A 275,130-nucleotide genomic window follows, 5' to 3' on the forward strand; every position below is an offset into this window, starting at 1 on the left:
GGAGCGGCCTTGCCCGCAGACGGGGGCGGGAACAGGGCCCCCGCTCCACACTCGGGCTGGAGGTGCCACGGAGTCTGGGGGAGCCCCCTGCGCCGGCGGCTCTGCTCTGTGTCTGTGGATGGCAGGTCCGCCTGGGGCCTGGGGAGGCGGCTCGCAGGGCAGTTGTCAGTGAGGGCCTGGTTCTTGGGGGGTCAAAGGGCAGCATTTCAGCCTCTTCTGGGGCCAACTTCCTGTTTGGGAGAGAAAACAGAAAGACCCCTGGCAGGAAATGGCCCTCTTCCCACAGCGTTCCCACCCCCCCCTCCGCGGGCCCTGGCTTGTGGGGAAAGACCCCTGGCGGGTCACTCCCCTGGCTGGGCCTGGCCCGCTCCTTCCTTTCTCCTCAGAGCCCAGGAGCGAACCCGCAGCCTCTCTGCCATGAGAGCAAACCCCACTCAGTGTCATCCCTAGTTTAGGCAACAGCTGAACCGTTCAGGGCCCCGTAGCACCAGCGGGGCTCTGGCACTGTCTGCGGCCCAGCACTGTGTCCTCAGGGTACCCTCAGACGCCGCAGGAGAGAAAGCCGCTGAGTGAGCTCCCCGCGCAGGCACGGACCCCAGCTGCCCCTCGCACGCCTCTCCCGCCGGCTACAGCCGTGTGACAGAGCCTCTCTCTGCGGAAGGCAGGCCCGCTGCCGAGAATTCATCTAGAGCGTCTCCCGAAGGGCAGGTGTCTCAATGCCACCTCGACCTGCAGATGCGAAAACATGTGCTCCTGTGCTCTGAATAACAGTCTCCACCAGATTTCACATAAATCTGCTGGTTGCAGAGGCTACAGAAATTAAGTATCAAAAATAAAATTAAAATTACCTGCAATTTCATTACCCAGAGCAGGGCTGGGCGAAAGATAAAAGGCTTTATTATTTATTGTGTTTATACCTACCTCTGGTCGCCTGAGCTTCATCCCTTGTGGCAGAGCCATCTGGCAAATCCCTCCTCTCCAGGGCATGCCTTCAAGTAGTTCAATAATAACTAACCTTTACTGAGTTGCAAACGAACTCATCTTACTCTCACGATAGCTGTAGGAGACGCCTCAATTTATAGATGGAGAAACTGCGGCTCAGAGAGGTCAAGTCACTTCCCCGTGGCTGCACAGCTGGTAAGGGGCAGTGGCAGAGATTTGAATCCACCCGGTGCAGAATCGCAGCCTCCTCTCCTCCGGATTAGACACACACCATACCTTTTCCTTCCCCTCACAGGAGCCGGATTCCAGACCACCGAGCAGCTCACATGGTCATCCATTCGTTCTTCCCCACATTTGTTCATTCAGCAAGTCACCTGACATTCCTAGCTCAGGCTGGGTGCCAGACGCGGGCTGATGCTTTCCCTACACCACCTGCCCACATCTGCCACACTCTTAAGACTCTGCCCGAGAACCCAAACTCCATTTATTACAAAAGACTGGGTTGATCACACTGTACTGTAAACAGCTCCACCAGACCCCCCCAAGGTTCAGAGTGGCAGCCTGGGTCGAGGCCCCCACAGCCCGCTCTGACATCCCCCTCAACCCTGCATGAAGGTCCTGGGTGGACGGGGGCGCCGAGACCAGGCCTTGGAGTGGTCCTGTGTTTATGACACCAAATGGGTCCAAGGACCCCACGCACATATATAAAATGTACATGTAAGACGTATACATGAGGCCATGGCTTCCTTTCCATGGGGTGTTGCTGGGGTGGGACCATCGGCGCCCACCCTGGGAGAGGAGGAAGTCCGCCATGGCAGGGGGCACGGGCAGCTGCATCAGTTCGAGTGGCCGGTCAGCCGGGGCACCAGGGGCCTGTGGCCACAGGCCAGTCATGTCCAGCCCTGGGAGCTCTAGGCCACCTGGATCTGCAGGTCCTCGTCCTCGTCCAGGTCGCTGGCTCCGTCCCCAGCCTCTTCCGCGCCGAAGCGAGCACTTCGGATCTTCCCGAAGAGGGGGGCGCTCTGCTGCTGCCGGCGGAGCCTGTGGGGCCGGGTGACAGGAGGGTTGGGGGCAGTCTATCACGGCTGCTGCGAATAGCTCAGCCCTTCCCCAGCACGTCCGTGCTGCCAGGCACCAGCTGGGGCCTTTCCCCTCCAGGACCTCATGTCACAGCATCCTCCCAGAGGCTGCTGAGATGAGGGAGGTGCCACTGTCACCCTCGTTTGACAGATAAGGAAACTGAGGCACAGGGCGGTCAAGTAATTTGCCTAGTCCCCCAGACAGCAGGGAGTGAGGCTGGGCTCTGCAGTGGGCTGGGACCAGAGAGGTGAAGCAGCCACTTAAGGTCACCCTGCTAGGATTCGAACCCATGCCAGGCTCCAAAGACCCCAGGGAGAGAGTTTGCGGGTGGGCGGTCTGAGGTCCCCTATACCCCCCATGACAGCGAGAAAGTGCTCCGCCGTGGTTCTTCCCCACACTGAAATTCCTGAAGCCCCAATTTACGAGGGCTGGTGGAGGAAATGCCCATCCCCCAGCAGAGTGGCCGCCTTGGCTCCATCTTACTGGAAAGCATGAATTATTAACACGGCAGGGAGGGGCCCAGGCGGGGGCCTCCATTACTGGGCCGTGATTTAGTGAGCTGTCCCCGGAACATTAAAGCACAAAAAGTTGGAAAATAAAACCAGGCAGCGGTCCTGGGCAGCCCTGCCCTCCCCGCTGGAAGCTCTTAAGAGGCTGGGTACAGCCTGCCTGCCCATTTCGGAATGAGTGTGGCCAAAGGACGTGGCCAACACTGCGGTAAAGCCCGGGGCCCGGCTGCCTCCGAGGGCTGCGTGCTTGGGGTGGGGCAGAGCGGGCAGCGCGGTCAGACACAGAGTCCGAGCTGGACTCACGCCTGGGCCCCCGTGCAGCATGTTATGGGCATCACCCCGGGCAGATGGGGAAACGGACGCCAGGCCGGCCATGTCACACAGCTGTTAGGCCTGGCGCCACGGCCTGCACTCCCAGCCCTAGAAACGCAGCACACCGTACATGCTCCGTAAGCCAGGGTGCTGACGGCAAGGGGGCGGTCCGGCCCGACCACCCGCCGGCTGTGTGGCCGTGGAGACGCTCATCCTCTTAGGCCTTAGTTTCCTTCTCTGCCAGCTTCCTAGAAAAAAATAACTTCCACTTCCCTTCTCTCATAGGAGCGTGATTCTTGGTGGCACAACATGGGACCCAAGTATAAGTCCCTTCCCCCCCCACAGCCCCAGCTGCGCCCCGGGGCAGTAGCAAGGGCGGCAGCTCACAGTCCTCAGCACGTCAGACTGTGCCAGATACTTTGGTAAGGTCACCGATTTCTCACAAGCACGAGGTAAGTACTGTATCATGCCCATTTTACAGATGAGGAAATGGACACAGAGAGGTCAAGCGAGTGGCCCAAGACCACAGAGACCATTTCCACAGCCCCTAAGTGCACATTCCTACCCACCCAAGCAGTCTGGCTGCAGGGCCCGCGTCCCTCTATCTGTGACATCCGAGAACGCGAGTAAGGGCCTGGCGCGGGCCTGGCACAGGAAGTCAGCAGAGCTCCTGTGCTGGTGGGGGCCCTGGTTGGTGGGCGCGGTGGAGTAAGAAGGGCCTTGGACTCGGCTCTCTGTCACCTTACGGGCCTACGGAGAGTGCAGGGAGAAGGGGCAACTCAGAGTATTGGGATGGGGTGGTCAGGGGAGGGAGGAAGAGTGTGCTGGGTGGGTCCCCCAGAGACCCTGCGGTCCTCCCTCGTGAAGGCTGCAGCTGACGGGCTGGGCCTACCATCAGGGCTGGGGCTCCTCCGAGCCTCCCTGCCTTCCCATCACTCAGATCCCAGCCGGCCTGGGGGCACTGCAGCCCAGGGACCCTGGGGGCTGCTTGTTCTTCCTGTCCATGACTCCCCAGACCCTGTGGCCCTGCCCGCTGCCCCACCTTGGACCTACCCTCTTTGGCCCCTCCTCCTTCCCTCTCACCACCCACCCACCCACCTGCCAGCCAGTGGCAGGCAGGAGATGATTCCAGGGCTCCCAGCTGGTCTCACTTCCTGCACTCCCCTTCCCTGGTTTCCTGGCCCTGGCCCTTCCTGCCTGGAGGGGACAGGATTCTGGCCCCAGGGGTCCGGGATCTCTTCCTTCGCTGCCTTCCCCTCTAGCCGAGATGGGGGCTCCAGGATGGGGGCTCCAAGCTTGCCCGGGAGGAAGTCTCTCCCTGCCCTGCTTCCGTGACCGGCCGGGGTCCTCCCCGCAGGCGGCACGCCCACCGGCACGCCCACCGGCACGCCCACCGGCACGCCCACCTGGACTGCAGATGCTCCAGCTGCACTTGCAGGTTCTCGCTCTGCTCCGTCTGCTCGTCCAGCGACCGCTGCAGCTTCCGGGCCTGGTTGTGGGCCTCGTCCAGCTGCCGGGGGAGCAGGGCCAGGAGCGTGAAGGTCCCCTTGGGTCAGCCTGGCCGGCCATCTCCCCAGGCCCAGCCCCTCCTGCCATTTCTCTGCCTTTCCCAAGAGCGCTCCCTGTCCGTCCTTTGAGGCCCAGACCAAGGCCCACCTCCTCCAACGAAGCGTGCCTTTGCTCCTCACCGTCCCTGCTGCCCCTGCCTTCCAAATCTCCACACCTTCCGACACCCCAGGCTACTGAGCCAGCCATCAGCCTGCCTGCCGTCTCTCGCAATGGGTCTGTTCATCTGACCGTTCATCTGTGGAATGACATCTGTCCGTGGAGATACCTACCTACCCACTCACCACTGCTGATTCCACTCAGCCACCCATTCACCCCATCTATCCGCTTCCACTCTCCCAGACACGCTTATCATCCCATCTGCCCATCCTTCTGCCCTTCTCTCTGTCCATTCATCCTTCTACCTGCTGAGCCAGTCTAGTTACCTAGCTATCCTTCTACTGTCCACAGTCCTCTGTCTTCCTGGACATCTATACACTTACCTGTCATCCATCCACCCACCCACCCATCCACCCACCTATCCAGTCACCCACCCATCCATCCAGCCAGCCAGCCAGCCAGCCACTTATCAGACATCTCTGGTTACATCTCATCCATCCTCCCTCCCTGCCTCTCCCCCTCCCTTCCCCATCCACCGGTTCCTCTATTCTCTCATCCATCCGTGCCCGCACGCATGGAGTTACTTTCCTGTTGTTCCATTTGCACATCCGTGTGCTACCCGGCCCATCTACATGCCCACCCACTCACCCATCCTTTAGTCTAGTCAGCCACTCCTCCATCCTGCCCGCACACCTATCCACCCTCCCCCAGACGCCCATGAGTGACATGGGAGGGCCTGCAGCCCTGCTCCTGCCGCCGCCAAGGTCTGAGGCCGCCCGCGGGTCCCAGCGGGTGCTCACCTCGTCCTCGGCCTGGGCCAGCTCCTTCTTGAGCTCCTCCACCCGCAGCCGCAGCTTCTTCACCTCTGCCTCGTGCTGCTCGACCCGCCGGTTGGCGTGCGCCAGCTCGGCCACCTTCTCCTGGAACTGCTTCTTCAGCTTGCCGTGCACATGCTTCAGGTCGGCCAGCTCCTGCGGGAGGGCACTCGGGGTCAGAGCGCGCCTGTCGCGTCCTGCTCAGAGGCTGAGCGATAAAACGAACAGAAAGCGCTGCGCGGGCGTGGGGCCGGGCCCAAGGGGATGCCCGGGAGGAGTGGCTTCCGGGGCCACCTCTCTGTCCCTCGTTGGTACTTCAGGGGTCCCCTGCCCCCTGTGGGCTGGAGCTGGACACACAGTAGGCGCTCTGCCCTGGCCGTACCACCTGCTAACCCACCTTGTTCTTCTCGAAAAGCGCAGCCTGGCTGGCCCGCAGGTCACAGTCCAGGGCGCTGGCTGTCTGTCTCCGCCGCCGGGCCAGCGCCTCCTCCAGGTCCCCGACCTGTGCCCGCAGCTTCTTGTTCTCCCGTTCCAGGCCCAGCTTCTCAGTCTCCAGCCGCTCACGGCGACCCCACTCGGCCGCGTTCTCCGCCTGCAGCCGCTCCATCTGCAACAGAGCAGGGCAGGGTCAGGGCTCCTGGGGGAGAGGGGACAGAAGGGCCTGAGCTGTGTGCTCCCCCCCCACCTCCCCCTCGAGAGCCATTTTTGGCTCCAGGAAGCAGATCCAGCTGCAGCAGCTATAATTAACCTGGGCTGATTTCACGGTGTGCAGGACGAGAGGGCGCTTCTGGTCTCTGGGTGGGAGAGAGGCCCGTCGCCCCCTGCAGACCACAGCACCTCCCCGGTGTGGCTGTCCCCGCCTCAGCGTGCAGACCTGGTTCTTGCCCTCCTCGGAGCTGGTTGGCTACTGGAGGCCTGGCCCCTGCCCCCCACCCAGATCCAAGCCCTCCCAGGTCCCACAGGCGGCCTCACCTCACCCCTCAGCTCGGCCATCTTCCTGTCCATGCTGGACCGCGCGCCTAGCTCATCCTCCAGGTCTTCGGACATGCGACCCAGCTCGTCCTGGTGGGCCTCCTTCAGGATGCTGAGCTGCAGGACACAGCGCGGCCTGGTTCCGTGAGAACCACCCGGGTATATCCCGGAACCGGCAACGGGGTGGGCGCTGGGGCAGGAGGGCTCAGCAGAGCCTGACGTGGAGCCCAATCCAGAAGAGAGCCTGATCCGACTGCTGGTGCTGCTCCCGGCATTTCACATCTCCTACCTCATGACCATCTAGCCTCCCAGTGTCCACTTGTGGCTCCTGTTACCCCACCTCCCACGACAGTAGCCCAGAACGAGCTCTTTAAAAAGATAAATCCACTCATACCCTCAACCCTGAGTTCCTTAGGATAAGGCCCGACTCCTTTCCATGGTCTCACAAATATGGTTGGACCCTTGCCCATCTCTCCTCTTTCCCCTTAGTTCACTGTGCTCCAGGCTTGAATCCTCAAACACACCAAGTTCCTGTCCACCGCTGGGCCTTTGCACATATGGTTCTCTCTACCTGGTGCACTCTTTCCAAGTTATTTTACAGGACTTTTTGCATTCTCAGGCCTTGGCCTAAACGCCGCCTCCTCGGGGAGGCCTCTCTCCTCCTCCCTGACTACAAGGGTGCCTCCTTTACTCTCCATCCTCACTAGAATGTGAGCTCGGGAAGACAGAGAGCTTGTCTGTCTGTCCACCTTTGCATCCCCATATGGCCGTGGCACTGGGTAGCCCTGTGGACTGAATGCACCCAGTGGATCTGAACAGGGTCTGCGTGTGGCTGCGGGCTTGGCCACATCGGGGTCGCCTCGGCTGATGGCGGTATAGTGCAGATGCCCTGTCGTACGACAGGAAAACCAACAAACTCTCAGTGCAATGACATGGGTGAGCTCAAATCCATAACACTGAGGGAAAGAAGCCAGTTAAAAAAGAGAATCTTTATAACTCTCTGTTAAACTGAACATTCATGTTTTATTCCCTTTGCTGCAAAGGATTCCACTTCATAATTTGGAAAGATTAAAAAGGCAGATTCCTGGATCCATCCCCCAGAGATGCTGCTTCAGGAGAGGGGGGTTTTTAGGATATTTCCTGAGAGTTTCTACCAAGAGACAGTCTTGGTGGCTTCCAGGGCAGTTTCAAGCTCTGAGGTCCGGGTTGGCGGGGGTGGGGGGGGGGTGGGGGGGGGTGGGGCGCAGTCTTTGCACCTTCTGGAAAAGCAGCTGGTGCAGCAGACTTTCTCTGGGTGGCCGCGCCCCCTGGTGGCCACAGGGGCCCGCACAGGAGGCAGTCACGGCCACCCAGCAGGACCTCACCCTGCCCTGAGTCCCCAAACTGCAGCGGTGGAATCCCCTCTCCGCCAGGTGGAGCCTCAGTTTTGACATTTATCAAATGTGGACGTCAGGGTCCAGCTTCCTTGACGGCCCTGAAGCATCGGTGAGATGAAGCACACACTGGACCCGATGAATGCTACATCCAGGCTCCTCCCCTTCAGGGTGGTCTTCGACGCCCAGGGAGGTCTGGCTCCCTTGGAACCTTGTCTCTCACTTCCCTCCTCTGCTTCCTGCACACACTAGGCTTACTCTGGCCTCAGGACCTTTGCATGTGCTGCGCCTTCTGCCAGGAAGTCTGCCCCCCTATCCTCTCAAGGATGGCTTCTTTAGGTCTTGCCTCAAATGTCACCTTCCGAGAGGCCATTCATTTTTTTCTAACTTTTATTTATTTACTTACTACTTTATTATTTTATTTATTTTTTTAGAGATGCCACTGTTGACCCACCACCCCATCTCTCTTATTCTGCCTGACTGCTTCATAGCTTACAAATTTATCTGCCTGGTTACTGTCGGTACCCGTGCCCCACCCCAGAGCCCCCACAAGGTGAGCTCTTGAAGACAGGGACACTGGCCGCTCCCACGCTCAGAACAGCGGATGGCGTGTGGCCAGCGTCTGGCGAGGAATGCCTGAACTCCCTCCTTTCTCCCCGAAATTCAACAGCGCCACGCCGCTTCCTCTGGGGAGCCCGCCGTCTCCAAGACTCACCTGCTTGAGCATCTCCTGCTTGGTCTTGTTCAGCTCCTCATACTTGATCTTCCACTGGCTCAGCTCCCCCTCCAGCTTCTCAATGCTCCTGCTCAGGGCCAGTTTATCCCTGGAGAGAGGAGGAGGAGAGGAAGACATGGGGGTGAGCCCACCGAGGCCCTCTGCTGACCCGTGTGGCCTGCACCTGGAGCCGGTGTCCGAAGGCCTTGCCTCGGCATTCAAGGCCCTGGCACCCCATACTGTGGCAGGCACCCTGGTTTTGCATTCCTTTTGGAGCTGTACCCCACACCCCTGCACAACTGAGGGTGCCCAGCTCACGACGTGGGGAGGTGACCAGGACTCCAGGGCATCGGCCATGCCTGGCTGAGCGCCTCTGGCTTAACTGCCAAATCTGACCTCTGTTCCTGTTTTATGTACGGTCATCGCCTATAAGGCTTGGTTCGAACACATGGTTCTGGGGTCAGAAACGTTGGAAAACACTGTCCAGTGGGTCTCAGATGGAGGGGTCACCTCTTGTCATCATCACCGGGTGGGGGGTCTCCCACAATCCCCACTTCGCACTCTGCGCGCGAATGAGATGCTGTGGGAAACGAGCACGGGGCCTGGCCCTGGCACACAGTAGGTGCTCAATGAAGACCTGTACTTATCCTCACTCTTCAGCATCCTTGCCTCATGACCTCCCCTCCCCGGCCTCCCTCTGGGGGAGCCTGACATCTCACGCCTCTAACACGGGCTTCTCAGAGGAGACTGACACCCTCTAAGAGGCATTTCCGGTAGCCCTGCATGACCGGTCGCTCCGAGGGCAGGGACAAGGGGTGCCTACGTCCTGCACTGAAGGCCCAGGGCCATCCCGCCCCCCCAGGAATGATCCCGCGTCCCCTGCAACATGTGTGTGTTCTGTCGGACAGCCCCGGGTGTGCAAACCATCGGAGCCTACACCCTCCCTCTGATTTACACATAAACAGAAAGCACCTTTTGTACTCGCAGAGCGCTTCCCGGGAACAGACTCGCTGTACAAACTGAGGGAACCTTGCGCTTTGCTTGGTTCAGAGCCCTACCAGAGGCTGTTCCTCTCAGGAAATCTTGTCACCACCTCGACCGCGCTGGTCTATCTGAGTGGCGGACCCCACAGACCTGCATCTGCTGTTTTTGAGGCTGTCCTGGGAGGTGACTTACCTGAGCCAATCCACACAAAGCCTGACTCGGAGGCCGGGCCGCCTAAAGCATTTGCTGGGAGGGTTAACGTCACTACCCTTCTTTGTGAAGGCACCGCTTCTGACTACCTCTGCCCCTTGAACCCCACGGGTTTCAACCGCGTGGGTCCACTCACACGTGGGTCACTGTGATAAATACGGAGCAGTACTGTATTTTCCTCTCTTTTTCTTAATGTTTTCTTTCTTCTCTCTTCGTCATTATAAGAATACAGCACGTAATACATAGAACGCACAAACTACACGTTAATCCACTGTTTCTGTTATCGGTCAGGCTCTGGTCAACAATAGGCTGTTAGTTAAGTTTCGAAGGGATCGAATTTGGGGATTCAGATCTTCCACTGCACGAGGGGGGCGTGTCAGTGCCCCTGACCCCCACATTGTTCAAGGATTGACTGCACTTAGTTATTTCCCCTAGTGGGGCCGGGCCTGAGCACGTCCACGTCATAATACGTATACTGTATTATAAATTCCCCTCATTTCTTTCTTTTTTTTTTTTTAAAGATTTTATTTATTTATTTGACAGAGATAGAGACAGCCAGTGAGAGAGGGAACACAAGCAGGGGGGAGTGGGAGAGGAAGAAGCAGGCTCATAGCAGAGGAGCCTGATGTGGGGCTCGATCCCATAACGCCGGGATCACGCCCTGAGCCGAAGGCAGACGCTTAACCACTGTGCCACCCAGGCGCCCCAAATTCCCCTCATTTCTGCTTTATATTTCAGTTAGTGAAACACTTCGCTTTTTTGTCCGTCTTGCTTAAATGGAACTTTATGGTCTCACAGTTCTGGAGGCTGGAAGTCCGAGATCAAGGTATCAGCAGGGTTGGCCCTGTCTGAAGCCCACGAAGGGAACCAGTCCTCCCACTTCTGGGCGTTTGTGGCCCATCTCTGGTGTTCCTTGACTTATAGAAGCAGCCCCTGATCTCTGCCCTCATGATATCTATGCATTTAATTTCTGGACAGAGAGGGAGTGCTACAAATGTTCATTATAATCAGGCCTGTGCCCTGATCAAGGTTTCTGGCAACCTCCATGTTCTAAATCCGCTGGTCAGCCCTTAGTCGTCCTCCTCCTTGACCAAGCTGCTCACTCCCTCCTGTGTGAAACAGGTGCTCCTGGGTTCCCTGACCCTTTCCGGACTCCCTTTTCCTGTCTCCTCTGCCACCGGGCTCTTACTCTGATCTCTAAAGTCGGATGGCTCCAGGCCTCCGTCCTCTGACCTCCCTCACCCCGCTCACAGCTTTTGAAATCACCTCTTCACGGCTGACTCTTGAGTTTTTACCTCCAGCCCAGATCTGCCTCGTGAGCTCTGGACTCATTCATGTACCCAGCTGCCTCCCCGTCATCTCGAATTCAACTAGTCCAAACCCGAATTCCCACCTGCCATCCATCGACCTCCCTGACTCTCCTTCCCTGCTTTTCCCTTTGCCCATGACGTGCTCTCCCCTCTAGGACATAAGCTCCATGAGGCGGGGGGTGAGGAGGGTTTGGGTTCATTTATGGCTATATCCTCACTGCTGAGCACAGGTCTGACCCAGAGCAAATGCACGCTACGTGTTACCTGAATTAATAAAACAAAACTTGCATTGGGTGCTCCAGTTAGAACATGCGGCTCTAAAGTTCCAAGACTCAAGCCTAAACAGCGCCAGGCACCTTCGGCGAGTCTCCCGTTCCAGGACTCCGACTTTCGCTGTGCAATTCTGAGGGTGCCCCGGTGTGGCCCGGCCCGCCCCCCGGGGCCCCACTTCCCTGCCAGGACTCACTCTCGCTCCTTGAGCAGCACCTTCTGGGACTCGTCGAGCCGCAGCCGCAGGGCAGTCAACTTGGATGCTTCCTCCTCGACGGCGGCCGTGTCCTCCCAGGGCAGCCGGCTGCGCTCCTGGCGGCCCGAGCTGCCCCGTGGGCCTCCGGCCCCCACGCTGCGAGCCTCCCAGCAGCCCTCAGGCTCCTCTGGCCTGCTCTTCAGCAGGCTCTCCACTAGCTCCAGCTCCTGTGGGGATCAAGGTGGAGGATGGCCCAGTGGCTGCTGAGCCCTCAGCCTCCTGGCTGACCTCATGGCCTTTCCCAGGCCCTGTGTCTCAGATTGGCTTGGTGGGTAACCTTGGGTAAGTCACACAGCCTTCTGGGCCCCAATTTTCTCTTCTGGAGCCTGCCTCTCCATCCCTGGGAGGGAGAGACACCCCCTCTTCTAGGCCTCTCCCCTTCACCTCATGGAACTGCACACAGAGTCAGCCACCAAAGTTCTCTGTACCCTAGAAGATTTCCCCAGACACGTGGTGAGCTCCCCATCATTGGAAGTATGCAAGCATACGGTGGGACACTGATATGAATGGATGTAGAAGCAGGGACTTCTACAATGGATAAGAACTAGATTCCCCCAAAAGGAATTTCGGCTCTAAGATCCCATTCTTCAGGAGTAAACTCTAAGTGACACAGGAAGGCGGCCCCTGTGAGCAGAACCAGCTCCGAGACAGGAAGCAGCGAGGGACTATGAACTCAGCGCCAAGCCCCCGAGCTTCCATTCCTCTTGCCCCTCCAGCCTGCCCCTGCTGCACCAAAGGCCTGTCTCTGACCACAGACCTGAGACGTCTATGGCCTCTGTGCCAGCCTGGCTTCCCCTGCGACCTTTCTAGATGAGTGTAAGCCAGCTCCTTCCCTGTCTGGCCCTCAGTTTCCCTCTCTGGATGGGGACAGTGGCCCTGGGAACTACCTGGTCCAAAGTCCTATTTCACAAATGGGGAAACAGGGAGGGAAGGGACTGGTTCTGAGTCACAGAACACAGAAGTGGCTGGGCTGGAGGAAAAAAACTCGTACTGCAACCCCAAGGCTCCTGCCACTGTACCTGCTACCTCCTGGAGTGTGACTGACAGCCACAGCAAGGACAGGACAGGAGGAGCACCAGGAGGCTGGCTGACAGGGGCTATGTCTGCTGCAGAGAGGAGCAATGAAGGAAGGCCACCTCCAACACCAGGCATGCCCGGGGAAGCGGGGGCTTTGGCCACCAGGAGGCAGCAGGCCCACCCCAGCCTACAGGGGTGGCAGACGCTGGGCAAGGGAGGGGAAAGGGTGGCCAAGAATCTTAGCTGGAGGAGCTGGACCGTCTGGGGATGGAGCTGGGAGGAACCTGAGCTGGGACTCTGCTCCTAGAAGGCCTGCTGGTCAGGGGGAGCTGCCCTCCGCACCCACCATTCATGCTCCAGCCATGCTGTTACCATGGTCTCCGCAGTTCACCTGGGTTCAACTACCCAGTACTCCAGTCACCAGCTGGGAGACACTGGTACTTAATCTCCCTGTGCCTCAGCACGCTCATCTACAAAGCAAACGCCTCTTGGGATTGTGAGCATTACACAGACCCTGCGCATGCCAAGCTTCGTGCTCTCTGCAGGTGCCCCCAGAATGATGGGGCCTGTCATTCCCGGCCTCTGGGCTTCCGCATGCCTACACTGCCTGCCTGCACACTTCACAGCGAATTCGTCCACATCCTCCTAGTCTCAGCTGAAACAGGACTTCTTCCAGGAAACCTTCTGTGAGGCCCCCTCTCAAAGCCTGCTTCAGGGACCTTCTCTGTGCTCCTAGTGCCCTGACAACCCCCTACCTCTCAGCTTTGACCGATGGGATTATACGCGTTTACTCCCTACACCCCCCTCCCCCAATTCAAGTTGAACGAATGAACAGATTCAGCTCTGCGGCTAACAGATGCCTACCAGGCGCGAGCTTCGATCCCGCTCCTGCCCCAAAGGGACGATTTTAAGGTTCTGTTGACTGCTCAGGTGTGGGAGTGTTAGGGCCACCATATCGCAGGCCTCTCCACCCTAGGGATCTCAGGAAGAATGCTGTCCTGAGGACCCGAGGAGCAGAGGCCGATGCAGTTGAGTGAAGCCTCCCAGGGGACCTATCCCCCTTTCTCAGTCCGGCCGCACCCCCTTCTGGACCCCAGCGCCAAGGGCCCTGCCCAGGAGCCCGCCTCCTCGCCAGCCCCACAGCCCCACCCGCGCCGTGCGCACCTGGCTGCCCTGGGGCACTTCGGACCCGACGTCGCGCACCGGCTCCTGCTCCCTCTCGGGCTCCGGCTCAGGCCCGTCGGACGTCCTGTCGGCGGCCCCCCGGGCGCCCCGCAGCCGCGCCAGCTCGCGGCCCCGCGCCTCGCACTCGCCCTGCGCCTCCTGGCGTTCGCGCCGCGCGCCGGCCAGCTCCTTGGTGAGCGCGTCCAGGCGCTGGCGCAGCTGGCGCACCTCCTCGCGCGCGCGGTTGCGCTCGGCGCGCACCTTGCTCCACTTCTCGCGCCAGTTGGCCGTGCAGTCCGACCACCAGCGCATGGTCTTCTCCATCTGCGCGGCCCGCGCCCGCGCCTCCTCCAGCTCCCGCAGCCGCAGCTCCTCGCGGCTCTCCCAGTCCCCGTCGGCCAGCAGCGCGGGCGGCGGCGGCAGTGGCAGCGGCAGCGCGGGCGGCGGCCCCGGCGAAGGCGTACCGCTGGGCGGCGTGGGCGGCAGCGAGTCGGCCGGCCCCATGCGCTCCGGCGACGGGCTGCCCAAGATGGTCAGCAGGCTGCCCTTGGACAGCTGCGGGGACTCGGCCAGTCGGGGGCTGGGCCCGTGGCTCATGGTGCGGCCGTGCGGGCGGGCCCTGGGTTCCAACTCGGGGCAGGACTCAGGGGCGGCACCGGGGATGCCCGGAGGACGCGATCGCCCTGTGCATGACAGCCACCGCTCCCCACCGCTCTCCGGGCCTCTGGGTGGGGGATGCCTCCTCCTCCTCGGACCTGTGGGAGAACACAAGCGTTAGTAGGCCGTGGCCCCCATCTGTCCATACCCATAAGCTCAGGCATGGGAAGGGCAAAACGGGCAAAGGAAACGTAATGGGCAAAAACGGGAGGAGAGAAACCGTCTGCCCCAGGAAAGCCCCAGTGAGGCTGTAGTGGTGAGCGTGGGCCTGTAACTGCTTCCTCGCTGGCCTCCAGACACCCCCCTGCAGTCCCTTCACCCTGCACCCAAGGCAGCGGATCTGAAGCCTTGATCTGGCATCCCTGACCTTCAAGTCCCATGTCACCCAGTGAATGACTTGTACTACTCCCCATCTCCACCCCAAGTGCAACATGCTTGCACGCTGGCATTGCTGCCAGGACTCCCCTCCCTGCCTCTTCCCGCACTGGGCTAACTCTTCTCAGCCTTAACATTTATCTGAGTTATCACCTCCTCCTAGAAGTCCTCCAGGACCACATCAGGCCAGGTGGCCTGTCCTGCCTCTGTCTCCATCACTAGTGTAACCAACCTCGCCTACCATTCATCTGTGCCCCCGCCTGTGCCCCATCCTCACCCCAGGCTGTGAGTTTGCTGAGGACTGGGGCTGGCTCTTGGCCACTGTTTCCGTCCCAGCATATGATGCCAATGGCAGTGACACTTGTGGAGGTCCGACTAAGGCCAGGCGCCACAGTCTGATGTGAACTATCTCATTTATTCCTCTCAGTAGACTCAAGGGAAATGGCTCCCATTTACCCCAGAGGAAAAGGGAGGCTCGGAAAGGTTCAAGCCCAGATTTGACTCCAGGTACAGTATCTAGGAGCCCAACTGCAAACACCGGGAAGGGTGTGGTGAAAGCAACACAAGCTCTGGTGTGAGGATGGAAATAAGCCGGAGTCCAGATGGTGGGGGTGCAGCCTGGTGAGAGGTCCCACTGCCGGGCTCTGTTATTCTGGGCCACATCACTTTAAAAGAAGTGAGACCCATGTCCTTCTCCTCTCTGTCCCCAACCTGTCACCCTCTCCATGGTGGTCTTGCACTGACCCTCACCAGCAGCCCCTTGGGACGTCATGCTCTCCCCTCCCCATTCAGCTGGGCCTGTCCCACAGATCCTCCCCCCAGGCCCCTCTGCCCCAACGGCCAGCTCTTCCTCTGTAGTGCACCGCTGGTGGGGCTCTCACCAGCACCACAGCCAAGTGCCTCAACACTGGCTGCTCCCAACACTGCCCGGCCAACCAGCTCTGTCCCCTCCCCACCCTCCTCCCACCTCTAACCCCTCACTCTCAGCAGGTGGTCTAATGGCAGAGTTCACATCGAAAAGGGAAGCCATCAGATGGGCAGGGCCTCCAGGTCTTGCCCCAAGGCCCATGGCCCCCTCCTCTCTGCCCCTAAGAGGCTGGAAGGGCTCTCCCGCTCTCCAGCCCAGGCTGAGCTCCAGAACCCCCCACCCCCCCACCACACCTCCATCAGCGTGTTCCTCAGATAACTCAGACTCAGCCTGGTCAAACTGGAACTCACTTCCATTCCCTCCACAAGCAGCTCCTCCTTCTGGATGCCGCCACTGGGAGAAGAGCACTTCCTTACTCCTTCATGCTGTGGAGGACATTCTGGAATCTGCTTTCTCCCCGCACCCCCCTCCCTGCCACCTCCAAGTCCTGTCCATCTGTCTGCCACACATCACAAGGAGCTATCTGCCCTCCTCCTACACTGCCACTCACCAGTCAAGGCCACCGCCATCGCCTCCCACCTGGGCCACCGCAGCCACTACCTCCCTGCCCTGTCCCCCGGGAAGCTGTGCCTCCTTCAAATCCATTCTGAACAGCAGCAGCCAGAGGGAGTTTTTAAAAATGCCAACCTGATCATGCCAGCAGCCACACCCTTCGTTGTCAGCGATAGCAGTGACGGCTCTCTAGCGTCAAGTCCAAGCTCATGCTCTCTAGGAGTCCAACTCCAAAACTTCTTCAATCCCAAAAGGAGCTACAGCCCCCGATCCCACCACCTGTTCACTGTCCCCGAGGCCCACCCCCGCCCCTCTCTCCCTGCCCAGCTCCGGTTCCAAGGCCCTAACCTTGCCCTGGCCAATGCCTTCGGCGCCCCAGCCCCTCTCCTGTCCTCTCTCCGGGCAACGCCAACCCAGGGCGCCTCCACTGCCTATCCTGTCGTCCCCTGTCCAAGCAGGCACGGCAGGTTTTCCCACCATGTGGACAGGCATCGGGACCATTAGCGTCTCAGTGCTGTCCAGCGATCCTACTGTATCTCTCTAGTCTGTTTGCCTCCACCAGGTATCAGTCCTAGGCTCAGCTCAGTCAGCAACCTCATGGAAGTCATTGCCCCTTTTCTGGGCCTCAGTTTCTCCACCTGTAGAATGAGGGTGGGGTGGGGGTGAGGGAGACCAGTGCGCTTGATCAAGGGGCCTTCAGAGTCACGTGGACACTTGTTTAAAATGCAGTTCCTGGGTACCCCCCCCCCCCCGCGACTCACGGTCAGTAGGCATGGGGCTGGGAATTTGCATTTTAATAGTCCAAGCTGGGGACACTTGAGTATTTGGTGATGCCTTGTCACCATCCAGAGTTTCATACGTACAAACATGTATGTCTCAACACTAATGACACACTCAGAGACAAAGTCACACACCCAGACACGGCCCCAGAGAGGTAGGTTCCAGTTTCCCGTATAACACTGACTCCCTGGCAGGCTGCATGCCTTCTGACTCAGTCTCCCCACCTGTGCGATGAGGTGGCTGGCCCAGACGCCATCTGCATTCACAGACATCTTTGCACACCCGCGCACATCTGCAGACACACAGGCAATCCCACACACGTAAGCTCAGATACAAAGACACGGGCAGGCACACGTCCACCGGGACGGACCACACGCACACAGCGGTACGGATGCGCAGAGGTGCTCACCGGGAGGCGGACAGTCACAGACGCAGCCCAAGACACGCGCGGCCCGGCACACAGACGGATACACAGAGACATGCAGACACTCAGCCCTGAGACAAACACGGACACACACGCAAACGGACACTCCCACTCCTCCTCTCCCCATTTTCCTGGCCCAGCTCCATGAGGAGACGCTCTTGGAAAAGAAAAACAATGAGCGCCTGAGGGGGAGGGGAGGAGGCAGGAAATCCCAGTGCCAGCCCCGCACCAGCCACAGCTGCGCTGGTTCTGGGGAGTGGTGGGAAGGTCCTCCAGGCTCTGTCTGCTGGGCCCTCCCGGCCTCCCCTAAACAGAGAGGGTGGCAGGGAGGGGGCCACTGCCATATCCTCTCTGCCTCTGGGAGCCGCCGGGCCTGGCATGGGGCTCAGCGGGGTGGGGGCAGGCTCCTTCCAGGAATCTCCAGCCTGTTGTGCAGGGGCAGGGCAGGCGCCACCCAGGCCCCTAATGGCTTCCAGGCGCCCATGCTAAAGGCAGGGGTGGGCTCCAGACTCAGCTCCTGTTGCCCTTCTCAGCGGCCTGACCCAGTCCCTCCTGGGGGCTGGGGAAGGAGGGAGGGGAGCAAGGGGGAAAGAGGAGCTCTGGACAGCCCTCCTGCCTTTCCTCTGGTAAGCCCAATGTCCCCTGGAGGCTGTGTGTGCACACGTGGGGGAAGGTATGGAGGTCCCAAAGTTGGTTTTCTCTGGAAGCCCACTCCCCAGCACACCAGGAACCCTGCACCCCGTGTAGACTCAGGGCAGCCAGACCCTGCCTAGCAACGCGGCCCCTCACCCCCGCTCCCACCCCGCTCACATAACACAGTCTGGGGGACACACACTCACACATAGCCCTAGTAACGGACACATTCACTGAGAGTCCTGCAACACAGAAGCTCAGCTCACAGTTACAGAGACAGGCTCTGGCTTCCCTGCCCGTCCTCTCCCCACCAGGCTCAGTGCCTTCTTCTCATAGGGTGTGTGTTTTTTGTGTGTGCGGTGGCCTCCTGATTCCCCTAGGGTGTTACCACCCCCCTAAGCAGGTCGGGGAAGGATCAGCAACCATAGGCCCCAGAGAGCCTTCCCCACCCCATCCTCCCCTCTCCTGCCTCCCACCAGCCAGACGGGTCTATTCCTGCTTTAATCCTCAGGGTTTCTGCTCAGGCTGTTCCCCCAGCTTTAATCCTCAGGGTTTCTGCTCAGGCTGTTCCCCCAACTCGGAATGCCCACCCCCTCTCCACTCCGGACTCTGAAACCCCCACCACCTCCAGGAAATGCCTTGATCTGCTCCACGGGAGCACAGCCCTACAAACTGTCACGGCAGCCAGATCTGGCCAGATGCCCTCTCCTCTTGCTACACACGCTTCCCTGACCCAGGTGGGACACTTGTGTCACCCACAGCTTCTAGGACAGGCCTTGGATACAGACTTTGCTTAAAGCTAGCAGAAGGCTAAAGCATGACCTTGCCTACCCTTATTTGGGCAGTCCCCCACAATGGGACTCAGAGCTCTTGAACCCCAGTCCCACAGCCATCCTCGTTGTGCCAGGCAGCTGCTGGCCCACTCTAGGACAGAAACTATAATGTTCTGATCCCATACTTGCCGCAGGCTAGACCCTCATCCACTTTGTCCACAGAAAGTGACCACTGTTTCCCACTGCTTGTGGAACTGTTTAGAAGGTCTCTCCCTCCTTCTTTCTCCATCAGCAAACTCCTACACATCCTTCAAGACCCTCTTCTGGGAAGCCTTCTCTGACTTCACACAGAGTGAGCCAGTGTTCCCAAAGCACTGGCACCTCCCTGTTCTTCAGCAGTAGTCACGAGGAAATCTCGGTCTCTCTGGTTGTTAGCACAGGGCCCAGCATACAGCAGATGCTGCATAAATGCTTTCTAGGCTGATGGATAGAAGATGGACAGTTACGGGTCCCCCAGTGAAGAAGGAAGATTGAGGTATCCTAAGGATAAGCAGTTATTTTGTGGCCAGGCTCCGAAGCAGGCAGGTGTCTGAAACTGTCTGTGGCTAAGGTCAAAGTCAGAGGTCATCTCATGGCCAGGTCAGGGATCAGTCCTCTTACCTGAGGTAGCCTAAGTGCTATATGTTTTGTCCTTAGCATGTTTAGATGACTCTCAATATCTAGTGAGAGAAGTGAGCAATGCTGAAGGCTGGATGGGGGCCAGCTGAGGGGTTTGGGGGTTGCCCGGTGGCCCAACTCTTCCCTCAAACTCAGAACCCCCTCTGTCCTTCCAGAACCTTTCAGGTGGCGCTCTGGAGCTGCCTATGGCCACAGGCCTGGCTGTGGGCAGGGAGCAGAGCCCAGCAGGAAACCGCAGAGGACAGCCTGATTGGATAAATGCAGGGTCCAAGGCTGGTCAGCCCACAAACTGTGGGCACCTGTCCCTCGGACCTGCTGCCTGGGCTTCAGCCACTGGATCACCAGGAGAGGACTGAGAGGAAGGAAGGAGGGAAGCAGGGCCTCCAGGCTAGACCTGACTCCCCGCCGGGGTAGGCACCTCTGGCCTGTCCCAGGTATCCCCATCTCAGACTGAGGAGCCACAAAGATGTCCTAGATCACATTCAGAACTCCGTTCTTCATAATGGGCCAACGTAAGCCCAGTGGAGCAGCTGCTTCCCACATCCACACAGAGGACCAGCAGCAAAGTGGGGGTGACCTGAGGGGTAGGGCTGGAGTGCTGGGATTGGATGCCCCCCTTCCTAGTTTATATCCACCTTAAGGGCATGATGCCCCTGGGAACATTTACAAGATGGGGTCCTAGTGCTGGGATTGGATGCCCCCCTTCCTAGTTTATGTCCACCTTAAGGGCATGATGCCCCTGGGAACATTTACAAGACGGGGTCCTCGGGCATCAGGCCAAGTGGCCAGGCATGGCTGGTATGGGAGAGAGTGAGTGCCTTGAAGGCACTTCAACTATTCTCTCTGGTAGAAGGGGAATCCCACCCGTCCCTGCTCTGCCACTGATAGGCTGTGTGATTATCTGCAACTTTCTGCCCTGTCTGGGCCTGTTTCCTTGCCTGTACCATGGGGAGGGGCACTACCAAGATTCCTAAAAGCTCTGTCCAACAAGTGGGCAGACCCTGTGCCAACCTGAAGCAACCCGAACCAACCCAAGCCCCATACAGGTCTGTACAACCCACACTTAAGATACAGAAGCAGGAGCCCCGGGCGGAGAACGGACTTGCCAGCTATCATCCATTGGCACCATCAGAACGGTGAGGCAACTGAGGCCCACTCCATTCTCCTCGCACTGAGCCATCGCTCTAACTGACCCAGCTCCTTCCAGAAATTCGCTTTCTGCCCTCCCACGCCAGAAGTCGCGTCGGCCCTCATTTCCTCGCCCCCTCCCCAGACGCCCAGGTCCGGCAAAGACGCCCCGCTCCCTCTAGCGGCTAGCGGAGGGCAGAGGGGCTCTCGGGCCCGCGCGGCGCGGTCCCGCCCACCCCCGCCGCGCGGCCCTCATTGGCGGCCACCGCGGGCTGGGGCGGCGGCGCCGTGCTCCGATTGGCTCGTGCACCCGTCCATCCCGCACTCGCCATGGTGACCACGTTGGGTCCCCCGGGAGGGTTCCAAATTCCGCCCCCGCCCGCCGCCCCCCTCCCGTCCGGTCCGGGCCCGCAGCATTCCGAAGGCGGCCCTGCCCTCCCCCCCAACACCCGCAGCCCCTCCACACCCGAGGTCCCGGGCCCCGGGAGGTGGGGGGAGCCCGGGAAGGGGGCTAGAAGTTCTGCTCGGAGTTTGGGGGTTGCTGCGGACGCTGCGCCCCTCTCCTCCAGCACGCCCCCAACTTAACCCTTTCCCTCCCGCGGAAGGTTCGCCGTCTGGATGGAGTTCCCGGGACGCAGTGGCTTGCCGCCCCCTGCACTGCCGCCCCCGCTCACCTCGGCCGGGGACCCGCGGGCTCCGGACGTCCGACCCGCCGCGGCTGGGCGGAGCGGGCACGGGGCTTGCTGCGGCCGCCGCCTGGAGGGCCGAGGGAGGGCCGCCGAGTCTCCTCCTCCCTCACGGGGGGAGGGGAGGGAGAGGAGACGGCGGGGCGGGGGCGGTGGGCCCCGGCCAGCGGCGGCCCCAGTGTGACCCGGGCCCGCCGAGTTGCTGGGGTGGGAGCACCGGCCTGACTCGGGGGCGAGGGGCGCGGGCCGGGGCGGAGGGCTCTGCTGGAGAGCGAGCGGGACTCGGACAGAGGCCCCACCCCCGCTGGGGGCCGAGGGTGGGGGGACGGAAGGCAGGGTCTGGGGGCCCCGCGGGGTTCGGCTTTCCCACCTCCGGTTTCCCGAGCGCCAACGACGCACTAGGCGCCCTGCAGCAGAAGTGGGCACCGCCTGTCCTGGGCTCCGCACGTGGGGCGCGCTGACCGAGTGTTCACTTTTGTTACCTGCCTCCTTCTAGTGCCGGCTCTGCTGCCGGGCGGCCGCGGAGCAGCGAGGCTCTGCCCGTCACCGGGCCTCAGTTTCCCCTTTGTACCACAAAAGGGTTCACCAGAGTCGCCTCACGCGTGTAGAGAAGCGTAGTGGGGGCACTTGGCCCGCCCGGCGGAGCTTTTCTCCGAGGTGCCTAGGTGCTTCCTGCCGGCGACAGGGCCGGGCTGGGGGGCCCCAAGCAATTACCGCGCGGCGCTCTAGCGTGCGCCCTGCGGCGGTGGGGCTTCCTCTGCCCGCGGGCGGGAGAGGCGGTCGGGCGCCTCTCCTCGCCGGATCCTGTACCTGCAAGGCGACTGCGGTGAATCCTTTTTTTTTTTTTTTTTTTTTTTTAAACTAGTCTCCGCACCCACCGTGCGGCTTGAACTCAGGACCCTGCGATTGAGAGGCGCAGACTTCACCGCCAGAGACAGCCAGGCGCCCCTGCGGTGAATCCTTCTAAAAAGATAACCAAAACTTCACAGAGATTGTGAGGGGAACCACACGAGTCCCCAGCCTTGAGACTTTGCCTTGAAAAGGAAACTAAAAGTGCTGAAAAAAAAATAGCTTTAGCTCATGATTAACACTTATTTAGATTGTGATTGCAACCGGGCAGACGTCAGAAGAATCGTCTCTTGACAGAAAGAGGGTCATTTTGGCAAATCTATTAGAGTGTCACGCGCAAGGGTCACTCGGAATCCTTTGGTGGTCAAGCAGTTCTTTTTTTTTTTTTTTTATAGATTTTATTTATTTATTTGACAGAGAGAGAGACAGCCAGCGAGAGAGGAAACACAAGCAGGGGGAGTGGGAGAGGAAGAAGCAGGCTCATAGCGAGGAGCCTGACGTGGGGCTCGATCCCACAACGCTGGGGTCACGCCCTGAGCCGAAGGCAGACGCTTAACCGCTGTGCCACCCAGCTCAAGCAGTTCTGTCTGGAAGCACTCGGTCATTTCTCCCTAAGTGATGTTCTCTTCCTCTGTGGTCATCTGCGGCGCTTCGTTTGTACCGTGTCACATCAGCTTCGTGAAACCGCACACTTTTTGCAAGATTTGCAGTTCGCTTGTCAGTTCATTTGCTTCTGATTTGCATGGTTAAACCCTGATAGCATCTGATGGAGGCCGATTTGGGTGGGGGCATGTGGTGAAGGAGAGGGAACTACTCTGAGTATTGCAAGGGAGGTCTTTGCTTTCTGTGTATCTCGGGCCCGTGAGAGGCAGATATTGAGGACTCAGGACGGGGACTCCCCGTTCTAAAGCTGAGGAAAGGCTCAGGGGGGCTTTTGGCTCAGACTTACCTAAAGTCCCATGGCTGGTAAGGACAGCAATGGGCCAAGAGTCCCTGGTTCTTTCCCAGAGCTTCTGGAGGCAGCTGGAGGGTGGAGAAGGTTGGGGAGTCAGCGGTGAACCTAAGCTCCAGATTGAACGTCACAATTGGGCCCTTTCTCTTAAGACAGAAAGTAGTTCTAGGAATGTCCCTTGCAGCAGGAGGGGGAGATCCCACCAGTCATGGAACCAAGATGGTACAGACCAGAGGCTTGGCAGTTCATAGGAATTATCTCAGTTTTCAGCTACCCCACCAGCTTTCAGTGAGAAAAGCGAGAATCAGAAGTCAAGTGACAGTCCCGGGGTCACAAAGCCAGAAGGTCTGAGAGCCCAGATCTGACTCAATGTTACCATTGTCACCACTGTTCCTGAACCCACACGCCCAGACAGCCCACTGGTGTCAGCCTCCTGGCGGCCCTCGGAAGGGGTTCCTTCCCCAGCTCAGCCCAGTGGGGTTTTCGATGGAGGACTGTGTTGGTATTTCCCACATTCCAGCAGTTCTGTCTGGTACCCCTGCTGCACTTTTTGCCATCAACTCCTAGCATGTTTCCTGTGCATTGTTTCCATGTTTTAGGATGTACAGGTATTTTAGGGTAAGTAGAAAAGTGGCATTGGTTGCCATAGATAGAAGAAAATCATAAAAATAAATGCCATGTAAACAAACAAGGGCAGTTAGAGCTAGCTAGCAACTTGCTCTTTGTTAAATAGGGACATAATTGTACACCTTTCACAAGAGCCAAAAGGTGAATGGATAAATGGATAAATGAAATTGGTCTAGCTGTACATTCAAAGAAATATTATTCAGCCTTAAAAAGGAGGGAAAGGCTGATCCATGCGAAGTGAAATAAGCCAGTCACAGAAGGACAAATATTGGGTGATTCCACTTCTATAAGGTTCCTAGTGATCAAATTCTTAGAGACGGAGTGGAATGGTGGCTGCCAGGGGCTGTCGGGAGGGGTGGGGTGGGGAGGGAAGTTGCTACTTAATGGGGACAGAGTTTCCGTCTGGGAAGGTGGAAAAGTTCTGGAGGTGGATGGTGGCAATGGCTGCATAGCAATGTGAATGTAGGCCATTGAACTGTACACTTAAAAAATGGTTAAAATGGTAAATTTTATGTATATTTTTCTACAATAAAAAATCATTAAAAATCAGATCTCTAGTTGTCTGCATCCAATAAAAGGTTGAAGAATGAAAAAAATAAAGACACAGGGTAGTGGGAGAGAGCAGTTAGAGAAAATTTAGCTCTCAGTGGAGGCTTCTGGATGCAACCAGGACTGAAAAATACTGAAAAGTAAATGAGTTTTTCACGGTGCGACTCAGTTTCTGTCACAACTTATCGGGGGTTCCCGTTACCGTCCTCTCACCGGTCACAGGGTGAGTAGCCCCTCGGGGAGAGACACGTCACTGGGGATGGAGTGTGGCTATCCCAGAGTGGGGGGTGATAGGTGGCCTGCTGCCCTCCTCCCTGCCTGGGGTGCTGCAGAGGGACTGGCATGTTTCTAAAGCTGAAGCATCTGGAATGTTTCATAGGGGAGTTGGAGACAGAGCAGCCTTCTCTGGTGAAGCAGGACTGGAGCTGCCCCCCGAGCCCCCGAGGAATGGAGAAGGGCTGGGGTCCTGCCCAGCACATGTGTGTGTCCCAGCTGGTACAGAGCAGGGAGGTGGGTGGGAATGGCAAGCTCCTCCAGAGCTGGGTGGACGCAGAAGCTGGATGGGGCTGGTCCAGGAAGGCAATGAAGGCGATAGGGAACCACTGCTGGCTTTCGAGCCGGGGAGTGTCTTGGCAGTGATTTCCAGGGTCTGGAGAGCAGGGTGAGGCAAAACCAGCACTCCACCAGAGGCAAGGCATAGCGAGGCTGGCACAGATCCCGGGTGGAAAATAGAGGGGCTTCGGGATGCGCGGGGCCTCCTCCTGAGCCCTGAAAGCAGCCGCCTGGGTTCACAAACAGCATGAGGAGGAAGACTGCTGGTGTCGTAACTCTAGAGGTGGCTGGGAGACCTCAGAAGGAAGGGCTTGGAGGTCATGGTCTGGGTCATGGCGACAGAAAACCAAAGTGCAGAGAAAGGCAAGGGCTTGCCCGAGTCATCCAGCAGGAGTTTAGGCGAGGGGTCGGGTCACAGGTGCACAGGTGTCCCTGGATAGCCATGGCATTGCCTCAGCGGTGGTGGGCCTGTGCTCCCCCCAAATCTCCCTGTCCTCCGAGGCGCAGCTCTCTTCCCCCTTCCCACAGAGGCCTGAGCTACCACCTGGGGGTGCGCTTGGGTCAGCCCCAGAAGGGCCTTGGGGTGGGGGAGAGGGGAGAGAGACCCTGTTGGGACCTGCCTGCTCCCCCCCCCCACTTTGCTGCATCCCCATCTCACCCCGGGGGTAGCAAAGTACATTCCTGAGTTGGAGTTTTCCCAGGGAGTTTGGCTGAGAGAAAGAGAGAGCACCCTGCCCCCCACCAGCACACACAGACACCTCCCCTTCCCCTCGGGGTGCTGCAGAGGAAGTAGCCGGAGCAGGACAGGCTGACCGGCCGTCCAGCCACAGTCTGGCCACATCTTCTGAGCTCTCTGTTCCCAGCGGGGCCTTTCCACAGCTGCGAAACACGCTTCTGGTGACTTTGCAGCATTGCCTCTCATAAGCGCCGTGCTACACCCTGAGGTCGTACTGTCTTATCTCCATTTTAGAGGGGAAACTGAGGTTCAGAGAGTTTCAGTCACTTGCCCAAAGTCCCCAGCCCGTAAATGGCAGGCCTGGGATTTGAGGCCAGGCAGTCAGACCCGGCCCTTGCCCGAGGTCGTGGCTATCTCAGTCTCATTGATTGTCAGGTCAAACAGGGATCAGTCTCCCTTTTTCTGAAGGTGGGGAAACTGAGGCTAAGGAGGTCAGAGAGGAGGTGGGCCTTGAAACCTTGCCAGGTGCCCCGTGGGCCAGCCCTCCCCCCTCTCCCCACTGACACCAAGCACCTCTGCAAGGTGCAGCCACCCCCAGGAAGTGCTGCAGGCATGGGGGAAGGCGTGGTGAGAGCAAGGGGTGCCCTGAGACCAGCTACCAGCACAGAGGAAGCAAAAAGGCCGCTGACGGGAAAGAAGAAGTGAAGTGGGAGCGTGGTGTGGCGAGCAGGCGCGGGTGCTGGGTGAAGAGAGCAGGGGAGGGCTGAGGGCCGGGGCTGAGCCGTGCAGAGGCGGCCCCAGCACACACATCGAACTTCCCTTTCTTTCTGCAGACAGAACGGTGGCAGCGGACGGCAGCGGCTCTCCAGGTCAGCCCCGCGGGGCGGCTCTATTCCCGGCTCCCCCAGCGCTCTGTCTTCATCTGCCAGGTCCCCCGCAGGCACCGGGCGTGTTCCTGCCCTGGTGGGCCCAGAACTGGGGACATCGTGGGGGCAGCCAGCTGGGGACCCACCCTCATTCCCTTCCCTCTCTGGGGGCAACTCCAAAATCTCTGGGAATGTAAAAGTCTATCTATCTACCTACCTATCGATCGATCATCTATCTCTCAACTATCTATCTATCTACTTATCTATTATTTATCTATCTATTTATCTATTTTTTTTAAGATTGTATTTAGTGATTTGAGAGAGAGAGAACATGAGTGGGGTGGGGGGGAAGGGCAGAGGAAGAGGGAGAAGCAGACTCCCCACCGAGCAGGGAGCCTGCCATGGGACTCCATCCCAGCACCCCAGGATCATGACCTGAGCTGAAGGCAGTTGTTTAACTCACTGAGCCAGCCAGGCTCCTCTCTATTTCTTTAAAGAGCAATTTAAATTAAGGAGTGGTTAGACACTGGGTTCAAATCCTAACTCCCCATCACGGCCTAGGGCGAGTTATAAGACTTTTCTGGATTTCAGTTTCCTCATCGGTAAAATGGGGTTCATCTGATGACCTGTACCTTGGATGACATGGGGGAGGGCCTGCACGAAGTCTGTAGTGGGCAAATGCGAGCAGGTGGCATTCCTCTCACAGTGACCTGGACTGGAGCCTGGGGACAGGATGTCTCAGGGAAATGGCTCTGGTGCTGGCTTGGTCACAGACTCCGTGTTGGGCCTTGGCATGGCCTCCCTTTCCCTGCCTGTAAAATGGGGCAAAGAATGGTACTTGTCAGGGCTTTGCTGCAGAGACCACGGGTTCGCTCCTCTCCCAGGCCAGGGCGAGGCGAGCGGCGGGAGCTTCAGCCTGTGCTGGCCAGGGTGGCAGCTTGGGAGGGGCAGAGGGGCCGCGTACAGGGGTGTGACTGGCTCAACAGGCCTGGTGCTTTCGGAAATAGGGGGGCTGCCGGGGGGCAGGTGCATGGTCAGTCCCGGGGAAGAAGGCAGGGGGTCCCAAGTCTTATGCTCAGATACATCTCTGGCTGGGACTTTGGGTCAGAGCCCTAAGCTTGCAGCGAGGCTTGTGGAAATGTCTCTGAGTCTCTCTCCCTGGGAAGTAGGTCTTCTTGGCCTCATTTTATGGACGAGAAACACTGAAGCATGGAGAAGTGGACTTATTGCCTAATGCCACGGCCCAGGCACTGAATACTGGAGCTGGTTATCAAATACGCATCTTTCAAAGGCTCTGGTCGGCCCTCTGCATGTTTCCCCATTTCTCTGTCAGCCTAGGTAGAGTCTTACTCATCCGTAGAGCGACTCAGCCACCCAACCATCGTGAGGAGGCTGCAGTACACGGCGTGGGGAGAGCACTTGACTTGGAGTCTGGAGCTCTGGGTTTGAGTCCCAGCTTGACCTGCCGTAACCCCAGGCAAACTCTCGTGCGGTTTCCAGTTTCCCCACGATCCACTGGAACCAACTTGGTCATCAGGTAAGGGAGTTCTGTTTCCCAGGGAGCCCCAGGTAATGAGTTGCAGGGTGGATGGTGAGAGGGGTGCGCTTGTGGGGTGGCAACGCACCCGGTGGCCTCTCTGAAGGGCTCAGAGAGGGGTGCTAGAAGTCTCAAGCAGAAGTGAGGATTGTGGTTTGCCCCTGGGAAAGGGAGTGGAAACCACAGCTATTTGGGGGTACTTGGAGGTGGTGTCACTTCTCCTTCGGCCTTGATTTCTCCAGCTGGTCGTGGGGTTAGGCCCCTCTTCCCTCTGTAGACACAGAGCAGGGTAGTCAAGGGTCTGGGGCCCAGGCCTTATGGTCCAGACCCTGGATGTCAAATCCACATTATGGTCTGGACCTCAGTTTCCGCATTCGCACAGCGAGGGGGTGGACAAGATGACCCAAGATCTGGTCTGCACTATGGGGCCCTCAGTCTTCTCATCTGAAATGTTTCAAATTGTTTCATTCAGCATTTCCTTTCTCTCCTCAAATCTTTTCCCTCCTCTCTTCTCTGAGGTTCTGAGAATTGCCCAAGGTAACAGCCAAATAAATAACCAAGTGGCCCAAATGGGATAAGAAGCCAACACTCTAGGACCCCAACCGAAGTCTTTATTCGCTCTCTTTTTAAAAGATTTATTTATTTGAGAGAAAGAGAGAGAGGGGGAGGGAGGGAGGGAGGTGTGGGGGAGGGGCAGAGAGAGAACCTGAAGCAGACTCTGCACTGGGCACGTAGCCTGACCAGGGCTCAATCCCACAACCCTGAGATCATGAACTGAGCGGAAACCAAGAGTCAGATGCTTAACTGACTGAGCCACTCAGGAGCCCTTCTATTCTCTTTTCAAGTGAACACATATGTTAATAAATAATGTTAAGATAAATGGGTGGGACCACCCGGAAAAAAACATCGCATCCCCATCTCATACTCCCGGATCGATGCAAATGGACGAGGGGTTCCAGTGTGAACAATGAAACCTCAAAAGTCCTAGGAGAAACTTAGGAGAATTCCTTTGTAATTGGAGCGGGGAAGGCCCTTCTAGCTATGACTGAAAATCCAGAAGCCAAAAGAGAAAAATACTGGTAATTCTGATTACACAAAAATGATACACATAGAGAAAGACTTCTACATGGCAAAAGGACCATATGTGATGTTCAAAGGCAGATGATAAACTAGGAAACATAGTTGCAACTCACATAATAGACAACGAGCTGATTTCCCTATTATGTAAAGGGTTTCAAGACTAAGCAAGAGTCGAACTCAAAATAAAAATGGGCCGACGGTGAACCGGCACATGTGGGAAATGTTGTCAGAACAGCTGCGCTGTGGGAAGGAACTGAAGACCGGAACCCGCACAGCCAGCTGTCTGAAGCACCTGCCATTTAGTCAGTGCCTATCCGTCCAGCGGTAGACTATGCAGCTGGAAAAGGAAAAGTGGAAACTCTAGGTACTGCTACAGAAAGTTCCCCAAGATGTGTTTTCAAGCCAAAATAGCGAACTGCGCAACAGTAGGAGCGTGCTACCTTTTTTTTTTTTAAATAAAAGTTGAGGAGAACCATATATGCTTCTATTCTGGGGGGACTTGGGAAGATTCACGAAACACGAATAGCAGAAGTTACCTGGGGTGACTGACTGGGAAGGGAGTGGTTGGGTGGCACAGGAGACAGGGATACTTTGCATTTTATGCCTTTGTGGACCTATTCATTGTTTGGATTTGAAAGATGCAAATTTCTGAACTATCCGAAGAGCAGGGGCGCCTGGGGGGCTCAGCGGGTCAAGCATCTGAGTCTTGATCCCCAGCCCAGGTCTCCGTCTCAGGGTCGCAAGTTCAAGCCTTGTGGTGGGCTCCAGGCTGGGTGTGGAGCCACCTTAAAAACCAAAAAGCAGCAACAACTATCCGAAGAGTGACTAAAACTCGAGAAATGCGTAACTATACTGTGTGGGGTAACGTTAGGAAATCTGGGCACCCAAAACAGTAGGCCCCGAACCTCACCGCCCAGAACTGACCGCCGCGTCTTTCAGAGCTTATGTACATAAGAAATGTGACTTTTACAAGGACTGGATTCCATTCCTTTGCAACACGTTTTTTGTTTCTCATAAACAACACGCCACCGCTCTGTTTTCCATAACGCTAGTCATTTGCAGCATAAAAATTCTAAGCATGGAAGACTTGTTTTCCTATTGTGAGGGTAATACCTGTTTGTTGTAGAAAATTCGAACTCTACGGGAAACCAAAAGAAGAAAGGAATCGTCCTCCCCATAACATTATTCACATTTTGGTGACTATGCGTCGGGATGCCCTCCTAGGCCCGAACATGCCTATCCGCGGACGTTTCCACGCACGTGATTACACAATGTGTGTTCTGTTCAGCTTGCTCTTCCCAGGCGGTGACACACTGAGCCCCTCTTCTGTGTCACTATCTACATCCTGATTTCGATAGTGAAATGGCAATCCGCGGTACTGAACTGAACTTCTACTTTTGAATCCATGATCAATTCACAGGAGGTTGCAAAAAAAAAAAAATAGTACAGAAAGATTTTGTATACACTTCACCCAATTCATCTGCATAGTCCCCTCCTTCTCCTTTTGTTTGTAGTTTATTTGTTCCATCCTGGAACCTTCTTTTCTCCTGCTGCCTCCTGGACAGGATACACCCTGGGTCCAACCAACAACCGGGGGAGTTGTTTCCCGCATTTTCTGGGGAGCAGCTTCACCTCTTCTCTGGTGGGGTTTCCTGTACCCTATGTTGTCTTTCATGATTTACTCCCTCATTCTCTTGGAGCGCATCTCCCAGCAGCTTTCTGAGAGAGGGTGTATGCTTTAGAACGCCTAGTGGTCCTTGGTTGACCATTCATCATTAAGAGCACAGCACTAAAGCTTAACTGCTTGACAGGGCTGATGACTGGGAAAGCTGCGTCCTAAGTTTGGTCCCGGCCAGTTCCCTGAGGAACACCAAAACATCCGTAGCTATAGGAGACTTTTCTTGGAATGGCCAGTTCTTCAGAGAAGACTTTTCCCCTGCTTCTAGAAGCTGAGTGGGGGAGGAGGCGGGGAAGGGATATGGCTTAATTTTTCTATACCTGAATGACATCCCATCCTTCCCTTCAGATTATCTGCCATGCACTGTCTCCAGGCAATGAACTTTATATTGGGGTGGGGTTGAGGGTGGTAGGGTTGTGACAGTGGTCCTGGACACCCCAGGTGACTGAGGAGATCTGGGGCCCCAGCTGGTCATTTTAAAGACTCACAACGGGGGCACCTGGGTGGCCCTGGGTGGTGAAACATCGCGCGGACTCTTGATTTTGGCTCAGGTCATGATCTCAGGGTCGTGAGATCGAGTCCTGTGTGGGACTCTTTTTGAGTGTGGAGACTGCTTGGGATTCTCTCCCTCTGCCTCTCTGCCCCCTGCTCCCAGCTCGCACATGCTCGCGCGCTCTCTCTCTCTTAAAAAAAAAAAAAAAAAAAAGGACTCACAAGCATCTATCCCCCATTTTTTGGCTTCACCCCTCATCCCTGCTTTCAGAGGTTCTCGATGCCTCTAGCTCTCAAGTGTTCCCAGGGTTGTGAGTCTTCTCCCTCTCCCCTTCCCTCCCCCTCCCCTCACTCCTCACTTCTCCCCACTGCAAGCCCTCAGGCTCAGCTGTTTATTGTCTGCTAGACGTGTGACGCCCTGCTTTGGAATCTCCAGACTTTTGCTAACCTTTCTCGCCTGCTGTTGTCTTCTTTCCCCTTGCTCTGTCCTTGTGGCTCTGTGCTCATTTTACTCAGTCACTCTCATTTTAGTGGGGTTTGGGGGGGGGGTTGACATAAATTTGCTGCATTTAAGCAGAAGTTTCTTAGTTTATTTTAAAACCACAGAAGAGGCGCCTGGGTGGCTCAGTTGGTTAAGCATCTGCCTTTGGCTCAGGTCATGATCCCGGGGTGCTGGGATCAAGCCCCACGTTGGGCTCCCCGCTCAGTGGGGAGACTGCTTCTCCCTCTGCCGCGTCCCCTGCTTGTGCTCTCTCTCTCTCTCAGATACATAAATAAAATCTTTAAAAAAATTTAAAACCACGGAAAATGAAGACTAGGAAGGACAGACCCTTGCCCAAAGTCACATGGTGGACCAATGACAGAGCTGGACAGGGTTCCATGCTGCTTGCTCCCAAGCAGCTTCCCCTCTGGGTGAAGTCAGGGCCCCGATGAAGCCCCCAGAGAGGCCATTTTTGGGGACGGGGGTGACTCAGGAAGAGCTGCTAATGGCAGGCATTTCTCAACAAATGGTCAGGGGTTCTGGAGTCATAGAGACCTGGCTCAGGGGGCTTCAAGCAGAGCAAGACCACTTGTGCTCTGAACCTCAGTTTCCCCATCTGTGAAATACAGGAGTAATGAGGCTCAGTTAAGATACTAGATGTCTTACCCCTGGGACATGCCAGACACCTGGAGGTCTCTCTCTTACCACGATGACAATGGCATGCATCTTTTCTAGGGAAGCCGGTTCTCGGAAGACAGGACATGGATTGCTGGGGGGCCTTTCTCCTCTGCCTGTGCTTCATGACTTCTCAGAGTGAGACAATGGGTAAGAGGGTACTGCTGAGCTGGGGGGCAGCCCTAGCCGGGCCTCTGGCTGTGACATGAAAGGGGGATGCCCTGAGCCAGGGGAGCTTGAAAGGGGGCACTGCACCCCCCCCCCCCCCGGGGCAGCAGCAAGCCTGAGGCTGGGGTGGAAGGCCCAGGGACAGAAGCCAAAATGGAGGTCTGACTTGCTCCCCGCAGAGACATCCCAAGACCCCCTGCTCTGGATGGAGAAGCTGGAGAGAATGGCCAGGAGCCGCAACTCGACTTCTGCTCAGTGAGTCAGGAGGCCCTCCTGCCTGCCCAGAGCCAGCTGTGCCTCCCACCCCCAGCTCGCGCCTTGAATCAGTGCTCCGGGGTTGTCCAGTATGGACCATTAATCCATTTATTGAACATGCATTTATCGAGTACCTACTGTGTGCCTGGCATAGGCTCTGGAGGTACAGGGTAAACATGTCCGCCCTCCTCAAGTCTGCTCTCTGGCTGAGGGCCTTTAACTATGGATGCCATGAAACCTGTGCAGAATCCTGGGTCTCTGCATTTTTCCGGGAAGGAGCTCCAAGACTCGGATCGGGCTCTCCAGGGTCTGTGATCTAATGGCCTCGCAGCTGCGGGTGAGGGGATAGTGCTGATGAGTGGCCAGGGAAGCACAGGGACTATGGGGCATTTCACTCAGCCGGCAGGGAAAAGCCAGAAAAGGGTTCCGGAAGGAGGAGTCAACAGAGCCGGACCAGAAAGAGAGGTAATCAGGAGACGTGGATGAGTGGGGTGGAGGTAAGAGCGCGCCGGGGACGCTGTGTGTGCGAAGGTCCGGGGATGGGAGAGGCCGACGCAGTTGGGGGAGGCCCCGCCCTTCTAGGCCGCCTGGGGCCCCTCCCACCCCCAAGCCCACCGTGGACCCTGGTCAGCTCTCTCGCCCTCAGCCTCATCCGGGGCCTGGAACGTAGCCTGTTGAACGCCAGCTTCGGGGGCAGCAACCTGACCTTGCAGACGCCCACCATCCAGTCACTGGTCTTCAAGCTGGGCTGCAGCTTCCCCGGCCTCTCACTGAGCAGCGCCTCCGTGGAGCGGGACCCCCAGGTCAGCGGTGGCCGGGGATGCGGGGCAGCCAGTGCCTCTACCCCAGAAATCCTCCAAGGGCTTAAGGTCTGGACTCCCCTCCCCCCACGCACACTCATCTGGTCTGCCCTCATACCTGCGAGTTGCCCCCTCTGTAAAATGGGGCTGATGTTCCTCATGTGAATGCTGGAAAAGGGGGTGCCCTGTGGCCCCTCAAGGGCAGCGTCCTCTTCCTGCTTTTGCAGGTCTGTGGGAGGAGGCAGCAGTGGGAGAGGCCAGGGAATCCAGGGTCCTTGGAAGACCCTGGTGTGATTCCTGCTGAATGCTGGGCGCTGAAGGCCCAGAAGCTCCCTCCCCAGGGGCCCCAGCTGGGTGGGGTCATTCAAGGCAGGGAGAAGCCTGGAGGGAGGGCCTGGGATCTCGGCAAGTTTGGGAGGAGAGCTCTGGACGTGGAGGCTCGGAGGGCTGAACGCCTGGGGTAAGGCTGGGAAGGCTTCACCAGGAGTGGGGAGCAGTGAAAGCGTGGGGCCGGCTCTGGAGGCCATGGACACCAGGCTCAGCCTATCCGTGCCCCCTCCGCAGGCCTGGGTCTCACACGCCATGCAGTTCCCGGCTCAGCTGACCCAGGACGCCTGCAGGAACAGCCCCAGGGAGCTGCGTCTCATCTGTACCTACTTTCTCACCGACTACTTCTTCCAGGTCAGGGCCTTGGTGGGCCTAGCAGGGTGGGCGCCGGCCCCTTCCTGGGGGCACTGTGGGCATCCATGCCATCAACGGGCCTCGCGGCAGGGACCGGCACCGGCTGGGACGAGCCCATCGTGCACCCGGCCATTGCCCCTTCTGGGCCTCGGTATGAGGAGAACGGTGGGGAGGCCAACGTATAAGTAACTTCTGTGTGTGACTGTCCCTAGGTGGGAGATAGACAAAAGGGCCTTTTCACCTTGGCTTTGAAACGGAGTTAGGACAGTGGTTAGTTCAGATGGAGGCTGGGACGCTCGCAGCACATGCGGGGGTGGGGGGTGGGAGGGGTGGGGTGGTGAGAGGACAGCTTTCTGGGTGGGGGGACAGCGTATGTGAAGGCTGAGAGGCTCGCCCACGCTGGACACGTGACAGGCACACAGCTTGCTCTTCTCCGGGGGAAGGGGCTGGTGAAGGGGGGCTCTCAGCCCTCAGCCGGGGTCTCCCTGCGTCCCCTGCAATCAGCCCTTCTTCTGCTGTCCTTCCAGAATACCAACTCATCTCTACTCAATAACTACGTCCTGGGTGCCCAGCTGGGTTCCGGACACGTGAGCAACCTCAAGGAGTCGGTCAACATCAGCTTCCGGCACAACCAAAGCCTGGTACCTTTGGGGGGTGCCCCAATTTCCACCTCACCCCTGCCTCCTTGTGGCTCTCCTGTTGAATTTTGGCTTGACTAAACCCAACTCTGTGGAAGCATTTTGAAAACAAACGATTTCAAATCTATCACAGTTTGAAAATTCCTGTCAAAGAAATCAGAGAGAAGCTTTTACTTACTGCAGTAGGCACGATTTTTTTTTTCTTTTTAAGTAGGTGCCACACCCAGCATGGAGCCCAATGTGGGGCTTGAGCTCAGGACCCTGAGATCAAAGACCTGAGTTGAGATCAAGAATAACCAACAGAGGCACCCAGGGGCCTCCTAGGCAGGACCCTTTGAGTTGCGAGTGATACAAAGCCAAGTCAAGCCAGCTTAAGCACGAAAGGGAATTGACTGGGTCGTGTAAATGAAAGGTCCAGAGCTGCCTAGCTTCAGGCCTGGCTGGATCCAGGGGCTGATATAATGCCATCCTGGCTCAGCCTCTTTCCATCTCTCGGCAATGGTTTCCTGCCTTGGCTCTCTACTCTGGCAAGATGGCAGCTAAAGGGCTGGACCTCCATCCCCTCTTCCCAGCAGGCTCTTCCTCATCAGTGCAAACCAGGCTCCCAGAACAGAGTCCTAAAGATCCCGCCGGGTCACGTGTCCATCTCTGAACCAGGTCGATAGAATGTGTGGATTGGCCAGGCCCGGGTCACATGGCTCAGGGACTGGGCTGGATTCATCTGACCTGCCATAGAGGGAGGCGTGGGTCCTCCAGAGAAGTGCAGAAGCTGATCTTGGAGGAAGGGAGAAGGGCTGCTGGGTGGGCATAAGCTCTGATGCCTCCGCTCTCTGGCCCTGGCATTCCTGAAAAGCACAGAGCCTCTACGTTCTACCCTGACTTCCCATCGGCCTCTTTAGGACTGTGCTGAACTCTCAATTTCTCCATCATCCTTTCCTTTCTTTGTTCTGAAGCCTTGGCCCTGCAAAGGTTCTTTCCTCAGTGGTTTCCCATGGCACTGCCTGTGTCTTTCCCCCCACCTCTCCATCCACATGGCTTGACATCAGGGCTGTCTGTGGGTGAGTCTCTCCCCCACACCGGGCATGGGTCTGCACCATTGTTGTTCCCCATGGGGAGGAGGGGAAAGGGGACAGGTGATTATAGAGCACCTCCTATCCAGCCAGAGCTGGGCCCTCAAGATTCCTCATTGCCTGTGATTTAATACCATCCTTGAGACTGGGGTACAGATGACCCCATTTTGCAGATGAATAAACTGAGGCTCAGAGAAGCTCGACAACTTGCCCAGGTCACTCTGAGAGTCCAGAGTAGAGGTGAGGCTGGAATCTGGGTCTGTCTGATGCCAAAGCCCAGCCAGTGCCCGGTAAAATGTTGACTAGGGTGCAATTAAATCAACTTCAGCCCCTACAGTTTCCAGACTCTGACCCACGGCCCTCCCCCACACCCCTTGGATGCACCCAACTCCAGCCTCTCCCCTTAGGAAGGCTACACGGTGACCTGTGTCTTCTGGAAGGAAGGAGCCAGCAAACATTACTGGGGGGTCTGGAGCCCCGAGGGCTGTCGCACAGAGAAGCCCTCACATTCCGAGGTGCTCTGCCGTTGCAACCATCTCAGCTATTTTGCTGTTCTCATGGTAAGTGTGCATCCAGTCCGGGTGAGGGGCTCAAAGCTGTAAAGGGCCCTGTGTCTAAGCAAAAGGGGCAAGGCAAAGGCTGGTGTAGGGGACAGAAAACCCAACTCAAATGGGCTTAAGGAGGAAAAAAGAGAAACTTATGAACTCATGTTGCTGAAGAAGCTGTGTTAGGCTTCAGGCATGGCTTGATCTAGACGCTCTGTATCACCAAGCAGGGCTTTATCTCTCTCTCCCAACTGTGCTTCCTCTGTGCTGGCCTAGCCTTCGGACGGGATTTCCCCACAGGATCATAATATGGCTGCTAGCAGATTTAGACCAGTAGAATGAGAGCTTGTCTTACCCGATTCTGCCAGCTAGCCTCGGGATTGAATCCCACCGCCTTAGAGTGTGTCACATTCCCATCGCTCAACCAAGTCACTGGGCAGGAGGAGGGAGGGGTCTGGTAAGTCAGGCCTTGTGCACCTGTCCACAGGCAGTGGGACCACCCATGTGCATAGACAGGGAGGTGAGGTTCTCATAGAGAAAGAGGAGATGGGAGTTGAGGGGGTCAAAAGCCACCGCGTCTGCCAGGGCTTTGTTTTCAAGCCAGGACTGCGGTGAGGTTTGTGGTGAGACAGGGCAGTTTGGAGCTGAGGTCTTAGCAGGTCACTGTCACTGTGGGGAGGGCATTTCCACGCTTCTGTCCCCCATTCCCTGTTCCTTCCTTCAGCAACTGTCCCCAGCCCAGGTCCCCCCAGAGCTGCTGAAGCCTCTCACATACATCACCCTGGTGGGCTGCAGCGTCTCCATCGTGGCCTCGCTTCTCACTGTCCTGCTGCACTTCCAAGCCAGGTACTCCCCTGCCCCCATGCCGGGCCTGCCCACCCGCCGCTGCTCAGCACCCCTCCTTCTCATCGAATTGATCCCCCGGGGTGGGGTGGGCTTCTCCAGGGAACGGAGGCTGGGAGGCAGGAGACCGGCCTTGCCGCGTGGCTGCCGTTTGGTCCTTGCCTCCCTCAACCTCCGTCGTGTGTCCACGAGCCCAGGGGTTGGCACTGCCTGGGTGACGTCCCCAGGCCACGGAAGGGCGTGCTTCCACCCGCAGGAAGCAGGGTGACTCCTTAACACGCATCCACGTGAACCTGCACGCCTCCGTGCTGCTCCTGAACGTCGCCTTCCTGCTGAGTCCGGTGCTGGCCGTGGCCCCCGCGTCCGAGTCGGCGTGCGCGGCGCTGGCTGCCGTCCTGCACTTCGCCCTGCTCAGCTGCTTCACCTGGATGGCCATCGAAGGCTTCAACCTCTACCTGCTCCTAGGGCACGTCTACAACATCTACGTCCGCCGATACCTGCTCAAGCTCTGTGCTGTGGGCTGGGGTGAGCAGAGCCCCCTCCCCCTCGGTCCCTGAGGCCTCCCGCCAGACAGGGTGTCTGCCCCCTGCCGCCCTTCTCTGCTCCCCTTCCTCATCATAGCGACCGCACCACGAGCACGGCTCATCATCCCTGTCAACGCTCGCCCCTTCTTTCTACTCTGCTGTTCTTGTCATCGATTCGACCTCCAACATCTCTGTCCCCTCCGCCTCCAAGCCCCCATTGCTGTCACCTCCAACACCCCCATCTCCTCCACCTCCAACCCCCCATCTCCTCCACCTCCAACCCCCCCATCACCTCCAACACTTCCATCCCCTCTACCTCCAACCCCCCCATCGCCATCACCCACCTCCAACCCCCCATCCCGTCCACCTCCAAGCCCCCATCACCGTCACCTCCAACACCTCTGTCCCTCCACCTCCAAGCCCCCATCACCATCACCTCCAACATCTCTGTCCCCTCCACCTCCAACACCCCCATAACCATCACCTCCAACACCTCTGTCCCTCCACCTCCAAGCCCCCCATCGCCATCACCTCCAACCCCCCCATCTCCTCCACCTCCAACCCCCCATCCCCTCCACCTCCAACCCCCCCATCACCATCACCTTCAACACCTCCGTCTCCTCCACCCCCAGCTCCTCCATCGCCGTCACTTCCAACACTTCCACCATCACTACCACCTCCAGCACCACTATCGCCTCCGCCATAACCATCACCTCTGCCACCATCCCCACCATGTCTACCTCCAAGGCCACCATCAGTGCCACCACTACCACTTCGATCTCTGACCCCACCATCACCTTCACCACCTCCATCATCACCACCATCCTCATCCTCATCTTCACCGCTATCTCTGGCACCATCATTGGCACCTCTGTCCTTATCCTAGCCCCTCTTTATTGTCTCGGTCTCCTCACGCGTTCCCCCAGCCCTCTGTCGCATTAGCTCCATCTCCCCACCACCACTGCCACTACCATCCCACCCTAGAGCCCTCACTAACACCGTCTTGGAGAGCAGCCTCCTCTAAGACCTCCAGGCTACGTGCTCTGACGCTGGAGCGTGTGGCGGAGCGGGGCTGGGGCTCCGAACTGTCCCTTCCCCTCCCCGCTTGCTCAGTGGAATTCCATTTTAGCAGCCCCAGGGACCCATGACCAGCCCTTCTCGGGGTCACCTGACAGGTGCTGAGCCTCTGTCTCCCCTCTCAGGGGTCCCGGCCCTCCTGGTGCTGTCTGTTCTTGTTGCCAAGAACTCAGTGTATGGACCCTACGTAATTCCACTCGCCGACAGCCAGGAAAATGGCACGGGCTTCCAGAACACATCCATGTGAGTGCCCTCAGGGCTGTGGCTGGCTCCCTGGCCCGGGCCGAAGGGCCCAGGGGCTCTGAACGGGGTGTCCCGTAGGCAGGGCACTGGCTGTGGGGCAAGGAGGGGGCCATGGCTCTGAGAGGGGGTGGTTTCCAGGGGTCTTTGTCACACCCTTTCTGCTGGATCCCCAAGGCCTTCTGTGGAGGCAGGCTCTTGTTCTAGGCTGGCTACCTCTAGGGAGCCCCAGCAAGAACTCTGGTCCCTGCTCACGGGCCTCCAAGGCTAGGAAGCCAGGCGGGTTGGGGTTCGCTCCTCTCACTGCGAGGGTCGGGCTGCTTTCTCAGAGGAGGTGTGACTTAGGACACGATAACCATGCAGTTTTTATATAGTACGTGCTGGGGGCTGGAGGGCTGGGCGGGGGCAGGAGGCACAGCGTTGCTGGGCTGTCACAGTGTACCCCACTCCAAGAACCCACTTCTCCGAGTCCCCTTCCCTTCTCCCTCTCCCTCTCCCCCTGGGTTCCGTGACAGTTATTAAAAAAATAAAGCTAGTTATTAAAAATCCCTTACTATGTCCATTCGTGCTCCCGAACACAGACAGCAGTAACGGAACCCTTGAAGGGCGCTCCAGCCGTAGCAGAGTGGTTGCGCAGTTGCCAGGGAGCCTCCCCCGCCGGACGGTTCCGTGCCAGTGAGAAGGAATGATCCATGAACACTCTCCGCCCCTTGCATAAATCCACAAAATAATGTTCAAGGTGCCTTATGGCTGCCACGGCAGGAGCCCATGGCGGGGGCCTGGGCAGGGCGCTGGGACAGGGGCACAGGCTCGGGCTCGGAACGCAGGGCTTCAAGTGCCACCTTTGCCTCTGACTAGCGTGTGCTCCTAAACCCCAGCCTCAGTTTCCCCCCTGCAGGGCGGGGATGACTGTGCACCTGCCTCGTAGGGTCCTCATGAGCAGAGAATGGGCTCATCCACAGAAAGCAAATGACACGGTGTCTGGCGGGGTAAAAGGCACCGCCTGTCTCGCAGGTGTCTTGGGGACACAAAGGGCATGAAGACCTCAGGGAGGGTCTAGGAGCAGGGCTGGGCTACTGCCAGGCCTCAGCTCTTTCCTCGGCCCTTGGTGGCATCTTCCTACTGCTCACTCTCCTCCTCAGTGTGCACGTGGGGGGTGCTCCTCCTCCGAGCCCCCCGAGGTGCCACAGCTGCTCACTGCTCAGAGCACGGCATGTGGGCCCTGTCTAGGTGGGGAGGGGTCCTGGGAGGAGAGGAAGAGTTTTCAGGTGGGTAAAGGCATGAGAGAGCCCCGTGTGGCTGGAAAGGAGAACATGGGGGCTTCAGGCCCGGGGGGCCAAGCAAGGCGGCAGGTGGGCCCTAATGCGGTAGCCTGGCTGGAAAGCCGGGCTCAGAACTTCACCACGCATGTTGTCAGATAAGAAACAACCGGTCTGGGCTGGGAGACGGGACCAGGTTCAGGAGCCCATCCAGAGGCCCAGAGACTGGGGTCACCCTACCCACCCCTCTCTCCCCGGCCCGGGGAGCCACGCTGACCCTGGCACTTCACCCCTCCCCTGCAGGTGCTGGGTGCGGAACCCCTGGGTGCACAGCATCTTGGTCATGGGCTACAGTGGCCTCACGTGTCTTTTCAACCTGGTGGTGCTGGTCTGGGCGCTGCGGGTCCTGCACCGGCTGCGGGCCCGGGACAAGGTGCCGAGCACGCGGGCCTGCCGGGACAGCGTCACCGTGCTGGGCCTCACCGTGCTGCTGGGCACCACCTGGATCTTGGCTTTCTTCTCCTTTGACGTCTTTCTGCTGCCCCAGCTCTTCCTCTTCACCACCTTCAGCTCGCTGTACGGTAGGGCCCGTGGGAGCTATGCAGGAAGCCCCGGGGGGTAGGGGTTTGTGGCCGGTAAGATGCTGACTAGTCAAGACTTCAGGTCAAGTGGGCGAGCCAGGGGCTGAAGTCGAGCACCCTCCTCCCCACCAAGCTGGTTTGGGGTTCCTTCCGTCCATAGGAAGGGGCATGTCCTCCTAATTTGCACAAAGGCACCCTCTGGCCTACCGACCACTGGTCGTCCAGCTTTATGCTCTGCCCCTCCTGGCCTGCAGCAGTGAGGGGCTCTGAGAATTACTCCTGGGCTTCAGGGAAGCCCAGCTCAGCCCCACTGCGGAAGTCCCTGGGCTCTGGGTGAGGCCCGACGTGGCTCCTTCCGGTCTCCCACTGACCCGTTTTCTGCCTGCAGGTTTCTTCCTCTTCCTGTGGTTCTGCTCCCACAGGTGCCGCTCCGAGGCAGAGGTGGAGGCAGAAATGGAGGCGTTCAGCTCCACCCAGACTACGCAGTAGTCTGGGCCTCCTCGTCCAGCAGCCCCGGCTTCTCCGGCTGCCTTCGGCCTGGGACTCCCGCCTCCCCCAGAGAAGGCTGCTGGCCAGCTGCTGGACACCAGAGGCCACTGCGGCCTCCAGGGAGGCTTTTCGACCTCCGCGGCTTCCCCAGGCCCAGAGGGCAGGGCGTTGCTTCGCTTCCCCTGGCTTCCCCGGGACAGGAGGGCGGAGTCTCTTTCCCCTGCACCTGAGCCAGCTGGACCTGTGACCAGGCCATTTGATAACTGGGGAGGTTTGAATTGCCGCTGGTAGGCGTGGGGGTATGGAGCCTAAACCCAAGCTCAGGCTACAGTTGTAGAGAATCACCATTGCCCTTGACCTCCCTGTCAGACCAGGAGGGAGAGGGCTTCTGAAGCCGGCTGCGTTCCCAGGCTGCACACCAGGGGGCGCTGGTGGCCTGTGCTCGGAAGCCAGTGGCTCCCAACTCCCGTCTGGAAAAATTGTCACCTGTCTCTGGACATCACACCAGATGGAGGGGCCCTGCTTCCAGGACTTCTCCCTCCGAGTGACCGAAGAAAGGATTCTCGCACTGTTCACACAGCCATTTCTCTTTTCCCGACGCAGCTGCTGGTTCTGGCTCTTGGGGTCTTGCTCACCTCTGGCACTAGAGCGGGTGGGCTGGGGGAGGCTCTCAGGGCCCTGCTCCAAGACACCAGACAGGTAATAAGGACTTCAGATGGCATGGTGAGGGTGCTGGAGCTGGATCCCTTTTCTCCCGGCGGGGATCCTCTGCTCTCTGTTCATTTTTTGATGCAAACAGCCCTTGGCCAGCTGGTGAGAGCTGTAGGCTCTGGAGCCAGTCTGCCTGGGTTCAAATGGCCCTGCCACTTGCTAGCTGTGGCTGTGCACAGGCCACTCAAGTTCTCTGTGCCTCAGTTTCCCCATCTGTAACGTAGGGACAGGAGTGGTGCCTATTTTGAAGATGAAAAAAAAAGAATCCATATAAGAGGCTTAGGAGATAGTAAGTGTTCAATAAATACTGTTATCATTAGTATTTTTGCTATCATTATGAACAGAGTCGGCTGAAAGGGCAAGCCATCTAAGCTCCAGGCCTGGGTCAGCTCAACCCAACAGGCCCAGCTCCTTGCTAGGCACAGCCTGCTGTCCCTCCGCTCTGTCACCTCCTCTCCCACTTTCCCTAGAGTGGTCTCTGCTCTGACTCCAGACAGAGTGTCCCCCCCACCTTTATCAGGGTGATAGGAGTCCCCATCCCAGCCCCACTGTGCCCCCTAGTTGAGCCCCGTCCTGAGTGGTACCAGACTCCTTGGGCCTTGGGGTGGGCTCCCACATGAGGAGGGTACAGAGGGATCATGGGAAGTCCCAGCCCCTGTCTTGAGCAGCTCCAGGACGTGGTGACTCAGCTGGGCCGGTCTGTGTCTTGTCCCACCCCATTGGTTCAGGCCCAGCCTCTTAGACCCTACCAAGCCTGGGGCCACCCAAAGGAGGATGTGGCCACAGTAACAAGGGATGATTCTGGTGATTGCGGGAAACAGGCCCAGGCTTGTGGCCCTGAGCACCATGGGGGTCCGGGCTCTGGGCAGGGATCACTTCCTAGAAATGCCCCACCTGCTGGCACTGAGCACTGGACCCAGCTCTTGGGGGGCTTCCAGACCAGGGGGAAGATGGATTGGGTAGGAGGACAAATGGACGCCAGAGGGGCCGTGTACTAGAGGTTTCTGGGTTGTTTGCTGCTGCGATATCAGAAAGGCCGTGTGTGCACGTGATGGGATGGGGTTTGAAAGCAGGGTTGCCAGTTAAAATACAGAATCCTAAATCTGGGAGACATATACTAAAAAATTATTCATTGTTTATCTGAAATTCAAATTTAGCTGGGCATCCTATACTTGCCTTTTTTCCCCTTTCTTTTTTTTTTTTAAGATTTAATTTATTTATTAGAGAGAGAGCGAGCACATACATGAGTGGGGGCGGAGGGGCAGAGGGAGAAGGGGGAGAAGCAGGATCCCTGCTGAGCAGGGAGCTCGATAGGAGGAGGGGCTCAATCCCAGGACCCCAGGATCATGACCTGAGCTCAAGGCAGATGCTTAACCTACTGAGCCACCGAGGTGCCCCTTTTCTAACCCTTTCTTTTGCTGTCTGGCAGCCCTATTATTTTTTTTTTAAAGATTTTATTTATTTTAGAGAGAGAGACAGAGCATGAGCTGGGGCGGAGGTGGGACAGAGGGAAAGGGAGAGGGATAAGCAGACTTCTCGCTGAGTGCAGAGCCTGTTGCGGCTCGATGTGGGGCTCAATCTGGGAACCCTGAGATCACAACCCCAGCCGAAGCCAGACGCTCAACCAACTGAGCCAGCCAGGCACCCGTGACATCCCTGTAATGAAGGAGCATCGGCTTGGTCGTTCAGGGTGTGTACTCCTTACACTTCAAATGAACCCCATATGTGCTGACTGGGGAGTCCCTCTGTCCGTGGAACAAGCCCTCACATTCAGGCCGACTCGGAGCCAGGCTCCTCCCCAGTGCTCCCCTTTCCAGCCAAGGTCGCCAAGAGGGTGCTCGAGGGGTCTGCCTTATGCTGCGCCCCTCCCCTGGGATCAACCCTGGCCCAGCCTCCATTCCTGCAGAGCCTCCTCACCGGCCTCCCCGCGTCCCCATCCCCAGCCCCCCCGCGTCCCCATCCCCAGCCCCCCCACTTCACTCAGAAGCCAGAGGGAATTTCCACGCTGCAGTCTGATCACACCCTTCCACGCTCTGTCCCTCCTCATTGCCACACTCCCCACAGGAGATCGAAAGGCCCTGGGGGTCCGGCCTGTGCCCTCTGCTCCAGCCCATCGGCCGCTGCTCCTTCCTCATCCTCCTCACAGCTGCCACACTGAACTCCTTTCCTCCAGCAGGTTCTTTCTCTCCTCCAGGCCTTGGCACAAGCTGTTCTCTTTGCCTGGAACACTGTCCCTCAGGCCTTTCGTTTGTGGCAAGATGACAACACAACTTAAGATCTCTGCTTTGTACGCTCCCCTGACCTCCTCGTGTCTGGACTAGGGAGCTGCCCCTGACCTCCAGCATCGGGGGTGGGGTCTTCTCTCCGCCTGCTCCCCATGTCTCTAGTTCTTTCTCTGTCTCCCGCTTTGTCTCAGCTGCCAGACTGAGAGCATGTGGGGGGCGGGTACTGCCTCTTTCATTTACTGATGCGTCATGTAATTGTGGGGGCACTTCTCCTTCCAGACTCTGCACAGGTAAACGAGCAAGCTACCACACGGGGGGGGGGTGGTTATCCAAGAAGCCATTTAACAAATCAATATATCATTAGTGGTGACTCATGCTATGAAGAGAGATTAAGGAGGGAGAGGGAATACAGGGGTCCCCGGGGGCTCGGGTTCCAGCAGAGGGAGTTGGAGGGTGAACCCAGAGGTGCTGGAGTTGGCGGGAGAGAGTCAGCGAGCTGGCCCGAAGGGCTGCTTGCCCGGGGAGTCCCAAGGCCAGCGTCCTCTGGAGCTTTGGCCTCACGGTGATAGTGACCTTTGGGATCTAGGGATGGGGAAGATGGGAGCTTGTGTCAGTTGTAAGGAAAAACTCTCAAGGGGGGGTGGTGAGGCAGTCCTGGGTTCGGGAGCCCTCTGCTCTTAGCAGGAGCAGAAGCAAACTCAATGCGGAGCAAAGCTTCCCCCAGGTAGACCAGGAGGACCCCCGCAGAGTAAGAGCGGCTGATCAGCTCACATACAAAACTTACCAAGTCACAGGAAGGCAAGTGCCTGCAGAGAAAAGGAACACCACAGGTGGACCCCTGGGGACAGAACACAGCAGCCACGTGGGACATGTTTTAATAAAGACAGGATGATGTCACAAAGGTGAGCATATAAAACAAGCAGGGATGGGGAGAGAGATCTGGGGGAAGAACATATGGAACTTCTAGAAGCAAAGGACATAATTTCAAAATCTAAAATTTAGCGAATGGTCAACAGCTGGGTAGGGAATTTGTGGGCCGGAAGTTGCATATAATGAACACAGCAAAGGGAGAGTGGGAGGTGGGTTATAGGAGTGAGAGATTAAAAGACAGAGAGCACAGCATGGGAAGATCCTGTATATTGGGGTCCCACCAGTAGAACATAAAGGAAATGGAGACAAGGCAACATTTGGAGGCATGATGACTGCAAACTTTCTAGAAGCGGTGAAAAATAGATCCACAGAACCAGAAAACTGGAAGTATTTGAAGCGAGTCGTGTGTGATTTAACCCGAGTCGGCTTCTCGACAACCACAACAGAAGCTAAAAGGCTAGACTGATCTCTGAAAAGTAACACAAGCGAATGAATGTCAACTCAGAATTAGGCTCAGCAAAAGTACTTTGCAAGAACCAAAACAGAAAGAAAAGAAAAAAAACCTTTGTTTTTACATTAACGGGTAACCAGAAGCTAAGAGTGCCTCCAAAGAAACTTCCCAAGGATTTGCTTCAGGAAGGAAAATAATTCCAGAAAGCCAGCCTGAGATGCAAGAAGGGGTGGAGAACCTACAGAATGGTAAATGTCGGTAATGCCAGTTCAAAAACCAACTGCGTAAAAGAATAATGACTTACTTCTGATGTTAAAGAAAAACAGGTCTGAAATGTTGGACAACAATAGCATATGCTTGTGTGTGAGCGGGGAGACCAAGGCTAAAGTGTTCGAAATATTCCTCCCATGCACTTGGGAGGAATGTGGGGGGGGGTAAATATATTGTTTAACATTAGACATTGTTAATTAAATGTGCATGGTAAAAGTTAAAGGATAACAACTAAAAAAAGAAATAAAATGGGAACGTATACATTTCATTTCAATAGAGAGGAAAAGGATAGGAAAACAAAAAGCTTTTTAAAAGGTTAAGGAAGGAGAAAAAAGAAATAGAGCAGGACTAGGGGTGCCTGGCTGGCTCGGTTGGTAGAGTGTGAGACTCTCGACCTCAGGGTCATGAGTTCAAGCCCCACGTTGGGCATGGAGCTGACTTAAAAAACAAACAGCGGTTCCCTGATTGCTCAGTCGGTTAAGCATCTGACTCTCGGGTTTCGGCTCAGGTCATGATCTCAGGTCAGGGGTTGTGGGATCGAGCCCTGCTCTGGACTCCAAGCTCAGCAGGGAGTCTGGTTGAAGATGTTCTCCCTCCGCCCCTCCCCGCACGTGTTCTCTCTCTCTCTCAAATAAACAAATAAATCTTCAAACAAACAAACAGTGGGACTAACAGAAAAGGATAAAGAGCTCAAGAGGGAAATGGGCAAAAACCGTGAACCAGCATTTCATGAATGATAAAACAGCTGTGGTCAGAAAACATGGCAAGATGCTTACACTCTCTGGGGACGAGGGACCTGGAAATGAAGACCACAATGAGACGTTACTTTCTCCCCCATATGATTGGTAAGAAGTCCGATGTCTGATGCTATTAAATGTTGGTGAAGATGGGGGTCAACAAGAGCTCTCAAAACTGCTGGTAGGAGTGCAAATTGGTTCAAGCAGCATGGAGAGACAGTGTCATTTCTCTGTGTAGACGGACCTTGGCACACCTGTGTCCTAGTAATCCCGCCCCCAGGATTCCAAGAGGAAGCCTTCTCGCAGGTGCACTGGAGACCTGTGTAGCCCGAGGATGTTCATGACGGACGGTACCGCTTGCAGTCGCAGAAATGCTGGAATAATGTGGGTGAACCCAAGACACGTGGTGCTGAGTAAAAAAATCAAGTCCCAGGGACCACGTACAGTCTGTCTGATGCTCTTTTTTATAAAGTGCAAAACCAACAAAAGTAAAGAAAATCTAGGCATGTATACCATGCTAAGAGCAAGTGAATGAAACCCAGAAAATTCAGGAAGCCTCTGGGGTGCAGAAGGTGAGGAGGGAGAAGAGGAGAGGGGGTTCTGGAATTTGGATTTTATTTGAAGGCAGCAGGGGAGGGGGGTTGTTTCTAAGGAGAAGGGTGATGTATTCCACTGTGTGTGTGTGTGTGTGTGTGTGTGTGTGTGTGTGTAAACCATGAAAGTTAAGTGTAGAGGTAGGGAATTGTCACAACCTTGAATGTTCAGGCTTTCCCTTTTTTGAGCCCCATTTTCTCTCTCATAATGATGAGAGGAAACCCTTATTATGGACCAGATGCTCGGTGCATATAGTAGCTCATTTCATTTCCCTAACAACCCTGTGAGCTAAGGGGTTAGCCTCATACTTGTTACATCCATGTGGAAACTGAAGCACAGAAAGGTTAAGTGACCTGCCCAAGGTCACACAGCTTCTCAGTGCTGGAACTACGATCCAGACCAGCCTGTGACGAACGATGAGGGGATGGGAGTGACCCTGCTGGGCGGCAAGTCTTGTCGTGGCGGAGGCTGTCTGTGTGCATTCATGCTGTGGTCCCACCCTGGATACTCAACAAGTCAGCTACAAATATTGCCCCAGTAGGGTCTGTCAGAGAAGCAGAGAGCAAGGACGGGGGGATGAATCCCAGACCACCGGGTTCTAATCCTGGCTCACCGCAGACCTTGGCAAGCCTCTTGGCCTTTCTGAGACTTCGCTTTCTCACCTGTAAAATGGGGATGGTCCTAGCTGTTACTTCCAAGGCTGGTGTGAGGGATCAGGGAGAGACAGGTGGGAATGGCCCGGTCTACCACCGGCATGGTTAGCAATGCTTAGGTGTGGGCTGTCATTCGTCACGTGTCCACGGATGTCCTCGGCAGCTCTCTCCAGGCGATCTCTAACAGGACTTGGCCCTGGTAGGCCCTCCCGAGTGTGAGAGGACCCCTGGTCTGTCACCAAGCGCACCGTAGGGTCTGCGGGCTGCGTCTAAGAAAGAACATTTTGATGGGAGCTTCAGCCTAGGAGCCAGGAGGTGAGGGTCCAGGGTGAGAGTGAAGGTGGGCTCCCCAGCTGGCTGGCCCCTACCAGTGTGGCCAAGATAGGCTCTGGGGTGGTCATTTATTTTTAAAGATTTTATTTATTTCTTTGACAAAGAGAGAGAGTGAGAGCACAGCGGGGAAGAGGGAGAAGCAGGCTTCCCACGGAGCAGGGGACCTGACATGGGGCTTGGTCCCAGGACCCTGAGAACATGACCTGAGCAGAAAGCAGATGCCATGGGGTGGTCATTCTTATGGTGACCACCAGGGGTCAGCGTTGGCCCTGTCTGCCTTTCTGCCTGGTCCCCGCACCCTTGGGTGGCTTGCAGAGGGCAGCGGGGGAACCTGCCTTCCTGCCAGCTGCAAGGTAGGGGCCTTGTCAAAAAGAATACATTTGAAGCCCTGACTTACTTGGCTTCCTACCTCTGTTAAAGAAAAAAATTGGTAAGTCTGTCCATCCGTGGGTCTGTCTACCGTTCTTTCACCCACGATCCTTTGTCCGTTTGTCCATTCATCCATCTGTTCATTCATCTGTCTATTCATTCATCCATTTTCCCTTTATCTTCCATTTGTTCATCTATCCATTTATCTGCACCTTCCTCCAGCCACCCACCTACCCTTCATCCGTTCATCTGTCTGTCCACCTGTCCATCCTAGTGTCTGCTCTTCTGTCTGTCATGCTTTTATTCATCCATTTGCCCATCCATCCATCCATCCATCCATCCATCCAACATCTGTCCATCTGCCCTCTGTCTATCCCACGTGCACCGAGACGCTCTGTTGAGCCAGGCCTTGCTCAGTCCTGGGGTATCCCATGAAGAGAGGAGGTGCAGTTCCTGCTCCCGCCCCAAGCTCACTGTCTGGTGGGTCAGAAGATAGTGCTAAAATAGCATATGCTGTGACAGACTTGGGGGGGGCAAAAATGTCGCATTTCAGTATGAAGTTCTACATCACGTTAGACTCTAAAGCTCCATGCCCTGCATGGGCAGTCACTCCTTCGTCATTCGCGGAGGCCCTTGAGTCAACGAAAATCTCGGAGGCTTATGTTGCTCCCGAAGGAAAATGGGGGAAGACCTCTGGTTCACGTTCAGCCCCTCATGGTCGCTCTCTCCCTGCCCCTCCCCCGGCGACCTGGCCCAGGGGAAGCTTTGCTGACCTGAGGCTGCGAAGCTGCGTCTCAGAGGCACCCCAGACCTTCCGTGCAGCCGTCCCCAGCAGTGGGAGCCTCTGGGCTCAGGCGAGTCCTGGCTTTGTTCCCTCACACCAGGGGCCTGGGTTGCAGGAACACCAGCCTCTCCAGAGCCCAGAGCCTGGATCCTGTGGGCTTGGCTGCTTCCTGAGGCCGGGGGTTGCAGGGGGCAGGGTGAAGGGTTTAACCCAGCCAGGCAGGGAGGCTTCTTGTGAAAGGGGATTTCTAGCTGGGGCCTCAGTGCTGAATAGGGCGAGACAGGGGGAGGGGAGAAGTGTTTTTGGACAAAGGCCTGGGGTTGAGGGGTGAAAAGGAGAGAGAGAGAGAGCGAGCGAGCGAGGCAAGTGGGTCTGGTGGGCAGGGTGGTGGTGGGAGGGACAGGAGGGAAACCAGAGGGAGGAGAAGGGGCTCGGTCGGGAGATACTGAAGGTCTTTGACAAGGAGAGTCCCTGATCCAAGTGGTATTTCAAAAGGGTCATTTCAAAAGGGTGGAGACAGGTGGGAAAGATCAGGGAGGAGTGGCTGTCTCTGGGGTGGACCCAAGGTGATGCTGGGCCTCCCCAGCCCCAGTCGTGCTGATGCAGGAACGGAGGGAGGGGCGAGGCTCTGAGAGGGGTTGCAAGGTGGACCCCCGGGGCAGGAGGCCTGACTGGACGTTGTTTGGCATTGGGGGTCATCAAAGCTGCTACGTTGGCCTTCCTGTGTGCTACCTTCTCCAGCATCGTGGAAAAGACTGGAATGGCGGGATGATAGCTGATGGGGAGCTACTCCGTCCAGTCTCCTGACCTTCATGGAGACAACTCTGGGGCTCCCCAGAGGTCAGGGAGCCTCCACTGCCTTCAGCAGCAACCTGATGATGCCCTTATATTGGGGTGTCTGCCCACCCTGTCTCACTCATCCCAACCCTCACTCCTGCCTCTGGCTTCATCTTCTAGATACTTTGTTGCACCCAAAGCCTCGTCTCCGGCACCCAAACCCTCGTCTCCGGTTTGCTTCTCCTCTTTTTCTTATTGATTCGTAGGCGATATTTATATATTGTTGTTAGTTCTGTTACTACGGATAGAGTCTCCCACTCTGTGATGTGTCTTTTCACTTTTGTTCCCTGTAGTCTTTGGATGAACTGAAATTCTTTAGTTTAATATAATGGATTAAACTTTTACTCTATAGTTAGTGCTTTTTGTGTTTAAGAACTGCTTCCCAGTTTCAAAGTCAGGAAGACCTCTTTCTATATTATTGTCCAGGAATTTTATAGCTTGTCACTGCCAGGTCTGTAATTCACCTGCAATGGGTTTTCATGACTGGGATGTGTTAAGGCCAAATTTTGTGTTTCCCCCTGTGTGGATACCCAACCATCTTAGCACCATTTACTGAAAAGTCAGCTCTTTCCATGATGCTCTGAAATGCCACATCTATCACACACCAGGCAGCCACGTATGCGTGGGACTGTGGGTGAATGCTCTAGGCTGTTTCTTCATGCCCCATTACGTTTTAGAATTTTATCTGAATTTTGCACATTTCTCGTTGGATTTATTTTTAGATACTTGATAATATTTTGACGTATTATAAATGGTAGTTGTATTTGTTACCTATTGGCGTGTAACATATCACCCCAAAACAGAGTGGCTACAACAAGAAACATTTATTCGCTCCAGTTTCTGTGGGTCCAGCACCTTGTTGGATGGCTCTGGCTTAAGGTCTCTTATGAGATTGCTGTTAAGTTGACAGGGCTGTGGTCCCATCTGAAGCCTTGACTTGTGGAGGGGACCCACAGGGCTGTCTCAGGACATGGCAGCTGGCTTCCCCAGGGCTGGTCATCTGAAAGCACCCAAAATGGAATCTAAAGTCTTTTAATAACCTGATATCAGAAGTGACATCTCATGATTTCTGCCATATTCTATTCATTAGAAGTGAGCTACGAAATACAGCCCACAGAAGCGGAGGGGATGACAGAAAGGCTTGACTACTAGGAAGTGCAGATCATTTAGGGCCATCTGACAGTGAGTAGGTCTTATTATAGTGATCTTTAAAAATTTTGATTTTCAGGGCACCTGGCTGGCTTAGTTGATGGAGCGTGCGACGCTTGATCTCAGGGTCATAAGTTCAAACCCTACTCTGGGTGCAAAGATTACTTAAAAATAAAATTAAATTAAAAATTTTCTTTTCTTTTTTTTTTTAAGAGTTTGTGTATGTATTTTTAGAGAGAGAGCGAGCAGAAGAAGGGGCAGAGGGAGAGAGAAAATCTTAAGCAGGCTCCACACTCAGCCTGGAGCCCTAAGCAGGGCTTGATCTCATGACCCCGAGATCATGACCTGAGCCAAAATCAAGAGTCGGACGCTTAACCAACTGAGCCACCCAGGCGGTCCCAAAATTTTGATTTTTTTTTTTTAGATTTTGTTTATTTATTTATTTATTTATTTATTTATTTATTTATTCGACAGAGATAGAGACAGCCAGCGAGAGAGGGAACACAAGCAGGGGGAGTGGGAGAGGAAGAAGCAGGCTCATAGCGGAGAAGCCTGATGTGGGGCTCGATCCCATAACGCCGGGATCACGCCCTGAGCCGAAGGCAGACGCTTAACTGTTGTGCCACCCAGGTGCCCCCCAAAATTTTGATTTTCTAATTGTGGCTGCTATATGGTATTTCATAATGATGTTTTCATATTATTTTTTGTATCCAGCAAACTTACTAAACATTCTTATTAATTCTAATAGCTTATCTGTAGATTTTTTTTATCATTTTATAAATGAAGTCTATTCTTTTCTTTCTAATCCTTGTATGTTTTATTTCTTTTCCTTTTCTTCCTGCACAGGTTAGGCTTTAAAGAACAATATCAGAGAGCTGTAGTGACAGTGGGCTTCCTTATCTAGCTACTAATGTCCAAGGGAAAGTATTTTTACAGTTTCACCTTCAAGTCTAACATGTGCTGTTAAATCTTTATCAGATTTAGTGAGTTTCATTTCTATTTCTGGTTTGCTAAGGTGTTTTTTTCCCTTATTGTATCATTAATGAATATTGAATTTTGTCAAGCATTTCTTTTGCATATATTGCAATGATCATTAGAATTTTTGCCTTCGATCTATTAATGTCATGAATTATGTTATTTTTTTCCTAATGTTAAATCTACCTTGTATTGGTTAAATCTAACTTGATCATAATATTACCCTTTTATATGTTACTGGATTTAGGGCTTTTTGCTTTTTGTTTTGAAAGAGAGAGTGCTTGCATGCAAGCGGGGTAGGGGAGGAGGGGCAGAGGGCGAGGCAGAGAGAGAGAGAATCTTTTTTTTTTTTAATGATTTTTTATTATATTATGTTAGTCACCATACAGTACATCCCCGGTTTCCGATGTAAGGCTCGATGCTTCATTAGTTGTGTATAACACCCAGTGCACTATGCAATACGTGCCCTCCTTACTACCCATCACCAGCCTATCCCATTCCCTCACCCCCCTCCCCTCTGAAGTCCTCAGTTTGTTTCTCAGAGTCCGTAGTCTCTCATGGTTCATTCCCCCTTCTGATTACCCCCCCTTTCTTTATCCCTTTCTTCCCCTACCGATCATCCTAGTTCTTATGTTCCATAGATGAGAGAAATCATATGAGAGTTGTCTTTCTCTGCTTGACTTATTTCACTTAGCATTATCTCCTCCAGTGCCATCCATGTTGTAGCAAATGTTGAGAACTCGTTCTTTCTGATAGCTGAGTAATATTCCATCGTATATATGGACCACAACTTCTTAATCCAGTCATCTGTTGAAGGGCATCTTGGCTCCTTCCACGATTTAGCTATTGTGGACATTGCTGCTATGAACATTGGGGTGCATATGGCCCTTCTCTTCACTACGTCTGTATCTTTGGGGTAAACACCCAGTAGTGCAATGGCTGGATCATAGGGTAGCTCAATTTTTAACTTTTTAAGGGACCTCCACACTGTTTTCCAGAGTGGCTGTACCAACTTGCATTTCCACCAACAATGTAGGAGGGATCCCCTTTCTCCACATCCAGAGAGAGAGAGGATCTTAAGCAGGCTCCATGCTCAGCCCGGAGTCTGACAAAAGGTTCGATCTCACTACCCTGAGATCGTGACCTGAGCGGAAATCAAGAGTCTGACGCTTAACTGACTGAGCCACCCAGGCGCTCCTGGATTTAATATTTTGTTTAGGATTTTTGCATCCACATTCTTGAGAGAGAGTAGCCTATAATTTTCTTTCTCAGACTGCCTGGTGGGGTTTTGGTGTTAAGATTATGCTAGCCTCATAAAATGAGTTTGAGTCTTCATAAGAGTTTGGGCCAACTTGGAATTATTTTTTCTTTCTAGAATGTTTCATAGAATTCGCCAGTGAAGCTTTCCGGTGATGAGTTTACCCTGTGGGAGCATTTTCACCATAGATACAAGTTATACAATGTATAGGATTGTTCGAGATTCCTTTATCTATTTAAGTCTGTTTAGGTAAGCAACGTTTTTCCAGGACTTTTATATATTGATGTCCAGCTTAATTACACCAGGGTCAGGGGTACATTATCTGAATGATTTAAGGTCTTGGAGATCCACTGAGATTTGCTTTATGGCCTAGGATATGAGCCGTGATAACCCACGTTCTCGACACGCTTGAAGTAGACGTCTTGTAGTTGCCGTGTGCAGAGTTCTGCTCATGTTCATTAAATCTGCTGTACTGAGTTACTCAAATCTTCAGAATCTTCATCTCCTTTCGCTATCAAATTGGAAAACGTGTCTGCTCCCCATGCGACAGGCGCTGTGAAATCCTACTTCCTCCGCCCTTCCTCAGGGAGGTGGGAAGCGGAAGCCTGATGCCCCAGCTCCCGGCACATCTATCAGTGACCTCTCCCATGTCCGCTGTCCCCCAAACAGCCCTGAGGACCTCCTGCCTCCTTTTCCCTGGAGAGTTCATGCAATGGGGGCAGTACGGAGGGCTGGTTAGGAGCGCGGACTCTGAAGCCAGGCTGGCCTGTGGAAATCCCACCCCCCAGGAGTTATGCGACCTCAGGCAAGTCACTGAACCTTTCCATGCCTTTGTTTGCCGATCTGCAGGATGGGAATGCCCATAATGGTAACTGCTCATGGAGCTGATAGGAGAAGAGACAAGTGAGTAATTGCAACGCCCTTAAGAATGGCCTGGTACACAGGAAGCACTATAAAACCTGCTTTAAGACATAGGATGATAAAAACGGTCTCATGCAGGTCAGCTGAAATCATGGGCACAGTATCACTGCTGCTCTTGCTGTTCGAGTGCAACTCTGTCATCGACCAGATCAGAAACGGGGGCCCAGAGAGGGCAGAGATTCAGCCACTCGCGGCCACTGGCTCCCTGACCCGGAAAGCAGCAGCACTCCGGGCCTCTAGCCCAGCTCTGCCACCAGTGTCGGGTTGTGTGACTGTGGCCCGGTCTGAGCTCTCTCTGGGCCTCGGTTTCCCTGTTGGTGAACCCAGAGGAAGGGCCAGGCATCCATCCCCCGGCCCCCAGCTCCATGTGACCAGTGAGGGACATTATGCCGAAGCCCCCGTGCCAGGAGGGAAGTTAGGACCAAGCCCTGGCGCTGGGAGGTTTGGGGGTGCCCGTTGCTGAAGTCCCTCGAGGATCTGCAAGGCCTGGGGATGTGGGAATGAGGGTTGAAGCTGTCTTCTTGCAATCCAAGGCTTGAGAACTCGCAGCCTCAAACCAGCGGCTATCACACCTACACCCTTTGAGAAGGTGTTACCCAAGGACTGGCTCGTAAGCATCTTCCCACAGGGGGAGGGAAGAGCAGCGGTGACAGCTCGGGGGAGAATGTGCTGCAGGCCTCTGGCTGGGGGGCCTCAGGCAGGCAGGCCTTCCTCCCTGGGCCTCTGACACGTGCTCCGCCTAGACTTGCCTGAGCCGAGGCAGGTCACCTGGGTTCTGGCCTTGCACTCCACTCCTCCCGTCGGTCCCTGCGCTTCTCTGGGCCTCAGTCCCCCGTGAAAGAAATGGGATGGGGGAGAGTGTGGGTAAAGGCTCCACCCGACCTGCCCATCAGGCACGTGCGACTGTCCCTCCCAGCGCGTGGCCCTTATCTCCACCTGCCCCCACCGCAGGGGAAAAGCAGTGTGAGCACAGGGACCGCTGCCCAGCCACCCTACTGTCTGACCTCTCCGAATGCAAGTGCTCCTCTCCTGTGTGTGGAGAGCAAACCCCCCCGCCCACCGTGGCAGTGCTGGTAGGATTACCAGGGCCTGGCATTGCCTCCATGCTCCGTAATGCAGAAAGTAATGCCCAGCCCCCCGCTGCCCTCCCTGCCCCGGCGGGCCTCAGGGGCTGGAGTCAGCTCTCAGGCCTTTGCAGGCCCCAGGCCTTCACCCCGGAGGGAGCCAGAACTCGGAAGCAGCCTTGGCTGAGGTTCCAGAGCAGATGCTGGAGTTCCCCTCCTGGAGCCCCCCCCCCCATATCCTGCTGGGCCTCCAGGCCAACCCCCAAATTAGTTATCATTTCGTTAGGGCCACCAGTCTGCAGGCAGCTAATTGCTCCCATTAGCAAAACAGGAAGACCTTAATGAGCAATTAATTAATAAAACTGATGACTTCCAGAGCCACTTCTCTCAACAGGGACTGATTTTATTAACCACTTAGTCACTCGCACAAAGGCTGATATCTGCGCATTTGCACCCTCCGAGATCCTGGGCAGGAAATAGAAGGTAGCGGGCTCTCATTTACAGACAGTCAGTGCTGTGCCAAGTGGCTGCGGACCAGCTCATCCCGCCCCTCCAGTGAAGTACTATTATTATGCTCGTTTTGCCCTTGACGAATCTGAGGCTCAGCCAGGCTCTTCTCTTCCCCAAGGTCACAGAACTAAGTACAAATGGATCCCGGTGGGTCTGCCTCCAAAGGTATTTTCCCCTTGAGTGGCCCCTCAAATACCAATTCCCTTTCATGGATGGAAGGCTCCAGAACCTGTGAGCGAAGGGGTTGTTGCCTGACTCCCTCACGGCCTGGCAGGAAAGACCTGAGTTTGGACTCAGGTCTGTTCTCTCTCTGGAAGCAACTCTATTACTTTAGAGATGAAGGAAGCCCTCAGGCCCTCAGACACACTGAGGCGGGCTTGTCCCCTCCAGCCACACTCCTGCCCCTCAAGCCACCAGCCCCAGTCTTCAAGTTCCAGATCTTTCCTCTGCTGCTCACTACATCTTTCTCGTCTATGGTTCTCCCCACGAGGCAATGTTAATGTAGTTTTAGAAGGCTTAGGGAGATTAATGTTTAATTTTAGTTTCATGCATAGCCTTTATTTTATTTTTTTAAAGATTTTATTTTTAAATCTCTACGCCCAACATGGAGCTCGAACTTACAACCCCGACACCAAGAATTGCCTGCTTTACTGACTGAGATAGTCAGGCGTCCTAGCTTCATGCACAGCCTTCAATTATGGCACGTGACTCTGGTCATTTAACACAGGGATATTGTGCCTTCTTTTAAAACGTACCATTTTGAATTATATTTAAAAAACTATAGATCTAAAAGAAAGTATTAGATAAATATTTGGCAGATTTGACATCTAGATTTGGAAAAAAAAAACAAACAGTGAGAGCGAACGTGCCTGCCTGAAGTTAGGGAGACCGGATCTGGGTTACCCGTTCTCTTCTTAACCAGACAGGTCCAGGGAGGGGTTTGTCAGCCCCAAGAGAGAAGTCCTTTCCCAGAGGGGAAGCTGGCCTTCCTCCTGAGCCAACAGGCTCATGCTGCAGCGGGTTATTTATTTCTCTGCAAATGTTATCAATGTGCTACAGGCACACCGTTTACAATCATGGTTGCCTGCGGTGGGGCTGGAGGGAAGGGTGACTGCCGAGGGGGCACAGAGGAACTTTCTGGAAAGATGAATATGCTTTATATCTTGATTGGGGTGTTTGTTACATGAGTGTACACATTTGTCATCAACCTGTCACCTAAAATGTGAAACATGCATTGTAATAAAGCTGTTTTGAAAGCAAAATCAAAACCAAAGCCACGAATATTCATTTATGTCAGGAACCACCCATATTTGTTGCCACGTCTGAGTTCTGAGATCTGTACTTTGCTGCACTGTTGTGTATGCTGGTTCCCACTCAGCTATCATTTTAGCGGCTCCCAAAGCCGACATTTATCAAGTTCCGCCATGTGCCCGTCACAGCGAGGGTGCTTACAAAGTCAGAGAGTTACATTTGGCAAAGGGATATCACAAGTCAGCCAGGAAACGATGGGTTAATTAATAAATGGTGTTGGGACAACTGGCCTTCCATTTAGAAGGAAACAAAATTAGATCCCTACCTCATACCACACACACACACATGAACAGTCCAGATGGATTAAAGATGGTGGATTAAATGTTAAACAAAACCTATAAGAGTATTTAAGGAAAATAGAGGATTTTTTTTATAAATCCAGAAAGGATTTTTTTTATAAATCCAGAAAAAGCCAAGATATGAAAGTCAGAGATCATAAAAGAATGTTACATTTGACTATATAATAATGGGAAACTTTCTATGACCAAAGACACCAAGAATTTAGCTAAAAGGCATGCAGTAGACCACCAGAAAATGTTGCCTCCAATGTAATAAAGAATTAAGGATTTTAATAGGAGAAGAGGTCCTATAAATCAGTAAGAAAGTGACAAAAAGCCCGATTAAAAATGGGTAAAGGACGTGAACATTTGTTTCACACAAGAAGAGATATGAATGGATAATGAAGTTTGAAAAGGTGTTTGGTTTCCTTCACAATTACAGATAGGGATGTTAAGACAATAATGTCACCCTTCTCTAGATAAGCAAAAGTTAAAAAAAACCTATTAATTTGGGTAAGGGAAAATGGGCACTTTCCTCCAGTATTAGTGGGAACCTAAATTGGTACTACTTTTTTTTTAAGATTTTTTAAAAATTTTTTTATTTATTTGAGAGAGAGAGAGAGTGAAGGAGTGAGAGCGAGAGGTGGGGGAGGGGAGGGAGGGGAGAAGCAGAACCCCGGCTGAGCAGGGAGCCTGACACAGGGCTCAGTCCCAGGACCCTGGGATCGTGACCTGAGCTGAAGGCAGATGCTTAACCGACTGAGCCACCCAGGCGCCCCTTAAGGTACTACTTTAAAGTATGGCTACTACAGTTTATCAGTATCTATAAAAGTTTGAACTACATAGACTCAATGCAATTCATCCAGCAGTGTCTCTTTTAGAAATCTATCCATCAGCAATAGGTGCCTGTGTACCCCAAAACGGGCGTTAATTCCTGCAAAGTGTATTGTACTAAAAACTGGAAACGGCCTCAATTTCCTTCAAAAGGGGGTTATGGAAAAGGAAATTTTCTATTCTGTGCAACAGAATTCTTGCAGCAATTTGAAAGAATGCACTAGAACTCTATGTCCTGATCTGGAACGATATCCATTATATCTTGGCAAGAGAAAAGAAAGCGAGTTGCAAACACGGTATACAGCGTACTAATCACGTTTTTGTGAAACAATGGCATATATGAGTTGCAGGTGTATAAAGTGATAATGGCTCAAAAAATGGAGTGCTTGCTGTACATGCCAGCAGCACGGGGTTAGTATCACTGCTGTTCTGTAGAAGAGGCACAGAGTGGTTAAGCCACTCATCCAAAGTGGCACAGCTAGTCGGTCGCAGAGCGGGGATTGGAACCCCAGCAGCCCGACTCTGCAACTGGAGCATTTGATTTTAATTTGGCCTTAAAAGCCCCAAATAGTTCCGTTAGCACTGGTGACCTCCCGAAACAACAGTGGACAGGCTGAGTCACTTTTAATAAATACTTATAATACATAAACATTATACATAAACGTAATACATAAACATGAAAAAACATGAACTGGTAAAAAAAAAAAAAAGCACCTTATCTAAAGGCCCAGCTTCCTGCCGACGCCCTCCTCCGAGGCAACCACGCGAACAGTTTTAGTTCATGTGGTCGTTGCTTCCAGAGCAATAAATACCGTGCTTATACAGCTATTTCTTGACTTATTAACTGTGGATATTATCTATTGACTTCTGCAAGCACTGGAAAAAAAGTAAAATGAGCTTATCTTTTTTTTCTTTCTCTTCCTGTTATGAGGCCGTGGCTACTGTTGCTCTGGGGTGGACCCCGGGGTGGGCGCCTCGGCCCACTGGTGCTAAGTCGGGGCCCTGTTGAGGCTCAGAGTGGAAAAAGGACTTACTTGTCCTAGGTCACTTCACGTTGGTGATGGAGAACTATTGGACCCCTGGTCTGTGCATCTCCAGGGCCTGGCTGTTTCTGTGACGCCCTGTGGGCCCCCCCGTGGGTGACCGTGGTGCACTCCTGGCCTTCTCACAAGGGGCAGAGTGGCCCTGGCTGAGAGCCCACAGGAAGCCCCCTGAGGTGTCCCGCTCAGAGGCGGGAGCAGGTGTGTTTACGGAACAGCAGGTGCAGCCTGCTGGGGTTTGGCGAGCGGAGGGTTTCATTCTCTACCACTGAGAGGCCTAGACTTTGACCCTTTGGGGACTCTGCCTTCCAGATCACTGCCCCCATGTACCCGATACCACAGGCAGAACCACTGACTGAGGCTGGTGGAGGGTTGGCTCCTGATACCCAAGACCCTTAGAAGGAAAGCAGCACCCTCTCGTTCCTTGATGCTGAAGTCGCCTGGTTGGAGAGGCTTGAAAAAAAATGACCAGTACTGGGCACCACCCCAAGCCAATTAAATCAGAAAACTTGGCAGGAGACCTTGGGTCTAGAATGGAGGGGAGTCCAGAGAGGGCAGTGATTTGCCAGAGGTCACACAGCAACCATGGGATGAATACACAAGAGTCCAGCTCTAAAGACCTCTTTAGCCTGGAGAGAAGCAGGCTGAGTGGGGGCAGTGAGGAAATTCAGGGCTGAGGCAGCTTCGAAGCTGTGGGGACAGAAGGGGAGGGGGCCGCCAGGCTAAAAGAGGCAGGGTCTGTGTGCTGTGGGGATTGCCTTCCCAGCAGGGCCCGGCAGGACAAAGACGGGAGGGGGAGGCAGGCACAGACATGAAGGGAGCCACGTGGACCGCGCTCCGTGCTCTGGCTGAGCCAGGCCACAGGTCCCTCAGTCCTCAGCAGAGATGTGGGGCGGGGGAGGGGGGGTGAGAAGGGTCCCTTCCAGGGATGCAGGCACAGGTGGGCTTCTACAGGGCAGGGGTGAAGAGTCAGGGGCAGGGCTGTGGGGGGAGGCCATGGAGGAGGCAGTGGGGTGTCGGGCCTGGCACCCCCAGACCCTGCCTTCTGATTGCCAGCAGATGGGGGTATCACGTGAGCAAACACAGCCGTCGGGGAACCAGGAGCCAAGGGACCAGGCAGATGGCAAGTGGGGAGTGGGGCCGGGCTGGCACAAGGGGCCTCTCCCACAGTGGGGAGGGGCTGGCTGGGCCTCAAGCCCTCCAGGCTTACCCTCCTCCCAGCTGTTCCTCATGCCTCACTGGGGGTTCCTCGAGGCCCTCAGGGAGCCCTACAGATTCTGGGGTCAGGCCTGGGCTGCTGGGGAGAGGCGCCAAGGGTGCGAGAGGAGCTTGGGACACACAATTCCTGACCCCTGCCCGGTGCCAGTCTGCCCCTCAAGCCCCACACTCTCCCTGGTCCCTGGGGGCTTGGCCTGAGCTATAGAACCTCCTGGAGCTGCCCTGCCCTCAGAGCCTGCTGGGCCTGGGCTCAGCGCTTGGCACCCACCTTCGTTCCCGCGAGGCAGGAGCTCCTGATGTGTCCACTTGAGAGACGGGGACACTGAGGCACAGGAGGCTTACGCATGGGGAGCTGCTTGTCTGCGATCTGGCCCACCCTGCTCTCCGCGCCCCCTCAGTGGGGAGGGGGCTCCGTGCTGGGTGCCAGAGAGCGTGTGCCCTGGTCTCGAGCCCCAGCCCTGCCGCTGCCGAGCCCGCGCTGTGCTAGGTGTCAGGGCCCACGGAGACGGCAAGGCAGGTCTGCCTGGGGAGAGTCCTGGCTTTGCTCCTGTCTGGGGGTGTGAGCGGGGGCGCCTGCCTCAGTGTCCTCATCTGGTAAAGTGGGTGACAGTAGTGTCCCCGTGGGGGGCTGTTGTAAACACGGAGGAGTGGTTGCAGTAATGCGTTTAGAGCAGCGCTGGCCCCCGCACGCTAGCCTTTGTCGTAAGGTCTCCACGTCGGGCAGACGGAGGCACTTGGTCCCGTGGCCACACTTAGCAGCAAGGGAAACCAGGGGATGATATTCTGAGGAGCTAAGGGTCCCGCTAAAACCTGAGGCTCTATTCCTCTAGAAGGGGCACGTGGCTGTTGGCCAATGCCCCAAATGTCTGCCTTGGAATCTAGAGGTTGTCCGCTGGAGGCCCATGGGTGGTGTCTGTCAGGTTTTTGACTGATTCTCAAATGGCTTTAAACCCGTGTGAATTCATTCTTAACTTTTAACCGCTTAGATTTTCACATAAAAGTCAGATTTCTGGCTTCTCTTGAAACACCGGAGGATCAGGTTACACCGGGCCAAAGCCCTCCAAGCGAAGGTCGGTTGGCGTCGAGCGTCACCCCCAAGACGGCCCGTGCTCGCCCTGCCCCACTTCCTACCTGCGCGCGCTGCCGGCCTGGCCCCCGTGGGCACTGCGTGTGTGAGTCCTGCCACCGGCTGCCGCAGACAAGGAAGCTGAAGCCCGCAGAAAGGAGATACTTGCCCAGGGTCACCCAGCGAGCCTGGACAGAGTTGGGACCCCGCCCCGGCCTGCGAACTCAGTTTCGGGGTGCTTTTTGCCACGCCGGCCCCCTGAGGCTCAGCCAGCTGTCCCTGTGCTCGGCGGGGAGCGTGGCTCAGTGCTTACACCGGCTGGCGCTGGAGCCTGGCAGGCCTGCTTCAAATCTTGGTCCTGCTACTTTCCAGGGCAAGTAATCTTTGCACTCTGAGCCCTTTATTTTGTTTTGTCTTGACTCTGAGATGGGATAATAACAGTCCCATCCTAGAGTCATGGAGGGTCAGAGGGAGGTCGAGGTCATTGGCCTCTGACAGTGAGCACCTCCCTCACCTACCGTGCATAGGACCTACTTACCATGGATGCGGGAGCTCGGACAAGTGGAAAAGCACGTTTGGGAGGGCATGGCTGCCCCTTCTGTGTAATAGGACAGACTCCCCCACCCCACCCCCAGGGCCACGACAGCCCCAAGTGGGAAGAGATTCTGCGCTGGCTGTGGAAGAGGACCTGCGTCGTGCCCGTGCTGGGCTGCCCCTGCGAACACAGACACCCTCTCTGACTCAGGAGCTGCACCCGCGTGCCTCCTATTCCCTCCAGTGGAGCTGCCTTCTCAGGCTTCAGGTCTGACATGGGTGGATAACTTCAGAGAGGCACCAGGGGCTTCTGTCAGCTGTTCTCAACACACGCCTCCAGGAGGGGAACGCTCTGGGGCCAGCCACCACGTCCGGGGAGCAGCCCCCACCATGCCCTCCGCCACAGCCCAGCATTTGGTTTCGGGCTCTATTTATATACATCGATGTACATAGATACCTAGGGTTTTAGTTTTGTTTTGCTTTTATTGTGCAAACTACATTAGAGCCGTGATAATGGAAAAATCTCTAAAATTGAAAGAAACACCCACAATCCCAGCAGCGAGCTTTGCTCCCCGGCAGCATGGCTTACGTGCTGGCTACGTGCCAGACGCCGCCTCCTGTGGTTACCCTCACTGAAGCTGCGCGACCACCCCAGCAGGGAGGAACAGGCTACAGATGGGGAAACTGAGGCACAGAGCTGGTAGGTCATCTCCCCAAGGTCCCACGGCTAGTGTGTGATAGAGCGAAGATTTGAGCCTGCTCCAGGGTCCCACGCTTACCCGCTCACTCCTCAGAGTTGCTTCTCCTTTTCCCACATCCCTGCCACCTTTAGACTTGACCTAGAAACACAAGAGCGACAGCATCGTTCACTCCACACAGAGCATTTCTGAGTCACCCGGGGACCGGCCTGCCTCAGAGCAGACAGATTAGCCCCGAGACAGGTGACTCTCTGAAGTTATCCCGATAAACTCCTGAGACAGCAGACAAGTAAATCACCTTCACTTTCCGCTTATTTTCACCGAGTTTAGCATTAAAAGCACTCCTATTTTGGTCGTGGCCATGTGACCACGAGGTAAGAGTGGCCAACTGTCTCTGATTGTCCCGGGGGATGCAGAGCTTTTAGCGCGAAAGCAGGGGCGGTCTATTTGCTGCCCCAGGCAAACGGGGACCGTTGGACACCCTAGGGGGACAGAGCTGGCTGTGCTTTCTGAGCACATTTCTAGGTCCTGGGCCCTTGCACTGTGTCCTCTCTTGGCTGGCCAGGCCGGGCGCCCTGTGACCTTAGCTTGTCACTGAGTATTCTTTCCTCAGGAGCCCCTCCCCTGTGGGAGGAGACCAGGCTTCGGGGATGGAGATGACGGGAGCTAACCCAAACTTTCCTGACGTGTCCCTCCTCTGAGCCTGCAGGGAGGTCAGCCACGAAATTGGGACAGGGCTGAGGGCCGCGGCCAGGACCTCTGACGTGTGGGAGCCTCTGGTCCTGGTGTAGCAGGAGTACCACAGCGGGGTGAGCCGTGTCCCCAGTCCATGGTCAACGCTCGCATCCCGAAGCTGGTCACGTGCGAGTACGGACACCCCGGAGACCTGCAAATGCTCCCCATCGGGCCTACTGACTACTGTTTTGTTGGTGATCTAGCGAGATGCCAGGCTGTGGCGGAGAAAATGGTCACGAGGCACGCTCGTTGTGGTGTGCCGTGTCTGTGGTCACTGCGTCATAAATAGCACGAAAGACTGAAAGCCTTTACCCCCCTCAACAGTGCGTTCAAAAGCCGGGATCTGAGTCAGCAAGGACTCCAGGGCTTGAAGGCTATTGTCCAGTTCTGCAGAAAATCACTCACGCCCTTGATGCATAAGCGAGGCTCTCATGTGCCTTGGTCACTTCACTTTTGTCTGACTCGGCAGCATCAAGGAAAAGATCGGCGTTCGTGTCCGAACGATACTCAGAGACCCAGTTGTTACCACGTGAGCAGCTCAACACCGGAGAGGGTGGAAGGCCAGGACCCAAGGCTGCAGAGGGCTGATGGGTAGATGGACAGACAGACGGCCCGTGGACAGACGGATGCCTGCCTTCCAGCTCTGTGGGTGGACCAGTGTCCCAGGTGGGGTAGGGGCCACCCTACGCTCTGCCCCAGGGTACTTCTGCAGGGTTCCTGCTTGGTGCCCGGTACCTCTCTCTCTATCAGGAGCCTGTGCTGCAAGCAGCTGAATTCCTGACCACGCCTGGCCTGGGGTGCAGGAGAGGCAGCTTGACCCGGCCTTGACCTGATCAGCTACTCTCCTTGAAATGTATATTGATGCCTCCATCCCCCTGAGTAAATCCACCCAAGGCAGCCCCCTGGCCGGGGTTGGAGACTGCACCTCCATCCCTGTGTTCACAGTGCTGCTCTCTGGCCTCATCTCTCTTGTCCCCCTGCTCCAGCCACACTCACCAACTGCCTGTTTTCCCAACGCTCTGAGCTCACTCCCCTCTCCATGCCATTGCCTGTGCTGTTCCTTGTGCCCCAGGCCTACTCTGTGCCCCAGGCCCACTCTTTCCAAGGCTGGCACCTCTTTATCCATCAGGACCTTGTTACAAATGTCACCCCCTCCAAGAAGCCTTCCTTGATTACCTGGCTAAAGCAGGTTCCCTGTTGCATGCCATCTTTGCCCTTTGGTTTTTTGGTTTGCTTTCTTCATTGTCCTTACATTATATGTCATTATTTGTCTTCACATTTGTTGAATTACTTAATTAATTACTTCATTGACTTTTTTTTATCTCTCATTCCATCAAACTATAAGCTCTGTGAAGGCAGGAGTGTTGTCTATCTCCTGTCCACAAAAGCCCGTGTGAGGCTTGGCACTTAGTGAGCACTTAGAAAACACTGAAAGAATGACTCAGATACATTTACTGAGGCGCTGCACAACATAGAGCTAGATCACGGTCCAGCAGAGCTGTGGGTTCAAATCCTGACTCTGGTACTAATTGGCAATGTGCTCTAGGATGGGCCACTAAATCTCCTTGGGCCTCAGTCTCTCTTCTATAATAACAGTACCTCCTTCACAGGATTGTTACAGGGATTAAATGAGTCAACCCCTTCAGCTTTTAGGAAAGGGCCTGGCACACACACTGAGAGAGTCGTATGTTAGTGTTCTTGTAGGTAAAATGCAGGGCTTTTAAGGTTCAGAGGCTGCCTTCCTATAGGAAAGGATGGGATAACTCCAAGAGGACTTCCTGGAAGAGGGGACATTTGAAATGGGCCTTTGTTGGGGGGGGGCGTGGGCGAAATTTCTCTAGGCAGAGATGGGGGTAGGGAAGTCAGGAGAGAAGAGGGACACCTGGTCCCAGGAAGAGACCCATGGGCTGGCTTGCACTGGGGCTAGGGTGAGAGGCTCTCGATGCTTCTCGCAGAGACAGGCCCAGCACAAGCTGTGCTCTTCTCAGCCCACAGCCTCCCTGCCCACATGGCCTTGACATTTCAGGTGTACCCATTTCCTGTGTTTGGTTTGTATACAGCAAGGGCTGACTCTGAGGAAATATGGGGAGGCCTGGCGGAAAATGACCCAGGAGGAGATGACTCAGTTGCCCCAGTAGCAACCCCAAGTAGACCCGAGTCAATTTGACATGGGGCAGCTCTGGAGAGGCCCCACCGGGCTGCACCAGGACCGGTCTCACATGTCACGGAAGCTAAGGATGTGGCCTGATGCCATCGAGTCACATGGGCTTGCATGAATTGCTCTGACTCTCCGGGTTGCCCTCAGTCTCCTCAGCTGTAAAGTGGGGCAGATACTCCTCGGAGTTGCTGGGATGGTGAAATGAGTCTTGGTGGGCAGAGTGCATTTCGGAGTGGTTTCTGCCCTGGTTCCTCATGTCGTTCATTTGAAAACACTGTAGGATGGGTCCTTTTATTACCCCCATTTCACAGACGGGGAATGCTGAGGCTCAGAGAAGGGCCCTGGGCTGCCCTGCACCACACAGCCGGGGGTGGCAGACCCAGGACTGATCTCCAGACAGGGTGCAGGTGGACGAGCAGATGCAGGCTGAACCTGGGAGGGGAGAGCGACCACAAGACGCAGCGTGTGGTGAAGGAGCTCACCAGGGGAAGCAGGGGAACACGGCTGGCTATCTCTTCACTTCTTCTCTGAAGAGGGGGAGCCCATCCCAGCACAGCGAGGCGTGTTTTCCTCCAAATATCAGGTTAGTGAGCAAAAACATGAAGTAGTTCCGAATGGCTCTTGTGAATTAATCTGCGAGTGGAAAACGATTTTAAAGGCAATTAGTCTTCCCCAGGGATGTGGTGGGGGTTTTCTCTGTGACACCCCAGCTGAGCTCCTCCTTGGATCCCCCCGGAGATGGGGAGCTCACTTCTTGACTTTGTGGGCAGCACTCGCTCTGAGGGGGAGTGTGGAGGCTGAGCCTGTGGTCCTGCGAGAGACAGCAAGAGAGCGGCAGCGAGAGGTCAGAGCCAGGGGCCCTTCGCGCCTCTCCACACTTCCCTCCTATCCAGAAGGAGTCAGCATTTCCTGAGGCTCCCCACTGGGCAAAGGGAGGCTGCTCTTACTGGGGACAGATAAAGGGACCCAGTCCTGGATCAGACCTCCTGGGTATGACCTCAGATGTGTTACCCAACACTCCCCCCACCTCCCACATTTACCTGTAAAACCCGCATTAGAAAGTGTCCCCGATCTCATAGGGCGGAGTGAGGAGACCTGGATGGGGGGAGGGGGGCTCCTGGAGACCAAGCCCCCAGCCCTGCAAGCGCTCCACAGATACCTTTCCTGGCAGCGCACGTTGCTGACCCCATCCCTTTCCCTCTGGAAGGCAAGCAGGCCAAAGGCAGATGTCCCTGTTGAAGAGATGACCTCAGGCACAGAGAGGTTAAGCAGGGCCCAGAGCACCAGGGAATGAGGGTGGAGCCAAGGCTCCAGTCCCAGCCCCCCCCCCCCCTTGGTAGTGCTCAGTGATCGTATCACTGCCAGGGGCCCTGAGGGCAGAGGAGGGTAGGGGGAATGGAGCATGGGTGTCGGGAGCACAGGAGTCACGAACCGGGACTCCCCGGTGTCCTTATCAGGCTGGGTAGCATCTCGGGTCATGGGGGCAGCTCTCGGGGCCCTGGGGAAACCCTGGGGCTTTAAGAGTCAGGCTGTCTTCCTGCAGGCCTGTTTGCCTCTCTGGGGTCACCTGTGCTCAGCCCATGGGGGCGAGGGGGCCCACAGCTTCCTGCAGAGCGGAGCAGGCATGCATGCCCGTGGGTGGAGCAGAGGAGTATAGCACTTGGCAATTTGCTAGGGGAACGGGGGTTGGGGGTGATCTGGGGCCTAGTAACCCCAGTAGGTCTGAGCTGTGGCCAATAGATAGGGTCCTCCCTTGGGACTGGAGTTCTCCAACACGTCTCTAGACCCGGCTCCACCCCATTCCCTTGCTGTCCATCTGTCCATCCATCCTTCCTTTACCTCCCTCCTCTCGTGTCCACCTTGACTCTTTCCTTCAGCTCTGCCCACGTCCTCCTTGTTCCTTAGGCACACCAAGTGCCCACCCACCACTGGGCCTTGGCATGTGCTATCCCTGCCACCTGGAATGCCCTCACTCCAAACATTGTGCAGCCTGCCTCCCTTGCCACATACAGCCTGTGCTCAGAGAGAATCGAAACCAAGCCCTTTCTTCTGTCTCTTTCCCCTCCGCTTACTTCGCTTTGCTCCGTAGTTCTTACCACTGGATATAGTTCATATTTATTGGCTTATTAACTATTTATCTATCTCCCCCTCCAGCTGTAAGAGGGCAGAGCTTTGTGTGTTTCGTTCACTGCTGATCCCCGGTGCCTAGAACAGTGCCCAGTACGCAGTGGGCCCTCAATGCGCACGTGCTAAGTGCGTGGCCGAGTCCATCACCTGTCCGTTTTCCCACCCGCCCATCATCCGTTTTGTCTTCCCACATTTCCTGGGTCACCCGCCAGTCACCCAGAATTTCTCTGCACCAGGCCCTGTGGTGGGGCTTGGGTTCGGTGACCTGGGAGGGCACACAGACAAGAAAGGAAGAATTCTGACACTGGGGAACGGGTCCCAAGTAAGGGGGGTGCACAGTGGCACAGGATACAGACTTTGTTGAATGAATCCATGCCTGGACGGCTTCTTGGAAGAAGTGGTGCCTCAGGTCTCAATACTGGGGATACTGGGGGTGGGAGTTGGAATCAGAAGCCACCTGGGGGAGGGCGTTCCTGGCTGTGAGAACTTTGAAAAGACCCGCCCCCCGGAGAACTGCTGGTCTGAGGTGAGGCTAAAGGGTGAAGCAGGGGCTGGCCAGGCAAGGCTGGGGGCCAGTGGTCCAGGAGGACGCTGGCAGGGTTGTGCCCAGGGCCCCCATGGGAGCCTGTTGGGTGGGGCAGAGCCCATCTGGACCACTTGCCCCTGCACTCCGTGAGGTACCTGGAGCAGCTGCCCCCAACCACTCCTTACGTCGGAGCTCGCATCCCTGTGCCCACGTTTTGTCTGTCTCAGTTCCTGCGCTGTGTCTTGCAGGAGGCTGGACATTCTGAGGGTAGAGACTAGGTACCCCGTTCCCCATCCCCCTGCAGCAGGGCCTTACCACCAGCCTCCAGCCAGCTGTGAGCTGCTGACTTGTTTTTCTTATAGCCAGGTGAGCCTGGCACAGGCTTCAGGTGGGGCCTGAGATCGGGGAGGCAGCAGGAGGGAACTCACAGAGTTGATGATTGCTTACGCTGGGCCAGTACCCCCCAAACGTGACTCCTCCAGGCTCCTCCAGGGCCCACAGGCGGGCCAGCAGCCCATGCATTGGGTGGGAGGTGCTGAAAACCCACAGAGGGCTGAGGCCAGGGGTGTGGGGCACTCAGCACCCAGGGGGGTCAGGGCAGCCCCGCAGAGAAATCCGGGAATGAGAGAGGGAGGTGGCAGCCAGCCGGAAATTCAAGACAGGCAGGCGGAGCCTTACCTGGGACAGCCTGCCCAGACAAGCTCAGGCTGGGCGCCCGCAAGCCCTGGAAGGCGGTAGAAGGGGAGGAGGCAGAGTCCGGCCAGGGGTCTGCCGAGACCCGAGACCCGGAGGTAAGAAGCCGCTGTTTGCTGTTTATGGTGGAGGATGGGGCAGGAAAATTCAGCAAAGACTCCCAGCCTGGCCCACTTGACCTTGGCAGGCTCTGAGTTCTCGTTCCATTCCCTGAGGGCATGTGGGACGCCTGGCCCTTGGTCTGCTCAGGGTTCTGGGCAGGTTTGGAGGCCCTGGCTGTCCTGGGGTTCCCCCTTGCTGTTCTGAGTGTGGGCTGGGCACACTAACACGGTGGTCGTTTTTGGCACACTGAAGCTGGCGGGGGTGGGGGGGTACTAGGTAAGGTTGCGGACGAAGGTGAGGCTGCAAGCCCCGGGGCTTGGATGGGGAGGCAGGAGACACGCACCTGGGCCTCTGCCTGTTTCATGCCGCAGCACCCAGAGCCTGTTTCTTCCTAGGATCCCGAGGGAAACCGGTTCGGGAGCAGGTTGGCCAGGTTGTTTGACTTTTGACAAGGAAGAGAAAGGCAGCCTGCCTTGGTCAGCTGAGCAGAGGGGACAGGGCCCAGGCCTGGGGGCATGCCTGCCCTGTCTGGCCAGCACAGGTGTACTAGTCTTTCCCCAAGTCCCTCGGGTCTGTCTCGGTGATGAGACTCCTGCATGGCGGCTGAGGACACCCCGGCACGGGAGAGCCGTCGTGGAGGAAAAGCCCTGGGAGCTTCCTTCCCTGGGTGCTTTCCCTGTCTGCACCCCGAGCCCTGCCCCCCCAGCCCTCCTGGTCCTCTAGCCCATGTGCCAGACAGACAGACAGACGTGGGTGGCTGGAGGTGGGAGGAACCTGGCTCCCGGCCAGCTCTGCCCTTACCAACTTGGCTCCCTTGGGGTGTGTGGGCAGCAAAATGGGCCCCCCACGTTCCCTCTGTTAATTAGACAGCCCCTGCTAATGAGCGGCTGTCATTGCTGCTCCATTATGCCTCCTGAGCCATCTGCGCCCCCGCACTTATGGGGAGACCCCGGCGGCTGCCTGGCTGGTGGGGCAGAGGCACGTGAAGAAGGCAGTGTTTCTGGGAGCTGTTGGGGGTGTCTCCTGGGGCCGGAGGCCGGGCGCTCCGTGGGCTTTCCACCAAATAGGTCCAGTTCCGGCTCTTTCTTCTCCTGAAAGAGAAGTGGTGGCCGCTGGGGTCCCGGGCGAGGGAACAGGCGCCCTCTCCTCTCCTGCCGCCAGCACGATCACGCTGCTGGGCACGGATAGGTGGGTGTGGAGGACGAGGGGTGGGGCACATGTGGGAGGTCAAAGTCGAGATCCGGGGCTCTGGGGCCACTCTGGCAGTCAAGTGAGGTGGCACCTTGTCACCTGCGAGACAAAGCAAGTCCTGCCGCCTTTGTACACTGTTGTGCCACCTGACCGGTCGTCACCCCGCCCCTCCGGGCCTCATTTGCCTCCCTCGGCGTGGGAGCTCCAGTGCTTCATTGCCGGACCGGAGGCCTCTGGCCTAAGTCTTGGGGGCCCGAGCAGCTGCCACCCAAACCTCAGAGTCCGGGGCCCGGGGGCTTGCTGACAGAAGGGGCGCGAGCATGGAGACGTCAGGCGGGGGGCCTGTCCCAGCCTCACCTGAACAGGGCAGAAGGAGTAGTTAGAAGTCTCCTCTGTGCACTGCCCCCTCCCCCCACCCCACTGAAGGATTTTGCCTTTAAAAGAGAGCCCAGGGTGGTGACAGCACCTGGTTTCGCTCTGCCTGTGAGACAGGCCTGGTATCCCCATTCCAGACCTGGGGACACAGAGCACAGAAAGCTCAGAGCTGGACAATGTGGTGTCAGGTCCCCTGTGGCGCTATTTGAAGTACTCTGGGGCCATGCTGGGAGAGTCTAGGTGGGGCGAGGGGCAGTTTGGAGCCTTCGGGTCACTGGGTCTCCCCCAGGCTTGAGCAGGGCACCCAGGGGCCCCTTGGGCGCAGCGGTCCTCCCAGCCGTCACTCTGAGGAGGGGCTGCACTGCTAGCCCTGCGGCCAAGCGGGAAGGTGCCACCAGTCCACCTAGCTCCAGCGCCCTGAGCTGCCAAGGGGGGCCTGATGTTCACAGATGGCTAGGACCTCCTCTGAGGAACCCAGGCCTCCAGATGCCTGTCTCTGCACCTGTTTCCCGTGGCAGGCGTGGCCCAGCCTCACCGGCATGGAAGTGGGGGTGGGGAGAGAGCTTGTGGTCCATCTTTGGTGGGTCCATCCTTGCCTAGGGGCTCAGGGGCTTCTGACAGCTGAGAGGCAGGAGTGTGGCCAGAATGACCTTCCTGGCCTGTTCTGGTTGGATCCAACCCTCCGGCCAAGTGCACTTGGGGGCTGGGCTGAGGTCAGACATTCCTTCATGCCCGGAAAGAGGGGGTGGCAGCTCTATCTACCTTCTATCACAGGCAGCTGGGCACCCAGGTGCGCCTGCCTCCTGGGGAGGTCAGCAGGGGTGGTCCTCGGATGCCCAGCCAGCCTGAACTCCGTGAGGACCCGCATTCTGCAGTGGTCTCCTCCCAGTGGGACAGAAACACGGGGGATGTCTGTCTGCCTGCCCGCCTGTGCTGGGCCCAAGGCCACTCCTTGTTTATATGAGGTCAAGATGCCCCGGGAACCAGGAAGGAGGTACTGGGGGAGTTTCAAGGCCTTGAAATAAGATCCTGGCTCAAATCCTGTGTGACCTTGGGCTGGCTCCCTTCCCTCTCCGACCCTCAGTCTCCTCCCCCAGCAAATGGGACAAGGCCTCCTTGGCAGAATTGTGGGGGGAAATCGAAGTCACTTGCCTGGCACACAGTGTTCAGTAGGGGTGCATGGACTTTGGGTCTCAAACCTTCATGGGGAGGGGTGGAGAGAGGGCCAGTGCTGGGACAGGTGTAGCCACAGGAGCCCCCACCACAAGCTCCAGAGCTTTTGAAATCTGAGGCAGGTACATGTGGGCTGGGCACCCGCCTCAGCTCCGCCCCACAGGGAGCCAGCTGGGTCCAGTCTGTTCCTGGAGCTCCAAATAAGGTCTCCAACACACTGGTGTGGACCTGCGTGGTCTCCGCCCTCCTGTTTGCCTGGCCTTGCCGTCCATCCTTGGAGCTGGCACCAACCATTTGCACCCCAAGTCTGGGCTTGAATCTTCATTAGACTTGCCCCATGTTAATGGCCCACAGGGCCCCGTGCGCTCCCCGGCCTTGGATACGTCGGGCTCCCTGTTCCTTCTCCAGCCGGGGGCTGAGCAGTGGGTGGGGGAGGTGGGGCTGGGGCACAGGGCACACAGCTCCCTTTGTGAGGGTGGCTGAGTCACATGGGCGACGCCGTCCATGCTGGGCCCTGGGGCGGCTGTGATGAGAGGTGGTGTTATCATGGGGCCACAGCCGCCCCCACGCCTGTGGCCAGGAGGCTTTCCCATGGGAACGAACAGGGAGGTGTCCAGGAGCACCAGCCACAAAGCACATGGTCTGGAGCCCAGGACCCAGGTTCGAGTCCCGGCTCTGGTGCTGACGTGCTGTGAGGCTTTGCGAAGCTTCTCTTTTCAAGCCTCAGTTTTCATCTCTGTTAAATGGGAACAGTCATCACTGTTTTGTAGAGGAGATGCTGGACACAAAAGGACTTTGCAGTGACACCTGGGGGCCTCAGTTGGTTAAGCGTCTGCCTTTGGCTCAGGTCATGATCCCGGGGTCCTGGGATTGAGTCCCACATCGGGTTCTCTGCTCATCAGGGAGCCTGCTTCTCCCTCTGCCTGCTGCTCCCCCTGCCTGTGTTCTTTCTCTGACAAACAAATAAATAAAATCTTTTAAAAAAGAAAAAAGAAAGGACTTTGCAAACTGTGGAGTGCCAGGCCTTTGGCATCTGTATTAACTTTATGGTAACCGCAGTGACACTGGCTAATACTTGTCGTGCACCTACTGTGTGCCAGGCGTGGCACTCAGTGCTTTACAAGGCCACTCAGCTTGCGAAGGGACAAGTGTGGACTTGAAGTGCTCTTGTCCAATAAAAAACCACTCTAAGCAGCCAGTGGCTGCCCAAGACCCTTCCCGCAGCGGGGCACAGCTCTCCACTGTGTGCAAGGCTGGCTCGTGCTGCCCTGGGAGAGGGCATTGAGGATGGAGAAGGATAAATCCTCTCCCCCAGCTCTGTCACAGCGGGGCCCACGGAGGTCCGTCCTCTTACCCTGTCCTGGGGCCCATGCGCGGTCGCAGATCTGCTCCCACCTGTCCGGCAGTCCTGTTTCTGTTTTCTGTTCAGGCTGCTCTGAACGGTAGAGCTTTTGAAAGGATATCAGGCTGCTCATTCGAGCCTGGGCTGTGAGCCTTATGTGTGTGGCCTTGTTAATTATTACCTGTGGTGCTGGTGTTGTCTCCCCTTGATAGAGGAGAAGGTGGGTGCCGGAGAGATGTGCCTGAGTCACCCAGCTGGCAGAGCCCGGAGGAGAAGCCTGTTGGCCTGAGCCCAGAGCCTGGGCTCCCAGTCTCTCCTCCATCCCTTAAAATGAAGACCCTTTAGTACCTTCACCTTTCGGCAATCCCTACCCTGCCTCTGGCCTCTGTCACCAGCCAGCAATGCACGTGACTTTCTCTGGGCCCTGGGGGACCCTAGCCCTTCAGCCCTGAGCCCCAGCAATGTGCCCCCAGTGGCCTATTGGAAGGCTCCCACCCATTCCACGGTACCCAAGGGCAGCCTCTTCCCTGCCTCCCAGATCTGCACCCCCGCCCATGCCCCCCATGCTTCAGGGCAGTTTCTGACATCTCGTCATTCCCCTCGCCCTCACGTGTGGGCGAGGGGGGTCCTAGGCCTGCTTCGGGTTCTTGGACCAAAGGCTCCCCTCAACCTCTCCTTCTGCCTCTACGTTCTCCAGTGCCCACTGGACCTCCCCTCCACCCAGCCCACCCACGTTGCTGGCGTAAGCCCCTCGAGTCCAAACCAGGGTTTCTCTTGCTGAATTACTTTGTGTCTCTGAAATACCAGTGGGACCCTGCCCACCAGTCTGGGGCGATGAAATGAGAACAATCCAGATAAAACAGAGCGTCTTGCGCCGTGAACCCTACGGACGCGGCAGCTCTTATCAGTCCTGTTATTAGTACTAATAATAGGTGCTCTTGTGAGGAATAGTAATTTATTGGGTTTCTCATTTGTGACCCCAAGAGCACTCTCGGAGCTCTGCAATGCCAGTAACTGACTCCCAGGGTCACCCTGATGTGAACCAGACTCAGGGCTGGGTGGGTCTGCTGTCTACCCCTGTCCTGGAGCCTGGCACAGAGCCCAGCACACAGCAGGTCTCTGAGAAGCCCCATGGTGACAGGGTGGGCGGAGCTTGGCAAGCTGTCTCCTGCCCGGGCCAGGCCACCACATAGACCTTTCCCACGTGGCCCGAGGGACAGCTGGCTCTAGGCTTCTGCGTCCCTTGCTTAGATGTTCAGCTTGGGGTGCCCCTGCCATCTGCAGAGAGAGCGGCGTCTCCATCACTCCACCTGTGAGGTGCTGGTCACACCCTCTGTGGGGAGGTGTGTGTTGGGAGGGACTGTTTCCTGCTGGCCTGGAGTCCGGGGAACAGCTGAGGCTGCCCCGGCTATCAGCTGCCCTGGCCCTGAAGGACAGACCTTGGAGAAACTGAGGCTTGGAGGAGGTAACTTGCCCAGGGACACTGCATGTCAGGGACTCCACATCCTTTTTGGATAACTCACTTCCGCTCTGTTGTTTCCTGGCCCCCCAGCCCTGGCAATGAGGGAGTGTCCGCTGTGGCCCTGGGAGGGAGCAGTGGGCCAGACACGGGCCAAGTGCCCACAGTGCCCACCTGATGCAGGCATCAGCCATAGCCCGCCCCGGGGGCTGATGGCTCAGAGAGCGCAGCACTGCTTCCTGGCAGCGCTGGCCTGGGGGCCTCCCTGTCCCTCGCCATTCGCTTTATTGCCTTTCTCCCTGTGGCTTGATCTGTACAGGCAGGTGAGGGGTACATCTCACCCGCAGTGGATCCCTGGCTCCTAGATTGCCTAAAAAGTTTCCATTCGTGTGGTATCAGGGGACTTTTCCAGGTCCCTTTTCTAGAATGCAGATCCCTGCACGAAGAGAAGGGGTCTTCAGCGCCCTGTACCTGCTGTGGCTGGGCCCCAGGCCAGGGATGTGGGGAGGCTGGATGCATGAGTGGTCAGGAGCGCCGTGTGGAGCCAGACCGCCTCCATCCCAACTCTGCCACTTCCCAGCTGGGTGACCTTGGGCAAGTGAATTCCCTTCTCTGAGCTGCATTTCCCCGCCTTGTGCTCTCCCTTCTTCATCGTCACATTCACAGTGCTGGGCAGTGGCCTGAGCAACATGTTTTCCTCCCCACCACTGTCCTGTGGTGCTACGGTGATGGTAGGAGTGAAGATTCTGGAATGCAGTAAATGGTCAGTAAATGTAATCATTATTGTTATTCTTATTGCTGTCATCACTTACCCTCATTATATTGTGAAACTCTTACGGCACCTTTGACTTGGGAATCGAGTAGGGATGAGGGAAGACAGGGAGTTCCAGGTCTGCAGGGCAGGCCATGAGCCGTCTGGAGCTTCCTGACTCTCGGGGTGACTATGAACCTTAGCAGTGGGAGGGAGCCACTGACAGAGGCCAGTGGCCAGAAGGGAATGCGGGCATCAGCCCATTTCCAAATTTCTCTCTTTGAGCTTTGGAAACCAGGAATGGTTCCTCCCCGGGTCTCAGTTTCTCCTTTGGCCCAGCAGATGTGCCCCTGGAGTCTCAGAATCTGGAACTGGAGTTTTGGAATGTTGCAACTTGGGGAGCATTAAGATCGGTCCCTTTCTGTGACAACTGAGGCTCAAGGAGGGCTCAAGGTCAGGTGGTCAGGTGGTCAGTTGTGAGTGGCCTGGCTGGCCACATGCCAAGCCACTTGACACCCCTGCCCTCCCCCCCCCCCCCCCCGTGCTTTCCGCTCTGCCGGTCAGTGCCGGCTCCTGTCTGCTGCCAAGGAGGCTGGACTCTCCTTCAGGAAGGGGCAGTTGTCGCCTGGGCCTGGGGGTGGGGGGGCCAGCATCTGAACAGCCTGTCGCCGTGGCAACCCTGGCTTCTCTGTGGGAACTTTGGGGAGAAGTGCCCCCGGGGAAAGCGACAGATGGAGGGCGGAGAGGCAGAGTTATCCCCAGCGGGGCTGTGGTCCACGAAGCCTGGCACCTGTCTGCCTGGTTGGGTGGTGAGGCTGAGATGCCCCCTTGCCCAGCGCTGAGTCATGGGCATCCCCCAGGGTCACCGCCAGAGCTCTCTTGGCCCTGCCTCCTCCCGGCCTCCCTCTGAGAAATCCGTGACTCACGTAAGGTCCCGTCATCCCAGCCAAGCTAGGGAAGAGGGAGGAGCCCGACTGGGGCAGGAGGGGGCCGTCCCCCCCCCCCCCCCGCAAATACACGCTGCCTGCCGGCTCCTCCGCAGCTCCCTGCCCGCCTTGCTCCGCCGCAAGAGAGGAGCTGGGCGCCTCCCACGCGCACCAGCCCGCCCACTGGGGGCAGCCGGACCGTGGTGGGTGGGTTAAGCCTCCGAGGTGAATCGTGAAAGGCATTCCAGCTGCCTGGCCCCACACAGGACCTTCCACCGGCACCAGGTACCGGAGCAAGGGTGTGACAGCGGGAAGGATTGAGGGATGCAGTGTGTGTGGCAGAGGGTAGGGTGGTGGTGGAACGGGGGATTGGGAGGTCTCTTAGTGGCAGCCAGCCCGGATGAACATTGCTGTGCGGGGTCTCCAGGGTTGGTCGGGATGGACAGGGAGGTGTCTCAGAAGGGGATGGGGCCCCAGAAGATGGAATCTCTCAGAGCCACGAGTCATCTGTTAGCTAGGGAAACTGAGGCTCAGGGTGGTATAGCCCCAAGGTCCAACAAGCTGGGGTCTGCTCTCTGGTCTGTGAGATAACTTCCCACTCCTGCTGCCACTGCACAGATGGGAGAACTGAGGCTCCCAGATCATGTATCAAGTCTAGGGATAAAGGGCCAGGGTGCAGCCTGGAGGAGGAAGGGCTTGGTCCACCGATGCCCAGGGCTGGGTCCAGGGTACACAAGTGAGCCAGGGGCAGTCTGGCTCCTCACCACACCGGCCACCAGGGTCCCGGCCGTGGGGTCTGAGAGAGGGTCCTGGGAAGTCGGGGCAGGTACATGGGGAAGCAGAAGCTGCGGCTGGAGCCCCCTGCCTGTAACCACCAGACCCTACGCTCCCATCTGTGCGACACTGATAGGACTTTCTCCCCAGGCACTACCGCAGTGCCCGCCCTGTTCCAGCACGGGGGGTCTACTGGTTCCTGTTCTCCTCCCCAGCCAGCCTCCTTCCGGGGGGGGCGAGCTGGGGTCTCCCCTGGCCCCGCAGGAGGGACTGGGGCTCATTTTACTAAGGAGGTTTGGGGGGCACTTAGCGAGACAGGCACCTCTCACCCCTCCACCCCAACTACCATCCTGCCTGGTGGGGTGGGTCGGAAGAGGGCCAGGGAAGTTATTGATGCAAGCATTTATTGAGTGCCTACTGTGTGCCTGATATCCTGGGGGTGGGGCAATGAATGAGACAATGAAGGTGTCTGAGAACTCATGGGTGGCCCAGACTCAGAGCCAAGCCCCGCCCCTCACTGTGGGTACCCTGAGGGCAGAGGTGCTTTCTTGGGGCTGGAGACTGAGTGGGAAGAAGCCCCTCCTGTCAGTGAGTTGGTTCCCTGGAGCCCAGGCCAGGGTCCTTTGGGAACTTCCCTGCCAATGTCTAGAGGTTGGACTAGTTTGGGGGCTGGACCTAATCCCCCTTTGCTGCAGTGACCCCGGGGATCTGAGATACAGAACCTCCTCAGTCATAACCCCTTGCCTTGCCGCTCTCTCTGGGCCTCAGTTGTCCCCACTGCTAAATGGGTGTGTAAGGGTGATGGTAGCTGTCCTGCCTGGGGCTTGGCTCCAAGAGTGTCAGCTTGTGAGGGACACCAGTCCGGGCTGTATGCACTGTCCATGCTGGCTTCAGTGCCCTGGGCCACTGGACGGATGGTGGTCAGCCTGGCTGCGACACCCTGCCTTGTCAGGGACACAGATAAATGAGACAGTGAGGATCAGAGGCTGAGGAGTGACATAATGTTGCTTGTAGAGGGGAAGAGAACTTTCTGAACTGGGAGAACCCAGCTGGGCTTAGAGACAGGTGGGGAGGGATAAAAGGGTCGATGCGCATACATGAGGATGGGGTGGGGGTGTTTTGGGCAGAGGCCACTGCATGGGAAGGGTTTGGGAATGAGGAGAGCCGGGAGATGGGGCAGACAAGGCACTGGAGACCTGCCATGGGTCACTTTATGGGGCCTGGAGGGCCAGGCTGGCAGGTCTCACTCTGCTCTGCAGGGGGAGGGATGGCATTGCGGCCAGCAGCCAGGTCAGATGGGTGCCGGGAGGGGGCGGGGTGGCCTGGCTGTGACCCCAACAGGATGGGGAGGGGAAAGGCAGCGATTCGGGGTGGCCTGGCTGCCCGATGCCCAGGCTGTGGGGTTCATCGCTTGCTTGTGTTTTGAAGGCAGCTTCGTAGCTGTGGGGACAGAAGGGGGAGGGGGCCACCAGGCTAAAAGAGGCAGGGTCTGTGTGCTGTGGGGATCGCCTTCCCAGCAGGGCCCGGCAGGACAAAGACGGGAGGGGGAGGCGGGCACAGCCATGAAGGGGGCCACGTGGACCGCGCTCCGTGCTCTGGCTGAGCCAGGCCACAGGTCCCTCAGTCCTCAGCAGAGATGTGGGGGTGGGGGGGTGAGGGTGGGGAGGTGGGCGAAGGGTCCCTTCCAGGGATGCAGGCACAGGTGGGCTTCTACAGGGCAGGAGTGAAGAGTCAGGGGCAGGGCTGTGGGGGGAGGCCATGGAGGAGGCAGTGGGGTGTCGGGCCTGGCACCCCCAGACCCTGCCTTCTGATTGCCAGCAGATGGGGGTATCACGTGAGCAAACACAGCCGTCGGGGAACCAGGAGCCAAGGGACCAGGCAGATGGCAAGTGGGGAGTGGGGCCGGGCTGGCACAAGGGGCCTCTCCCACAGTGGGGAGGGGCTGGCTGGGCCTCAAGCCCTCCAGGCTTACCCTCCTCCCAGCTGTTCCTCATGCCTCACTGGGGGTTCCTCGAGGCCCTCAGGGAGCCCTACAGATTCTGGGGTCAGGCCTGGGCTGCTGGGGAGAGGCGCCAAGGGTGCGAGAGGAGCTTGGGACACACAATTCCTGACCCCTGCCCGGTGCCAGTCTGCCCCTCAAGCCCCACACTCTCCCTGGTCCCTGGGGGCTTGGCCTGAGCTATAGAACCTCCTGGAGCTGCCCTGCCCTCAGAGCCTGCTGGGCCTGGGCTCAGCGCTTGGCACCCACCTTCGTTCCCGCGAGGCAGGAGCTCCTGATGTGTCCACTTGAGAGACGGGGACACTGAGGCACAGGAGGCTTACGCATGGGGAGCTGCTTGTCTGCGATCTGGCCCACCCTGCTCTCCGCGCCCCCTCAGTGGGGAGGGGGCTCCGTGCTGGGTGCCAGAGAGCGTGTGCCCTGGTCTCGAGCCCCAGCCCTGCCGCTGCCGAGCCCGCGCTGTGCTAGGTGTCAGGGCCCACGGAGACGGCAAGGCAGGTCTGCCTGGGGAGAGTCCTGGCTTTGCTCCTGTCTGGGGGTGTGAGCGGGGGCGCCTGCCTCAGTGTCCTCATCTGGTAAAGTGGGTGACAGTAGTGTCCCCGTGGGGGGCTGTTGTAACACGGAGGAGTGGTTGCAGTAATGCGTTTAGAGCGCGCTGGCCCCCCGCAGGCTAGCCTTTGTCGTAAGGTCTCCACGCCCGAAGACGGAGGCACTGAGGCCCAGAGACAACTTGTAACAACCTGGGGTGGGGTGGGGAGTGCTTCATCCTGCCTCTCCGCTGGGGACAGCTGGGGCCATTTGGGCTCTGGCAGGACCTAGGCCTCCCCCCTCCCACCTGACTGGTGCTTTGGTAGGGAGGTCATGGGGTGGGCGTCAGGCTCCTGGCTCAGACAGTTTGTGGCACGCGTGGCAGTTCCAGGCAGGCAGAGATAAAGGCTGAGCCCCAGAGAAGCTGGAGGAGCTTCTAGGCATCAGTGGACAGGGCTCTCCATTACAGGGAGGCGGCCGGCGGGGGGAGGCCTCGCTGCGGAAGCCAGCCCGGCTCCGTCTCCTTGCAAGGCTGGCGGTTCTGCAGCTAACGGCTCCGGGCCGGCTCCCCGGGCTCAGGGCCACTGCAACGAACTCCAGACAAGCAACAGTGAGAGACTCGAGCCACCTCTCAGGCCTCTCTGCCCTGTCCTCAGGCTTCTGCCTTCCCCTCCAGAAGCCCCGGCCTTGTCTTTCAAGGGCCACAGGGACCCAAGGTTGTTACCTGCCTGGAGCTCAGTGTCCCCACGATAGACAGAGATGAGAGTCCCACCTCCGGGCAGCGTGGCTGCTGGGATCTGGAGCAGCCCAGGGCTGGGAGTGTGTACTTAGCTCATTGTGCAGCTTTGAGAGGTCTTCCCTAAACCTGGGCTGAAGATTTTGTCTTCACGGTCACATGGTGACTGAGGTAGAACTAGATTCAAATCCTGGAAAAGTGACCTTGAACCCGCCGCTCAATCTCTCAAAGCCTCATGACTTAGGCTGTAAAATGGGGTTGGAGATACCTATGTCTCTAATATCTCTATGAGACCCCGAGGGGGATTCGCTGGGGCAGCTGCCCGCTTAGGGCCCCATGGGCATAGAGCCCCACGCTGAGCTGTCCCTGGCCATTGCTCCTCCATCGCCCGCTGAGCTGTGCCCCTGGGAGAGGCAGCCCAAGGCGGTGGCTCTGCGGCTGTCTGGTTCTGTCCCGGCCGCATCAGCTGTGTGAACTGGGACAGCTGTATTAGCCTCTCTGGGCCTTGCTTCCCTCATCTTTGAAATGAACTAGTAATGGTCCCTTGAGAAGGTTAAGTGAGCCACTCTATTTCGAGTGCTGACCGTGGTGCTCGGCACGCCGTATGTGATATTGTCCTTGCCACTGATCTGGGCCACCACCAAGACCTCAGGAAGCAGCAGTGAGTCTATCAGGAGCATTAGCCTTGTGCTTCCATGACGTCATCGGGAAGGCACCAGGCCCGAGAGAGCCCGTGGGGCCCTTGGACACTCCCATGCAAAGGGGTCTTGATCTGCTGGCATGAGTTCTTCAAGCATGGGGCTCCCTCCTGCTCCTCTCTGGGACACAAGGCCTGACCCGCTTGGCCATTGTCCTGGGCCTGCAGGGGAGGCCTGAGTTCGAGTCGGGCTTGTTTACTTGGGCAGGACTCTGTGGTTACTTCTCTGCTGGGCTGAGTTCCCTTGGCTTCTTGGCCCCTTGCCTGAGCAGGGTGGCTGACCCCCTCTGGGTCCCTGGACAAGTGTGGCTCTCAGGGTGTGCTCTGTGGTTAGCACCTTGGGTCTCTGAGCCTGTGGCAGGGGGACAGCTGCCGAGACCCACCTGTCTTCATGGTGACAAATGTGAGGGGTGGACTCCAGAGGCTAGCTGGAGCAACTGAGTCATGTGTGGCCTGGCGCCCTCTGCTCCTCTGGCTGTGTCACCACCTGGCCATGTGCCAAACCCTTGGAGAGACTCATAAACACCCCTCCCCCAGTACATATAGCTTCACTGCCTATAAAGACCCTCATTCAGTCTCGGGTGCTGCTGGCCCTTGGAGGTTTGAACCCTTATCTACATTTCACAGACGAGGAAGCAGGTCTCAAGTGCCCTGGACAGTCAGCGGTAGTGGGGGCCTGGAACCTCGGCCTGGACCCTTGCCCATGACACCACAGATGGCTGCTCCCATTTGAGGTGGTGAGGTTCCCATCCCTGCAGGTGTGTAAGTGTGGCAGGGATGGTAGAGGGAACTGGAGCAGCAGGTGAGGTTCTTCACGGCTCCTTCCAGCCCCGAGCTCTTCTGGCCCTCATGGGGAGAGGCGTCCAAGTCCCACATTGTCCTCAGGCAGTAAGTCCCTAAGCAGCCAGCCTGCTGGTCGTCCTAAGGGCATCAGGCGATGTCTGCAGGCAGGTGGGGGCTCCATAGCCTTGCCTGTCACCATGCCCAGACCGCCACCATTAGCACCAGCCTGTGGCACCTTTGGGAGGCTCCCACTGGCCTCCCCATCATCCGGTGGGCTGGGTGGAAAGTGCACGGGGATCTGGGCGGGAGCGAGACTGGAGGGTGTGAAGGAGGGGTCAGCAGGGGGCACACCCACCCCCCAAGTCATCAGGGAGCTGATGTTGCCCCTTGCTCTCCCTATCCAATGGACCCGTGCCTGGGTAGGGGTGTTCCTGACCCCGTGGCCCTTCTGCCTACCACAAATGTGCATGTGACAAGGCCCCGCGAGAGCCGTGGGCAGTGGGCAGGGCCAGCAGGAATCCTCACGCGGTTCCCTCAAAGCTGTATTTATCCTATGTCTGTGGCCGCACCTGCTGCACCCTCTTGGGCTCTGCCACCCTATGCACACACCCCAGACCAGATGGACGGGGTCTGCTCTCCAGCTCCTGGGCTGGGAGCCAAGGATACCCAGGTCCTGCTGCCTGGCCTGGTGTAGGGGGAGCCGGGCGAGGGAGCAGTGCCCGTCACTAGCTGTCGTGGGGCGGACAGCCAGTGCTCCCGCACAGAGACGCTGCAGCAGGCGTCACCATGCCTGGAAGTCCTGCCTCAGCTCCTGCGCTCGGGGTTGCTCTCCCACAGAGCTGGAAGCCTCAGTAACTGCCGTCCAGGGAGGGTGGAAGTGTTTGCAGACCCTGTGGGTGTAGAGATGAAGGGGCGCAGGCTCTGTTCCTGGGCTGTGCTGTCTTCAGTGCAGCACAACCTCGTGGACCTGCCTACCCACCTCCCCAGAGTGGCTGACGCTTCCTCTCCATGTCCCGGAGAGTCCTGGGCAGGGGCTACAGCAAAGGCAAAGGAGTATACAGAAGTGGATTGGGGTCTAGTTAACAGCTGTGTAGCCCTGGGCAAGCAGCTTCTCCCCCCGCTGAACCTCAGTTTTCTCAGCTGTAAAATGGGCGTAATAGTACCCGCCCCCCCATATAGAGTGGGCAGGCACATGCATCATGGGATGTTAGGAGCACTTCATACGGTCTGTGCTCCCACGTGGTTCCCTTCCCTGCTCCAGCTGCCTTGTGAGTCTCAGCCTGCTGGCCCTTGGGATATGCCCACCCCCAGTTTCCTAGACCCCAGGATCTTCCCTGGCCACGGACATGTACAATTTCCCCTCCCCACCCCAACTTGGGGGAGCCCACAGGAGTCCAGATGGAAGCTTAGCATTTGCAGCAGTGGGAATGGGACCCACCTTCATGGCAAATTCCTCCCTGGGTCCCATCTTAGCCCTGGGCCATAGGAGTAGGCTGTCGAGGGACTTGGGGGTAGTAATTTTGCCTTCATGTCAAGAGAAAACCCAAGGTTCAGTGATCAAAAATTCAGATGGGATCTCAGACATCATCTAATCTAGCAACTTTCAAAGTCTGTCTGTGTTCCTAGTGATTTAGGAAAGTCTCGGGCTCCCAGGCTTCTCCACTGTAGGACTTTTCAGAGCCTTTACCATGCAGCTGTGTATTGGAGGAAATGCAAGCCTGGCATTTAGGGGCCTATCCCTACTCTCAAGCTTTGCACAGTCTTAGGAGTCCCTCTCTCGCCAAGCACTTGGCAGAGATGTTTATGCCCCTGAGCCAGTCAGAGGTTGGGGAGTCGGGATGGCTCAGTGCTGGAACCCCTGCCCCAAGTGGTGCTTTTGGATCAGAAGTCTAGCATCAGGAATTGGCTCCTATTGGGAAGAGGGTTGGAGCCGGCCTGACCTGGGTTAGAATCCCAGCTCTGTCTCGTTCATTCATGTATTTAACTAGCAGTCCTGTAGCATCTGCTGTGGACCAGGCACAGTGCTAGTAGGGGAGATTCAAGGGGTGAGCCAGACAGTACACGTTGAGAAATGGAAAACAAGTAGGCAAACTGAAGGGTCATCTCAGACAGCGTTAAGTGCTGTAAAGTTGAGAAGATAAGGTGGCGTGGAAGAGAGTGATGATGGGGAGGATAATTTTGGCTGGGTAATCATGGATGGCTTCTTGGGGGAGGAGATATGCTAAATAAGGACTGAGAAGAAATCACTCAGGGAATGGGTCAAGGAAAGGATGTGGTATGTTGAAGGGAAGGCACGTGCAAAGGCCCTGAGGTGTGTCTGAGGATAGAAAGAAGGCTGGTGTGCTGGAGTTGGTGAACGCGGGGTGAGTGGGGGGAGCACGGGGGTGGGGCGAGGCGGTGGTGGTGGTGTGTGGGGTCACTGGCTTGTTATTTGGGCAGTTGCGCTGCTCCCTGAGCCTCAGCTATCTGATTTCTAAAACGAGCCTCATCAGTTTGGTCCCACGCTCGGCTCTGGTCAGCAGTTGTGAGCATTGTCAATGTCTTTGGCAGAGACTTGGCTCTGGGCAGCAATGACCTATGAGCTATTGTAAGTATTTTTGTCGTCACGAGTGCTCAGCAACGTTGGGTGGGACCTGCGATGTTGTGCCTCGGTTTCTCTGTGTGTCACTTTAGTCAGTGAGCGCCGAGTGTAAGTGGACAGAGGTGCCCCATCTGTGCCCTCCCCTGGCTCCCCTCAACTACAGCCCCCCTGCCAACTCTTTTTAAGCATAGAAGCTTCTGATCCAACAGTGACCGCCTTCTCTGGCCCAGCAGGCCCTGGAATCCTTTCCGGGGGAAGGTTCCACCGAGAACAGCAACTCCTTTCTTTGCTTTCTTTTCCTCTTCCTCCGGGGGCCAAAAATAGTGCCTGAATGGGACAGAGCTCCAGGCCAGGAGCAAGACAATAGCTGCGTCCTGACTGAAGCTGCTGGCTGGCTCTGGTCCACGGCTGGAGAGGGGGGGAGGTGTGAGGGTGCATGGGCACTGTGTCCCCCTGGCCCCAAGCCCCTGCCGCCTTTCCCATGGCTTCTGCCAGAAACCATCACAGAGCCCCTCTGACCCCTTTGAGTGTGATTGCCAAGGGGGTTCCCCACTTGTTCTGGGAAAGTGTTTATAGCTGCTTGGCTGAGACCCTAGCCCCTTAGCCCCCTGAGCAGCGCCATGCTGTCTCCCAATCGGCTGCCAGCGGGGGCGTCTGCCCCTGGTTCTCTTCCCTGCCCTGTCTGGCACGTGGAGGCCGCCCCATGTCTTTGATGTCCTTTCGCCTTTGATTCAGTGGCTATGAAGGCCTTTTTAGAGGTCAACGGGATGTGTCCTCTTGGGAGGAGGTGAGCTCCCTGTCACTGGAGGTGATCAAATAAAGTTTGGAGGTGCACTGGATGGGGGGCAGGATTCGTCCAACATCAGATGGACGTCTGGTCTTGATGTCTTCATGTCTCAGAAGATATCTTGGTTTGAAGTTCACACCCCTCCCTACAGCGAGGTGGCCTTGAGCAAGCCACATCAGTTCCCCGAGCCTCTGTTTCCTTCTCTGTAAGATAGCTTCAACAGGGCTAACCTTGGAGAGTGTAGACCTCCAAATGTCTAGTGTAGTACCCGGCACATAGAAGGGGTTTCAGGAGCTTTGCCTGTGTTCTCTTCCCTTCCCGCACGGGTACTTACTCTGCAGCACAGAAGGGAGGATCTGACCCACTCTTGGTCCTCAGGGAACTCTCTGGAAGGAAGCCAGGAGGAACCCCCTCGCCCAGCCCTAGGAGATAACTCGGAAGGAAGATTCCTGGTGGGTTGTGGCAACGTAGGAAGGCTTCTGGGAGCAGACGGCCCCCTAAGAGGCTTCTAGGGAACTGTGTGCATGTTCTGCACTGTGACAGCCTGTGATGAGGGTTGGAGGGGTGTCCAGCCTGGGACAACGTCAAGGCCACAGGCTGGCAGCCTCCAGGGGCAAAAGCAGCTGCTGATAGGCATCTTCGGTCACAAGGGTAGCCCCCACCAGGTCCTAAAGGATTTGGTTTAAAGTCAATGTCGACAAACTTAGGCAGGTGTCCCCCGCTGCTCTCCGGTAACCCACCGTCCTCAACCCTGCCCTTCCTCCTGCCAGCTCCTTGCTGGGTCCGGCCAGCATCCGAGTCAGGAGACTTGAGTACCGGACAAGTTAGGGCGCTTGTGCTGTGCTGGGTCGGAGCCGGGCAGTGACGTAGTTCCCTTCCTGCAGCTGCCAATGGTTGCCAGGGAAACGGTTGCCAGGGGCTGCTGTCACCTGCGCCCCTTCTCCCAGACTGGTGGCTGGGGCTCACAGCCCTCTTCCCTGGCTGCCCGCTTTGTTTGAAGCTCCAGCGAGGGGGCAGGGGCTGGGGTGGCTCAGCTTCAAAGTCCTACTTCCCAGGAGCTGATCCACCGCCCCAGCAGCCTGTGAATGAGGAGGCCAGCCCTTCGCTCACTCGCTCAGGCTCTTTCTGTACTTACAGTCCACTCGATGCCACAAAGGAGGAGCCCAGGTACGATTTCCCCTCCTCCCTTCTTCCCTCCATCCGTCTCATTCTTGGTCCTGCGTTCCTCTCCCCTCACCCCCCTCCCTTTGTCCCTCTTCTCCCTCCCCTCCTTGGCCTCCCCTTCCCCTGCTCCTTCCCACCTCCCTCCCCTTCCCCCTTTCTTTCTTTTCTCCCTCCATCCCTCCTCGCTGTCTCCCCTTTCTCCACAGCACTGCTAGGGTAGCTGATGGATGGGGTGGGGGTGGAGCTGGGTGGCACCAGGGACCCTGGGAGAGCCACAGAGGCTATGCTAAGGGGGATTCAAACAGTCACTACAGGAGGAAGTGGTTGGAGGGTAAGCGCTCCACACACACCCTCCCCAGTCTCACTCCAGCTCTGGGCTGCACCCTCAATGAATAAAGATAAGCCTCTGAGCGGTGTTGGGAGGCTGCATCCCCACCGGGCTGGCAGGAGCCACGGCATGGGGGTCACCTGGGCCCTCAGGGGAAGGGTGTTTGGAACCCCAAGGGGACACATCTGGCAGCATCTTTCCTGTGAGTTTGAACAAGAAGGCTTTGTAACAGTCAGGTAAGGTCAAGGGGAAAGGGGCCGCAGAATCCAGAGCATCAGTCTGGAACCAGGCCCTGGGGGAGCATCTCGTGTCCCCCCCTCGCTGGCTGGGCAGTCCCCAGCAGTCCCCAGCTCCCCCTTCCCAGGACTCAGTTTCCTTATTTGTTAAATGAGCATAACGGAACATGTTTGGGGGAGGAAGAATATGTTCCTTTGTGTAAAGAGCTTAGAATCGAGGCTTGCATGTTCTAAGAGCTTAATCAATGTCAGCTGTGTTGCTGGAGGGGGTGAGCACACTGCCCTTGGGGGTGCAAGTAACCATGGGGGACACCGAGGTGCTGTGTGCTCGGTGAGCTGGGTGGGATCCTGGTCTGTGCCTCTACTGCCCTTCCCTGGCGGTGACTCAGCCTTGCCCAGCCTTCTTGCGGAAGGACACCTGGCTGTGTGTGTCCCGTGCGCCTCTCAGCCAGGGATCGGGGACCTGGAGGAGGAGGAAAGAAAGGGAGGGTTCGTGGCTGACCTTGGGAATACTAGGGTCCTATACTCCAAAGACGGGCCCTCTGCCAGGTCCAGAGTCGCTGATGTGCAGCTCCCAGAGCAGGGTGCTAACGGGGCTGACCTTGTCAGACTGGCCTTGCGCAGTGTGGGAAGACAGATGGGGAAGGGACACCAGCCAGCCAGCTGAGGTCTGCCTGCGGTTTGAGAGGGAAGAGAGCCTGGCCAGGAGGAGATAGCCCAGCACCTTCTTGGCTCCTCACTGCCACCCGGGATGTAAGCCCTGCCCTTTCCTGGAAGCATCCAGAGGCCCTGGCCTATAGAGAAGACAGATGGGGACAGGGATCATAGCCATCACTTACCACAGAAGGAAACTAAGGCTCAGAGAGGGGCCAGGCTGTCTGGAAGTGCCCAGGGCCACTTGGCTGCAGTTTGTTCTGGACCTTGCACACCTAACCCCCCCCCCACCCCGCTCTGGGCTTCCGCATTCTCTGGGCAGGTGCTGACTGGTGTGTGCCCTGGGGTCCTGGAGCCCAGACTCAGCAGCTCCCTGGGGAGAGGGCTGCGGGGAGACTTGCGGGGGGGCCACACTCTGCCAGGAGCATGGAGCTGGCACCAGGTTCCCTGAACTGAGCCCGAAAAACCCTGGCGCCTGAGCCCGACCCCAGCCTGGGCCAGATCTGGGACCCTTCCTGATCTCTTCTCTTTTTAGGTTCCAAGTCCCTATAATCCATTCTCAAATTCTAAGAGCCTTTGATTCTCGGCTTCTAAAAACTCTGTCACGCTCCTATTTCCTCTTTCTTTCTCCTTCTCTGTCCCTCGCGCCCTCTCTCCCTCCCTCTCAATTCCAACCTTCTAAGTGTCCCGCTGCTTGAGGAGAGGCAGAGGGCCCAGCTGGCTGTGGCTGACTTTAATGGAATGGCCAAGCTAGGGACAGGGCTGGCAGTGCCCTTTTCCCCAAGAACTTCTGCTGCCGGCCGAAGGGAGGTGGGATGGGGCCGCATATACCTCAGGCTCCCCGGGGACCTCTTGCCTGGAAGTGTCAAGGATGGTGATGAGTTGCCCTGGGGAACATCACAGTCTAAACGGCTCCTGAAGCCCATCTCATGCTAGCTAATGGCCTCTGAGGGGAAGGGAGGGGCTGGAGGCTAGGAGGGAGGGTGCTGACAGGTTTCTTATCTGTGTGGCCACAAGATTTTTGAGAGCTTATTTCTCATGTTGATAACAGGTGCCCATGCTAAAAGGGCAGTGGGCTGGGAAACTAAACCCAACGAAGCTCTGTGGATTTTCTTTCTGCAGGACTTATCAGATCTTTTGACATGCTAATACACAAGACCAAGCAGGGCCTGCAGAGCTTCTTAGAAAATGCTCTGGCAAGTTACCACTTGGTGAAGTTGAGGAGACAGTCCCAGAGAAGGGATAGGACTCTGGGGGCCACCATGACAAAAAGCATGGCTTTGTAGTTGGGTGGCCTTGGGTTTGAGTCCTGGCTTGGCTACTTGCTGTGTGATCTTGGGCCTCACCTAACCGCTCTGGACTTTAATTTCCTTTTCTTTAAACTGATGGGTCATAATAGCATTTGCTCCCCAGGCTCATGGTGAGGACTGAACGGTAGTTTGTGCAAAGTGCTTTGTACGATGCCAGCACAAATCGGGCACTTGCTAAATGGAGCTGCCATCCTCCCCCTCCTTGGATTCCAAGGCCCTTCCCACCACACCAGACAGACCCGGTCTCCTGCCCCCCACCCTCCCATCGTATGGGGTCTTGACAGGCACTGCAGGGCTGGAGTGCGGAGGTCGTGCGGGTAGGTTGTGGAGGCCGGAGTCCCAGGGCATCAGTGACGCCTTAAGGCTGGCAACCCAGGGAGGAGGACCAGTAAGTGGAAAGGCTTGGAGGCGGGAACACCCAAGCCTGGGCCCACATCTGCTTGCATGACAATACGTTGGCCTCCCTGGGGTCTCTTAAGTGAATGTTCTAGTGCCAGATAAAGCAGACTTCAGGGTGGGGGGCTCCGGATAACGCTCTTGGGTAGGACTCAGGGTCCTTTCACAGGAACAGACCCTTTCCTTCCATCCTAGCAGGGAACTCTCCTCTTCTCCCCTTCCTCGGGCTCCCTACAGGCCAGGGCCCAGCTGGGTACACAGAGGGAGTCTTTGCCCTCCGACTTGGCCAGACCAGAAGCTGTGGGAAGGTGGGGCCATGCGGGCAGGGACGGCCTTCCAGCAGGTCTGGTGCAAGAATGTGAGACTGACCCCAGGCAGTCAGTGGGCACGGCCTTGGCATCCGCGAGCTTCTGGGGGCAGGCTGTTAGCTTAATTTTTTTCTCCTTTATTGTAGAAGAATTCCTACACGCTGAAGTCACTGCTTCCCCCAGCCAGCCCAGAACACCCTGCCAGGGTGTTCACTCTCGCCGCGCTGGTCACCTAGCCTGAGCTCCGCCACCCCAGCTGGGGAATGGGAGCAGGGCGAGGAGAGGGAGTGGGCACTGCCGAGGGCCTGGGGGGCTGGTCTAGGAGAGGGCATGGCCCGGGGTCCCACCGGGGTCCCACCGGGGTCTCATGGGGTCTCATGGGGTCTCACCAGGGTCCCATGGGGTCTCACCGGGGTCTCATGGGGTCTCACCAGGGTCTCATGGGGTCTCATGGGGTCTCATGGGGTCTCACGGGGTCTCATGGGGTCTCACGGGGTCTCATGGGGTCTCATGGGGTCTCATGGGGTCCCACGGGGTCCCCTCTGTTGATTTGTTGGATAGCTGGTGTTTCTGAGTAAGATTTACTTTTCTCAAATAATTTGGAAAAGGCCGACAGAGGGTCTTCAGGGCCCCCCACGCCACCCCCCACGGAGGAAGCACCTGCAAGCACTGTGCTCCGTTCTGTTCTAACTGCCATCCCTGGCTGCCCTTTGAGATCTGAGCAGCCCTCTGTTCCTCCCCCGTAGAGCTAACCTGCCCCCGCTCCCAGCCGCCTTCTGCTTTCTCCTTGCTCCCCTGCGGACCCGCACACACGCGCGTGTGCACACACACCCACATTCACAAGCCTGCTTACATTCCCAAGGCTTTATGCTCACCCACCTCTCTCCTTATCTCTTTCCCAGGTCACATCCTTCTTTCCTAAGCCGTCTGCCCCCCGGGCTAAAGGGGTAGCCCGCTGCTCCATGTGGCCCCCCTACCGGAGAGCAGCTAAGGATCGCGGCTGGAGCAGGACAGCCAGGCTGGGTCCTCTCTCTTCTGTCTCACCCAGGCTCAGACCCGAAAACCCACTCCAGGGCCCCCCTTCCACCCCGGCCCTCCTTCCCCCTTCTGTCCTTCAGGAAGCCCCTTCCAGGTTCCTGGCACCCTGCCCAGCACCAGGTGGACCACCGAGGTGCTTGACATGTCCTTGCGAGCGGGTGGACAAGAGGCACCCCAGCCAGGCTGTGCCCTTCAGCAGCTGAGTGAGCTGGACCTGGGCCCCCCTCGTCTCTGACTTTCTCTGGAAAACACGGCTACTGTTATCCCAGGCTTGGAGTGACAATAAGACGCTTGTTAAAGCCAGACTCTGAGCTCCCCCCTCCCCCGCAGCCGGACCTGCGGCTGGGGAGTCTGCATTTCCGTGACCTCCCTGGGCTGGTTCTGACCCACGTGCAAGTTTGGGCACCTCTGATATGAACTTCTTATGGCAGTGGGGGGCACAGAGAGTGGAGGGTGGGCCGTAGCTCCCCCTCCCCCCACAAACATGTAGTTAATCTTGACGGGGAGGAGTGGTTAGGTAACACTTCGTGGGGAGGGTGTGTCTTAGCCGAGTCCCCACAGATGGGTTGGGTTGTCGTAAGGAGAGGGAAGGCATTCCAGACAAACGGTCTGGAGGTGGGGTTGATATGTCCACAGTGTGTGTAATGGGAAGGAGAAGAAAAGCGGTGGTGGGGGTGGGTCTGGGCGTCAGCCCTGCTGCATATGCTGGAGAACTGCCTGCCCGCGAAGGGTTAACCCCAAGCCGACCAGGTCCTGTCCACTCAACTTCCACCTCCATCCTCCGAGGAAATGGGTTTTCCAGGAGACTGGACTGGGCCAGCCGTGACTCGTGGCTCCAAACGGATGGCAAAGGAAGTGACTCAGGCCCCGGGGGGGAGAAAGTGAGCCACAGGTCCCCTGCCCAGTGCCCCCTCCCCCATCACGAGGATGAGTGGGAGCCAGGGTTGCTTGTCCTGGGCCCAGCCAGTCCTGGGGGTGGGTGCGGGAGTGTGGGCTTCGACAAGACCTGGCCACCCTCTGCTCTGCCTGTGTCCCTGGGGACCCTGTGGTGGTGGCCCCCATTGTGTCAGGCTGGGCTGGACCGTTCTGTTCCCTGTGTGTGTTTACGGAAGGCCTGAAGTCAAGGGCAGCTGCTCCTGAAGGGGAGGTGGGAGGGGATCCCTCCTGGGGCACTTGGCCCCCAGACCCTCTCTCCCAGGCTGGAGTTGTCTGCACAGCTGGTGGTCTTGGCTGCCCCCTCATTCTTAGCTCCTTTTCTTGAGGGGATCTCTCAAAGCGTGGGGGGGGGGGGGGTGGGGCGCATGCGTCTCTAGGACCTCTGCAATACCAGCTCTGCAAGGAGCTCTCAAGAGCCAGACGCAGCTCTGTGTCTTGGCTCTCCCGGGGTGATCTTGGATCAGGTAACCTTTCCCTAGCCTCAGTTTCCTGGGCTGTAAAGTGGCAAAACAGTAGGACCAACCTCACAGAGTGGCTCTGGGGATTTCATGTGACAGTGCTGATGACACTCCAGCTGTGGTCCTCACGGTGCTGCTGCTAGATACCCCTCTCAGCGAGGCCCTGGCTCTGGCCCAGGGCCCTGAGACGTCTGACAAAGGCCTTGCCTGCGTGCCGATGGTTGGTTTTAAGTCTTTGACAGCCGAGCCCTGTCCCCGCTCAGCTCAGAGACCAGGGACAAAGTTCTACCCACGTAGTCTGGTCTGGCGTTCAGCCTCCAGAGCACAGGACCCTTCCCTCCTTGGCGGAGTCAAATGGGGGGCTCCTGGGGTGGTGACCAAGGCATTCTGCAGCCCTGTTGGAGGTGCAGGGAGAGCATGGCCTGTGTCATGGATGCTGACTGCATCTGGGTCGGCTGCACGGGGCTGCAGGTGCGTGCACAGGGGGCAGAACAGCCCCCCCCCCTGCCCCCCGCCCCCAGGCAGGGGATGGAGGGAAGGAAGAGGGTGCGATGAGAGTGGGCAGGGTTCTCTGAAGTGTGAAATGGGGCTGGGAAGGTGCCAAGCGGACAAGCCAGGCAGTGCCCTCCCCCTTCCTGGTAAGGGCTGGAATCTTCTCTTTGTCCCCTGTCCCGCTCTCCTACCCCTCAGAGGGTTCTGAGCAGCTTCAGGTCAGGGCTGCAAGGACGGAGGTTTTCTGGGTGGGGTTCCAGTCTTCCCACTGCACTCCCGGAAGGGAAGTTTCATGCTCTAAGAATTTCCCGTCAAGGTGCTCTGGAGGCTGAGCTGGCCAGGGCCACAAGGCAGGGGGCCGGAGGGTAGGAGGGAGGGAGTAGAGCCCTGTGACAGGCCTGGGGGTTGACTTAGGGGCAGGCATAAGCCGGTCAGAAAGTACACAGAGATATGTAGCTGACGCCTATGGCGCCAACCTCATGCGTGGCCGGGATCTTAGTCCTTTACAAGTATCAATTCATGCACAGATGTGGAACGTGAGGCCCAGAGAGGGTGAGGAACTAGCCCAAGGACACGCAGCTAGTGAGCAGGAGAAGCTGGAGTTGAACACAGGCATTCCGGCTCCGGAGTCCACTCCACTGCCTAAGAGTGGGTTAAAGGAAGTCAGGCAGACCCTCCCACTCAGATTCCAAGAATGCCCATGGGGACAACGTGGTACACCTTGGAGTAGCCAGGGTAGAGTGAAGGTGAGCCTGGAAGGGTCAGAGTCATGCAGTTGGTCCCTTGTCTGTGTCTAAATCCCCTCCGTGTACCTCGTGCAAATTTGCTTGTGCCCCTCCAGTGCCTGGAAGGTCACTTCTTTGTCTCAGCCTTTTTGCTCTCAGGGCTCAATCCAGGGGGGCTGATGCAAAGTGAATGACTGCCCCGCCCAGGGCCCTTGTCTACCAACAGGGGTAGCTCACTTTGAAGGTCAGTGGGCCACAGAGGTACATGGATTTTTGGCCAGCTCTATCCTTGCTTGCTGTGTGATGTCAGGAAGCCATTGGCCCTCTCTGGGCCTTGAATCCAAATACTATAAAATGGAGAATGAAGTGATCTGTCAGTTACGAGTTCACAAGTATAGTGCAGTGGTTGCAGAGAGGGGGGCTGCCTGGAGGAGGTGACATTTGGATCAGGGATCAGAGGTAGCTAGCAGCAGGGACTGGCAGGAGGGAGAGGAAAGAAGGGGGTCCAGGAGAAACACATCTCTGTCTCCGGATGCCGGGTTTCCTCCCATTGGTCTGAGGCAGCAGGGCACAGTTACAAAAGGGGATAAAATGCTCAGAGAGGACACAGAGTGAAACCTTAAAAATCACAACCTGAGGGGCGCCTGGGTGGCGCAGTCATTAAGCGTCTGCCTTCAGCTCAGGGCGTGATCCCGGCGTTCCGGGATCGAGCCCCACATCAGGCTCCTCCACTAGGAGCCTGCTTCTTCCTCTCCCACTCCCCCTGCTTGTGTTCCCTCTCTCACTGGCTGTCTCTCTCTAATAAATAAATAAATAAATAAATCTTAAAAAAAAATAAAAATCACAACCTGGGTGACAGTGACCATTCCCTAAAACACTTTCATAGGCTTCTTCTAAGGGTTCCTGTGATGCCACAGAAGCAAGAGGATGAGCCCAGCTAACTAATAACTGGACTGATAATGGGGTTCCATTATGCATGGTGGGACACAGGAGACTGGCTCTAGCTTCAGGGGGTCAGATTAGTTCAAGGAAGGAGACGGTGAGCTCCTGCATGGGGCCCCTGTCCCTTTAATGCTACCCTCCAATATTCTGTCCAAAAGGCACCTCTTCCTGGAAGCCCCCTTGGCTTCCCCTAAACTGAGACTTCTGGTGCACAGCCAGGTCTCCAGGCTTCCCTTCGTCTGGCTTGTGGCAGATGACGGCATGTGTCGCCACAGCCACACGCAGTTCCCCATGAACTGAAAAAGCCTGTGTGTGTTCATGCCTCGCTCAGTCAAGGGGCCAGCTGGCTGTGGGGAGGCCACCTGGCTTCTCTCTCTCAGCGCCGGGCATGTAGTTCCTTGCCAGGCACCACAGTCCTGACCAGGCAGGGAAAGCCCTGGCCTCTGGAATAATCTTGGGCAGGTCGTTTAACCCCTTGGGCTTCCGATTCCCTGTCTGGGAAAGGGGCCAGTGGTAGGGCCCATTCACAGGGTTACAGTGATGGTGAATACAGGTACAGGGGTGTGCGGGAGAGCACAGGCTGGCAGACTGGTGTTCGGCTAATGGAGGCCATGGGGGGTCAGAAATGCCCACTCTATACCGGGGTGGGGCTGGGGGGACCTGGACCTCCCCCCACTTCCCCCATACTGTCAGTGTCTCTCTGTCGCATTGGAACACACCTCTGCCTTTTTCCAGGCGTCCGGAGCCCTGGGAACCGGCTTCCCCTAGTGGTCATGACGGGAAGCACCCTTCTCCGCCTTTCCTGCAGGGGTCGCTGCGGGTGCGCTGATCATTCATTTCACTAACCCGTCCAACTGCCCGGCCTTTGTCCAGCAACACCGCCCCCCCCCCCCCAACTAAGCCCTGTCCGCACAGACGGGCCAGGAGCTCCCTCACTAGCTGAGGAGGGAATGCACCATCCTGCATTGCCTGGGGGACAGAGGAGGTCCTGGCCAGTGGTGGGAAGCAAAGGAGGCCAGGACTGACTGGAGAGGGACTTGGGGAAGGGTTCCCGAAGGAGGGGTCCTCTGAGCTGGGTCTTGGGGATGATGATGGTGAAGTTCCTGGAGGAGAACCTGAAGAGCCCCCTTTTTCCTGCATCTCCTCCAGGACTGGAGGGGCAGGGTAGTGGGCGTGGTTCCAGGTGGTGCTGTGGAGCCTTCCCCACCAGATTCTAGCCAAGATAACCCCCGACGCTGCTGGTCTAGAGGGAAGTACTATTATTTGCCCCATTTTCTGTGACTTGCACAGGGTCATGCAGCAAGTGAGAGGAGGAGCCAGGACTTGAATTCAGCCAGGCTCTGGACAGCTGCTGTCCCTTGATGCTCAGCTCCTGGCAGCTCTGGGGAGACCCGCGGGCTGTTTCCACACTTGCTTCCCTACCTCACATCCCACACCCAAGCTACACCGGCCTCCCCCTCTGCAGGGCTGGCCCAACCACCTTGCAGATCTGACCCCAGCTGACACTCCTGGCCTCTTTCAGGTACTGACTTCTCAGGGTGACCTCAGGGAGGAAGATGGCCACCCAAGTGCTGCGGCAGACGGCGCTGTTCCTGCCAGGTCTGCTCTTCCTGGTTCAAGGTAGGCTATCTTGGGGATGCCCTGGGACTGTTGTGACTTACATTACAATCCCCCATGTCGAGGACAACTGCCAGCATATCCACTAACCCCTTTGTGCCGGCACGGGACTTTAGACACAGTTTAGCAAGTGGATGGTATCTTGCAGAAAAAGGCATCCCTTCTTTATGCAGATGCAGCCCCACAGTGCACAGCTTGAGGTGGGGAACATGGACTGGGTTTTGGCCCCACTCAGCTCTCCAGCCAGAGCATCCTTGTGCAGTGCACAGCCTGCACAACAGTCTATGGCAGGCATGGCCTCTTGAAGTACTTTATTGCTATTAAAAATTTTTTTTGCCTTTTAAATTACTATTAATTTTTAGTTCCTTTCATAATTTGAAGCTAGTAATTTGTGAGTAGGGCACATTCACATTTTTGTAGACCTTTGTGGTATAGGCCCTTGGAACGTGTGTGGATCCCAGGCACTGGGATCCAGTATTCTGGGCCAAAGGCCTAACCCCCTCTCCTGCCCCTGGCTGCTCCCTGCCCCAGAGTCCCATCTGTAGTCTTCACCTCCTCAGGTACCCATGGCGGGGGCCCCCGTGAAGACTTCCGTTTCTGTGGCCAGAGGAACCAGACACAGAAGAGCAGCCTCCATTATAAGCAAACGTCAGAGCTGCATATCTCCATCAAGAACTCGGAGGGAGCCCTCACAATCCATGCTCCCTTCCAGGAAGTCCCCCCGGCCTCCCAATTCTTCCCGGACCCCCGGGGCCTCTACCACTTCTGCCTGTACTGGAACCGCCACGCAGGGTTACTGCATCTTCGCTACGGCAAGAACGACTTCTTGCTGAGTAACCAAGCCTCTGGACTCCTGTGCTTCCGGCACCACAAGGAGAGCCTGGCTCAGGGTCCCCCACTGCTCGCCACCTCTGTCAGCTCCTGGTGGAGCCCCCAGAACACCAGTCTGCCCAGTGCTGCCGGCTTTACCTTCTCCTTCCACGGTAAAGCCACTTCTGGGCAGAAGGAACTTGGACAAAGGCCTGGAGCCTGGGCAGGGGACTTAGGCTTTGTTCCCAGGCAGTGGGGAGCCATTGAAGGTGTCTGAGGAAGGGAGGGGTGTGATCCCAGGTGTGCTTCAGGAAGGTTTGAGGGAAGGTAGGGGTGCAGGCAGAGGGGCAAAGTCCCATCCAGAGGCTGCAGGGAAGGTCCAGGTGAAGGAAGATGAGGCCTGCCCAGGGTGGGAGCGGAGAGCGTGGAAAGATGGGACCGGGTGTCAGGAGCCAGGGGTCACACAACCCCCCTCCCCCCAGCCCCTCCCGGCTGGGCCCTCCCAGCTCCAGTGTGTAGGCAGAAGGGCACCTGGGCAGGTGTGTCCCAGCTTGCCCTGCTGGGGCTAAAGCTGCTGGAAGGTTCCGTTGGCAGAGCCCCCATCTAGCCGGGTTCTGAGTGACCTTCGGGGTCCACCCCACATCTCAGCGGCTCAGTTTCAGCTTCTGTAAAACTGGGGAGAGCCCTTCACAGTCACCAGAGGGTTCAATGGGAGCAGGACGGGTGTGGCCGGTACCTAGCTCCTCGGTCAGCAGCCTCAGGCACCTCTGTCCCCTGCTCCAGATCCTCCCCAGAAGGCCTCCCACAACGCCTCGGTGGACATGTGCGAGCTGAAAAGGGACCTCGAGCAGCTCAACCAGCTTCTGAGGCACCCCGGAAAGAACTCGAGGAGGCCCTCGTCCACCCCTGCCAGCCAGTAAGTGTGGCCCCCCAGGCTCGGACGTGGGCAGGGGAGCAACCTGGAGCAGGAGGCAGGATAGAGGCCTCTCCTGGGGCTAATGTTCCTCTCATCTTTCCACCTCCTCCTAGAGAGGAATTGAAATCCCACCCTGCAAGTCAAGCCCCTGGCCTTTGTAAAAACAAATATCACCATCCCCAGACAGCCACCCAAACCCTCTTCCCTGCCAAGAAAGAAGAACTGACCAACCCATTTGAGAGCTTGGTAGACTGAGGCCCAGAGATGGGTAGGGCTGCTCCATGGCCACAGAGTAGGTCGGTCCAGGCAGAGCTGGGCCTGGAACCTGGTGCTCAGGATCGCCCCCCCTTTCCTGTTTGCTCTTATGTTCCAGCTTCCTCTCCCCCCCACCCCCCATCACCCACAGGCCATTCTCTCTCCCACACCAGCACAGTCCTAGGGCTGTTGTCTCTCCTGCCCCCTCCCTGCTGCCCCTGACCCTCCTTCCCCTGTCTCGGCCTGTCTTTTTCCTGTGTCTCTGCCGAGAGTCCCCGTCTTGCTCCAGCTCCTGGCCTGCCTGGATCAACTTCCCCGCCCCTTCTCCCCCTGCCAGGAGGCTGCAGAGCCTGGAGTCGAAGCTGACCTCCGTGAAGTTCCCAGGGGACACGCTGTCCTTCGAGGAGGATCTGGTCAACGCCACGGTGTGGAAGCTGCAGCCCACAGCCAGCCTCCAGGACCTGCACATCCACTCCAGACGCGAGGTCAGGGGTCAGGGGCTAGGCTGGCTGGGGCAGGAAACAGATGTGGAGGCGTGAACACTCCCCTCCCAGAGGCCTCTGGGAGCCAGATGTATGCTGACAAGGAAGGTCTCAGGCCCAAGGAATACCCTGTTAACGGCTACCCCATGGCAGAGGACCCTTCCTGGCACAGTGGTGGGGACAGGGGAGGGGACCGGCATCAGAGGCTCTTATGGTACCCCCATGTGAATGGAAGACCAACCCCAAGGCGCCTCTGCATGCACCTCTGTCTTGAGACTGCCCCTCCATGGGCCCAGCAGCCGGGAGCCACCCACACTGCCCTCACCCTACCCCCTGGGGAAGCCCAGATGGCACAGCAATCTCCCAGGCCTGTTTGCCCCCCAAGCCCTGGGCTCTACCCACAGGGCTCCCAGCCAGCGCTGGAGCCAATGAAAGGAGGTCTTCCTGGAGAAGGCGTGCAGTATCCAGGAAGGTGTTGGGGGCGGGGGTGTGTAGAGACCTGGGAGCCCACCTCTGGCTGAGCCCCACAGGGATTCTGGTCTGCAGGAGGAACAGAGCGAGATCCAGGAGTACTCGGTGCTGCTGCCCCGCACGCTCTTCCAGAAAACCAAAGGCCGGAGAGGGGAGGCCGAAAAGAGACTCCTTCTGGTGGACTTCAGCAGTCAAGCCTTATTCCAGGTAGGGGGCCCCGGGGAAAGCAGCTTCTGTCTGATGGGGAGCTGGAAAGCGGGCATAGAGCCAAGCCCCCTTGTCCAGAAGTCCGAGCCTTTCCTTGTAAGGTCAGAAAATGGACTGTGACGTGTGAATCTCCCCCGGAGAATGCTAAATTATGTTGTTTTCGCTACAGTGTAAATGACTACATGTGCAAGAATTGTTGCCAGAGGGAGACTCAACATCTCAGAGCAATGTGTGGGGGAGAGACACAAATCCAGAGAAACTAGGGGACGTCTGGGCCTTCTCAGCCTTGAGCCCTCACCCTCTTCCTCTCCTCCCCCATCCTATGTATCTAGGACAAGAATTCCAGCCAAGTCTTGGGCGAGAAGGTCTTGGGTATCGTCGTGCAGAACACCAAAGTGGCCAACCTCTCGGAGCCTGTGGTGCTCACCTTCCAGCACCAGCCTCAGCCGGTGAGACAGGCAAACCGGCCAAGGAACAAGGGTCCCTGCTTGTCTTTTCTGTCCTGCCTCCTGAGTCACTTGTCTTTAACAAAATGACCAGCTGGCTGAGGACCTCAGCTGGTCAGGTCCACATGGGGTGGTGGCCTGACACTGACTTCCTCTGCCTGGCCCAGAAAGGAGTGGGCCGTAATGGGGTCCACTCTCCTTTCTTGTCCCTACAGAAAAACGTGACTCTCCAGTGTGTATTCTGGGTTGAAGACCTGACACGTGAGTGTGGAGGGGTTTCTGAGCTGGGTGGGTATCTGGAGGAGAAAAGGGGTCCTGGAGAGTGGGGGAGGTGGGGTTAATCATGGAGGGCTTCCCGGAGAAAGTGGGTTTTGAAGAAGGAATGATGGCAGACTAGATACTTGCCAGGGGAAGTGAAGGTTCAGAAGAGTGACATGATTATGCATTTTGGGGGTCCAGTGGGGTCCTGAGGGACTGGGCTTGATCAGAGCCCCATGGAACCCTTCCTCAGTGAGCAGCCCGGGGAGCTGGAGTGATGCTGGGTGTGAGACCATCAGGAGAGAGACGCAGACGTCCTGCCTCTGTAACCACCTGACCTACTTTGCAGTGCTGATGGTGAGTGGTCCTCTGCCTGCCCCACAGCCGTGCCCTGGGTTGGGCTCTTGCTGCGTGCCAGCCACCTTTCACATATATGTCATTCGTTCCTCACGCCAACCCCTGAGGGGTCTCCTGCTGCTGTCCTATTTTATAGATAAGGAAACCGAGTCTCAGAGAGCTTAAGTGATTTACCTAAGGTCACCCAGTTAGTAAATAAAAGAACTGGTCCCTAAAACCTTTGCTCTTTATTCCCAAATTTGGGTGCATGATAAAAATGCAGATTCCTGGCCCTAACCTGGAATTGTGATTCCACAGGCTGGTGGGGGAGGCACGAGTACATTTCCAATGAGCCCTTGAGGGGGTACTGAGGCCCATTGTGGAAGGTCCCAGAAGCTTTGTGTCTGAGGTTCACTCTCCCAGAATCTTGGGACCCAGCTCCTGAGGGATTGGAGTGGTCTTCCAGCCCTCCCTGGTGTGGGGCGCTCACTCTCTCACAGGAGCTCACTCTGGTGTTAAACATTATAGAAAAAAATTAGTGCCAGCCCAGAAAAGGGATTCTCTAGTGGAGGGTTCTTTTTTTTTTTTTTTTTTAAGATTTTATTTATTTATTTGAGAGAGCAAGAGAGAGCACAAGCAGGGGGAGGGGTAGAGGGAGAGAGAGAAGCAGACTCTCCACTGAACAGGGAGCCCGATATGGGGCTTGATCCCAGGACCCCGGGATCATGACCTGAGCTGAAGGCAGACGCTTAACTGACTGAGCCACCCAGGTGTCCTTTAGTGGAGGGTTCTTGACCGTGGTGGGTGGGGGACCCGTTTGAGGATGCGGTGAAAACTGCAGACCCCCTCCCCTTCCGACGAATACACTCATGGGACCACCGTTTGCTCAGTTCGGGGTGGTGGTGGTTCATAGATGCCCGAGGCCCCCCTGGGGGAGCACAGATTGGCCCTTCACCTGGGGCGAACCCTCAGTGTCAAGGTGGGGACACTGAGGCCAGCCCCGGCCTGTCTCGTGGACCCAGGTCGCGTCCGTGGAGGTAGACGCGGTACACAAGCACTACCTGACCCTCGTCTCCTACGTGGGCTGTGTCATCTCCGCTCTGGCCTGCGTCCTCACCATCGCCGCCTACCTCTGCTCCAGGTAGGGCCTGGCGGGGGGCAGGGAAAGGCGGGTAGGGAGAACCTTCATTCCGGGCCCCTAAGCCGGGACTCCACGACTATGGATACCCACCCTAGAGATTGGCTTGAGTCGCCCCAAAATGCGTGTGTGGTGGCAGGAAGGAGCCCTGGGAGGTGCAGCCCGCTGACCCCTGAGGGCTGCGTCTCCTCAGATCTGTGGTGTTTGGCTGACATGACACTTACAAACTTTGTTATCTGCCAACACTGAACACGGGGAGAGGTGACATAAAAATCTGGATTTCCGCCTTTGAAGAATCAGCTGTGTCACCACTGGGGGCACATAATGCTATGGTGACAATTATAATGGTTAACACGTTCTTGGCGCTTCCCACTGTTCTAAGTGCTTTACGTGCGTGAAATCGGCTCAGTCCTCACAAGGGCCCTATGAAAGAGCGGCCAGAGAGGGCAAGGGCCTTGCCTGAGGTCACACAGCAAGGAAGTGGCAGAGGCAGGCGGACACCCAGGAGGCTGGCTCCAGGTCCACAAGGCCTCCCCTACGGAAGGCGAGCAGTGGCCCCTGTGGACAGGCATAGCCTCGTGAGTTCTTTCCCCGCCCTATTGTGCGGTGTCTGATTTAAGGCCTGGCTCCCACGGCATTCAAGTTTGACAAAGCCTACCCCATCCCCCCCATGGAAGCTTTGTCACTCCACTTGTGTCATTTGGGTGCCTCGAGGAAGAAGGCGCCCCAAGGAAAGGCTTTGGTGGCGTGAGGAGCGCCTTCACGCATTCTCACTCTGGCTGTGTGGACGGGTCTGGACGGCCACGGCTGAGCTTGGCTTAAGTTGACGTCCGTGGGCTCTCAAGGCCGGCCGTTGGCTTGCAGGGGCGATGCCCTAACTTCGCACGTGCAGGGAGGGGGGTGGAGCCGCGGGCCACGGGCGCTAGTGATTGGTCGTGCGAGCCGCAGCTGTGAGCACGGTGGGCGGGCTGGCGTGCTGATGAGGGACAGCTGGCAGCCTCAGGGGAGGCCCGGGGGTGGGGGCCGAGCCCAGCACCTACCCATTAATCCCCAAGTGCCCAAGGACGGGGACAGGGAACCTTAGCGACTGAGCATTTTGTCTGTGCCCAACGCTTTACCCCGTGAGGGGCCGTCCTCCCACCTCATAGACAGTGAACTGCGGGTGGGGGAAGGGAGCAGCCCGAGGGGGTAGCTGGGGGGGCGTGGCTATGGTGTCACGCCCTCCGGCACAGGTGGTGGATGGGGCCAGCCGAGCACAGGTGGGGGCGTGGGGGGCAGGGAGGAAATGCCGAGGTGCCCTGGATCGTGTAGAGTCCTGGGGTGGGAGGGGCGCTGGGATGTGAGCACAGACTTGCAAACCTGCAGACAGACAGACACCACCCCCCCCACCCCAGTCAGCCTCACAGACACACGGCTGTGCAGACAGACAAGCAGACACAGAACACAGGTGGCACAGATTCTCCAAAACAGCAACAAATCCAGTCTTTCCCCTCCGACTTTGGGAGCATCCGGTTGACTGTAGCGGCTGGATGTGTCTTGCTTGCTCTGTCTGTGGCTAAATCTGTTGTTAAACGTGCCCACGTCTCCAAGCCTGTGAGTGCTGGGCGCACAGTAGGCGCACAGGGACAAGTGGGGAACGACCTGGCTGCAGCCATAGGGATAGGATAGGTGTGTGTGTGGTGTGTACCCTGAGAAGGCTGCCTGGAGGTGGAGTCCTGCCCTCGACCTTCCCATGCTGACCGCCAAGTGACCCCACCCCCTCCCCTGCGCAGGAGGAAGCCTCGGGATTACACCATCAAAGTGCACATGAACCTGCTGCTGGCTGTCTTCCTGCTGGATGTGAGCTTCCTGCTGAGCGAGCCGGTGGCCCTGGCGGGCTCCGAGGCTGGCTGCCGTGCCAGCGCCATCTTCCTGCACTTCTCCCTGCTCGCCTGCCTCTCCTGGATGGGCCTCGAGGGCTACAACCTCTACCGACTGGTAGTCGAGGTCTTTGGCACCTATGTCCCTGGCTACCTGCTTAAGCTGAGCATCGTGGGCTGGGGTATGTGGGGAGAGGGCACTGGTGGGTCCCCCAGACCCGCCTCTTCCACTTGGCAAAAGGCGGGCACCTGGTTCCACTTCTCTGCTTACCTCTCCAACTGTCCCCTCACTGTTTCCTTTACCCACCCATCCTCAGGTGTTCTTGACCTTGGCTGGGTTAAGTCCCCTTTAGAAAGATGCAGTGGTGAGCACTGCCCCAAGAAACACACATTCTCCACATTGCTCACTCTTTTAAAAGCGGGGTTTGCAGACAGATGTGCAGGTTGTGCACTGCTCAAAAGCACCCAGCTGGGGGAGGAGTGGGCTGTCATCCAGTCCTCCACTCACCTAATTCACCCAGGCTGGCAGTGGCTCTGCCTGTGGATCCTCCTAAGCTTCAGGTAACAGATTCCTCGTAGCTCTGGCATTCGTTCTTGGCCAAGACCACCCAATTTACCCCTGGCCCAGACCTCTCAGTCAGACCTGGCGGCCCAGAGGGCACACCGTAAGTCCTTCTGGTTGTTGCACCAGCCTGCCAAGCTCCACATGTCCCTCACCCAACGTGCTGCTCTTCCCGCGTTTCTCATCTGTCCCTTTCTTGGTTCACTCCACTGATTTACATAAAATTCCTTCAGAGTTGGCTCTGTGTCAAGCCCCAGGTGTTTGGTGGGGGTGACCCCTTCTGGAGAGCTCTCAAGCTCCAGCCCAGGGACGAGGTCAAGGCCCAGTGCAGACTCTGGAAGTCCCCCCTTCAGCTGTCCCCTACCCTCCCAGTCTGTGCCTCCCATCTCCCCTCGTGACGTCCTGCCCCTCGTCAGGGAAGTGCAGGCCCTTTCTCCCACGGGCCCCCCGGGATGGTGAGGGGGAAGGTGAAAGGTCAGGGGAGATGGGGCTCTCTATGGGGAACCCAAACTGGAGCGAGGAGGGGGAGGGTCTGATCATAGAGGACCCTCCCCAGACGGAGCCGAGTGCACTCAGGAATAAGCCTGGAGAAGGTCTTGCCAGAGGGCAGGGGAGGGCCATGCCTCACAGGGTGGGAGACAGAACTCCATGCTTTGTGGCCCGCAGGCCTCCCCGTCTTCCTGGTGATGTTGGTGGCTCTAGTGGATGTGACCAACTACGGCCCCATCATCCTGGCTGTGCAGAAGACTCCAGACAGTGTCATCTACCCTTCCATGTGAGTGGCTGAGTGCAGTGGGGGCAGGAACATGGGCCTCGGGGTGCAGAGGCCAGAGAGCGGCCTGGGCCGAGGCCACGCTGACCGGGAGGCTCCTGGACACCAGGGCGGCTGGAGGGGTCGGCCTGGCTGTGGCTGGGTGGTCAGGGAGGGTGAGCACAGGCCTGGATTTGCCCAACTCTCGCCGGTGACCTGGCCCAGCGCCTGGGTTTCTTTGTGCGAGTGGGAATATGGGTCGGAGCAGATGAAGGCAGGAGAACTGAAGAGAACTTAACCACTACTGACTCCCCCCTTGAGTCAGTAGTGGTTAAGGCGGCTCTCTGGCGCTTAGTGTCACTGAGGCGCATATCCGTGGCCCAGGAAGTGCCACGCCCGCCCCGTCACGCACTCAGCCCTCACGTCTTTGCCCCCAGGTGCTGGATCCGGGACTCCCTGGTCAGCCACGTCACCAACCTGGGCCTCTTCAGCCTGGTGTTTCTGTTCAACACGGCCATGCTGGCCACCATGGGGGTGCAGATCCTGCGGCTGCGCCCGCACGCCCAGAAGTGGCCCCACGTGCTGACGCTGCTGGGGCTCAGCCTGGTCCTCGGTCTGCCCTGGGCCTTGATCTTCTTCTCCTTTGCTTCTGGCACCTTCCAGCTTGTCGTCCTCTACTTCTTCAGCATCATCACCTCCTTCCAAGGTAGGCGTGGGGAAGACCCCACCCCCCTGCCCGGGCAGGGTGCCCACACGTGGAGCATGGGGCAGGGAAGATATGGACCCAAACTGCAGGCTTTGCTTCTCTGCGCCCCGGTCTTCCCATCTGTAAAATGGGGGCACCCGGGCCATAGTTGACAAGTCTTTATTGAGTACCTACTATGTGCAGGCCCTGTGGTAAGCCTTGGGGCTACATTTGTGAACTGGTTGGGTGAGGGCCTTCCTTCCATGGAACTCCTCTCCAGTGGGAAAGACCAGGCGTGACAAGCAAGCATGCAGCCATCTGAGGGGATCTCGGAGAGGAGGGCTGGCATAGTGGCGATGTGATGAACAATCTGGGCTAGGCTGGGGAACACTTTGGGAAGGGTGGCCAGGGAGGCCTCTGTGGGAGACATTTGAAGACAACAGAAGGGTCCAGCCAGGGAGAGATCAAGGGCCTCGTGATGCCATGTGTGTTCCCGGGCCCATTGGCATCAGCATCATGGGGAGCTTGCTAGAAGTGTAGACTCTGGCCGCCTCAGACTTGCCGAATCAGATCTGCATTGTAACAGATGCCCAGGGGTGTGTGTGTGCGGCCCAGGCTGAGGAGGTCTGGTCTAAGGAAAGAGTATGCCAGGCAAAGGGAGGAACAAGAGCAAAGGTCCTGAGGCTAGCACTAGGCTGTGTGTTGGAAGAACAGTGAGGGGGAGTGAGGCTGAAGGGTAGTTGGAGGGGCAGAGAGGAGAGGGGCAGAGGGGCTGGATCATGAGGACCGGGGCTTGACGCCAACAGGGTCCCTCGATCTGCAGCCCTCTATGCACTCCCACCACCCAAGGACAGACAGACACACACAGACACACACACCCCTCTGCACTGGCCCAGAGGTGCCTAAACAGGTGTTCTGGAGCCTGAGCACCAGGGTTTAACTCCTGGCCCAGCCAAAGCCCCTTACCTCCCTGGGCCTCAGTTTCCTCGTTTGTGAAACAGAATAGTAATGAATAGGCCTGACCTCATGAGAACCTCGAGAGAATCTAATGAGATGGGGCCTAAGCAATGGCACAGTGCCTGGTGCATGGTGGGGTACCCCCAAACCACAGTGGTGCTGGTAGCCTGTGTAGGGAGGAGGGGAAGGGGCAGGGCCGCTCCCCCCCCCCCACTGAACCCTGTGCCCCCTCACTGCCCATAGGCTTCTTCATCTTCCTCTGGTACTGGTCCATGCGTCTGCAGGCCCGCGGCGGGCCCTCCCCTCTGAAGAACAGCTCGGACAGTGCCAGGCTCCCCATCAGCTCGGGCAGCACCTCATCCAGCCGCATCTAGGCCGCCAGCCACCCGCCAGGAGCTGCGTGAGGAAACAGAGGTGCGGCCTCTCCTCACCCCCGCCTGCCACCCCTGCAGCCAGGCCCGACACTTGAGGGTCAGCCAGAGACTCGAGAAGAAGGCCCAAGCACCTCGGGGTGGGGGGGCTGCTGCTCTCGGCAGCCAGACACCCAGGCTGGGCCTTCTGAATTGGCCTGCGGACTACTTGGTGCCCTGGTCCAGCTCACAAGGGGCTCAGGAGTGGGGCCGAACCCCTGTCGTCCAAACTGGAGGCTGCAGGCCGGTCTGAACTCACTGCCACTGAGCCCAGCCCTCATGGCTGCGGATGGGAACCCACGGGCCCCAAGGTCAGGGCCTGGACCTGTGAGGCCTGGCAGCACGCTGGGCCCTGTGCCACAGCCACTCTGTCTCTGGGGATTGCCATGAGGGCGCTCTGCTGGCCTGTCATTTTAGCCTGACAGGGATACTCAGGGCGCATGGGGTTGGGGCAGAGCTTTGAGCCAGATCCCTGGAGGAGGAGAGCCCCCTCCTGGGGCATAGCAGAAGCTCCTCTACCTCTGAGTCCAGGGGCCTCCGTCAGTCTCCCCAGCTCTCCCTCTCCAGCCCCCCACTCAGCCCTGGGCAGGGCCCCGATTCCAGTGATGTATTTTGGGATGTGGTTTCCAAGAGCTGCCTGGTGTCTGCTGTAAACCTTTATCTACTGCACGGGCCTTTGCCTGCCCTTGACTGAGGCTTAGTATAGACGTTCTGGGCTGGGCTCTGTCCGTCTGTCCATCTGGGCCTTTCTATAAGCTGCATCGCCCTTGCTCAGCACTGCCAAGCCCACCCCTCACGGGGACCCGCAGCCTCTCCCAAAGCCCTCTTGTGGCAAGAACTGTGGAGCACAGCAGTGCAAATTTGTTTCTGCCCCAGTACTGGGAAGACGGAGGCGTGCCTCCCCTGGTGACCATGGCCTAGAGCCCAACATGCTCTTAAGGGAATGGAACTACAAGGGGAGCCACCATTCCTTGCTGGGGATCCAGGAAGTCTTCCTGTAGGAGGCAACATTTGATCTGAATCTCAGCCTTAAAGATGGGGAGGACTTTCTTTTTAAGCACTATCTCATTCGTCTTTTGAATTTAAAGAAGTAGATGTTCGCTGTAGAGAATTTGGAAACTGTAGAAGAGCACACAGGAGAAAAAAAATAAAAATCAGCTGTTGTTATCACCTGTCAAACCAGTGTAAACATTTGGAGCACGTCTTCTGTGCTTCTATTAAGAGTCACCGATGCAAACACCAGGCCAGTCAGGAAACACAGATGAGAGGAGGCCGTGTTTGAAAAAAATCAGCTGCTGGAAACTATCTACCAGACAAGCAGGGGGATAAAGGACAGCCTGGCATCAGGGTTGGGGATGCAGCAGGGAATGCCGGGTCTGTGGTGGTTTGGAGATGACAAGCCACTGGGCTCCAGCCACCCGCTGCCCTGTGCAGGGATGCAGGGATGAGGGGCTGTGTAGCCGGACCACTGGTTTTTTTGTGATAAATCAGAAATCCAGATTGTGTGTGTGCAAAATCCCCTGATTTAAAAATATGGCTTATCTAGAAAATTCACTGGCCGAAGAAATCAAATGTGGGGACTGAATTCAGCCCTTGGCTGGTCATGTGATGTATGGACCGAGTTTGTGGGCCGGGGTGACGTAGGTGGCCTGCGAGAAGAGATGATCGGACTTGTCTCCTATCACTGCCTCCAGCCGCTCCAGGGGAGTGGCGGGCTGGGGCAAAGGGCCCCAGGGTCTGGAGTTGGGCAGATGCATACGAAGCCACCTTAGTGCCAGGAGTAGCCTGGTAGTGCCCTCTGACCGCACGGATGCGGGACCTCGGCATGTGGGCCCTCCCTGCGCCCTGCTTCTCTTCCAGTTCTCTCTGCCCCTCCTCCTCACCTGTTGGCTTCTGCTTCCACCTTTCTGCGAGTCCTGAGGGCAGAGGCCAGCCTGGCCCACAGTGTCCCGCTTGGGCAGCTCAGGGGGGTCAGAGCCAGCTCCCTCCTCACAGACCGCTCAGTCTCCACAGGGTCCCGTGGGGCCCCATCGCTGGGCTAGCCCTGGGGGCACCTCCCGCTATCCTCAGGGAGGGAAGGAAAGGCCCCAGCCCCCTTCCCCAGGCAGATAGCACTTCCTTCTAACAAATTCTCCCACTTCAAAGAACTCTTGAAGACTAGGTGCTGCTTTTGAGGCTGGCTCAGGTGGCAGGGAGGGCTCTCAGGCTGGAGCCCACCTTCTCCAGACAGGCACTGGACGGGCCACCTGGTGGTTCTTATCGAGCACGTCACCGGGCTGTAGGGTCTTGGAGAGCAGGACCGCCGTTCTCAGGACACAACCAGGTTTGTGTGTGGAGACGTCGCTCTGGGTGGACAACGGACTGAAGCAGCCGGAAGGCTGAACGTGAGCCGGGCCTGGCTGGAAGCCTGGAGCCTTCTCCCCGGAGACCGGAGCCCACCTGGAGCCGCTGGAGGCCTTGTCCCCGGAGACCGGAGCCCACCTGGAGCCACTGGAGCCTTCTCCCTGGAGACTGGAGCCCACCTGGAGCCGCTGGAGGCCTTGTCCCCGGAGACTGGAGCCCACCTGGAGCCGCTGGAGGCCCTGTCCCTGGAGACTGGAGCCCACCTGGAGCCACTGGAGGCCTTGTCCCCGGAGACTGGAGCCCACCTGGAGCCACTGGAGGCCTTGTCCCTGGAGACTGGAGCCCACCTGGAGCCACTGGAGGCCTTGTCCCTGGAGACTGGAGCCCACCTGGAGCCGCTGGAGGCCCTGTCCCTGGAGACTGGAGCCCACCTGGAGCCACTGGAGGCCTTGTCCCCGGAAACTGGAGCCCACCTGGAGCCACTGGAGGCCTTGTCCCCGGAGACTGGAGCCCACCTGGAGCCGCTGGAGGCCCTGTCCCTGGAGACTGAAGCCCACCTGGAGCCACTGGAGGCCTTGTCCCTGGAGACTGGAGCCCACCTGGAGCCGCTGGAGGCCCTGTCCCTGGAGACTGGAGCCCACCTGGAGCCACTGGAGGCCTTGTCCCCGGAGACTGGAGCCCACCTGGAGCCACTGGAGGCCTTGTCCCCGGAGACTGGAGCCCACCTGGAGCCACTGGAGGCCCTGTCCCTGGAGACTGGAGCCCACCTGGAGCCACTGGAGGCCTTGTCCCCGGAGACTGGAGCCCACCTGGAGCCGCTGGAGGCCTTGTCCCTGGAGACTGGAGCCCACCTGGAGCCACTGGAGGCCTTGTCCCCGGAGACTGGAGCCCACCTGGAGCCACTGGAGGCCTTGTCCCCGGAGACTGGAGCCCACCTGGAGCCACTGGAGGCCTTGTCCCTGGAGACTGGAGCCCACCTGGAGCCACTGGAGGCCTTGTCCCTGGAGACTGGAGCCCACCTGGAGCCACTGGAGGCCCTGTCCCTGGAGACTGGAGCCCACCTGGAGCCGCTGGAGCCTTCTCCCTGGAGACTGGAGCCCACCTGGAGCCGCTGGAGGCCTTGTCCCTGGAGACTGGAGCCCACCTGGAGCCGCTGGAGGCCTTGTCCCTGGAGACTGGAGCCCACCTGGAGCCACTGGGATGAGCCCGCAGTGGCGGGAGGTGGCAGAAAGCGAAGCTACGGTTTCATCTGCCCTGGGATTTGAGGGTCTCAGGTTTTGTACATGGCTCCAGGCCCGTCCCCAGCCCCGGTGGGGCCTAGGAGGAGTGGTGCTCACCCTGGCCCTGCCCAGCTATCTTTGTCACTTTCCCAGCCCCCCGGTCCTATCTTTCCAGGTGTGCTGGACGCTCTGGGTCCCTCCTTCACAAAAAGGACCCCGTGAGCCCCTTTGAGGGCCATGGTGCCAGGCTGCGTCTCCAGGGGTGGGCCCAGCAGGTCGCAGTTCACAAAGCCCTTGTCTACCATCTCACCTCACCTGGCTGCCGCTGGGAGGGAGGCGGGACAGGCCCCGTGGTTCCCATCTGACCCCAAACCTTCCCTGCAGAGGAAGGGCCCAGGGCACTGCACCAGATGCCCACCTGCCACCCACGGCCCATGAGTGACCCTACATCCTCTCCTCAACCCTCCGCAGGTCCAGAGAGCCCAGTGGGGAACCGAATCCTGTCTGAACACGGTGTGGGAGGAAGGGGAAGGGCCTGGATGGGTCCTCAGACCCCCACGGTAGGGCACGTCTAGCTCTGGCCCTGCGGGGGCGATGCTGGGAGGGTACACCTTCTTGGTGGGGTGCTCTCTACCTTTGATCTTGCAGCGAGCGTGGGTCCACGCCAAGGGCCCTGGCCTCCTCTACACGACTTCCTCAGAGCCATCAGAGCTGGGGCCCGAGTGGTCAGCCCCTTCGCTTCCCTCGTGCTGCCCCCCATGTGTGTTTGCTGCTCCCACTTCCTGTCTGGGCCGCCAATGACCAGCTGGGTGGTAGGACGGTAATTGCACAGTGCTGACAATCATAAAGAGATAACGACCGGGACCACACCCAGTGGTCTAGACAATTCACATGCATGATCTCATGAGTTCTTTGCATGTGTTATGAGAGACTCAGAGCAGCAGACAGCTCACCCAAGTTCACCCAGCCATGAAGTGGCCAGGACAGACGTCAGCCCAGGCCGGACCAACCCCCAAGCCCATGCTCCTGCACTCTGTAACCCACCTCTCCTGTTACTTGGTCTGGGCGGGGAAGGCTGGGGCCTACAGAGCTGGTCCTTCTCCCCTCCTAGGCCCCGGCAGGCCTGGGCTTGATCCCAGTCTTGTTCAGACCACAGGCATGAGGGAAGGAGCGTGAGCGCCATCCACATCCCCGTAGCCAGGCTTGTGCCTCTCAAGTTACGGGTCTCCTCAAACCCCAGTACGGCCCTACGTGACAGCCCTATTGCTGTACCTGCTTTACAGAGGAAGAAACTGAGGATCAGAGAGGCCCCCAGCTACTGAGAGGAGGGTCTGAGTTAGGTGTGCCTGACTCCAAAGCCTGTGCTCGTCCACATCCCCCAGGGGTCTGCTTCGGTGTGGAGGCCTCTGTGGCTGCTGGACCCCAACTTCCCAGCCCCCAGCAGCAGCCCCGTGTGGGCTCAGCAGCCCCCTCCGTAGGTGGTCACAGGGTGGGGTGAGACAGGAGTGCAGCCCAGTTCCCCATACTAGCCTTTCACAACCCAGCTGATGGTGGTGTGGTGCAGGAAGGCCGAGAAAGAGGCCACAGGAAGCGCAACACAGCCTTGTGGGAGGGCGGGGAAGGGAGGCAGGCCACACCACAGAGCCTGGGACCAGAGGGACGCTCAGACACAGGGCTCCGGCCAGCGTGGGCCAGACTGCCCAAGGATGATGACACTCAGGGCCCTGGGGGTCCTGCTTCTCTCGCTCCTCCTGCTCTGGGCCTCAGGTAAGCAGCTGGTTTCTCATCCCCTGGGAGCCCCGGGAGCCTGGGAGACCCAGGGCCGGGGACAGGGAAGTGGGTATGGGTGGGGTGTCTAGAGCATGTCCATCCAAGAGCCCACCCCGATGGCCTCGGCCCCTTCTCTCCCCTCGTCCTCTGAGTTAGTTGTCATCCTGATAAACTGGGGTCAGCGCTGGGTCTCGGGTGTCTTGTGCTCCCCACAGAGCTCCCCCCCTACTCTGGGCTGTGGCTCCCTGACAGGCCCGTCTCTGGGACACAGGTGGGCCCTGGACACACCCTTATCCAGCTGGCCTCTGAGCTTCTGGGGAAGGGGGTCGGGATGATCCGGAGGCTGAGGCCAGTTGGGGCTTGTACTGTCCTCCCTCATCCCCTTGTCTGGCTCCCTCCACCCTGACCCCGCCACCAGCTCCCCTCTCCTTGTCCCAGCAATGGCCCCCCAGTCCCCAGTTTCCCGAGCCAGGAACAAGACTCCCCCCCACTCCTCCCATAAGCTTTGCACACACACATGCGGTGGTCCTCCAGAGCAGTTTGAGACCCCAGGCCTTGCCCTTGGCTATCCTCTCTGCTGGGAAAGCCAAGCCCACCCCTGGCCCACCTGGCCAGCTCTCAGCTACCCTCCTTGGGGCCCTGTGATGTCGGCAGGGACTCCCTCAGGCAGAGGGAGTGCTCCCATCTCAGTGGCCTGAGTGCTCCTCCTGTTTGTTCTTGATCAGTGAGCATCCTGCAGGCCTGCCCAGCAGGGGGTCACATGGCTTTGGGCACATGGATCAACCTCTTCGGGCTTCAAAGAACCTTCTTCTCAAGGTGCCTGGGTGGCTTAGTCCGTTAAGCGTCTGTCTTCCGCTCAGGTCATGATCTCAGGGTCCTGGGATTGAGCCCCATGTCTGGCTCCCTGCTCGGTGGGGAGCCCTCTTCTCACCCCCCTTCTGCCCCTCCCCCTGCTCATGCTCGCTCTCTCTCGCTCTCTCTCTCATGCTCTCTCTCTCAAATAAATAAAATCTTACACACACACAAAGAATCTTCTCTTCAAATGTTGAGAGAGTCGGTGAAGTGCAAGGCTCAGTCCCCGGCTCACGGAAGGACAAACGGCGGTGTTGCCTTCCTGGCAGAGTGAGCTGTCCGGCAGCACTTGACCGAGTTGTTGACTCAAGAACCAGTGGTGGCTACTGACCGGTCTCAGCGGGCATCACGGGGACGCCGGGCCCTTTGCAAAAGCCATAACTACACCGGCGGGGACTTCAAGGCTCCCCCGAGGGACTGAGTTTACCCATGGCGCTGTGGGTGTTTGGGCAAAGTGCCAGCCATTCGAATAGCGTGAGGAGCCTTGAGAGGCTTAGACGTAGAGGTGAGTCTCCTTCTTTGGTGGACTTCATGGGCCTGCCCATGGATCCGTTCATTCCGAGAACACTGACGGGGCTTCTGTGTGTGCCGGGCTCTGCGCTGAGGAGGCCGTGGCCACGGCAGAGGGAAGCAGGCCCCTCCCTGGTGGTGAGCCGTGGGGAGGGGCAGGTACTGCTCCCTGACTTCTGGCCCCCCGCTCCCCACTTGAACCTGGATTGAGGTGGTCCCTGGAGGCCAGCTTCTGGGGCAGAGCGGGGTAGGGGAGGGTAGCACAGGTCTTGAGATGGGGACTGGCATCATCCCACCCAGACCCGGGCCAGGCGCTCTCTCTCTTGGCTAAATGCTTCCAGTGTCTTCAGAAAATAATCACAAGAAAGATAGTCATCTTTTCTGTACTTGCCAAAAGCTTCACATATATGACTGTGCTGAAATTTCATGGCAGGCCAGGAGGGAGACTCGGTTAACACCCCCTCCTCTCTCTTTTCCTTTCCCTCTTCTTCCCTCTTCTCTCTCCCTCTTCCTCCTTATTTAAAAAGCAAACGTGGATCCTATTACATGCATGGTCATCCAGTATTTGCTTCTTCCCATTAAACAGTGTCATGAATATCTTTTTTAAAAAGATTTGTTTATTTATTTGAGAGAGCGAGCATGCACACATGGGGGAGGGGCAGAGAGGAGACTCTGAAGCAGACTCCCCAGTGAGCAGAGAGCCCCACTCAGGGCTCGATCCCAGGACCCTGAGATCATGACCCGAGCTGAAACCAAGAGTCAGACGCTTAACCGACTGAACCACCCAGGCTCCCATTTACCTACCCCTTTTTAAAAGCTCATACATTTTGACCCAGAAATTCCTAGGATTGTAATGTTTTCTATGAATTCTTAACCCAAGCTGACAAAGGTGTAAGCAGCATTGTTCAAAATAGGGGGGAAAAGAGTGACAATCCTAAAAGTCCACCAACAGAGGACCAGTTGAGAAAGTGCAACCCCACCTGGTGAAATAGTGTGCACGTGTATCAGGGAGAGGGACCAGCAGGGGCTGGTGTGGAAAGCTCCTCAAGATAGCTTGCCAAGTGATCCCATTCACGTAAATTTTTAAATGATTTACATCAAAATACTTGCCTATGTATAGCAAATTTCCACAAGGTTGTGCAGTGAGCTGTCGCTGGTGGTGAACTCTGGAGTCTGAGCTGGGAGCTGTGGGGACTTCGACTTTTCATTTTGTGTCCTTGTGTACGGTTTAAAAAACTGTGCATGTATGAATTTTGTTGACAGGTAACTATGTAGATAAATACATACGTCCAATGTAAATACACGAAGATATAAATAGGCTTACGATGAAGTTCTCATCTCCTGGAGTAAATGATACTGGCTCTTTGAACATTTACGATGAACTAGATCCTTTATGTATATGAATGGTCTCTAATCTTCCCCCAAACTCACAAGGAAGGTATTATTAGTCCCATTTGGCTGATGAGAAGATGGAGCCTCAGAGAGTTTAAGTAACTTGCCTGAGGTCACACAGCTGGTAAGTGACTCCAAGCTTGCATTCCATCCCCCACACCAGGTGAAAGGGGGACTGAACTAGAAGTCACGAAAGCTGGTCTGTTGTCCTGGAGCTGCCTCCCGCTAGCTGGTGACCTTGCTCGAGTCACTGTGCTCTAGGGGCCCTCAGTGTTCTGTGTTCGCTCCCTACCCCAGGAGGTAGCCTGTGAGGGTCATAATGAGAATGTAGGAGAAAGAGGCAAACTGAGACAGAATACGCCCATGAGGTCACAGTTACAAGGGCTTTGGAATGTCTGATATGGAACACTGTGGAAAGCCCAGCAGACTCCCTGGAGGAGGTGGTAAAGGGTAATAAGACTAATATATGAGTCTTTGAATCTACAGAGCCATTTGTCAAACGCTTTGTACACACTTCCCCAAAGCATCCCACTGGCCCTGTGAGGTGGGGTGTCGTATCTCCTTTTGCCTTGGAAACTGAGGCCCCAGGGACAGTGAGTCCAGCTCAAGTACACATAGTTAGTGTGAGTGGATGGAACTGGCATTCTAGCCCACATCCCCAGACCCTGGAGCCTGAGTCTCTTAGCCCCAACCACCTACCCTTGCTGCCTCCCCACCCAGTCCATTCACACCTTCTGCATCCCTCCTTCAGGTATGGAAAATTCTAGGAGCCAAACTGAGAAACCGAGAAACGTCTGCCTGGGGTCCATCAATGAGGGCCAGTATGAATCTTTCCACCTGGGGAGCACTGCTGAGTGCTTCACAAAGTGCACTCAGTCTGGGAATGAACCCTGTAATCTGGAAAACTTGCAGAGGTAAGAGGGCCTTGTGAGCTACGGCAGGAACCTGGGGCTCTTTCGAGGGTGGCAGGGAGGCTGTTAAGAAGGGCCACAGCTCTCAGCCCCTATGGCTCCTGAAAACGCTGCTCCCATCTCACCTTTCCACCCTCTTCTTTGACACCCACATACCCTCCGATCCATTCACGGAGACCTTTCTGATCCGGGATATGCAGAGATGAAACAGCCCCCATCCCTACCACTGCGGAAGGTCGGACATGGGCCCAAATGATGATGATCCTAGAGTGCGATCATACAAAAGGGTGGACACGGTGCCAGGTTAGCTCAAAGGAAGGAAGCCTGCCAAGGCTTCACAGAGGAGGCAACCCCTGAAAAGGCTTTGAAGACTGCATAGGAGTTTTCTAGTTGGATCCAAGCAATGTTATGGGCTACAGATATCAGAACTTCAGAGAGTATTTGGGGGAGAACGACGGTGCTTTGAAATGTGAAAGGGTGAAGGGCGGGGGGTGGAGGCAACACTGGGGAGATGGGTTGGGTAGGGGATAGGCTAGAATAGGATAGCAGGGACCAAAGTGTGAGGGGTCAGGTAAGCAATACCAATGTGGGAGGGGGCAGAGCAAGGACATATTTTAAACAGAAGAAGAGCATGGTCAATTTTGCTTTTGAGAAAGAGTGCTCAGGTTTCAGGGAAGGGTACAAGGATGGTGATGCAGGAGACATGACCAGGTAGGATGCAACCACAGTGGTCTGGATAGGGGTGAAGCCTGAACTACCATCATCACCACCAATTGGCACTGTACATCTGGAAAGGAGGGATGGCTTAGAAATTCCATATGATGAAGAATCAATAAGACCAAGAGACCGATAAGTCCAAAAGGTTCAGAGATATGGGGATTAGGGAGAAGAAGGGGTTTAGAATACAACATCTCGAAGAATCAACTCCAAAAATATTTTCACGTCTCTCCCCTCCTCTCCCTTCAAATTAAAGTTGGCCATCATTCTAAGATACTCAGGACAAGCTCATATCTGGCACTCAATGCATGTTTGCTGAAACAAACAAACAAAAAAATGAATGAAAAGCCTGTGTTCTCAGGCTCAGGGTTAGGACAGCAATCTGATGGAACGGCATCATTTCAGTGGCCTGGAAACACTGCCATCCCACCTCCCCAAAGCTGTTCCAGTAGCTTCTTCGCTCTGGGAGGCTGTTCTGGGAGCTCCTCTCTGCACTGCCTTACGGTGGGGATAAGCACTTTGGAAAAAGCGGGGGTCTGGAGTCAGAAGATCTAGATTCTGTTCCCAAATCTAGCACTTAACCAAGTTACGTCCTTTATCTTCACAACCCCATGAGGTTGGTCTGGGCATCAGCCCATCTCAACATACGAATTTGCGGGGAGGGCACAAACATTTCATCTCTAACAGGAGCGATTAAGAATAAAGCTGCCATGAACATTTTTGTACATGTCTTTTCATGGACATATGCATTTGTTTCTCTCGGATAAATGCCTAGAGGTGGCATTGATGTTGCAGGTAGATGTATGATGAATCCTGGCGAACGCTGCCAAAGTTTTCCACGGAGGCTACGTTAGTTGCTCCTCTCACTGGCCACGTGCGAGAGTCCCAGTTCCCCCACATCCTTGCGATGCTTGGTATTATCAGTCGTTTTAATTTTCGCCATTCTGGAAAGGCTCAGTGGTATCTCATTTCTTTTTATTAGTTCTGATAGCTTTATGAAGGTACAATTTGTGTACTACCGTTCGAGTGACGTACGCTGCTAGAATACAGTTGAATAATTTATGGTATATGATAAAGTGAATGGAACCATTAAGACCATCATTTTAAGAACACTTTCATCAGCCCCAAAGGACCCTCATGCCTGTTTGCACACAATCCCTGTCCACATACCCAGCCACAGCCAACCACTCATCTGCTTTCTACTCCGTAGACTGGCCTTCTCTGGGTATTTTCTGTAAGGGAATCATACATCATACTGTCTTTTGAGTCTTGTTTCCCTCACTTACACGTTTTTGAGTTATATTCATACGTTAGCATGTATCAATAGTTTGTTCTTTTTTATTACTGAGTAATATTCCCTTGTGTGGATACACTACATTGTGTTTATTCATTCATCGATGGATGGACGTTGGATTGTTTCCAGTTTGGTGATTGTGAACAACGCTGCCATGAACATTTGAATTCGAATCTTTGTAGATGTATGTTTTTCTTACTTTTGGGTAAATACCCAGGAACAGAATTGCTGGGATATTTGATATTCTCACTTTATAAAAAACGCCCAACTCTTCCTGCAAGTGTATCATTTGCTTTTGCGTCAGCATGAAAAAGGGCCGTAGTTCTAGGACTATCTTGCAACGTTGTCGGTCTTTCTGGTTGTAGCCATCCGGTGAGTGTCAGTGGTAGCTCACTGTGGTTTTAATTTGTGTTTCACAAATGACCAGTGATGTTGAGTATCTTTTCATGTGCTGATTAGCCATTTGCACCTTTTCTTTGGCGAAATGACTACACAAATCTTTCCCTCTTCTTTTAAATTGGGTTTTGTCTTCTCACGACTGAGTTTTAAGAATTCTTTTTTTAAAAAGATTTTATTTATTTGTTTGAGAGAGAGAGCACAAGCAAGGGGAGGGGCAGAGGGAGAGGGAGAAGCGGACTTCCTGCTAAGGAGGAAGCCTGATGAGGGGCTCGATCCCAGGACCCTGAGATCATGACCTGAGCTGAAGGCAGGCGCATAACCGACTGAGCCACCCAGGCGCCCAGAGTTTTAAGAACTCTTCATGTGTTCTGGATTCAAGTCCTTTATCAGATGTTGATGTGCAAATATTTTCTCTCAGTGTATATCCTGTCTCTTTGTTTTCCCAATGATGTCTTTTGAAGATCAAAAGCCCTTGATTTTTAGGAAGTCAAATTGAAATGTGTCTTTGTGTTTGATACATATCAAAGAAATGTTCATCCAGCTACAGATTTTCTGTTTTCTTCTATAAGCGTATGTGGTTTTAGCTCTTATAATTAGGTTATACATTTGGAGTTAATTTTTTTATACACAGTGTGAGGTAGATGTCTAACTATATTATGATTATTATTATTATTAATTTTTGCAGTCTAATTATTTCAGCACCATTTATTGAAAAGAATTCTTTCTCCATTTAATTGCCTCTGGGAGGGCATCTCATTGATGGGCAAAATGGAAACTCCTGGAATATCTTCTTCTTACCAAGATAATAAACCAGAAACCAAAGTACATCCTTGGGGAGAACTGCAGCAATTAATAAAGGACTTGAGAGATATGGGGGTGGTGATGCCTATCGTAACTCCATAACTGCCTATCTTAACTCACCAGAAGTCAGGTGGATGCTGGGGAATGCCTGTGGACTATCCTACACTTAATCAGGTGTGCAGTCCACCCGCAGCTGCTGTTCCAGGGGAGTATGTTTCCTCAAACAAACCAACCCAACCCCAGGCAATTGATACGTTCCATGGCTAATGCATTATTCTCTATACCAATTTTCAAGGGCTACTGGAAATGGTTTACTTTTACCTGGCAGAGCCAACAGTATACTGCCACAGTTTTCTCTGGGCTCGGTCAATTCTCCTGATCTCTGTCATCATTTAGTTCCCTGAGACCTTACTAATCTTAACACTCTACAAAGCATCACTCTGGTCCACTATAGTGGCCACACCACGTGGACTAGATCTGATGAGCAGAAAGTGGCAAGTAGTTAAGATGCCTTAGGAAACCAAATGTGAACTAGAGGATGGGAAATAAACCCCACGAGAGTTCAGGGGCCCATCATCTCAGGGAATTTTCTGGGCATTCAGAGGTCTAGAGAAGATCAAGATATCCCCTCCTAGGTAGAAGGCAAGGTGTTGAACCTCACACCACTTACAATATAAAAAAAAGGGATAGTGTGGAAAAACACGTATCATGCAAACACGAACCAAAGATATCTGAGTAGCTGTGTTAATATCAGACAAAGAAGATGATGTTTAAACGGGTGTCAACTTTGTCCTTGAAAATTCAACTCTACATCTATGCTTTAGACTTTCGGAGTACATGTTACATTTCACAACTAAAATAATGTTTTAAAGTGCTCTGAGAACCGAATCAGGAAAGCTTCCCTCAAGAAAGTGAATTGCATTGTTTTGTGAGGCCAAAACCTTTTTACGTGCTTGTATCTATGCGTAAATGTGTATCTATATATAAAGAGAAATACAATTAAGTACATATACATATAATTATAATTCACTATTATATTTGGAAACAGTGCAAGTCACAATACTTTGTTTAGATTTTTAGAAGGTAAATAAAAGCTAGACTCTTTGTGTAGCTTAATCAATGGATTTCAACAATCTCATCCTGCTGTTTCTGGCTGGCTGGTGTTCTAATGGCCCACCCCACCCAAGCACATTTGCACGTATTTGCATGGTTTTCTCTTTATATGGTACAATATTTTTCTCTGTGGTTTCTTTGGGTTTCTTCCCTTGGTAACTGCAACTGTTCAAAAATGATATGAAAATAAATCTTCCCGGGGCACCTGGGTGGCACAGCGGTTAAGCGTCTGCCTTCGGCTCAGGGCGTGATCCCGGCATTATGGGATGGAGCCCCACATCAGGCTCCTCCGCTATGAGCCTGCTTCTTCCTCTCCCACTCCCCCTGCTTGTGTTCCGTCTCTCGCCGGCTGTCTCTATCTCTGTCGAATAAATAAATAAAATCTTAAAAAAAAAAAAAGAAAGAAAATACAGCTTCCCTGTTGTCTCCCTGGCAAGCCCTCCATAGCTACTCCTTTCCAACAGCCTCGGTCTGGCTGTGTCTGCTTCTCCTTCTCTCCCATTGCTACCTCAGCCCTCACCTGATGAGAATTGCTAAGGAAAGGTAGGCAGCACGTCTTAGGACCCCAGCTTAGGAAAAGGAGCTCTTGCCATGGAGAAGTTTCAATACCACAGAGATTGGGGTGTGGAGGGAGTGGGGGGCGGAGTGTTGCTTTTAGCTAATGGCACAGGGACCGTGATAAAATAAATGGTAATTAACTTTTGTGTTCCGTGTGCTTCTAACACCAGTTCCATTCCCATGAGTCATTTGCTGCAGAGTTCAGTCTTCAAAGACCGAATTCCCAGTATGCAGTTAGCACTCAGTAAGTGCGAGTTGGCATTCATGCCGCACAATTGTCGTCCCACAGCTGGAGATACTCAGAGGAATGTATAAAGATATATAAGAGCCAATCAGCACATGAAAAGATGCTGGACATCATGAGCCATGAGGGAAATGCAAAGTCACACCGCAGCGAGGTACCACTTCACACTTACTAGGTTGGCTACAATCGCAAACAAAACAAGACAAAATGAAGACCGGCAGGCATTGGCATGGATGTGGGGAAATGGGCACCCTGAAACGTGGGTGGTGACAATGTCAGCTGCTGCCGTGGAAGGCACTCCGACAATTCCTCAAGAAGTGAGGCGTCAAATGACCGTGTGACCCAGCAACGCCACTCCGAAGCACATGCCCCAAGGAATTCCAAGCCAGTCTTCAAGCAAAAGCTTGGACTTGAATCCAAGCAGCCCTGTTCATGGCAGCCAAAACGCAGAAACCACCCAAATGTCCATCAGTGGATCAATGTATTCACAAAATGTGGTCCAGCCACGCAATGCTTGTGCAACAGAGATGAATCTTGAGAACAGGCTAAATGCAAGAAGCCAGACACAAAGACCAGAGACCGTACAATTCCATTTATATGAAACTTCTAGAATAGGCAGATTCATAGCTCAGCGTTTGCCAGGGACTGGGGGAAGAGGGGAAGGGTGGCTGCCTCATGGGGACAGGGTTTCCTTCTGGGGTGATGAGAATGTTCTGGAACTAGATGGTGGTGGTGGTCGCCCAACATGGTGAATGTATTCAATGCCACTGCACTGTTCAGTTTAAAATGGCTAAGAGGGTAAACTTTATGTTGTATATATTTTGTTACAGAAAAAGACAAACACATACTCTTCAGAGGGACCACATTCTGGAATACCCCTGAACCAGCCTAGCTTGCTCCCACGCCAGCCTCTGCAGTGATCCCAGGGTCCTTCCTTTGATATTCTGGGTCACCCCTCCCACCCCAAGAGCCTGATAGTGGCTGCCCATGGCATCACTTTTCCCGTCATCCAGGCTGGGGACCAGGGGAGTGGGTAACTCAGACTGCAAGACCGTACCTGCCCGCTGATCCCTTTGCAGGTACTGGCTGGATTTCGAGTACCATCTGGTGAAGAGTCACTCGAACACAGTGAATATGTCTTTTTTGAAGGCTGCTGTCCAGAATGTCAGCACCAGCATCTCAGAAGACCTGTTCTTCTCTCTGACGTCCTCCCAGGTGAGGAGTTCCCTATCCCTGGTGGCTGGCTTGGGCTCCATTTCCCTCAGACGTATTTTTCAAAATTCTGAGGGACTCCTGGTCTGTGCTTGGTGCCCACCAAAGCTTATCGCTCACATGTCCCATTTGATAGCTCTCTGCCACTTTGCTAACAGGTGCGAGTGAGTTGCTTGGATGGCTGGATCCTGATGACAGATTACCCAGGGCATGAGGCTGGTACAATTCGGAAGACTGCTAAATCGAGAGTCAGGGGATCTGGGTTCCAGTCCCAGACCCCCCACCCCTCACTAACGGTCTTCCAGGAAACCCCTTCCCTTCTCTGGGCCCCAGAGCCCTCATCTGTAAGATGAGCTCTAGATTTATACTGGTCTGGATTCAAGTCCCAGCTCTGCCCTTTACCAGCTAATGTAATGTTGGGCTCATGACCGAAATTTTCTAAGCCTCTGTGGCCCCATCTGTAAAATGGTGACAGTATTGCCCACTTTCAAGGTTATAGGAGAAAATGCACAGGGAATTCTGGGTGCAGGGAGGGTGCAGACTCCCTTGAGGGGTGAAGCTGCAGGTGGAAGCTCGGGCAGCAGGCAAGTTGGCTATCATTGAGGTCCTTCTACTTCTGTCTGGAAAAGGGGACGTGTAAGATAGGGCCTTGATTAATGTGACCCAAGCTGTTGAGCCCTCTGCGTGGGGGCACCCCATGGCCCCAGAGATCACCCCATGTCCTTTGACAATGGTCCGGACTGGGAAGGAGAAAGTTGGGTCCCTCGCCTCCAACCCTCAGCTCCTCCTGTTCCAGCACCCATGGGATGCCTTTGAGGCAGGACCCGGTGGGACCCGCTGCAGCCCCAGTGGACCAGTGAGGTCAAGAATGAACAAATCACCAATGAAATTTGTTTTACTATTTTAACCATTCTTCCCTTTTACAAAATTTGCTGTTGGCCAGAGGTGGAAATCACATTCCGTGTGAAGTTTTGTATTTTCCGCCTCTTCTCTTGCGTTCTCTCTTCCTGGGGACTTTATTCTTCCCAGTTATTCCCAGGTCAGAACCCAGACACGATGACCCCAAAGCCCTGTGTAAGCACAGGGACTGGCAGGACGCTGGCCTAACGTGCACCACAGCCGACCCTCCCTCACACTTGCAGACTGAACTTCACAGCCCACTTTGCACTTGACCCTGACGGGTGGTCACACAGGCACCTGATTAGCCCCATTCTCTGTAGTGGGAAAACGGAGGGTCCGTGAGCGCTGTGGCTTGTTGGTGGGCTCACAGCCTGGACAGAGCCGAGCTAGCAGTGTGCCCCCAGGTGTCCTGCCTCTCAGAGTGATGCCCTCAGGTGCTGCCCCTCCGCCCAGTGCCTCAGTTTCCCCTCCCAAGTGGGGGAATGGCAGGAACCCTGCGTGGGGGGTTGGAGCCCTGGGGTAGAGAGGGGAGCTCTGGGGTCTGTGGTTCCAGGTTCCGGGGCAGGTGACGGAGGATGAGCACGCATACCCCGACAGAGTCCGACTGCCCAGGAGCCTCTTCGAATCCCTGCAGAGCAACAGGTCGGAGGTCTTGCTGGCCATCACCATCCTGGACGTCGGTCCAGGGAATCTTTTCAAGGTGAGGAGAGGCCTGGAGGAGGCTCAGGGCAGCTCAGCGGGTCAATGCTCAGCTCACCAGGGACCTGCGTCCCAGCTTGCCTTCTCTGGAGTCTTCGCTGTGGGTCCCAGTGGGGATGGAGGAGGTGTGAGCCTGCACAGTGTTCTAAAGCAGCCCGAGGTCAGCCCAGACTTCCGTCTCTGGAGTCCGTGCACCGCACACTCGCACTGGTCACACACACTCAGGTGTCTGCATCCCACACACCAGTGTCCTTGGACTTGTATGTGTATCCCAAGCGTTCATGTCCCCTTGTGTGTCCTTGTGCATGGACAAACATGCCTATTCTTTCACAGTCCTGGCGTACATGCAATCGTGCGTGTTCCTGGGTGACTGTGTCCATGCAAGCAAGTGTACCTGTGTTCTTGCAAACGTGTCCCAGGCACGCCTCCTCACACGTGTGTAGTCCAGTCACGTGTAGATGCGGTGCACCGTGAGGGCTGGTGCAGGCACTCGCTGCCTTCAAGTTGGGGCTGATCTTTCTTCCAGCCCTGCGCTCCGCCAGCTAAGAGGGCGGAGGGGCTCTGGGGCTAGCAATGGAGAGCTGCTGGGTGCATGGCTTTGAGACCAGTTGGCTGGGGTGTAGGGCCCATTGCGATCCAGCCCAGGCAGGAGACTGCAGGGGGCAGCAAGAAGAAGGTTGCTCATGACCCCTTGGTCCCCTGGTCCCCTAGCCACAGGCTTTACTCTCCAGGCAAGGGCCATGGATCCTGGGGATTCCCAGGAGCCCCCAACAGGGCTGGGTTGGGACAGCCCTTTCTGAAGCCCAGCCCCTCATCTCCCTCCACAGGGCCCCCAGCTCAGCCGGAAGGATGGCAGCCACGTGTTGAACAATCGCCTGGTGGGCTTGAGTTTGGGCAGTATACCTGTCAGCAGGCTGGCTGAGCCTCTGGAGATCACCTTCTCCCACCAGCACCTACCCCCCGTGAGCTCCCTGGCCCGGGCCTGGCAGCTGCTATGGGGCAAACAGGCGGGTGGTCCCCCACAAGCATATGGGCAGACAGGCATAGGACTCTGCACCTCCCAGCCTTTCACATCCACCTGCGGAAGCCATTAAGACCATACACACGAGTGGGCCCAGGGACACGTGCCACCTGCATACCAATGTCCCCTTGACCTCCAGACACCCTCTCGCTCATGCTTACAGAGGTGCACCGAGGACCTGGCAAACCCACGAGCGCACACACAGGATTACACACCCGCCCACATACATGCTCCCCCAAAGGTACACACTTTTGTGTGTGCCAGACAAGCTACCCTCCCCCCCACAGCCCCACACCGTGTCCACACCTCTCACATGCTGATCCATGCACACCAAATGTTGCATTTCACGTTCCTGCGTGATCCATGGGGTGAGCCTTGCTTTCTACCCAAGCACACTCGGGATGGGGGTGGGGCACACTGACCCCTCCCTTGCCCTCCCCCACTCTCCTCTCCTCCCTCCCAACCTGCCCCTGCCTCCACCCCGACTCCCACTCTCTGGTTTCAGAACATGGCCCTCAACTGTGTGTTCTGGGATGCGACTAAAGGTAGGCAGGGAGGGTGTGGGCTCCTTTGGGGGGGGCAGAACTCTACTGGCGGGGGCCCCTCCCCTCTCTTCCTTCCTCTCTGGTATCCTCCACTCCCCCATATTCCCATACACTCTCCTATGTTCCCCTCCCTTCCTCTCCACGGTCAACAGGAGACTGGTCTTCCACCGGCTGCTCCACAGAGCTCAGAGCCAAGAAGACTGTGTGTCGCTGTGACCATCTGACCTTCTTTGCTTTGCTGCTGGTAACGGCCCACCCACCCTGATCCTAGCAGTTCTGGAGCCGCTGGGGCTTCCTGGCAGGGGCCAGGACCTTTGGGATGTGTGGGACCTGGCTCCCAACTAATGGGGTCCCGGTTCGGGGGGGTCGCCCACAGAAGCCGATCTTGGACCAGGACACCGTGAAGTCCCTCATTCGCATTTCCCAGGCTGGCTGTGGAGCCTCTATGATTTTCCTGGCCTTTACCATTGTCCTCTATGCTGCCCTAAGGTGGGTGATTCCCCCCGCCCCCTCATCTCCCTCTTGTCCTCAAGGGTGGGAACAAGGCAGGCTAGAAAGCCCCTTGCTTGTGCAGCATTTTACTGATATCCTCCCCAAACCTTACTTTCCTCATCTATAAAATGAGGTTGAGGGTTGAAATGTGTCAGAGCTATTTCAGTTGGAAGCGGCAGAAACTCAAGTCAAACTCACTTAAACACAATGGGAAATATGTGGTTCATGGAACGGTGCCCACTTCAGGTATGGTTGGATCCAGGGGCTCAAAAGATGTCCCCAGGACTTGCTGTCCCTCTGCTTCTCCCAGCTTTGCTGTCTCCTTTGTCAGCCATGTCAAGCAGCGTCTTCATACTCGGGGGACTTGGGGAGCCCCAGGCTTGCCCTACAGCTTCTTAGCTGCCTAGGCAGTGAATTTTCTGAATGAAATCCCAACACTGAAGACTTTTTCTTTTAACATTTTATTTTTAAATAATTATAGACTAGCAGGAAATTACAAGAATACCGTATACCGTCGCCTGGTTCCTTTATCCAGCTTTTCCTGGTGATAACATTTTCTATAACTGCAGTATCATATCAAAACCAGGAAATTGACATTGGTACAGTGCTAGCAACTAGAATACAACTTCCATAATTTTTTACAGGCATTTGCGCGCGTGTGTGTGTGTGTGTGTGTGTGTGTGTGTGGTTCCAAGCAGTTTTATCCCATGTATACCAGAGCTGAGTTTTGCTCTGGTCTAACTTGGATCACGTGCCCATGACTGAACAGGCCACTGTGGTCAAGGAATGGATTCCACTGATTGGCCGGGCCAGGTCATGTGCCTGCAGGTGTGAGCAAACAAAAGGCCAACCTCCCCCAAACATCAGGGCTGCAAGCGGGAAAGGGTGTTCCTCGGGGAGACTCAGGTCTGTTTCCAGGAGGAGAAGTGGGTAGGCAGGATAGGCAGAGATCAGTGTGGCTATGCAGGCTCTCCGGGTGCCGGCCAGGGCTGAGGGACCCACAGGAACAGCCAGCTGGAAGGAGCCCGTGAGAGCAGCGCATGCCCCAAGCTGCCCTGGGCCCCAGCCTTCCAACCCGTGGCTGGCCTGAGCAGCCCTGGGATCTCCGCCTCTGTCTGGGGCCCTCCCACCGCCCTTCTCCACGTGCCTCTTTGCCTCTGTCACCATTCGGCCTTGGGCTGCAGCCGCCTCTAGCCTCACCCCCTCCATGTCAGAGTAAAGCGTGAGTGTGAGCAGTGCCGCCCCTGCCCCCGACCAAGCCTGGGCCTGGAGCACAGCCCCACACCTGGCAAGCTGAGCATGACCCAGCTGGCTGCACTGCTGGGGCTCGTGAGCGGGCTTGGCGTGCCAGGAGGACTCATCACCGACAGTCAAGGGTGGGCCCTGGCATCTCAGGTGGGGTCGACATGAGTCCTCATGCTCCCATCTAGGCACCCTGGGCTCCCATCCCTCCAGTGAGAGCCCTCGGGCCCTGATTTGCTAGGAATTCAGAGAGGGAGCTCCACAGAGAGGGAGTGAGTCCCCATCCCTCTCTGGGCCTCACTCTCCCTACGCCGTCCTTTCCTCTTGCCTCTGTGCCCTGTAGGTCAGTCCAGTCACCCAACCAATGCACGCAAGGCCCCCTGTTGCCTATTGTGCTAGCCCTCGGTCACAGCCAGAGGGTCAGGGCCAGAGGGAAGGGGGCTACCCTGTGCTGCAGGAAACTTCCAAATCAGCCTGGGCTAAGTGGCATTCAGACACAGCTTCCATGGAAGGAAATGCCCGGGGAAATTTTGAAGGAAGAGTAGAAAAAGGCATTGAGAGCAGAGGGAAGAGCAGAGACAAAGTCTGGGAGGGTTGGAGAAGCAGAATGCATTCAGGGAATTGCCAAGTGTGCGGTCTGGCTTGAGCATGGAGCGGAGGGCTGAGGCCGGCAGGGCGTGGACCCCCCCAGGGCCCTGTGGGCCAGGACAGAGCTCCTACACCCGAGCTGAGGGTGCTCACCCTCTGGCTGCTGGCAGGGGCGGACCAGAAGAGGTGGGCTGGGGAGGCCGGGGTGCAGGTCGTCCCCGAGAAGAGCTCGGCCCGGCCCCTTGCCGCCTCTCACTGGCCCTTCTCACGGCAGGTTCTACCGGCTGCGGTTCAAGTCCGAAGATGCCCCCAAGATCCACGTGGCCCTGAGCGTGAGCTTGTTTCTCCTGAACCTCACCTTCTTCGTCAATGTGGGGCAGGGCCCTGAGCCGCGGGATGCCGCCTGCCGGGCCCGGGGGGGCATCTTCCACTACTTCCTCCTCTGCACCTTCACCTGGATGGGCCTGGAAGCCTTCCACCTCTACCTGCTGGTCATCAAGGTCTTCAACACCTACTTTGGCCACTACTTCCTGAAGCTGAGCCTCGTGGGCTGGGGTAGGTGCTGCCCGGGCGGGCGGAGAGCATGGCTGGCCGTGCAGGGGCGGGAGGGACAACTGTCTCGGGCGGAGAGGTGTCTCCCTCTCTGACAGGCTCAGGGCTTGAGGGACGGGCAGCTGGAGGGGATTTTGGAGGAGAACGTGCCAAGGGAGCCCCAGCGATGCCATACCTCGTCCCGCTGTGTCCAGGCCTGCCTGCCCTAATCGTCTTTGGCACCGGGAGTGCGGGCAGCTACGGCCGCTACGCCATCCGCGACCAGAGGAACGTCACCACGCTGGAGCTGTGAGTGCCGGCTGGGCGAGCAGGGGCGCCATCAGGCCCCTGGCTGCACAGATCTGGGCCGGTGGGATGTGGGGAGAGGAGGGAATCCTGGGAAGAGAGAGTAGGTCAAGGCAAAGGATCCTGCAGCTAGCTCATGGTCTGGAGGGGAAACTGAGGACTGGAAGGAGAAAGTGCAATGAGACAGGGCGTCTGAGAAGGGAGAGAGCGAGCTGAGGCAGGATGCCTTGCTCTAGCCTGGGCCCCAGCAGCCCATAGGGCACTTTTGGTCAAATTTAAAAAGATACCCCACCTCCCCACTCTGCCAACCTGCCATGCCAGGGGCTCAGCCTGGATTTCAGCCCCACCCGCCCCCTCAGCCAGCTGCCCTTGCGCAGGACACAACCTGCCCAACGTTGATGGCAGGCCCGGTTTTAGCTAGGCTCTGCCTCTGAATTGCTATGTGGGCTAGCCCGGCCCCTCCCAGGGCCTCAGTCTCCTCATCTGTACAATGGGGGGGGGAGGTGATGGACATACTCTTTCAGGCCTTTCACCCTGCAGTGCAGGAAGCATGAGCTGAGCTTCTCCCAGGGTGCCTGGCCCGGGTCCATGGCTCTGCACTGACAGAGGCTGGTGGGGTCTGGGTCCTGTCCCTAGGGTCCCAAGTGCAGGGGCCACAGGGACCGGGGAGGTAACATACGTGTGTGTGGTGGCCCCGGTGGGGACTGCAGTAGACAGGCAGTCACACACCCACCTAATGTCCCTTGGGCAGGCATCCACAGAGCTGCCAGGTGCATGCTTCATTAAGAAAAGCAGAGGGGCACCTGGGTGGCTCAGTGGTTAAGCATCTAACTTTGGCTCAGGTCATGACCCCAGGGTCCTCCCTGCTCAGCAGGAGGTCTGCTTCTCCCTCTGCCTCTCAGTTCTCCCACCCCCCAGCCCCCACCCCCCACCCCATCTCTCACCACTCATGCTTTCTCGCTCACTCTCTCTCAAATAAATAAATAAAAACGTAAAAAAAAAGAGAGAGAGAAAGCAGAAATCTGGAAGCTTATCCCAACCACTTTGTAAAGGGTGGTCATTAATTCAATTGTTTTACAACATAATGTGGGGTAAACAAAGCATATCTTTGCAGTTAAATTGACCCCTTTGCCCTTGCTGGTCTAAAGAAATGGTAGATTGGAGCCTCGTGACAGCCCCTTCCCAGGAGAATGGGGGGTTGGTGGGTGGCAGTGGGGGGAAGGGGTCTTTCTGGTCTTGGAAGGTCGGTTGGGGAGACTGCCTGGGGCTTGCCGGGCAGGGGCACGTCTCCAGCCCCGGCGGCCGTCTGCCTCCTCCAGGTGCTGGTTCCGGGAGAAGACGGCGGACTCTGCGCTCTACACCACCGTCCACGGGTACTTCCTTGTCACCTTCCTCTTCAGTGCCGTGGTCCTGGGCCTGGTGGCCTGGAAGATCTTCACTCTGCCGAGAGCCACAACAGGCAGGGAGCAGGGACCGAGCTGGAAGGGGTTCCTCACAGTGCTGGGCCTCTCGAGCCTGGTGGGTGTGACCTGGTGGCTGGCCATCCTCACGCCCCTGGGCCTGTCCACCATCTATGTCTTCTCACTGTTCAACTCCCTGCAAGGTGAGGCTCCTGGGCCAGGGAGGTGATGGGTTGCCTTGTGTCTGTGGGGGTGTTTCGGGGGTATGGGGAGGGGGTGGATGGCAAGAAACAGGATTCCACTCAGGCTGGCTCAAATCAAGTGTACTGACTTCAGAGATCCAGGGCTGTCCCAAGGACTGCAAGGTGGGAAGGCTGGCTGACCTCTTGGGAGCTGGTACCAGCCACCCAAACCAAAGCAGAGACTTTCTCTATTTTTTTCTCTGGAGCTGCGTGTAGTCTCTCACCTTCTTCTCTCTGTGGAAACTCCTTCTTTCTCTCTGCTGGCCCCTTCCTACCCAGGCTCCCAAATGGCTTCTTCCACCCCATGTGACCTTCCCTGGCTAGGGCGGGTGGTTCAGCCCGGTCCATGTTCTTAGGAGAATCAAGGATCGGATCAGGCCATCTTGGGCAAGGTGTCCATCTCTGGTCCAATCAGCTGTGACCAGGAGCGCAGGGCCACGTGACATGATGGCCACATGACGTGGACAGTCTGTAAGGAGTTGTGGTGGCAGAAGGACGTGATTAAGAGAGGAAATGATCGACATGTGTGCTCCCTGCCCCCGCAAGGTCCTTCCTCTGATATCCCAGCAGAGGGGCAGGTGCCCAGGGTGTGGGTGACGGCTCCCCCTTCCTCTTCACTCCTCACACCGTGTCATACACGCTGCTTTCCGAAACATCACAGCCTGACTAAGAGAAACCGCTGAGAAGGCAGTGATGAGGTGTGCTTTGACTTTGGGTCAAAGTCTCACAGCCAGTGGGTGGGGGCCCATACAAACAGGGCTGGCTCCCAGGGCCTCGTGAGGTTGGGTGGCATTGTGGTTTGCTAGCCCTGGGGATAAGCAGACCTGGACCAGAACCCTCGTTCCACTTACCACCTCAGCAAGTCGCTCAGCCCCTCTGATCATCTTTAACGCTGGGGCAATGCTGGTATTTTGCTCATCAGATTTCGTGATGAGTAACCGAGCTAATGCTTGTGGGGAACATAGATGGTCCCCCGGGGAAGAATCATGAGTCCACGTCTGGAACATCCCAGGGATGGGGAGATGTGCCTTGAAACTAGACTGTGTCATTATTCTTCCAGAGGCCACCCTTAATATTTAAGCCTGAACACTTCACTCTACTGAGTTATCTCAGCTGAGTTGAGCGCCTCGGTACGTCTCTCTTCCTCCCAAACGCAATGGTCCTTAGTACACTTGAACTGCCCTTGAACGCATCTCAGTAGTTTTATGGTTGTTTCAAGTTTTAGTTGTAAATTCCTTTTAAGCCCACACAGCGTTCTGACTTTTCCATCAATTTCTGTGCTTACTATAATTTTTATATCTCCCACCTTCCCGATTCTTCCTGCCAGTGTGCACCCCGTAATAACCCTTAGTGGAGCTCGGCAGAGGCAATGCTGGCTGGCGGGAAGGCCTGAAAATGCCTTTATGTTGCTCTTTCCCTTCTGTGATAGGTGTAGGTCTATGTGGTGTCAAGGCCTCCGTGTTTCATTTCCAAGATTACTATTTGGTCCTTTTTTAGGCGTTGGTTTCATTTTTGCCCGATGTTTCCATCGTTCTTAAACTTTCACAATGGAGCTCTCCGTCCTCTGCTCAGCCGGCCACCCGGCTGCCCAGCCCCCGGGGGTCCGCACCCAGGCTCACGGAGGTCCTCTCCCTCCTGACAGGCGTCTTCATCTTCTGCTGGTTTGCCACGCTCTACTTCCCCAGCCGGAGCGCCGTGACCTCCTCTTCCGGCACCGGCCGAGCCGACCAGGTCCACACCACGTCTCATGAATAGGAGGCCTCCGTGGGGTCCGGCTGGGAGCCGGCCCCACATTGTGGACTCAGCTCTGACTCCCCATGTGACTGCAGGGTGCTCCCTGTCTCCCTCTGGGCTTCAGGACAATGTGCCTGGGGAGGGAGGAGATGGGGACCAGGTGGGACCTGCCTGGCCTCAAAGGTTCCGTCCAGATACTTTGATGGGTCTTAAAGTCCACAAATCCAGGATAGCAGGTGTCTACAGTTCGGATACCCCTAAGACCCCTGCCAGCACAGAGCAGTGCTCCCGCCCCACCCCTACCTCACCGAAGACCCCTGCCAGCACCGCCCCCTCTCCCCACCCCACCTCCTGCCTTCATAGCAAAGCAGCTCATCTCTGCCATTGGCCACCTTCTGGTCTCAGTAACAGGAGAGTCTGCTGCTAGTGCTGCCCCTTGAAGGAGCCCGGCCTCTCTCCTTCCTCCCCCTTGCCACTGCCCTCCCCACCCACACCCTCTGGCTGCCTGTCCCCATCCCGTCAGGCACTGGGGCAGTTGTGGGCTAGAGCTTTGGGCCTATCTCCACGGATGAGGCCCCGCCGTTCAGGGGGCTGCCAACCCTCCAGCTGTCCGGGGACACCGAATTTCAGAGAGTGCCGCTTATTCAGTAGTGGGTGTGGCACCACAAGCAGGCCCTCTCCCTACTCTGACAGCCCCATGTGTGGCCCGACCTCTGATCTGCCGTCACCGTGGGCTGGAGGGCAAATGGTCCAAGGGGCAAGGCAGGGGGGCAGCGGCGGGGCTGAGCAGAGAGAAGGCAGGCTTTTTCCCCAGGATTCGAGCTCCATTCCGGCAGGCACGCGGGCCTCACTCACCAGTTCAGCCCAGCCCGAACCTGACTTGGTTCAGACCTGGAATAAATATCTGCTGGCTGAATAGACGGATGTGTGAGCTGGGCCGGACAGGGTTCTGAGCCAGGGGAGTGTCTCCGGCCAGACCCAGCTTGGGTATGTGTCACCTCCAGTGGCTGGGCCTCCATTTCGCAACTTCGAGCTGGTCTCCTCAGTAGGAAACAAAGAGGCAGAGATAAGAGACAGAGAATTAATAGACAAACCAACACAAAGAAAGAAAAAAAGAGTGGAGGGAACAGAAAGAGAGCAGCCCCTTGGCCGGCCCCACCTCACACCGTCATGCCCCAACTCTAGCCTTATGTTCCCAACCACGGGGGCCTCTCACCTTCTCTACTCACCCCCCCCCCGCCCTTCCCAATGGGGGGCCTCTCACCTTCTCTACTCACCCCCCCCCCCGCCCTTCCCAATGGGGGGCCTCTCACCTTCTCTACTCACCCCCGCCCTTCCCAATGGGGGGCCTCTCACCTTCTCTGCTCACCCCCGCCCTTCCCAATGTGCTTTGCCAAGGCCAAGCACCCGCTGGAGGTGAGAAGCCGCTATTACCTGACAGTCCCCCACAGCCCCTGGGGCGTCAGGCCACCTCCTGCTCCCCAGTGCCCGTGCCCATGGATGCCCTCTTCTCCCTCCTCCCACCCAGCAAATGGGTGAAAGACAGGAAGGCAGAGGCCCTTGGTTTATGCAAGTCGCTGTGTTCCTGGAAGAGAAATTCTAGTGTGCGGACAATTGTGACAGCGGAGCCACGTTATATCAGGTTTTGCAGACAAGCTTGCTGGGTTTGGGGACTTACTTTTACAGACATCTATTTCCCACGCTGGAGGGCTGGGCTCCCTCACCCCAAAGTCTCAGAGTTTCTGAGCACAAACCTGTGTGTTCCACGGCTGCTTCCGTGTGGGACGAGCCTGGGTTCAAATCCTGGCTCCGCTACTCAGGGGCTTTGTGATGCTGGGCATGTCACCTCCCCTCTCTGAGCCTCAGCGTCGCCCTCCATAAAATGGGGATCATCAAGTTCTTGCCCCGACCTGTGAGCATGAAGTGAGGTGACAAAAGCAAAGCCCCTGAGAGTGACGCAGCAGGAACCAGGGAGCCCCGCGGCTTGAAGAAAGAGCAGGCGGTACCTTTCTGTGAACCATAAGCCTTTGAGACCTGTGTGCAACATGGGAGAGGGATGAAGGGCTCAGCTCCCTTCCAGATTCCTTCCACAGCCCTGCCAAGTGCGCCGGCCCTGTGCAGGAGGAGGAAATGGAGACCCAGAGAGGTCCAGCAACCTGCCCAAGGCTACGGGCCAGCGGGGCTGACGCAGAGCTGGGCTTCTCTGGGCTGTCCATGCTGCCTCCCAGAGCATTCCCTGGGTTCCAGAATTATTGCCTCAGCCCCGATCCCTGAGTCTCCAGGGAAACACTGGGCTCCAGCTTTCCCAGTTGGATGCGGGGGCAACAAAACCATAGCCGCCGAATGGACTGGGTTTCCTGGTGCTGATGGAGAGGGAAGTTGGGGAGATGTGGTTAATGGTGGGCCAGACAGGGGCAGAGGGGCTGGGGTCCCTCATAACCTGGGGTCCCTGTGAAAGTGGCTCCAAGTGCCAAGCTGAGCACATGCCAAGGCCAGGCGGAGCTCTGGCAAAAATGCACCCCAAGGCCCAGTGCAGATGGAGGGGGCTCCACTGTCACCACAGACCACAGTAGCAAGCTAGGAGGTGGGCAGCACCAGGCTGACAGGCAGGAACTCTGAGGTCAGCCTGTCTGGACCACATTCTTCCTCTGCAACTTGCATTGGGCCAGTTCCTCACCTACTGAGCCCCATAGCAGTAACTGCCCCCACAGAATGGATGAAGGCTTCAGGGAGATCCTGGCTGAGAGGGTGCCCCGGGTCTGGACCCCCAGCCCAGCGTGACGGTGACTGAGCCACACCTTTGCTCCGGGCTGCTGTGGCCATCTGCAAGGAGGGCCTCCTGCCGTGCCTCCCTGCCTGGTTCTTTCTGCTCCACCCCACCTTCTTCATTCCTTGTATTTTTCATTACGTTTTAACAGATGTACAGGACATAAGAGGACTTACTGGCTCTGTGTTCCCAGATGGATAACTTAATATCAAAAGACAACAATTCTTCCCAAATTAACCAATGAATACAATGCAGTTCCAATAAAGATTTCCAATGATTTTTTTAAGACTTCCTCAAATGTACTCTAACATTCATATGGAGGCATATCGGCCTCAAATAGCTAAGTCAACCTTAATGAAAGAGGGAGTAGAAAGAAGACTGGACCTGCAGTTATAAAGATATTACAAGGCCATAGTGGTAAATGCAACATGGGGTCTGTGCAGGGATAGGCATGAAGACCAGTGGAACAGAACAAAGGGCTCGGCGGCAGATTTATACACATCTGGGGGCCTTAGGGCACAACAATAGCGGCATCACCAATAAGGGACAGAGGATGATGTTGGAAAAGGGGCCCATTATATGAAGAAAAATAAAACAGGGTCCTACTTAACTCCTCATCCAGAGATGGGCTTCAGGCAGAGTAAAGGTTCTCGAAGGAATGGCAAAACGATAAAGTTAATGTAGTAAAATATTTTTGTGACCTAAGGACAAGAAAGGACTTCTCAAACAAAAAATCATAAGCACAAAACATCAGAACAAAAGCTGGTAAGTTTAATTACTTCAAAATTAAAGTCTTCTGTTCCATGGAAGACACCAGAGGCAACGTTAGAAGGCATGGGACAGGAGGGGGGAAGGTATTTGCAACACCTGAAACCAGGGATTAACATCTGGAAGCCCTGAAAATCAAAACAAGGATACTTCCCTAATAGAGAAAAATGGGCTGGGGTTTCGAATGGCAATTTCAGAGAAGAAACTATCTAAACCTAACGAGCTAGCCCATGAAGACACATTTAAAATCATCGGTGATCACAGAGTCGCCCTTTAAGATGACAGGGGGACCTCACTGTACCCTCATTGTATGAAACTGGCCAAGGGCCAAGGATAGGAAGCTAGATAAATGTCAACTGCTGGGTGGGGGGCAAGGGTACAAGGCTCTCTCGGGCCTTGTGGAAGCTGGGGAGAGTGTAGGTTTCGTGGCCTGGAGAAAAATGGGGTGCTGTCCCTCATTTAGCAATCCTACTCCTGGTTCTTTACCCGCGAGGAACACTCCTACAGGTCTAGCAGGGACACGGCTGATGATGTGTGTGGCATTATCTGTAGTAGACAAGAAGAGGTTGGTGGCAAAGAGGGTTGGGGTGGGGTCTCTCATTGGGAGAATAGAGCGGATCCCTATTGTGGACACACAGCACCATGGATGGGTCTAAAAACACTTTTCTCAGTGAGAACAGAAGAGACAGAGGAGATATTAACCCCGTATCATGGACATGAGTTAACAGCAGCATGCAAAACAGTGCTCATTTTGGGGAAAAAAATGGATCAGAAGGGGTGCTTACGAAGATCAGAGAATGAGATTGGGTGTAGGGATAAAAGGGAGTAAATAAATACACAGAAGAAATGAGATCAGCCTGACACACCACCCGTTTACCTTTCCCTCCTCCTCGCTCACCCTCGGCCCAGGCAAAGTCCCCAGAAGTAATTGCAGGACATGCTGCCCCCATGACCTTTCCCTCAGTGTAATTTATCCTTCACACTGTATTTTTCATGACTGAGTAATATTCTGGCCGGAATTTAAAATCATTACTTATTGTTGAGAATTGAGGTGATTGCTCTGTCTCCCCCAAGTAGCAGCAACTGACCAACTTAGTCAGGACGGTGTTTCTCCAAACCACCCCCCCCGCCGTACCCCACAGGGCTGCTTTATGACGTTCATGGGCCCTTCCTCCAATAGCAAAAAAGTAAAAATATCTGTTTTGACTGCATTGGTACGAAGACGAATATAATCTGGGGTGGACTCGTAATTATGTACTTACCATTAGTCTATTCATTTATTTCTTCTGAATTTGAAAGATTAAAATTAATTTCCATGGGCCACTAACCTTCTGGATAAGTTTTCCTGTCTCGTGAATTATAGATGAAATCAGAGGCCCAGTCTGGACGAGAACCCAAGACTCGGTTAGGCAGCCTGGTACCGTCCACCATGATAAGCAGACATGCTAGGACCCACACTGGTTTCCATCTGTCTTGATGAAGGCCACGTGGACCATGCACGGGGCAGAGGTCCCCAGGCTGTCCTGGTAAGTGCTTAACAACAAGCTCACTGGGGGGGGGGGGGGGGGGGGGCGGAGCCCTGGTCTATAACATTTGCCTATTTTATTTTATTTTATTTTATTTCATTTTTAAGTAGGCTCTATGTCTACTGTGGAGCCCAATGTGGGGCTTGAACTCACAACCCTGAGATCAAGACCCGAGCTGAGAGCAAGAGCCAGACCCCCAACCAACTGAGCCACCCCGGCACCCCAACATTTACCAATTTTAAGTTAATGACATGACTACACTGAAGAGAAGCTGGGAAGAAATTCAGAGCAGCTCGCCGTTATATAACATTTCCATTATACAGGTAAAGTAGTCATAAGAACATACGTGCTAGTAAAACGTAGTCCAATAGTCAAAAAGGGACGAGTTTTAATTACCTTTGCTTTTAACATCATCTATTTATTTATGTTTTTATAATTTAGTGTATAATCATGGCAGTTTGTCAACTGGCTTGCAAACATTTCTGAAATTTTAACAATCAGCTCTTGCGAGTTGGCACAAACTGCCTCCAGCCTGTCACTTACTAAGGGACCTACCACAGAGGGTCTTCTGGGCCCAGACCTGGACTGTGACAGAAGACTACATTTCCCAGAAGCCTCCTTTCCCAGAACCACCCTCCACTTGGAAAGCTGTTACCATGGAGATGGGCTAACAGATGACACTGGCTGTCCTCAGAGGGGTGAGAAGGGAGCAGAGGAGCTGAGGTAGCTGGTGGCAGGGTAAGAAGTAGGGTGGAGGTGGGAAGGGGGCTTTTTCTGCTTGAGGGTTTCCAGCCCTGATCTTTCTGGGGATGGAGTGGGGGGGGGGCGTGGGGGGTTTGCTACCAAGGAGGGGAGCAGAAAAGGGCCTGTGGGGTGAGGAGGGCCTCTGGGCAGGGCTGCCCTCCCCAAACTGGCCTGTAGCGGACAGGGCAGCCTGGCGTGGGGAATACGTGTGGCAGGTTCTGGCCTGTCTCAGTGCCTGTCACAGCTCTAACCCCCTGCTGCCTACAGACACCTTGGCCTTCTCTCCACTTCCTTCTTTACTTACCTCTCCACCCCCACCCATTCCTTATGTCAGTAGGCCCTGAAGTGTGTGGTTTTCAGAGCCAGAAATATACGGGCTCAAACCCCAGATCTGCTACTAACTAGCTCTGTGACCTTAGGGCTGCACTTAACCTCTCTAGGTCTCCATTTGCTCCTCTGCAAAGTGGGTACCAAAGCAGTGAGTGCCTCTTAGAGTCTGTAATGGAAAAACTCAGTTCGATGTCCTGTCTCCTTTACTTCTCACACGGGACAATTCAGCCCTGACACTTCTGGTCACCAAATGTGTGGGGGGTTCTCCCTACACCGAGCCATGCTCTGCGCGCTCCATCCTGTGGACCCACGTGGGCTTGGCCTGACAGGCTGTGTCACCCCCGCACACCTGCCGCTCGTCCAGGGGCCTGGCGGCGGCTTGCCCTCGCCTTCTCGGTGCCTGGGCTCCAAGTCTGGTGATGTTACCTTTCTTTCCTTCCTTTTCTCTCTAATCCCCACCACATTCGCATCACTTGCCACAAAGAGAAGATACTGTTGAAAGTAAAATAAATAAAGCAGCATTGGTAAGTTTGGGCCACCTGCTCCGGCCCTGACCACAATTTTCAACCTGCAGCCTGCTCTGTCTTTGTCTTAGAGGGAGATCTGCAAAGGTTAGAAAGGTGTTACAGACGTGCTGGCACCAAGCAAGCCTTTCTCCTTGATGGAAGGGAAGTTTAAGAGGGGCTCGCTTCCCCCCTCTAAATCACCTCCCAGAGACACAGGTGGTCTTGGTGGCAGGAGTGGGCCATTCTGAGTGCATCTATCCCTCCCACAGGGACTATCTCTAGACAGCCAGAGACGTGCCAGGATGGAAGTCCTGAAGGAGAAAGTGGAGGAGGAGGAGGAGGCCGAGAGGGAAGAGGCAGCCGAGAGGGGCAAGAAGATGATGAGGCCTGTGGAGATGCGGAGGGAGGAACCGCCCATGACGCAGGAGATGCTCAGAGACCTGGAGAAGAAGCTGTCAGAGATTGAGATCGTCATCCCGGAGCAGCCCTCGTGCGTGTCGGGGTGGGGGCTCTGGGCCTGGCAGCCCTGGCGAGGGTCAGACCAGTGCCGGGCAAAAGAAGAGCCAGACGGGGTAGGGGCTCTAGAGTTGGGAGGCAGGACCAGATGTAGAGGGAAGCAGATACAAGTGAGGGCTCTGCTTTCCACCTGCCTGGTCCTAGTCCCCTCTCTGCCCCTCATGAGCTGTGTGACCCTGGGCAAGTCACTCAGCCTCTCTGGGCCTCCGTTTCCTTCTCTATTTAAAATTGCGCATGATAATGATATCCCTTCTGGGCAGTTGTGAGGATGACACGAGGAAGGGATAGAGCCAACTATGGTGGGCAGATGGCCGGCTCCCTGTGGGCCAGGCCTAGCTTCACATGGTCTAATGCCTCCCCTCTTGTGGGCACAGGATCATTACCAAGGACACTATCGACATCTCCAAGCTCCCCCTCTCCTACCAAAGCAACACGCTCAAGGAGGAACACTTGCTGGAGGTAGCAGACAACTTCGCCCGTCAGTACAGCCACCTGTGCCCGGACCGCGTGCCCCTCTTCCTGCACCCGCTGAATGAGTGCGGAGTGCCGGTAAGGCCGGGTTTTGGAGGGAAGGGCAGAGGCTGGAGAGCGGAGGGCGGAGGGAGGTGAGCCAAAGCTCCCGGGTCAGAGCTTATATCTGGGGACAGTATAAACTCGAATGCCAGCGGGCCCCAGCAGCCTCGATGTGAATCACCCCGGGGAGCTTGTGCTGGCCAGGAGACCCCACACCCAACTAAAGGGCCGCTGGACCACTGGTGCAGTCTCCAACCCCAGACACCAGCTCTGTCCCAGGAAGGGCAGAGAAATAAGATGAAATGGACCAGGACCTCCTGGCCTCCTTCCTTCCAGCCCTGTGACCCAGGCATGTCCTGAGTCTTTCCCGGCCTCATTTCTCCGTCAGTAGATGGAATGGCAGAGGATGAACACAAAGGTTGCAAAACAGCAGCCCATGGAATGACAGGGTCTCACTGACTGTTTTATTTGGTCCACGTGGTGATTTTTAACATTTGTATGAGTCGCCAGCATGTGGAACTCAGTGATTCCCATACAGATCCCTGCTCCCTGCTTCTCTTGAGCTGGTAATCCTGGGCATGCATTTCCCCTGCTGAGTCATGGGATAGCCTGTGCTGGCAGGCCCTCCTCACATCTACAGGAAGACCCCAGAGGTGCCGTTTGGGACCCCAATCACGGGCCCCGGGGGGACAGCAGCCCCTCGAGGGCCCTGGCAGCACTAGTTCCCCCACACTGGCTGGTGGTCGAGAGCCAGACAGACCAGCGCTGCTACTGCCTGTCAACCTGAGCACGTCAGCTCGCCTCCCAGAGCCTCAGTTTCCCCACCTGCCAGTGGTCTGGCAGCTCTCAGTGGGGCACAAGCGTATTCTACATCTGAGCTGGAAGGGCGTTGAGGGACCCCTTTCTCCAACTTCTGAGGCACTGAGGGGAGCCTCAGAGGAAGCCTAGAGAGCCTTCCCCACTCCCTCCCCACCCAGGGTTCCAGCTTCCGGGAGCGCAGGCCTCCCCCAGGTCAAATGCGCTCTCTGGGGCCTGTGGTCTCTCCCCTTGCAGAAGTTCGTCAGCACAACCATCCGGCCCACGCTGATGCCCTACCCCGAGCTCTACAACTGGGACAGCTGTGCCCAGTTTGTCTCAGACTTCCTCTCCATGGTGCCCCTGCCTGACCCCCTCCAGCCGGTAAGTGCCACCCCATGCTGCACTCTTAGGCCCTTGAGGCTTAGGATGGGAAGCCAGGGAGAAGGAGACTCAGTGAGGTCAGGCCACGGCCCATAGTCTATCTGGTCTGAGTCCCTCAGAGCTCACCCCCACCCCGGGGTGGGGTGGGGAAATGGGCCCAGAGAGGGATGGCCATTTGCCTGAGGTCACACAGCAAGCCTGGTCTCCTGGCTCCTACCTCTGCACCTCCTTCTGCCTTCAGAGTCTTCCTTTCAAGACTTCAGGAGATGGGGAAAAGAGAGAGGGTGAGGGCCCTGCTGCCCGTGACCCCCAGCCCCATCTTTGGACTTCTGTCCAGCTCAGTCTGTTTCCCAACTGAGAATGGAGGGAGCGAGGCAGAAAGGGCTAGGTACACAGTGGAGAACCGAGAAAGGGAAGAGAAGGAAAGATCAGAAGAAAAGGTGAGGAGAACTTGGGGATAAAAACCATTAAATGACCGATCAGAGAGCATTAGACCAGAAGCTTCCATCATCCAGAGGGTCTTTCCCATCAGGAAGTCCACAGCCACTTAAAATTACAGGCAAATGTGGATTGCACTTTCTACACACCGGTCCGGCCGTGGCTTCCATCCCATTCTCAGCAGGCTCCCCAACCTGACAGCAGGGAAGCCCGAGTGGAGGTGGGGGGATCCAGCCTGCTCACTGGCCCAGCTGCTGGCCGTATGGAGGACAGGTCGGGAGGGTGGGTGGAGGGCTGAGGGGCCGGCTGTGCTGACCAGTCCTCTGCGGCCAGCCCTCGCACCTGTACTCCTCGACCACGGTGCTCAAGCACCAGAAGGGGAACTGCTTCGACTTCAGCACGCTGCTCTGCTCCATGCTCATCGGCGCCGGCTACGATGCCTACTGCGTCAACGGCTACGGCTCGCAGGACCTGTGTCACATGGACCTGACGCGGGACGTGTGCCCGCTCACCATGAAGCACAAGGAGGTACGAGGGGTTCGTGCCGCCCTGGGCGTCACGCAAGATGCGCTCTCCCTAACGCAGTGCGCCTCCACGGCTCCCGGCCCCGCCCCGGCCCCTCCCGGCCCTACCCCGGCCATGCACCAGGCAGCTGCCCACCGCCCCGCAGTCCATTTCAGCCGCGGTCGGTCTGTCCCTGGCACCTAGAACACACAGCCCAGTTCTCCAAACCGCTGTCCCCTCTTCCCTTGTCAAAACTCACTTTCAGCTACTGTTCCCCACGGGGTCAACTCTGTGACTGCTGCGCGGTTTCTGTCTTACTCTCAGTCTCCCCCAGGTTTACCGGTCACGCGTGATTAAATTCACCCAGCCGCTTTCATGTAATGTAAAACCAGATAAAGCACAGAAGTTTTTGTTTGCTCTTTTTTCCCTCCACCCCCTCAATTCAAAAGGCCCCCCTTTTAAAATAGATTTTATTTATTTATTTATTTGAGAGAGAGAGTGGGGGGAGGGGCAGAGGGAGAGAGAGAATCCCAAACGGACTCCCCACTGAGCACAGAGCCTGATGTGAGGCTTGATCAGGACCCTGAGATCATGACCTGGGCCAAAAACAAGATTCGGAGGCTTAACCCCCCCAGGCGCCCCCTCAAAAGGCCCCTTTTTATTTATTTATTTATTTATTTATTTTTTGTCTTTATTTTTTTATAATAATTTTTTATTATATTATGTTAGTCACCATACAGTACATCCCTAGTTTTTGATGTAAAGTTCCATGATTCATTACTTGTGTATAAGGGCCCCTTTTTAAATTTAAATTTAAAATTATCGCCAACCCTCCAGCAGGTGGTGGTCCTGGTTTTCTCTCTGCTGACAGCCCCCAAATGGCCAGAGGCTGCTGTGGACACAGGAAACACTTTTTAAAAAAAAGATTTCATTTATTCATTTGAGAGAGAGAAAAAGAGCTCATAAGCAGGGGGAGAGGCAGAGGGAGAGGGAGAAGCAGACTCCCCACTGAGCTGGGGCTCGATCCCAGGACCCGGAGATCATGACCTGAGCCGAAGGCAGATGCTTAACCATCTGAGCCACCAGGCGCCCCAAGAAACACTCGTAAATGAATTTAATTTTAGGAATCAAAAAGCATCTTTTTGCATTTGAGAAACAGCTACAATACAGACAAAATGCTGTTCGTGGACTGGACTGACTCCAGGACTCTGATCAGAGCCAAGTCCCTGGGCGTGTCTGCTGCTTACAGCCGGTGACCCAGGGGCCTAGGGCGTCAGCAGGATGCGGATGCAACTGCGTCACACCGGGGCGGGCACCCGGGGGGGCCCTGGCGCAGGTGCTCTGGTGGAGGGAGGCACCAGGTGGGAGTCTTGCTCCCTCAGGTCTGCCTCCCCTGGGAAGACGGAACAAAAGCCTCTTACTTTTGGCTGCACAGTCCTGTGAGCTCACATAGGGACCTCTTGCCTCTGCCAAAATGCTAATAATTAAAATGATATAATCTCCACTAGATGCCGAGAGCTTTCGGGTTTATAAACCACTGTCATGTCCATTGACTTGGTTTCTCCTCCCAATAGCATTGCGTGGTGGTATTATCACGCCTATTTTACAGACGAGTAAGTAGAGATGAACAGAGGGTTGGGACCATGTGGCCAAAGCCGCCCGGCTGGTCAGTGGAGACCCAGGGGCCTCGGCCCCACCGGGCTGACTCTAAGCTTCGGCGATTCACCATTTCCCTTCCCGCTGTCACAGGCCCCCGTGACATCTGCAGCCTCTGAGGTGTTCTACCCCGGACACTTTTCTTGCCACCTAACACACATTCGTACGACATGCACGCACGCACGCACGGGGGCTTCCTTCTCCTTCCTAGCCCAGCAGACTCTAAGTCAGCATGTGAACCCTGCGGTGACAGAATCTGCGAAATCCACCCCCCCGACATTTCGCCCGCTTTCTATGTCAGATCCAGATCGTAGTCAGGAAGGGCCGTGGGGGCGAAAGGACGGCGAGAAAATCGCACCCCCTGATCTCTGCGGGGCCTGGCACCTCACATGGCCATTTTCCTGCCTTTGCTTCTCAGAACAAGCCTGGGGAGAAGGTTCTTACTGTTCCCGTCGTCCCACTCTACAGAAGGGCCTGAAGTTAGGGATGGGGGAGCTGAGGCACCTGCATTTGGGGCCAGAAAGCCTGTCGGGGACTGGGGAGGTGGTGGTTCCAGAGCGGCTGTGACCTCCCGGTCCGAGGGGCGGATGATGCAGGGCGGCTGATCCTTCTTCTCTCCTCGGGGGACAGGTGGTCCAGGAGGAAGAAAAGGTACCACCTAAGAAGTACACCATTAAACCACCCAGAGACCTGAACAGCAGGTTCGAGCAGGAGCAGGAGATGAAGAAGCAGGAGGAGCTCCAAGGGGAAGAGGAGAGGCGGCGGAAGGAGGAGGAACAACGCCTCCTGGTGGGTCCGCATCCCCAGCCTCTGTGCTCCGCCCTCCAGGAGAGGCTGCTAGCGACTGAGAGCTGACACAGGTCGGGGAGGGGATGTGTTCATGGGCCCCAGGTCCAAATCCCCTCCTCCGTGCCCTGCCATCCCCCACCTCTGCCCAGCGACGTGGGAATCGCTCACTGGTGGTCAGCCAGCTTCTGCGTTGGATTTCTAATATCAGAGAGCTCTGCTGCCTGAGGCCACCCATTCATTCTATGCTGCGCTCTGATACTCTCCTGGTTCCAGACTCTTTCCCTAAAGACCTACCTGCAAACACTCCCCATCCATCCTCCTTGCTCTTCATCCTCCCATCCATCCTCCCATCCATCCTCCCAGCTCTCCTTTCATCCATCCACACTCTCATCTCTCCCCTACTCCCACTCTTTTCCTCCCTCCCTCCCCTTCTTTTCCTTCCATGTAGTATTTGCTGAGGGTCTCCTCTCGTCCAGGCTCTGTGGATGCAGTAATGAACATGACACAGTCACCCTTCCTCCAGAGGGAAGCAGACAAGGAAGCCACACAGTGCCCCTACCTTCCTTTGGATGAAATCTCACCCAGAATCGCAATGCAGAAAGCCAGTAAATGCCAGACACCCTAGGGCTCCAAAGGGCCCAGTTTGTAAACTACAGATAAACTCAGACTCTCCTATTGGATCTGTAAGAAACAGGCTCAGAAGTGGGGTGATGTCCTCAAGGTTATGCAGCCAGCCAAAGCTGCACTCTGGACCAGAACTCAGCTCTCCCGCTGGTTCCCCAGCCCTGGGGAGATGTTTGGGCCCCTGACACCCCCTTTTCTACCCATCGGCCCATGCTCACCCACCTTTCCTGTGCAGGAGGTAGAGAAAGCAAAGACTGACCCCCTGCATGGCCTACGGGTGCACTCCTGGGTCTTGGTGCTGTCAGGGAAGCGTGAGGTGCCTGAGAGCTTTTACATTGACCCGTTCACGGCGCGCAGCTACAGCACCCAGGATGACCACTTCCTGGGCATCGAGAGCCTCTGGAACCATAAGAACTATTGGGTCAACATGCAGGACTGTTGGAACGGCTGCAAGGTACTGGGCCCGGGCCGGGGCAGGCGTGACAGGCAGTTCTGGGGTGGGGGTGGGGTGGGGGTGACCTGTGCGGCGAGCTGGCTGCCACAGTGTTCCAGACTTTCCCCAGAGCTGAGTGCCCATAGCCCACTCCTTTGTCCATACATAACCTTTCTAATATGGTTAGTGTCTCTCTTTTGATGTGTGTATCCTTATAAAATGTGGATTGTTAGTTTGTATGAATGATTTTTTAAAAAACAATGTATTGAAGTGCAACATATGTTCAGAAAAGGGCACTCATCCTAAGCGTACAGTTCAGCGAGTTCCCACAAATCTATATAAGCATATGCACATACGTACACGTGTGTGTTTGTTGGTACATATGTATAAAGCTCGGTGCCACTTAACATAAGTTAGAAACACAGGCACACATTTAGGGGAGGGTCATAACGACACAAGAGGGCTCTCTGGAGTGTGGGCAATGTGTTATTGCTTGGGCTGGGCGCAGGGAACCAGGCTGTGTCCAGTTTATGGAAATTCATTGAGCCCTACGCCTGAGCTCAGGTAGGCTGGACGAAAAACAGGTGGGAGCCCCACCCCACAGAAGAGAAATTCCCACCAGCTGCCTGTGCCACTCCTCGTGGGCCTGCCTCGTTCCCTTCTCCCCGGCACGGGTGAAAGCCGTGAAAGCCGTGAGGCGGCCCTTGCTCAGACCCACCGTTTCCCTGTCCCGTAAAAGCCTGCCAGCTTGCACCTGCTCCGAGCACGCCTTAGGACGCCCCGCCGACAGTGCAGGATAACCTCCACATCCAGGCCTGTCCCAGGCCGGAGAGTTGCCCAGTGTCACGGAGAGCAACAGCGGGATTTCTTCATGGGGAGTCTGGACGATGGGGAGGGCCTTGGTTTCCCTGCTGAAAGGAGGAGGATGGGCGTGGACTCTCAGAGGCTGCCGGGAGCCGACATGCCGCCCCTCTGAGACCCTGGCCCTGGTCCCTCCTCTACTATGGCTGCAGCTGCTCCCCACCATCCTGTGGAACAGGAGGGGGCATGCCGGCTGCGGGGTGCACTCAGCTGATCCTTCCCCCATCAGGACTTGGTCTTTGACCTGGGAGACCCCGTGCGGTGGGAGTACCTGCTCTTGGGGACTGATAAGGCTCCCCTGTCTGTGGCCGAGGAAGAGGACGACGCGATGAATGATGATGACAATGATGATGTGGAGAACCTGGTGGGTCTCAGAGGCATGGGCCTGGGCGGAGGGATGGGGCTTCCTACCCTGTCTTGCTTTAGGCCAACGTGGCCAATGTCCCCACCACAAGTATGTGTTTTTTGGAGGGGGGGGATGGGCCAGAGAGACCGAGTGTAGATTCCCCAAAGCAGAGGGGCCTGGACCATGCTCTCGTTTTATAAATGGGCAAACTAAGACCCAGGTGGGTCCACTGACCTGCCCAGGACCCCCCAGTGCGGTAGGGAAAGGCTGGGACTTGCAACTGGGTCTCCTGGCTCACATACAGTCCACCCTGATCGGTGGTTGCCCTGTTTCTGTAAAGAGCATGTCCCCAGCACTAGGGGTGATAAGACCTTGACCACAAGCCCTGGGCTCACTTCCAGGCCTTCCTGCATAGCCCCCATGATCGCCCTCACGTGCTTCCAGGCCTTTCTTGTCTGTCCTATCAGCCTTTCATTGGCCTGGGGCCTTCCCCCGCAGCATCAGCATCCTTCTCCCACCTCCTAGTCGGGGGCCCTTCTAGGCAGGTCTCCATGAGGACCTGTGCCTGGGGGTCAGGGGCCCAGAGACCTTAGCTCTTGGCTGTGACATCTTGGGCAAATTTCCCAACCATGGAGAGCTTCAGTTTCATCATCTGTGGGTAAAATGGGGGTGTGGGGGGTCAGTTATATCCGCAGTAACAGGACTAGGGGTATTAGGTGGCGGGAGTTGCCATAACAGAGCACCACACACTGAGGGACTTAACAGCAACTGATTTTCTCATAGTTCTGGAGCCTGGAGGTCCAAGATCAAGGTGTCAGCATGTTGGCTTCTTCTGAGGCCCCTCTCCTTGGCTTGTAGATGGCTGTCCTCTCTCTGCATCTTCACATGGTCTTTCTGTGTCAAGGACACCAGTCACACTGGATTATGGCCCACCCTAATGACCTCATTTTGGGTGGTAGCGTTATCGTTTATGATTATCATCATTATCATCATTATCATCATCCCGTTTTCAGATGGGAAGACTTACACGCAGGGGGGTTAAGTAACCTAACGGCCAGTGAGTGGCCGAGCTGGGGCTTGAGCCTGAGATCTGACAGCCTGGCTCCTAAGTCTGGGTTCTGAACAGTGACTCTGTTCTATATCCTTCGGACAGCTTGGGAATAAAATGAGACCATTGCTATGAGGAGCTTGATACAGGGTCCTCATCTCTGGAGACCAGAGAGCCTCCCTGGCAGTAAATCTTGGGGCACAGGCGCCCCCTGCTGGCCTCCAGCTGTGAGCAATGTTTGTGGAACAGTTTTCAATTGGGAAACCGTCTTCGAGTTTCTGGGGTTACCTAGCTGGAGGACCGTTTGTGTAAACCAGGCCTTATTCTACAGATGGGGAAACTAAGGCTCAAAAAGGAAAACAAAAACAAAAACAGCAGCTAGGCAGTATCTCAAGTGGTTTATATACGTTCTATCAGTTAATCCTCCCCTGGGGTCTGGTTAACAGTGAGGAAACAGGCTCAGAGCGGCCAGGACCCCTAGCTGGTGTGGGCTGGGTCCCAGAGGCTGGGGCTTGGGTCCACCTGACTCCAGAAGCCCCTCGCTTAAGGAAGGACCTGTGGCTGTGCCTGGTGCCCACGCTGGCTGACCGAAGTTTGGGCACGCAGGGCAGGGGATTGCTGTCCTAGTTGGGTGGGTGAAGGGAGGGCTCCTGAGCCACCTCCTCTTCCCCTCTACCAGGTCAGAACTGCTTGTGACCTCTGGCCCCCCTGGGGGAGCTGAAAGCCACTGTGGCTTGGCCCGGGTTGGGGGGGTGGGGGGCAAGACAGAGGCTCTGCCTCTAGCTTCTGCTTCAAGGCCCAGCCCTGACCAGAGCCTGCCCCCCACCCCCACACTTCTCCCAACAGGGCAAGGAGGATGAGGATAAGAGTTTCGACATGCCTTCCTCCTGGGTGGAGCAGATCGAGATCTCCCCGGAAGGTAGAGGAGCGTTTGTGTTCACCCACTTCCCCAGGGCCAGTTCAGGGGGAGCCAGCAGAAGCTGCCCCAGCCCCTCATTTCCACCCCTCCTGCCTTCTGTTGCACCCTGGTCGGAGCAGTGACTCTGTTCCACCTCCTTCCTGCCTCACGTACTCAGCTGTGTGGCCTAGGGCCCGACACCAGTCTGGCGTGCAGGAGGGGCCTTGGTTAACCTGTGCTGGGTGATGGAGTGTGCGTAACAAAGGACGGAGGACCAGGACACAGTCGTTTCCCTCCCTCAGCCACCCCGCCAGGAGGAGGCCAGGCAGCATAGTACCCAGACGGCACAGGGGAGTGGAGGTGTCAGGACCAGGGAGGAGCAGGCAGAGAAAGCAGCAGGGCAGGGACGCTGGAGTTCCACACCAACCTCTACTGGCTGTTGAGGGTGCTGTCTGGGAGTGCCCAGGCCCGCAGGGAGGGCAAAGGCTATTCCAACAGAATGGGAAGGGCTGGAGAGGGCATTATGGGAACCAGGGGAGGAGCACCCAGTCCAGCCCCCTGGCTCGGGGCTGGGAGTAGGTGGACAGGAAGGGCTTCCAGGAGGAGGAGGAGGAGTCCTCTGAGCTAAGTTTTGAGGGATCCAAAGTCAGCCCAGTAAGGGCAGGAGGGGATGGTGTTTCCGGCAGGCAGAGAGAGCTGCGCGGACAGAGGCCTGGCCGTGAGTGAGTGGCCCGGTTGGCCCGGCTCCTGTGGTCAGGCTCAAACCTGAGAACTGCTGCGGGGCGGGAGCTACCCGCTCACTACTTCCCTCTGCCGCCCTGGAGCGGGCTTGGGGCCTGGAGTTTAGCTCAGTGACCGGAGGAGTGGCTGGGTGGGGTTGGCCCTCCCACCACCACCCCCATCTGGGGAGGAGGGACCCCAGCCCACTCTGCATCTGCAGCGTTCGAGACCCGCTGCCCAAATGGGAAGAAGGTGATCCAGTACAAGAGGGCGAAGCTGGAGAAGTGGGCCCCGTATCTCAACAGCAACGGCCTCGTGTGCCGCCTCACCACCTACGAGGACTTGGAGTGTAAGGCGGGCAGCCCCAGCTGCGGGGGCAGGAGAGCTGGGTTCCCCAGCACTCTGTGTGACCTTGGGCACGTCACTGCCAGTCTCTTGGTGTGAGTGTGGGCCCCGCTGGCCTCTGTGTGCCGGGAAGGGGGGGGGGACGGAGACTGGGGGAGTCTGCCTGGCTGCAGCAAGCACCGATGGGGCCCCGCAGGTACCATGACTTTGGAGATAAAGGAGTGGTTCCAGAACCGGGAGGACACGCTACAGCTGAGACACATCAACAAGAGCACAGGCCTGAATATTGACTACTTCAAGCCGGGCCATCCCCAGGCTCTGCGTGGTGAGCAGACCCCACTGCCAGGCCGGCTGGACCCCAGGGTGTGGCAAGCAACAGAACCCGTCCCTGCCTCCCTAAGCAAATCAGATGTGTGGAAGGTGAGGGGAAGTGCAGAAGATCCAGGGAAATGTGACAAATGTCCCTCCAGGAAAGTAAAAAACCAGGGCCACCTGCCTATTCTGTGGTTAGGGCTGGGCACACAGTGGGGGCCACATTTCCAAGGGGTCAGAATGCTGAGCAACAAAACCAACAACTGTCCCCACAAGGGCAATGCAGACGGCAGGATTGTGGCCATGAGCCCAAGAGGCTGGGAAGTGAGGGAAGGACATGCCTTTAGAATCAACAGCCTTAACCAAGGATGCACGAAAGAAAAACATAGTGTCAATATATACCTAAAAAAATGATCCATCTCGGTGGTTGAAATAAAAGGAAGGAAGGAAGGAAGGAAGGAAGGAAGGAAGGAAGGAAAGAAGGAAGGAAGGAAGGAAATCAATAGGGGCTGTCTCACAAGCCTCATGTTGCAAAGATGACAAAAATGGTCCCACCAGGCATGAGCAAAGCAGTAGACAGTTGCTTCCTGTCACTGCTGGTAGGACAGCAAATTGGTGCAACTTTTCTGGAAAGCAGTTGGGCAAAATAATAATAGCTTTAAAATATGTATGCTTTGGGGCTCCTGGGTGGCTCAGGTCATGATCCCAGAGTCCCAGGATCAAGCCCCACATCAGGTTCCCTGCTCAGCGGAGAGTCTGCTTCTCCCTCTGCCCCTCACCCTGCTTGTGCTCTCCCTCTGTCTCTCTCTCTGTCTCTCAAATAAATAAATAAAGTCTTTAAAAAAATATGTACACTTTTTGACCAGCAGTGCTGCTGCTGAGAATTCGTCCTGAGCAAATACTGGGCACGAATTCCAAAAATGCATACTGCAGATGTTCACCACAGTGTTGTTTATAATACCAGAAATAACCTAAACACCAGGAGTGGGGCATTGGTTACATAACTCATGCTCACCCATGCGCATTCACGGACATGCCTTTTCCCTGGGGCCTGGGGTCGGGCTCTGCAGCCAGGGGCCAGTGCGCCTGGTCTCACCCCGCTGACATCCGGGACCCCGCCTCCCACCGCAGTGCACGCGTACAAGTCCATGCAACCCGAGATGGACCGCGTCATGGAGTTTTACGAAACAGCCCGTGTGGACGGCCTGATAAAGCGGGAGGAGACGCCCAAGACAATGACGGAGTACTACCGGGGACGGTCTGACTTCCTCTCCTACCGCCACGTGGATTTCGGGGACAGGGTCAAGAAGTTGGCTCTGAACAGCGCGGAGTCAAACCCCCGGCCGATGGTGGTGAGCTCTCATTGGGCCTGGGGACAGGGGGCCCGCTCTCTCCAGCAGGCTAAGGTCACCCTGGGATGGGGACAGCTTCAACTTTGGAGCCGCATCTTTCCCAAGGGCCCTGTCCTGTTTTACAATCCCCAGGCTGCCTGTTGCCAGGCCGTGCCCTCTGCCACTGGGCCAAGAATGTGTCGATTTCCTTACTATTCTAATAAGTGCGCGCTTAGAATGGTGTCTCTCAGATATTACCATGTGTTACTAGGTTTGGTTTGGGGAGCCTTTTCTAACTTACTTGAAATGTGTGTGTGTGCGTGTGTGTGTGTGTGTGTGTGTGTGTGTGTGTGTGTGTGTCTGTGTGGAGGTAGAATCCCTGTATCACTCACTTAACGTTAAATTGTGCACTTTTTCCTCCACGTCATTACAAATGACTTGACAACTGTGTTTAATGGCTCCTGTATACCAAAGGAGCTCCTCCTAGCAGTAAGAGATGTTTAGTGATAAAGCAGGGTGCCTGGAGAGGTGGTGAGCTCCCCGTCTCTGGAGGTGAGCAGACAGATTCTCGTGGAGAGAGCTGGAGAAGAAAGGCAGCACCATACCGGGCGAGGTGGCCTGGCACGGAGAACCCCTGGGGCCACGGGAGCCACTGTCTGGCTAGGAAGGGCTGCTCCACACCAACTCCCCCAAAGACCCCAGAGCCCCCCGTCCCCGAGTGTCCTTTACTTCCGCCCTCAGGGGCACGCACAGAAATCCCCTTTCCCACCCCCCCTCCTGTGATGTGCCGGCCTCTCAGAAAATCACAGAGCGGTTCTCCCGCAACCCCGAGAAGCCTGCGGATGAGGACGTGGCGGAGCGCGTGTTCCTGATCCCGGAGGAGCGCACCCAGCTGCGCTACCACTGCCGGGACGACCACATCACGGCCTCCAGGCGCGAGTTCCTGCGGCGCACGGAGGTGGACAGCAAGGGCAACAAGATCATCATGACACCCGACATGTGTATCAATTTTGAGGTGGGCCCGGAGGGCGTGGCTGGCGGGGGGCGGGGGAGTGGGCGTGGGGGAGGGTCCCCGCAGCTTGGGAACGCACTGGGAGGGTCACTCATGGTTCCCAGCCCGGAAGTTCATCTCCGCTCCTGGGAAAATCAAGAGCTCCCATCTGGGGACCCTCGTTTTTGCAGCTCCTCTGAAAATCTTCCCCTTTCCCACCAAGAAAGACCACCCAGCAGGCCAAGACTACTCGTTATTGTCCCTTTCCCCCAGTCCGGGACAGAGCCGACCCCAGATCCCGGGGACCCACACTGGAGTAGGAGAGGGTCCTACCACCTCTGCGGGGCTGGCTTTCCTCGTTTAAACCCTCACTCTCCTGGCGCATTCCTTAGTCCCTCTGGCCCCCAGTTTGTCTTCTTTTATTATCTGTGTTTTATAGATGAAGAAACTGAGGCCCAGAGAGGTTAAGCTAGTTGCATGTTGTCACACAGCTAGAAAATGGCAGGGGAAGATTTGAACCAAGCAGGCTGGCTCCAGAGTCTGCCACTGCTGCCTCTCCTTGTCACTGTGCTTGTTGCCGTCCCAGGTGGAGCCCGTGGAGCACACCAAGAAGCTTCTCTACCAGTACGAGGCCATGATGAAGCTGAAGAACGAGGAGAAGTTGTCCAGACATCAGGCCTGGGAGTCGGAGCTGGAGGTGGTCCCATGGGAGCATGGGCAGGTGGGAGGCGGCCAGGGTGGAGGGTGTCTTAACCATGCCCTCCCCCACTTCCCGATTCAGGTGCTGGAGATCCTGAAGCTTCGAGAGGAGGAGGAGGGGGCTCACACCCTGACCATCTCCATCTATGACACCAAGCGCAACGAGAAGAGCAAAGAGTATCGGGAGGCCATGGTGAGTCTTGCTCCCTGGCCCCGGCCCTGGCTTTTCCTGGACGCCCCCCTCCCCCAGGCCTCCAGGGTGGTGAGGATGATTAAGGGCTCTGCCAGGAAGCCCATTATAGGGGAAGACGTTACTGACGTCATCATGGTTAGCCTTGCTGCTGAGCTGGCCATTTCTATGATGAACACCGAAGAGCACACAGGATCCAGACCAGGTCTCCCCTACCTCCAGGGGTTATGGCCAAGCCGAGGCCTCTACTGCATGGGGACAGAAGGAAAGTCCTGTACCCACCTCCACCTAGGGCTCCCCTCAAGGTCAGGACCTGGGCCCGTACCCCAGCGAGCAGACTCTGGCCACAGCCTGAGTTCTGGCGCACCTGCGGCATAGGACACCCGGGCTACACCCTCAGGCTGCAAGGCCCAGCTGGGGTTTTCAAGGCCAGCTTCTAAATCCCCTACACCCACCAAGTGGAGATTTCTAAAAATAGCTTGGGGTTGGCGAGGCAGGACAGGGCATTAGATCAGTGGTTCTCAGACTCCCGGGGATGGCTGCTGACACCCATATCTCCAACCTCACCGGCCCCCATATGCCAACACAGGCCATGAGACCCGGGGTGAAAAAGGGAGGGCGTTACTAGCAGCTTTCGATGTAACATTACTATAATCACCGTTTATTACGATTTACTGCAAGCATCTGCCGAGCTGGAGTGACGGGCTGAGGCTCAGGCAGAGAGATGCGAGTTCACGTAAGACAGAGTCGAGGGCTGTGAGGGACAGCACAGAGCTCCCCTCTGATGCCTCAGTCCCAGGGGTGCCCGGCTCCAGGACTTTACGGCCTCGTGCTGGGTCCTCACACGCTGCTCAGAGCTGGTCGGGCAGTCTCTGCGGCCCGGCCCAGCTGACTCCCACCAACACGGCCCGCAGGAGCACGTGATGCACGAGGAGCACCTGCGGCAGGTGGAGGCCCAGCTGGACTACCTGGCCCCGTTCCTGGCCCCATTCCCGCCGGGCGAGAAGCTGACACACTGGCAAGCCGTGCAGGTCAGGGACGAGTGCCTCAGCGACTTCAAGCAGAGGCTCATCGACAAGGCCAACCTCATCCAGGCCCGTTTCGAGAAGGTGCAGCTGGGTTCCCCCACCCCCACCCCCCGGGGTCCGAGTCCAGAAAATGGACGCAGGGCTGTCTGCTCACCATCTCCAACACTTGGGAGGGCCCGGTGAGGGGATGAGTATCATCGATGCTTAGAGTTTCCCAAAGGCGGAGCTGTCCTTCCTCGTTCTTGCTTGTTGGGCGGAAAGGTGGATGGAGGGGTGGAGGGGATGCGGGGGTGGATGGAAGGGGGTGCGTTACAGTGACTCCTAGTCCTTGTCCGTCTTCTTTCCGCTATATACCGTGCAGTTTGCGTGCATGGTCCCGCCTAATCCCCACGGCAGGCTCTACGCTGTGCACAGGGGCGTGTAATGCTCTTCATGTGCAGACAAGCTCTGGAAACTTGTTCACAAGGCTGTCTCTGTCTTGAGCCCTGCTCCTCCTGGACACACTGTCCCTCTAAACGTCTCCCCACTGGCTCCCACGCGAGACATTTTGTGGCCCCTGCCTCTGCAGCTCTGGCTTCTGGGGGTGGTGGCGGCGGGGCCAGCCCTCCTGAGGCTGTCAGGGGACCAGGGGGATTTCAGCATTTCAGCGGGCAGCCTGGGTAAGCGCCAGCCCTCTTCACACACCCCCTCCCCCGCCCCCTGCTCTAACCTCCCTGTGCCGCCCGCAGGAGACCCAGGAGCTGCAGAAGCAGCAGCAGTGGTACCAGGAGAACCAGGTGACCTTGACGGCCGAGGACAAGGCCTGGTACCTGAGTTACTACTCTCAGGCCGTGTTCCGCATGCGCATCCTGGAGCAGCGGCTTAACCGGTGAGGGGGTGGGGAGCCGGAGAGAACCCTGGGAGGGGGGGCTGGGGCAGAGCTTCGTGAGCCCTCACCACCTCCTGTTCCTCTGTCTGATTTCAGCCACAGGGAGCTGGCCCCGCTCAAGTACCTGGCCCTGGAGGAAAAGCTCCACAAGGACCCACGCCTGGTGGAGTTCCTCGAAGTCTTCGTTTGACACCCGGCATGGGGCCTCGGCCAAAGCTGCCAGAGCAAGAAACCGCCCACGGGCTGGCCCCTGTGCTCCCTACAGCCAGCACAGGACCGTCCCCTGGGGCGCCCGACCTCACTGCCACACCACCTTCCTGCAGCCCCGTGTGCTCCTGCTTCTCAGGACTTTCCTGTAAATAAATACACTTTTCTTTCCTTTATTATGTTCAATTAGCCAACATATAGTACATCATTAGTTTCTGATGTAGCGTTCAACGATTCATCAGTTGCGTATAAACACACTTTTCATTTGCAGCCCATACCTCATGTTCCACAAGTTCTGGCAGAGCCTTTTTCTCCTTCCCTTCCTTACCTATAGCCGGAGACTCCCCCCTCCCCACCCACCTTGCCCTCTTTCAAGTGCTTCCTCTCCTCCCCTCAGTTGGAATGTTACGTCTTTGCCCACCTCTGCAGAGGGTCCCACAGCCACCTGCAAACAAGTGCTTAGATGTCAACGACGGGGCTAGGGTGGCCCAGCTGACAGAGTGACGGTGGCCGGGCCAAGGTGCATGCTCCGGAACCTGGGCTCCACATTAGACTGCAAAGAACAGCATCCCAGCTCTGTTTCTTACCAGCCACTATGTAGCCATCTGTGAAATGGGATGGCACTGCTGTTGTCTTAGATAAGACTGGTGAAGCAGAGAGGACCGGAAGTGGCACATAGAAAGCACTCAGTGTTAGCTTTAAAAAATGGCCAATCAACACATGAAAGTGTCAAATTCATTAGTCACCAGGGTTATGAAATGCCACCACACACCCACTAGTAGGCATAAAATAAGAGTTGGGAGGATGAGAAGCAACTGGAACTCTCAAATAGCTTCCCCAGTGGCAGAGGCAACCTGTACAACCACTTTGGAAAACTGGCCGTATCTAGTAAAACTAAACTTTGGCTCAACACTTCTGCTCCTAGGTTCTGCTCCATCCACCCATCCGTCCACCCTCCCCCATCCATCTGTTCATCCACCCGGTGAACAAGAACGATGAACAACTCAATCAAGATGCACATATACATCCACTAAAAGGCATGTACTAGAATGTTCGTGGCAGCGGTAGTATTAGTACTAAGCTGGAAACCCAGATGCCCATCAAGAGCAGAATGGAGACATAAGTTGTGGTCTTGAGACATTTTTGGTTGTCACAACTGGTATGAGAGTGGGACTAGCATCTAGTGTGCAGAGGCCAGGCGTGCTACTAACCCCCCCGCAAACATCTACGATGCACAGGACAGCTCCCTGCAGCAAAGAATGACCCAGCCCAAAATATCAGTAACAGGTTACGAATCTCTACTTAGGCTCAGGGCACACGAATGAACTATCACCACATGGAACACATCAGATTCCTCATACGCAATATTCAAAGATCCCAGGTACAAAAAAGTACATGCTGCATGATTCCATTTATATAGAAAAAAAAAACAGGCAAATTAATCCATGGCATCCAAACAGGTGTCGCTCTTGGGGTGTAAGCCCCACGGGGGCTTCTGGGATGCTAGGAATGTTCTTCTGGACCTGAGCGTGTTCAGTTTGTGAAAAACTCACATGCCTTTGGGGTGGGTGTATTACACTTCAGTACGAAGGGTTTTAAAATGCTGATCCCGAATCTAATCCAGCTTTAACTTCCATTGAACAAAAAATTCAGAAGAAAAGAAACAAGCCCGAACTAAACGACACTAGCAGGAAACAGACAAAATCATAATACTGGGCAATCTACAAGGTAAAAGGCCCAATCAATCTCTTCAAAAGATCAATGTCATTTTTTTTAAAAATGGGGGACTAAAACAGAATGAGCTTGGAAGAGCCAAGTGTGGTGAATCTTGTTTGTTTCCTACTTAGAAAGAAAAGCTTTATATAGCCCTTGGGGATGACTGGGGAAATCTGAACCGGATGTTAGAGAATTGTTTTCTTTGGTGTGGGGATACGATGGTTGTGTAGGACCAGGGCCTGATTTTTAAGAGGTACGTGCTCAGTATTTCATGTCATTTAGGGTAAAATGTCTTGATGTTGACAACTTTCAAATCGCTCAGAGAAAACACCTACATGAGCAAAGAAAATATGGAAAACCTTAGCAAGTGTTGGGTTATCCACCAGGTGGACTGTGCTATTATATATCGTAAAATTCTTTCAAGTTTTCTCTATGGAGCTTTTCATTATAAAAAGTTGAGGGGAAATACAGAGTGGACAGTTTTGATCGGATTTTATTCTACTCATCTAGTCTTCTTTTGATAGCGCCCATATTCGTCTCTCGACCCACGCCCCAAAAGCACAATGTGAGGGGTGGACCCTCTGCCTCTCTCTGGCAGTGGGTGCAATTTCAGTGGAGAAACCCACAGACTTTGCTTTAACAAGGGTTCAAGTCCGACACCATTCTTTCCGGTCGTGTGGCCTATTACAAGCGCTTTAAACTAGGCCTCAGTTTCCTTATCCGTAAATGGGAACAGGAATTCCCATCTCTGAAGGTTGTAGGAGGCGTTCCGAGAGATCAGGTCGCCCAGAGCTGCAGCGAGCGGCTACCGGATAAAAGGGGAGATTCGGGGCACCAGGCCCTGAGCACCTCCTGTGGGATCCAGTCCCTCCTAAGCGGCTCCCGGGCAGCCCGGCCACGCGGGGGGCCCATGATCCGGCTGGTTACGGCCCTTCCCTAAGCCCGCCCTACCCACGAGTCCAATAAAGCCGGCCTTCCTCGGATTTCTAGTTGGTCGTCCCTTTAAGGCAGCAGCCCACTCATCCATTCACCAACGCCGCAGCCGTGGGACAGCGCTTCGGGTCTCCGCTCCCGGCTCGGACCCGGGATCAGGCACCGTCTCCCTGTAGGTCTCCTGTCCGAGCCAAAGACGAGGGGCAACGTCCTGAAACCATTGCAGCACCGCTCCCTACTGAAGGGATGAAGTAGGAACTGGGGCAGAGGGGAAAGACCTCGTCTCCGCCTCGCCCCACTCCAAGATGGAAAGTCCGCAGCTTCACTCTGCTCCTGATGGTCCCTTCCCATTGGCTACTTGGGAATTGGTTTTCCAATAAGGCGGGTGCTTATTGGTTAAATTGGGCCGGTTGCTTAAAGGGATTGGCTCAGACGTCATTGGAGGGTCGTCTGGCAATGTTTTCAACTTGATCTAAAAGGGTGAAGAAGGAAAGGGAAACTTGAGGCGGAGGAGGGACCAAGGAAATGGCAGCCCTCATTGGTTCATTAGAAGCTGAGGGGCGGCTCTTGAATTCTCCTTCCTCGTGATTAGTCCAATTCAGGAAAAGGAGGCGGGAACTTAGGAAGAGCGGCAGAAGCGCCTGTTTCGATTGGTCAAACCTGGCGGGAGGTGGAGCGCTCGCGGCGGCTGATTGGTGCTGGACGTGAGGAGGGCGGGGCTCTGAGCCGGAGGTTTTGTTGTGAGGGTCGGTTGTCAAGCAGCGGCCAATCAGGGCAGGGGATGGAGGCAAGTGGGGGTCGCGCCTGGAGCAGATCCTCGGCCTCCGGAGCCTCAGCTGCAGGTGGAGTGGGCCAGGGGCCGATGAGGCGAGGGGGATTGTGGGCCTAGTACTGGGCCGAGCCAGGCGGGGCCAGGCGGGCTGTGGCGGAGAGGGCTCCGGGCGGGGGAAAGTTGGAGCCCGTGCCCCGCGAGCTGAGAGAAGTGGGAGGATCAGGCGAGGCCGAGGGGCCAGCCCCAGCCTCGGGACGGGCGAGACGGGCGGGACGGGCGTGGGGGCCGGAGGGGAAAACCGGGAAGCAGGAAGCGGAGCCGGGGGTCTGCGGGTGGCTGAGTGATGAATAGGGACACTGGAAGCAGAAGAGTGAATGAATGGGCGATACTGATAGCAGAAGGGGAAGGGGAATAAAGGGGGTCTGGCGAGGCAAGGGCCAAGGTAAGGAGCCCAGGAGACAGGATGTGCACGAATAGGGAACACAGGCGGCAAGGAGAAGGGGAATGAACGGAGGACTAGAGAGGCAGAACTGGGGAACCCAGGAGAGAGGGGGCGGAGAGGAGAGCGTTCATGGGAAAAAGGTTTGGAAAAGGGGGTAGAGGCTTCATGAGGTGGCCTTTTAGAGTTGGGGAGGCATACCGACTCATGCCCGGACTGGAGACCTAGTTCCCAGTACTGTCCTTGGGAATTGCGGGGACCAGGAGTAGTTCCCTTGCCACCAACGGAGGGATGGGACCTTCAGGGCCCTTTTTGACATTCTCCCCAGTGAAGACTCAAATGCCTGCCTCTGAAGTGCCTCTCCTGGGCCCCGAAGCTTTGCCTCTGACTCCACCCCCTTCCTATAGCGTCAGACGAAACAGTGACTCCCAGAAATCTACGTGAACTGCAGACATGTGGTCTTCCCCGCCCCACTGCGGCTGCTGCCGCACTTCAGGCAGCCAGCCTCCTGGAACAGAGCCTCCTCCCATCCCATCATCCTGGCCTCTGGGAGGACCTTTCTTTCCCTGTGTTCCAAGTCACCCTGCCTGAGGTGCCCCCTCCAGACTCTCAAACCCGATTTGCAGTGCAGCTCCCGGCTCTGGTGGCTCTGGTGGGCGTCTCTTTATCCAGTAGCCTTGGTGATCCGGGGTGCTGCGGCTGTAGTGCAGAGTCCCCCGAACCCTCACCAAGTGTTTTCTGACAAGCCATCCCCTCTGTTTGTGTTCCAGCCCAGTGTTGAACTGACATGGCTCGAGCCTGACCTTCCATAATCCGGGATCCTGACGGGCACACACAAGCCGTTGCTGTGGCTGCTGTGAATGATCTAAAACCAGGAGGCAGTCCGGGGCTGAGAGAGGAGGCATTCCCTCTGCCTGGATGTGTGGGAACTCCCTGCCAACTTGATTGGCGGATCTGGGGGGGATCCACCCCCACCCCAGGAGCAAAGTGCCGTCTATTTAGTGGGTGGAGCTTCAGGTGCCAGCCAACTGAAGGATGGCCACCCCTGTGGTCACCAAGACGGCCTGGAAATTACGTGAGTGGTTTTCTTTCTTTTCCTTTCTCACCCCATTTATCCTGTTAGCTGCTTGTTGCTGGATGGCCTGAACCCCTGACTTTGTCTTCTGTTCTTGTCTCTGAGGGAGACTCCCAGCCTTGGAGTAAGATAGACCAGGATGAAAAATCATGACTTTGGCACTTCTTAGTGGGGTGACACTGGGCAGGTGACTTAACCTCTCTGAGGCTCAATTTCCTGTCTGTAAACGAGCTAATCCCATCTGCATTGTAGAGCTGCTGAGAGACCCAGGCGGGGTGGTGAACACAGAGAAGCACTTAGTGCAGTTAGGCTGATGGGCGGTACTGGGGGAGAGATGCTGAGAGGTGTTCCTGGCATTTGCAGACCTCTCATGAGTCAGGCTTCCCCCGCGAGATGGGGGCATCTTGGGGAGAGGGGGTTGGTGGTGAGAGGGTAGGCCGAGAGATGTTGGCGGCGCTCTGGAATGTCCCTGAGCACAAGCACCACCCACCCTCACATTATTCTCCACTAGCAGCTCTAAACTTTCTGATCGTAGGACCTCTTTATACTTTGACAAATGGTTGAGGACCCCAACGAGGTTTTTGTTCATGGGGGTTATCAAAATTTACATGTTAGAAGTCAATACTCAGGTGTTTTAAAACACAGGAGTGTGAAGTCAAACATGCCATTAGTGATGGTGTCATCACATGTCTTGTATCTTCCTGAAAAACCCCGTCTATGCTTGTGAGCAAACAAGAGTGTAAAAGTCAAATACTGTCTTGGTGTTAGTATGAAAATGGTTTTGTTCTCTTGGACTCCCAGAAAGGATCCTGAGGATCCCAAGGCCCCCCAGATCATATTTTGGGAACTGCCTTACCCCCCCTATAATAACTGATTGGCGTAGATTCAGTGTGCCCAAACTGGTCACTTTCTGCTATGAGCTGTCCCTGAGCTGTTCTCAGAAGCTGGGCAAGGCTCCTCCACTTTTTAACTGTGAGAACCTGGGCAAAGCCCTTCGCTGGATGTCAGTGTCCTCATAAGTAAAATGAGAGGTTTGGGTAGTTTCAAATTGTTTCTTAGCCCTAGGGTTCTAAGAGAACCCTGTTATGGGCTCCCAAGGAGGGTACACTTTGGACAGAGTGGCTTTGTATTTATTGGGGTTATGTATTCCCTCAATAGCTCATCTTTCCTGAGCATAGAACCAGGCACTGGGGAGATAGTTGGTCGGGGTGGGGGGAGGTTGCAAAATAGATGAGGTCCCTCTGCAATGGGGATCAGAGGCTGGGGAGAGCAAGAGGCAGAGGCAGGTAACCACACCCTTCCATTTCTCCTTGTCTGATTCCAAGCTGGGACATGTACTTTGAATCAATTAACTAGATGCTGGCCGGTGGGGTAGGGGAGTGCTGTAGGCTGCCTAAATAGCACATGCAAAGGCCCTGGGGCAGGAAGCTCAGCATTTTGGAAGGGCTCAAAGGAGCCTATGGGGTGCCACACAGCAGTGGAGAGGATGTGCCACATGAGGCTGTTGGGGTCTTCAGGGGCATTTGTCCACAGGACCCTAGCCCTTCTGAGGCCTTGGCTTTATCTTAAAGGCAAAGTCAAGCCATCGAAGTCTTCAAACAAGAGGTTGATATGATCAGGCATGTTGGGCTCTGCGGACAAGTTCATGTGCATAGCAGTCTTCCTGACTATAAGCTGTCTGCAGAGCCCAAAGAAAAATGACCCCTGACTCCTTATGGCTAGAGAGTCCAGCAAGGATCAGAAGGTGCTAGGCCAGCTTGGGTCTTTGAAGCCTGGTTCTCTGCTCCTTCCACTGAGGATGCAAATCCTCAACACCTCTGACCGAATGCAGTGTCACCAGCTCTGGCTGGGACGTGGGGCCCAGGTTGTGCCCGCTGAGCTTGGGAAGCTGGCACAGGCCTGCAGCCGTCAGCTCGGCCTGCCAAGAGATGCTGTGAGGAATTGTGTTTGTTTGCACTTGAATTCGGTACCCAGGCCTGGGCCGCCGGTGGACGCCTCCTCTGCCTGGTGTCCGTGGCATACCTCCCTCTTCCTGCAGCCCCTGGCCCCTCCACGGGCTTTAGTCAGGCTGGAGGACCTAGGCAGGCTGCTTAGAGGGGAGTGATCTGAGCCCCGCTAGAAGGGCCCAACCTCCAAATCCTTCTCACCCCCACGTCTGGGTCTTCAGCTAGATGCCCTGTGTCAGGACCCATCTGATCAGGCTGTAGCATGAACACAGGAACCTTCTCGCTGTCCTTCCCCACTCTCTCCCCAGTGCTGGGCCTAGAGCAAGCACCCAGGAAACATTTATATTATGAATTAAGGGCTGTCCCCGGGGGCAGTGGTCCTGAGGCCCAGAGATGGGTAGCAGTGTGCCCAAGGAGGCCTGGTGAGGTAGGGCCCAGCTGGAACTTTCCCTGGGAAGGGTGAGAGCCAGGGTGGACACCCAGGCCATATAGGTAGGTCACAAGTGGGGGGCAGTGCATGCAGGGAGTGTTTTCAGAGAAGGGGAGAAGGCGCAAGGCTTGGGAGAGAAGGTGGTTTGCCCTCTTTCTGAGTTGGCCAGTCATTAGGGCCCAAAAGAAGCTCTTGAACAGACAAGAGTCTATGGCCAAAGCCCCAGAGCACCCCAGGCACCTATCCCTACAGTGTCAGGAGGACAGAAGGCTTCATGGTTGGGATGAGAACTAGGGAGGGGCTCAGCTCCCTTGGGTCTAGTGATGGGGTCCCCGAGGCCCCCACTGACGTTTGGGCCTGCAGGAGACTCTCGCCTCTGCTGGGGCTGGGCACTGCCCATCCCTGGCTTTGGCCAGGCCGGGCCCTGAAGTGGGGTGTCATCTGTGAGATCGAGCCTGGGGTCTGGCCCCCCCAGGCAGTTTTGACAGCCCCTGAGCCATGCTGTCTGACAAACAGCCTTTCTGGGCCCCGTTTCCCAATCGCCCTCCGGTCTGAAGCCCATGCCACAGAGACCCCCAGGCAGGGTGGAGGCCAGAGCTGGCGCGCAGGAGAGGCCCTCTGCTGACCGAGTGCAAGCCCTTTTCCTCAGCGCCACCCAAGCCAGCCTCCCAGTAGCCTCACGGTGTCAGCTATTAGGGGTCTTCCTTCTGCAGGGGTAGGGAGACCTATCTTTTCTCCTCCTTGCTCCCAGGAGGAGCTCACTGAGGGCCTGGCTCGGTGCCCTGGGCTGCCTCTTGGTTCCTTGCTCTCGTTTGTTCTCTTCGGAGCCCTGACGAGACCCTCCGTGGTCCGTGTCTGCCACGCCGCTGCTTCCCCAGTAGCCCGGGCCAGGGGCCCGCACGGCTGCCCACCATGGCCATGCCGCCCGCCCTGTCTGGTCAGCCCTCACTCGCACCCCTCATGCGGGCCTCTCGGTCCGTTGCCTCCTGCCTCCCACCCCAAGCAGTCCACCCTCCCGTGCCTGCCGGGGTCCCCACCGTCCGCCGTCCGTGCCTTGGCCTTACTAACAACCACCGAGCCTAGCTTACAGCGTGTTCTCAGTGGCTCCTCAGCAACTCAGTGAAGCAGGCAGTGTTCTTGTCCCATTTACCAGATGAGGAACCCAGCGCTCAGAGAGGGTGAGTGACCGGTCTGAGGCCACACAGCCTGCAGTAGCAGAGCTCAGACCAGACCCTGGTCCTTGATTCTGAAGCTGTGGGCTGAAGCCCTGGGTGAGCTCACTTGGAGACAGCTTGTCTAGAGTTGACCTGAATGGTTCTCAAAGTGTGTTCCCCAAAGTGGGTTTACGTGTATAGCAAGCAGCAGCAGAGAGATGCTTAGGTGGTTACATGGGTCAATATTTTTCATTTTAATAATAGTTTTTCGTTTTGTATTCTAGAAAAAGCATAATGAACATATCAGTCTTGTAACTTTATGGATTTTATTGCTTAATTATCTTTACGTAGACAGAGCTAAATACAGAAGGCAAGTCACTGTTTTAAATTGAGCAGAGGAAGCATGGTAATTTTACTAGTTGATGTGCAGAAAAAAGAGCAAACCTTGCGGCCTGAGGGTGGGACAGGAATACCCGAAGTTGGGAAATAGTCATTCCTGCCTCGGGGGCAAGGCCTGCCCTTGCAGCCAGGCTTCTGGGTCGTGCCGGGGTGTCTGGCCCCAGAGGGGAGCCGAAGCGGGTGGACCCTTCCACCTGGGCTTCGGGTGCCAGGCCCAGGGGCCTTGCTGGTCAGGGCCCGGCCCTCCTCCCCATGGCCGAGACTAGCCCTCTGACTGCCTTCTCCTCCTGTCCTTCCTTGTATAGAGGAGATTGTCGCCCACGCCAGCAATGTGTCCTCGCTGGTGCTGGGCAAGGCCTCCGGGCGGCTGCTGGCTACTGGTGGGGATGACTGCCGTGTCAACCTGTGGTCCATCAACAAACCCAACTGCATCATGGTGAGCCTCGCCGGCCGGTGGGGAACAGGACAGAGGCCCAGGGAGGGGACTGTGGGAGGGGCGGGGGCGGGGTGGGGGGCAGGTGGCTGTATGGGCTCTGCCAGGCCCAGGGCACCCAGCGGGAGGCTAGGCGGACACAGCACAGCATCTGTGCCCCCGGGATGGCTGGGACCGTGGCTGGCCCTCAGGAGTGGGGAAGTCCCCTAGTGGTGGACAGAGTTCCAGGGAACCTATATGAGAAAGCTAAAATAAGCCCATGGGCCCGAGATGGAGGCTTGCCCACGGGCCCATCCGCCCACCTGTCAGCTGCCCTTGGAGGTCGCTTTGAATCCTCCCCTGGCTGGTTCCACGGAACGGATTTGAGGGCACCTGGCTGAAGCTGGTTGGAGAGCTGGTTCTTTAATAGCACTTTCCCCCGGTCACACGACGAGTTCCTTGCCAAAACCTGTCTTCCAAAACAGCAAAATATAAAGAAGGAAAAAGTACAAAAATGAATTCTACCTATTTCCATCATCCGAAGACCACTCCAGTTGGTGTTTTGGTCTGTGTCCTTCTAGGTGCTGGTGCAGATCCGTGCACACGCGCGGGTACACGTACACGTGTGCAAACACGCTCCCACGTGCACCACATGAGCACAGACCATGTATTTTTGGAGCACTGTCTTATTCTCCTGTAGCCTGGGTTTTGAAGAGAACAATCTTTATTGTTCGCGAACATTTTCCGATGTCAACAAATACCCTTCTACTGCATGGGTTTTAATGGCTTCGTGGTGTTGCCTCGTAGGGATGCGCCGGAAGCGCTTAGCCATGCCCGTTCCCAGCATAAACGTCATTGCCAGCGATTTGGCTCTGCTCAGCCACGGAGGTGAACGTCCCTATTCCCGATCGTGGGGCAGATCTGTGATGGTTGCATTATCGGAGGGTGTGCCCTTTTTAAAAAGCTTTCAAAACATTGCCAAATTGCCCTCCAGAAATCAATGTGTATTCTCTGCAGCAGCCTAGGGACCTGCCCTCTCCCCCTTCATGACCTTGCCAGCACTGGGTATTACCATTCTTTTGATTCTTGGCCACGGAAAGGTAAAGATAAAAAGGGATGGGAAGTGATTTTTTTTTTTTTTCTTTTCAGTAGAAACTTAATCACCTCAGTATCTCTGTGAGACGCAGCCAAGGACTGTGATCCGAGCTGAGCCAGGGCCCGGGTGAAGAACAGACTTGAAATTGCTTTGTTTTGTTTCACTTTGTTTTCAGGGTTCCAATGTGTCCCGCCCCCAGAATGCCAAAGTAACACATACAGATGGAAAACAAGCCAGCAAACACTGGGCAAAACGGGCCTGAGGGGACCCCGTGCTCTCGTCCTGCTTCCTACTCTGGGGGCAGCCTGCAGGCCTCAGCCGGGGCGGGGGGAGGGAGGGCACCCCGCTGACGCACCGCGGACCCGGCCTCAGAGTGCTGCAGGCCCGGCGACGACGGCCTGCTCAGTCCCACGTTTAGACGTGCGCGGCCCCCTCGTGCGCGCTCGCTCCTGCCGGTCCCTATGTGTTCTGAGCACGCGCGGGCTCGTACAGCTCGGTGTCCAAGGGACACCAAGGGTAAGAAGTGAGAAGTCTGCTTTCCTCCCCTGACCCCTACATCCCTCCCTGGGGACAACCATGGCCCCTGATTACCCTGTGTCCTTCCAGAATTATTTTCTACGTTTGCGAGCAAATATGTATGTCTCTTCCCTTCTCCTTTTTTTTTTTGTTTTTTTTTTTTCCATAAACCGTATCTATATACACCGTTCTCCACCTTTTTTCACCTAAAAGTGCCATGGAGGTTAGTCTTTATCATATTTAGATGGTCGCCTCGTTCATTTTTACAGCTGGATAGTATTGTGTTGCGAGGGTGACCGCAGCTTAGCGGACCAGCTTCCCCTGGTGGGCATGTATTCCTAGGCTTCTGGTCTTCTGTGAAAGAGATTGGCTGTGGTGAATGACCTCGGGTCTGTTCGGTTGGCCGTGTGCTCGAGCGCGTGCGGGAGAGGCTCCGGGGGGTTCGCCGCTGGTGTACAGAGGATGTGCATTTCTAAATGTGGACAGATTTTTGCCCACTTGCCCCCCATGGAGTTTATACCCATTTATACTCCTGCCAGCGGTGGCTGGGAGTCACACAAGCTGCTTGTGACTGCCTGGCCTTTGGACAGTTCTGCTGGGGAGTGGTTCCCCCCCCGCCCCCCCCCGAACGTTGTCTTAACAAACAATGATGGAGTCACCGCTGAGCTTTGGGGTGACCAGTGCTGGGCGGGGAGTGACAGATGCCATGGACTTCAGATTCTGGCCTTCTCTCCAGAAAGCTGGAAATGCCAGCACCTCCCACCTCTCTCAGGGGCTGGGCCAGGACCTGGCTCAGCCCTGCTCCAGCTCTGGCCTGCACTGAGTTGGGTGACAGTTTTTTCAGTAAAGTCACTGTAGGCTCTCTCTGGGAACATGGCAGGGTCCTCCACCAGGGGCAGCCCCCGGGGACCCAGGCATTCCAGAGGGGTGAGATGTGTGCCATTGACGAGCCAGGCCTCAGTTCTGTCAGGGTCCTCCCCCACCGAGGGGCTTGGCCAGGCAGAGTGGAGACAGAAGCAGAACCTAGATGGACGGTGGTTTGGACTCAGGGCTGGAGGGTCAGCCGCTCCCCACTCCAAGAGGCCCAGGGCCGTTTTGGCAAATGCTGCCCGCATCAGGGGCACAGAGGGCCATGGGATGGGGTTAGAGCAAGACAGGGGCCTGGCCCATGTTTAGCTCTGGGAGCCGAGGCCAAGAGAAGCGGCTGCCCAGCCCGTCCGCAGGAAAGCCTAGGTGTGGCCCCACGGAGCATGGCCTCTCTGCTGAGCCACTTCTTGCTGATGCCCTTTCCAGGGAGCCAGAATGTGGGGGTTTCTCCGCACAAGGCACTGAAGCTGCTACCCTCTCTCCACAGAGCCTGACGGGTCACACGTCCCCAGTGGAGAGTGTCCGACTCAACACCCCGGAGGAGCTCATCGTGGCCGGCTCCCAGTCGGGCTCCATCCGCGTCTGGGACCTAGAAGCCGCCAAAAGTAGGCATCTGTGCTCACCTTCCCCAAATCGTGCCTGTGGCGGTGTTTTCTCAGGCTTTGCTATTGAGCTACTTCCTCCAGGAAGCCTGTCCTGACTGCATTGGGTCACTTCACCCCTTGAGCCTAGCAGCAGTGACATGCTCTTGTTGTCTGGGCGCTGACGCTCGCGAGGCACCAGGAGGGTCCAGATGGACCACTGTGGATGTGTGGGTGGGTGTCTGTGGATTCAGAGTCTGAAAGAACAAAACGTGCCACCAGGGGCCACGCAGGACAGGTAAACAAGTGAGGGGGCCTGTGGGGAGAACTGGGGGGGGGTGCCCTGACTTGGGGGCGGCCGCCTCTTAGCCTCGGCTGTTACCTGCAGGAATGAGGCCTAGGGTGGCCAGGTCCTCTGTCTCTGAGCTTTGTTTTCGTTTGGTTTTCAACTTTATAGAAGTTATACATAGTTTAAAAAGTTAAATGCGGGTCGTTCTACAGATAATCACAGTGGAAACGAGGAGCCTTCATCCCACCCCTTCCCATTCTCCAGACGCCTCAACCTTCTGTCCTTCGACCTGGTGTCTTGCTCCCTCCCCTTTCCAAAGCAGCATGGTACTATGGCAATGCCTGTCTCTTGCTGCCTTCCTCCCGTGCAAGACAAGAAGTTAGCTCTCCTGGGGCGCCCAGCTGGCTCTGTCAGTGGAGCGTGTGACTCTTGATCTCGGGGTTATGAGTTTGAGCCCCGTGTTGGGTGTGGAGATTACTTAAAAAAAATAAAATCTTAAACAACAAAGAAGTTAGTTCTCTTAGAGCTGCCAGCCCACGCTCGTCGCTCCCAGTGTTGCCCCTCTGCTCTCCTAAGTCCCCGTGTAAACGGCCAGCATTTAGAGCAGCAGGCCCGCGGGGCTGTTCCTCACAGCGGACTGTTTCTCCCGGGGTCCATAGCTGTTCTTCCTCCATCTGTGTGTGGTTTACGTCCATGTTACTAAGTCGTCCTCAGATTCCCTGCCGGAAGCCTAGGCTGCCTCCTTGAGCTACCCTCAAAGCCATCCCATAATCGGGGTGTCTCTTCTCAGAGAGTCTGTCCCCCGGGTCCCAGTGGCGGGGGAGCACCCGGGCCTGCAGCCCAGCCGGCATCTTGGGGCCGCCTTGTCTTCGGGGAGCTCTCTCGACTCTGCTGTGCCGGAGTCCGAATTACCATCTGTCTTGGTTTTCTGTCTCTTTGCTGGAGCACAGTCTTTCACAGCTTACTGAGAAAGGGTGCGTGACAGGCACGGTTTTAGAGACCATCTGTGGCTGAAAATGACTTTTTCTACCCTCCTCCTTTCTTTACTTTTCTTTAGAGTCTGTGGGAGTCTAGATTGGAAATTATGTTCCCTCCGAAGCTTGCAGGTGCAGCTGCGTTGCCTGTGAGGTTCCCGTTTGGTGGCTGTTGGGAGGTCCGTGCTCTCTCCTCCTGGGTCCCTCGCGTGGGACCTGCTGCTCCCGTCTCCCTGCAGGCTCGTAGGCTGTCCCAGTGTCCCGGGGTTTTGCAGTCATGACCCGCAGTCCTATGCTAGATCCTAACTGGGTTCTCTCAGTGTGTCAGCCCGTGCCTTTTGTTCCGGGCCACATGGGGAGTCTCGCCTTCCCAAAAAGGGGGGGCTCTCAGCTTTTGTGGGTGCGGCCACATGGTAGTGTGGGCCCAGTGTCGCCAGCCGTACAGAGTTTTCAAGAGAAGCTTGGAATCTGGACATTGAAGTGGAAATTTCCCTCCCCCCCCCCCCCCCCCGTTTCTAAGTGTTGACAGCTAGTTCAACATTGTTTCCAGAACACGATGCAGCGCAGCCTGGAGAGGTCAAGCAGAGCCTGCTTGCTCGCTGCTTTTGCCAGCGTCTAGCCTGGACGTGCCAGCGTGCCAGGCCGGAGGCCTTCCGCCACCCGAAGGACAGGAGAGGGAGCAGCGGCGTGGGCTTTGCTGAGGCTGCTTTTCCCGAAAGAGAGCCCCTTGCCTGGTTGAGACCCAGAGGGCTCTCCGGGCCTGTGTGCTCTCCTGCCACGGCAGGACGGTGGCCGGCAGCCACACATGCCCGCCGGCCGGGTTCTCTGCTCGAGGACGGTGCTCTGCTCGCGTAGATGGTCCTCGAGAGAGAGGTTGCCGCCGGGCCTCTCAGGGGAGCCCTGCCCGCCCGGTGATGGGTGCACATGCCAGACAGAGCCCGGGACGTGACCCGCCGGGGCCACGTGCTTAGCGTCTCAGCGTGCGTTCCCGCTGCCTGGCTGCACGCAGGAGCCGGGGCGTTGCTGGACTCCAGGGCCCGGCGGGGAGCAAGCCCTGGCTGGCTGGGCTCCGGCCGATGGAGCAGAAAGGCTCGGGCAGAAGGTGGTTTGCTTCCTGGGATGCCTCTGCCGGGATCTGAGTCTCGGTGGATGGCAGCAGCCATTCCCCACTCACTGAGGAGCCAGGGACGGGAGAGAGAAGCCGAGGGCGCCACTTTCTCAGCCATGACTGCTTCACACACAAGGGAAACGTGAGGAGCTCCCTGAGGCGGGCAAAGAACGAAAACCGAACACGTGTGGAATTCCCGGGCCCTGGCGTCTCAGGGTTGGCTGCTCTGCAAGGAGCTCTTCCCAAACACGTGGCCCCGGCCCCGCGCCCAGGGAACCGGAATCAGTAGTGGCGGAGGCCCCGAATCCGGCTTTCAGGAAGCTTCCCGGTGATTCTGATGCAGAGCCAGGTTGGCAGGGCCCCCTTATTTGACACATGGGCAAACTGGGCCCCAGAACTTGATAAAGACCCCATGGCTAGAGTGGTGGAACCCGGGACTGAAATCCTGGCGTCAAGACTCCCATCCCAGTGCTGTTCACTCTGCCTCTCGGGGGTTCAGTGATGGAACAGAAACGTGCCTGCAGCAGCCTTGGTGGGAAGAGCTGAGACCACAAGCTGACCTCCACCCCCACCCGCCACAGCTTGAGTGAAAATGAGGGGCAGCTTGGCACCCAGATGCAGAGGGGTTTCTAAAAGGGCTGTCCGCTCATCACGTGGGTTGCACTGAAAGGCAGCCCACAGCTGAGAGTTTGGGCGGAGGTCGAACAGCTATCAGCGGGGAGGGCTTGAAGGTTGGGCTTGGAGGTTCCTGCACGGGGCGGACGGATCCAGGACGCCCTCCAGCCTGCAACTCCTGGATCCTGTGGCTGAGTCCGGCAGTAGGACGCCTTCCGAGGGCCCTCCCGGGACAGAAGAGCAAGGGCAGAAGTCACGCTGGAAGAATGTGGTCCTGCCTGCTTTCCACAGCGCAGCCAGAGGGCAGGGGTGGGTCAGCCCAGCCATCCCACAGGAAGGTAGCCTGCGTTTCATGAATCTGGCCCACGCAGGGGTGGAACCAGCCACGTCCTCTCGGGGCAGGGCGGGATTTTGGAAGCCTTGCTGTGGGATGCCAGGCCAGTGGGCTGGGAGGCAGGCACAGACTAGAGCAGAGCCAGCACGCGTCTGGCCCCTCTGGGCCCCGGACTTGGGCGGCACAGCGGTGCGGGAGCCCCAGCGGCATCTGACCGCTGCAGGGTGTGGGGGAGGAGCGGCTGAGGTTTTGGCGTGGTTGAATTCGCTACTCGACAGACGTGGCGGGCACCTTGTCCCACTCTGTGAAGGATGGGAGGGTGGCTCAGGCCTGCCGCAGCGTGGCCCCAAGGAGGCTGTGTGGCTGTGGTAGGCCGTGGTCAGAGGGATGCACTTTGTCCTCGAGGCAGATAACCGCCAGAGCAGCTCACATTTCCTGCCCCTACTGTCGCAGGAGCCCTAGACAGATGAGCTCCCTTGACTCAGGTAAAGGGTCACATGGTAAAGCCTGTTTCTTGGGACTCCGATGCCTGCTCTAAATTCCGGCTGTGTGCCCTGCTGACCGGCCTGGGGCTCTTGCCTGCCTCCTGGTGCTGTTTGCAGGGGAGCTAGTGTGCTGAAGTCATTCAGGCTGTCCTCGGCACACCACACCCCCTCAGCAGCCATCCTGGGGACGAGGGAGGCGCCCGAATGGCCATGGCACTGAGTAGTGGTCATCATGGGTGCCAGAAGACCGAGAACCAGGACAGGTGCTCTGAGGCCGGAGGAGAGGAGAAGGTTCGCTTTGGGGGACGGAGGAAGCAGCTGTCATGCAGAAAGGAGTAACTAAGTGGTATTCATTGAGCACTGACCTGGTGCACGCCCATGCTAAGCACCTTCTGTCCCATTGTCTTAACTCTGATCGAGACCCATTGTGAGGCTCGGAGAGGGTAAGGGATTGCCCAGGGTCCCATAGCAAGCAAGGAGCAGAGCCTGGACCTGGACCTGGAGGGATGGAGACAGTCGTATAGTAGAGTTTATTTAAATCACTCAGTGCCTGGAGTTCAACTCTCTTGTCTCTAAAGCACTACATTCGGAGTCTGCTTGAACACCTCCTCCAGTGGAGAGCTCATTGCCTCGCAAGGCAACTGTTTCACCTGGGCTCAAGGATGACCAACCTAAGGATGGCTGGATCCCCACGCGCCTCGGCCCCCACACGTACGGGACGATCCGTTTCATTCAGACAGCCGAGTTATAGATCTTCCAAAAAGCGAGACACTTGAGGCCAGAGAGAAGAGGCGAATTCTCAGGGAATACTCTGAGATGGAAAGCCAAGGTTTGCTTGCAGGCCAGGCCGGCCACGGAGCTGCAAGCAAAACCATGAGGGAAGGGAGCTGAGGCTTCCCAGGGCAGCAGGAGGTGACTGGCCCCGGTCATGTCCTCTGTGTGTTCTCTCGTCTCATCCTCGCAGCTACCCTCAAGATCCCCTTGGACAGCGGGCTGGTGTGGGCACCACGGCCACTCTAGGCACGTTGCCGTCTTTGGCACCTTTGCCCACCATTTCCCTCTGCCTAATATCCTCCCTCATCCTCCACTCACTGACGTCTTGTTTAAATACCCCCTCCTCCAAAAAGCCTTCCCGGATTTCTCTTTTTCAACCAAGCAGCTTCTCCCCCAGCATGGACCTCTCCTACCTCCCAATTCTTTTTTTTTTTTTTAAAGATTTTATTTATTTATTTGACAGAGATAGAGACAGCCAGCGAGAGAGGGAACACAAGCAGGGGGAGTGGGAGAGGAAGAAGCAGGCTCACAGTGGAGGAGCCTGACGTGGGGCTCGATCCCATAATGCCGGGATCACGCCCTGAGCCGAAGGCAGACGCTTAACCGCTGTGCCACCCAGGCGCCCCTCTACCTCCCTCTTCTGTCTCAGCTATGGCGGGATGCCCAGCAGAATATAAGCTGTCTGGCTGTCCATGAACTGAGTGCAGTAGTTTTCCAGCTCTGCTGCCTCTGGGGCAGCGCCCTTGCAAGAGCACGCTGGGACAAGCCCCAGGGCACAAGCTACAGGGGCCTCAGGTCCTGACAGAAATGGCTGTCCTCTCTCGGGACAAAAACAGGAAGGTCAGATGTTGGGGTGGCAGGACTCCCTGTTTTTAAAATCGCGGCTGCTTTGGTTCTCTGTGCAGTCACCATGGAAGCACGCGCCCATGCCCACCGCAGCCCTTCCTCTGCCGGGTGCCTGGCTTGCCCCTCACGTCCCTGTCTCTGCTCTCTTCCTCGCAGTTCTGCGTACGCTTATGGGCCACAAAGCCAACATCTGCAGCCTGGACTTCCACCCATACGGCGAGTTCGTAGCCTCGGGCTCCCAGGACACGAACATCAAGGTGAGACGCTGTCTGTGCCCTCTGTCCCCCACGGGGCTGGCAGCGGGCCCTGGGCCAGGTGTCCGACCTGAGGAGTGGGGCTCTGGGCGCTGGGGAAGGGCCTTTTCCCTCTGTGGCCGTGTCCACAGCCCCCGAGAGACGTGGAAACGTTCGCCAGACGTTTCTGCCCAGAATGCCCAGCTTCCACGAGCAGTTTGCAGATTCCTGTCATTTTGGGGTGCCCAGAACGCTTCTCTGCTCGTGGCCACATACCACCCTCTGACCCGGGCTCCTGGACGGGGCATGGTGAGGCCTCTGCAGCCTCAGCCCCCTGGTCGTGACCCGTCCTCACTCTGCGCCCTGCTCTTCTCCCCGCAGCTCTGGGACATCAGGAGGAAAGGCTGCGTCTTCCGATACAGGGTAAGGAAGGCGCCCTTTGTCAGTCATTCCGTGAGCACCACGCAGGCGTGGAGGCTGGGGTAGTGCCCGGACCCTGGCGGGGGCTGGAAGGGATTGCCATGCCACGTGGGGGAGAGTGTGAGAAATGCGAGTCCAGCTGAGAAGCTGGAATCTCTAGCAGAACCAGAAGCACTGGGCGGGGCGGGGGGGCTCCACCTGGATCCCCGCTTTCCATGAATCCTCCCAGCGCCCTGTTTGCGGAACTGTGCTCCATGCTCTGGTTCCGTAGGCAGATAACTGGCGTCCGTAAGTAAAGGGGGTTCCTGTTCATCCGTGTTTGGAAGCACTGAGCTGAAATGTAATTCTGGAGGTTTTTAGATCCTTGATGTTAAGGAAAGACCCCTAACTCCAAAAAGAGGCATAAGATACGTCGCTTCCCAAACTATCTGACCGGAAATCCGGATTTCCCAGAGCATCTTGCAGCACTGGGAAGCATGCCTGCGTGGGAGGTGTCCCTCTGGGACATCTCTGGCACACGGCCGTCTGGCTCTGCCTCGCCTGCTGGTCAAGGACAGGGTGGACCAGGCTGGGTGAGCTCAGGGCTCTGTCCTCTCCTCAGGGACACAGCCAGGCCGTGCGGTGCCTCCGGTTCAGCCCCGACGGGAAGTGGCTGGCGTCGGCCGCCGATGACCACACAGTGAAGGTAGCTCCTGGCCTGACCTGGGCCCGGGGCTGGGGCCTGGGGTCTGCCGAGCGCACTCGGGCCGGGTCCACGCCTCCCACCTGATCGGGCTCGCGTATCCCAGGCCTGTCTGGAGCGGAAGGTGGCTTGGACATCAAGAGCGGGGGGAGCGGGAGTCGAGGGAGAGCGGGCAGCCGAGCTCCCGGGCCCGGTCCTGACCTCCAGCCCACCCTGCCCCAGCTCTGGGATCTGACTGCTGGCAAGATGATGTCCGAGTTCCCTGGCCACACGGGGCCTGTCAACGTGGTGGAGTTTCACCCCAATGAGTACCTCCTGGCTTCTGGCGGCTCAGACAGGTGAGGGGGAGGGGCATGGCCTGTCGCCGTCTCGAGTCTCTGTCCTCTGCGTGTGTCTAGCTTCCCAGTCTGTGTCTGTCCTGAGTGTTCTCTGCCCAATGACGCTATGCAGACTGACCTGACTTCCAGCCAAGCCAGGATGGGGCCCTGGTCCCATCTCTCCCCCAACCCTGGTTCCCCGGCCCCAGTGTCCTGGGCTGTCAGGGTGTGTCCAAATCCAAAGCCCATGCTCACCTCCCACCAGCCAAGTCCCTCCGCCTGCTGCGCGGGGTCAGCCCCTGGCCCAAGGCATTGCTCTTAGTGGCCACAACCCAGGGAGACAGGCGTTTGCTGAGAAGTAGGCTTCCCAGGCCACAGGCCGGTGTGGAGGCCAGCACAGGGACACTGGCTTCCCAGCACAGCCTGACTGCCTTTGCAGGACCATCCGGTTCTGGGATCTGGAGAAGTTCCAGGTGGTGAGCTGCATCGAAGGAGAGCCAGGGCCCGTCAGGTACGCAGGCAGCTGGGTGGCGGCTCTGGACCCTCCTCCCGGGCGGTTGGATGTGGGTATGGGGTATGGGCGGGCCTCTCCCATCGCCGCTCCCACTCCCTCTGTCCGGGGCTCCCCACGGCCTCCCTGGATTTCTCGGGACCCACGGCCCACTCTCTCCTGGCCCAGGAGTGTCCTCTTCAACCCCGATGGCTGCTGTCTGTATAGCGGCTGCCAGGACTCGCTGCGCGTCTACGGCTGGGAGCCCGAGCGCTGCTTTGATGTGGTCCTAGTCAGCTGGGGCAAGGTGGCCGACCTGGCCGTCTGCAACGATCAACTGGTGAGAGAGCCTCCACCTGCCCTTCCCCTGGCCGCCCACCGCCTCCCCCTCAGGCCCCACTCCCCCCCCCCAAGCCCTGGGGTCCTGCCCACCTATACCCCACCTCTGCCGCTTCCTGCAGATAGGCGTGGCCTTCTCCCAGAGCAACGTCTCCTCTTATGTGGTGGACCTGACGCGGGTCACCAGGACAGGCACGGTGGCCCAGGACCCCGTGCAGGACAGCCGGCCCCTGGCGCAGCAGCCAGCCCACCCCAGTGCCCCTCTTCGGCGCATCTATGAGCGGCCCAGCACAGCCTGCAGCAAGCCTCAGAGGTGGGGTGCTCAGGGCCCCAGAGGGTTCAGGAGGTGGGCGGGCACTGGGAAGGCTTTGGGGGGCCCACCCCCGGCTCACCCGGCTGGCCTCCCGTTGGCTTGGTCCCGCCCCACAGGGTGAAGCAGAATTCTGAGAGCGAGCGCCGCAGCCCCAGCAGCGAGGACGACCGGGATGAGCGGGAGTCTCGGGCCGAGATCCAGAACGCCGAGGAGTACAACGAGATCTTCCAGCCCAAGAACAGCATCAGTGAGGCCTGCCCCCTGCCCCCGACCCAGCCCGGCATCCCCACCTGTGCATGGAGGCAGACGGTGCTTTATGGGGATGGTGTCCAGGTCGTTGTGCTTCCGTGGCTGGATTCCCAGCTCATACCTGGGCCCTAGCGGAGGCGCGGGAGCCGCTCAGTGCCCCAGCCCACCCTGAGCGAAGGAAGGCCGCACCGGGGCAAGTAGATGGGAGAGGGCAGGCCTTGAGGGTTCCTGAAACCAGGAACAAGGTCGCGGGTCTGCAGCTACGTGTGCACCTGGGAACCCCCTTCCACCCGCACCACCCCCCGCCCCCAGTGCCCAGGCCAGGCCAGCGTGAGTCCCCATCCTCCTTTGCCTCTGCAGGTCGGACACCACCCCGAAGAAGTGAGCCCTTCCCGGCACCACCCGAGGACGGTGAGTTAGGGAGCAGAGCCTGGCCTCTCAGGGTCACCAGCTCCCCAGGGCTCCCCTGCCCTGGCACCATCTGCAGCCTCTCTCTCACTCGATCTCTTCCCTGTGCTCACCCAAAAGTACGTGCTGTGCTCCGGGCCCATACAAGGTGCTGGTGATGCAGCCTGAGCAAAGTGCTCCCCTCAGGAGCCCGCACCCTGGTGAGCAGGGATGTGGCAGCCAGCTGCGTCTGCAGAGGGGACAGCGCTGTGGAGGCGAGGGCGCGCCACAGGGAGAGAGGGCCTCGGAGGGCCTGCGGGAGACAGGGGAGCTGGGAATAGCTGCAGGGGGGAAGGGGTGGGAGGAGGAGGCCAAGCCCTAGCTGGGGGTTTGAGTTTTGCTGCTGGGAGAAAACATGATCTGCTTTATGATTGGAGAAGCCAGGGTGGGGCACCCTTGTCCTGTAGACTGTCCCTCCCCTCCACCTGGCTTTTTCTTCAAGGGCCATTTTATCATTCTCCTCCTGGTGGGGTTTCCTGTGCTTCCCACTCACCATCCTCTCACTGCCAGCCTTCCCCTTCTCCCTCTCCCCCCCACCCCCCGCCAGCACACACTCCATTCCCAGCGAGGTGATGGGGTGGCCACTCCTGGGAGCTCCCCGGGTTCCATCCACACGCAGTGCTTGACACCTGCTTGGTGCCAGACTTGTGGTTGAGTGGGTGGAAAGGGAAGGGGCAGGTCCAGCCCACACCCTCAGGCCTCCCCAGGAGTCCCCCTCACCCCCCATACACACTTGTGATGTCTCCTTCCTCAGTTGCCCTACCGGCTCCTGCTCCGTCCCCCCCAATTACAAGTGCCACCCAGAGGCCCACCACAAGCCCTCCTTCTGCCCGCCAGTCCCTTCTGGCCTGATCTGATGCAGAGGTCTTTCCCTTTTGCTTCCAGACATGGTCTCAGCCAAGGAGGCAGCCAAGCCCAGCCCAGCCATGGACTTGCAGTTCCCGATGCCAAATGTAAGTCTAGGTGGAGAGGGCACGGTGTGCGGCTGGGAGTGGGGCCACCATCCTGAACCCAGGTTGGGGCCCTCCATGCCAGGGTGGTTAGAGAGGGTGGCCTTGGGCTGGCTCCCCACTGAGCTCCAGACTCCACTAGCTCGAGGTCCCACCCCGGCCCCTGGCTGTCACTTCCACTCCTGCGCCCAAGGCCGAGCCTGCCATCATCCCTGCCACCCGGAACGAGCCCATTGGGCTGAAGGCTTCCGACTTCCTGCCCGTGAGTGGGGACCCAGCCTGAGGGTAGGGTGGAGGCCCAGAGGCCAAGGGCGGAACTTGACCACCAGCACCTGGGCACTCGTTCCGCACAGGCTGTGAAGATCCCGCAGCAGGTGGAGCTGGTCGACGAGGACGCCATGTCACAGATCCGCAAAGGCCATGACACCATGTGCGTGGTACTCACCAGCCGTCACAAGAACCTGGACACCGTGCGGGCCGTGTGGACCACGGGCGACATCAAGGCAAGCCCTTGCCCCCCAGGCTTTGGGCTGACCCCAGAAGAAAGCTGCACTAGGGCGGGCCATGGGGCTGGGTGGCCCCTGTCACCACACGGTAGCTGCCTCATGTCCGTTTCTGTAGTCATCATCCTCACGAGCTGCCATTAATTGGGCGCCTCTTTACGGGCCTGGCCTCACATTATTTTAGTTGCAGTCTTGTTAACAGACCCCAACAAAGCCCATCATCACGTTGCACCGGGCAGGGGCTACTCTGTCCCCGTCCCCTCTGACAGGCGCTCTGTTTGCACAGACGTCGGTGGACTCGGCTGTGGCCATCAATGACCTGTCGGTGGTAGTGGACCTCCTGAACATTGTCAACCAGAAAGCGTGAGTAGTCGTCGTGGGCGGAGCTGGCCCGGTGGGTGGAGCTGGCCCGGTGGGCGGAGCCAGCTACTTAAGGGTACCTGCCACTGGTCCTCTCCCCAGCTCCCTATGGAAGCTGGACTTGTGCACCACGGTCTTGCCACAGATTGAGAAGCTTCTGCAGAGCAAGTATGAGAGGTACGTGTGGGGAAGCCATACCGGCCTCAGGGCAGGGACGGGGAGGGGCAGGAGGCTCCTCAGGGAGAATGAGGACCCCCCAGGGCCAGCGCCCCTGGGAGTATGTGGCACCACGGTTCCTGCCAAGTTGGAGGGGCCATGGTGAAAACGAGCCCGTGCTGCCCCCGGCCCTCTGCCTACCCCGTCTTTGTGTATCTTGCTGTTTATCCTTCTATCTGGGGCTCTGTCTGTCCGCCTCTGAAGCTATGTGCAGACTGGCTGCACCTCGCTGAAGCTGATCCTGCAGCGTTTTCTGCCCCTGATCACGGACATCCTGGCGGCGCCCCCCTCTGTGGGTGTGGACATCAGCCGGGAGGAGAGGTGAGGGGCCAGTGTTGGAGTTTGGGGGTACACAGGCCTGAGGGCCCAGCCTGCTTGTTGATGGCCCCAGCCCAGAGAGGAGGTTGTGCCTGGGACAGTAGCTCGGGACCTGGGATGTGGGTGGCTGAAGCCAGGGCTCTTCGGGGCCCGGGTGGGCTGCATCCGGGGCCTCGGCCTGTCTCCCAGAGGAGGGCGGGAGTGGTGTGGCAGGAAAGGCCCTAGCACGTCGTGCGGACCTCTCTGCCCACAGGCTACACAAGTGCCGGCTCTGCTACAAGCAGCTTAAGAGCATCAGTGGCCTCGTCAAGAGCAAGTCGGGTTTGAGTGGCCGCCACGGCAGTGCCTTCCGAGAACTGCACCTGCTCATGGCCAGTTTGGACTGAGGAGCTCTCGGGCCTGGCCTCAGCCTCCACTCCTGTTCCCTGTGCGCTCCTGGGCCCGTGAGCCTCTGCCCGGCCCCTTCTGCAGCCCTGTGGCCATCCTGGAGGTGGCCGCTCTGGCCCACTGGCCACCTGCACAGCCCTGCTCTCAGACATCTTCTCCCTGGCAGTGGCTGCCCAGCTTGGCCAACTCCCGCTTCTTGGGGCAGCAAAGAGCACCCTAGGGCTGCTGCTGTAATTTATAAGGCGAATTTTATTAAATTTGTAACTATTCCCTGGTTTGTTTGCCTGGAGGGGCATTCTCTGGCCATGCGGCTCTCTCAGGCCCAGGACTGCCTGCCTGGGCCCCTCAGAGCCAGATGGCTCCCCTTCCAGGCCGGAGGCAGGGTGGCCAGCAGGGGGCAGCAGAGTGCCAGGCCTGCAGGAAGGGGCAAGTGGGAGAAGGTGGCAGCAACTCCCCCTTTCGTGGCTAAGGGAGACAGGTGAGGGGTGGGCCTCACCAGCCCATCCCTTCTGCCTCAGCCACACTCCCAGCTGTTCTATGGATGCCTCCAGGGCCAGCGACAGCTGTACACTTCCTGCTGACAGGACCTCAGCCTCGCAGGCTCGGCCACCAGAGCCCACCACCCTCTCCGACGCCCTCCAGCAGGCCTCCGAGGACAGGGCTGGAAGGGCAGTGGCCCTCGTCAGTGAGGGCTCTGACCAGCTTTCCTTCCCCGCAGGATCGCCCAGGGCTGATCCTTTCTGTTCCTGTGGCAGCAGCTGCTAGGTTTGCCGCAGTTGGCGAGAGGGCCCCTCTGAGCCCCTGTGCACATTCCCCGCCAAGACCAGGTGCAGGCCAGCACAACCCCCATGGGGGGGGGCTCACTGAGCTTGTGGTTGGGGGTCTTGTAGCACTGGGAGGGTGGGGCTCACCTACAGCCAGTTCACCTAGGGGGCAAGGCCAGGGCCTCGGGCAGACAGGGAAGCCAGGCCAGCCCAGCCCTGCTGGCTGTGGTTCTCAAGCCAGTTTCCCATCTATAGGATAGTGTGTTGCTGGGTGGGTCAGTCTGATGGGGGGGGGGGGGAGGCTGGGGGTGATCAGCCAGCAGCGGGGGAGCCCAAGGCAAGGGCTCGTCCCGGTGGTCTGACCAGGGGTCCCTGAGACCAACTCTTACAGACCACACTTGTGTAAAAAAGTTTTTATTTTAATAAGTAAAAATGGCTAAGCTTCCAAAAGTTCTTAAATAGGATTTCAGAGGGGGAAATGTCAAGAGGCCAGGGAGTAAGGAGAGAGCCTGGGGCCAGGCAGGTGAGCAGCAGAATCCCCACCCCCTGGCCTCCCGCCAGCCATAAATACAGCCCAGCCCTCGGCAGGGAGGGCCGCGCTCCTATGTACACCTAGGAACACTATATACACACCCGGCACAGGGCCCGCCTCGGGGGGAGTGAGGCCAGGGCTGCCCCAGGATGCCTGCCAGCTGCCCAGATCCCATGGTTCCTGTGCCTTCTGGGGGCTCCTCAGCCCACCCCTTACACACAGGGCCTGGCAGGCTGGGGAAGAGGCTAACCAGGCCAGGCAAGCGGCCTACCCTCCCCCCTACTCCTGCCCTCCCCACAAGGGCTCACCGTTGGCCCGGGCCTGCCAGGCAGAGTGGGCCATCCCTGCCCTTCCAGCCCATGCCTTTTGCACCCATAGCCACGGCCAGGAGACACCATTTCCTTCTGAACATGTTTTCTCATCTCTGAGCAGATACAAGGCAGAAGGGCTGCCTCCACTCCAGCCTCCGCCTCCCGGGCTCCCGGTGCTACAGCAGGAGCAGGCCAGCGAGGCCTCAGGCCCCAGTCCCTGAGTCCCCGGGCTGGCAGGGTGGACACGTCCGTCACACAGGCACCGGCCTGGACTTCCCTGCAGGAGGGGAAGAGAGGTTTCGTCAGCCTCGGGGTATGCGGATGGGAGGGAGCCAGGCAGAAGCACACAGACAGCAGGCGGCAGCAGGACAGGCCCAGCCTTGAGCAGCCCTCTCCCCGGCACAGCCCTGCAACCCAAGGTGGCCAGGCGGGTGGGTGGGCAGGCCCAGGCCGCTGGCCCCACACTCACCTGGAGACTCTGCAGCCCCAGCCGTCAGGCTGCAATCAAAGTGACAGGTGTCTCACTGGTGGGCTTGCCTGGGGCTGGGACCCCCCAGGACCCTGCGGCCCCTACCTCCTTGGATCCAGCCCTCCCAGGCCCCTCTGTGAGTGGGGCCACGTAGGGGGCTGGGGCTCTGGCTTCCAGTCCCGTGCCTGCGCTCACTTCTCACCTGGGAAATGGGTGAGCCCTGCCCCCACCCTCCCCAGGAGCCAAGGCCCATGGCAGGGGTGCCTGGCCGGCTTTGGCAGATGTATGGCTTGAGCCCAGCCTCAGAGAATTGTGTCCTAGGCCTCAAACCACCAGCCCTGCTAGGAGCCCCAAGGGCTAGCTTCCTCCTTACACTACCCCCTCTCCAAGGGCCTTTGATTCCCCATCTGTAAAATGGGCCTAGCACTGCCTGCCCTGACTACTTCCCGGCACCCGAAAAGGTTGTAAAACAGGTTCTGCATGAGTTTTATGAACTTAGAAAAACAAAAAGTCCATTCAGGCAAGGGCAATCCAGTGGCTATTCACCCACACACCCCCCAATGGCCCACTCCCCAAAGGCTCACCCAAGGGCTGGAGCTTCCTCCGGATAGAGCCTGGGCGGCTGGTGGTCCCAGAGCCGGGGGCTGAGTGTGCTCGTGCTGAGGGCTGTGGGGTCTGGCAGGCTGGCTCCCACTGCGGGCAGATGTGAGAGGTGGGTGGGTGCCATGCTGCCCTGGCTCCCCATCTTCACCGTGCTTCCCCCCACCCCCCACCATTCCCCTCCCCCGCCTCCTGAAACTCTGCTCATCTGCACAATGGGCATGAGGACAGCCCCACCTCAGTTACTGCGAGAACCTGACATAACGTACGTAAAAAAGGGCAGGAGTTACTCCTGAGCACCGGAGTGCCAGCCTGCAACCCGCCCGCCCCCAGCCAGCTGAGATGGCCACAGGTAGTTCTGAGGCCAAGAAGTATCTAGACCAAAGAGGCTCCTGGCCGGGATGCTTGGGTGGCTCAGTTGGTTAAATGTCTGCCTTTGGCTCAGGTCACGATCCCAGGACCCTGGGACCGAGCCCCGTGTCAGGCTCTCCGCTCAGCAGGGAGTCTCCTTCTCCCTCTTGCACCCCTTTGGCATCTTCCCCTCGTCCGTCCCCCATCCCAGACCCTCCTTCCTGCCCATGACCTGGACATGCCAGCCCAAGGTGCCTCGATGGCAGTCACCATACCTCCAGATGCTCCTGGCTGGACCAGGACCCGAGCTCTGCCCTGCGGGACCCGGGGCCCAGCTCCACAGAGCGCACCCTCTCCGCAAACTTCAGCGAGTACAGAGTCTCACTGGTGTTCTTCTCCACGGGGGACACCTAGGGGACACGAGAGCTCATTCCCCCTCAGAACTGGAGGGGGCAGCGTGCGCACTGACTTTGGAGCTGCTGAGGACAAGGGTCCCTTCCCTGCACGGCCCGGGGTTCCTGGGCCACAGGGGCAGGGCGTCCGCGGTCGTGGTGCTGGCCAAGCCCCGCACGCTGACGGCCAGCCTGCCTGGCCCACTGGAGGCCCTCACCTGCACCACCATGAGCGTCTTGCTGTCCCCGCTGAGCGAGTCCTGCAGCAGGTAGGTGAGCTTGGAGTTGCGGAAGGGCACATGGCCCTGGCGGGAGCGCAGCGCAGCAATGACATCCCCCAGGGCCGACAGCGACTTGTTGATGTGCTGTGCCTCCCTCAGGCGACTGCCCTCGGCCCCCGACTTGCCCACGCGCTCCGAGCCAGCCAGGTCCACCAGGTTCAGCTTCCCTGCGGGGAGGGCGCCGGGCAGGTCAAGGCCGCCTGGGGGGCCGGGGGTCCTCCGAGCAGGCTGCCCGCGGCCCTTACTCACCCGTGGTGCGGAGGCCCGTGCTGCAGTCCACCCCGCGCACCGTCACGATGAGCAGGGCGTGCGAGCGGGAGCTGTGCTCGTTCAGGTTCGTGAACTCGGTCGTGCGGTTAGTGTGGCCAAACTCAAACACCTGGCGGGGAGCAGGGAGGGCAGAAGCGCAGGGTTTGTAGGGAGGGCTCTGGAATCACCCCATCCCTGAGGACTGCTGGGAGGGGGTGTCCCCAGGGCCTGAGGACCTGGCAAAGGCTGCGTCGGAAACCCACATGTCCTGTTCAGCTCCGTGTGGCTTGTGGGCGGGTCTCCCCAGCGCTTCCCCGCCCCCCAGGCCCCCCAGGCTTGCACCTTGTTGATGTCGTCCACACTCTGCACCTGGAACTCCGTCAGCCCCGGCACGTACAGCTGCCCGCTGCCGTCTGGGCACAGCCGGATCTCCAGCTTCTCCTGGGGCTCCTGCCCCAGCAGGTCCCTGCACGGACAGGCCAGATGGTCACTCCCTCCTCCCACTTCTGCCTCTGCTTGCACTGCTCCCCGCGCCGCCCCCACCTGGAATGTTCTCCCACCACATCACACCTTCAGGAAGCCTTCCTTAACTGCTAAGCCCCTCTCCCCTCCAGGTCCTCCCCTACACTCAGTCTGCTGAGGGCCAGAGACTGACTGTTCCCCAAAAGTCTCATGGTAGTGCTACTCCTGCCTCCACGGTGCACTGAGCTCATGTGGGCAGCGCCCCCCAAATCCCCGCTCTCATTTCTCACCACCTGGTGTAGCCTACAGGGAGAACGGGTAGACTTGGAGGGAAAAGGAGCACCTGGGTGTCCCACGTGGACTCAGAGCGAGCCCTCCTCCCCACCGCCCACCGGTTTGGGGCAGGACATGGGGCCCCGACTCCGAGCTTCATTCCGCATGGCTCCGCACGGCCACGAGGACCACAAAGCCAGCCCGGAGGCCCGTGCCGCGTGCAGGGCCCCCCACCTGAGGACCTCGTTGTAGATCTCGGCCGCGCTGACTGTAATGGTGTACTCCCAGTCAGGTGCCTTCTCCTGCACCTCGGAGAAGAGCAGCTGCAGGGCCCGCTGGTTGATGCCTGGGTTCTCAGGGGTTCCCTGGGGGCAGAAGCAAGGCCCTGGTGAGCCAGGCCTCTCCCGACCACAAGGGGTGGGCCATGCAGATGCTTGTGTGGGGTCTGTGGCCCCCTCCCCCCTGGCGACCACTCACAGGCCAGCCTTTCTGCCCAAAGCTTCGGCCTGCCTACTGGTCTGCCCCCAAACAGCCTCCCCTAGTTGCAAGTGACGTCACCTTCTTGGGCCTCAGTTTCCTCCACCTTTCCAGGGCACTGCCCTGCCAGGACTAGCCTGAGACTTAAAGCAAAGGGCTGGGTGAAGTGTTGGCGCAGGCCAGCACATGGGGGCTGCTGAGCACCAGGTGCATACCCACTCCTGGGGGCCCCCTGGGAACCGATCATCTCCCTGCCACTGCCCAGAGGGTGGCTCATGTCAGGGAGGCCAGGAGCAGGGCTCTGTCAGTGGTGGAAGGGAGGCACAGGCAGAGCCGCAAGTGCCCTGGGGCCAGATGGGCTGGCCAGCCCTTCTAGAAAGAAATTTGGAGTCCTCGCCTGAGCTGTCTCCTTCCCTTATGTAGCCCGCCCCCCCGCCCCGCCTTCTGGGGCTCGGGCCTCCCTGCCAGGCCTCACTACCCCTAGCATGCTCTGGCCTTGTGGCCTCAGCCCTGCTGATCCCTGTGCCTGGAATGCTCTTCCCCACACCACGGCTGGCTCCAGTGTCACCTCCTAGGGCAGGTGGCTTCATCCTCCCTTCAAAGGCCTGATCCCTCCCTCACTACTGATTCCCCCCTGGCACCTGACAGGACACAGCCAGATTTGCTGTGGGCACTGCTGTCTCCCCACTGGCGGGCTGGCTTGGGGTGGGGGGGGTGACACTTTGGTCACAGCTGTGCCCGGCCCCCAGAACGTGCCCGGTGTACATGGGCCTCGGCAGGTATTGGAGGAGAGATGCTCCTGGGGGTCACCCCAACTCTGAGCACCCAAACAGAGTTAGGAGTCCACCCCAACCCCCTCACCCCCCACCCCCTTGCTTGGCCTGCCCCCCACTAAGCGGTCTCATCAGTCCCAGAACTAGCGCAACAGCAGGGTCCACACAGGGAAGAGCGAGCCACCACGGCAGCCTCCCTGAAAGGTGCCTGTCCAGACGCTGGGACACCTGTCCTCACCCCTTCCAGAGAACCCCACGGCACCCCCTCAAGAGCTGGGGAAATGCTAACGCACGGAAGACACCCCCAGGGGCCACCTTCCATTTTTATGTAGAGTTGCGATTCTTCCTCCTCTTAATACTCCCCTCTCCCGCCCCTCTGCACCGTGGGGGCTCTGCCGCCAGCCGGGAGATGAGGCCCCACCCTGGCAGCAGAGACTGCCCTCATTCACCCTAACACCCCAGGGCCCAGAGCAGGGCAGCCAAACAGCAGGAGCGCCGTAAATACTTGGAGGCGAAATGAAAGCCCCTCCTGAGAGACCTCCAGGCGGTCTGGCCTAGACTCCGGCATCAGAGGGATCTCTGCCTGAGGTCTGAGTGTTGGCAGGGCCCCTGCCCACCCCATACCCACCGGGACCGTCTCAGGTCCTCCTGGGCAAGGTGCCCCCCTCTTCAGGCCTGGTGCCTTGGGGCTAACACAGCAGATGACCAGCTCTGCTCCTGTGCCACCTGAAACCTGAAAGCACGAGGGTGGCAAGGGGGTGGTTCTCACCAGCAGAACCCCTGCCCCCTGCAGCGGGTACCCACCTCCATCGTGTATGTCTTGCCGGCACCCGTCTGGCCATAGGCGAAGATGCAGACGTTGAAACCATCGATGCAGGAGGTGATCAGGGCTTGTACCTCCTGGAACACCTGGGGAGGGGACGCAGGATGGAGATGGCAAGCCCCCGGTGCGCCCCCCACCAGCTCTAAGTCCAGCCACCTCCCCTGAGCACGCTCTCCTTCAGCAGTAACATGGCGTGTACTGTTACTGGCAAGCGGCTTACTGTGGAAGAATTTACGACTAATAGGTCACAACAGACATCAGTGGGCAATCGGGTAGCCGAGACTGAAGGGAAGACAGGACAGTGCCTCCCGCCCACCAGCACCCGAGGAAGGGCTGCCCGGCCCTGGAGCTCAGGGGCCCCCACCTCTAGCTTCTACCACACTAAGGGACAGCTCAGCAAAACGAAGGAGGAGGCCAGCACGTGCCTGGCGCCTCCTGCAGCCTGTCTGCCTGCCAGCAGAGGACTGGGCAAAGGTGAGGCCAAGCGCAGGGACAGGAGGGTACAGGCAGGACAGGCCTGGCCAGTCAGCCCTGGCAGAGACAAGAACGCTGCCGAGACCACGTGGCTCTCACAGGCTGAGGGCTCTGCAGGGCAGCGGGAGAGTCCTAGGAAGACCTGTGGGACTGAGCCCCGTGCTGTGCTCCGCTAAAGAAGCAACGCCGCCAGGGTCAGGTGGGTGGGCGGGACTGAGTGTAGGAGGGACTGCGCGGGTGGGAGGGGCCCTGTGGGTACGCAGGGACACGTGCGTGGGAGGGGCCTAAGCGTGGGCGGGGCTGTAAGGGTGGGCAGGGCCGCGTAGGTGGCCTAGGCTGTCCTTGAATCTCCTCCCCGCAGAGGCTTCTCATCGTGTCTTAGCTTCCCACTCTCTTCTCTCCTCGGGTGGAAGGAGCGAGGCATGCCAGCACCCCAAGCTTCTCCATTTTGTCTCTCCCATTCTTATATTTCTTTCTGCCCATGCCCCCATCATCTCTCCCTGCGTGTCCCCTCCCCCCACCAACTGCTCTATCCCTTTCCCCCCAGGGCCACACTCACGTCCTGCTGCGAGGCCCTCGGGGAGAAGACCTTGTCCAGCTCAAAGGATACAGGCTTTCCTTTGTGCAGCAGATGGATGATGGAGTCATCGTCAGCATCGAAGGTCACAGCATTGGTCGCATCAGGTCCTTCCCCGTCCTCTTTGGTGACTGGCCGGACACGAGCAATCACCCGGATGTTCCCTGGGTTGTGTAGGGGAGGACAGAAGGGTACATACAGGCTTGGCCAAGATCAGACTGCCTCCCCACTGGCGTCCTTTGGTGTCCTGAGCAGCCTGGTGGCTCAGGAACCCCCAGCCTTCTGAGCAAGGCCACCCACAACGCTGTTATCAGTCACTCACACTGTCATGAATTCATGTATCAGTACACTTTCTTCCTGGGCAAACTGGCTAAGAGTGGGAGCTTCACGCTGGGGACAGGGAGGAAAGGTCAATTGTGGGGCTCGGGCACTGCACCCAGTCCGGTTGGGATACCAAATGGACACTCTGTATCTCTGGACTTCAGTTTCCTCTATACAGTGAGGGGCATGGGTCCCAGTAAGCCAAGGGACTTGTTCTGTCATTCTGAAAGGGCTTTCCGAATGCCTGGACAGGGCTTGGGAATGAGATGGGCAAAGAGAACCAGACAGCAGGTGGACAAACAGCACAGGGAACGGGGACGGGCAACCAGGCAGCTCTAAGGTGACTGGGGGCATAGACTGTGCCATCCCCTTGCTTCAAGCCCTTCCATGGGAGCTCAGTGCTCCTGAATGAAAAACTCACCCACAACAGCCAGCATGTCCCCACCTTCCCCTTCACCTGTACAAGCCAACTCACTATCCAGGCCTCAGCTGCGGCTTTGCCTCCTCCAGGAAGCCCAGCAACACCCCTGACTGTCAGACACCGAGCGGATCTTAGAGCCCCTCCCCGCCCGATAACAAAGGCAGTGTCTCCGTTCTCTGGGTGATTACTGATCACCGTGTGCCCCCTGCCCCAGCTGCAGTGAGCACTGTAGCCACAGCACCTGCGGACCCATGGCCACGTCTCAGCATCTGGAACAGCACTGGCCAGAGCAACCCTCCTTCACCCGTTGTGCGGTGGACAGGCAGTCTCAAGCCCCACCAGGCCCTTGGTCAGAACAAGCCGCCTGCCAGCCACCCACCGCCCAGGGCGTCCCTACCCCAGCTGGGGCTGCCACGGGCACGGGGGGAGGGCTTCAAAGGTGGACGGATCCAAGTCCAGGTCCAGGGTGGACCATTTAGTAGCCACGCAGGTTTGAGCCAGTTCCCCGACTTCTCTGGGCCCGGGGTCTCCATATCCATCGAGCGGGACCCACAGTAGCCCCTCAGGGACCGGGCACAGGCCCCAAGGCGTGGTGCTGGGCTGGGGCGAAGGGCAGCATCGGCTCCGAGCCAGGTCGGGACCCCCATGCCCGGGCGCCCCACTTCCCCCCGGCAGTTACCTTTCAGCCGCACGAGCTCATTGTGACACTTCTTCCGCAGCTGCAGCTCCCGGCGGTACTTGCGCAGCAGCTCCTGGTTGTTGCTGTTGGCCTCCTCGATGGCCTGGCCGATCTGGCGGGGGCCGCACAGTGCTGTCGGGGGCTGGCTCCACCACCCGGCTTACGGCGCGGCCTGCGCCCGCCTCCCACCCCGGGCTGAGGACGTGGCGTGGGCTGTCCCACGTCAACTCCTTCCAACAGCCCCCGCGGGGAGGTGCGGCTGCCGGGCCCCCTTGACAGAGGAATAAACCGAGCCTCAAAGAGACGAAGCTCCAGGCTGCCCTGCTGCTACAGCAACAGCCGGGCCTCCGCCCTCACGCCCAGGACTAGCACCTGACCATCATGAGTCAGCCAGGGCCAAATTCCAGCTCTACCCCTGAGCAGTTGGGGGACCTAAGGCAGCCAGCTCAGGCATCTGGTCTCATTGTTCTCATCTGTAAAATGGGAATAATGCCCTCTCGTCTGCGGATCTGTAGCACCGGGGAGGTAACGATCTCCAAGTCACACTTCATTAGGGGCAGAAGCAAAATGCAGACCACGCATGCAGATGTTCCCCTTTGCTGGGTAGAAGGGAAGAGTGTCTGTGCACCCAAAGACATCCGCGGGCTTCAGGAGCTCAGAAGGCTGGGGCAGGCGGGCGGCGGAGGGGGGGGCGCCGGCCAGGGTGCCGGAGAAGGGCCCTTCCTTTTCATCCGATGCCCTTCTGCACACCTTGAACTTTCTACTGTGTCCATGTGTTAGTGACGTAATTTTTGTCACTAAAAATTTGTCACTAAAAAACCATTTTACAGAAGAACTATTTTCTATTCCCGAAATATATCAGCCTCTCTACCCTGCAGGGCTGTGGTGCCGATTCAAGGAGCTGACAGCTATAAAAGGCTTAGCACGTAGGAGGCACTTAAGAGACACTAGCTGTTCTCATACTATACAAATACAGCTTAAGAAAATGAAAACTAACAGATGTAAGAATATATGTAGCACGTGTGAAATATAAGGATATATGTTGCATGCTTGGTTTAAAGAGTCATAATAAGGGCGCCTCGGTAGCTCAGTCGGTTAAGCGTCTAACTCTTGATTTCGACTCAGGTCCTGATCTCACGGTCATGAGATCGAGCCCCGTGTTGGACTCTGTGCTGGGCATGGAGCCTGCTTAAGATTCTCCCTCTGCCTCTCCTCCCCCCTACTCTAAAAAATTAAAATAAAAAATAAAGAGTCATAAGACAAATACCAAACACCTGCCCCTGACCAGTCTGTTTCTCAGCCTGTGTGAGTGGGGGAGGAGAGCTGTTGCCTGGGGGGTTTGCAGCATTTTGCAACGGAGCCCTGGGCTCCAGGGCCTCTGCGAGCCTCCCCCGTCCGCGCAGCACTCACCTCGGCCTTGACGCTCTTGAGGGCCTCCTGCAGGAGCAGGGGGAAGCCGCGCACCTGCCGCTTGAGCCCATTGTAGTCGTTGGTGAGGGTCCGCAGCGCCGGCTGCAGCGTCAACAGGTTGGTCCGGACACCTTGGGGGACACGAGAGGTGTCAGGCGGACAGGGGGAGGGGCTGAGGGGGGTGGGGGGCCCAGCCAGCCAGCTCACCTGCCAGGTTCTCGTGCACAGCCTTCATCTCCACCTGGGCTCTGGCAAAGGCCTCCTCGATGGCCCGGTTCTTGTCTTCCTCCAGGGACTGCATCTCCTCCAGCATCTGCCCGTGTGCCCGCTCCAGCTCTGACTCGTACATGGCAATCTGACGGCCCAGGCCAGAAACTCAACGTGGGGCTCGGGAGGGAGAGGGGTGGGTGCCAGAAAGAAGCCCCGCGCCCTACTCCACACACGCACGTGAGTGAACAGCGCCCCCGACAGGTCCGCACAAACACACACGCAGGAGAGGAGCGGATGGTCATCTCGCTCCCCGAAAGGCCAGTGAGCTCCATGCAGCTACTCCCTTCATTAGCTCCAACACCTGCCCCAGCACAAGCCACAGGCCCGAGGAGAGCAGGGGAGAGCATTTGTTAGAATAGTGACCAGGACCCCTTTCCAAGAACGTGTGTGCTGGGCCCTGTGTGAGGATACTCTTGGAATTATGTCCCTGAGCAACCCCCGGGGAGGTGGGTTCTGCGAGCGCATCATTTTACAGAAGAGGAAACAGAGACATAGACAAAACCAGGGAGAGAAGGGACTAGAACCCAGGTCTGTGGCCCCCCCCCCCCGAGTGCTGACCCGCTGCACTGTACTGAAGGCCCGCCTCTGGCTCTGCAGCCCGATGTGCCCCCGCTCTCTCCCAGCCCCGCCCCCAGCCTGTGCACCTGCGCCCGGAGCTGCGCGGTCAGCTGGTGCGAGCTCTGCAGCTGCTGCTCCATCTCCTTCAGCACCTGCCTCTGCATGGCCACCTGCTCCTGCAGGTGCTGGTTCCGGGCCTGGGACTCGCTGAGGGCCTGCTTGGTCTTGGACGACTCCACCTCCACGGTCCTGATGACGTACTGCGGGGGGAGGGAGAGACAGGCGTGTGGAGGTGCGAGGGTGCCTCGGCCTCACTCTGGGGGCCCTGAGACGCAGCTGGCCTTGGGAGGGGATCCTCAGGGACATCCCACCCAGAGCCGCTGGAAAAAACTAGAGGAGCTTCAAGGTGCTGGCTTTCCAGAGAATCCTCTCATTTCAGTAAGCCCACCAAGAGCCTGGCTGTGGCCCCAGCCCGGGCACAGAACAGACAAGAAGGGCCAAGATGAGGGCAGACTCTCAGATGCGCCACACCCGTGCCTGGCACGCGTGGGCGCCTCAAGCCTCGGGTGCCGGATGCCTACTGTGTGCCTGGCCCTGGACGGCAAGCGGGGGGGGGGGGAGACTGAGCGCAGACCTGGAATGATTCTTCCAAACACTTGCTGTTACTCATTCACCAAGACAAGCCCCTCGTCAGTGCGGCCCTGCCCTGGGCACCAGGGGCCAAGAGAGCAAGGGCCACCGCCAGAGGCTCACCTTGATGGGCGGCGACTGGGCCCGCAGGCTGGCGATGGTCTCATGGCTGTCTCGCAGGCGCCGGCTCAGCCGCTCCTCCTCCTGCGCCTTCTCGGCCAGGCAGTCCTTGAGCCGCAGCTCGACCTCCGCCAGCCGGTCGGTCTTCTGCTGCACCTCCAGGTTCAGCTCGGACAGCATGCCCTTGTTCTCGGCCACCTCCAGCTGCAGCTGCGACAGCTTGTCCCGGAGCTGGGCGCTCTCCTGCAGGCAGGCGGGCGGGAGCGGCGGCCGGGACAAGCGTGCGACAGAGGGAAGGACAGACAAGCAGGCAGGGGTCACTGCGAGGGACCGGGGTCACCGTTAGGGACCCGGCCCTCCGGGAGCAGCTGGGGCCGGGCCAGCCCGCTCACCTGGCTGTGCTCGCAGCCCAAGCAGGGGGCCGCCGGCTTGCCCCGCAGCTCTTGCAACTCGGCCTCGAAGCGCCGCATCTCCTGCCTCAGCCGCTCATTCTCCACCACCAGCAGGTCACGGTGCTTCTCCAAGTCCGTGCCCCCCTGCAGAGAGCCAGGGCACAGGGGGCGCATGTGGCCAGGGCAGACCCGGGAAGCAAAGAGTGAGGAGGCCAAGGGGGGACAAGGGCAGGGGAGAGAGCAGGAGAGAAAGAAAAAGGCGGGCGAGGGAAGGAGGCGAGCAGGAGCTCAAGAGGGACATAAGGAGAAGACAGGAGAGAAGGGGAGCCAGAGGGACGGCCTTCACCCGCCCCTCTCATTCTATTTTCCTGAGTGTGAAAGTAACAAGAGAGTCGTATTTATACACAGAGTTCACACTCCTACTTTACATCAGCAGACGAGAATTAACCTCTCTCCGTTTGGGGGTCACACAGCCTCTGAGGGCCTAGTGAGTGGTGACAGGTATTCAGGGAGCATCTCCCCGGCCGAATGGCAGTCTGCTGGGCGCAGATGCGGCCCCCACTTGGGCTGGACATGAGGGCTCTGGATAGGGTCCCGCACCCATGTGGAAGCGCCAGTCTGCACAAGGCCGGGCCAGCCCCCCGCAGGCCCCACCTTAGGACGGCATGTTGAGCCTCACCAGCTCAGATCGAAGGCGGCTCACTTCCTGGGCCTGGCTAATGAGCTTCTCCTTCAGGTTTTCCACCTGCCGGCACAAAGCCACGGTCACGGTGAGCCTGGTTCCTCACCTCCAGCCCCCGCCCTCCCTGTGCACAAGCATCAAGGCACACCTGGGACTCCGGGTGAGACACCTGCCCCGTCCCAACAGCCTTCAGCACCCTCGCCCACCACAAGACCCAGGTAGCCCAGGCTCTCGGGAAAGTCTGGGGAGCAAGCACACCAGAGGTGACCCCTGCACCACTCTGAGGCCACGCCAGACTCAGGAGGCTGACCCTCAGGACCTCTGCCTTGCACGCGCCCTTGCCATGGCCTGTGTCTACTTAGATATTTGTAATTTTATATTCTTTTTTTTTAAAAGGGCTCCGAAATTGTATAAACTCCAGACACGACAAAACCTACATCAGTCTTTGCCCAGTCCCTAGATTTTTCCATTCAAGGGGTGCCTGGCAAGTCAGCCTGTGCAGACAGGTCTACCAGCGACAGGGCACATCTCAGACCTGTGTGTCGTCCCCCCCCCCCAGCTCCCACTCTGCCTTGCTGGAGAGTTGGGCCAGCAGAGAAGGGGGTGCATACCCCATCAGGAAGCAAGGGTGGCCTGGCTCAGCCAGAGCCTGGGGAAGGGGAAGCCACCAAGATGCCAGCTCTGAGAGTGCACATCCCAGGACGGCGACACTCCCCTTGAGCTGTCCTCTAGGTGGCCACCCCTCCTGCAGGCCCCAGACCCCAATTCCACATTAGCCCCCCTCCAGGAACCTCCTGGGAAGTAACCCAAAAATACAGCCTATCACTTTGGCACCAGTGTTCCTCAGAGCATTTGGGGGTCTTCTCACAGAACATTCTGTGAATGACCGTACTTGACTGCACCTCACCTTGAGAAGGCCCAGTGAGAGTCAGACTCACTCTGTGGGGGGCTAGGAAGTGGCTTTTACCCAAGCAGGCCACAAAGCACTAGGTTCTTATTACTAAGTGACAGCTGAGCGAGTCTGCTGCCTGCAGGGGCCAGGCCAGCCAGGTAAGGCGGGTGAGGGGCAGCGCAGGTCCACCCGGAGGAAGCATCCACGGCGCCCTCCCTGCAGGCCACGGCCGGGAACACGCAGGCCCACGTCTCCAAACTTCTGACCTTTCAAGAGAGGCCAGATGTTGGGATGTCGGGGTGTGTCAGAGCTCCCCATTTTACATGGCTGATGTCATCCGCAGTCTGTGGCAGCATGCAGACATGCACATAGGAGCTCGGGCTCCCGGAGCTGGAGAGGGCAGCTGGTGGGGGAGCAAATGGACCGAAGACCAGGCCTGCGCCTCTTCTCTGCCCGCTGCAGCACCCCTTCCCTTGAGAGCCTGGCCTGAGCAGTGCTCCGTTCCTCTGGCCTTAGCGCCGAGCGAGGGACATCTCGCAGAAGGCAGCCTGTTACTCCTTGGCCGCGGAGCTGGGCGTAACCTCCCCACCCAGCATCAGGGGAATGGTCAGGTAAGTCACGGCGAGTGCTGGCACGGCTATGGTTACCGCCGTGTTTGTCAGAAGTTTTAAGTGACCTGGAGGAAGACTCCTCAACATACTAAGTCAAAAACCCAAAAACAAAACTGGGCCTGCAACATCAAAAAGTGGAGGTCTCTGGACTACAGGATTATGCCCGACAAATTCTTGGTGCTTTCAGGCAATTTTTAAGTCTCAAATAATATGTATTCCTCTCACACTCCCCCATCCTGAAATAGGTGGGTCTACCTCCCTTGGAAAGGTTGGGGTGTCCCCGCCCCCCTTCCTTCCCTCAGAAATCACCCCGGGAAGACCCACTTGCACTGAGCAGGTGCCCCAGACAGGCTGCTTCCTCAGCACCGAGCTGGGTGTGCTCTGACCTCGCTTGTCCCTAATGCCACCGGCGCTCCGAGCCGGATGCAGCGAAAGCGGGGTTTTCCAGTGCTTACTTGGGGGGTCGGGATGCCCGCCCGCCACCGGCCTGCAGCCCAGGCTCCTGCTCCCTTCTTGCATCACAATCAGAACTCTGGGTGCTCCTGGGCTCTGCCTGGAATCTCTGAGGGGTGCCCCAAAAGGAAGTGGCTGCAAAAGGGGGCAGGCTGGGGGTGTGGGTGGGGGGTTGAGGAAGAGCTGCAAAAGACTCTTTTCGTCAGAGATGTCAGTCATCTTCTGGCTCGCCTGGGACAGCGGGGTGGGACACAGGCCACCAACACTGCGGGGGGGCCCATCAGGCCCAAGCCACTCCGTGGAGCGTGGGGACGGTGCCCGGCAGGCCAGCTGCATTTGGGGTTGGGGAGTGAGAATGTGTGCTGCTCAGGAGCGGGACGGTCGCCCTCCACCCAGAGGACTCTGCTTCAGGAGCGGGGAGGGCAGAAAGTAGGGTGCTGGGGGTGAACCGGACCAGAGAGCAAGGCCTTCCAGGGGAGAGAGCTCCTGTAGGCATCCCTTCGCACACCCGCCCCAGCCTGGAGTCAGGATGGTGCTTGCACCTGGAGGCAGAGAGGGCAGGGACCTTCCCTATCACCCCTGAGACACCTGGCCCCAGCAGGTGACCCCAGCAGGTGACCAGCACCCCATAGATACTCAATAAGCACTTGAAGTAACAGCGGACAAGCAGCACGCACACTCCTGCGTGCAAAGAGCCAGGTCAAAGGAGAAGCAGGCTCCTGGCAGGCTGCCGATGTCAACCCCAGGGCCGAGGAAGGACCAGGCTGGGTTTGTGCCCCATCCCTGCCCAGGCTCAGGCTCCCTGGCAGCCGGAGAAACTGGGTCATGGGCCTGGCGCAGAGGGCCTCCGTGGGAGCGGGAGCCGGGGCCTGTCTGACACAAACCCGCATTTGCATCTCTCCGCAGAAGCAGGCTCCGAAGAGGGCAGGGCTGCCGTGCCAGGTCTGTGTTCTCAGCTGTCTGCTCCCATCAGTGCAGACAACCTGCTGATTACCTCCCCACCTCCCACCAAGCCTGGCTCACGATCACCAGCTCTCTTCGGAGGAAAAGAGGGCTCTCCCAACAGCAGGACCAAGGCGTTGCTGAGCTGAAAAGGCAAGAGGTCCTGGGATCCAGAACACCTCAAGGAAACAGAGGCCAGAGGGGCAGCCCTGGGAAGCACTCCATCCTGTCCCCACACACGCCCCCTCACAGGACACCTGACTCCTGGCCACACGACCGCTGACTGTGCCTATCTAGCCGCATCCACCCTGCCCTGCCCACGGCCAAGTTTTCACATTCGAGTCCTTCTGCCGCTGAGCAACAGTTGAGCACGTGGGCTCTCAGGCCAGACAGCCCAGCTTTCTAATACAGACATCACCCTCCCCCCTGGATGACCTTGGAGAAGTCTCAACACGGCCTTGCCTCTTGCTTTCCTCCTCGGGATAATGAGGCTACCCCTGGGAGAATGTCTGCAGGATTAAGTGAGATTAAATGAGATAATACATGTAAAGCACTTAATGAGTTCTATTGTTAGAATGAAGGCCCCTAAAGGCAGGGATATTTGTCTCTTGAGTGGGTGCCCCACTCCCGCGCCTAGGACGGCAGCTGGTACACAGCAGGTGCTCAGTAAATGCACGTAGAAAGAATGCTGACTGAACAACGGCCAGGTAGAGCAGGGTCTCTGAGGGAGGCTGCCAGGCAGGCCGTGGGGCAGGAGGGCTGCTGGAGGCCGGGGCCCCGCTGGGGCGCCAGAGGAAGGACGCTCACTTCTGGCAAAGGCAGGAGCTGCTCCAAAGCTCCAGGCCGCGGGTGCCACGTGGGAATGGCAGCCCAGAGATGCCTCGTCTTCCAATATTTTCTGACAAAATAGGAAGTCCAGATTTTTACATGAACTTAACTAAGGTTTAAAAATTGACAACTAGGGCACCTGGGTGGCTCAGTCGGTTAAGCGTCTGCCTTTGGCTCAGGTCATGATCCCGGGGTCCTGGGATCCAGCCCCACATGGGGCTCCCTGCTCCACAGGGAGTCTGCTTCTCCCTCTCCCTCTGCCTGCTGCTCCCCCTGCTTGTGCTCGCTCTCTCCCCCTCTGTCAAATAAATAAATAAAACCTTTTTTAAAAAATCTTTAAAAAAAAAAACCAGTTGTGCTTCTACACACTAACAATGAACAATCCCGAACGGAAATTTAGGAAAAATTTCCATTTACAATAGCATCAGAAAGAATAAAATAGGAATAAACTAAATCAAGGAGGCAAAAGATTTGTACATTGAAAACTATAAAATGTTGCTGGAATCGATTAAAGTAGACACTGGTAAATGAAGACATCCCGGGGTGTCTGGGTGGCTCAGTCCGTTCGGTGTCTGCCTTTGGCTCAGGTTGTGATCTCGGGGTCCTGGGATCGGGCCCCACATCAGGATCCCTGCTCAGTGGGGAGCCTGCTTCTCCCTCTCCCTCTGTCCCTCTCCCTTCTCGTTCTCTTTCTCTCAAATAAATAAACAAAAATCTTAAGAGAAAAGACATCTCATGTTCGTGGATTGTCATATTCTGAAGATGTCAGTATCACCCAAAGGGATCATCAGACTCAATGTAACCCCCATCAAAGTCCCAATGACATTTTTTTCAGAAATAGAAAAATCCATCCTAAAATTCATATGAGATTTCAAAGGACCCCAAATAGCCAAAATATACTTGCAAAAGAAGAGAAAGTTGGAGATCTTACACTTCCTGATTTCAAAAGTTACTACAAAGCTAAAGCAACGAAAATAATGAAGTACTGGCATGAAGACAGACATAGAGACCCATGGAATAGAATAGACAACCCAGAAATAAACCTTCACATATGTGGTCAAGTGCTTTTTGACAAGGGTACCAAGACCATTCAATGGGGAAAGGACAGTCTTTCCAACAAACGGTGTTGGGAAACCGTACGTTCACATGCAAAAGAATGGACCCTTGCCTTACACCACAGACAAAATTAACTCAAAACAGAGCAAAGACCTAAACGTAAAATCTAAAACTATAGAATTCTTAGAAGAAAACATAGAGGAAAACCTTCACGGCACTGGATTTGGCAGTGCTGTCTTGGATGGGACACCAACGACACAGGCAACAAAAGACAAAATAAATAAGCTGGACTTTATCACAATAAAACTTTTTGTGCATCAAAAGACACCAAAAACAGGGCAGAAAGGCGACCCATGAAATGGGAGAAACTATCTGCAAATCATATACTGATAAGGGGTTAATATTCAGAATATAGAGAGAACTACAACTCAACCACAAAAAAACAAAACAAAAACAAACAAAAAAGCAATCAGGATGGGCAAAGGACTTGAATGGACATTTCTCCAATGAAGACCGACACATGGCCAATAAGCACATGAAAAGATGCTCGAAGTCATTAGTCATTAGGGAGCTACAAACCAAAGCCACAATAAGAGACCACTTCACACCCATTATGATGGCTAGGATTTTAAAAAAAACCCTCAGAAAATAACAGATATTGCTGGGAATGTGGAGAAACTGGGACCTTTGTGCACTGCTGGTGGGAATGTAAAATGGCGTACCCAGTGTGGAGGACAAAACGGTAGATTACTCAAACAATTTTAACTAGAACTACCCTATGATCCAGCAATTGCACTTTGGCGTATTTACCAAAAAAGGAATTAAAATATCTCGAAGCAATATCTGCACACCCATGGTCGTAGCAGCATTATTCATAATAGCTAAAATGTGGAAGCAACCCAGTGTCCACTGACGAATGAATGGATAAGCGAAGTGTGTGTATCCATACAATGGAATATTATTTTGCCTTAAAAAAGAAGGAAATCCTGGGTGGCTCCGGTCATGATCCTGGGGTCCTGGAATCGAGCTCTGTGCTGGGCTCCCTGATCAGCAGGGAGTCAGCTTCTCCCCCTCCCTCTGCTCCCCCCACACCCCGCTCATGCTCTCTCTCTCTCTCTCTCAAATAAATAAATAAAATCTTTAAAAAAAAAAAAAAGAAGAAGGAGGAAATCCTGCCATTTGCAACAGCATGGATGAACTTGGAAAGCATTATGGTGAGTGAACTAAGCCGGTCACAGAAGACAGATACTGCGATCCCACTTACACAAAGCACCAGGAGTGGCTGAATTCACAGAGACAGAGAGCAGAACGGTGGGTGGCAGGGGCTGGGGGAGCGGGGTGGGGGAGTGGCTGGTTAGTATTTAATGGGAACAGTCTCAGGTTTGCGAGGTGAAGAGTTCTGGGGCTGACGGTGCTGATGGCTGCACAGCGGCGTGGATATACTTAATACCACTGCGCTGTACACTTCAAAACGGTTGAAATGGTAAATTTTACGTTATGTATAATCACAATGTTTCTAATGGTTAAAAAAAAAAAGAAACAAAGCAGGCAAACAAGACCCATTTGAAGGCTGGATCTAGTCTGCCAGCCTGTGGCCTCTGGGCATGACTTTTTAAGGCTCTATCTTGAGGTTCAGGGGCAATGAGGGGGGAGTGCAGTCCGCGCACGTGGAACACTGGCAGGAGCCTTGGGAGTGGGCAGCGCGCTGCTCCAGGGACATCCACAAAGGAGAGGGGAGCTCGAGGCCACCAGGATGTGGCCCGGGGCTGTTGTTGCCAATGTCGGGGAGGGTCATCCAGACCAGCCACAGCCACACCAACACCAGTGGCCTCCGTGGCCTATGTCAGCTGGATGCCTGAAGACTGAGGACTTTGGTCCGACTGCTCCCCGCAAGGAGCGCACTGGGCCCCCCGGTCAGTACAAATATCTCCATCTGACATTTATCAGTGGGTACGCCTCCAAAGACTCCCGCCGCCCCCACAAGCCCAGGTCCCAGCGGGGATAACAGCAGCCCCCTTTACTGAGTCAGCTTTGCCAGCAGGGCACAGGGGCTTCCTAAGATCATCACTTTGAGCCCCCCAATTCTGGGGGGTAGGTACATTATCCCCACTTTCCGGGAAGAAAAACTGAGATTCCAAGAGATTAAGCCTTAGTTGAGCAACTCGCTCAAGGGCACCTGACAGCGAAGTGGTGGCCGTCGGACTGAAGCTCAGGTCTGTGGGACCCCCTCAGGGCCCTCAAATGCAACTACCAGGGCTACCCTGCCCTTCAGGAAGCGCGGCACGGGAAGGCAGCCGCATTCAGAGGGCGAGTCTAGACGAGGCTGGGAACAAGGCACCGAGAGCATGAAGCAGCCTGTCCGTTTCTTTTCTTAAATGAGCAACATTCAGAAGAGCAGGAAGGTCGATCTGGGTCAAACCACAGTGAGCCCGACAGGCGACCAGAGCACGCAGAAGCGATAGCTCACGAGGCATGGCACTTTACAGTCTGCCACCCGTTTTTCTGTCCAGTCTCAGGACTGATCTGTCCAATAACACGGCACGGCCAGGACTAGAATCCACGTGATTCCAAATCCAAAGCTCTTCCCAGTACAGATGGTGGTGGTGGCAGCAACACCAACACTATTGGCTCATCTCATCAGGTGCTATGATGCCCATTTCACAGATGAGGAAACTGAGGTGAAGAGTGGTAATTAACCAGCCCAAGGTCACACAGCTAACTGAGTAGTGCCCAAAGTCAGGATTTGAACCCGGCTCCTGGCCCATGTGGTTGGACACCGCTCTACAGTGTTGGACCCTCCGAAGAGGAGCCCAAAGACCCGGAGCCCCAGGAGCATCCCCCGAGATTTTCAGGAAAGAACTGGCAGTGAGCAAGTTCAAGGGTAAAACACGAGCAAAGATGAGGAACCATCTGAAATTCTCCCAATCGTCCAGGGGAGCCGGGGATGGGAGAGGACAGGGGCTGGGATGGTCTGGAAAGCCGGGGCACAAAGACCCCAAAAAAGCTGAGAAGCCTCACCTTCAACTTCCCCTGTAAAAAGCAAGTAGATTTTGCTAAGTGGTGCACCTGGGTGGCTCAGTCCGCTACGCATCTGCCTTCGGCTCAGGTCACGATGTCAGGGTCTGGGGCTCGAGGTCCGCACTAGGCTCCCTGCTCAGTGGGGAGTCTGCTTCTCCCTCTGCCTCCCCAGTCTCACCTGCTCTCACTCTCTCTCTCAAATAAATACATTAAAATCTTTGCAAAAAATAAAAAAGTAAAAGAAAAAATTTTTTGAAAATTTGTTCAAAGTCATGAAAGGCCACATATTGTTATGACTTTGTTTCTATGAAATGTTCAGGAAAGGCAAACCCATACAGACAGAAAGCAGACCCCTGGTTGCCAGGGGTTGTGGGGGGAAGGGGCGGGGGAGTGACTAAACAGGCCTGTTGAGGGGGATGAAAACGTTCTGAAATTAGATGGCGGTGATGGCCACATCACCGTCCTAATATACTTAAGAACTTTAAATTGTATACCTCAAAGGGGTGAATTTTATGGTATGCGAATTATATTTCAGTAAAGCCCTTAAAAAAAGACTTTTAAAGACTTTTTCAAAAATGAAGTGCCAGGACAGCCTAACCTGGAGAAGGTCAGGGAAAGAAGAGCTGCTGCTAAGCTCTTGCCACGGACCAGGCACATGCTGCAGGGTGTGAGCCCTGGACCAGCCCCCAGCCCCACAGGGCTACCCAAACCTTTGTTCTGCCCCTATACTCATCTTGCTCCTCCTGCCACAGTCCCTTTGCACAGACTGTTCTCTCAGCTTAGAACCCACTTCCTCTGCTTTGCTCCAGCACTACTTTCTCAAGGAGGCTGTCCCTGACCTCCCTGAAAGGTCCTGATGTCCCGGACAAAGGCCTTGGTACAAGCCCTCATGCCCTGTGTGTGCCCACCTGCACAGCCCTCGTTACTCTTTTAACTTAACACGGGTGCATATACCAAATGTCTGTTCTCGCCTAGACCCTAGACCACAGCCTCCCTAGGCCAGGGCGTGCCTGCGCACCTGGACGTCCCCAGTGGTTAGCTTGGTGCCCAGTGCATACCAGGCCCTCTGCAAACATCTGAGAGAGTGAGGCAGAGGGGCGCTGCAGGAGGCAACAGAGACACAAAACTGGTGTGTTACCCCGCGGTGGAGAGGAGCCCCTGACAGTGAGGCAGACAGGCCTGGAGGCAGCAAATAATGGCGTCAGTGTCTCAGAGGGAGACAGGGGCACTAGGGACACCTCAAGGAGGCCCACCTAACTCAGCAAGGGGCAGGCAGTCAAAACAGGTAGTTCTTGAGAAAAGGACACACCTGTACGCTGGAAGAAAACGCATGAAAGTAATCTGCGGCTCCCTGGAAGCAAGAACAAGTCACGATATTCAGTGATGTTCCCCCAAGCAGAAGGCCGGCATGCTGGGGCGCCACAGAGAAGAGCTAGGCCCCGCCTGAAGACAGGGCTTTCAGCACAGAACCCTAGGCCCTGAGTTCAGGGCACGGATCCGAGGCAGAGATGATGTAGAGACAGGGTGGGGGGCCTTGGGGAAGTGGGGAAGGCCGGACAGACACAAAAGACAGACACTGACCATGGCTGGGGGGAGCTGAGCCCCCAGACAGGGGCCTCAGGGCCCACATGCAGGTGGGGGAGGAGGACCCATGGTCAGCCCCAGAGGGCATGCAGCTCCGAGTCGGCACCTGTCCTTCTGGACAAGCGAGGAAGGTGACAGCGCTTGCCAGCACACACCTGAGGCTCTCCCTGGCTTCCAGAAGTCTGAGAGCTCCTCCTCCCATGCGCACTCCCACCAGCCTCTCCTCTCCTACCAGCCTTCTCTGGGGTGACCTCTGCAGTGACTTTTGTCTACTCGGACTGCCTGGTAGTGCGACAGGGTAGACCCCGCAGCAGCCGTAGGGCTGGCAGCATGCCAGAACCTCCCCGCTCCACTCACATCTGCACACGCAGCCTGCACTTCGGGAGAGGTCGGTTCAGGCACCTGGGAAGCACGAGGAATGGGGCACGAGGAGGAGCAGAAGGGGAGACCCAGGCCTCTGACTCTTGCCACCTTGCCCTCTCGTGCGTCCCTGAGCCAAGGGAGGGGACCCTATCTGTTCCAAGTGCCAGTGGCCCGGTGGGTTCGTTCCAGGGGCCCCAAGCAGTGCCCTCTGACCTGCTCCACGATGGGCAGTGGCCTCTGCCCGTCCCCTCCTCCCCAGGTACCTGGTTCTGCAGCTGGGTGGATGTGGCTTGCTGGTCACTGTCTCGGAGAGCCAGCCTCTCCTGCAGGGCTGCCAGCTCCTCCTGCAGCCGGGCTTTCTCCTCCTGCAGCTGGGACATGGCCTCCACCATCCTATGCACCATGGGGGCCGCACCTGGTGACCCCGCCAGGCTCGAACACCTCCCGCTGCCAAAGAGCCGCCCACCTATGAGCAAAGTAGTGGCCAATCAGCGGAACAGCAGAGGAGCCACCCCGGATGAGGAGAGGGGGCCATCGGGGCAGGGCAGACCATCGGGGATGGGGTGGGAGTGCAAGCCGAGGGCAGCAGCAGCGTGTGTGAGCCAGGGGCTCCAGGCCTGCCCTAGAGGGAGCCACGTCCGCGGGCAGCTTCTGGGACACACAATCGCGTGGATTAGGACTGAGGAAAGCAACTTTCACCCTATACCCCTCAAAGCATGTGCCCTAGGTCTGATGGGCTGTCCCCTCTCCACAGCCAGGCCGCAAGGAATCACAGCTGAGAGAGACACGGCTTCTGGCAACATCTGATGAAGAGTCTGGGGTTCTCTCCCCCAGAAAACACTATTCTTGGGAGAATACGATTTCTTTAACCCCAAACCCCCTCTAGAGACAGAGGCTCCCCAGCCCGTCCCCTGACATCCACAGGGAGTGGTCACCGCGCACAGAGAAGGGGTGAGGGGTGGGTATGAGGGTGCAAAGGACAGCCAGACCAGGACACACGGACACAGACACAGCGTGTGAGCAGAACACAGCCAGGCCCGCTCCAGGGCCGACACCTGCGCTGAGCACAGGGACCGCACGGGCACGAGGAATGATAAATACCAGGGGGGGCGGTGCCTCAGCCTGAGTCCTCCTCCTCTCACGGCCTTCCACTGTCCTGTCACCAGGAGCAGGAGAGAGACAGACAGACGGACGGAAGGACAAAGACACAGAATCAAGGGCCATGACCTGCTCATAGGGCCTGGGATGCGTGTCACAGCTTGCTTGGAGGACACCAAGAATGGTCACCGTCTCCGCAGGAGGGGAGCTGGCAAGGAGCTGGGGGCGGGGGGCGGGGTTGGGGCAGAGGAGAGGGTGTAAGGGCAGGAGATTTGCCTCTCCCCTCGGGTAGCCCAAAGGGGGACCTGGCCAAAGCCCCAGGAGGCAGAAAGGTGCTTCCAAGAGTTTAGTGTGACAAGTGGCACCTGCTGACTCCAGGCCTCCTCAGAGCAGCAGGGCTTCCGGGCTCCCCCACACTACCCCCCAGGAGCCACGGCTGGGAGGCAGGACTCCCGGAGGCTCCCAGACTCTGTGCCTGAAGTCACACACCCCACTGGCAGCTTCGACCCACCAGGAGGCAGCAAGTGCGCTCACTGAGACTCAAGAGAGGCCAAAACAGAGCTTTCGGGCTGGGCGGGTGTATCAGCCCTTTCCCCAGGACGGTGGAGCCTATGAAGCCGAAGGTGCCACTCTCAAGAGAGCAGGTGAAGAACACACAGGCTGGCCTTTCCCTTTCTCGCAGGCCCTTGGAATAGCTGCGACTCGAGCCCCTGCAGGGAGCTGGGGCGGGCGCGTCACCGGCTGGCTAGTGGCCCCGGCCGTGAGGCCTGTGTGTGACGAAGCAGGTGTTGTATCACACACAGCTGGCCAAGCTTCTGCTCTGTTCCAGAGACAGTGAGGTCAGACGGATGCTTCCAGGCCTGCACACGGGGCTGCCATGAGCAGCATGTGACCAGCATGGCCCTCAGCCCTTTGCAGACTGCCATGGCGTGGTAGGGAACACACTAGACTCCAGTCCCGAGAGCTAGTTCTGCCGCCTACGAGATGGGAGGGCGGGGCCCCTGGGGTCCTCCTATGCAAAATGGGGACATTGGTCCTTGCCCACAGAGGCAACCTTGGAAAAGGAGCCTGGAATCCTTGAGGGATGCATAGAAGGGAGTGTCATTCAACAGGCCACAGGGCTGGGATGCGACATGGAGTCGTTTTTCTTGTCCAGGACACTGAGAAGGTTCTGAGACACCCCTGGAGCCCACACAGGGCTTCAACCTGACCTCAGCACAGGGGCGCAGCCAGGGGTGCTGAAACGAGGCCTGGAGAGCACTTGCTGGGGGAGAAAGGACCTTGAAGAAGTTAGGGAGTTCAGAGGAGCAGGGAAAGGTGAGATCAAAGGGCACTTGGGGACGAGGGACTGGACGGGCTTGGCGCTGAGAAGGCTGCGTGCCTCTCTTAGTGAGGCAGTTGTCAGTGCAAGTTTTCAAAAGACAGTGTGCCTCAGAGACCCCGCCTGCTCACTGCCCCTCACGGCCACTCAGGCACAGGGACACTGAGGTCCGGCCCTGGCCCCACTGACAAGACTCAGTCCCCACTCTTCACAGGAGCTGCTCTCTCTGTTCTCCACAAATTAGGAGAGCCAACCTGACTGGCTGGACGGTGCACCCCTTCCCAAGGCCCGTCTGCCCACACCTCGGCCAGACCCCGGCACCTGCCCCTGAATGCCAGACAGGCAACTGCAGCTCTGGGACAACCCCAGAGAAGGCACTGGCTCTTTCCACCACACAGAAGGTTCAGAAACACCAATTAACCCGTGGTGACGGGAGGAAGAAAGCAAGAGAAAGCTTTTTCTCCACATGTTCTTGGCTGTCCCCTTGGGCTCCTTGAGGATGCTTTTTCCCAAGTACTGCTGGGCTCAGGCTTCCCACTAGGGAACCCCACAAAGGGGGCCCATAGAATCTTCCAGAACCAGTCATCCTGGCCAGAGAAGAATGGAGCCACCAGCTCCTCTATCCCAGCCTTGCGGCAGCAGGGTAAAACCCTGTCCTAGAGCTTCTGGGTCCCCGGTGGATCCACAGAAAAGGGGCTGTGTTCAGGCTTCTCTCTGCGGGCTGTGGCGTCTCTGAGGCTGCCACCCCTGGCCTGCTTTTGACAGGCACTGGGAAAAGACAAAAAGCAGGGAAATTCAACCCCAGCCCACATGGGCCTCTCATCACTGGGTGGGGCCCTGGTGGCACTGGGACGGAGACATCCCTGGAGTGGGGGTGGGCGGCTGGGGTCTCTGAGTTCCAAGTCCAGGTGGCCACGATCTGGCTGGGCCACCTCCAGGTGCAGAGGACAGCATATGGGGACCGCTCAAATGCCACAGCAGCCTCCCTTCCAGTGCCAGCTTCAGCGAGGGCTGTTCCAGGTTGGTGGGCAGGCCTCCTTTACCTGTTTTCTCTACATTCATGGTGCCACCAGCTTCCTGGGCCTCCCGGTCCTGCCTGGGGGCCGGCGCCTGCCTCTTCACGAGCTTCTCTTCTTTCGTCCCCTGACTCTTGTTCTCGCACCCCTTGTCCAGCAGGGCTTGCTGCCAAGACACAACCAGAATCCTCACGTGAAGGGGACTGCAGTGGGGAGGGGACCCCCCCGAGCCTGAAGATGGTGTGCTCCTGGAGCTGGTGAGCACCCCGGGCCCACGGATCCATCGCTCGCTGTGTGAGTGGGTGAGGACAATGAGGCCTGGGGTCTGGAAGAAATGTGCCCAGAGGTCATGACAAGACAGTGGCGGCGCATTTTCTTGGCCCCCGTTGGCAGCCAGCCATCTGCACCAGAGAAGAAGGTTCTCGGGCACTTAGACGTCCTCACGTGAAGCTCACTGGGCTGTCCCTGCGGGCTCTGTGAGGTGTGAGTCACGAGGGCAGCGACCTGCTTGTTTCAGGCCCATGGGCCCACCGTTCACAGGGCTGTCCGGCCCCACCAGGCACAACTTCCCCCATGATGTCAGCTGCCCCACCTACAGACGGCACCAGCTCGGGACTGCCAGGAGCGGGGCACACGGATGCACATGAGCAGGGGAAGGCCAGGCCCCACCCCCCATCTCCTGGTCAAGGAGAAACCGAGGCACAGAAGGCTGAGGTAGAACAGGCCAGCGGACAGGCCCGGAGAGAGAGGGGGAGGGACAGAAAGAATCATCCAGAGAAAATCACCTGCAGCGCACACAGACATCCAAAGTAAGCTGCAGAAGCAGATGTAGAGGGCAATACCATCTGACGATAAGACAAATAAAACAGGCCTCAAAAAAACCCAAAATCTGGGAACTATATAGACAATGGTTCTCTCTGGGAGGTCAGGTGACACAGCAGCGAGGAGGAGAAACGTGCCTCATTTAAACTTTTGGGCAAGTAAAAAGAAAGTCAACCGTGACAATGTGGGGGAAAAGGGAAAGGAGTCTTGACATTTCATTTTGAACCTTTTCTTGGCATTTGTGTTTTCAGCCTTATAAGCATCTACAGTGTTCTATTTTTTAATGTCAATGGAAATTATCCGGGAAGGGGGATTACAGACATATTTTATTTTATTTTTTTAAGTTTTATTTAAGTAATCTTTACACCCAACATGGGGCTCGAACTCATGACCCCAAGATCAAGAGTCGCATGCTCTCCCGACTGAGCCAGCCAGGCGCCCCTACAGACATTTCTGTGTGTCCTTGTGCTTGCTGTATCTGAGACAAAAGACAAACGCTCTGTTTAGAAGAATGCTCCGAGAAAGGGGAACCCTCTTAACACTGTTGGTGGGAACGCAAGCTGGTGCAGCCACTCTGGAAAACAGAATGGAGGTTCCTCAAAAAGCTAAAAATAGAGCTACCCTACGACCCAGCAATTGCACTACCAGGTATTTACCCAAACGATACAAACATAGTGATCTGAAGGGGCTCCTACACCCCAATGTTTACAGCAGCAATGTCCACAATAGCCAAACTATGGAAAGAGCCCAGGCGTCCATCCACGGATGAATGGATAAAGATGTGGGGGGGGGGGTGCGTGTGCGTAATGGAATATTACTCAGCCATCAAAAAACGAAATCTTACAATTTGCAATGAGGTGGACAGAACTAGAGGGTATTATGCTGAGTGGAATAAGTCAGAGAAAGTCAGAGAAAGACAATGATCATAGGATCTCACTCATAAGTGGAATTTAAGAAACAAAACAGGATCACAGAGGAAGGGAGGGAAAAATAAAATAAGATGAAATCAGAGAGGGAGACAAACCATAAGACTCTGAACTATGGGAAACAAACTGAGGGTTGCTGGAGGGGAGGGGGTGGGGGGATGGGGTAACTGGGTGACGGGCATGAAGGAGGGCTCCTGGGGTGATGAGCACTGGGTGTTACATACAGCCGATGAATCACTGAACTCTACCTCTGAAACCAATAATACGCTATATGTTAATTCATTGAATGTGAATAAAATTTAAAGAAAAATAAAAATAAAATTATAACAGAATGCTCCGAGTCTGGAGTCGGAAAGGGCCGGGCATGAAGCCTGGCTGTGCCTCGTGTGAGCTGTGCGGCTCTGGGCGAGTTCCTGTCCCTCCCTGAAGCTTCATTCTCCCCATTCTTAAAATAGAAATGTTATCAGACCCCTGATGCCGCCGGCCTGAAGGGTAACTGCTGGAACGTGTGCAAAGTTCTCAAAGCGGCTGGCGCACAGTAAGAACCCAATGGCAGAGAGCCCTCAGCACTATATTCTTTCTGTACTTTTCCTTGTTGTTGTTTTTTTCATTATTACTTTTGTAACCCAAACAGAGAAAAGAAAGAGAAAGCCACATCAGTTGTTCACGTGTGACTCCCTCTTTCGACCTCACGTCCTACTTGAGAGGGACGGTGGTGAGCACAATCTCTATGTAGGAAAACTAACCCCCCCTGACTTTATTTGGTCCCCACCCTTTGACCAACTGCCACTCCATCACAAGCAGGCTTGTCAGCGGTGGCGGCAATGGCAGCAGCTGGGAGTTTCCAATTGCCGACCAGAGCAAAGGTTACACTATTTCTGGCCTGTTGGCCAAGCCACAGGAAGGGCAGCCGGGTGGGGGGGGGGGGGTGTTGGGAATTTCTGCAGTGCCTCCAGAAGGAGCATCTCAGGTTTTAACTACTTGAGAGGCTGGGGCAGGGGGGAGGTTCCCTAAGCCTACCAGGTCACCCCACGGTGCCTAGGGCCCTCCTTCAGCCCCACAGCCCTGACCTCCAAGTGCCTATAAACATAATGCAGCTTCGCAGGGGCCCAGAAGAACACCAACATGGAAACTGGTTGCTGACAGGAGCTTCTCAGAGATTCCCAGTAGATCTGCTGACCCCAGGACTCGGCAGCAACCACAACCCAACACCCCATAATCAAAATTCAAGAAGAGAGTCACCGCCCAACTCAAGGCAGCCGGTTTCTGACCACCTCCCGATTTAACTACCAATGGCTCAAGTCAGAGAAAAAAAAAAAATGGGTCCTCTGGTTTCTTTAACTGTTCTCACACCAGACCTGCTTTTCTTGCAGACCGTAAGATAAAAGAAGGACCGTTTGGCTCAGTTTGCACATGAACCACACGAAAAGGGTTGAGAAAAGCCTTGGAGCCCAAGACGGCCTCTGAAGCAACATGAAACCCTGGGCCATGTTCAGATCAGGACTTGGGGCCACACACCGCCTGGGCCCACGACTTCCATCTGTATGAAGGAGGATATGCCCTGAAAGGGCACTTGGATTTCCCACACTCCGTCCTGCCCCCCATTTGCCCATGTCCCTTCAACGTGAGCCCTCTCATGTACCATCCTTCTTGGGCAGGGGGCCTTCACAGCACCCCCAAATAACTCTGGTCCTTCATCCAGACTGTCAGGTCTATTTCTCCGCTTTGTTTGGGCCAGCACCTGGCACAGAGGCACTCTGTAAATATCGGTTAACAAATGTATTCATTTAAAATGTGCAGCGCCTAAACTGTCCTGACATCGCTCCAAGCCATAGCTGCTTGGATGCGTAGATATTTAAGGAGCTCATCGCAATCAGAAAGGATACAGAGGACCGGTTAGATAATTTATGGTAAACCCTGAAGCGGAATATGCTGCAGCAGTTTAAGAGAATGAGCGAGTTCTCCGTCTAGTGACATGCATGAAGAAATCACCAAGAGGTACTGCTGAAAGAGCTAGTCACAGAACAGTATGTACAGACAAATAATACAATTTGTATATAAATAAATATACTTAAGTGGTTACATAGGAAAAATACATAAACACCCAACTCTTATTAGTGGATTTCTCCAAGACACAGGACTATGGGAGGCATTCGGTTTGTCTCTGAGCCTCCTTCATCCACACAACCCCATATCTTGAGATTGTTGAGTACTGATGTGAGACATATAACACATGGCATCAGTGTCTGGTAGAAAGTCCGTGTCCAGCAAACAGTAGTTCTTATTACTATCATGTTTTATCTCTATGACCAAGTACACAAATATATGTAAAATTTGTCTTAGTGTTGCCCCGTGGGCAAACATGCTCGAGTGGGAATTAACAGCTTCTCAGCGAAGGTCCCACAGTTCTCACTTTAACACCTCAGCCGGGGTGTGGCTGAAAAGTCTCTGTCATCTCCTGTGAGATTCTCCCCAAGATAACCTAATAAAGCAAATTGCTCCATCCGCGCAGGCTCAGGGCGGATGTGCCGTGAGGCGCTCAGCAAAGAGGCACAAGGCAGGTCCCCGGCTCTCTCTGTGCTTTCCTCCCCACACGGCCTGCTGGGGGCCCGGCCGCAGAGCTCAGAGAGCTGAGGCCCGCCAGCCCGGCCCGGCCCGTGAAGATCAGAAGGCTCCGAAGGCCCCGGTGCTTACCTGCACGGTCAGGTAGAGCCTGTGGGGGCTCCCAGGGCCAGCCCAGTCCACGCTGAGGGCTCGGCACTGAGCTAGGGCCGGTCGAGCGGCACTTCGGACGCCAGAGTCCTCGTCACTGCTGACTGGGGTGTCTTTTCCACGCCCTGTCCCAGGACAGAGAATACAGGTAAGATGCTAGGCCCCTGGCTGAAGGCTGCCGGCCAGGACCCCTGGCTGGGGCCGTGGCTGAGCCCTGCTTCCCCACACTCCGGGCCGGCCCAGGCGCAGCCAGGAGGGACTCACACGCCCTCACACGCCTGACCGCCTCGGAGGGAAGGCCTGGCACCAGGCAGGGGCTGTGCTCCCCTCTTCCCAAAAGCCACCCGAGCTTCTCTTTGGGAAGGCACCCGAGGCCTCTGAGGCGGGGGGGGGGGGGTGCTCCCCGCCCTCCACAGTGGCTTTTGGGGCTGGCACTTGCTCATGAACACCCTCTCCAGAGAGCAGCAAAGGGAAGCCTATGCCAACCTGGCTGCGTTCATCTTCACAGGAGCCCCAGGGCCATGGCTTTATTACCAAGGCCGCCTCTAGGTGGCAACTGCTCCCCTGCCTTCCTAAACACCAACCCTGTGCTGGGAGGCCTGGTCCCTGCAGCCTCCAAAAGCATACTGAGGACCAGCTAAAGCACATCCCCTCGAGCCTCTGACACACTGCCTCCCTCACTGGAGCGGGGAGAGAGCTGACCGTGGTATGGATATCCCATGCACCCCACTTCAACCCCCCAGCAGGGCCTTACTGCCCTGCCCGATCCTCAGTTTCCTTGTCGATAGTGTGGGGATAAGGAACCAAGCTCCTAGTTCTGGGGTGAGGGTTCCATGGAAGGACACATGTTAACACGCTCACTCTGTGCCGGGCACACAGAAAGTGGCCACTGATGCAGGCCCTTAGGACCACAACCGAGGAGGGTGAATAATGTGCCCAGGGTCACACTGAGCCGGGACCGCAATCCCACGGGCTAACCTACCCTCTGCTCGCCTGTCCCTCTGAAGGCAGAGCTAAGAGTGGGGGTGGGGGCGGAGGGGCCAGGGGTGACCAAGCTGGCTGAAACCCTACGCAGTGTTAGGCACTCTGCTTAGCATTTCACCCACGGGATTTCATATGACCTTTGTCTTAAATTGTAAAAGTGGGTAAGTCTGTATGGTCACATAATCTTCATAATACTCATGGAACAGACCGATGCGCGTGCATGCCCACATACACAAGACCAGAAGGAGCACAGAAAGTGTCCAGTAACAAGCCTATAGGTGATCTTTATTTTCTTTTTTATACTTTTCTGTGTTTTCTATTGAGTGGCTTTTTTTTTTAGTTTTTTGAAAATTTTTTTAGTTTTTTAGTTTTGAGTGTTTTTTTTTTTTAGTTTTCCAAACGAACACTTTTGTCTTTTGCTTGTTTTTTTCCCTCTTTTCTTTCTTTTTTTTCTTTCTTTCCTTTTTTCTTTCTTTCTTTCTTTTTTTTCCTCAGAAAAGCAATACCCATTCATATTACATCTGTAATCTTAGGAAAACCTTGTGGTGTAGAGGCCATCTTCATCCCCTTCCAGACAATTGAGGCTACTCGACCTAAAAGCCCAAGCTTTTCCCAGAGACTCCAGGCCATCCCCAGCCTCACCTGTCCTCTGCAGAGAGACTTTGGAGGGTACCGCTCTGGCGGCCACCAGTGGCACAAATGTGGGAGAGAAGGAACTGAAGTTTGCTGTGTGCCCTTTCTGGGCCTCAGTTTCCCCTTCTGTACATGGGGGGGGGGCTTGAATCTGATGGCCCAAAGGGACTCTGCTAGCTCAGACAGGGTGGTAATCTAAACCCCTTTCTCTGTAGGTCAAGGAATAACAGACAGCAAGCTCCTCAACACATTTTGACTGAAGACCCCTCTCTCCCTCCACACTTCCAGAACTTCCCCAAGCTCAGCTTGGGAGACAGTCATGGGGCAGCTCCCCGGACCCGATGATACAGCCGGCACTGGAAATCAGATGTGCCATTCACTTCTTGGCGTGTGAGGTACCAGGGGACATGACCCAGAAAGGAGAGCTGGTGTTGACAGCTCCCCGGGGGGGGGGGGGACAGCGAGGGTCCGCACTCAGGGACTCCTTCACTGCCCACCTGCTGTCGGGACCTTACAGGAGCCGCCCCGGATGGCACCTGAAACCAAGCGCAGGGCACCCAAACTCGCCTAAGCTACGCTCCGTGGCAGCCTGGGTCGGCTCCTCGTGTCCCCCGCGAGCCGGCCGGCAGATCAAGTGTCAGTGCCGCGCAGGGCACCGGGCGGCCACTTCACCTACCTTGTTTACCAACCGCGGGCAGAAACCGGAGCGAGACCGCGAGCGCTCGGCCAGGGACCAAGGACGCGCCGCCGCGGAGCGCCCCCCGCCCGGCCGGGTGGAGATCGCGTGGTTTGGGCGGCGTTGTCCCCCTGCTCCAGAAACCGCGTTGAAGTTTAACTCGGCGTCCGGGACCTCTCTTTACGGGCGAGCGCGGGGCAAGAGCGCCGGCGAGATTGACGCCCCGACTGCGACTCCGCGCCAGCCCGCGGGCTGCCCGGCACCCTGTAATTACCTGACAGCTCTGACTGAGCCTAGGAACTTGCGAGAAAGCCCGGCCTCATCTCTGCTATCTGGAGGAAGGAAGGGAAATAAAGAGGCATTTTAAAAATGCGGACTCACCAGTTCTCAACCTCCCCGGGCCGGTGTATGGGAAAGGGCGGGCAGCCGGGCTGGCGGGGGCGGGGCGAGCCATCCCCGGCTCGGGCTCCCCGGCCCGGCCCACTCTCCACAGGCCGCGCAGCGAGGGCGTGGCTCCCAGGTTCCACGGCCGGCGAGACGGGACCATGGCCCGGGGCTCAGCGGCCTCCTCCGGGCGCCGGGCGGCCTGCGGACAGAACAGGGGAGGCGAGGCTGAGCCGGCTGCAGCTGGGGGACAGATCAGAGCCTGCCTGCAACAGGGTCACCTGTTACCCGGAGCGGCAGCCCCAACTCCAATGCCACCTCCACCCCCCAGCAAAGATCCCTGAGCTTGCGGGATGACACAGAGCCCCTCACCGTTTCAAGGTGCTTTTACCCAAGTAAGGAGGCTCAGAAGTGGGTGAGGAGCCCATCAGGTGCATCTGCAGCACGCTGTGGAGCCCTCACATCTCAGCCCCTCCCCTGGAAGCCTGGCAGCCTGAAGACGTGCCAGGTCACAGCCCCATAGGGAGGCAGCCCAAGTCAACAGCATCTCCAGAACTCTAATCAGAAGGGGCCTGACTGTGGCCAGTGACAAGAAAGACATATATATCAAATTCTCTTAAAGTCCACTCTATCTAGTCTATTCAACTAGCCTCCACTCTGTGCCTACAACTTGGCAGGCAGTAAGATACAACGATTCATTGCTTCTTCATCTAATAATTATTTATCTGGCATCTGCTGTGTGCCAGGCACCTGCGAGGGGTCTCTTTGATCAGGAGAGATGGGGCCTCAGAGCTCCCTGTCAGGAGGGAGGTAAGCACTTCAGCAAACCTTCATGATCTGAACAGGATGCAGAGAGGCACCAGGTGGTATGGGAGGAGGGGGTGGGGGTGGGGGTGGGGAGCACTGGTCTGAATAGAAAGCCCCATGGCGGGGGCACCTGGGTAGTGCAGTGGGTTAAGTGGCTGACTCTTGGTTTTGGCTTAGGGTCGTGAAATCAGAACCCGCCTGGGGCTCCACACTTAGCATAGAGTCTGCTTGAGATTTTCTCTCCCTCTCCCTCTGTCCTTCCTGCTTGAGCTCTCTCTAAAATAAATTTTTAGAATATTTTTTTAAAAAGCAAGCAAGCAAGCAAGCAAGCTGCATAGGTCCCTCATGAACTGAGCAGACGAATAGAACAGATTTGAAGCATTCCCTACACGAGTCTTTATTGAACACCTATGGTGTGTAAAGCAGCTGTGAGGGCATTTAAAGTACCCGGCTACAGTCCCAGACTCAGACAGTGATGCCAGGAACAGAGGACGCCAAGTCAGCTCAGAGAGGCAATGCGGACTTTGCTTTTGGTTTTTTTTTTTTTTTCCTAAAGATTTTATTTATTTATTTGATAGAGAGAGACAGCCAGCGAGAGAGGGAACACAAGCAGGGGGAGTGGGAGAGGAAGAAGCAGGCTCATAGCGGAAGAGCCTGATGTGGGTCTCGATCCCATAACGCCGGGATCACGCCCTGAGCCGAAGGCAGACGCTTAACCACTGCGCTACCCAGGCGCCCCTGCTTTGGTTTTAAAATGGAGTTCGAGGCACCCAAGAACTTCCTGATGGCGCCACCTGGGCCGCAGACTGCTTTCTACCAGACAGGAAAGATTACCTATTTGAACAGTGTCCACTCCCCTGACCCGCTCTGGTTCTCCATGGTGGGGCCCACAGCACAGTCATTGGTGCAGCCCCCTCCCCCCCAGCCTGGTGCTGGAACAACACCCACACCAGACCCCTGGCAATGGCTTGACAGGTGAAGGCCCTGAAACACATGTACACACGAGCCCGGGCCGAAGCCTGGCAAAGAGCAAGGCTGGGGATTCAGAGCTGGGAGGCTAACGACAGTCCAAGTGCCACAGGTGAGGATCCAATCACCAAAGATAACCAAGCACAGAGCTCACTCTGGGTGGTAAGGAAAGCTGGAGAAGGACGGTCAGAGGTGTCGACACCACCAGGCAGGTGCAGAGTCCTCACACGTGACCGGACGGTGAGGGGGGAAGGAGAGGATGGTCAGTTTCCAGCTAACAAGGCCATGGGGAGGTCAAACTGGAAGAAAGCCCTGGGGGCTCTAGAAGGGAGCCCATCAATGGAGCTGGGCAGAGGGCAGACCTGGGTAGGCCCAAGAGGTGCACAGGGCTAAAGGAAGCAGCTGCTTCCTTCTCCGTGGGGAAGTTGGGCTAGGGTGAGGAGGGAAGGCTGATTGAGAAGATATGGTACATAGGATAGGAGGGATCCGAGCTTGCTGGGTGGACAGGGCCAGGAATGACTGAATCAGGGAGAGGCAAAAGAAGTCTGAGTACAGGGATGGGTAGCGGAAGATCTGGTGACCACAGTTCACACAGCGAAGCTCTGGAAGAATGCCAGGCTTACTGGCCAAGGATTCATGCACTCTGCCTTCCCTGACCGAGGAAGACAACTTGGAGGAGGCTTCTGGGTACAGTGTTACTGGACTGTGGGCCAAAGGATGGGACAGAGGCTAATCCAAATATGTGGGCCAGCTCCATTGAGGAAACAAAGATGGACCAGTATGGAGCAGAAGGAACCAGGGGTAAGAGCCAGATGCCCTTTCCTCCAGGTTGCTTGGCACGGAGCTGGGCACACAACCATCCCCGAGGACCAATGGCCTAATGGGGCAAAGAGGGAGAGAGACAGTCTCCACCTGCATGCCAAGCTCCTGGAAAGGTGAGAAGGGCATTGAAGGTTGATTCCACGTTTGAGAGAGAAGACTGTTAAAGAGATCAGTGAAGTCTGAGGGACAGAGACAGGAGGAGACAATACTTTTGTGACTTTCTGGAAGGGAAGTTGGAGAGGCAGCCAGGAAGATAGCAGGAAGAAAGAGGAAGGGTGTGTGCAAGATCCTGAAGAGGAAAAAGCAGCTGAATTTAGCAGCCAGTAGGGTGGGAAGGTCAAAGAATCCAGGACTCAAACAAGCCCAAGGCTGGGGCTTCTGCCAACTTAGGACTCACGGGGTGGGACAATGGGGACGGGGTGGGACAATGGGGACGGGGTGGGACAATGGGGACGTGGAGTGGAGTGGCTATGACCCAGCTCTGCCACTTACTGGATGTGTGACCTTGGGAGAATTATTTTGTCTCCCTGTGCCTCATTATCTCCATCTGAAAGTGGGGAGAACTCCACCTTACAGGGTTGGTACAAGAATTAGACAGTGCATATATAAAGTGTTCAGAACAACGCTGGCGTATATAAGGAGCTCAAAGTTTTTATTTTTCAGTGATCTCCCTCCCTCCAGTGGTGAGTGAGTGCAGAGGGGCTGACTTGGAGAGGGAGACAGATTTGCCCCTTTGTCTAGGCCAGGGCAATAGAACTGCTGTGCTCCCTCCCCCCCAACCTCTGCTCTCCCCCAGACGAGAGATATTGCAATGATTGAAGGACAGATTTGACAAGTACCCAGATATTGCTGCTGGGGAGGCCTTAAGTCTCCCTGGGAGAGAAGGTCAGGGAGGCTGGACAGGGGCTTGGCCCTCCCCTGCACAGTCACAGGTCCTGGCTCTTCCAGGACAACCCAGACTTCAAAAACCTCCGCTCCCACAAGAGCAGCAGAACTCATCACCCTAAGTCCCTAAAGTCCAAACACTGCAAATACAGGGCCCCATTCCGAGGCTGCATTCCTTGCTAATGACTCTCCCTGGCCAAGGAGACGGCTACTTTATCAAGGGCATGGGGAGTACGCCTGGGCAAGGAGAGCTGCTCACCCAGCCTCGTGGCCCAGGGAAGGTGAAAGGTCAGGGACGGCCAGGACCCACAACCTTGAGACAAGATATGCTGGGGGTTGGGGGAGTACTTGAGAATTTAAATACAGCTTCCTCTTTAAAATCTCCCAGGACCAGGCCCTTCACTGCACCAGAGTTCTGCTCTAACTCACAACAGGGGGTTGAAGGAGGTGGCTTCTGGCTTGCCCTCCCTGCTGGGATCCCCCAGACGGCTGCTGTCACTGGCTCAATTTCCTACTGCCCAGGACGGCACCGGCCCAGGCCCTCCTTCCAACCTCAGGGCCGGCCTACCCACCCCTGCCCTGCGAGGGGGAAAGCGAACTGCCCAGGGAACATATGTGGTGGGAGGGCTCAAAACTGCAGCCTTCAAGGGATCCCTGGGGGGTGAGGGGGAATCTCTGCAAGGGGAGGGGGAGGCCCTAACGGACATGAGGTTCCCAGGTCTGTTTCTGCTCTCCCGGGCCAAAGAGATCGGAAAGGGGGTCCCGAGGCTGCTGCGACCCCAGGGGACGTGCCGCCCCAAGCCGTGCTGTGGGCAAGGTCCTCGGCTCCGGCTGATCGGCGCAGGGGGGCGGCGGGCGACCACGCAGGGCTGCTTCTCCCGGGCCCGGCCTTCCCCGCGCCCCGCAGCGGTCCGGGCAGGGGCGGGGGTCCTGCGGGCAGGGCGGGCCCGGACGCGGCACCCGGAACGGTGGGCCGGGCGGACCCCGAGAGCCCAGCCCGCCCCCCGCCCGCCCCGGTCCCCGACTCACCGGCCTGGCGAAGGCAGGATCCCGGCGTCGCCGCAGAGCCCGGGGCTCGGCCGACCCGGCCCGCCGGCGGGAGGCAGCTCCACGCCGCCGCCTCCTCGGCCCGCCCCGCTCCCGCCCCTCCCGCACACTTTCCACAGGAAATGATTAACTCGGGCCGCGGCGCGTTCTCATGGCAACCGGCTCCTGCCCAGGCGGGGGGTCGGCGGCGCGCCCGCGCTCCCGCGCACTCTCCCGCGCGCTCACACTCACACGCGGGGCCGCCCACTCTGCGGCCTCCCCGCTCCGCACAGATGTTCCCGCTGGGCCCCGGGGCCGGGGGCCCACGCCCCACACACGCTAGTGCACACGTGCTCGCACACCCACTGGTGCACACACAGCGTCATACATGCTCATTTTTCGTGTATGGGCTCTCGCAGGCCAGTACACACGTCCCTCACACATGCCTTCACACATGCTCTAGTCCGCACACACAAACACATCCAGTGTTCACACACGTGCTTTTGCTCTTTACACTCCCAGGCGCACATCCGCTAACCCTCGTACCGAACTTTCACACACGCTCGTTACTCCTCACACACGCTTCTCCCATGCTGTCCTTCACACGCTCTCACACACCAGCTCGTTTTCTTGACCATCTAACACACGCTTTCACACACGCTCTCTATATACAGATAACATGTATACACTTCCACATTCTCACACACTTTACACAGGCACTCACGGTATCGTCAGGCGCTCTCACACGTGCTTCCCCACACACGGTCCACGTGCAATGGCTCCCATGCACCTTGGGGCATACATACACTTGCTCTCCCTCACACACGTTCTCGCACACACTCCACACCTCGTTCTCTGACACTCTAGTATACACATCCTTTGAAACCCAAGTCCACACTCTCACTCACGCGCTCTCACACTCCAGGTATCATGTACACACACACGTGTGTCACACGTTATCACTATGTTTACACACACACATGCTCTCACTAGCTCTAGTAGGAATACACAGGCCGGGTTGCCTCCCCAGCCACGGCACCACCCCCGGAATTTGCATCTTCCAGGGCTTAGGGTTTTTTAAGGTAAAATACTCCTTCAAGCTCCAGTGCAACAAGCACAGAGTGCAACCGCTCAGGAGCAGGCAGCAGCTCCCGGCACAGCCCAAAGTCCCTCCTGGGGGGACGTCTCAGAAGAGGCACAGGGGAGGCCAGGGAGCCGGCGGCCAAGGAGAGACAGCTGACCCAGAGGAGCCACTCTGTTCTTTGTCTCCCAAACAGAGGCGGCATTTTACTCCAGAGCCGGCAGCCATCGTCCCCTCCAGGCTGCAGGAGGACAAGAAGGAAGCTCAGAAGCCCGCCCAATGCAGGCTGATGGCTCCGCAGACAGTCCGAGAAGGGTGGGCACTTGACTCTTCCCCAGAGGTGCAAGGAGGGGACTGCAGGGGGACATGCAGATCAACAAAGGTTCTATCTCCTGTCTCGGCCCAGGCACTAGGCCAAGGCCCTGGGCCTCTCATTGTTCTGGATGCCAGAACAGGACACTCCACAAGCCCCCGGCTGGAAGTGGGCTAATGTGTGTTTTATTTTCTGAGATGCTCAAGTGAAGGCCCAGTAGAGGGTAAATGTCCCTCTCCTGGAATGGTTCCTTGGAGAGTTACAGATTTCCAACTAAGAACCCCAGATAACCCTCTCAACGGGAGAGAAGGCCGTAATTTGAGAGTTCCCTTCTCTGAACCCCCCGCCTGCTCTCCAGACAAGAGCGGTCAAGGGGACTACAGGGTTGGATGAGGGCAGAATGTCTCTAGAATCCTGACCAAGTATCACGCTATTATTCGATTGAGGCAAGTTGTTTGTCTGCAAAGTCCTGGTAGAGAGAACTGGAGGCCTTGTCTTACTTGCCGGCTGGTACAGTGACATTAACCGCAGGTTCCTTCCGACGAAGCCAAAGCCAGATTTTTAAATTAATAATAACATTTATTGTTCGTTTTCTCTGATTACAAAAGTAATAGATGTTCATTGTAACCATAATCCCACCCACTTGAGATAAATGCTGCCAACATTTTAGTACAGTCTTTTTTTTTGTATGCACATAATAGCTACCATTTATCCAAAGTTAACACTGCCAGGCACTGCACTAAACTCTTTATAAACAAGATCCCATTTAACCCTGAACACCCTGAGGTGGACACCAGCGTATCTCCGGTTTTTAGGAGAAGAAACTGAGCCTCCCACAGTTCATTCATAAACCCAGTGTGTGACAGAGCTGAGCTATGAACCCAATGGGTGTGAGCGTGTGTGTATGTGCACAATGTACATGCAGACAGTCCTATCCTATGTAATGAGTTGCGGTCCCAGATGCAAGCGTTTATTAAGATCAAAGCATTAGTGGAGAAAAAAAGAAAACTGAGGTGTTAGATGGAGACAATTTTTAGGTTCTTGCAGAACTCCGACTTGAAATATAAAAGCAAATTGCTTTATGATTGTTGGAATTTAGTTTAAAAATGTACAATGTCACCAAGGAACTACAGACTAATGACTCCAAGGTCATTTCTATCCCAGAAACTTCACTGATGGTTTGATATGGAAGCTGCCAACTGTCTCCTGGCTACAGGGAAGGTAGAGATTGGCCAGAGACCTGGCCATTCCAACACTGAGGTCCTGAATCCGTAAGTGAGGACACTTCGGTTCAGCCTTTGGCCTTGACCTCTTGCCCACCTTCTAGCAGAAATATAGAAATGTCGGGAGGGCTACACAAGAGGCAGTGGCCAGAGCACTGCAGCTTCTTAACTATATCCACCCTATCCCCGAGACGGGGGTTCAAAGAGCCTGAAACCCCTTCACTTTAAGGTGTCCATCCGAGAGGTAGCCAGGGGCCCAAGAAGTCTATCACCCAGAGGGAAGTAAAGAGGGGAGAAATAACACGGATTATGTTTGATCTGATTCTCACAGTAACCTAGAGTAAAGCACCACATAAGATTTACATGATTTTCCAGTTTTAATGATTTAACTTGAGATCTGATCACCTCTAGGCCTTTGCAATGCTGTGTTCCCTGCCCAGAAAGCCTCTCTCCTTTCCCCACTCCCACCTGCCTCCACCCACCTTGACCTGGCTGACTCCTGCTTGTTCTTCAAGTCCTTCAAGCTTAGAGGTCATGCTCCTTGACCCACCCAGGCACCATCGTTCCCTGTCCCCCCCACACCCCCACACTGGATTGTAATGGCCTCTCCTGTCTACACCAACAGCTCTTGGAGGGCAGGGCACTTTCCTGACTCGATCACAAGGAAATCCTCGGCAAGTGCCCGGAATCATTCAAGTTTCCATTGACTAAATAAATCACGTATAATTCAGAGGGGGAAGAACAGGTACATTAAAGCATATCCAAACAGACTTTCTTCTTTCTTTTTTTAAAGAATTCATTCATTCATTCATGAGAGAGAGAGAGCATGAGCAGTGGGGAGGGGCAGAAGGAGAGGGAGACAAGCAGACTCGGCACTGAGCTCCAGGGAGCACAACTCGGGGCTTGATCCCAGGACCCTGAGATCATGACCTGAGCCGAAGGCAGACACTTAGCCAAATGAGCCACCCAGGCGTCCCCAAAGAGACTTTCTTCTTGTGTAAGTTAATGATAATTCTTATCAAAAGGAGGTAAGAAACGGGTCCTTAAGCAATTATTTCAATGTGGTCACGAAGGGGCACCCTGCAGTCATGAAAATTACATATCGTTGCACGATCCTGGGTAACAGTGTCTTGAAGTTAGAGAGCAACATTCTGGGGGTAGGAGTCGAATATTAAGTAATTCTGACTCAATGAGCCACTGTTTTGAATCCACATACTCCAACACTCCTGCAATAGTTCATTATGGACAGCGCAGAAAGCGCTGGGGAGGATCCCATGGAGGGAACAGGCAGGATTCTGAGCTCAGCCCTGCAAGCATGCGATTGACTCCCAGCTGCAGGACTTGGCAGCTAAACCTCTGAGCGTGTTGGGGGTGGGAAAGAAGGGGGGGCACTGGCTCTTGGCTCACACCTGCCAGCTTTCAGGAAACCATGCTCCTCAGTGGACATGAAGGGGTGGGGCCTCGGACAACCCTTGGCTGGTGTGTAAGTTCCTGTCATTCTCATCTGCTACACACTCCGCTCTTCAAGCGCTGGTGCTCAACAGATAAATGAACAAATGATACCTGTCTCTCCTCTCCCTTCCAGCTCCCTCTGTGCCTTCCCATCCCTGCCCAAGGGTGCCTGCCTCCTTTCTAAAACTCTATTAACAGGGGAAACAGTTCTCCTATTTACAAAGGGCCTTGCAGGGAACCAAGCAACCCTCCCCTCAATAAAACTACCTTGCCCTAAAATCTCTACACAGTGATACCTTTCTGCCTTTGCCAGGGAGATTGGACTCCGCAGTGCTTCCCTGGGCTCTCAGGTGAGGGAAACCTGAAACCTCTTCATGACCTGAGAAAGAATTTGGCAGATAACTCTCCTAGCACTCCAGGGTAGAAAGCAAACAGAGGGTTTTTTTTCTCTCCTGTTGTCATTTCCTGTAGTCTAAAAAATGAGAGGAATGCAAACACTGAGAAGATATGTACTCAGGCACCAGGTAATAAAAAGATTTAGTAAGAATGGCCATGGGGATAAGCCCTACCCCTGCCCCTCCTCCCTGAGTCACAGCGTCCCACCAGCTTACCATCCAGAAGCTGCCTGGGCTCCTTCACCCAAACACTCCCTCCCCAGCTTCACTTCTTGCTCCTAAATCATTCTAGCTCCTTGTTCTAAGCCAAGGCATGCATTATTAACATCGTTCCCACTTTTTTTCAACTTCCCCATTCATTTCTGCCCATCTGCTGCAAATTCTAGGTGGCTGGGGTGGGTTTTTTTTAACTTCAATTTTTTTTTCTGCACAAATGTAGTAGAAACCAAAAGAGGGGGGAGAAAACAAAACCCAGATCCCACCACCCTTATCTTACTGTCACTGGCCCAGATTTTCTTTTCAGTATTTGACCTTGAACAGACATGATTTCTATATTAAGGAGAGACAGTATAGGACAATGGTTGAAACTGGGTTTAGGGGTCCAGCGGCCCTGGATTTGAACCCTGGCTCAATCACTTCCTCCGTGCTCAGTGTCTTCCTGTGACAATGGGAATAGCCCTAGTTCCTAACCCATTGGGTTGCTATGAGAGGTAAATATGAGCCCAGCAGCCGACACAGGGTCTGTCATCCACAAACACTAGCTTGGGCATAGTGGGAGTCAGAGAGTGAGTGCAATTTTCGACTCTGCCTTTTCTCACTTTAAATCGTATAAAAACCATTTTTCCAAGTTACTTTTTTCTGCTCTATCCTGTTCTTTTCTGAACGGTAGGCCCCAGACTGAGGATAAAGCCAGGTCCCATTCAGCTTTGGGATTCCAGTCTCTAGGGACACACCCAGTGCTGAGTAAAAATTACTGGAAAGAATAATCATTCTCCTTTTTTCTTTTCATTCTTTTTTTTTAACAAATTTTAAAAAAGATTTTATTTATTTATTTGACAGAGAGAGAGACAGCCAGCGAGAGAGGGAACACAAGCAGGGGGAGTGGGAGAGGAAGAAGCAGGCTTCCAGCGGAGGAGCCTGATGTGGGGGTCAATCCCAGAATGCCGGGATCACACCCTGAGCTGAAGGCAGACGCTTAACGACTCAGCCACCCAGGCGCCTCCCCCCGCTTTTTTAAGAATTTTTATGTATTCATTTGAGACACAGAGAAAGCATAAGCAGGGGAGAGCGGCAGAGGGAGAAGCAGAAGCAGACTCCCCACTGAGCAGGGAGCCCAACGAGTGGGGCTCGATCCCAGGACCCTGAGATCATGACCTGAGCCGAAGGCATATGCGCAACCCACTGAGCCACCCAGGCGCCCATCTTCCATCCTTCCTTCCTTCCTCCCTTCCTCCCTTCCTTCCTTTCTTCCTTCCTTCCTCCCTCCCTCCCTCCCTTCATCTGTACACCCAACGTGGGATTCAAACTCACAACCCCAAGATCAAGAGTTGCATCCTCTACCAACTGAGCCAACCAGGAGCCCCAAAAGAATAATTATTTTAAACAGCTCTGCCCTGACTGAGCTAACCATTCGATGAGGTCAGACATGTGCGTAGGTCCCATTTCTTCACTTTTATAAACAGCATGGCTGTTGACATCTCCCCACACACAGCCTGTTCATTCCCAGGGGAAGGGAGTGTTGTTAATTTCATAAATCCTTTCTGAATAAAGAATCTGAACATTTTTTTACACTCTCTAAACATGTTGCCAGATTGCCATCAGAAGGGCTGTACCAAATTTACACTTTACACTGTTGCTGGTAACAATTTCGATGAGAACGACTTCTTGCGTTGATTTACAGTTTTTCTCTTGGATCTGGAATCCTGGCCCCGGCTGGCTCCCCTGCGCGGCAGGAGGCATATAAAAAGATAGTCTGAGTGATGGCTGTCATAGAGGGAGGAGTGTCTGGTTTGTTTGTCGGTGTTGCTGTCGACTGGGCTAGGCCGGGTGCGGCTGGGAGCACTGAGTCAGTGCACCCTCTCCCTGCCTGCTCTTTGGCCCCCAGATACCTTCCCAGGTGGGTTCTGGAATATTCTACAACCCTGGAAGATTCTCCTTCAGTGACCATTAGTGTTACTAAGGTTATCCCTGCCCTGACACCAGACAGGCACCTCATTCCGGCTTCTTGCAGTCACTCCATCAGTCACTCCTGGAAAGAGAATCCCTCAAGAGTCTCTAGCATCAGTAGTCGGCTTTCTGTTCTGGGGGGGATGAGGGGGGGTTACAGAGCAGCCTCCAAGTCAGAGAAGCCACGTGCCGCGGCTCTGGACCACCCACTCTGCCAGCCTCTTGGCACTGCCTGCATCACTCATCCAGCTTCTGCGACAGCCCCAAGGCCTCTCCCCCTGCCCCCTCGACTCTGGCCCTCCTCCTCTGGGGGTGGCCCGTGTTTGCAAACAGCCACGGGAAGTTTTGACGCTGCTGATTAACCAGACTCCCACGGCTCTGGGTTCTTAGTCATCATGGCAAGTCTCAACCTTCTGCCTGCCCGGCCAACATCACCAGCTTCCAGGTGACAGGGAAGAAGTGACTAGGAGCTGCCTAGTTTCAGTGGCTTCCATCCGTCATCCTGGTGGGGGCGGGGGTGGAGGGGGTGAGAACCTCCGCCCATCCCAAATGACTGGAAATCCACATAGGGCCTGAATGCCACAGCAGGAATTTAAGCTGATTTAGCTTGCCCTTGCTGAGAGAAGCTATGTGTGATTAAAATGAAAATAAGGCCAAAATGCAGTCACTCCGGTCAGGGGCCCCAGATCAGTAAACCAAGACTTAAACCTGATCGAATTATAGTTTCAACCCTCCCACCCAAAAATGTAATCTTTAACCAGTCAATGTGGGAATTTCCTGGTCTGCACTAGATTTACTGAGAGACCCCTTCTGTATACGTCAGAAGGCTGACCTTGCCTAAAATAGCACTCTTTGCTAATAATTTCCTTGTCTCTCATTACCTCTCTACCTTTAAAAACCTTTCTTATCTATAGCTCGATGGAGTTCATTTCTACTTGCTAGGTGGAACGCTGCCTGATCCACAGATCATTAAATAAAGCCTCTTTGATCTTTAAATTTACTCAGATGAATTTTGCTTTTTAACGCCAAGCACTGGGCTAACTCTTTACATGCAGGGTTGGTTGCCTTGGGTTTCATTTAATCCTCTCAACCACATGTGCAATGTTATAATCCCATTTTACAGATGGAGAAACTGAGGCACTATGTTTTAAGAACGGCTAAGGGGAGGCCCCTGAACGAGTAGGGGGCAGCTGGGGGAAGACGGCTTTGGGGTGCTGGAAAAGGCGGATGCTCCAGGCCAGGAGCCCTGTTCCCAACCACTGAGTGACCTTGGGCAGATGTCTTCCCCTCTCTGGGTCTCCTGTCCCTCCCTGGGTAAATGAGGGGGGTGGGCTGGTGACCTTTCCAGCACCAAAGCCACAAGGGAGTGAGTGGGCAAGATGCAAGGGATGTCTCTTGAGATTCTGCCTGCTGAAGGCCTGGGCCAGGAGGGGCTAATTCCAGCCGGATGGCTCTGGCTTCACTGTTCACAAGTCACATCGCAAGTGAGTGCCCCAAAAGTAAAGAGATTAGTGGTTGGGGGCAGGGGTGGGGATGGGGAGTGACTGCTAATGGGCTTTCTTTTGGGGGTGATGAAATATTCTATAATTAGATTATGGTTATGGTTGCATAATTCTGCAAATATACTAAAAACCATTGTGTTGTACACTTTTTTTTTTTTTTTAAGATTTATCTATTTTAGAGAGAGAGAGAGAGCATGAGCAAGAGGGGCAGAGGGAGAGGGAGAGAGAAACAGACTCTGGGCTGAGCTTGGAACCTGCCTTGGGGCTCAATCCCAGGAGCCCGAGATCACAACCAGAGCCAAAACCGAAAATTGGACCCCCAGGTGACCCAAGTTGTACACTTTAAATGGGTGAATGTTATGGTATGTTAATTATCTCTCAATAAAGCTGTTTAATAGAGAAAGGAAGAAAGGAAAGTAGGAAGGAAGGAAAGAGGGAGGGAGGGAAGGAGGGAAGGGGGAGGGAGGGAAGAGGGAGGGACGGAAGGAGACCTGCGTAACGGTTGGGCCAGAGCTGCCTTTGGGACTGGCCTCCTGGGAGTGTGACCCTCGGCACCCAGCCCTTTTCCGATTCTCTCTCCTCCAAGCACCCACACTTCAGAGCCTAGGGAGGGTGTCTGGGAAGTCAGACACCCAAGTGGCAGGCAACGGCTCCAGATTCTGACCAGAAGTGTCAGGAGCTCCTGGTCCCCTTGAAGGCCCAAGGACCCAGGAATCAAAGGAGGAATGGGGAAGAGGGGTGGGGGTGGCAAGAAAATGGATGAAGGCCAAAGCAGGGGGAGTGTCCAGGAGGAGGCCCTGAGCTGGGGCCCAGTGTTGCTCCGATTGGGGGGGCCTGGGAACAGACCCTGGCTGGCAAACACGGGGCCGGCCAGCGGCTCTCTCGGTTGCTTGGAGACACCATTGCACTCCAGAAAGCCCACACAAGAAATCCCTGCCTCTCCTGAGGGCACCCCCCCACAAACTGGTACAGCTGTCTTCTTGGCAGCAGTGGGGGACACAGACAGATGCAGCTGTCCCAGAGGCCATGTCAGCCCAGACTTGACCCCAAGCCAGGTGCACAGGTGCAAGGGACCCAAAATGAGGGCCAAATTGGCCAGTAAGAGGCAGGAGCTCAATCCACTCCTGCTGTTGGGCAACTTACTGTTGAAAGAGGAGACGCCCAGCGGGTCTGGGAGGCACGGCTTCCCTGTCTGAATCTCCCCCGGCAAGCGCCTCTCCCAGACTAACCTCACCCAGTGCACACCCTCTTCACATGAGCCTCCTGGGGCAAATGGCCCAGGATAGCCCAACCATAAGGGAGCCAAGGGAGCCAATCTCAGAGACTATAACCACCTCTGAGAGCCCTGGCTTTCAGGTCACACCCGAGTGCCTGCCAAGCACTTGCTTGTCAAGAATTAGGATTTTGCTCTGCTCGGAAGCAGACCTCCAGGCTGGCATCCCGCTTGTGACCAGCAGCTGCTGGCAGCTGGGAACCTCTCCCCCGGGTGGGCTCAGTGCTCTGCAGGGAACTTCTTCACAGGGAAGAGACCCGAATGCTTCCTTGGCATAAAAACCATGCTGTGCCTGGCATACAGGCTGGCAGAGGCCGAGGGCTCTTGCCTTCTTCTTCCTACCAAGGGCTGCATGTGCTACTGGCCCCGCTCTGTAGCGTTGACCCCAGGCAGCCTGGCTCTAGAGTCCAGGTCTTGAACACCGTACCATACTGCCTCTCAAGGGGACGCCAGTGGGCTCCTGGTCACTCTCAGCATGCATTCAATGCTCTTCAGCATCCGCCGGCAGTGATCTGCCCAGCCTTCTCTCTTATTCACACCCCAAAGCACCTGTCTCTGTTCCTTCAGTTTACCACGTGTCTGGGCCTTCTCACCTTTGTACCACCATGATGACAGCTCATTCTCCTTGGGAGCCTCAGTGGAAAGGGTCCTCCATCGGGTCTTCCTGACTCTACTCAGCCAGAAATACCCCGGGACCACCGACCCTTCCTTTAACTCACTTAGTACCCTGGATGGGGGACTTATCAGTCTCCTCCATTAGACTGGAGCTCCCAGATTCAGGCGCCCATGCTGTGTGACCTTAGATAAGGCATTTGACCTCTCTGAGCCTCCACGTCCTCATAAATGGCAGCCATTATGGCTAATATTAATGAAGCATTACTGTGTTCCAGACACTACGTGCCAAGTACTTTATGTACGTGATCTCATGTAGTCCTTACAGCACCTTGGGAGGTGGCTACTACTCGCCCATTTTACAGACGCAGAAACCATGGCTGTTGTCAGGATCACCACTATTAACACGATTGCCATGCTTTGTCCCGAAGCCTAGCCCGCAGCAGATGCTCAGATCCTGTTCTTTAAGGCCCGATGTGGTGAAACTGGGAGGGGAGTTGGATAGAAGAGAGTTCCAGCAGAAACAGCGCCATGCCTGCACTCCAGAGTGCTCAGGCCTAGCCAGGGATGGTAGGGGGTGATACCATCTGTGGAGGCTGACGCCAGCAGACAGTTGAGGCGGGGGACCGGGGCCGGCCTGCTTTACGCTTCTGCCATCAACCCTGCCTTTACCCACAGAAGCAGACTCTGCCGAAACCAGCCGTGCAGTGTTCAGAGCCCCGCAGGTAACAGGCCTCCTGGGCGGACGGCGACGGAGGCTCTGAGGGTCCGAGGAGGTGACCAGGGGCAGAAATTGTACACGTTTGTAACCAGAATAGCTTCAGGGTTGGTTTTGCCAGCTCACAGAATGCCCTGTGTCTTCGTGCTCCAAGCTCAAACCCCCCAGTGAATTCTAGGACCCACCCCCCCCAACATTTCTCGGAAGCCCAAGGGTCTACTTTGCAAGGGTCTTCGCCCTTCACCCCCACCGGCTGAGCTGCGACCACATCAGTGCTCCTGGCCTGGCTGTCCAACACGAATACCTGAACCCCCTCACTGGAGGAGCTGGGGTGCCCCCCAAATGGGTGCTCTCCCTGATGTTGGAAACACCAGTTGCTCGAGTGAAAGTGAGGAGCTCACTCCAAAGAAACACTCCATTTGCCGCAGGGAAGAAGGGGGAATCGTCCACGGTCTCCATGGTGCCCGGCCTGGCTTGTCCCACATTAGGGCTGCCTGGGTTCACGGTGTCCCAGTGCTCTGGCTTACACCCTCAAGACCCCCACCCCCCTTTCCTGCCCACTTCCCACTCGGGCACACAGGCTGTGCTTGGCACGTGGGTTGAGTCTGTACCCCACAGCCCGGGCGTCCACTCGTGTGACAGACTCGGCGGGGCTGCCCCTGTCCAGCAGACTGGCTTTTACATCCTTGAACTTCAACTGGGGTGGTCAGGAGTCCTGTCCGTTCTTCCCCCGGGGCCTCCAAGCCCCCCGATGTACATGACCAGACACAAACAGAAAGGAGGTGGTCAAATTCTGTCACCAGCCATTTGACCTGCTACTAATAGTCATTCACAGGTGTGCCTGGCGCTGTGGGGCAGAAGGGAGGGAGGGCACCCGCCACTTCCCAGACATAGCTCCTCAAGTCCTCAAAACATCCCCATTTACAGGTGGGAAAACTGAGGCCCTCAAAGATAAAGCGGCCGGTCTAGTCTAAGGAAAGTGCCAGAACCAGGCATCCTGAGGCCACTTCTCTCCCCTGCCCACCTGAAATGCAAAGCCTGACTCTCCTTGCCCTGAACTCCAAAGCCGTGCCAAGCCCCCAGGGAAGGCAGGGTCCTCATCCCAGAGGCCTGTCTTGCCCTCGATTCCTTCCAAAGGAGGCCTCAGAGGACCTGCCTCCAGTCACTGAACAGAAGCTGGGCAGAAAGCAAGGGTTCTGCCTGCCAGGGGGGAACCTCTGGGTTCATTGAGTCACAGCTGACATTCTTCATCTACGAGTTACAAAACCACAGGGGGCTGTGGAGTGACAGCCGGCTGCTCTGTCTGTCGGAAGAATGTTGTTGCCAGACAGGTTCGTGAGGCATCTGCCGAGCTGGGCTCCAGAAACCAGACCTGGGCTCTTGCCACACTAGGTGACTCCCAGAAGGCCATGGCCACGGGGCAGCCATCACCCCTCCCCACAACAAGCGCTCAGGGAGACCCACCCCCAAACCTCATTATAACCCAAGATGCACGGGAGCCAGCCTCCCCCTGCCCCCCCCCCCCACCGCAGGCAGCCAACCCATCCAGGCAAGGGCTTTCGGGGACTTAGCCCAGACAAGCACCCCACCGCACCCCACCCAAGGCTGGAGGGCAGAGGGGTGGCAGGCTCTCCCCCAGTCAAGTCTGTGGCCAGCACAGAGCCTACCTTGAACCACTACTACAGAAGTAAGAATGACAACAACACTACATTGCCCAGATGCCGGGGACTGCCCTGGACACTTTTTTCTGGATTATCCCATGTGTGGATTTTCCAGTGGCTGCTGTGACAAAGGACCACAATCTGGACGGCTTGAACAACAGCAGTGTAGTCCCTCATAGTCCCAGAGACTAGAGGTCCAAATTCAAGGTGTCGGCAGAGCCACACCTCCTCTGAAGGCTGTAGGGAGACCCTTCCTTGCCTCTTGCAGCATTGGTGTTCCTTGGCTTGTACAGAGATCACGCCAAATCTCCGTCTCTGTCTACACGCTCTTCTCCTCTTTGTGCGTCTGTGTCTTTGTCCAAATTTGTCTTTTCTTTTAAAGGCATCAGTCCTATTGGATTAGGGCCCATTCTAATCTTGTATGATCTCATCTTAACTGGATTACCTCTGCAAACACCCTATTTCTAAAGAAGGTCACATTCACATTCACGGTTCCAAAGGGACGTGAATTTGTAAGAGAAACTATTCAACCCAGTATATCACATGTAATTCTCCCAACAACCCCGATACTGCTCTTACCACCATCTTACAAGCAATAAAACTGAGGCTCAGAGAGGTTGAGTAACTTGCCCAAGGTCACACAGAACCAGACCGGAACCCAGTCTCTCTGATTCTACAACTCACACTACACTGTGCCAGACATCACCCTCACTGGGGCCCGCAGTTCTGTGGGCACAAGGGCTCTGCTGGACGTCATCACACTTCCTTCTTGCCACAGCCTTGAGGGGCCTGGCTTATAGTTTACAGAGGAAACAAAGCCTCCGTTAGTTAACTCGACCGAGGTCGCACAGCTACAGGGTGGCCGATCTCTTGAGCCCAGGTCTAGCACACTCCACTAGAGAGGCTCCAAATGGGGTTCTAACAGGGACATTCCAAGGCTCTGCCAAGCCGGTGGGGGCTATTTACCTAGCGTGACCAGTGCCCGCGCTGTGTTTACTTCAGCCACACTTGCCAAGCCCAGAAAATGTACTGTAAATCTGTGGTTTAAATTCACCTCCTCAGGTTTCAGCCCCTCATCCCAGACTGTTCTCTGCCAGCAGCAAGGCCAGCTGTTCGAGCGGTTACCAAGCGGAGGAAAACCAGGTCAAGACCGCAGAAGGGCCTCAGAGCCCACAGGTGAGCCGCGGAGCCCGGCAGAGCAACAGATGACAACACAGTGGGAGCCGTGCCCCCAGTCGCTCCCAGACAAGAGGGGTCACAACGCGGACACAGCCCACCGTTGTTGACCCCGTGCCAGGCACTGCACCAGGCACAGTCTAGCACTTTCTGATAATCCTCACAAATGCCCCCATGAAGTAGGCACTATTGGTTTCCCCACTTTCCAGAGGAGGAGACTGAGGCTCAGAGGAAGGTCACTCTGCTGGCTAGTGGCCAAGGCAGGACTCAGTCCCAGGCCTGCCTGAGTCCAGAGCCCCGTCTTGGTCGCTGCAGAAAGTGCGCTCAGGGGCCGTCCAAGGCTGCGAGTGTGGCCACTGTGAGGGGAGCACCTTAGAGCATGACAGGGATGCGGAGGGCCTGGAGAAGGATTCGAGAGAGGTAGGACAGACTGAGGACTAGAGGCCAGGGGAGCCAGTGTGCTCTGAGCCATACAGGGCAAGGGGGAGGACATGGCTTGGCACAGGCAGGAAGGTGGGAGCCCGGGGGGCCTCTCCTCTGATCCACCATGACAGCCAGAAAGGTACTAACATGAAAAGCAGACCACATCACCTTCTGACTTTAAAAGCCCCAGTGGCTTCCCATGGAGCTCACAACAGATCCGAACTCTTTCCTGTGGTCAACAAGGCCCTGCAGGGCTGGCTCCGTTGACCTGCTTCAGCTCAGCACAAATCTGGCTGATAGGTTCCTTCTTGGTCCCCAAACATGCCACTGGGCCTTTGCACGTACTGTTCCCGCTGCCTAGAATGCCATTCTGCCAACTCTGTGCATGCTGGCTCCTCATCCTTAGAATCGCAGCTCTGCTGTGCCCTCCTCCGGGTGGCCTTCCCTGGCCACCAATCCAGCATCAAAGGTCCCATTATTGTCTCCGTAACCCCCCTGTTATCTGTCCTTCATAGCACTTGACACAACCTGCAATTGTCCTGTTTATTTATTGTACGTTCCTTAATTGTCTTTCTCCTGTCAAGGTAAGGACTTTGTCTTGCTCCCTGCTGACCCCAGCACTTAGCACAGTGTCTCCTGTGCAGGTGCTCAGCGAGTATTTGTCGAATGAAAAAAATGAATGAATTCAACAGAGATATAAAGCCACAGATGGATCACTTAAAGAAAGCTTGGGAAAAGACCAGACTGGCAGTGGGGATGGCCCGGGAGCGACCCGAGAGGCCAAGGCCTGAGCGGAAGCTGCTGGGGAAATCCTGGGGAGGTGAGGAGTGTGTGAGCCTGTCTGCAAACAAGGGCAGAAATGGGCAGAAAGGAGGCTGTTTTCTCAAAAGCAGTGCAGACCAGACCTCATGGCCAACCAGTGGGCAGAGGAGACCACAGAGAGCCTGATAAGAGCTTAAAGGCTGCTTGTCACGATGACAAGCAAAAGGTAGGCCCCAAGGCAGGCCTCCCCCTTTTACTCATTCATTTGTCCAGGTGCGGCCAGTGAGGAGAGCTGCTCTGGGGAAGGGGGGAGGCAGGGACCGGGACAGGGTGAAGGAGGGCGAAGGAGGAGATAGGGGGTGCCTGGGGCTGCTGGGCCGCAAGCCAGGAGGACTTACCAGAGGAGAGTGACCAGACCCCCCGAGAGGATGCAGCTCCGGGCAGAGGCAGGAAGGGGAGCTAGGTGTCCGTCTGTTGCTCCAGCTGTGGCCACAGACTCGGAGACCTGGCCAGGGAGGGTTCCTTAGTGCAGGCCCTCCTCCAGCCGGGAAGGAGGACTTGGATCGGGACTTTAGACTCAAAGGCAAACTTTCACCCTGCAATCCTCTGCACTCCTCTGCCTGCAATCTCTCCAAGGCTCTGAAAGCTAATTGCCCCCTTGTGTCGCGGGGAAGTGCAAGGGTCAGTCTTCCTATCTCTATAGGTGCATGGGGTGGGGGAGGGTTCCAGGTAGGGGATGACTGAGGATCCTGACAGTAACTTGCTGACCTCATTGCTCCAGAAGTTCAACAAAAACAACATCAGCAAATAAAAGACCGAGGAAATTCCCCCAAGGCACAATGTCCCAGTGGTTAGAAGCACGGGCTCTGGAATTAAAATGCCCGTCCACCTATCAGCAGCTGAATGACCTCAGGCGAGCGCCTGAACCTCCCTGAGCCTGTTTCCCTTTGTGCAAAATGGGATAATTATACCACGTGTCTTTCAAAGGGTTGTTGAAGAGATGAATGAGATCTTACTTGAAGAGCAGGGTACACATTAGGTGCTCAATACATGGTAGCACTTACACTGGGCCAATTACGTGCCCCGCATTGCTGGAGGGTCCTTCATTCTACAGAAGAACTGGCTTATCCTCTTCAAAAATGTCAACGTCATGAAATACAATGAAAAACTCTGGAGTTATTTGGAATTGAAAGGAGACCCAGGGACCTGCCCCCCCCCCAAAGGCCACACCCAAGCGCAGTTTCCTTTGACCATAAAGGGCATTATTGGGACAATAGACGAAATCCAGTACGGCCTGTAGATGAGACAGTAGTACTGTCTCAGCATTAATTGGCTCGAGGTGATCGTCACACAGTGGTTATAAAGGAGAACTTCTTGTTTTTAGGAACTATACACTAAAGTATTTAGAAGTAAAGAGGTGGCATGTCTGCAACTTTCTCTTAAATTTCAGAGAGAGAGAGAAGGATAAAGCAAATGTAAAGTGTTAACACCCGAGGGATCTAGGTGGAGGGTACCTCGGAATTCTTTGGATTATTCTTGCAACTCTTCTGTAAAGTCTGTAATTATGAAAGAAAAAAGGAAGAAATGCATGGTCCTTGCGCTTGAAAGGATGCATGGTTCTGGCATATTCCCCTGCCAGAGGAAAGCACGTCCGTCTGGTGGCAGGCTTCCAGGGAGGGTGACCAGCCATCCGGAAGTGCTGGGGACTCCTGGCTTTAGCACTGAAAATCCATCCTGTGTGAACTTCGATGGGGGGCGGGGGAGGGAGACACCCTGTTTCTGGGCCAACCTTGTGGGTGCATGACGATCCTCTCTGTGGGTCCAGTGAGCCTCCCTGCAGCAGCGGGGGCCCCAAGGCAGCCTCTGCAGCCAAGTCCATAGTGGCTGTGAGCGGACAGAACGCAGGCCGGACGGCTCGTCTCACCCAACGAGAGTTGGGCCAGAGACTTCACTGGCAAAATCGGGCATTTCACCTCACAACAAGATCTCAAAGTGGCCACGTCGCCTTTTGCCTGGGTCACAACCGAGGCCCCAAGAGTAAACTGAAGCCTACGGGGAGGCCAGCCCTGCCCCACTGATGCCTCTTGACCAGGCCCTTGCTCGGCCTCAGGCAAATAGTTAGCTTGCCTCTGAAGCCGGTTCAGCTGTCACTGGGACCAGCCGGAACCCAACATGTGGAGGATGGATGGCTGTCAGTAACCCGAGCTCTGGCCCTGTCAACAGGGCACCTCATGGCTGAGGAATGTGGCCTACAGCACAGCCCGCCCCAGCCCGGCCTGCCTGGCAGGTTGATGGCTGCCTGGTGCTGGCCCCATGGCAATCCCAGACTGCTCCCCCACGGATGACCTCCTGGGGACTTGCCACCTGAGGGAGGTGGCAATCCTCCAGGATCACAGGACCATCCCCTCTCTCCTGTCCTTCCCTCCCTGACAGATGCCGAGTGCCTGTGCTGTGGCCTCCCAGCCTCGAAGGGCTCCGAGGAGGGTAAGTGGGGTCTGCGCACGGGCTTTGGGCCCGACCCACGAAAGCCGAGATGCTGTGATTAAGACCAGGATACGAGCTTGCATGCATTGGGCTGTTAAAGGCGGTGCAAGGAGGACGCCACTCCACTCAGCTCCCTGGGCCCCCGCGGAACCAGCTGTGAGTCAGGCTTTGACCTCGGCCACCTTCCTAATTTAGAGGAGCGGCTGCTGCCCACCCAAATTAGCCGCCCCTTGTCGGGCCTGGAGTCCGCCGTTCACTTGCCCCTCTCTGCTCAGGTTCTTTTGAAAGCCGCGTTGGCACGTTACCTGGTGGGGCTGTATTTTTGTTGGACTGCTTTAATACATGCACACAGGTTCAAACAGCACGAACTCCGGGAAAAGGAAGAGTCCCCCTCACGCCTGATCTCTGTCCCCCCATCTGCCTCCTCTGAGACAATCATGGCAACCACGGCTGGGGGATCCCTGCCCAGGATAGTTCCCATACACAAGCGCACACGAAGGAATGCCCTCCCGCAAAGGTTAGCACAGCACACGTATCGCTCTGTGTGGGGAAAAGGAAAAAAAAAGCACACATACTTTGCTTTTCTTACTCAACCCTCCCGGAGAGTCCTCCACATCCCACAGAGACTTGACCCCCTAGGGCTGTGTATCCTCCAAAGGGCGAATGGACCCAACTGATTTAACCAGTCTCTATCGACGGGTAACAGCGTCATTTCTAGTCTTTTACAACCACAAACGGTGCTTCCAAAGGAAGGTCCTTGTAGCTGGATCTTTGCTCTCACAAGGAGACATAGGTATTCCTAGAACTGCTAGCGTTTTAAATTTGGGGTAGGAGCCAGCAACCCCTTTGAGAATCTGATGAAAAAGACTCCTTTCTCCAAAAAATTAAAAAAAAAAATCCATGCAATTATTTTGCATCAAATTTCTGGAGGGAAGCTCACAGACCCCACAGTAAGAAGTCTTGGTACAGGGGAAAAGAAGACGCGTAAGAAAATTGCTTCTGACCACCACCTCTGTGTGGGTGGGTGGGTGTGTGTGTGTGTGTGTGTGTGTGTGTGTGTTCGCGCTCTTTGATTCCGTCCTTATACAGGAAGCAACCCGTTTGTTCCGCTGACAGCCGCTGAGACAGCCCGCACAGTTCAGTTCGGATTCCAGAAGTCAGATTCTTTATCTCGCTCCATCCACCAGGGTACATACCTCTCACGATCGTCGTCATGCTCCTTGACCTCAGATTTCCAGAACGCGGCTGTTGAGCGGGAGTGCTGGGCCGGGGCTGCTCCATACAGGGGCCGCCCGCGGAGGTGCTGGGGCCCGGGCCTCGCTGCTGCCCCCGCCTGCAGCTGCCGCCTCAGGGCTGTGAAACCAGACCCCGTGTCTGGAAGGCTCCGGGGCTCACACGCTCAGTTAGGTATGAATATTTGATGGCGGCAGCCAATAAGGACTCGGGGTAACAACAGTGTCCTCAGGAAAGCACCGTGCAGAGAGCACACGGCGCACTGTCTCTCGTTCAGGACCCTCATCGAACGGAAGGGACTCCACGAGAGAAGAGCTGAAGGGAACGGGAACTGGGAACAGCCTGTGGCAGGTCGGAGTCTGGCGTCCACATGCTCGGGGGCTGCCTTTGGTGCCCTTGGGAGACGGGGGTTCCCGTGGGCAATGACCACAGGCCACAGCTTGGTGTCTAACTGGCTCTACGCCGGAGGGCACTACCCACAGAGACGACGCAGCAAGTGCCAAGGCCAGGGAGCCAAGGACCCTGACTGACGGTCCCCCGGGCCACTCGGCTCCCACGGGGCCATATCCACAAAGCCGGAGCCGAGCCAAAGAGCCACTCCATGCCTGACAGGGAGGAGACACTCGACACCCGTTATCCCTTCCCTTTCTTCCCCCTTCCCCTCAAAGCGCCCGGAGCTCGCCTCTCCAGAGCCTCTGCTGCCTGTACAACACCTCACAGGGATGTTCACGTCGGCAGCCTCCGTGGTAACATGGCTCTTTTTGGAGGCTGAGGAGTCATCAGCTTGGATCTTAGCAACAACGAAGCCATGGATGGTCAGAAACTCCCCTCCATTCCCTGAGCTACAAACCATGTCGTGGGTAGAAAACATGTCTCTCATAATTTGGAGAAGGAAATGAGAACTCTCATTTCTGGAACCCCGCATAAGTTCTGGAAAGTTCCATCCTGAAAGTGAAAGCCATTCTGTCATCTGTGGCTTGTGTACCAACAACAACAAAATACCCAACATCTACTGAGCACTCACTACATACCAGGTAGCAATGTAAGCCTCTTAGATGTGTTAACTCATTTATCCCCTCCTGATAACCCCTCAAGGTAAGTTCTAGGAATATTTCATTTTTGAGGTAAGGAAACTGAGGCACAGAAAGGTGAAGTACTTGCTTGATGTCACACTCCTGGCAAATAGTAGGCCTATGACTTTACCCATGGACCCCATGAGCAGCCTTTTAAGGATAATGGAGGAGAAAACAGTTCTGTGTCCCTCCCTCCTCCCCGTTACCCCCATCCTCACGATGGAGCCCCCACCTGGGCCTGTCACTGAGCAAGGGCTTTCCCTGCGTCATCTCATGTCGCTTTTGCAACTGCCCTATGAGGTAGGAAGCATGGTTACGTCCCTGTCCCAGGGGAGGATGCTGACAGGAAGCAACCTGCCCAGCAACTCAGTGGTAGAGCCAGGATCTGGCCCAGGGCTGCACCATCTTTCAAGGCCAGGCCCTCGCTGGGCACTGCACAAGGCAGCCCACGTGCAGATGTGGCCGTGAGGAAATGGAGTGAGCGGGGGAGTGGGATGGCCAAGGAGCCATCGTGGGCGGCAGGAGGGAGGTTTGCGGCAAAGTCTTGTCTATGTCTCTGCCAAGAAGATGTGCTGGTAATTGTCTATCTGAGGGTGGCACCCTGAACAGGCAGCCTTGGGTGGGGCCCGATGGCTCTGGGCTGGGGTCCAAGCCTGGGTTCTCGTCCCAGCTCTGCCCGGACAGATCCAGCCTCTTCCCGGGGCTGAGCAGAGGGCAGGCTCTGCAGACCCTCCTGGCCTTAATACTTTGTGCTGCGGGAGCGGGAAGCAGGGTGGACGGCATAAACTGTTACCCTCACTAGCCTTTCAGGGAACACCTGAGAGGCAGCCCACTCCCCAGGCTTGTGGCTCAGCGCCCCTCCACCGCAAGCCCCACGGCAGAGGGCAGGGACAGCAACACCTCTGAGCACCAACCAGACACCAGGTGCCATGGGGCGGCCTCTACGCAAGCTACTTGCTATGAATTAAAGCAGACACTGCTGCTACACCCATTTTATGGATGAGGAAACCGAGACTCAGGAAAGTCAAACAACTTGCTCAAGGTCACCACAAACCCAGTAAGCCCAAGGCCAACTTATCCACCAGAGCCCATGGGCACTGTGCTCAGGGCCCACAGTACTTTTCCGGGGGCCCATGAAGATATTTTAATTTCAGTTAAAAATCAGAAGGACAAAATAATCTTTCAGGATAAAGAAAATGTTTTAAAGTATAACATTAATATATTCATCTCTATATCAATATAGTAGTAGATGTATTTTTAGATTTTCCTTGGAGAAAGGGACCCATAAAGGCAAAAGTGCCTAGGGCTCATGAAAGTCATCAAGGCTCTCTGCGCAAGCGGCACTTGAATCCAGATCTGTTCCCCTCCCAAGGCCAGAACTGTCAAAGAAATGCCCCAGCCTCTTTCCTGATGTCAAAGGAATAGCACCCACAGCAATCTGGGAGTTGTGATGTGCACCTGTCCCTGGGAGGGCCTCAGTCAGAATGGCCACCTGGCCATGGATGCTCACTCCACTGGCCACCCCCCTGGCGGGCAAGCTTCCCCGGGCTCAATTCCTGGCAAGAAATTGTTGGGGCAGAGGAATCACACCGCAGGGGCGAGTCATCCACGAGAGAAGTTGAGGAACAAGGTGATCCACTGGAGGTTCCTGCCTGGGAGAAGCAGGAGAAGAATGACAAAGATCATCCAGAAGAACATTCTAGCTTCTCTTCTTCATCTGACAGAAAACAAAAACAGCCTGGACCAATGGCAGAAATTCTGTCTCTGAAAGTCCAGGTATATCCCAGGTAGACAGACGGCCTTAGCTTTGGAGTCACACAACCTCGGTTCTGGTTCCCACTCTACCACTTAGTTTGCTGTGTGACCTTAAGAACGTTGCTTTACCTCTCTGACTCTGATTTCCCTTCTGGAAAATGGTAATAGGAACAACGCTTCATCCCCATAGGGTTGCAATGAGAATGCTTCCGGTATAGAAAATGCTTGCCGTATAGAAAAGCAGTTGCAACTAAAAGCCAGAGGAATATTTATTTTGGGGGGAAAGAAAAAAGTTGATCCCAACATCCCTAGGGCCTTGGGTAATTGGTATGCTGTGGGCTTGCTCAAGACATTGATATATTTGGAAAAGCCTGCAAAGCTGCCATTACTACGAGGTCAGCCTCATTTTCTCTCCAAGTCTTTGAGGGGATGGTTTAGACACCTTGGTAACGAAAGAGGAGTGTCACCTCCAATTAAAGCGTCACCAGAGTTGGAAATTCATCAGCCCCGGTGACTTGAGCCTTGCGAGCCACACTTGAGCCTCACGAGTCCAGGATTGCACAATGTCAGGCAGAAACCATGAAACAGAACAGAGGTTTGAATAATGAGCAGACCTGAGGGTTCCTTCCAGATGAGCAGCATTGTCGCCCAGCAGGTGAACCTGTCTTACACCAGGCTCGGTGCTATAGTTAGAACCGCATCTGCACATGCCAGGGAGGCTGAACCCTGCTAACCCAACAAGGGAGCGCCTCCAGGTGTTCCCCAAAGCCCGGAAGTGCTTGGCAGCAGGCAGCCTCCTCGGATGACAGCACCCCCAGCCCCCTCCCCCAGAGCAGTGCTTCTCAAATTGCACTCGAATCACCTGGGATGTTGTCAAAATGCAGCTTAAGATTCAGTGGGGCTTGAGATTCTGCATCTCTGACCAGCTCCCAGGTGATCCGGGAGGGCAAGACATTCCTCTGGGGCTGTCCTTCACGTGGTAGACCAGGGAGCCCTGAGCGCTCTGCACTCCAGAACTTGGCATTTGAGGAACCAGCTGCTCTACTATAAACTAGATCCTCACGATTTCCTTTTTTTGGTGGGGGATGGGGCACAAGATAAATTAAATAGAAATATCTGTGGCAGGATAATTAATTGAACGTTCATTTTCGCCCTTCCAGCAAACCCACTTCCCAACACACACACCCATTTCAGGTAGAAAGACCCCTTGGAGCTGTCTTGCACAAAGATTTTAAAATTACAACTAGTAGGGAGTAGTCACATGCTTTCCTTTTAAAAAGAAAAGGCTCTGGATAAAGCCAAACCCTCTGCTATCACCTCTTTTCCTAGCCCCCCCCCCCCCACCTGTTCATGCTTATGGAAAGGTATTTTTAAAGAGGGATTTTTGCAGAATCATCTTGGAGTGGCTTTTCTTTTCTTTTATAAAAATATAAGCCCAGGGACGCTTGGCTGGCTCAGTGGATGGAGCAGGCAACTCTTGATCTTGGGGTTGTGGGTTCAAGCCCCACGTTGGGTGTAGAGATTACTTAAAAATAAAATCTTAAAATATATATAGGGGCACCAGGGTGGCTCAGTCTGTTAAGTGTCTGCCTTGGGCTCAGGTCATGATCTCAGGGTCCTGCTCAATCTGCTTCTCCCTCTTCCTCTGTCCCTCTGCCCCACTCGTGCTCTCTCTCTCAAATAAACAAAATCTTAAAAAAAAAAATCTTAAAATATATATAAGCTCAGAGGCCCAGAATGGGGGAGGGGACAGTGGCTCCCCCTTCCCATCTGTGCAAGATGTGCTGGTGGCAGGTAGTGATGGTGCCACAGGGGGGTTCAGGCCCTTCAGCCACCCTATCAACTCCGCCAGGACCCCTCCGTAATTCCCGAACATAGCTCAGCCACAGTACTCTGGGGATGCTGGGGCCAAGCACCTTAGGGGATTCCCTGCACTGGGGAGGAAGGCTATGCACAGGCTAAGGCAACCAGGCAGAGCTGAGCCTCAGAAGTTTCCAGCCACATCCCAGGCTCTCCCACCGCAGCCTTGCTGCACCGGGAAACAGCCCCCACCCACGCAGAGGACCCAAAGGCTGGGACAGTTATGATGCCAGCATCAGAAATGACAACATAGACGTACAGAGCTCCTACCCTTGGCTCTGGGGAGTTCCTGCTCTAGAGACATCCGGAAGGGGAAGGGCTCCAAAATTATTGAAAAGGAATTCATGGCCACCCCTCTCCAGGGGAGCTGGGAAACAGAACTAGACACCATCAATGACAATGTTTAATTCTTTTTCTTTTAAGTGTTTTGTTTTTTTTTAAGTAATTTCTACACCCAACGTGGGGCTCAAAGTCAGGACCCTGAGATCAAGAGTTTCATGCTCTTCCAGCTGAGCCAGCCGGGTGACCCTTTCCATAACAATTTTTAAAGTGGTTTCATAACCCCGGCACAGATTTAGTTTAATGATACTCAATATTTAGGAAAGCAGTTACCATTTTACGTTGAAAGTGAGAAGCGAACCGTGGCTTAGAAACATATTATTGACTATACCGTTTGATAAAAAAAAAAAAAAATTGCTAAAGGTTACCATCTGTTAAACTAATCTCTCAGTGCCGTGTCTCGGTGGAGCTCTCCTTGTTTCAACTATTCCACACCATCAGTTTAGTTGCTCCCTGAGCAAACTGCACTCCCTGACATTATTTAAACATAGGAACAAATGAGTGAATAAATGAATGAGTGAATGAGGGAATGAATAAAGCAAAGGTTATACACACTATAAGTTCAGTCCTTATTTAGTAAAACAATCACCTTGATCCTTTTTTTTGTTTTAAGTGTTAAAATTCTGAAATCCCTGTGACATCAGAATACCCATAAGGTGCCATCGAGACGGGCCATTCCTTTCCAGTGTCTCGGGACGGCACTGCTCTCCACAGAAGCAACGGTTAATAAGCAACGCTCGGGCCTCCTCTGCCTCCCATTCTTCCCCCAAGGAAGTCCATCTAGGAAACGGTAGGAGATACCTGCCTGGGATAGTAAAGCTCAGGAGGATTAAAAAAAAAAAAAAAAGGCAGCAGAAAAGCGTCCTCTTTCCTTTCCTCTTTGCCAGGACTGACTGATTGGATCCCTGCAGGGCCCCTCCGCCCTCTGAGTAAGACCGAGGAAGATTCCCTCTTTTGTTCTAGCCACAGTCATGGGAGAAATGCTGCCTCTTCCCTCAAGGCACTCTGGCACCAATATCTGAGTAGATGATAGGCGATTTCATCATCAGAAGGTTTTGGCAACAGAAAAAAAAATATTTTAAAAACAAAACAAAATTTAAAAATATCAAAATCACATCAGCTGCTTTATCAACAGGGAGGGAGGAAAAGAAAGTTTATTGCACCCCAGCCTGTTCTGCAAGAGGAAGCTGGAACACGTTCCAGAGAGCAGCGAACACGAGTATGGAAAGTCAAAGTGCGTATCTTCCAATGATGACGAGTTGACGGTACAATTTTCCTTTGTGGATTTTCTGAAGTCTCCAGCATGAATATAATAAGAACTATCATCGACCGGGTACTGACTACATGCCAGCATTTTCCATGGCCTTTCCTTAAACTCTGAGAACAGCCCAATGAGGTCACATTATTCAGCCTGTTTTATACTAACCAAAGGAGTAAGTGCCCAGCTCAAAGTTTCATGGCTAATAAAATGCGATTCCAAACCAGGCAACTGGGCTGCTCTGGATGCCAGAGTGCAACCCAGCCCGGACCCGTGGGCAGGTCACTCCTCTCCAGGGAACACGAAAGTTGCAGACAGAGCCCCCCTGGTAGGGCTAAGAGCATTCTTTTTTCTTGATAGAGAGCTAAAGCTCCTGCTCAAACAGTTGAATTCATGCAAAGTCAAAAAAGGAATTCGTGGTAGTTTTCTATTCTTGGGCTGAAAACTCCCTCTCATTGAACTACCCCAAAAGGGCACAGAATGATCACAAAAATGTGTACTCTTGCTCCAAAAGCATTCTCCCGACTTTCCTCTCAGCCCTTTAAAGATACGTCATCTGGGTGTATAGTGTGTGAGTACTTGTGAGTGTGTGTCTGTGTGTATTTGGAGAGGGTGACAGAGTTGGGCAAGCAGGCAACAACTGAGGAATTCAATCAACTCCGTAGGAAAGAAACCATCACAGCCCTGAAAATGTAGCAGCAAATGGGAGACCATGTTGCCATAGCAACCATGTAATAGCCATTTTCATTTTCCCAGCATCTGTTCCGGGCAGGTGTGGGCAGTTAGGTGTCCTGGGGTGTGCGAGTATGAGGGTGTGCCCATTTGCCATGGTCAGGGTTCGTAATTGGGGGGGCTGGTGCTGCCCCCAGAGATGGTCCTTGGAATCGGGGTCTTGGACAGTCAGTGCACGGAGAACCCTGTGTCTCTGAGCATCCATGCCACGCATCGCATCATCACCATGTCACAGAGGCGAAGGCGATGGTACCCTTGAACGTCTTTGCTGCATGGATGCCACGCTGAGGTTCAGGCGGAGGATCATACAGAGCAGCCAAGGCAGAGCCTGGTTCGGACTCAGGTCCACCGCTCCCGGCGGCTATTCCACAGTGGCTTGCTGAACCAGGGCCAATTAGGAGGGGTTGGGCGGAAACATGAGGCAAGGAGGCAGCACAGCTCAGCCTAAACCCATCGACAGAACAGGGCTGTCTTTTATATATTTTCTGCACCAGGTGATGAGTTGCCTGCAAATCTGCTGCCAGGGAACAAAGAACGGAGACAGGGGAGCATCTTTGAGCTCAGCAACCGGAGACGAATCAAAGGCAGATTACTTGCAAGAGCAGCTGACGTGTTGACTACAAACCTCGTGTGAGATTCGGAGTGCACATGCTCTGCAAGGTGCATAAGCAATCCTGGAGGCGGCCCCGCCAGCCTCCACGCACACGGAATGCTAAACACAGCCCGGGAGCTGCCGCTGCGGCCACCTGGTTCCCGCCCTGCCCGAGCTTGTCTGCAGCAACTGCTCTCCAGGATGAGGCTTCCTGCGCGTCTGTTCCGAGCATCCACAGACAGCATTCAGAAAGCACAGCTCCGTGGGGGAAAACAGGAACCGTCAGCAAATCATCGTTGTGGGGGCAGGAACGTCTTCAGGTGGAAAATACTGCTCTGATGACTTCCCCGTAAGGAAAGAACGGGCTGAAATCACTATGGTGCTGCAGCTTCCATTTTCCAAAAAAGCAAAATAATTTCAAGAAGCCCCTCCAGGTTGGACCGGATCAGAGCTTGGCTTAATCCATTCCTTCACGGGTTTGGCGTCGTTTTCCTGGCCTCCGGAACCACTCCTGCACTTTATAGTGACTGCAAAATCTCATCCTAAAGAGGTCTGTAGCGTCAGTAGTGTCGTTTGAAAACCAAACATCAAAAAGGCAGGTGCATGAAGCACTTGGTGGGATGGGTGACTTCGGTTAAAGTGGCCCCTGGGAAATGTGGGGGTGGCCTGAAAAACTCAGTGGGGCTCCTCCTAAAAACTGAGAGCAGGGGCGCCTGGCTGGCCCAGTCAGTAGAGCATGTGAGTCTTGATCTCAGGGTGGTGAGTTCAAGCCCCACATTGGGCCTAGAGCTTACTTAAAAACTGAGAAGGGCATTCTGGGAAATAACCCTTATTCTGGGTGGTACCCCTCTTCTAAAATATTAAAAGTTATTTGTAAAAGGCCAAAACACACACACACACACACACACACACACACACACACACACACTATAATGGAGACCTTCCTCTATTTTATCTTAAATTCCATTGAAATTTATTTTAAGCCCTTTCTGTGACTTGAAATTGTAGGCATTTTGGCTAACATTATTTGATGATTTGTACTCAAATGTAATCAAAGTGACAGGTTTATGTACCCAAACTTACTTAGGTCTAGGTCTTGGATTTTTTTTTTTTTTTTTTTGGATCTAAAATTACATGATACTTGAGTAACACCCATTTGTCCATCGACAGTTTCTCCACGGTTTTAAGCACTTTCTTGCTCCTCACCATCTTATTCCATTGACAAAGCCCTCTTAGCTGTCTTACAGACATCTCAAGTTGACTCCCCACAGCCGGATTGCCCCCTCCCCGATCTATGTCCCCTCAGCCTTCCCAGTCTCTGTAAATGGTCACAATTGCTCAAATCTAAACCCTGGAGTGAGTCGTCATTACTCAAACCCCCACCCTAGTTGTTAGCAAGTTCAGTGGGCCCTGAATGCCGGATAATGTCAAACCAGACCACCTCCCACCCTCCTCATCCTAGAGGGCTTCAGAAGTCCCCTCACCAGCCCTCCTATGTCCCCAGTCCTCCCTCTACGAGGTAACCCGGGGGACCTGGTAAAAAGATAACCTACAACATGTCACTTTATTCAGACTCGCGTTCGACAAATATTTGCACACTTACTCTGGGCCAGCACTGTTCTAGCAATTTCTTGACCTTGCATGCTTGTCAGGCAGGGGGCGAGCACCCAAATTAAAGAATGAAATGTAGAAATTTGCTCTGGGTGCTCCCCAATCCGGGCCACCCCCTTCCTTCCTCCCTGCACACACACCTGTCCTACAATCTCCTTTTCTCAAGGCTGGCTCCTGCCCTTTGCCAGGTCTTGGAGATGTCACTTCCTCGGAGAGACCTTTCCTGACCAGCCCAGCCTCCCGTTACCTGCCTTCTTCCTGGGTTTTATTCTCATCAAGGGTCTTGTCACCACCCAAAATCTGTTTCGGGTCTGCCTCAGCTACAGGGAACGCAAGCTCGGAGAGAATCATGCTGGCCCATCCACGGCCTGCAACCGGGCCTGGCTCGGAGCAAACGTTCGATACATATTTGCTGAATGAAGCAAGCAATCAATCAAGTAGAACTAGTTAACAAACTTGTAAATAATTAATGTGATCAGGGCCGCAAATCAGGCATCGCTCAAAAACTAATCAAGCCCCGTCTCAGGCTCTGCCGTTTTATCAACATTAAGACAACAACAACAATAGTAATAAAACCAATTCAATAATTCCATTTCATAATTTGATTCCCTAGAAACAGTCCAATAACACTTATACTTGGGCCTTTATTCAAAGCCCTCAGCATTTACCATCTCTCTTCATCTAGTGACAGCCCAATGAGAGACAGTCCATCCTTCCCATTTGAATAGGTCCAATCACTGAGGTGTCAGAGATGTTTTGTGACTTGCCCAAGGTCACACAGCCAGTAAGGGCAGAGCCAACACCTTCACACCAGGTCACACAAATGTATTCAAATTCCTCTCAAATTAACATCATGGAGCACTTATTATGTACAAGAAACCCTGTAAGAAAATGTTTCAAAGATAGATGATCTCAAAGGCAAACGGAGATCTTTTAGATAAAAGGTTTTTCAAGGAATTCTGAATGACTTGGCAGAGATCCAACCATAGTATAGTCAGAATGTGATACAAACCACTTACTGAGTGCTTCTTCTCAACCAGGCCTGGGCTATGACCTCGCATGGATGACCTCATCGCTATGTATTATTATCCCCACTTTACAAACAAGCAAACTGAGGCATGGCATGAGTAAGTAACTTGCTCAAGGTCCTATGGACAGGAAGCGACGGAGCTGGGTGCTGAACGCAGCGCTGACTACAGAGATACTGACCACAAGAAAAACCTAGTACTCTGTGTGAAATCTGGTCGTTGGCAGGAGTTTCTGAGTACAGAAGATACTAGAAATGCCAGAATCTGGCAACCTTGAGACATGTTTGCAGGACTTGAAGGAAAATATCCATGCTCCTTCCTGGAGAAGTTTCTTATCTTTATCTAAAGACAATATAAGCCCCTCGGCAACATCTGGTAGTCATCCCTTTGTTCCTTACCTGTAAGCCATGGCCAGTTGTCTCTGAGACCAGGACGCTTCCTAGGGAGGGGGCTTGGAGTTTGGCAAGAAGAGCTCTGTTGGAGATGCCTGGGCCAGGCCAATGCCCGCCGTGACAGCCAGAGGCCTCCTCCTGGCCTGTGCTGGGGTCTCTCTCCCCCTCTCCCCGCCGCCCCCTCCGCAGGACCCAGCTGTTCGAGCTCAGCCACACCAGGACTGGAACCACAAACATGGCAGCCTATGGCCTGGCTCCCTCAGTCAGGCTGTGGGAGCAGAAGCTTCCAAACTGGAGCCTGGAATGGCTGGTGCCCTGGAATTTTCTGCTTGGTTCACCAATTCCTAGCTGGACCAGACGTGGATTTGGTGCTGAACAAGGCAGCCATTCAGTCTTTAGTCCGGCAATTAAAAGGCTTTGAGGGCAGGATCTCCTTTGGCTTCCAGAGACTGAATGGGGCCGCAGCTAGGGTCCTGAAATACTGTCTTCTGGGTTTCCTAGCCCGTGTGTCTCCTCTGCGGTCCATTCGGTTTTCAGAAGAGTTGAAATTGTGACAGAATGAGGGGTAAGAATAAAATTAATTAGGCTCTCCTGACATTCAGGTGGGAACTCAAGATGTCCACAACAGAACCTTGATTTTCCTCTCCCCTCAAATCCTGCTTCACTCCCAGCCTTCCTGTCTGAGCTAAGACTAGCCACATCCCTCCCATGTCTTGTGGGCTCTTCCTCTCTTTCACACTCCACCTCCTATCCATCATACCTCCTTGGGCCCCACCTTCGAGTATTATCCAGAATCTGACTGCTTCACACAGCCTCGGGCGGCTCCCACCATCTCTGCCTGGCACCTGCAGTAGGCTCCCACCGGTCTCCCCGCTCCAGCCCCTGACTCCGACTCGCTGCTATTACTTTTCAACTCAGCAGCCAGAACGTCCTGTTTAAATCAGAGTCAAATCAACTCACTCCTGTGCAGAGCCTTTGGTGGCTTCCATTGCCCTTGGAGTAAAAGCCCCAGTCTTACAGGGGCATTCGAGGCCTCTCTGCTCTGAACCTGCCACCACTGGCCAGGCTCCACGCTGCTCCTGACACCCACCAGACACCCCTAGGGCCTTTGCACTGGCTGTTTCCTCAACCTGGATGCTCTTTCCCCAGATACCCACATGGCTCCCACTCTCCCCACCTGCACACCTGCTCAGATGTCTTCTCTTAAGGAGGTGCACCCTGACCACCTTATTGAAAATGACAGCTCATTCCTCACCCCCACTTCTTCCACCGCTGCCCCCCCACCCCATCCCTCACCATGCCCTGGTTTTTCTTTTCCCCTTCATAGCACTCAACACCCCCAGCGTGCTAAATGATGTACTTATTGTCTGCATCTATTGTTCAGTATCTGTTCTCCTCTATGAGGGGGAGTGAGCCCAATGGGACAGGGATCTTTGTCTATTTTGTTTGCCCCATGTATCTCAGACAGCTGGACAGAGCCTGGCACATGGAGGGGGCCCAGGAAAGATGTGAAATGAAGGGGAAGCCCTTCAACGTACAGAATTTCTGTCAAACCAGGATAAGAAAGAGCACTTGGCTTTTCCAGCCCCTCGTGGAGCTTAGAAGGGGAAGAGGAAGTGGGGGAGGGGGAGGGGCTGGAGACCAGGTAGGGACCCTCCCACACACACAGCGACTTGCAAGCCTATGCCTACTCCCACCCCAACAGAGAAGGGAGGTCCTTGACCTCTAGAGCCCCTAGCTAGGTGCAGGGAGAGCTCCGCCCTTGTCTCTGGGTGGGGCTGGGCCTTGGAGGACCCCCACCCACTGGGTCCTCAGCTGGCGGGGCTCCTGGCTCCAAACCCCAGATCAGGCTGAGAGAAGCAGACAGAGCTGTAGGGTACATCTTTCCCTACCTGTGGCCTCCCGGCTGCCTCCAACCTGGATGTCAGACGCTCAGCTTTCTAAATAAAAATGTTGATTGCTGAAGAAAGAGAAGGGTACAGAATGATCCTAACAGAAGTAAGCTCTCTGCAGATGCCGGGAGGAAGTGTCCTGCTGGGAACTGTAGCCATCCGAAAGGGTGCAGCCCCTTCTCTTGTCAAACCCAGCCTGGCCCCAACTCTTTAATGAATCTGGTCACAGACAGCCGGGCTCCCTCCTCTCGCTCCCTCTCCATCTGGGTGTTAAGGCGAAAAGCAGATTAGAAATGTCACTCCCGTGGCTGGCTCAGAGCTGCACCATCGGTTCACCTTTGCTCCGTGCCGACAGGTCCAATTTCCTTCCCCAGACAAACACTCAGGTGTGGGGTTTTGAGAAATCTTCTCCTTAGAGGAATTTCATGAGCCCGACTATGACCTGGGGTAACTCTTTTATGAGCAAACAAAGAAGTGATCAATAACAAGGAGTTTGCTCTCCTTCATGACTCCAGTAGAGCTCACACAGGGCTTGCCCGATTTTCTGTTGTAGGCGGGGGGGGGGGGGGGGTGGTCCTGTAAAGGGGTCTGCCGAAGATATGAGCATATGAGAGATTTTAGGCTTCTTTTCCTTCATCTTATCATTCAGGAGTATAGGCTTTCAGATTAAGGCCAGATGCTAGAAGAGTCCTTGGCAAAGCAATTTTGAAATACTCTGGAAAATGATTGTTGGAACATCTTTGTCTTTGATTAAAAATAAACCAGAAGCCAAAGTTTTAATATGAAGTCATTATTTTATATCTAATGCTTTGAAATTGCCATGCATTTGGGGGAGTCAATTAAAGATATAAGCTCGTTTTTGTCCACTTGGGTGTTCATGTGTTATTATGACGCCCTTGGGAAGTAAGAGGTGTCCTGGAGTCATTGTTACTTAGGTCATTGTTTTCTTTAGCATAAAGCTGGAAGTGAACAAGGTATGATTTATCTGATTGAAGCAGGACCACACAGAGAGATGAATTGAGGACCCATGTTAAGATGCCTCGTGAATCTCATTTTCTATTCTGTGTGTAGACCACCAAGGCATCTCTCTTACTAAACAGAAGCCCTAAGGATCACTACATAGCATTTTTAACAAAAAGATGTACCATGCCTTAGGATTTTATGCTCGTGATACCTTCTGGCAGCTTTAAAACAACAACAACAACAACACATTATAGAAGTTCAGATGTAATTTTTCAAGCTTGTGAAAATTCTGTTAGAAAAGAAAAAAATCTGGGGTAACTGGGTGGCTCAGACGTTAAGCATCTGCCTTCGGCTCAGGGCGTGATCCCGGAGTTCTGGGATTGAGCCCCACGTCAGGCTCTTCTGTTGGGAGCCTGCTTCTTCCTCTCCCACTCCCCCTGCTTGTGTTCCCTTTCTCGCTGGCTGTCTCTCTCTCTCTCTCAAATAAATAAATAAAATCTTTAAAAAAAAATAAAGAAAGAAAGAAAGGAAAAAAAAAAGAAAAGAAAAAATCTAAGGGCGCCTGGCTGGCTCAGTCTGTTAAGCGTCTGCCTTTGGCTCAGGTCAGGATCTCAGGGTCCTGGGATTAAGCCCTGCAGCAGGCTCCTTGCTCAGCAGGGACTCTGCTTCTCCCTCTCCTTCTGTTCCTCCCCCCTGCTTGTGCTCTCTCTCGCTCTCTATCAAATAAATAAATAAAATCTTCAAAAAGGAAAAAATCTAAAGAATTTAGATTCCCTGGAGGCAGTGATCTTAAACTTTGTTTTGTGTGTGGAAAATAGTCACATAAAATTAAGCTTTGTGAAAGAAGTTCTATGATGATTTCATTTCGCCTCTCTTTTTCTCCCCTCAATGAAACATTAATCCCCAAATCCCAAACTTGTTCTCCCTCAGATGTCATGATAAGTAACCCAGTTTTTATGTGCTTTGTAGCAAGCAGAAAACCATAACACTGAGTGATCAGATGGTACAACGGATTAGCACAGAGGTCAGCCATAAGCTTTAGGGGTTTACACCTGTAACTCCATTAGTCTAAAACTGGGTCCCCTACAGGTGGAGACAGGAATCCTATTAACCAATTCAGGGCAACTACCATGACAATTCCTTGGTAGTTGGTGGTCCCAGCAGAAAGGGTATATTGTAAATAAGCACAGAAATGAAACCCAGTTTTCACTTATCAGTTGATTCCCTATAGATCAGCTTCATTGAGATAAATTACCTTGTAAATAATGACAGTGCAAACTTACACCCTATCAACTGAGATACACTTCTCTGTGTATCTGTGGAGCCTTTTCGGTTACTGACGGAATTATTTTAAAGCACTTATGTGCTCTGTGGGTACGTGGTGGTCTTCAAGAATCCGCAAGTCAGTAGAGTCTTTTAAACTACAGTTACTACCCTTTGTTTTGTGAAGGGAAGGACACAAATTTGATGCTTCTGGAACAGGAGATGCTGGGTAGAGGTGGGTAGGATGAGGTTTTCATGTTCCTTCACAACACAATGTTAAAATTCAAAGGATTTCCAACGGCTCACTTTTATTTGTAATGGGAAAATTTTAAGGTGGGAAACTTTATTAAGGGAGAGAGAAATTTATTTTCCTCCTTCGCTTAGCGATGAAAATCTCTCAGTAAAACACCCTGGGAAAATACCAGGACACACCTGAGATTTGTGACTTCTTTTAAGAATGAGTCATCTGTTGTGCTGGCACTCAGCAAGGCATTTTCCATCTAGAAATTCATATGCTTTGGTTTCAGAAAATTTCCTGTTATTTCTCTGATATTGTCCTTCCCTCCATTGTCTTGGTTCTCTCCAGAATTCCTTTGGATCCATTTTTTGGAATTCCTAATTTAATTCTACCTTTCTTTTCTCTTCTCGGCATCATCTTCTTGTTCTAGCTCCTGAGACATTTCCTCAGCTATAGCTTCCAACACCCCACCTATTGATTTCCCCCCTCACATATTTTTAACTCCCCAGCGATTTTTCTTATTTTTGAATATTTACTCTGGGACTACTAATTATAGGGTTTGGGTTTTTCTTCTTTTTCTCTTCTGCTGTCTAGATTGCCTGTTTTCTCTTTCTCTTTTCCTGTTTGCTTTGTGTTGGTATCTAGTTTTCAGCTAGAGACCTCCTATTAGATTCCTCTTGACTTCTGTTCAGATTTAAGGATGGGGCACTACAAAGGCAATTGGAAATGCTTGTGTGCGTGGAGCTTGTGGTTGGAGGACTTCCTGCTGGGGATGGAGTGGGACCGGGACATTTCACTGGAAAGCCTCCATTTCCGGTTTTATTAGGTCCTTTCTCTTGAACTGGTCAGTTTCCCCACAAGTGAATAGTCCTCTCTCCTGCTAAGGTTGGGCATAATCCTGGCTGCCAATATTCTGAGACCTACGAGAGAGCAGGAGGCCGGCGGTCTCATTGTTCAGAGTCAGAGTTAGACTTAGTCCCTGTATGGGGTTCCATGACTCATCAGCCCACACCTCCGTGCCGTGCCGGGTCTTCCTAAGTCCAGGTTTTTTGACACCTTTTGTCTGATGTTTTTCCCCTTCTATTATCTTTATCCTTATTGGTTTTTACTTTTAAACCCTTTACAGTCATTTCTTTTTTTTTTCAAAGATTTTATTTTTTTTTATTTATTTTTTTAAAAGATTTTATTTATTCGACAGTGATAGAGACAGCCAGCGAGAGAGGGAACACAAGCAGGGGGAGTGGGAGAGGAAGAAGCAGGCTCATAGCGGAAGAGCCCGATGTGGGGCTCGATCCCATAACGCCGGGATCACGCCCTGAGCCGAAGGCAGACGCTTAACCGCTGTGCCACCCAGGTGCCCCAGATTTTATTTTTTTATTTGACAGAGAGAGCCAGAGAGCACAAGCAAGGGGAGGGGCAGAGGGAGAGGGAGAAGCAGGCTCCCCGTGGAGCAGGGAGCCTGATGGGGAGCTCGATCCCAGGACCTGAGCCCAAGGCAGACGCTTAACGCTTGACCGACTAAGCCACCCATGCGCCCCCTTTACAGTCATTTCATTTGGGTTCAGGAAGGGATGAAAATAAATTCGTATGCTCAAGCCTTCATGCTTAACTAGAAGTCTAACACATTCATATTTTATCTTGAGAGGATTAGTGCAGAGTACATTCATATTAGGAGGAATAATTGTTACATCAGATCCAGTGAGCCCAAGTGGGAAAGAGTAAAGAAAACATATGTGCCAAAAAGATGTCTACATTCCACTTGGAGTGGTGGAATATGAATTCTAAGTAGACTGTGCAAAGTTAGATACATATATTGTAGTTTCCAGAGCAATTTTTTAAAAAATTTGTAAAATATTTCTTTGAATAGAAAAGCTAGAACTTTTTTTTTTAAAGGTTTTTGTTTATTTATTTGACAGAGAGAGAGCACAAGCAGGGGGAGCAGAAGGCAGAGAGAAAAGGAGAAGCAGACTCCCTGCTGAGCAGGGAGCCCAATGTGGGGCTCATTCTCAGGACCCTGGGATCATGACCTGAGCTGAAGGCAGATGCTTAACTGACTGAGCTACCCAGGCACCCCTAGGACTTTTTTGTATAGAACTAAAACTAGTATGCCCTAGTTTATAAATAAAAAATTTCTTTGTATAGAAGAACTATGCAAAGAAATATAATGAAATGCCCAATAGATAAATTAAAATAGTACGCAAAAAATGTCTAAACTACCTAAAAGAGGACAAGGAAGGGCAAATAAAGAAACAAAAAAATGGAGAGGACAAACAGCAAGTAATAAAATGGTAGACCTAAATTCAAAGATATTAATAATTACATTAAATGTAAATAGTCTCAACATACCAATTAAAAGACAGAAATTGTTAAATTGGAGTTTTAAAAAGATCCAACGTTATGCTGCCTATAAGAAACCTACTTTAGGGGCGCCTGGGTGGCGCAGTCGTTAAGCGTCTGCCTTCGGCCCAGGGCGTGATCCCAGAGTTCTGGGATGGAGCCCCAGATCAGGCTCCTCCACTAGGAGCCTGCTTCTTCCTCTCCCACTCCCCCTGCTTGTGTTCCCTCTCTCGCTGGCTGTCTCTGTCTCTCTCGAATAAATAAATAAAATCTTAAAAAAAAAAAAGAAAGAAAGAAACGTACTTTATGTTCAGTGGTGCAGGTATATTAAAAGCATAAAGATGGAAAAATATATACCATGCTAACAAAAAGCTGGAATGGCTATAGCAATATCAGACAAAGTAAATTTCGGAGCAAGGAAATTACCAGGGATAAAGAAGATGGACATTACATAATGATAAGAGGGTCAACTCACCAAGAAGACATAACAGTACTAAATGTATAGGCATCTAAGAACAGAGCTTCAAAATGCATGCAGCAAAAAGTGGTAGAAATAAAAGAAAAAAATAGACAACTCCACAATTAGTTGGAGAATTCACCATGCCTCTCTCAGGAATTAACAGAACAGGTAGGCAGAAAATCATCCAGGATGTAGAAGTGAATATCACCATCATTCAAATGAATCTAATGAACATTTATGGAATATTCTACCCAGTAACAGCAGAACACATATTCTTTTCAAGTGCACATAGAACAGTCACCATGATAGACCATATTCTGGGTCATAAAGCAAACCCTAGTAATTGTAAAAGAATTTAAATCCCATAGACTATGTTTTCTGACCATATAGGAATTAAACTAGAAATCAATAGAAAAATACCTGGAAGATCTCCAAGTATGTGGAAATTAAGCGACACATTTCTGAATAATCCAGGAATCAAAACAGAAGTCTCGACAGAAATTTGAAAATATTTTAAACTGAGTGAAAATGGAAATACAAGAGGGGTGCCTGGGTGGCTCAGCTGGTTAAGCATTTGCTTTGGGGTCAGGTCATGATCTCAGGATCCTGGGATGGAGCCCTGCATCACGTTGGGCTTCCTGCCCAGTGGGGAGTCTGCTTCTCCCTCTGTCCCTTCCCCCACTCGTGCTCTGTCTCTCTCTCTCAAATAAATAAAATCTTTAAAAAAAATGGAAATACAACATATGAAAATTTGTGGGATGCAAGTAAGAAGTAGAAGAAAATGTATTACATTAAATGCTTATATTAGAAAAGGTCTCGACCCAAAAAGCTAAGCTTCCACCTTAAACTAGGATAAGAATAAAATAAACCCAAAGCAAGCAGAAGCAAGAAAATAATAAAGAGCAGAAACCAATACAATTTAAAATGGGGAAGTGACAGAGAAAAAACAATAAAACCAAAAGTTAGTTCTTTGAAAAGATCAATAAAACTGATAAACCTCTAGCCAGACAAAGAAAAAAAGAGTGAAGACAGAAATCACCAATACCAGAAATGAAAGAGTAAATATAATGAAAGACTTTCACTGACATTTACGGGATAATGTTAAGGAAATATTACAAACAACTCTACACACTTAAGTTTGACAACTTAGACGAAACAGTCTGATTCCTTAAAGCCACAAACTACCAAAACTGACCCAAGAAGAAATGGACAGACTAAATAGTTCTATATCTGTTATAAGAAATTGAATTTATAGGGGCACCTGAGTGGTTCAGTTGATTAAGTGTCCAGCTCTTGGTTTCAGCTCAGGTCATGATCTCACGGTTGTGGAATTGAGCCCCACATTGGGCTCTGCACTCATCCCCGAGTCTGCTTGTCCCTCTCCCTCTGCTCCTCCTTCTGTTCCTCCCCCTGCTTTTTCTCTCTCTCTCTTTCTTATAAATAAAATCTTGAAACGAATTTAAAAAATTGAATTTATAGTCAAATCCTTCTGGAAAAACAAAACTCCAGGCCCAGATGGTTTCACTGATAAATTCCACCAAACATTTAGAGAAGATATAACACCAGCTCTTCATAATCTCTTCCTGAAAATAGACGAGAGATACCTCCCACCTCCTGTTATGAGACCAGCATCACCGATACCAATGAGCCCAAAATTTTGGTGGCAGTAATGGTGGTAACTTCTCATAGATCATAAAATCCATTTTCTACAGATACGTCAAGGCTTTACTTCCAAGGTAGAATGGCACAGACCCACCCTCCCTGGGTACTGTGTGTCTTTCTAAGGCGCTCTAGAGGGAAGCACATATGATACTTGGTTGTTGCCAGCCTCCCCAGGAAACAGAGTGAACTTGAAGGTCAGGCATCACCATCCCTAAGATGCCAGCCCCTCCTCCTTGGGAAAGTCTCTTCTCTTCTTTCCTTTCTTTCTTCCTTCCCTTCCTTCCCTTCTCTTTCTTCCCTGCCTTCCTCTCCCTTCTTTCCCTTCCCTTCCTTCCTTCCTTCCTTTCAGATTGATTTATTTTAGAAAGAGAGAGAGCATGAGCAGGGGGAGGGACAGAGAGAGAGAATCTTCAGCAGACTCCCTGCTGAGTGCAGGGGGGCTCCATCTCACGACCCTGAGATCATGACCTGAGCCAAAATCAAGATCAGATGCTCAACCGACTGAGCCACCTGGGCGCCCCAGAAAAGCTTATTTCTGAACCTTGCTCCTGGTCCCCTAACTTCAGGCTGGCCTCCTGAGATTCTTCTCTCATTTTTTACTTGTCAGAGTCTCCTAGGATCCCCCCCCACCAATAAACTTCCTTTCTCTCCCTTTTCAAATTTCCTAATACTCAACAAGCAGAGAAATTTAGTTTATTTGAATCCCTAAGCCTCATTGCACAACCCGAAAGTTCGTCAATAAAATGTCCCCAGGATGAAGAGCACTTTGCCCCTTGATGAAGATTTCTTTGCCCCAGAATGCAGAAGCTTTGTTTTTGTCTCATTTGTTTTTAGTTTTCACTTCCTGTCCCGCTTCAGTAGTAGAAAGACGCGCAGTGTAAGTTTTGCACACTACTCGTCAAAAAACCAAGTGCACAACACGACAGCCCACCTTGCCTTTCTTTGGGGTTCTGCTCCAGGTGTATTGTTAAATGCCCTTTATCTTCTACTGTTCACTAGTTCACAAGCACACCTTTTTTTTTTTTTTACCCCCCACTCCCTTGAAAATCTTAAGAAAAAAATATACATAATTGAATTCTCAAAACCAACTTAATGTCCATTTGTATCAAGACAGACAAATGCACACAAAAATTGACGAAGTACTCTTCGGTTTTATGAAAAAGAAGGTAAACAAAAAGACACTTCTACTTAGCATTCTTGTAGTCTCAAAATAACGTATAGGACCGTGGCCACTTCCGAGTTAGATTTCCTTCAAGCCATGGTTATGCCACAATTTTATACCGTGATGGGCAGTGAAGATCCAAAGGGGAGAGACAAAGCCTTTCCAGAAAGGTCTTCACTAAAGACACTTACTTTCCACACACCCAAAATAGTTTACTAATGCATTCTCTTTGCTTATTTTCCCTGCCTCCATTTCCAAGTCTGAGAAAAGGCTTGCCCTCCCTTCCCGAAATTCAGTTTTGCAGTTAAACGGCATGAATGACTCTAGCTGGGAATAAAAAGGGTAGTAGTGAAAGAGGTACTAATTATCTTCTCACCAAGCTTTCAGAAACTCCACCGGGGGGCTCATCCCTCCCTACTGAGCTGCCACAGACCCCAAGATTATGTTGTGGACGCTGGCCTCAGAAATTCCCTCACACGGTTCCCCTCCCGCACCCCCTGGGTAACAGCAACGATGGGACGGAAGCTGTGTAGGCAACTAAAAACCCCGACCTACTGGTTTCATTTCAAAACACATGACCCACAAAACAACAAACCATGCACGAGTGCGGCAGATGAGGGCTCCTCATGCCTTCCAAGGAAATTACATAAAGATAGAGGAAAGCATGGAAAATCGAATCCGACACACCAATGAAATTACACACTGGCACTCATCACCACGATCAACCTTCTGTCTCGATGTCCTTCCCTCTAATTCGAACACCACGACTCCTCCCACAACTAGTTTACTGGTCTCCTACATCACACGGGGTTGGCCTGGCGCGGAAGCTCTCAAGGAGACGGTGCCAGTGGCAGGAAGAACTGCGGACCAGTTCGCTGGCACTTCCTCAGCGGACACTGGTGTCGCGGCGGTCACGTGGCACGGAGGGGCGGGAGGGCAGAAGGGGGCCGTGTGAGCAACATAACCTTTTCCTGCGGGTAAAATCGTCTCAAGCTCGGGGCATCGGAGTACTGGTCAGGGGTGTGTAAGACCATCAAAGAGGGAGGACAAGCTTCTGGGTGCAAACCCTTGCAGGTTGGGTTTTCTCGGAGCGCCTGTGTCTGGAAGCGCTTCTGCTCCTTCTCTTGTGTCACCTTCTCGGAGAGACCTTCCTTAGCCTCTCTTTCTAAACTCAGTACTTAGTTAATGCATGCAGGAATCAAGAAATGGAGCCCACACCTGAGCGGAGTTTCCTCCTTTGTCATGGGGAGAGCCACTGGTCTCCACAGACCTTCCCTCAGGCCCCATGATGTGCTGGCTCAGAGAGGAGTTCTGGGGGTGCAGTGCGGAGCCAAAGAGGGGAGCCGAGGTGAACTTTCCGGGAAGGAGAGGATCCCAGAGGATTAGAGATAAAATACTAAAAATACCTGACATGGAATAACCCCTCGATAAGATAAATAGGAGTCTTTATTACCTCTTAAGGGAAAGCCCGAGCCTGGAAATCTACGCAAATGAAACAAAGAAATTATCTTGTGCATAGAACATCTCAAGGGTCCTCATTTTGCCCAGGACTCTGCTTTTCCTCTTTCCATGCACAGCCCCTCCTACCCCATCTTCACCCCCGGACACATTTGAAGTATGATTCCGTTCATAGAACTTCCAATTCAGGGTACCAAGTAATGTTAATAGTAAGAGTAAACATAATTAGTGCCTGAGGAGGACAAAAGGAAAACAGGATGGCTCTGGCCTTGAAGATTCTCTTTTTAAAAAGATTCTTTAAAAAGCCCCTCTGGCGGAAAGCAGCAGCTCAGAGGCTCCCCAGAGCAGCTCCCATCAATGGCCCCCAAAGTTCTGCCCCTCCAACTACAGGGAGAGGCCCTGCAACCCACCAATAGGCCACTTCAGGCTGGTCTTGGTGATGATGGGTCCAGGAGAGAGAAATGATGTCCTCAGCCATCAGTGGTGGTAGACAGAAGACAAAAGCTTTGGTGGAAGAATTTGGACAACTAAAAGGAAAACATCAGTGGCATGTTACAGAAGAGAAAGGAGAGGACAAATGGGGCCTGGAGAGGTCTGTTTGTCTCTCTCTCTCTCTTTTTTTTTTTTTTTTTGGTCGGAGAGAGCGTGTGAACACAAGCAGGGGGAGCAGTAGGCAGAAGGAGAAGCAGACTCCCTGCCGAACAGGGAGCCTGACGCAGGACTTGAGCCCAGGACCCTGGGATCATGACCCGAGAAGAAGGCAGACTCTCAACCGATGGAGCTACCCAGGAGCCCCCAAATAAACTCCATTTTTAAAATAATTTCAAGTATGTCATCTAAGTAGTACATGCATTTAATTAAAACTTAATTCTGTCAGTGCTTTGTAAGTAACTCAAGCACTAGACTTGTAACAACCCTCTAAGGATATTGGTTACAACCTGGATCACCGTTTTCCAAAGAGAAGACCGCGGGTTCCATGCCGGAGATCTCTCTCCAACACCCTTCTCCTCCCGTCCCTGCTGCAACACCCCCAGTCAGGCGGCCACCTGGCACTGCCCTGGGACCCGGGTTTCCTAGCCTTCAGCAGCTGCCAGCGTGCTCTTTCTGCAAAGCAGATCTGTCCAGGCCATTCCCTGAGCTATACTCCTTCCTGGGCTGTCCCGCTGCCTCCAGGATCAAGGGCACATTCTAAGCATAACACTTGGGATGAGGCCTTCAGAGTGTGTTCCCTGCTTCCAGGACTGCCAGCCACCGCTTTGCCTGGTGCCCTCTGGGGTCAGCCACAACCTGCAGCTCTCCAGCAAGCCTCCCCACCTTCCCCCATGCTCTTCCCTATCTGGAAGTTTCTGCCTCCTGTTTCTCGGCCTACAAGCCCCCGTGTCCTTCATCCTCAAAGGTAATGTCACCAAAATCTTCCCTTTATTTTTTAAAGATTTTATTTATTTGAGAGAGAGAGAGAGCATGAGCAGGGGGAAGGGGGAAAGGGAGAAGCAGACTCCCCACTGAGCAGGGAGCCCAAGTGCCCCTTCCCCCTGGGGCTTGATTCCAGGACCCTGAGATCATGACCTGAGCTGAAGGCAGAGGCTTAACCGACTGAGCCACCCAGGCGCCCCCCAAATCTTCCCTTTAAATTCTTCAAGCAGCTGGTTGCAAATTCCTCTGAGTGACCCGAGTGTGCTGCAATCCCTTCTAATACAGCATCTTTGGTTTAGGGTGTGATTTTTCATTTTATTTCTGTATTTCTTAAGAGAATGTGAGTTCCTAGAAACCTCATCTCATTTTTTTTTTTTTTACTTTCCAGTGCCTAGCAATGTGCAAAGCAAAAAGTAAGTATTCAGTAGCTTCTTCCTCAGTGAACGAGTGAGGGCACGGGCGGGACCCTGCAGGTGCCGCAGTGCTCTTTCTGCAAAGTGAACCAGACCGCATCTCTCTCTGAGCAGCAGTTCTTCCTGGAATCCTCCTCTGGTGATGATATTACAAACAAGAAACAAACAAAAACGAAGTAGCAGCAGAAGGGGAGAGTGAGGGACTCTGACAAATTACTTATTTGCACTGAGTTTCTGTTTCCTCATTCGTGAAACACAGGTGCTGCCCGGTGAGCTCTGAAGGAATCTTCCAGTTCTCAATTTCCAGCTTGGCGGGGCTCCAGGAACCACAGGTTTCCGGAGTCCTGGCGACTATAACCTGAGTCTTAGCACCATCTAGTGATAAACAGGCCCAGTAGCAGCGGGGACGAAGGCTGGGGAACCGGGACCATAGGCATGAGAAGGAAACCCCGAGCTTAAATATTGTAGGAGGCAGCAAGAAATTAGGTCAAATGTGAAGTTAAGCCAAGAGGCCTAACTCGGGTGACTCTGAGTCCTTTCCCCGGGTGATGGAATAACTAATAAGCCTCGGAACATGGGAGAAGCAGCCAGTCAGGATCCTTAAAACACGAAAAAGGCTACAAAACAACTCCTGTGTGCTAGGGTCCTCTTGTTCTTTTAAGTTACTGCTTGCTGTCCCAATTAAATCTTTTCCTTGGGAGGAAATGTACTTTTGAAGCACCTATGGTGTGGAACTCTAAAACCCCCCAAAAAGTACAAATTATTCAATTAAGTGTTTGTATGTATTTTTTAAATGTCTTTTACCTTCATCAGAGTATGACAAGAAATGTGAGGGGCAGCTGGGTGGCTCAGTCGGTTAAACGGCTGCCTTCGGCTCAGGTCATGATCTCAGGGTCCGGGGATCAAGGCCCGCGTCAGGCTCCCTGCTCAGTGGGGAGTCTGCTTCTCCCTCTGCCTCTCACCCCTGCTTGTGCACGCGCGATCTCTCTCTCTCTCTCTCAAATAAATAAATAAAATCTTAAAAAAATATGGTAAAAATCCAAATATGGCCAACTAACATTACAGAAAATATTAAAGACAATCCTGAGAGAAACAAAACAATCACAAGAACACTAGTGCGTACGTCATGCTCGTGCACACGGTCCCATTTCACCACCCTGATCTTTGTTTTCTAAATTACCTTAGAAATTGGTCAAGAGCAAGACTCAACCACCCGACTGAATAAATAAACACAGTTTTAAAAAAAAAATAGAAACCTGACTGATGAAGGATGACGCCGGGTCTTTGCTGTAGGCTGTGTCCCCGCGGCCAGGCTCCCCAGAAGGCCTTCTGGGCAAAGCAAACCATGGGAAGTTGCTTTACAGACACGTGAGGAAAGCGGGGCCTCTGAGTGGAGAGCAAGATGCATCGGCCCTACATTTAAACCATCTCTGAAGGCAGAGCCCGTTGGACAGCATAATCACATTCGCGAAAAATAACCAACATCTGCAGAGCGCCTGATTCTAGAAACCTGTTCTTAATACATCCTCCCTCAATGGGGTTTGGTAGAAGCCCACCCACTGCTTATTGACTGGTACCAACTTACCTCACTGATACGCAGTAATGAGTATTACACGACACTCGAATCCACATGGGATGACGTTGAACCTGGACCATTCCGAGTGTGTGCACACAGACGCAGAGGGGAAGGGGGGCTGCCCGTGCATATCACCTCTGGGTCCCTCCTTGGGAAATGTATCATCTAGAAGCGTCTGGAAAAGACAAAAATTGCACACAGAAAACCGAGTTGACCTTCTGCGTGGAATCGGATGAAAAGGGCAGGATTTGGAGGCAGCTTTGAAGAAAGGGGGTGACTGGCTGGGTGCAGTTGGTTCAGGCATTAACAACATAAAGGAATGTAACAGGAGTGACGGACTCAGGAGGCAGGTCTGGGCCTGATTTTTGTGTTCTACCTGCCATCGAACATATGCCCTAACCTGCAAGCTTGCTGGAGGTACCTCTCTTATGTCTAATACGGTTACACTAAAGACGATGTGTTCTCCTTGGACCAGCTCAAGTCTACCTGATAAATTCAAAAAGAGTTTCACACATAGAGGCTTGGAAAACAGACTCCGGATAAATAAAAATTTTAAATTCAGAAGTGGTCAAATAGGTTCCCTGAGCACTGGAGGGGGGGAGGTCCATTAGCTCGAGGCCATCATCAGCTTCCTCATAAATTCCGAATCAGGGAAACCCTTGCAATTAATTTCATGGGGATTTAACATATATTAGGTGATTGTGAATCGCTGGTTACCTTCCTTCCAAACGCGCACCCTTTGAAATGTAAATGTGTTCTTTATCCTCCCAACTCCCCCATTGTTTTCCTCCTGAAATTCCATTTGGAAACAGTGTCTATCCGCAGACACGCCATCATTACCTCTTTTTTTGGTGGTAAGTACGCTCTGCTTAGAGGCTGTTACAAGAGTTATCTTCCCTGTAATGAATACTCAGCGATTCAAGCCTGTCTTTTCAGCTTGCTGGATGCAAGTGTCCCTTGATTAATGGACCTGTCAGCTCCATCAGCAGCTATCATACAACAAAGGCTCGGCCTGAAAAATGTCACTTCTTATCCTGGTTGTCCAAGCACTTCTGGGTTATGGGCGCTTGTGCACCCACCGGACGTCCCCAGGATTTCATCTTGGGTTTGGCTAATCATAAGGGAAGTTACATTTAGATAGATAATTGAATTATTTAATGCAATAGGAAGAATTTCTTTTGTTCAAACAATGGGCTTCACAGGATGGAGGGTCTTCTTTTTCTATTTTCTCATTTCTGTCAGCTGAACTGTTGCCTGTTTAGATCAATGTATAGATCGATATACACAGCACACGTTTCTCTTTCTTCTCCTCCATTCTGCCTGGAGTTAAAGCCTTGCAAGAATAGAGCTGCTTGGGAGGAAAAAAAAAATCAAGTCCTTAAATGAAATTATTCTGCGTTAGTGAGTCAAAGCCATGGAATCAGTAAAAATTAAGGCTGTATGCTTTGAAAGTCAATTTTGCCTGTGCTTTTATGTTGTTGGGTTCCATTTCAACGTGGGAATCAGCTCTTAGATTATAAAGGAGCAGAGGTATGGGTGACTCTGAACTTCTAGACAGACAATATTGTTTTTATATTTTTCTCAAAGATTTTATTTTTAAGTAATCTCTGCACCCAACGTGGGGCTCGAACTCACAACCCCGAGATCAAGAGTCACGTGCTCTAGCAACTGAACCAGCCAGGCGCCCCTAGATAGACAATATTCTTGAACAATTATGTAACTGTCTGGGTAGAATACATTTCAAGGGGATTATGAAGACCAGTGGTCCCAAAGTTATAAAACAGTGGACTACCTCCATGTGTTCCACACTATACTTAGTAAAGAAAAGTAACAAATGCCATGCTGGGGCCCCGATATAACAAGGAAAGCAAAAAACACTTTCTTTCGGGGCGCCTGGGTAGTGCAGTCGTTAAAAGCATCTGCCTTCGGCTCAGGGCGTGATCCCGGCGTTCCGGGATCGAGTCCCACATCGGGCTCCTCTGCTGGGAGCCTGCTTCTTTCTCTCTCACTCGCCTGCTCTGTTCCCTCTCTCGCTGGCTGTCTCTCTGTCACATAAATAAATAAAAAAAAAAATCTTAAAAAAAAAAAAACATTTTCTTTCAATGTCTGGGGAGGGGGGGATAGAAATATAAAATGCAGGTCTCAAAAGAAACAAGGACTAGAGGGGCGCCTGGGTGGCTCAGTTTGGTTGAGCTTCTGCCTTCGGCTCAGGTCATGATCTCAGGGTTGGAATCGAGTCCCGTATCAGGCTCTCTGCTCAGCAGGGAGTCTGCTTCTCCCTCTCACTCTCCCTCTGTTCTCTCTCTCTCTTTCTCTCTAATAAATCAATAATATATTTTAAAAAAAGAAACAGGGGCATCTGTCTTTCGCTCAGGTCGTGATCCCAGGATCTTGGGATCGAGTCCCGTGTCAGGCTCCCTGCTCAGTGGGGAATCTGCTTCTCCCTCTCCCACTGCTGCTCCCCCTCCTCGTAATCTCTCTCTCTCTCTCTCTCTCTCTCGCGAAAGAATAAAAATCTAAAAAAAAAAAAAAAGGAAACAAAGACTAGAGTAGGATACATAATTTCCATAACTATAAAAATCTAAAATGTCCTTAAATAATAAGAAAGGGAATGTAAGCCTCGAGCCAAGACGGCTAAACACAGCAGCTCATGGAAAGTAAACGCAGGGCTGGCAGGGGCTGGATCAGCCTGGCCAAGCTCAAGGACTAGCAGACTGGAACAGAGCAGGGACATCTAGGTCTTATACACACCAAATTTGAGCAACATCAAGACGAATGGTCAAAAACCCGATAAAGAACTGAGGACAACATAAGGGCACTGCAGACGTCATTCACAGACATTCAAATGGCGTTGAGTACAGTGGTTCTGCACTAACTACAAATAAGAAGACCCTCAACTGAATACAATAGAAGGCAGCTCATTGAAGATACTGCAAATACACAGCTTACATGGAGTATGAAGAGATTTACACATGCTTTCAAGTTTATGCTAAAATAAAACCTTAGAGAAATCCATAAAGTCTCTGTAGCTGACATTTTTGTTACATTTCTGTTCATAGTTTGTTACGCCATTCTAAAAGAGCAGCTGTCTCTTCTGCTAGATATTATACAATACCATCAAGAAACTGCCAGGGGGACACCTCCAAATCTACGAGCACACAACACGGAGTACTGCCTGCTGACTGTGCCATTCAACGTCCTACCGTCTGCTGACAACTTAAGAGGACTATTCCTATTTTCTTTCATATTAGCAACCTCATGCAGATACTGTTAGGCTTCTGCTGTTTCCAGTGGGTGGATGCCCTCTGGTTTCCCGGCAAGCCGGTCTGAGAAATTCTGTAATTCAGCAAGCGTTATTCCTGGTTTCAGTTTACTGTCTTCGGGGGCATTACTCACATCTGGAAGAATTACCCCAGGTTGCAATGGATAATTCAAATCTGAGTCATACAAAGTTTCTAATCTCCTTGTTAGTCTTCAAAAATTTCTTCTCCATAACTACCATGTAATGTTCCTAAGGGGTAATTTAAAAGGGGATCTAGCTGTATCCTCAGTTCTATCCTTTCTTTTTTTTTTTTTTAATGTTTTTTTATTATTATTATTATTATATTATGTTAGTCACCATACAGTACATCCCCAGTTTCCGATGTAAGGCTCGATGATTCATTAGTTGTGTATAACACCCAGTGCACCATGCAATACGTGCCCTCCTTACTACCCATCATCAGTCTATCCCATTCCCCCACCTCCCTCCCCTCTGAAGTCCTCAGTTTGTTTCTCATAGTCCATAGTCTCTCATGTTTCATTCCCCCTTCTGATTACCCCCCCTTTCTTTATCCCTCTCTTCCCCTACCGATCATCCTAGTTCTTATGTTCCATAGATGAGAGAAATCATATGATAGTTGTCTTTCTCTGCTTGACTTATTTCACTTAGCATTATCTCCTCCAGTGCTGTCCATGTTGTAGCAAATGTTGAGAACTCGTTCTTTCTGATAGCTGAGTAATATTCCATCGTATATATGGACCACAACTTCTTAATCCAGTCATCTGTTGAAGGGCATCTCGGCTCCTTCCACAATTTAGCTATTGTGGACATTGCTGCTATGAACATTGGGGTGCATATGGCCCTTCTCTTCACTACGTCTGTATCTTTGGGGTAAATACCCAGTAGTGCAATGGCTGGGTCATAGGGTAGCTCAATTTTTAACTTTTTAAGGGACCTCCACACTGTTTTCCAGAGTGGCTGTACCAACTTGCATTCCCACCAACAATGTAGGAGGGATCCCCTTTCTCCACATCCTCTCCAACAATTGTTGTTTCTTGCCTTGTCTATTTTTGCCATTCTAACTGGCGTAAGGTGGTATCTCAGTGTGGTTTTGATTTGAATTTCTTTGATGGCTAATGATTTTGAACATTTTTTCATGTGTCTGTTAGCCATTTGTATGTCTTCATTGGAAAAGTGTCTGTTCATATCTTCTGCCCATTTTTTGATTTGTTTATTTGTTTCTCGTGTATTGAGTTTGAGAAGTTCTTTGTAGATCTTGGATACCAGTCCTTTATCTGTAGTGTCATTTGCAAATATATTCTCCCATTCCGTGGGCTGCCTCTTAGTTTTTCTGACTGTTTCCTTGGCTGTGCAGAAACTTTTAATCTTGATGAAGTCCCATAAGTTCATTTTATCTTTTGTTTCTCTTGCCTTTGGGGATGTGTCATGAAAAAGGTTGCTTTGGCCGATGTCGTAGAGGTTGTTGCCTATGTTCTCCTCTAGAATTTTGATGGATTCCTGTCTCACATCGAGGTCTTTCATCCATTTGGAGTTTATTTTTGTGTATGGTGTGAGATAGTGGTCAAGTTTCATTCTCTTGCATGTAGCTGTCCAATTTTCCCAGCACCACTTATTGAAGAGACTGTCTTTTTCCCACCGGATGTTTTTTCCTGCTTTATCAAATATTAGTTGCCCAAAGAGCCGAGGGTCCATTTCTGGGCTCTCTATTCTGTTCCACTGGTCTATGTGTCTGTTTTTGTGCCAGTACCATGCTGTCTTTGTGATCACAGCTTTGTAGTACAGCTCGAAATCCGGCATTGTGATGCCCCCAGCTTTGTTTTTCCTTTTCAACAGTTCCTTGGAGATTCGGGGCCTTTTCTGTTTCCATACAAATTTAAGGACTGTTTGTTCCAGTTCTTTGAAAAATGTCCTTGGTATTTTGATCGGGATAGCATTGAAAGTGTAGATTGCTCTGGGTAGCATGGACATTTTAACTATGTTAATTCTTCCGATCCATGAGCATGGAATATCTTTCCATCTTTTTATGTCTTCCTCAATGTCTTTCAAGAGTGATTTATAGTTTCTAGAATATAGGTCCTTTACGTCTCTAGTTAAGTTAATTCCAAGGTAACGTATGGTTTTTGGTGCTATTGTAAATGGGATGGATTCCCTAATTTCTCTTTCTTCGGTCTCGTTATTCGTGTATAGAAATGCAACTGATTTCTGAGCATTTATTTTGTATCCTGCCACGTTACTGAATTGCTCTATAACTTCTAATAGTTTGGGAGTGGCTTCTTTTGGGTTTTGCATATAGAGTATCATGTCATCTGCAAAGAGAGACATTTTGACTTCTTCTTTGCCAATTTGAATACCTTTGATCCCTTTTTGTCGTCTGATTGCTGTTGCAAGGACTTCTAGTACTATGTTGAATAATAGTGGCGAGAGTGGGCATCCTTGTCGAGTTCCTGATCTTAAGGGAAAGGCTTCCAGCTTTTCCCCATTGAGAATAATATTTGCAGTAGGCTTTTCATAGATGGCTTTTATGAGATTGAGAAATGTACCTTCTATTCCTACACTCTGAAGGGTTTTAATCAGGAAAGGATGCTGTATTTTGTCAAATGCTTTTTCGGCATCGATTGAGAGGATCATATGGTTCCTGAGTCTTTTCTTGTTGATATGATGTATCACGCTGATTGATTTGCGAATATTAAACCACGCTTGCATCCCAGGTATGAATCCCACTTGATCGTGATGGATAATCCTTTTAATGTACTGTTGGATTCTATTAGCAAGTATCTTGTTGAGGATTTTGGCGTCCATATTCATTAGGGAAATCGGTCTGTAATTCTCCTTTTTGATGGGGTCTTTGCCTGGTTTGGGGATCAAGGTAATATTGGCCTCATAGAATGAGTTTGGTAGCTTTCCTTCTGTTTCTATTTTTTGAAATAGCTTTAGGAGAATAGGTATTATTTCTTCTTTGAACGTTTGGTAGAATTCCCCAGGAAAACCGTCCGGGCCTGGAGTTTTGTTATTTGGAAGGTTGTTTATCACTGACTCAATCTCTTCATAATTAATTGGCCTGTTTAAGGAATCAATTTCTTCCGGTTTCAATCTTGGTAGTTTATAGGTTTCCAGGAAGGATTCCATCTCTTCCAGATTGCTTAGTTTATTGGCATATAGCTGTTGATAAAAATTTCTAATAATCCTTCCAATTTCAATGGTGCTCGTCGTGACCTCTCCTTTTTCATTCATAATTTTAATAATCTGGGTCCTTTCTCTTTTCTTTTGGATAAGTCTTGCCAGTGGTCTGTCAATTTTATTGATTCTCTCCAAGAACCAGCTTCTAGTCCTGTTGATCTGCTCTACTGTACTTCTGGTTTCTGCTTGATTGATTTCAGCTCTAATTTTGGTCAACTGCTTCCTCGTGCGTGGATTAGGCCTGTCCCTCTGTTGCTGTTCCAGCTTCTTGAGGTGAGAATATAAAAACTGCATTTTAGATTTTTCTATTCTTTTGAGTGAGGCTTGGATGGCTATGTATTTCCCCCTTAGGACTGCCTTTGCAGTATCCCATAGGTTTTGGACTGTTGTATTTTCATTCTCATTGGTCTCCATAAATTGTTTAATTTGATTTTTGATTTCCTGGTTTATCGAGTCATTCCTGAGCAGGATGGTTCTTAGTCTCCAAGTGTTTGAGTTTCTTCCAAATTTTTCCTTGTGGTTGAGTTCCAATTTCAGAGCGTTGTGGTCTGAGAATATGCAGGGGATAATTTCAATCTTTTGGTATCGGCTGAGACCTGTTTTGTGTCCCAGAACATGGTCTATTCTTGAGAATGTTCCATGGGCATTAGAATAGAATGAGTATTCTTTGGTTCTGGGGTGTAGTGTTCTATATATATCTATGAGGTCCAACTTGTTGAGTATGGCATTCAAAGCCTTTGATTCTTTGCTTAGTTTTTGCCAGGGTGTTCTGTCTATTTCTGAGAGTGGAGTATTGAGGTCCCCTACTATTAATGTATTTTTATTTATATGTCTCTTTATTCTGGTTAAGAGTTGGCTTGTGTATCTTGCTGCTCCCCTGTTGGGGGCATATATATTTATAATTGTCATATCCACTTGTCGAATACTTCCCTTAAGAATAATATAGTGCCCTTCTGCGTCTCTAACTATAGTCTGTAGTTTAAAATCCAATTTATCTGATATGAGAATTGCTACCCCAGCTTTCTTTTGAGGTCCATTTGCGTGAAAGATGGTACTCCATCCCCTTACTCTCAGTCTGAATGCATCTTTGGGTTTGAAATGAGTCTCTTGTAGACAGCAAATGGATGGGTCATTTCTTTTTATCCAATCTGCAACCCTGTGGCGTTTTATGGGATGGTTCAAACCATTTACATTAAGACTGAGTACTGAGAGATATGATTTTAATGTTGCCATGTTGCCAGTAAAGTCTTTGTTTGTATTGGCTGTGACTTTCTGTTCTGTATCACTCTTGGGGCCTTTTTACTTTTATAGAACCCCCCGTAATATCTCCTGTAGGGCTGGTTTCGTGGTTACAAAATTGGTTAGTGACTGGCGATTCTGAAATGTCTTTATTTCTCCATCAATTCTGAATGACAGCCTTGCTGGATAAAGGATCCTTGGCTGCATGTTTTTCTCTGAAAGAGCTTTAAAAATGCTCCCCCAACCCTTTCTCTCATTCCAGGTCTGTGTAGACAGGTCTGATGTAATTCTGATGCTTTTGCCTTGGTACGTGAGAAATTTCTTTGCCCTGGCCGCTTTCAATACTGTATCCTTGCATCTAATATTTGCGAATTGCACTATGACGTGATGTGGCGTAGGTTTGTCATGGTTGAGCTTGGGAGGGGTCCTCTCTGCCTCTTGGACACGAATGTTTGTTTCCCTTGCTAGATTAGGGAAGTTTTCAGCTACAATTTGTTCAAATATCTCTTCTAGACCTCTGTTTTTCTCCACCCCCTCGGGGATGCCGATGATTCTAACATTGGATCGTTTCATTGAGTCAGTAATCTCCCGTAACCTACATTCGTGGGCGTGGATTTTTTTAAGACCATCTTCTATTTTCATTTTTTCCTCTATTAACCCATCCTCCAATTCACTAACCCGTTCCTCTGCTTCTGCGACCCTGGCCGTCAGAGCCTCTAGTTTTGCCTGCATTTGGCTCATAGAATTTTTAATTTCTGTCAGATTCGCTCTCATTTCTGTCCTTAGGGATTCTATATTCTCAGTAACCTTTTCGTTAATAGTTTTTTCAATTCTACTCATCATTTTGACCATCGTTACTCTGAATTCCATTTCTGATAATTTGGTTACATCCATATCCATTATTTCTGTGGCAGAGGCCACAGACTCACTGTCTTTTCTTTGCTGGGGGGGGGGGGCTTCTCCTTCTTGTCATTCTGATGAGGAGAAGTTGCGGGGTTGTCCAGAGCCCAAATTATTGACTGGGTCCCAGGCCGTGCCCCTTGTTTTATAGGGATCTTAGGGATGTGGGCTTCTTCTTTAAAGATTTTATTTATTTATTTATGTGGCAGCCAACCAGCGAGAGAGGGAACAGAAGCAGGGGAGTGGGAGAGGAAGAAGCAGGCTCCCAGCGGAGGAGCCCGATGAGGGACTCCTTTCCGGAACGCTGGGATCACGCCCTAAGCCGAAGACAGGCGCTCAATGACTGCACCACCCAGGCGCCTCGGGTTGTGGGCTTCTTGATTTTTCAGCCTGCCTTCTGGGGGAGGGGCCTGCCGCGCCGATACCCAGGCAGCCCTGTTTGGGTAGAGTCTCCGTGTCCCCTGCGAGGGCGGATGGGGATGGGCACTCCCTGAGCCGGTATTTCCAGGCTTTTGTTCTCTGGCGGCTTTTACTGGCGGTTTGCTGTGCCTCTTCTGAGAGTCAGAGCAGCAGCGGCCGAATTTCAGCCTCTGTCACAGAACAGAGGGATTGCAGCCCGTTCTCTACTAATGTTCTGGCCACTTTAACTCTGTTTCTGTTGGTGCTGCTCAACCCTGCAGCGTCCCGGGATGTGCGCCCCACACCCGGCGTCCCAGCCCTCACTTCCAGGGCCGGCGCGTCTCTGTCCTTTGTGTTTCTAACGCCGCCAGCCGCCCCGCGCGCGCTCCCGGATCTCCCGGTCTCAGTCTGGATCCAGTGAGCGCACCGGGATTCCGGGGTTCCGCGAGATGCCTGGTGGCGCGCGCACCCAGCTCACAGTCTCAGTCTGCTGTTTTGCGGGTGCCGTCCGCGAGCCCCGCCCGCTCCCCCGTGCAAGTGGGTACCACTTCCCGGCGCCAGAACGCGGCGGCTCCCTCCCCCTTCCGTTTATCTTCCGATATCTGTGCGCGGTTTCATGGCTCCCCGCTTCGTACCTCAATACTCAGCGCTGGAGATGCTCATTTGTAGAGATCCAGATGCGTCTTCCTGCGTCTCAGGCTGGTTCCGTGGTTGTTTAGGCTGGTCTGGTTCCTATCCAGCTCGACTCGGGACCGGCTGAAAAAGGGGTCCCCTACTCCTCCGCCATCTTAACTCCTGAGTTCTATCCTTTCAAGTAAATGTAGTTTCTGAGAGAATGCACAGTATTATTATTTGGTACGAACATTTGTGGCTCATACTCCTTCCTGGCAGCTTTCTTCCCTGGTAAGTGCTGTTCATTATAAATTTGCCCAAAGTCATTAATACATTTTCCTCTGTAGAGCTGAGGTGAATCTGATTTTAAAACCTTTTACTTTTAAACACTTTAGGCTCATCTGTGGAAGTTTTCAGTCTTATCTGAATTATTCTTTTGGACCTGCCTGGAAACACTTCAAGTTCTTTTTTCCCTTTCTTTAAGGAGTGAAACGCTTTGGTTTCAGAAATTTGGAAGTGTGAAAGGTGGGGCTGACCACAACAGTCTATATGCACATTTCTATATACATTGGCTATGGGGGGAATACAACTCCCTGGATTTCTCGGGAGACCCTTCACACATCGTGATAATTAGATCTGTAGTCATTTATCTAGTTAATTGCTATTCTCTGAAAGGATGCTGGAGTTCCTCTTATCTCAGGGAGGGAAAGGATCAAATGGCTCCAGCAGGGCCTAGGGCTCTGGGTTAAGCCCCAAGGTGCCGGAAGTCTGCAGTCCTATCTCGGTAGGTGGATATTCATATCAAAAGGAATGAACTCCCCCAAATTGCAGACTCTACAAGGGGGTAAAAGCAGAGACCCTGGGGGCCGTCTAGCTCTTGGAGAGACTATTTACATACCAAAAGTTTGGAGTTAGGTTTCAGACCCATTTGGTATCCAAGCAGTCTTTCAAGAAGGAAGGGGACTATCTACCTCCTTCCTCTTTATAAGCAAAGAAGCATTCTTTTTTCCTTGCATAGGCCACTGGACCCCTGGCCAGGGGTAAGATCTGGGGGATGTGGGGGTGGAGGTGATATACTTATTTCTTACTTCAAGGCAGTTAATAAGAAATCTGTCTCCGATCCAGAACACCTTGTCTGTACATTCAGGATACAATTAATAATAATGAACTTTAAAAAGCAATCACTGACAGACTGGGTGATCTGATTGGGGTGGGTCCTTTCCCTCCTTCTCCACCAATCACGATCAACTCTGGAGAAGGGAGGGAGTAAGGTGCCCAATCAAAAGCCTAGTCCTGCCTTTCCAGGCTGGGGGGTACCCCAGGTCAGCAGCGGAGCCTGCAGCCCTCTGGGGTGGATTTGGTCTGCACTGAGTGGATTGCCAGATAAGATTCAGGACCTCTGATTAAATGTGAATTTTGGATAAATAACAACTAATTAATAGCATAAGTATATCCCAAATATTGCATGGGCCATACTTATGATTAAAAAAAATAAAACCTTCATTCATTCTTTATCTGAAATTGAAACTTAACTGTACATCCTGTATTTTTATTTGCTAAATCTGGCACTCTATCTTGATGACAGTGACCTCCTAGAGGTGCCAACAACTCCTGTCCATTGAAAGAATAAATTAAAAAGGGCCGTTTTCATGAAGGGGGGCTTTCTCTTCACTTCTGAAGGGATGCTGGAGGGGACTGTGCTCAGATACTGAATCTGGTCAATACTGACATCCATAATTTTGTGTTATGGGCTGAACATGTCTCCCCAACAGTCCCTGTGAAGGCCTAACCCCCCGCCTCCACCAGCGTGGCTGTGTTTGGAGAGGAGGCCTTTGAAGACATACTTAAGGCTAAATGAGGTCATACGGTGGGGCCCTGAGCCGATAGGAGCAGTGACCCTCAAAGAAGGGACAGCAGAGAGCTGGAGCTCTCTCTCCGCACGCACAGAGGAAAGGCCTCGCAAGGACGGCGGGAAAGCAGCTACTCGCACCCTAGGAAGACAACCCAACCCTGCGATCTCGGACTTCCCAGCCTCCAGAACTGTGACAAAAATGTCTGTCCTCTAAGCCACCCCATCCGTGTTTTGTTACGCGGCGAGCCGACTGCGGCAACCTGGGCACCGTGAGCTTCCGAAGTGTCTCCTGAATCTTCATTACTACCACCCTGGAGGGATGGCCTCATTTCTCCCCGCTCAGAGCTACAACTCCCAAGGCCTGGAAAACGGAAGAACAGTGCTGGGCACACAGCAACAAGTGTTAAAAATAGCTAATGAATGAAAGTTAGCCCGCGGAGGTGGCCCTGTCTGCGGTGGAGGCGGGCCAGCGGCCTCGGGGCTCCTTTCTCTTGGCCATTTCGGTCTCTGGCCCCGCGAGTCGAGTGCCCGAGGGTAAGTCCCGTTGCCTGTGGAGGTCTGGGTTTACTCATTCCGTCCCCGGCCCGCTCTCGGCAGCACGGGGGGCACGGCGAGCGCCCCGGGAAGCTCTCTGGGAAGCGCAGCGCCCGAGCGCCGGGGCCCGAGCCTTACCTGCGGCGGCAGCGGCGGCAGAGCCGTCTAGGGCGTCGCTCGGGAGGAGGGCCAGTCCCAGGGCTCTTGGCTGCGGTGTCCTTCTGCAGCCCGGGAGGGGGAGCTGAAGAGCCTGCGGGGAAGGCGCCTCGAAGCCCGAGCGCCCCTTGCGGGGGTGAATCACGGCCTCCCGCTGGGTTTCCCAGCCCCGGAGAAGCATTCGAATTTGATCTTGGCCAAAAGGGCCTCCTGTCTTCCCCGTTCCCTCCTCTGAAGCTCTCTTCCCGATGTTCGAGTTTAGGAACCACAGGGGCTGGGACCGGACCAAAGATCACACCCAGAGCGGGGGCCTGGATCTTGACTTTTAACCAACCCGGAAACTCCCAGAAGTCCTTCCGTCTGCCTCAGCGAGGCGTCGCGTGGGGAGCCGCGGAAGCCAACTCGGGCCGAGCGCAGGTGAACGCGATCAAAGCACGCACGGGAGCCCGCGCCATTACGGAGCAGCTGACGAGCGGCCGGGAAGGACAGGAACGCGGCCAGTCACAAGGACCTGAGCGACAGGAATGAACGGTGCGGGAGGCCAGGGTGTTGGGGCTGTGACGCACCCGCTCCCGCTTTCTTTCTTTCCCTCCCCCCCTCGTCGCCCTCCCAGCTGGATGATTTCAGCTGCGGGCAAGAGATTGTGGCGAAGAATGGCTTAATGATAAAGGTTCAGGGACGCCTGGGTGGCTCAGTCGGTTGAGTGTCTGCTTTCGGCTCAGGTCATGATCCCAGGGTCCTGGGATTGAGCCCCGCGTTGGGCTCCCTGCTCAGTGGGGACTTGCTTCTCCCTCTGCCTCTGTCTGCCGCCCCCTTCCCCGTTTGTGCTCTCTCTCTCAAATAAATAAAATATTTAAAAAAAATTTTCATTGTCTCATGAAACAAGTATTCTGGAGATGAGTGGTTTGGGGTTGGTGTCACAGTCTCCACATTGCTGATCCGTTGGCTGTTCTATCACAAAATGGCTGCTGCAGCTCCAAATATAGTCTCCCCCCAGTATTGCAAGCAGGAAGAAAGATGGGAGCAGAAATAGGAATGTTCCTTTTTATTAAGGAGGCCTCCCATCACTCTTCCCTTTATAATTCTTTGGTTGGAACTGGTCCCCTGGCCACCCCTAGCCACAAGGAATGCTGGGAAAGTGAGCATCTGGCATAACTGATCAGGAGAGCAGTGACTGGCTTACAACAGCACTTCATCTCCTGGGGTTGGGCATATTGCTGCACGAAACTAAATCAGGGCTCTGTTAGCAAGGAGAAAGGGGCAGGAGCTCTCATGATTCAGGTTCCCTGGAAAGAGAGCCCATGGGCCTGGCTCAGGTCACAATGTCTGAGTCCCAATGCATGACTGAAAGGTACTGTCTCAAAAAGGAGCAGAATCCTGTGGCTGGAAGAAGGGAGATGAAAGCTGGGTGCCAAAAGGACACGTCTCTACCTCCCTCTCCCTTTGGCCTCTATAGATACCGGGGCGGGGGGCGGGGGAATTCCAGCCTAGTAAGGACAGGCTCTATAATTTGTGGGACCCAGTACAAATCAAAATGAGGGAATGTCTTATTCAGAAATTATTAAGAATTTCAAGATGGTGGCAGAGCATGAAGCAAGCATGGGACCCTTCTGAACACACATGGGGCCATGTGTGACCATGCAGGGCCACACACCACGAAGCCTGTCCTGAGCCTGGCCCAGAATGGAGCGGCCATCCCAGAAGAGTAAGCCGTGGATAGGGTCTGTTTTGTATGCAACTGTATGAAACACATTTGTGGATGGTGGGGAAGGCTGCGATTTTTATTGTTACAATTTGCATATGTCCAGGTGTTTGTGCAAACTCTCAGTTAAGAAGCAAAGAAAGGGGTGACCGCACATCTTCTGTGTGCCTTTCTAGGCAGAGGCAGAATTCAGGGCAGACAGACTTCTCAGGGAGCTTCCACCGTACCCCAAGCGCAGCAGAGTAAGGGGGATGGCAAGTCAGCTTTACCCCTCACGCCCACTCAGACTTGGCAATGCCTGTCTATTATTTGATCATTACTGTGGCCCCGTGCACTGCACTGTCCCATCTGCATCTTCTAGATGAGGTTGTTGGGGCTCAGAGAGATCCGTGGTCATCTGTGGTCACTGGTCAAGGTAGGACTGGAAGCTGGGCAG

The 275,130-nt window shown here is 55.1% G+C and overlaps 7 protein-coding genes across 20 annotated transcripts; 5 read left to right on the top strand and 2 right to left on the bottom strand.

Moving 5' to 3' along the window:
• Positions 1–301: 301 nt before the first annotated feature.
• Positions 302–21,794, bottom strand: CCDC102A (coiled-coil domain containing 102A). 2 transcript variants are annotated; one of them, XM_087870460.1, is made up of 9 exons: positions 21,519–21,794; positions 13,595–14,349; positions 11,354–11,580; positions 8,384–8,492; positions 6,296–6,412; positions 5,721–5,930; positions 5,309–5,479; positions 4,250–4,353; positions 302–1,983 (listed from the first exon to the last, which is right to left on the bottom strand). In XM_087870460.1, exons 2-9 carry the CDS (start codon positions 14,189–14,191, stop codon positions 1,854–1,856), a joined length of 1,665 nt encoding a protein of 554 aa, XP_087726586.1. In that variant the 5' UTR covers positions 14,192–14,349; positions 21,519–21,794; the 3' UTR covers positions 302–1,853. The 2 variants fall into 2 exon arrangements, with proteins under 2 accessions (XP_087726586.1, XP_045662819.1); XM_045806863.2 differs by lacking the exon at positions 21,519–21,794 and adding an exon at positions 21,137–21,254.
• A 4,362-nt stretch (positions 21,795–26,156) lies between these two features.
• ADGRG5 (adhesion G protein-coupled receptor G5) lies at positions 26,157–41,465 on the top strand. Its single transcript, XM_087870461.1, has 14 exons — positions 26,157–26,222; positions 27,553–27,756; positions 32,223–32,312; positions 32,510–32,585; positions 32,985–33,050; positions 33,217–33,388; positions 33,950–34,066; positions 34,594–34,707; positions 36,182–36,334; positions 37,044–37,165; positions 37,419–37,687; positions 38,889–39,006; positions 40,566–40,843; positions 41,232–41,465. The coding sequence occupies exons 3-14, from the start codon at positions 32,249–32,251 to the stop codon at positions 41,330–41,332; spliced, it is 1,650 nt and encodes a 549-aa protein (XP_087726587.1). The 5' UTR covers positions 26,157–26,222; positions 27,553–27,756; positions 32,223–32,248; the 3' UTR covers positions 41,333–41,465.
• A 27,764-nt stretch (positions 41,466–69,229) lies between these two features.
• ADGRG1 (adhesion G protein-coupled receptor G1) lies at positions 69,230–107,791 on the top strand. 5 transcript variants are annotated; one of them, XM_087870462.1, is made up of 15 exons: positions 76,675–76,865; positions 86,521–86,632; positions 95,975–96,072; positions 96,630–97,052; positions 97,663–97,795; positions 98,388–98,535; positions 99,079–99,210; positions 99,543–99,659; positions 99,872–99,917; positions 100,168–100,271; positions 101,273–101,391; positions 103,161–103,429; positions 104,476–104,584; positions 104,998–105,266; positions 106,446–107,791. In XM_087870462.1, the coding sequence occupies exons 3-15, from the start codon at positions 96,009–96,011 to the stop codon at positions 106,574–106,576; spliced, it is 2,064 nt and encodes a 687-aa protein (XP_087726588.1). In that variant the 5' UTR covers positions 76,675–76,865; positions 86,521–86,632; positions 95,975–96,008; the 3' UTR covers positions 106,577–107,791. The 5 variants fall into 5 exon arrangements, with proteins under 5 accessions (XP_045662821.2, XP_045662825.2, XP_087726588.1 ...); XM_045806865.2 differs by lacking the exons at positions 76,675–76,865; positions 86,521–86,632 and adding an exon at positions 69,230–69,359; XM_045806869.2 differs by lacking the exons at positions 76,675–76,865; positions 86,521–86,632 and adding an exon at positions 74,570–74,909.
• A 2,449-nt stretch (positions 107,792–110,240) lies between these two features.
• ADGRG3 (adhesion G protein-coupled receptor G3) lies at positions 110,241–136,915 on the top strand. 2 transcript variants are annotated; one of them, XR_006781305.2, is made up of 13 exons: positions 110,241–111,942; positions 115,451–115,613; positions 121,816–121,951; positions 123,402–123,548; positions 124,375–124,509; positions 125,074–125,113; positions 125,266–125,357; positions 125,490–125,602; positions 127,710–127,990; positions 128,182–128,275; positions 129,592–129,875; positions 136,547–136,709; positions 136,817–136,915. XR_006781305.2 is itself a non-coding variant. In XM_045806870.2 (12 exons), exons 1-12 carry the CDS (start codon positions 111,723–111,725, stop codon positions 131,667–131,669), a joined length of 1,818 nt encoding a protein of 605 aa, XP_045662826.2. In that variant the 5' UTR covers positions 110,243–111,722; the 3' UTR covers positions 131,670–134,703. The 2 variants fall into 2 exon arrangements, 1 of the variants encoding a protein (XP_045662826.2); XM_045806870.2 differs by lacking the exons at positions 136,547–136,709; positions 136,817–136,915 and adding an exon at positions 131,557–134,703 and having other exon boundaries at positions 110,243–111,942.
• Positions 136,916–136,936: 21 nt separating this feature from the next.
• DRC7 (dynein regulatory complex subunit 7) lies at positions 136,937–156,645 on the top strand. The gene is made up of 19 exons (XM_045806864.2): positions 136,937–137,032; positions 137,151–137,407; positions 138,559–138,779; positions 139,180–139,354; positions 140,372–140,497; positions 141,269–141,463; positions 143,726–143,884; positions 144,744–144,962; positions 146,032–146,166; positions 148,043–148,115; positions 149,035–149,163; positions 149,356–149,484; positions 150,603–150,823; positions 151,602–151,817; positions 152,380–152,490; positions 152,575–152,685; positions 153,597–153,791; positions 154,439–154,578; positions 154,675–156,645. Exons 2-19 carry the CDS (start codon positions 137,384–137,386, stop codon positions 154,766–154,768), a joined length of 2,673 nt encoding a protein of 890 aa, XP_045662820.2. The 5' UTR covers positions 136,937–137,032; positions 137,151–137,383; the 3' UTR covers positions 154,769–156,645.
• Positions 156,646–158,155: 1,510 nt separating this feature from the next.
• On the top strand, positions 158,156–179,039 carry KATNB1 (katanin regulatory subunit B1). Of its 2 annotated transcripts, none has more exons than XM_045806883.2 (20): positions 158,156–158,276; positions 159,416–159,720; positions 163,955–164,085; positions 167,028–167,145; positions 172,703–172,803; positions 173,161–173,202; positions 173,801–173,884; positions 174,104–174,219; positions 174,638–174,709; positions 174,878–175,028; positions 175,150–175,340; positions 175,457–175,587; positions 175,950–176,000; positions 176,922–176,989; positions 177,129–177,248; positions 177,340–177,489; positions 177,776–177,852; positions 177,952–178,026; positions 178,270–178,386; positions 178,637–179,039. In XM_045806883.2, exons 2-20 carry the CDS (start codon positions 159,681–159,683, stop codon positions 178,767–178,769), a joined length of 1,968 nt encoding a protein of 655 aa, XP_045662839.1. In that variant the 5' UTR covers positions 158,156–158,276; positions 159,416–159,680; the 3' UTR covers positions 178,770–179,039. The 2 variants fall into 2 exon arrangements, with proteins under 2 accessions (XP_045662839.1, XP_087726589.1); XM_087870463.1 differs by having other exon boundaries at positions 177,180–177,248.
• An 893-nt stretch (positions 179,040–179,932) lies between these two features.
• On the bottom strand, positions 179,933–232,062 carry KIFC3 (kinesin family member C3). Of its 7 annotated transcripts, XM_045806875.2 has the most exons (22): positions 216,893–217,025; positions 212,378–212,582; positions 209,686–209,828; positions 205,271–205,409; positions 202,072–202,274; positions 192,059–192,124; positions 191,380–191,523; positions 190,991–191,230; positions 190,324–190,497; positions 189,617–189,764; positions 189,410–189,540; positions 188,000–188,111; positions 186,561–186,742; positions 185,509–185,613; positions 183,689–183,819; positions 183,062–183,185; positions 182,720–182,849; positions 182,408–182,637; positions 182,073–182,207; positions 181,431–181,539; positions 180,847–180,875; positions 179,933–180,654 (listed from the first exon to the last, which is right to left on the bottom strand). In XM_045806875.2, the coding sequence occupies exons 2-21, from the start codon at positions 212,541–212,543 to the stop codon at positions 180,871–180,873; spliced, it is 2,817 nt and encodes a 938-aa protein (XP_045662831.2). In that variant the 5' UTR covers positions 212,544–212,582; positions 216,893–217,025; the 3' UTR covers positions 179,933–180,654; positions 180,847–180,870. The 7 variants fall into 7 exon arrangements, with proteins under 7 accessions (XP_045662831.2, XP_045662833.2, XP_045662830.2 ...); XM_045806877.2 differs by lacking the exons at positions 180,847–180,875; positions 216,893–217,025 and adding an exon at positions 232,045–232,062; XM_045806874.2 differs by lacking the exon at positions 180,847–180,875 and having other exon boundaries at positions 216,893–217,024.
• Between the last annotated feature and the right edge of the window lie 43,068 nt (positions 232,063–275,130).

Source organism: Ursus americanus, chromosome 21, assembly GCF_024610735.1.
Source record: "Ursus americanus isolate L20-20 chromosome 21, mUrsAme1.1.p, whole genome shotgun sequence".
NCBI lineage: Eukaryota > Metazoa > Chordata > Mammalia > Carnivora > Ursidae > Ursus > Ursus americanus.

Bases quoted from the DNA above. Each gene is read 5' to 3' on its own strand.
- ADGRG1 (XM_045806865.2), top strand. From the start codon at position 96,009: ATGGCCACCCAAGTGCTGCGGCAGACGGCGCTGTTCCTGCCAGGTCTG. The intron at 99,211-99,542 runs GTAGGGGGCCCC...CTATGTATCTAG, and splicing joins GCAGTCAAGCCTTATTCCAG to GACAAGAATTCCAGCCAAGT. The intron at 105,267-106,445 runs GTAGGCGTGGGG...CACTGCCCATAG, and splicing joins CATCATCACCTCCTTCCAAG to GCTTCTTCATCTTCCTCTGG.
- ADGRG5 (XM_087870461.1), top strand. From the start codon at position 32,249: ATGGATTGCTGGGGGGCCTTTCTCCTCTGCCTGTGCTTCATGACTTCT. The intron at 34,708-36,181 runs GTACCTTTGGGG...CTCTCCCCTTAG, and splicing joins TCCGGCACAACCAAAGCCTG to GAAGGCTACACGGTGACCTG. The intron at 36,335-37,043 runs GTAAGTGTGCAT...TCCTTCCTTCAG, and splicing joins GCTATTTTGCTGTTCTCATG to CAACTGTCCCCAGCCCAGGT.
- KIFC3 (XM_045806877.2), bottom strand. From the start codon at position 212,543: ATGGTCCCGTCTCGCCGGCCGTGGAACCTGGGAGCCACGCCCTCGCTG. The intron at 182,850-183,061 runs GTGCAAGCCTGG...GCTCCCCGCCAG, and splicing joins GTGTGGACGACATCAACAAG to GTGTTTGAGTTTGGCCACAC. The intron at 182,208-182,407 runs GTGAGGGCCTCC...CGTGTCCCCTAG, and splicing joins AGACGCTCATGGTGGTGCAG to GTGTCCCCCGTGGAGAAGAA.
- ADGRG3 (XM_045806870.2), top strand. From the start codon at position 111,723: ATGGTGGTGTGGTGCAGGAAGGCCGAGAAAGAGGCCACAGGAAGCGCA. The intron at 123,549-124,374 runs GTGAGGAGAGGC...CTCCCTCCACAG, and splicing joins GTCCAGGGAATCTTTTCAAG to GGCCCCCAGCTCAGCCGGAA. The intron at 125,603-127,709 runs GTGGGTGATTCC...TTCTCACGGCAG, and splicing joins GTCCTCTATGCTGCCCTAAG to GTTCTACCGGCTGCGGTTCA.
- KATNB1 (XM_045806883.2), top strand. From the start codon at position 159,681: ATGGCCACCCCTGTGGTCACCAAGACGGCCTGGAAATTAC. The intron at 173,885-174,103 runs GTAGCTCCTGGC...ACCCTGCCCCAG, and splicing joins CCGATGACCACACAGTGAAG to CTCTGGGATCTGACTGCTGG. The intron at 178,387-178,636 runs GTGAGGGGCCAG...CTCTGCCCACAG, and splicing joins GACATCAGCCGGGAGGAGAG to GCTACACAAGTGCCGGCTCT.
- DRC7 (XM_045806864.2), top strand. From the start codon at position 137,384: ATGACACTGGCTGTCCTCAGAGGG. The intron at 141,464-143,725 runs GTACGAGGGGTT...CTCGGGGGACAG, and splicing joins TCACCATGAAGCACAAGGAG to GTGGTCCAGGAGGAAGAAAA. The intron at 149,164-149,355 runs GTAAGGCGGGCA...GGGGCCCCGCAG, and splicing joins CACCTACGAGGACTTGGAGT to GTACCATGACTTTGGAGATA.
- CCDC102A (XM_087870460.1), bottom strand. From the start codon at position 14,191: ATGAGCCACGGGCCCAGCCCCCGACTGGCCGAGTCCCCGCAGCTGTCC. The intron at 8,493-11,353 runs GTGAGTCCTGGC...TCCTCTCTCCAG, and splicing joins GTGCTGCTCAAGGAGCGAGA to GGATAAACTGGCCCTGAGCA. The intron at 4,354-5,308 runs GTGAGCACCCGC...CTCCCCCGGCAG, and splicing joins TGGCCCAGGCCGAGGACGAG to CTGGACGAGGCCCACAACCA.